Here is a 243,793-nt window from a genome sequence, read left to right as displayed (position 1 = left end):
TGAACAAATGGTGACCCTAGCTTAGACCGCCGTCATCTGATGTCAGGCTCCAGGCTCTTTCACCTTTCAACGTGAACTGAAGGGCTACAACTCTCCTGGAGCCTCCAAGCCTTCAGCCCTCCCCTGTGATGGTCGAGACATCCTACTCTCTTGGTTTGGATAGCCACGTGGTTCTCTGTTTCTCCAGAACGCAGGCAGGTCATGGTAGAATGACCTAAAACCCTCATGTAAACCAATCTAGTAAACCCATTTTTTATAATATGCACACACATTCTGTACATGCTGTTCCTCTACAGAGCCTGGCCTAGGATGCATCCTCTCTACCACCCTCAGTGGCTCCGCTCTCCCACGGAACAACAGTCTGAGAATGAAGAGATTGTCTTAACCCTGTTCTACCTTCTCAGGGAAATGCTGCAGCTTTGTCATAACCAATTAATTGACTAACAAGAGCTTGTTTTCCTGTTCAATCACTGGGCCAAGAGGCTTAGAGCATGATTCATAACCCCCTTCCATATAAACTGCAATAGTAAATATCTTGCTTAGTGAGCCATACGGTGAGTAATGCAGCTAGTCACTGCAGCTGTTGAAAGCCCGGGGCCTGGCAGAGACAAAACAGGAGAAAGAGAGAGAGAGAGAGAGAGAGAGAGAGAGAGAGAGAGAGAGAGAAAGAGAGGAAATTGTATTTCAAAGCCAAGTGGTAGACAGGATTGATGCAGGAGCCAGAGTTCACCAGCATCTAGCTTAGAACATACCTGAATGTAGAGGCTGAGTCAACTATCAATCAAACACATGAACATATAGATGAGTTCAGCTGCCTAGAAAAACAAAACCCAAGCCCATGAAATATAAGGATGTGGCATTAGAATCCAGTTGCTGCTCAGTTCACAGTCTTGCAGCAGCAAATCCCCTTTCATGGATACCCACGGGTGCTCTCCTGAGACATTGTTTGCGTGTCCTTAGCTCACTGACTTCCAGGGACAATATTTCTCACCTGGAAAAATGTATTTCCCTGAAAGAGGGAGCTGGTGATCATTGGTCCTGCTCCCCACCCCATCCTCTGCCTCCTGCATAGGAATCAGAGAGCTGACTATAGGCTTGTGCTGGGGGGGGGGGGGGGCGGGGACTGCAAACAAACCTCATCAGAAAAGACTCCCACTTCTGCCATGTGGGTCCTCATTTCCCCCCATCACACTGCCTGTCTCCGGTGGCTGGGGCTTGGATTCTCCTGCCATGCTCTTGTCTGTCTGTCTGTCCATGGTGTTAAGTACATCTTGCGGCTTCAAGAATAGTCACTGTCTCAGTGTCCTCCATCACACGTGAGACCTTTCATTTGAGCACTGGGAATGTGCTGCAGACACAGGAGTGGGACTGGGAGAAAGGGGTGATGTCCCAAGAAATGCCTGACCCCAGGCTTTATCTTTTGGGATATGAACCACACAAGAGAAAGGAAGGTTTCATAGGCATTTCATAGGCAGTATGGTGCACTGGGGACCTGAGCTTTTTTTTTTTTTAATTTTCAAATAAAGAACTCCACATATCCCGGTCTTTGGAGGGGCATTTTAACATATCCCGATTATCCCCCTTGTATCTCACAGCTGAGGCGATAGCTTCATTACTTCTGCTTGAATAATTGTGTTAGTTTTCCATTTAGGGATCTCTTGAAGTTGTCTTCCCTCTTCTAGAGAATTCCGGATAACCCCAGAGTACAACCAGAGATTAGAAACACAGAGGAAACCCACTCCTTGGCTTCTGTCTCCTTAGCACTTACTGGCTGACCTGAAAATTTACCTTGAACGAGCATTAAAATCTTATTTTTAAGGATTACGGACAAAGGCAGTTTTCTAGCTTCCTAGTGGACTCACGTGCCACCTTGGGGCTCTCTGAATGAACCTCATGCATAGCTAAAGAACAAGAGAGGTTGATTGGTTTTAATCATCACAAGCTGTTTATCCACGCCAAGTGTCATGGTTTGGATATGAAGGGTCCCCTAAAACGCTTCACTGTGGTGAAAAGCTTGGTTCCCTGCTGGTGGTGACATTGAGAGTGATGGGATCGTGAGACCAAATAACCTCACCAGTATATTAATCCACCCTGGACTTCATGACTGAATTAAGATGGGGTCCGTATCTAGGGATGTACCTTTGATAGGTTTCTCTTGTCCCCAGAACTTTCCTCTGCCTGTCCACTGTGCTCCATGGCTGGTGTGAACTAAAAGGCTTGGCTTCTCCCATCATGCCTTTCTGCTAAGGTGCTCCATCTTGTCGCAGGCTTAGAAACAATGGAGTCGGAGGACCATGGGCTGGAAACGCTGAAACCGTGAGTCAAAACTAATCTTTCCTCTTTTAGGATGGTTTTCTGAGGTCTTTTGTAACAGTGATGAAAACTGACTGACACAAAAGAGAGGGAGAGAGAGATGGGAGAGAGGGAGAGATGGGGAGAGGGAGTGGGAGGGACAGGGATGGGGAGGGGGGAGGGGGAGAACGCTGTCTTCTACAGTTTGAAAATGTCATGTTGATGTTCTTAGACCATCCTGAAGACCGCTAATCTAAAAGGCCTGCATTGAGATGCCCAGTGCACTGGTTTGAGTACTGTCGAGACAGAGTCAATAAAGGATAGATAGATACATTGTCGAGAAGAGACAATAAGGATAGATACATTGTCCAGAGGAGCCAATAAAGGATAGATACATTGTCGAGAGGAGACAATAAGGATAGATACATTGTCCAGAGGAGCCAATAAAGGATAGATACATTGTCGAGAAGAGACAATAAAGGATAGATACATTGTCGAGAAGAGACAATAAGGATAGATACATTGTCGAGAACAGGACTGCAGGGCCTTCTCAGATGAGTCCTCGTGTTCAGAGGCTGGAGAGTTCTGCAAATGGCCGTCTGCTGTGTAGGGTGCCAGAAGCCAGTTGTATAGCACTAAGAAAAGAGAAGCAAGCGTCAAAACAGAAAAGAAGCTCATGGCCCAGTTCCAGCCAGAGAGAGCTCTCCTCTGCCCCCAGGGCCACCGGGAGCAGAGCAGATTTAGGGTCTGATGTCCAAGAGTGGCAGCTGTGGGAAATTCAGCTGGATTCCTGGAAAGAAGAGAAGGAAGAGAGAGAGAGCGAGAGAGACAGAGAGACAGAGAGAGACAGAGAAACAGGAAGAGAGACAAAGAGAGAGACAGACACAGAGACAGAGAGAAAAAGAGAGGGACACACAGAGGTAGAAACAGAGACAGAGAGACAGAGACAGAGAAAGAGAGGAAGGGATGAATCCCCTTTACTTCCAACCTGTCCCCCCATCTGGGACCCAGCCTATTGCTTGGTCCCACTCCCACGCAGGATGGGTCCTCCCCACTCATCCTGCTAATCCACAGCTCACCATTTGCTTTCCAGTGTGAGTCTGGGACTAACCATGACCTCTTTGAGGTGTCTGGGGACAAATTCTTCCGGTCTGTGGCTTGATCGACCTTCTTTAAGATCAGAGGGTGTCATGGATAGCACAGCCTCGAAACCTCATTTGGGGTTTTCTTTTGACCAGTCTTGGGTGAGAAAAAAGGAAGGTAACCCGAGTTTTCATTTGCCAGCCTTCACTTCCTTTTTACCTTTATCCCCTGGTATCCTCTGCACAGAGGTTCTTCCCGCCACAACACTGCTTCTGTTCCCAGAATTTAGGAGCCAGCAGGCAAGCGCGGTCCCAGCCCACACCCAGGCCCCTGCATGCCGCCAGCCTTACTCACAGCTCCTGTGGGTTCCCCCCCTCCTCAGGCCAGAAAAGATTCAAAACATACTCTCTGAGGCAAAATGGCCCCAGGAGGAGATCCGTGCTAACAGAATCAGACATGTAGTATGGCTCATTCGGACCTCTCACCCACATCAGAATGCATATTTGAGAATTGCCAAGTATTTTTTTTTTCTTTTTTAAAGAAAGAAAAGCGCACAACTTCATTCTTGTGGTTTTTGTACCCCAATTTCAGACAGGCTTGGACAAATTCTTCTGTCTATTGCTAAGTGATGGATCGGAACCCGTTTTCAGAGCTTAACAGGAGAAGGAAGACAAGGACGGGCGGCAGAGGAAGATGTACCCGGTGGGACCACCCAGATTGCTGCCGGAAGCTGTTAACACTCACCTTTCAAACCTTTGGAAACTTTGTATCATGTTGAAGACGGTTGGGAGAGGCTTGTAGGCGGCTCTTAGATGTCCTAAAGTAAGTGCCAGGGAAGCTGGAGGCCGGCTCTGCAAGGTCAGGCCAATTCAGCTATGGTCCCTGTGTGGAACAGGTATGGTGTAGGGGTCAGTAGCACCCATCTCCCAGCTGAACTATGAGGCTCTGGCAACCGTCCGAGTTTATTGCCAGAACTGATCCAAACAGGCGCGACACTTTTACGTTCTGAGAGGCCAGTGCAAATTCTGAGGCTGGCACTTTGCACATCTCTCTCTTCTCAGTCCGTTTCATCACCAGCGTCAGGAGCTGCTGGAGACAGGCTAAGTGTAAAGGGGAGAGGTTCCTCAAAATCACCTTTTGGAGGGTGAGCGTCTTCAGGGCACAGTGCAGGCTCTGGTGAGTCCCCTCCCCCACCCCGCGCCCCCCTCCCCCCGCAGTGTCTTGGCATGGCGAATGGCTCTGAGAAAGTAGAGGAAGGGACAAGAGATGGCAAACAGGCAAGCAGGAAGTCGGCTGAGTTGTGCCAGGCTCAGAGCTTTCCGGTAACTCTCTTGAAAAAACCACCAAGGGCTCACAGGAGAACTTCAATCCTTTTTAAGGGTGGCACCCTCCACTGACTGAGGGCATCCTATTCCCCAACCTCCTAAAGAGTCCATGTTCTCTTCCAATGCCATCACCCTGGGCCAAGCTTCTAACATGAACTGGGGACACACTGACATATATCAGGTCTACATCATTAAGTTAAGAGCACCAGACAGAAAGAAAAAAGCCAAGAGTCAGAAACAAACAGAGAGCAACCAGGCCTGGAACAGGTTTGAAAATAAGGTCTAGAGACTGAGCGGCGGTGGCGCACGCCTTTAGTCCCAACACTGGAGAGGCAGAGCCAGGCAGATGTCTGTGAGTTCGAGGCCAGCCTGGTCTACAGAGTGAGATCCAGGACAGGCACCAAAACTACACAGAGTCTCAAAAAACAAAACAAAACAAAACAAAAAAATAAGGTCTGGAAAAAATGCTTTGAGTGCACAGACCACAATGACGATGCCATGGCAGGAGAAGAAGTCTCCAGGGTTCATTCAAAGAAGTAAATCACCATGTTAGTTAGAGACGTCAGCACCTGCTCACACACATACCTTAGGTCATCTGTGCAACCATAGATAGAAAGTTCTGTTCTCAGCACAGTGCTGTGGGACGGGTTGCGGAAGAGGGATGTGGAAAGGGCCAAGAGAACCCCACGAACAGGCACAGATGCATGAACACAGTGTGCAGAGCGTTCCAGGAGGGAGAAAATCCTGGAGGGTGGCCATGGAGTCAGGATAAGGGAGGAGGGCCCACCCACATGCGGGCGTGTGATGAGGGCTTTGCCCTCCCTGCGAAGGACATGGATCTGTTTCGAGTTTCGTCAGAGAGCAGAAGACGATGCGTAGGGTGTACAACTTGATCAGTTGTGAGTTCCTGAAGGATCAGATCCTAGAGAAGGTAAACGTGGTGTGGAAGACTCATTTTCAGTGTTGTAAGAGTGAAGGGGGACACATCCAGTCAAAAAAAATATCGGGGGATGGGTGTTCATATCCAGGTGTCTAAGGCTGGGGCCCAAGTAGTGGCAGTTGGGTTGAGGGCAGGGTGTGCATGGTGTCAGTGGGTCAATAACATGTGGTGGTGATATAAACAATGAGGCAGCGGTAAGAGCCACACACGAGCAGCTCAGATGCCATGCTCAGGCTGGCATTTCTCATGCTCCGATTCCCTTCACAGCACTTGGCTTTACGTGTATGTATATATTGTATGATATTTTGTTTTGTGTTCTGAGGGCAGAGATCTCTGTTCTGGAGATCAGAGGGTGGAGCTAGCCAGCCACTAATTAACCATAGAGGCCAGGCAGTGTTGGCACACATCTTTAATCCCAGCTCTTGGAGGAGGAAGCAGGAAGATCAGGAGTTCAAGACCATCCTGGGCTACTCGAGACCAGACCGAACTCATCAATCTAAAAGAGAAACAGAGGCAGGTGGTGGTGGTGCACGCCTTTAATCCCAGCACCAGGGAGGTGGAGACAGGAATATAAGGCAGGTGGAAACAGGATTTCACGCCCCATTTGGTCTGAAGACTCACAGAGGTAAGATGTCTCCAGTGGCTGCTGCCCTGCTTCTCTGATCTCCAGGCAAGCTTTATTTGTCAGAACACAAACAAAATATCGTCCAACATGTCTATGCAATGGCACACATGGACCACTGGACAAGTTCAGGACTCCATTCTTGCCTTTCACCCTGGTAAGGTACGGTCTTTCTTGTTGAATCTGCTCTGCAGCATACTAGAGGCTTGCTGGCTAGTCTCTTGTCTCCCCTTCCCATTAAGAGGTGGGATTGTAGATGTATGCATCACATCCAACATATATATATATATATATATATATATATATATATATATATACATAACACACATATATATATATATATGTTGGATGTGATGCATATATCACATAACATAGATTTTATATATATAACATAGATTCTGGGCTTCAAACTTACATCGTCAAGCTTGTGCACTGTTACCCATTGAGCTACCTAGCTTCCTTTACTCAGAGGGTTTTTTTTTTCCTACAAACTTCTGAGCTACTCTCTGGTAACAGAAAAGGCCCATTGTGTCTGATAGTCCCCAGACACTAGTGATTAAGCAAACAAAAATTTGTCTTTCTCCTATATGCCCAGTGCACCCTGAAGGGGGCTCAGCTCACGGCAATCATTCATGTCACCAAGGGACAGAATGATCTTCTAATACAGGCTTACACAATCCTGGCAGCAGTGGAGATAATGGTAGTTTGCACATTGTCCCTTAAAGCTTCTGCCTGTGAATGACATATAAAATCCAACACCTTAATCATGGGTCATAATGAGTCACAGCTAATGTCACAAAGGAAAAAAAATGATGTCACCATGTACGCTATAGGCAGACCTAGAAGTTTTCAGTAACAGCAGTTAGTTGGTAATAGTATAAAGATCGGTTATACAGTTATTTCATTATTTATCTCCCTTCTCCAGAATAAACAATGACTTTTCGTGTTACCTACAGTTTTCCTATGCTTAGAGTATGTTTGCTATGAGGTTAGTGGTATGCAGTAAGCACTTAATAAATGTGTGTGGAATGACTGAACATACATCTGAGCACTTTCTCTAGACTGTAACTCCTTGAAGGCATACACAATGCACATTTGTCTTTGTTTCATCTTTCATTTCTGGACAGTGTCTTGGATCTAAGCACTCAGCAAACACCATCTCAATGAAAAACAAGCCGTGGCTGAGGACTACATCTCCTTGCTTTTCAGAGCTCTAGAGTTTTTTCCAGTTCAGAGAATAGTGGAAACAGAATGAAATGAGGGGAGAGAGAAAGGAAGGGAGGGAGGGTGGGAGGAAGAAGAAGAAGAAGGAGAAGAAGAAGAAGAAGAAGAAGAGGAGGAGGAGGAGGAGGAGGAGGAGGAGGAGGAGGAGGAGGAGGAGGAGGAGGAAAGAGAGAGAGAGAGAAAGCCTTTTGACTGGGTGGAGTTTAGAACTCATATAGACCGTGCTGGTCAGCTCAGTGCAGCTTTCTCCAAGGATGCCCATTGCCTGCCCTTTGTTCCCACCGACTTACCATTCAAAGCCTTCGGAGCTGTTTAACAGCCCTGCCTCTGACTTCGGGCCCAAAGGTTTGAACCCCAGAAAGGTGCGTGGCTCTTGGAGAGCAGACCGATTAAGCAGAAATCAACCTTCCTTTTATTTGCGCTCTTCTCTTTTCCAGTTACTTTTGAGTTCCTCAAGTAGTCAATAACTTTACCTTAGTGGAAGTGAAGAACTCTGTAGCTGGGGCACCTCAGGTCTAAATGTGAATGGGGAAGTGGTGTGAGTCAGCTTCCGATGACTTCGAGAAAGCGAAGAGGAGGCGATTGACTTTGGGTCACAGTTTCACAGGTTCCTTGACATGGCCGCTCAGTACACTCTACACCAGTGGTTCTCAACCTTCTTAATGGTGTGGTGACTCCCAACCATAAAATTATTTTCATTGCCACTTCCTAATTTTGCTATTGTTATGAGTGGTAATGCAAATATCTGGTATGCAGGGTGTTTGGCAGTGTGACCCCTGTCAAAGGGTTGTTTGACACCCTAAAGGTCTCGACTCAGCTTGTGTCGAGGAAACACATCATGATGAGAGGGTGTGGAGCACCATATTGCTCACTTCGTGGTGGCCAGGAAGGAGAGAGAGAGAGAGAGAGAGAGAGAGAGAGAGAGAGAGAGAGAGAGAGAGGAGTTGGGGTCCCAGCGTATCTATCAAGGACACTCCCCCAATGTCTTACTTCTTCTACAGAAGCCCACCTACCACACACCTTTCCACCACCTCCCATTAGGACCACGAGTGAGGAATCAGACCTTCAACCTTTGCCCGTCAAGGGGCATGTAAGAGCCAAACCGTAACAAAAGCGAACAGAACCGTGAATCCCAGGTGCACACGCGCACGGGCTGGGAAGAGAAGTCAGATTTGATGAGCGCTAGAACTTGTTGGCTCCTGGGTCTGATGCCAAACCTCTGAAATGGAATGAGTAAGTGAACGAACATCCAGCCTGGTTCTGAAGCTGAGAGTGCCGATGAACACGTCTATCCTCACTTCCCAATTTGCGAACAGAAAACACTGCAAGTGGACCTACCCACAGAGCAACATGCCCGGACCAGGGATTTGGAAAGATTGTTGAGGCTTTGGGGTGGGCATGGGTGTGTGGAGGCTGGAGGTTGACTCCGTCTGCCTTTCTCCATCACTTCTCTGTGGTATGCTTCGGTATAGGGTCTGTCATTATACCTAGAGCTGGCTAAGTTGGCTGTATTGGATGACCAGTGAGCTCCAGGGGTCCTCTGGCTTCCTACCCAGTGCCGGGGTTACAGACTCTCCCTAGACTCCTACCCCTCTCCTGGTTCCATGGATGCAAACTTCAAAAGACTTCTTAAGTGTGGTTGTATATGAAGCTTCCATTGTGGGTCCTATGAGCTCTTGCTGCTACCCTGAGCCTCTTAGCTCATGAGTTTCCCCTTCTTCCTCAACTCCTCGCTCCTCCTAAAATTGATAAGAGCTGGTAGTCAACCTCCTAAAACATAAGCAGTGACATGTCAGTCCCATGCCTATAGATCCTCAATAGATACGCCCCTGTGAGAACGCTGCCTGCTCTCTGCAGGGGTCTATGGGGGCTGTCCTTCCTGTGACTTTTCCTTCCCATTCTCTTCTCACTTCCTGTCCATTGATGGCTCTTGGCTTCCTGTGTTTCACACACGTGGCCCTGTACTGTCTCTTGAATGCTCCTGGCTCACACAGCTTCCACACTCAGCACCTGCCCTTGTAACTGTTCTTGAAGGGACGATCCCACTATGGTATTCTCTTTTCTGCTCTCACTCCCTCTTGACCCTTCCTAAAACACAGCTCCTTCCTCCTCTATTTCTGCATCTTACCTTATATTTATTTTAGATATCTATTGATGGGCCATCACATCCATCTCTGAAGGTCCAGGCCTGGCATCCCCGTCCCCAGGGACCAGGAAGAGGACAAAAGAAGCAACTGAGTGCTCATTTCTAACTCTTACCTCACCGTCTAGACACCAAAGCTTTGGTTTTGTTGGAGAGGCCAAATTGGAGTGATGACTGTGAGAGACTGCTTGAGAAATAAAGACGACAGAGAGAAAGGAGAATCACACCAGGAAAGAAAGACCCCTGGATACGTAATTGGAGCACTGGGGTTTTCGGTCAATCGATCTGATCCTCTTTTCACTGATCAGTGTGGTCCACAGCTCTAAGTGTCTGAGTCATGTGATTATCCTGCACTGTGTCACAGCATCCTTTTACAAAGATGGATACATCAAATTTCACTGGAGGATGCTACATATAAGGAGAATTGCTCCATGAAGATGGTAATAATACATTAATATTATGTTAGTAATATAGCATAAGTCTGCAATAATATAACATAATAATGGATTAATGATAAATCTAACACTGTATACCAAACACCACAGGGAAAATAGCCTAAAGATACTATCACATGCTTCCTCCTCCAAGTCATACATACCCTCGCCAGTCCTCAGCCTTGTATCTCTCTAAACTAGTGCCTTTCCCTTCCAGAATCCCTTAGGAAGTCCTATGCTTGCACCATCGTTTGTTCATATTCCTGGGCTCGCCCCTCCCCCTCACTGCTGTGTTTACCTGGGTTGCTCAGTCTACAAGGACGTGAGGAAACGAGAGGAACAAGCGAGGGTGAACGGAGAGAACTCCAGAGGACCGTTTGGCACCTGGTACTCCATGAGCTTCAGAGCAGCCCAAGGTAGCTAACGCAATTCCAGACCCAGGTTCCTTCATCTCTTGTGGGGGTGAATGGCAGAGCCTTGCCCAGGAAGAGCCGACTTCCAGCAATGGATGAGTGGATCACACAGAGAGACACCAACGACTCTCATAGACAGAGTCCTCTTAGCAAGTGAGAAAGAAATCTTTCCTGCATGTCCCTCTGCAGCGTGACACAGTGTGACATTCGCTCTTTTTCTTGATTTTACACCTCATCTCTAACGAAAAATGGTACTGTCACAAGCACGATGGGAATCTGAAGGACTTAGTAATACTAAAGCTCGCAGCCCAGGCTCCCACCCTCAGTGCACTAGGGTGTGGCGAGGGGAGAGAGAGTTATTTCAGAATGGGACAAGTTTGTTATTTTAGTTAAAAGTGCTTTCTTTTTTTTTTTTTCTTGCACCTGGGGCTCTTCGAGTTTCCCAGCCAGGTAGGTCAAGGATAAATAGGTATTCGGTAACTGGCAACGATGGCCAACATATGCATGAATCACTCATGAGTTTGGAATAAGTCTGACTTAAAGGTGTTACTAAACACACAGAGTTTCAGGGTCCTCTGGGTTACGTCCTTGTTTTTTCACACATTGCCAGTTATGATGACAATAATGGTCTGTGAAGAGATGTTAACTAGACCATAAATATTCAATAAAATAGAATTGGTTTTTATAGGCCAGAAGAGGGCAGAGTCCCTATGGAAATGGGAGATAGGACAGCTTCATTTGGATACCACAGACAGGCTTGAGGTCATACGGCACAGCCTAGGGAAAGCAGTAATCACAGTTAGTCAAGACAGTGGGGGGTGGGGGGTGGGGGTGGGGGAGGTGGAAATAAACTCCAGAAGGTGACAAGGCAGAGGTTCTAAAGAAATTGATTAAACTGTCTCAGAATTCATCACTCATTTATTAATTCATTTCATCTGGTGTCATTAGGCACCTACTATGTGCTGGGCACTATAGTTGGGAATGGCAATTAAAAACCTGAAAATAGGAAACAGATGTCTGACCCAGGGAGCTACGAAACGAACACACAAGTACAGTGGAAATTGTGTGTTTGGATAAGGTGTCGGACTCCCAGCTCCTTCTCCAGCACCACGTCTGCCTGCACACTTCCATGCTTCCCGCCATGACGATAACAGACTGAACCTCTGAAACTGTAAGCCAGCCCCAGTGACATCTGCTTCTTTATGAAAGTTGCCATGGTCATGGTGTCTCTTCACAGCAATGGAACCCTGACTACGACAGGTGTTGAGGAGGAGTGGAATGTTCCAGGAAGTAAAGATGGTTGCATTATGTTGAGGAGGAGGGTGGCATGAGAAAGATTTGGTGATTTGGGGAGAAGCATGATGTAGAGGGTTTTAAGGTGAAGAATATGAATATTCCTACGTGGTAACAGAAAGCTGTTAAAGGGCCTCCCCCCCTTTCTCCCTCCCTCCCTCCCTTCCTTCCTTAATCAAACCCTCTTATTCTAATTAACCCACAAACAGAACCATCACACACCTGGCTTAAGAAAACCACTCCAGTGCTTGCCTAGTCCTCAAGTCCACACATATCAGCGAACGTCAACACAGAAGAGCCGTTCTGAACCCATGGAGCTTTACTTAAGAATTTAGTGTCTTCACTACCAATTACACTTTTAAAATTCATTAGGTCATTACTTTTTATGGCTCTTGCTACTTTAACACCCGGAAAGTTGAATTTGCTTATTCACCATGAAAAACATAACAAAACAAACAAACAAAAACCCTGTGAGTTGAAACCAGAGAAAAAAAAGTTCTGTGTCTTCTTTGAAGACTGAAGCATCTTCATCCTCATCTAATATTGCCCTCTCTCGGTCTTCTTTCTAAATTGTAGACTATTGTAGACTATGCCTACATGTACACACACACACACACACACACACACACACACACACACACACACATATATAAATGTGTATGTGTATATTGTGTGTGTACATTATAAACTAAGATCTGCATATGAGTGAGAACATGTGAGGTTTTTTTTTTTCTTTCTGAGTTTGGGTCACCCCACTTAATGTTATCCTTTACAAATCCATTCATATTCCTGTAAATGCTATGATTTCATTTTTCTTTACAGCTGAATTATATTCCACGTGTGTGCAGCACATTTTTGTGATGCATTCATCTGTTGAGGGACATCTAGGTCAGTTCCTTGCTATCATTAGTAGAACAGCAATAGACATGTGTCTAGATATTTCTCCTGCAGAGAAATGAAAACAGCAAAAAGAAATGAATACACGAATTTGCAGAAATGCGCAAACAAAGGCTTACTCGGCTTTATACTCCCTGTGTCCCGAAATGCCATGTATCTCTTTACCTGGCTAAAGGATAAGTAAATGATGGTACATCCATACGAAGGAATACTACTCGGGAAGAAAACGGGAATGCGACAAAGTGGGTGGATTTGTAATACATCACCAAGAGAGGGAAGCCAAAGTTGGAAGGGATAGGAAGTGGGAGGGAGAGGGGAGGGAGGGAGGGAGAGAGAGAGAGACAGAGAGACAGAGACAGAGACAGAGAGACAGAGAGACAGACAGGGAGAGAGGGAGGGAGAGAGGAGGAAGGAAGGGAGGGAGGGAGGAAGGGAGGGAGGGAGGGAGGGAGGGAGGGAGGGAGGGAGGGAGGGAGGGAGGGAGGGAAAGAGGGAGGGAGGGAGGGAGAGGAGACCCTGCTAAGGTCTTTTTTTTTTTTTTTTTTACTTTTATTTATTTTACTTTTAGTAATAAATTTTTTCTATCTCATACATGATTGGACACATATTTTGCTTTTAAAATTAACAGTCACAAAGAAAGGAACAATGGTTTACTTTTGTAATCAAGGTGACCCCGCAGCTGAATCTTAAGGCCTCAACAATGTTGCCTCTTATCACTCTCACAACCGGAAGGCCTTCTGTTCCGCTTCTTTCTGGCGAAGGGTGATTTGTTTGTCCAGGGGTTCCCATTGGTCAGGCAGTTAGACAGCTGGCTCCCCTCCACTCCTCTGGGCTGCTGCAGGGTTCTTCCCGGTGAACCCGCATGGCCAGCGCAGCAGCTGCGGCAATCCCAGGGCAAGTCTGTGTCTCCGCGCTTCTACCGGGGCTGGCCCAGGAGTCCTGCCTTGGCCGCCAGGGCTTCATTCTGCTGGATATGATATTCCTGAAATCTCATGGATATTCTCTGTGTCATTTTTAAATATTTCTGTAAGCAATGTTCTGAACAGGTAACCTCTTCAGGCTTCACCTCTCTTGTTGTGATGTCTTGAACACAGTCCAAAAAGCAGGTCTCTGTAAGTTTATTGTAGGTTCCCAGGAACTCCTTAAACTGTTTTACCTGGTCGGATTCTGGTATCTGTGCAGCCATATTCTTTCAATGTGTTTATTAATCACCTTTTCTGATGCATGAGTTTCCTTTCCGCTCTGGAAAAGCAATCGCCCCGCCTTTTGCTTGACTGTCTTCAGGGAGGCTGGATTTCTTACTTAGCCACGGTCTCTGGCATCCGATGCCGGCCCCGGGGCCAAGGGGCTGCCGTGCGCAGAGAGTCCGAGATCGGAGGGGTCGGTGGAAGGAGGGGGCCGCGCCACGCCGCGCCCTGCTAAGGTCTTTTAACAGGCTTCTCTAGACAGCAACCCTGCTGAATCATGTCACAGGGAGATGAGCGAACCAAGAACCAGGAAATTCAGATTTCACTGGCAAGTCATGTGCTTTGACAAAATCACCTAAGCCCTTTGGGTCCTCACTGCCCTACTGGGAAATGGGAATAAATGACCTAATCCACATCACGGCGAGTTGATTATAAAAGCCAAATGTAAAAAGGTTCATGGACGTGTTTGTCCAAGCTGTTCCCTTCTGCCATAAAGGATGGTTCCTTTTTTATTTTATGTTTTTTTTTTGGTATGGTTCCTTTTTTAAATCTTAATAACTTTCTAATACCAAGTGATCTCCGACTCTGTGTAGACACGCAAGCCTTGTGTATTTGGTGACTCAAAATTGTCACACAGTCTTGATGGCCTTACTGCTACAGCGACTCTCATGGAGAGATGGAAGTGGGCATGTCACTGGTTTTCTGGGTCTGCCCATGTCACCCAGCTAACCGAAATAGGAAGAGCAGAGACGGAATTCACTACCAGCTGACTGCTAGGCCCCTGGTCTTATTCTTTACTCTATTTTTACTTCCCTCATAAATGTTTTCAATTTGGAGTCATTGTGTCCAACTTGGGATATTGTATCTTCAGTCAGAGAATTACATTGCCCACAGCTATGCTTATTATATATACATAAGACAGATGAGAAAGCCAATGACCTACAAAGGCATCAAAGGTTTTGATCAATGCAGATATAAAAGAGATGGAAAAGGATTGATAGGAATTACCTACCTGATTGATAGGAATTTTGAAAACTTGGGGCAAATGAGGGTTGCTTATTTACCTAGTAATGTGTATAAACTGAAGATGGCGTCTCACTCTGGTATCATGATTCCCTCCAGCAACTTTATGCATGCTCTTGAGGTAAATGCTATTTATTTACAGTATCCTTTGAAAGAAATAGTTGAGGCTTTGAATATATCTCTGAACCACTTTAGATAGGCCCTATAATTTCTAATATGCCTTTGCGGTTGTTTGGACCTAAATACGTTGTGATTTTTCAATGTGATTTCCTTTCCTACTCAGGAATTGTTTGTAGGTGCAGTTAACTCAGATGTGAATCAAAATGTTTCTCCCTCTCTGCATTGTTATTGTTGGTATCTAATTGGAGGGTGAAGTGGCTTTTAAAATGTAATCTATATGATACGGAAGTATGGAGAGATTTTTGAGCTCTCCTTTGTGACACGGTATATGGTCCGTCTTAATCAGTGTTTTATGTGTGCTTGAGGAGCATGTGTACTTTTCAATTTGGAGAGTAAAGAGTTTTCCATAGCTGTAACTGGAGACCTTAATCCATGATGCTTGGGCAGCAACCCAACAGCAATCATAACCCTTATTCAGTGGGAGAAAACTTCTCTGCCCCCTGGTTCAAGCTGTGGAAACACGGGTATCTTTTCTGAGAACTTTTAAACATGGGTCCCATTTTCACTGTGGTCCTACATCGTCTCTTCTCTTCCGGCTCTGCTGAGGACTCTCTCTCGGTGCACGGCTGTTCACTCAAGTGAGGTCGCTTCCGAGGGTGCTGAGATCTGTGGATGGCCCTGGCTCGCACTGACAGGCACAACTGGCCTCTGGCTTCGGGTCCCTGCTCCCCCACCCTTCAGCTTTTAGCCTGCTGCCCCTTAGTGAATGGACCAGCACCCAGAATCTGTCCGGGTCCAGGATCATCGCGACTACTCTCTCTACTTGTCACCTCTTTCCTGGCCGCCCTCAACTCGGTTCTTCGCCCTCCGTCTGCATTTGCTCGCCTTAAGTCAGGCCACATTCATCACTTAGATCATGGGAGTCACTCACTGACTTCTTATTGGTTTGACTACTGCAAAATCCCTCCGGCTGGAGTCACTGGCTTTTCTAAACTGTACACTGGAGTGAATCATTGTCCGCTGAAGTCGGGGAAGACATTGCTTATCTGGCCCTTTGTGATCTAGCTTTGTTTCCCCAAATCCTCTTAAGCACCATCCGTAATCATTTACGTGTCCTGAAAACAAATCTAGACTCCAGCCTTTTTGCAGTTCCCAGCAAGGTTCTGTTAAAGAATAATGTGTAAGATTTTATACCTTTGACAGTAATAAATAATATTTATATACTTTTTGAGTGGGGGAGATAGTACGATGCTTTGGCAGTTAAAAGTACTTGCCATACAAGACTGGTGGCCTGATTTTGTTTCCTAGAACTCAGGTAAAAACAGAGAGAACTAACCCCTTGCCCTCTGACCTCTACATACATGTTGTAGCAGATTTGTCCACATATGTGCATCATGCACAATACTAGCAAATTTCATCTTTAAGTTTTGGTTTATTGTTCTTTTTGAAGATTTATTTATTTTTATGTGCATTGGTGTTTTACCTGCGTGTATGTCTGTGTGAGGGTGTCAGGTCCCCTGGAACTGGAGTTACAGACAGTTGTGAGCTGCCATGTGGGTGCTGGGAATTGAACCCGGGTCCTCTGGGAGATCAGCCAGTGCGCTTTACCCCTGAGCCATCTCTCCAGCCCTGGTTTACTGTTTTTTTGTTTTTGGGTTTTTTTTTTTTTTTTTTTTTTTTTTTTGGTTTACTGTTTTAACACAGGATCTCATTCTATAAGCCAAGCTGACCTGGTGTTTACTGTGTAATCCTGGCCTCAAACTGACAACAATCCCCCTGCCTCAGCCTCCTTACTGCCAGGGTTACAAAGGCAAGCTACCATAACCATATTTTGAAAATAATGAATGATGGAAAAGAAATTATATATTTGTACACACACACACACACACACACACACACACACACACACACACACACACCAGAGACCATCTATATGTGCTTAATTTCTCGCCACTGTGACCAAATGTCTAATGAAAACAACTTCAGAGGAGGCTTTCTTTTAGCTCAGGATTTCAAATGTACAGCACCTGCAGCTGCCACGGTGGTTTCTGGTGGTTTCTGGGTCTGTATTGAGGGAGAGCACCAGGTGGGAAGGTGGGGTATAGTCCACTTCATGGTGGTCGGGGAGCAGAGAAGTGGGGCCTGATCACAAGACATGCCTTCTGACTCTCCCAGTGACTCGCTTCTTTTTTTTTTTCTTTTAAAGATTTATTTATTTATTATGTATACAGCATCTATGACTGCAGGCCAGAAGAGGGCACCAGATCTCATTACAGGCGGTTGTGAGCCACCATGTGGTTCTGGGAATTGAACTCAAGACCTCTGGAAGAGCAGTCAGTGCGCTGAACCTCTGAGCCATCTCTCCAGCCCCCATGACTCACTTCTTTCTGTCAGGCCTTGTCTACTGGTTTCTACCACCTCCCAGTGATGCCATTGGATAATGAATTTGTTAATCAATTGGAGAAGTCAAAACCTTCATGATCCCGTGACTTCCCTAATGTCCCACCTCTGAACACGGCATAGGGCACCAGCGTAGTACAAATTGCTACAAAGGTCTTTTAATTAGAACCTGGAGCCTGATATCGGGGTGAAAGCTGAAAGACCAAGGAAGCAGAGCAAGTCACAGCTACCAACTCTACCTCACCAACTCAAAGAGCTCCAGCCAAAGGGGCTTCCTCAGCGAAATTTAGTTCCTGTCTCCTCACGCCTTATGTACCTTTCTCCACCCAGCCATCACTTCCTGGGATTAAAGGCATGTGTGCTTCCCAGTACTGGGATTGAAGGTGTGTGCCACCACTGCCTGGCTCTGTTTCTCTCCTAGACTGAGTCAATCTCGTGTAGTCCAAGGTGGCTTTGAACTCATAGAGATCCAGATGGATCTCTGCCTCCCAAGTGCTAGGATTAAAGGTGTGTGTCATCACTGCCTGGCCTCTATGTTTAACCTAGTGGCTTGTTCTGTCCTCTGATCTTCAGGTAAATTTTATTAGGGTACACAATATATCACCAGGCCTTCAACATGTGAGCCGCTAAGGTGGAAAGATGCTTTATATAAACTCTAACACACACACACACACACACACACACACACACACACACACATTTATGGATACATATGTAAACACAGATTTCTAGATGTTCATACAGCATTTTGGAGACATATACGAGAAGTATACACACATGCTTGTGTATGTGATAGAAATTACAATAATCAACTAACACTTATTAAAATTATACATGGATAGTTACTGATAGCAGATTAACCAATGCATTAATTTCTTCTTTCCTGGACTCTATTAGAATCAAGATTAGACCATAAGATGTATAGATTCATGGAGACAAAAATACTGAATGTATTTATCAGATTTAATGGCTTCTCTGCCTGCATATATATGGAGAGGAAGGCAAAGGAAATCAGGTATGTCCAGAAGAATCTCAGGAGGCAGAATTCCAGGCCAAATTGTAATGAGACATAGGCTCAAGTCTAAGGTCGGGGAGATCAGATGGTTCAATTGACTGACAGCCCTTTACTCAGGCTTATGGCATCAACATGTGGGACCGTGTCCCAAGCCATGGTTTCAGGTGATTTTTAAAGAGCGTTGAAGCCTCTAAGGAAACACACTTCCACGTGCTTGTTCCACAGAGTTATAAAACAATTACAAATCAACAGAACCTCCCAGAGAATGGCATGAAAAGATTGTGATAGGAAAACACACAGAAGCTAGCCAGTGGTGGTGCACACCTTTAATCCCAGCACTGGGGAGGCAGAGGCAGGCGGATCTCTGAGTTCCAATCCATCTTGGTCTACCGAGCAAGTTCCAGGAAAGCCAAGCCTATACAGAGAGATCCTGTCTTGAAAAACAAAAAGCAAAGCAAAACAACAAGACAATTACACACACACACACACACAAACACACACACAAACACACACACACACACACACACACACACACACACACAGAAGAAAACCCAAGCACCCAAGAGGATTAACCTATCAGGATGACTGTCTGACCGACAGGGAATCTAGAAAGACAGATCTGAGACAGAAAAAATGAAGAAATTATTAAAGACACAACACAAGAAAATTTTCCAAGGTTAGAGGCTGCTCAAGTGCTGCTTCCCTCCCAAGCTGTCTAGAATGCTCTTTGCCCCCCCCCCCAGTTTTCCACTGAATGTGTCACATTTGACTTGCGGTGTGTCGTACGTCTTGCCCTTCACGTCCCCACTGGAAGGTGAGCCTCTTGTGGGTGTGGTCTCTCACCCCTTTGCTCCCCATGCTGCCCTAGAGCAGTGGTTCTCAGGCCATGCTTCCTGTTTCTTTTGCCCCATCTCTCTGTTCCATTCTTTTGTTTATCTTAGCATATGTCTTTCGGGTCTGTATTGCCTGCTTTCCCATCCAAACGGCAACACTTGGTTGCCAAGGATCGGCGCGTCATCTTTGTACTGCCGTATATAAATCTCTAATACTGAGCCAGCCTCTAGACCAGTGGTTCTCAACCTGTGGGTCGTGACCAGAGTGGTTCTCAACTTGTGGGTCGTGACCCATTTGGGGATGAATGACCCTTTCATAGGGGCTTCCAAAGACCTTTGGAAAAGATGGATATTTGCATCATGATTCCTAACAGGAGCAAAATTATAGCCATGACGTAGCAACAAAAGTAATTTTACGGTTGAGGTCATCACACTGTGAGGAACTGTACTAAAGGGTCATGGTGTTAGGAAGGTCGAGAACCACTGTCCTAGAGCGTTGCTCATGCCTGGCACAGTGCATGTTTAAAAACCTCAGTGGAGTGAATGGCGCCAGGGCATTGAGTAACTGCCAGCTATGAAAGTTGCCATTCACTAATGCCTCAGATGTACTAGGCAATAACAGGTTATGGTGGTCTATAACTTAGAACCATGATGGCGGTCATCGGGAGGAACAGGAGTTAATATGTGTAGCAGCATCTGAAGACTAGCATGGGAGTTTGGGGGCGGGAAGAGGCAAGTCACTGTTGTTTTTCATTATAAGGTTTTTTTTTTTTTTGTAAATGATTTGCTTTTTCACCAGATGTGCGTATTGTTGATTTAGAGAGTGTACACGACTCTGAAAACATTTTGTATGTGTTTACTGTAAATATGTCACATTGACAGCAATAATAGCTAACCTTTAGTGAGCACTTATTACATGCTGGGCGTTGTGCTAAAGCTGTACATGGTTTATTGGAGGACGTATGACGTATCGGCTGTCGGGTGGCACGGACTGAAAACATCTGGATTTAACCTATGGAGAAGAAAAACTTCAAACTCCAGATAGCCAGTAACCTAACCCTTCTGCTCATCAATCCTCATAACAGATAGGAGTCTGTTACGCTTGCCCGCATCCCTAAAATGGAAGGAGAAAGTATATTGAGTAGGATTCTGTAGGACTGCAAACATCCCTGTCAGCAGGATTGGCGGCGGCAGGAAGTGCAGAGAGCGAAAGGAAAATTGTGCATGACTGCTTTGGCAAACATCTGTCAGTGTCGTCTGTCTGCCTCGCCTCCATCTTTCTCTCTGGGTTTTGCTCGCCGTCAGCCTCTCTGAAGTGTGCTGACCTCCGTTTCAGGGAATTAACGAGACTGTCATGGATGACGTGGCGTCTGATACCATCATCTCCGTCCCTCAGCTCTGATCTACGGTCAACCAACCTGTGCCAGCAGGCGCTACCACAACAACAGGGTCACCCGCCGGTTGTTCAGCTACACGGGAGTCCATGCCATGGTGATTCGTTCCTCAGCCAGTCTGGCAGCGCGATTTCAAGAACGCTACTTGTTTAAAAAGAGTTCTGTCGGCACACTTCTTCTGTTTGGAAGCCGGCTGCTGTTTATAGTACAGATCCGTTGGGGATCCTTGTTTCTCTAGGTTCCCCTAACCTCTGTTCCATCTCTCACGCTTCAGTTCAATGTGCCTTCCTTTCTAGAAAAGCACACCATCTCTATGGGCATCGTGCGCCTTCCCCAGCTCCTGGCACACCACGCCAGCATGTCACTTCACGTACCGTACCTACGGCCACCGTCATGTTTGTTTACTGCTTTCTCTTCTGTGGCCCCAGAGGCTGGGCTGTAGTTTTGAAACGGGTTAGGGGTCTTTCACATGTTACATCTGTTAGCTGTGAATTCGTAGGGAATGTCTCCAGCGGTCCCAACTCCATCCCACACCACGCATGCTTCTCTGGGAGGAGCAGGCTACAGTTTCAGCCGAACCCAGGTATCTTTCTCTCTGCTTTCCTTTCCTGAATTTCCTTTCCCTATTCAGGATATGAGCTCAGCTCTTTGAGTGTGTCACACACTCAGTCTGTGCGTTACTTCTCCCGGCAAGATGTTCGACCTGATTGTTTACGCCAACATCAACAGCACACTGTGTGATACTGTAGGGTTCTTCCAGTTTCAGTGCTGGGGCGTTCCTTCCTGAACGGCACCCATTTTCTTGTCGTTTGAAACACCGTCTTTCTTGGAGATTGTCTTAGTTAGAATTACCACGGCTGAGATTAAAACAGCAACTTTGGAATGAAAGGGTTTGTTGTTATACTTCCACAGCACAGTCCATCATCAAAGGACGTCAGGACAGGAGTTCAAACAGGGCAGGAACCTGGAGGCCAGAACTGATGCAGAGGCCATGGGGGAACATTGCTTACTGGCTTGCTCCCCATGGCTTGCTCAGCCTGCTTTCTTAGAGAACCCAAGACCACCAGCCCAGGAGTGGCACGACCCACAGTGAACTGGACCCCTCCTTATCAATCATCAATCAAGAAAATGCACACAGGCTTGCCTCCAGGCCAATCTAATGGGGGCATTTTCTTAACCAAGGTCCCTCCTTCCAAAGTGACTCCAGCTTGTCTTGGGTTGGTGTAAAAGCAGCCAGCACAGAGACTGTTCCGTGTGGTCCACGTGTTCTAAGTGGCCTGGACAACATAGAGGGGCGCCTCTCCTCTCTCCCTTTGTGTTTGCCATTGCGTTGAATTACTGTCAGATGGCGGTTCTGTTAGATTGCAGTTCGTTACGGCTCAAGTTCGGCTCAGGGCCCGGTCTGTAGCAGGCAGGTGCTCCACAAACATTTGCTAAATGAGCAAACCCATGGGTGAAAGTCAATGTCACGACGGGACAGTTCCACTCCAGTTTTCACACACTGATGATCTGTGGGAAAGCATCCCAGAAGAAACTGGACGCCTGCGCTTGACGGTTGCTAGATCCATCGTCAGTGAGGATGTGAATAAGTGAAAAGAACAATGTTGCTCAACACGCTTGCAGTCAGCCACCTTAGGATCCAGTTGGCCTGCCGTGGGTACTTACTAAAGAAACGGAGAGAGTGTCCAAGAGACTTCGGCCACTGCATGTTTATTACAGCATCATTCCCCATAGCAAAGTAAAGAATCCAGTTAGGTATCCGCTGAAGAAGCATCAGATATACGGAACGGAATATTATTCAGCCACAGGAAAAGTGGGGGAATTCAGTCATTTGTCCTTCCTTGGGAGGAAGGAGCTGGAGGATACTGATGGAAATAAGTTTAGATACAGAAAGACAAATGCCACGTGCTCTCACTTACGTAAGGATGCTAAAAGTTAATCTGAAAGTGGGTAGAGAGTGAAACAGATCGGAGTCTAGAAAAGGTTGTAGGGAGCTCTAAAAGGATGGACAGGGTATAATTAAGGGCCGCTGAGTTGTAATTCAGAAGGAGATACATATCAAGTGTAGGGTAACTATGATTGACAAAAAATATTTAGGATATTTCCAAAAAAGAGAGACAATTTTGAATAGCCTCAACACACACACAAAATTGATGTATGTGTGATGAGAGATAAATCTTCTAGTTACTTGGTCTGATCATTATTGTGTACATGCACTGAAATGTCATACTGTCACCCATGAACATGTACATTTATTTTATGTCAAACGAGTTAAGAATACATCACCACAAATGAAAAAAAAATGGATCATTTGCACTAAAAAATGGTTAAAATGTTGATCTAAATCCGTAAGTTAAAAGATAATAAGAAAGTCGTACATGTTTCCTTCTTCACCCAGGAAATGAGTGATTGCTTCCTGCAGTTATGACCTAGGTAAAATGAGAACGTGCCGTATAATCTTGTAGCCCCATGAAAGAAAAAAGTAAAATGCTTTCAAAATGATTTGTGCCAAATGTCTCTTTGTCATGCCTTGACAGATAAGTGAGGGAAGTTGCCACACTTTCCTGTTTCTTTGGAGCCTTGAATAATTCAGAAAAGGCTTAAAAAAAAAAAAAACCGAGGCAGAAATCAGAACAGTTGGACCATCTAGACCGTAAAAAAAAGAAAGGCTCAATTTACCTGCATCGTTAGACGTGAAAAGGATTCTCTGCTGTGAACAGAGAAGGAATGGGAGAGAGGCGGGGCCAGGGAGACAGAAGAAACAAGGTGTGACGGAGGCTTGGTTATCGTAGTGACAATAAAGTTAAAAATGAAGCCCAAAAAAATGTAAAAGTATTTGAAGGTCTTGAAGCTGCAGGTAGTGCGTTAGACAGACAGTCCAGTACAATGTGTTTCAGGAATTAGGACAGGCAGCATGTTTTTATTTAGCTGGTTGAATTGCAGGTTTTGTTCCTCATGACAGTATTAAATTGGCCAAGGAGTCAGCGGGACATAATGACTTTATGGCTAAATGCATCTCGTAATAAATAATAGCCATATATCAGCCTGCCTAGTACCTGAGACAAGGTACCTGCCTAGTATTTGAGAGACAGGGCCATGGGCAAGTCTATGGGGTCTATGGATTTGGGGACTGAACTGGAGATGAGGAGCCATGACCCTGAGTTCTGCAGAAGGTTGGGAATCCTGCAGACAGCATGCTTGCTGCCATGTAGATCGCCCATTGAGGATGTCAGAGCCCTTATTCTTCCGGGGTTGCTTTTGCAATGGGTTAAGTAAGGGGCCATGTTACAATGCTCCTTAATGCAACTGAAGATTTCCAGTTGAAAATACTAGGGGGTAGTGTGTGAGCACGTGAGTGTGTGTGTGTGTGTGTGTGTGTGTGTGTGTGTGTGTGTGTGTGGTGTTCTTTTACTGGTTCCCCAAGAAGCCAACTTTGTAAACTTGAATTTTAGCTTCAGGAGGATAGGGTTAAACTTGAGATGTGCCTTCAAGAAAAGGTTCAGATTGTAGAGTTTGCCCGGGGTACCATATAGAGGTATGTGGTAGTATAAATGAAGATAGTCAGGTAGCCCCCAATCCCATCTCAAGTTTGATCAGTTGGGAAAAACAGAAGAAAGAGAGACTTGCCTTCTTATTCACATTCCCTTTCTCTTCCCTGTTTGCACTAAGAATTTGATCATTTCTTACGAATGGGGCCCAGGATCCTTAACATCCCCTTTGGGAACCCAAGGCAGGCTAATTTTGGTGAGGGAGCACTGGACAGGACAAGACAATTAGGTGGCCTAAAGCAAGCCCATGGAGGTCAAAGCCTGGCTGCATAAGGGCAGCCAATTAAGCTGTATTAGGTGGGTGGGCTGTAGCTGGAAGCTGGATTCTTAAGCGCTAACAGGAGTTAAATGCTACCAGCTAGGAGGAGGGGACCACCAAGAATCCCGATACTGACTCAAGCGAAGCCACAGACAGGGGGCTGGAGCCGTCAGAGCTGAGGAAGGATGATGCCGGATGGCAGAGAATAAGCCTCCTCGTTATCAGGGACCCCGAGAAATGTCATAATAGGGGAGGCAGCTGGTGTTTTGCTGATTTTCCAGGAGTGACTCCTTGTAGGATCCAATTCCAATGAGATCAGAAGTACAAACCACACAGGGGAAGCAGAATGTGTATATATAATGGTTCCCATCCTTGCAGTGTGCAAGCTGAATGGTGTTTGAAAACCTTATACGTTCTCATCATGATCTTGGGATGTCTCTATGTGCCAAGGTCAATGATGACAGGCAGTAAGGGGAAAAGGCTAGCTTTAAGCTTCCATAGCAACCAGGAGGAGAATAACAAATACTAGCTAATACTTATTCTTAGAAGCATTTTACTTGCACGGATTCAGCTAATTTTCAAAACCGACATTTGGCATCCTATGGAGTAAAGGGGGTGATTTGACCAATGTCCTTAGATTTCAGTCTTCACCTTTGCGGGAAAGGATCGGACCACATGCATCGTTCCGAGCATGACTTGGCAAGGTGACACTTAATGACAGTTCCTCAACTTCGGATCCCTCCAAGTCCTGACTGGCAGCTCAATAGAGCAGCCAACCCCAATCGGGGTGCAGCCTGGCTGGACGACGGGGGCTGAAATCTCCAGCAGTTCAGAAGAAACCATGGTGTGGAGAAGGCTCCATTTTCCTCCCATCTTTCTGGGTTCTCAGGGTCAGCAGCCACACTGGATCTCTATTTACCCTTCTCCCATGGCAGTAGGTGGCTCCATGGTCTGGTGTCTGGTGGCTCACTATTCTTGAGGGTTGCTATTTCATGGTTCCAAGAGTGTATGTTTAATCTAAGACAAATGAAGCCATGGGACAGACCAAATCTGAATGGGGAACTGAGAGGAAGGAGGATGGATGACGAGGTCAGACAGACTCAGCCCCCAGGTTTAGTTAAGTACGGGGGGGGGGGGGAGGACCTGGGGCCCTGGGGGAGCTGCTTGAAAGAAGGCAAAGGCTCAGTTGTTCCTAATGGGTAGGTGGAAGTACTCCATCACTGTGTTGAGTCAGGTTCAAAGGAATAAGACAAGATTGCAGCTATTGTCAACTGGATGCAGAGTGGTATTGCTCGCCAACTGGAGGCATTTTCTCATAGGCCATACCTGGGTGTTGGGGTAAGAGCAGACCCACCAAGGCATGCCCTGCTTGGAATGGATGGAGTCTGGAGTGCGGAGGCTCACACCTACAGCCATGCCCCTCCGACTTCAGGAGGGGGAGAGATTGCAAAATTTACAGACAGCTGAGCGCAGACAGGAAGTGTAACCTCTTTCATTGGTCGTTATCCATCTGCATAGCACATTTCAGAATGATCTTGACTAAAGAGCTTCTTCCTTACTTTGAAGTCAGACTTCCTAAATCTCAAGAGTAGTTGTTCAAGAATAACCTTTCTTAGTCTTACTCAGTAAGTAGCCACGTCATGAGCCTTGAAAAGCAATTGCACTGCTTGCCCTGGTCTCCTCTCGTGGGCTGTTTACTCTCCCAGGTCCATGAAGTTTTATCACGGACTAGTTTGCATCCTAGGCACCCCCTGGGTGGAGCGCTGCTCATTTTTTGCTGTTGTTGTTATTGTTCCTATTTTTCTTGTAGTGCTTAACCACCTACCACTCTTGAATTCATCGAGTAGTTGAGCACCCTTGGCTCTACTGAAAATACACCTCCGCCTTACACCTGTACTCCTAGGTGAATGGTATATTGGCTGTCAGTTATTGTCTATGCCGCCCCAGGATCCCTCTGTGGTGGGGATCTTACATTCTTCTGAGAGAGGGCTAGGGACCATTTGTTCCTAGTACTGATGGAAGTGTAGGATGCATCCGGTTTTCAGAATACCATCAGTTTCCTGGGAATCTGCCCTTTTGTTGGCAATTTTGACACTGTGGACAAGGGTAGAGACTACTTACCTTTCCTGCCCCAAACAACATCAAGGGTATATGAGGACTCCACTGTGATTTAACTGTGTTGGCTGGTTTCTTTATGACATAATCCTTGAATTTATATATAAACTTACTTTTCTTCAATGTAACTGCCATAAATGTGTTTTTATTGTGTGAAGGTAATGCTTTAATTATAAGACACCTACTTCATGGATCAGGAGTGAGTCTCGCCTTTGGAATGTAAACATTTTGCCTTAATCATTCATTTACCTTAATCTGAATATCATGTATTCTTTGATACTGTCTAGTTTCAAACCAATGACTCTCTCTTCATTTGTTTATTTTGTTTAGAAGAAGCAGTTGCTTGTTATATGATTTTCTAACAAAAAATGAGATTACATATGAGTTTTGATAAATGTATTTGGTTATTCTTTCTTCTTTGGGGCTGAAATAATGATCGAGGTGACCATTCATTCTAGGAAGAATGGCTTTCCTCTTCTGGATTCTGGTAACTTCTTTCCTGCCCAACTGGCCTGATCCTTTTCTCATACAGTCTGTATTTTAGCTATTTCTATATCCATACAATACTCCCAATGATATGATACCTTGAAATGTCACCTCTTGGCCTGGAACCTATCACAACTGGGTACCTCCCTAATGATTAGTTGTGAAAATGAAGAATGAATGGAGAGATAAGTCAATTTAAAAAAAATTCCCAACAGGAATATCTTAGAGGGAGCATGTTCTTAGAAACAAACTTCCTTTGGAAGGAGCTAAATGAAGAAAGAATTTAGTAACTGTGGTTGGAGCACAAACTGGAGGCTTTTAGCTTTCAGAAAAATGAAACAAAACAAGGCAGAAAAACAAAATGGGGACTGAAATGTAGAGCTGACCTTGACCTTGCTGGAATCCTCTGTATCATAGGCTAATCTGCGAATGGTTTTAACAGAATTACCAAACCATCATGGAGGAGTCTTTGCTTGCTTCTGTTGCCTGTTTATGTCCCCAAAGCTCTGTATGTTTCTCTAAATGATACTTCAAAGACAGTTGCTTTTCCAGTTCCCTTTTTCCCTTACCACTATAACTATTTGTTATAGTGTGGATGGGTGGGGTATGGTGTGCATATGATATTGCAGAAGGGTGTGAAGTGTGCACATGTGTGAAAATATGTATGCACAGAGGCCCAAGGTGCACGTCAGGGGGGTCTTTCTTCTATCACACGTCACCACGTTATTTATTTACTTATTTTATTTCAACATTAAGTTATTTTATATGCACGGATGTTTTGTTCGAATGTATATCTGTGCATCGCTTGCATGCCTGGTACCCAAAGAGGCCAGAAAATGGCGTCAGATCCCTTGGAGCTGGAGTTACAGACGATGGTGAGCTGCCATGTGGGCGTTGGGAATCGAATGCAACGCTTCTGAAAAGAGCAGCCCGGCCGGTTCTGAGCCCTTTCCCCAGCCTCTCAACCAGTGTTTTCTTGACATAGGGTTCTGAAGCTCACGGATTTGGATTGGCAGACTGGCCAATGAGCTTGAGGGACTGGCCTGTCTCTGTGCCTCCACTTTCTACCCCCAGGCCGGGTTTTCAGGTGTGTATTACTGTGGTGGGCAGCTGTTCCAGCTTTGACCTGGAAGTACTACCCTCATTGAGGTTTCCAGTAACTGTCACGAGAGGAGCCCTTAAGACCCAAGATCCGAATGTGCCGGCTCTCTTGGTTCTTGGATCTTGGACGCTGGAGGTAGACCAAGCAGAGTTCTCCAGAGAACACCGCTGGACTGCGCTACATCTTTCCCAGACCCTGCTACCTATCCCTTCACTTGTAAGTGACCCCACAACATAAACCTCCCTTTTAACTACGTGGAGTTGCCTTAATACTTCCTCCAATACACTGCTGTGCTCATCTTTTCCCAAGTTAATCTTTACAGTCTTACGTGTATGCTTCTCCTGCATATATGTGCGTGTGTACCGTGTGCATGCCTGGAACCAGAGGAGGCCAGAGACTGGCGTTAGATCCCCTAGAACTGGAGTGTACAGATGGTGCTGAGCTCCCATGTGGGTTCTGGAAACTGAATCCAGGTCCTCTGCAAGAGCAGCAAGTGGTTTTAACCTGCTGAGCCATCTCTCCAGCCCTTTGCATGGGTCCAGCCCTTTGCATGGGTCCTGGGGGATCCAAACTCAAGTCCTCATGCTTGAGAGGCTGACACTTTATCACTGAGCCATTTCCCTGGCCCCACACCGTCTGTGTCTTTACACAAACATTGTAGGCACTGATCCTATGACTGTGTGGTTTTAAACTGCAGCCTATTCATCCTTTACATTCCTTCTCAGCAGGCTTCCTGTGGAATTCAAGGTCAGACCAGCTCAGGTAAGTTCCGGCATGTGGCGGTGTAAAGGAGCTATATTTTAAATCACACTCCACGTCATCGTCGCACATTCCAGGGTAAACCAGATGGACTGTGAACTCCCATCATGCCCTGTTTTCATGAAACTTTATTATTCACTTGATGGAACGGTGACAAATCATAGGAATCCGAACACATGGGGACCACAGAGGTTTGTTATTTTATTGTGCAGAAAGTCAGTGATAATCCACTAGAGAAGTATTCCCACAAGCAAGCCATCCAAGTACAATCACAGACAGCGATTCTACAGGAGGAACAGAGGACCAAGTGAGAGGACACGCGGAGGAGCAGGGAGGAAGCTGGCGGCAGTTTATGTCTTGATACGTTTCTCCTGCAAACATACCCTAGCTTGCAGAAATGGCAGAAAAGTCAGATGTCCAGTCTTACTTAGCCGTGACCAACAACAGTAAAAAACAGTCTTATAAAATTTATCTCCCACAAAAATAAACTATATATATAAAAATTTTATGATGTTCTCACTGTTCCATTGGACACAAGCCTTTTTTTTTTTTTCCTTTTTTCTTTTTTCAGTATGAAAAATGAGGTATACCGGGACTTAAGAGGTAGCAGTGTGTTTTGATTGTACAACATACAGGAAATAAAGAGTAACTTCATGAGAGATGGACATCGCTCAGTGTGCCGAGTCTGGCCAACATGAGAAACTGCTTCAGTTTTTATGAGCTGGCCAACGAGGTTTCTAAAAGGCCCATCCGAAGATATGGCATGGGGATTTGATCTTTATGAGCCACTGTTTATTTAATTCGCAGTTAATAATCACGTTGAGTTTAAAATCTCTCCATAGCTCCTTTGGTGACTCAGACAGTGAGCGATCTGCCAGTCTCAGAAAGGCATGCGGCCTTGGAAAGGACCTCCCTGACATGGCTGGGAGAGAGATGGCTTTGTCTGTCTGCTTGTTTGTTCCATTTGGCTTGAGTATTAAAAGTCACACGGACACAAAGCCATCATGGGAAACTACCTCCTGGCCCAGTGGATAACACCGTGAGGAAAGTCAGCGCACTCACTAGGAAGGAAAGGCACAGAAATTCTACACAAGAAGCGTTCAATCAATCTGCTTGAGACATTGTACAAAACTCACATTGCGTAACATACATGAAAATATCTGTCAAGCATTACTCTTACAGGCAACTAATCTTAAAAACCTATCTTATTTTCTGATTGCATTAGGCACAAGCTGAGCTGTTTGTAGCTCACCTACAAAGTTTCAAGTTTCTTTGAAGGCTGGCTTGATTTATTCATTCATTTTTGCAAAAGTACGTTAAAAAAAGTGTTCTATCAAGTGTCTTTTTAAAAAAACAATTCGTTTTGATGAGGGTTAGGTGAAGTTTGAACTATTTCAAACATCAGAGGAAGAAACTCAGAATATGTTGCAGGCTACAAGTTCATTCCTTTTGAAGTCTGGAGGTAGGTCCTTGCAAGTCAATTAGTCTGTTTCGATCAACAACTCCTTTTGAGGTACAGACTGGGAGAGTAATATTTGAACACTACAGACAAATTGCATGTGTACCGGCATGTGTGTGTGTGTGTGTGTGTGTGTGAGATACTATGTAGTGTCACTGAAGAAAATTATCCTTAAGAACCTAGGAGCGACTTGGTTAAAAAAAAAAAAAAACTGTTTCAAATTAATGTAGCATTCTAGCAGGGAAGCTGTGATAAGCATTTGTAAAATTTTAATTAAAAAAAATCACAGAAACATGCATAGCCACGCTGAGACAGAGTAAGGGCGCGTCTTTGACAAGGATGACAGAGAACTATGGATGATGGCATGGCCTGCCCAGTAAGTTTTCCTCTCTTGCCCTGCTCTTGTCTAGCAGCGTGTAACAAGTGCAGGACTGTAAATTCACTGTAGCATTTCAGAGGTAGAATTGAGTAGTGGGGATTATTGCATCTCTGGCTAAAAGTGCAGCTTGAATGCAGAGACGGCTGACCGAACCAAGATAATGCACCTCGGCCGCCGACCATCTTATGTCAAAACGAGATGTATTACTTGAAGTAATACACAGGCTTCATCTGAGGTAAGTGGTACTGCGGTCTTTCACGGAAACTGGTATACAATGAAGAACGAGAGAACAGAGAGAGGGGAGAGAGAGGCCGGGGAGCGGAGAGGAAAAGGTGGAGAGTGGGCGAGAGCTTTTTTTTTTTTTTTTTTTTTTTTTTTTGCTTTTCAAAAATATTGTCCTTTAACTATATAGCAAAAGAAATTTATATTTTGCTCCTCCCACCTCCTCATCATTCAGGTGAGTTCATCAGGTATTGTACCTTTTCATTAAATTCCAAAAAAGGATAATTGTCTAGGATGCTCCGAGGCTGACAAGTATTGCTTATTGCTAAGTGGCTTCCGACCGTGTAGGTCTCCCCAAGAGGGAACGGATGCTTGTGGGTGTATCTCTCCTGCTGATATGTGTGAGCCCATAAACACAGGAGTCAACATCTATTATTTGCTTACTTCCCTTTTTGAAAAAATAATGAGCATAGCCTATCCTGGTTTGCTAGCTGAATGAAAAGATACACCAGCATGTTGTCTCATTTAGAATTAAAAAGAAAAAAAAAAAGGTCAAGTAAGTGTCTACAGGATTATACACAAAGGAGAGTAGTATCTACTTATCTTTGGTGTCCTAAGCAGAAGACTCACTATGATCGGGGTAGGGTGGCATCTGAGGGGACCCGCACAGAGTCACATGCAATGCTTGTCTTATACGAATGCCCCTGGTCACTAGAGTGACCTGTTAGGGTTTGAATGCAGTGACCGATTAAGCCCAGCACAGAGTTTTCCTCAGCCACCCACCCGTGCTTATCAGATCCACACACTATTAGTAGGTGAAGGAGAAAGAAAACAGTCATTAAAAGTTGCATTGTTAAACTGTGTCCCCCGTGTTTACAGCAGTTGTTTTTTTTTTTTTTTTCACTAAACCTGGGACTGTGAAGGGATTACAAAGAGAGTGATTAATATAAAGTCCTTCTCAAGGTTATGTGATTTCGCCCGCCCCCGCCCCCGCCCCTCGCCCGCCCCGCCCCTGCCCCACCCCGCAGAAAGTCGAAAGACCGTGGCAGTATGAGAGTAAGTGGTCACTGCGATGTCTTCTCCCTTCGAAAGATCCAACTGATGCTGAGGTAGAAATCAAATGTCGGTGCCCCCTAATCCTCCTCGGCAGACTCTTGCGAGGATGTCTCTTCGGTCTCCTCCTGAAACACAAGAGGGCAGGTGGGTTAGGCCTCGTTCTGGGCGCACGCTCGCTCTGCCCTTCCTGGGCGCCATCCTTCACCGCCACCGAGCTGGCTGCCTCCGCCATGCAAAAGCTGAGCTCGCTCAACTAGAAGATGGCCGGGACACTCCCTGCCCTCATTTCCCAAGCTCCTGACCCGCGTCATTGAGGACTCAAAGGGTTGTCTTTTCCCAGGGCTGCCTTAAGGCACTGTTGACTTAAGGCATCACGGTTGCTGGTCAGCAAATTCAATTGTTTGCCCTCCGGAGAATGTGGATGTGGGATCCCCGGTAGCTTTACTCACTAAGAAAGAAGAGATTTTTTTTTTTTTCTGACAGCATGCCAGTCATTGGTTTAAAAAAAAACCTGGCACAACTAGTCTTAAGAACAATGTTAAGGAATGTGAACCCACCCGGTGCCAGGCGATACCTAGAATGGTGGTAGCTGGTGCTGCTTTGGTGTTTGCAAGAAAGCCCAGGATGTAGATGTGGGACATACCCAAGTTTCCGCAGCAATGCGGGGGTGGGGGGGCAGGTTTGGGTCAAAGCTTCAGTTTGGAGACTGGTGTAGGACTCCTCTGCAGAGTCAGTGGGAGGGCAAGAGCAGACCCACCCGGAGTGTGTGGCATCTGAGAGCCGTTTCCTCATTCTTACATTTATTAAAGCCCATTTTGAGACAAGGAGCAAAGCTTGACATAACTGCTCAATCTCAATACTAAATCCGTCAACATCAGGCAAACATTTAATGGTGCGCCAGCCAAGCAGAGAAAACCTAATATATAAGGGTTTTTTTTTTTTTTTTTTTTCAGGGCCTCTCCATATAAATCCAATTCCTCCTCCCCTCCCCCCCTTCCCCCTTCATTCCTTGTGGCTCTGGAATTTGTTGGGGTTCTGCAAGCCGGTGTGAGAGCTACAAAGTCCTTTTAACGTTTGCTTATTTAACAAACCTGCAGCACCTTTCAGGACATGGGTGGTAAAGCGGAGACAATAAACAGTTCCGATAAAAAGTGTCATTCGAGGGAGGTTGATTTTTATCAAATGCTGCCGGCCGGCTCCGAAGACAGCGCGTGAAAGAGATCCGGGAGGAGAGGTAAACATTTACTCCCGGCAGCCAAGGGAGCCCCATTTAAGAACGGCTAGCTTACAGCAAGCTTAGACAGCAGCCTTCATGCTTTAATAGACTTGGTTTTCCACACGGCTTCATTTGGGTCTGGGTGGCTCACTGACAGAATTTATACCTCTCTTCCTTCCCCAGGTCACTACAGAATACCGCTCAGTGGGGGCATGCCTTCGAGCTTGTCTGTGCTGCGAGGCGGCGACCAAACGTCCATTCATGAGTGTCTGAAACACTTCAGCTGTGAAGGGGCTCCTAAATGTTACCATGTGTGACGCTGCTGCTGCTTCTCCGCAAATGGGAGGGGAGCGGCCCCCACAACTCGGGGCTCGCTGCTCACGCCCTCCCGTGAATGTGCACTCACGCATGCACATGACCATGGAATCTTTATCCCATTTTTTTTATCCCCACCGAGACACCGCTTCTTGTAAGTCAAAAAAGGTTTCAAACATTCCATCTCCCCCCCGCCCCCCCCCAAAAAGACCGAGAGAGCTAGCTGTAAATCCAGGGAATAAACAACACATTCAAACGAACGGATTACAGCTTAAAACAGGGAATCATGGCAGGCAGCATCCAGTCACGGGAGTTCACACCGGTTTTGTTTAGTCTGCTTTTGGTTTTGTGGGAAATGTGGAACGCATGGCGCTACCTCCCTTCTCCCGCCCAGGCCGCCCAACTGCGGGCTTCACATCTTGACGAGGCAACAGGCCATGACCCCGAGATTCTCTGTGGAGTCCTGGTTAGCAAGGAGGATGTAGCAGGATCAAAGCCACGGGCAGACTGCATATAGAGACAAGCCCGGGATCAGCTGCCCCGTGACCCTGTTTTTTTCACTTAATAGTTCAATTCCAGAAAGTCACTAAACTGTTTGGCAGATACCTTTTTTCTCCTCTCCAGAGGACTCACTTCTCATTGTGGACTCATTTTAGGTTGCTCCCTTGGAGCGGCTGGGCATGATTTACTCCATCCTCTCTTAGGGAGCAGATTTACAGGATGAAGTCAGGCTGGGACCCCCCCCCCCCCCCCCGGACTGAGCTATGGCTCTTCTATTTCTATGAGCTTGATATTCTTTTATCTGCTCACCCGAGGATCGGGAATGAAATAGGATTTCTCAGGCCGCGAACTTGCCGAGACCTTCCACTAAATGGAATGTGATCGGTTTCATAGAATGTTCCCAGGAGCCTTGTTTGATGGGAGTCCCCGCAAATCCCTGATAGTCAAACCCCTTAGACACAACTCAGCCCCAAAGGATGGCCCCTTGTTTCTCTTACTTAACATTTCTTAACACAACATGCGGAGTAGGAGTAGTTTTATTTATGTGTCTTTCCTCTGACCTTGAAATTTTTTGGCTGGTAGCTATCAATGAGGACTGGGAACTTAATGAGGATGTCAGGGTGGGAAGTCTCGCCCCGCTAAATGTGGGGTGGCAATGTGGCTCTCACATGTTCAGCACCGTGGGCTTCTCATAAGGCTTAGGGGAGAGCTTCTTTCTTGGCACAGCCTCGGTGGGCCTCCCTCCAAAACAAGGCCAAGGTGTCAAGAGGCTGACCCTGGCAGCGTGGGTGGTACTTCCCAACTCTACCAGCCTCAGTTCTCATCTCTCGAGAGGCCTGGCCTTTTGCTCTCTATGCGGCTGCCCTCCTGACGGGTACAAAGATACCTTTGGAAAAACTGACTCGAGTCCTACGCTCACTAAACTGCACCCAGGGATCCCATTCCATGCAAAGAACAGGAAAAAAAAAAAAAAAAAAAAAAGAGGTATTCTGGGATAAGCAGCCATCTCTGATGTCCCCAAAGGAAGCCTATCACCGCCAACCACAGAGAAAATTCCCATCAACCTCCAGGCTCAGTCCTCTTTAGTAACTTCGCAGACATGGCCGCGGACTGTGGACCACAGCTTGTAACCCCCAGATGTATACCTTAAAGATGGGCTTCACACTTGCAACACATTGCCCGAGGAACTGCGAGGGATTTAACTCGCCATGCAAAGTACTAAAGAGATAGAAATACTGAGTTGCACACAGCCTATTAGGGGCTGGCTGGTGAGTGGGAAAACCAAACAGTAGCACTCTGGTCAAAGAAGGATTACCTGTTCAGAATGGGGCTTCGGGGATGTTATGCTCAAAGGACTTGAGAGCAGAGTCGCAGAGTGACATTTTGATGGGCAACCCTCACTACATCCCTCGAACACTGATCGCATCCCTGCTATTCACACAGCCACTTAGGAAGACAACCAAGGATACACCAAGATGGGTGAAATGTGTTTCCAGCAGGAAACTGATGGGAGGGAGGGAGGGGGTGGGTAGAGTTAGAGAACTACGCATTTGTCATACCTCTCAGAAAATGGCACTCATTTTTGCCTTGGTTTTCCTTTCGTTCCTGAGGAGCTCTGGCATTGCTTTGAAAGCTTTGCAGATAAAAATCCCTAGGACACAGCTTGCATCTATTGTTCCATCAAGTTGGCTCAACGTCACGGTCGTGTCTTTGGGTATACTCGAAGTGGTTACAAAAGCAGGAAGGAGGTTAGCCTGGTACCCAGCGTTAATTCTTGGCGGTTACTGGTACAGGCAAGGATGTGAACTACAAGGAGTTTAGTTAAGAATAGAACCTGGGGCTTAATTTTTGGAGGAAGGGTAAATAGCTGGTCTGTAGTGGAGGAGAGCTTCTGGAAAAGTGATATTTGTGGTAAGGAGGGCAAAAATCACAGGAGTTCACGCAGGCTCTTATAATCCTTCGTGTGTTTTTGCCTTAGTTGCAAAGAATTCTGCCAGGGTTTCATCACCCGATGCTACAGATCAGAATTGCTTCTGTCAGCCAAGCTCTGTCACCAGCCAGCCCACAGAGGGTTGAAAGGTCACTACAAGTGGAATGACAGTCTCAGACACACTATTGGAATTCAGAGGCCCGTCTTCTCAGAAAAGAGGTAAAGGGTCCTCCTGAGCCTCAAAGAGCAGGCACCTCATCTTGTCAGTTTTATCTGAAGGATCCACAAGACTGTAAGTTCAAGTTTTTCTATCACTTTTTTTCCTTCTCCTGCCCTATAGTTGGACTTAAAATGGACTGGGATTGTGTGACTTCATGAAAAGTGATTGTTCCCTCCAACTAGGAACGTTTGGCAGCAGATTTTCAAAAACCATGTGAAGGGCAACATAACCCATGTAACCTGGTGAGGGCAACATAACCCATGTAACCTGGTGAGCGCAACATAACCCATGTAACTGGTTAGCACAACATAAACCATGTAACCTGGTGAGTGCAGTGGCAGGAATATGTCTTTCAAAACGGAGATTTGGCAAAGCTGAGCTGTTTATAGCAAGACAAGGCTCTTTGTTAGTGCTACATGTATTTAATAATATGTAACTATTAGGGCCACTCACGTGTGCCACCTTCCACTCAATGACGTTGCTTTTGAGGTCTTACATGGGCATGTTTCATATAAAGAAGGCTGTTATTTTTTGTTATTGTTGTTGTTGTTTTGTTGCGTTTTGTTTTGTTTGAGACAGGGTTTTTCTGTGTTGTTTGGAGCCTGTCTTGGAACTCACTTGGTAGCCCAGGCTGGCCTTGAACTCACAGAGATCCGCCTGGCGCTGCCTCTTGAGTGCTGGGATTAAAGGCGTGCGCCACCACCGCTCGGCCAAGATGGCTGATCTTAGATGTCACTGACCACGGACACCAACCATGGCACTAGGAGGTCATGTAATCAGTGTCTTATTTTCATTGAGGAAGACCAGGAAGGCCAATACCCATCTTGTGGCTCTGTATGGTTCTCTGACGAAAGTGTGCCGAGCATATGGGTAAACACCCTGCTGGATGGGCATGGAGAATGTTGATTATTAACCCAGTCACCTATTCTGTGTTTGCCTCTATATGTATGATTAAATAATAATAGAGTATTGAGAGGAAAGAAAAAAAGTTGTTAAATAATTCGCCATCAAGAAAAGAAAAAAGATGTCCTAAGTTCTTAAAAGATAAATCTCCTGTTTAGGGCCCTGCACTGTGTTCTCATTCATTGCTTATTTTGAGAGAAGGCGTTGCTAAGTTGACTGGGCTGGTCTGTAGCCCAGGCAGGCCCACTTCATTCTCATGGAATTACAGGCCTGCTCCATGAGGCCAGGCATAAAATGCACTAATGTTTGTCTTGACATAGTTCTGCCATGGAAAGTATTGCAAAAGATGTAGCACTGGTCTCTGGGATAACAAGAATGTCTCTGGCCTGGGATAGTTAAAAAAGTCTTGAGGCGGAACTCACATTTTTCAATAGTGAAAACAGTACAAATATTGTACAATAGTACAAACCACTCACACATTTCAGAAGCCATAATTTCTGAGGCATGGATTCTGCCAGTTTTCCCGTTCTTAGGACAGGAACCTTGTATATGAAAAGTAACTGAAGATGTAACAGAAGGATTCATGTGTGACGGAAAGCATTCTGGAAAAACTTCCAAAATCACCCATATTCCCATTTTTAATGCAAAGTAACTTTAAAATATGGTTCTGGTGAAGCCCACTCTGGATGAGTGCAGACTTGTTCATTGGTGGCACAAGCCAGGAGAAACCCTTCCTTTCCCTTCAATTCCTTTGTATAAAACTTTGATTGGCCACTGTGTTTTATTGTTAAGCAACAGAACTTTCCAGAACCTTAATGAAAACTGTACCAATATTTTTTTTTATTATCCTGAGTGCTGTGAGATGTTCTGTATGTGCTGTGGGAGCCTGTTTTTGGGTTCCTCGTGGCTTTACCCAGCAGGTCCGCATAGAGGATGATTAGGACCATGGGCCTGAGTGCAGGTGTCTGAGATGGTCTGCACTTGGCTGTGCTGGGGGATGGTCTGTATGTCAAGTTGCTCTGATTGGTCAATAAATAAATCCTGATTGGCCATGGCTAGGCAGGAAGTATAGGCAGGACTAACAGAGAGGAGAAATAAAAGAACAGGAAGGCAGAAGGAGTCACTGCAGCAGCCACTAGGACAAGGAAGATGTAAAGTACTGGTAAGCCACAAGCCACGTGGCAAGGTAGAGATTTGTAGAAATGGACTAATTTAAGATATAAGAACAGTTAGCAAGAAGCCTGCCACAGCCATACAGTTTCTAAGCAATATAAGTCTCTGTGTTTACTTGGTTGGGTCTGAGCAGCTGCGGGACTGGAGGGAGACAAAGATTTGTCCTGACTGTGGGCCAGGCAGGAAAACTTAAGCTACACCTGAGTTTTTTCTCTTTCCATTTTTTGAGATTATTTTTTAAATTTTTATTTATATTTTATGTCTGAGTGCTCTGTAGGTATACCTGCCTGTCCAAAGAGAGCATCAGAACCTATTATAGATGGTTGTGAGCCACCATGTGGGTGCTGGGAATTGAACTCAGGACCTCTCTGGAAGAGCAGCCAGTGCTTTTAACTGCTGAGCCATCTCTCCAGCCCCACCCCCTCCCTTTGTGTGCATGTTTGGTACACTTTGTGTGTTTGTGCTCCAGCATGTTTGCAAGCATGTGAGTATGTGTGTGCGCACCCTTGAGTGCACAAGTATGCACATGCGTTGGAGGCTAGAGGTTGATGTCTTGTCGAGATGGGTCTTCACTAACCTGCTTGCTGTAGAATCTGCTAAGCCCTCTGCCTTCTGAGGCTGCAATTTCCAGCATGCTACAATGCCCACTGGGTATTTACATGAGTCCTGGGATCTGGACTCTGGTCCTGACATCTGCGTGGCAAGCAATTTAACCAGTGATGCCTGTCTCCAGCCCTGCTCTGAGCTTTGACTTTTGAATAACACTAAAAATAGCCATAATCATAGTAGAATAACAAGCAGTTATTTTTCAGCAGACATTTGAAGATTCAGCCTGCCTGAAACCCATCCTATTCTGTCATGGAGGACTTGCTCAGAAAGACTGGGATTGAAGGCTCATTACTATTTATTCTATATTTAGTGTGGGTTGGCAAGTGTGGAAGATAATTTAGATATGTGATAAATACTTGGATTTCATCCAGCCTACATCAAAACGCAAAGGCATGGCCGGCCGTCTGGGATGGGAACAGGAGGAGCAGGCAGCGCTGTGCTTTCACGGGTAGGCTGAGTCACACCGCTAAGAAGTTGAACTTAAATAAATAAATAAATAAATAAATAAATAAATAAATACATAAACCAACAACAATAACAGCAACAAAATGAACAGCAAATGTGTCAAGTCCACTGTCCTCTCGCCTCTGTGAGGAGCTACAGTATCTCTGTAGCCAATCCTGGACAAGAGGCCGCTGGTCTCACCTGGCCAATGCTGTCTTATTAGGACAGTCAGCTAAGCTAATTACGGCATCTGTTTAGGGTTAAGGGTCCTGATCTTTTCTCCGAGCTTCCTCCGCCCTCTGCCTCACCTGTGCTGATGTGCCCTTGAGCTGCGCAAAACACTGCTTTCGACTTTCCTCTCTCCTTCTCCCTTGACCTCTACAGTGCCAAGGGGTCAGGTCAGAGGTGAAATCAGAAAGCCTTTTTTATACAACAAGACATTGACACTCAAGAAAGTCTTGGATGGAATCATTCGTGTTTGCCACTTGGTACCAAACATTTATTGGCCCACAAAATGTTTTACCAGCTTGGAAGAATGTAAGCAGGGAAATAAATCAATCAGTACCCTTTATGGCTTCGGTGCATAAATCACAGGCTCCGGAGTGAGCCGACTGGTGACTGTAAGTCTGATTTATTATGAACTATTTACTGCATTTTGGCCAAGGTACCATGTAAAAGGTGAGTGTTGGAGTGAGAATGCTCTCTTCTCTCTCTCCATCCTCCGTCCTTTGTGCGTCTAGACTAAAAGCGCCCAGTAAAAATGCCTTCTTTGAGATGAATATGCTGGCTGTAATTCATCAACTTGCCTGTCCCCAAATGAAATCTCTCATTTTGCTCCAAACAATGTTTAGGTTGTCTGCAATATAAACATCCTTAAAACTGCCCTTGAAGTTGCTGTAAAAACATTCAACATCTTGGAGGGGGTGAGTACCACGTGAAAACAGGTTTTTGGAGATTCTGTTGCCCAGGGGCACACCTCACACAGAAGATATTTGCAGGTAAGAAATCTATTTTGCAGTGGAATGCTTTGTTTCTGTTCTTTCAGAAAACGACTGGTTTTCAATTCAAAAAGAATTTTTTTCCTGTTTTAACAGCTCATGGAAAGCTTATAAATGTACAATGTGCGCTGAATGATGGAATGTTGTAAGAATTAAACAAAAACAAACAAACAAAAGCTTGTTTTCCCTTAGATGAGCAAAGCGTCTGAATTATATATAGGGGGCCATGCCTAATCTCCACTGGACATGTTAAAATGGGAACTTGGAGAAACTATCAGACATGGAGAAGCTAGTGGAACCTTTTCAGAAGGTAGGGTTAAAGACAGAAACTTGAGAAAAAAAAGTTCCTTCATTCGATATTAATAACTTGAAAGAAAAGTCTATCACTCCTTCTAAAACTAACTTTTTAACTATGTGGTTGAGGATTTACCTCAGTTTGCTGAAGAATTCGCTAATTTCTAATTAGCTAGTTTCTATCTATCTACTGTTTACTTTATTACTTTAAAATACAAAGTAACATTTCTAGGAAGCCTTGTTTTCTGCAGTTTGGGAATTTAAAGAGAGTCAATGTGAACACTGCAAACGTCTTCCCCCTTAGACCGGCGGGGATGAGTTCCTGCCCATAAGAATTATGGGAAAGACTTGCAGTTTGCGATTCATGGCACCTGGTGCATTTTCCAAACTCAATCCCTCCCTTGCAGAGCTTGCCTTAATTTTTTATAAACACGTATGCTTATAAATACAAACACATATGCTGAGACAGCATCATGCTGAATTTGCACCCTCAGAGTGACCTTTTGATGCTTTTTATCCCAGGGGAGTGCAAGCATTCTTTATCACAGAGCCTCTGTAACTCAGCATTCATGTGACATGTATACAATGGAGGTGATCCTGATGATTTTCATCTTAAGAGTAGGATTTAGCAATTGCCATACAATTTCCCCCAATTAAAAAAAATCATTTAAAAAACTTTTAATGGAAGCATTAGGGGAAAGGGGGACCATTTTAAATGAATAAAAACCTCTAAATTTTTTTTTTGAAAATTTAAATCTTGAAATATGCAAAACTTAGCAGCCAAAATAAGCTAGAACATATTACCCTTCCCTGATATTATGAACTTCTCACACTTTTCTTGAGAATTAGGGAAGAGTCATTGTTATCGGGCCACATTTTCTAGATGGACACACAGGACAAAGTCCAGGGATGGCCAGAAGGAAGCACTCTAGTCAGATGCATGGCAGTCTCTTTGCTTTACACGTGACACACTTAATCTTGCTGATTGCCACCATCTCAGAGCAGGACCTGAATGTAGCCCTGAGTGATGTTGAAAGGCTATGAGTCCGAGTCAATCCAGACTGCCAGGGGACAAGCCCTCTGGGACGGAATTATGAAAGAAACAGATGGAAGGGAGTCTTCGGCTGTTCTGTAAAATTTACATTATCCTCTGCGAACTTCCACATAATGCCCGTGTTTACATAATTCATCACTGTGCCTCGAGACAATGTAAATTAGGCAGTCCACGAGTGTGTTCTCTTCCCTCCTAATTCTGTCTGAGCTCCTTTCCTTTAAAGGGAACATTTGGAACAAGGTCTGTAAAACAGCCAGACAGATCAGGGACGGCCATTGCTTCTCTTATGGCTTCTTTCAGATTTCTGATTCCCCCGTGTGTGTGTGTGTGTGTGTGTGTGTGTGTGTGTGTGTGTGTGTGTGATTGTGTGTGATTTCACTTATATGGTCCTTGGTGTTTTAAAGGTCATTTTACAATCATTTGCAGAGCCATTAAGGATTTCTACCTGTGATGCATATGTTTGTGCCTTTCTACTAGCCTACAAGCCATTTATTTCACCTACAGCATCTCCTTCTATGTCTCCACTTTCCCTTCTGTAACTAGACAGGCCACAACAAAATCAAAGAAACCCATGAAGTTCAGCTCCCCTTAATAACCCATGACTTTCCACCCATTCATCTTATCCTCTATGGATCACACAGACACTGACATTTTGTGGCCATTTGCTCGTGAAACAAATGTTCAAACATCTTGCAGTGTTTTTTTTTTTTCCTTCTTTTTTCCACCAATTACGCTCATCTTGGCTGCCCATTAGGCTAACATGGAGAGTTCGTAGAAAGTACTTGGGCAAAGAAAGGTCTTCAAGCCAAGCCAGCAGAATGGATGACGTATGGGGCCAGTGGTTGCAGGTAAGTGTTTAGCAACTTGCTCTCTAGGAAAACAATGGTCTGGACAGGAAGCTTATGCCAATGCCCGTGATGTAGAGACTCTCACATAGTGGACTTCGAGGGAACACGGGGTTTGAAAGAGATGTTCACATCCAGCTCAGAGTTGAGGTGCTTTGTATTTTATGCGTACGAATCTTCTCTAAGCACAGCTGCAACAGGACCCTCTGCACCCCACAGTTCTCTAAGTTCCGTGTGTCTTCCCTATGACACCGAGAGGACAGCTGGAATCAATGCTATCAAACCACATAGGGTTCTTAATCTATAGACCATGATGCAATGCTGAGCCCCAAAGTCGCCTCGGACTAAAAAACACAGCACTGTTCATTCACTTTTTCTTGATTTTCTTCCCAATGAAGGATGAAAGGTTATCAGAGCATACTGAGTGTTTGTTTACATTCCGTTTAATTAAATATTGCTTAAGAACACTGAACATTTTTAGTACTGCCCATGCCATGCTGGGAACAACAAAGTGAATGATTTTCATTGTTGTCCTAGTACAGCTTTGAGTTTATCAAACTCGTAATACAATTATTTTCATTCACTTCGCCTGTATCTTTATATGCATTTGAAAACTTTAGATTTTTTTTTTTGCTTGTTTGTTTTTCTGTGTAGCCCTGGCTGTCCTGGAACTCACTCTGTACACCAGGCTGGCCTCAAACTCAGAGATCCACCTGCCTCTGCCTCCAAATTGGTGGGATCAAAGGCGTATGCCACCACTGCTTGGCAAAAACCTGAGTCTTATCCCAAGCAGTATTTCTAGAGAGGTGTACCTATGTTAAGGCTGCATGCATGGTATTTTTCCAAGCAAAGCGATGTTGTTTTAGGAGAAAGCTCTCTAGAGAAACCAACATTTCTATACCTATTTTTAATTATGTGAAGAGGTCTACAAAGAACTTCATGACTCGAGACACTACTTATTGACTAGCTTTACTAGGTTCTACCTGCATGTCCACAAGGGAAGAAAATGGCAGGACCTCTTTTGTTTTGCTTTTGGTGCTGAGAACTGAACACAGGTCCTCATGAATGCTAGGCAAGCCTCCACCATTGAGTTACGTCCCAGGGTATGTTCTTATACTTTCTTAGTTTACAGTCTTGGAAATGATGATTAATTTATATGTCAGTGATACTTTCTTCGAGATATATTTCTTCAACAAATACAAATTCCATGCTTCTATGCGCACACTGTAGCTTGGACAAGAAACTCCAGGCTTGTGGACTAAAAGAACTTTAATTTACTATTGCCAAGAGTTATCATTTTTAAGCGAGACCTGAGAGTTCAGAAATGTGAAACATGGGCATAATTTCCAGTTGGTCAGCCTCACTGCAGGTGTTTTAGGATATCAAATACTACAGAACAGTTCAACAGTCTGCTGTTTTCAGCCATATATCAAGAGTAATTTACAACTAGTAAGTCCTATGGCAAGTCAAAGAATTGTGGACAGTCAGGAGAAAAAGACAAAATTTAGTGTTTAAGAACTGATAAAATGGCTGGAGAGATGGCTCAGCGGTTAAGAGCACTGGCTGCTCTTCCAGAGGTCCTAAATTCAATTCCCAGCTACCACATGGTGGCTCACAACCATCTGTAATGAGATCTGGTGCCCTCTTCTGGCCTGCAGGCATACATGCAGGATGAATACTGTATACATAATTAAAAAAATACATTTTTTTTTTAAAAAGAATTGGTAAAACAAGCCAGGCACAGTGGCACATGCCTTTCATCCCAGCACTTGGGAGGAAAAGGCAGGTGGATCTCTGTGAGTTTGAGGCCAGCCTGGTCAACACAGTGAGTTCTAGGACAGCCAGGACTATGTAAAAAGATCTTGTCTCAAACAAAAAAACAAAACAAAAAAGAGTTGATAAAACATAATAAAATTAATTTCTTATTTACAGCCCTGATATAGTTTTTTTGTATGTTACTTGTGTTTCTTTTAGATTGAGGCCTTTGATGTTTTGTTTATGTTTTCTCTCTCTCTCTCTCTCTCTTTCTCTCTCTCTCTCTCTCTCTCTCACACACACACACACACACACACACACACACACACACACACACACACACACACATGAAACCATGATGTGTGAGTGGAGGTCAGAGGAAAAAAAATGACCACAGTTGTCTCTCCTTCCAGCATGCAGACTCCGGGCTTGAACTCAGGTCATTACGTATGGCAGCAAGCGCCTTCACCAGCTGAATCATCTCACTGGCCATGTTTGGGTTTCTTAATAAATAATCTCAGATTATATATATTCCTGACTGATATATATTATATCCTGAAGGATATAATGAATGATCAAGACCATTTGGATGCTAACATCATCAAAAGGAGAAAATGCTAATTTGAAGGCATGGAAACCTTTTTTGGTACATATTTTACTTGCGTTCTTTGGGGAGAAAAAAATCGTAAGGGATCATGCCTTACCTGAGCAGGCTTCTTCTGAACGACTTGTTGTGGCTAAGGAAGAAAGAAACAAAAGAAATGTTACATTTTAAAAGGAAACATACAGGGGGGAAAAAAGCCAAGTATTCACGCTGTAAGTGTGGGTGTGGATCTGCAAAGCAAAGGAGAAAATTCAATATTCAAAAAGTTCTTCTACATTGAAGAGTGTTTATTCATAATCTCCACTGTGAGGGAGAGAATACATGTTCTTTAGTACTCATATTGAAATAAATTTGCTATAAGAAAAACTCAGTTTTCAGTCTGCATGCCATCAAACTTGAAGAGTGGAAAACCCCAACATCCTAACATTTTTCCTAATTCTTTACCAAGAGAAAACTTACAAACCACTCAATTTACTCTTTTAGGGTGGCTAATTCAGAGGAATCTTTCCTCCATTCAGCAGGTGCGTGATCAGCACCACAACCTAATTTTACAACATTTTCATTGTCCATAAAAGAAACTTTGTATCTCATTGTGACTGCTCCCCATGGCTTTCCACCTCCCTCGGCAACCTCCTAAGCTGAATTTACCATCAACCTACCCTCTGTTACATTAATTGGCTTGTTCCAGACATTTCATAGTGGAAGAATCATGCCTCAGGTCTTCTCATGTGTCTGCCCCCTCTCATTGACGAATTTAATTTCCAAGTGAGGAGGTTAATTCATTCGGTAATATCTGAGACGGCTAATCTTAATTGCATTGACAATAACCATGGGAATACACCCCTGCCTGGGTGTGTCTGCAAACGAGTTTCCAAGAAATGTTTAACGGAAGAGAGAGGACCCACCCTGAGAGGGGCAGTACCATCCCGTTGTCTGGGTCCCAGGCTGGATGAAAAGGAGGAAGAAGTTGAGCAGCCACGCTCATCTCTCTGACTACCTGCCTCAGGCTTCTGCACCCCTGTTTCCCACCACAACAGACTGAGTCCCCTTGAATTGTAAGCCCAAGGCTACCCTTAAGGCTACCCTTGGGTCTTTTGTAACAGAACTGAGAAAGCAACTACTATAGTATCAACAGTTAATTGCTTTGTTTGCCAAATGCATACCAACCACATTTTACCTTTCTGGATGTTCATTAGGTGGTGTCTATTCCGGCTATTTCCACCTCTTGGCTATTATGAACGGCTCCTATGAGCATTCATAAACACACTCCAGCGTGGGTATGTTTTCATTCACTGTGGATAACGTAGGAGTGGTATTGCTGAGTGATAATGACAAGGCTCTCCAACCCTCTGCCAGCCGCCCCAATTTGAGCAGCTTCTAGATGGGTTTCCAAAGCAGTTACGCTATCTTACAGACCCGCCAGTGATGAAGGAGAGTTCTAATTTTTCCACATATGTCCCAGCACTTGTTACTGTCTGTCATTTTTATTCTAGACTTCCAACTGGGTGGAAAGTTAAATGCCATTGCTCCTATTGAAATTCTCTATTCCCTAATTACAGGAAACATTTTTCATGTGCTTACTAGTCATCCACTTAGCTTCTGTAAAGAAATGTGTATTCTACTGCTTTGCTCATTAAAAAAAAAAATGTTATTCATTTTTCTTTCAGCATTGAGACCTGTGCTGGCTAGTTTTATGTCAACTTGACACAGGATACAGTCATTTGAGAGGAGGAAACCTTGGGGCAGGAGGAGGTCTCCCTAAAGTCAAGCTTATCCCTGGGCTGGTGGCTCTGGATTCTGTAAGAAAGCAGGCTGAGCAATCCATAATGAACAAGCCAGTCAGCACTCCTCCATGGCCTCTGCATCAGCTCCTGCCTCCAGAGTCTTGCCCCGTTTAAGCTCCTGTCCTGACTTCCTGCCGTGATGGACTGTGATGTGCAAGTGTAAGGCAAACAAAGCCTTTCCTCCCCAACTTGCTTTTGGCCATGAATGATATTTCATCACAACAGTAGAAATCCCTAGCTAAGACAAGACCCAAGGTTCTTTTATGCTCCGGGTATAATCCTTTATCAGATCTACAGTTTATGAACATTGTCCCCTGTTCTATGGATCCATCCACTTCATTTCTTTGTTTGTTTTTTGAGACAGGGTTTCTCTGTGTAGCCCTGGCTGTCCTGGAACTCAATTTGTAGACTGGGCTGGCCTCGATCTCACAGAGATCCACCTGCCTCTGCCTCCTGAGTGCTGGGATTAAAGGTCACATGCCACCATGCCCAGCACAGTCTATTCACTTCTGTGATGGTGTCTTATGAAATTTATTTTCCTATCTCCACCTGTGCATTTCATTGTCCTGGTAGAACAGGGCTCCTCTCTTCTCTTCTGAATGAAACTTCTGAGTGAGATCTTCCTGCAGCCTGAATTAATTTTCCAACGAAGTTCCAAAACTGATTGTTATTCTTCAGCAGTACAAAAGGTGTATCGGAAGTCCCGGCCCTTCAATAGATTGCTTTCTGAGAATATGTTTATGTCCGATTATAAGCCCTATTAATTCCATTTACACATTCCTGAAGTTTGCAAATATAACTAAGCCACCTTGATTCAGAGATTCAGGCGAAGGAAATGAAATTGCTACAGCCCTTCAGAAACATAAGAGGTAAATTAAACTCCCTTCATCCAGAATATAGAATGTCTGTAATGGAATGATGTTTTCTTGGATACTGAAAATATTATGTAAAGTTACCAGAGTATTTTTTTTTTACAGATGGATTATTTTTTTTTTTTTAAAAAATTAAAGACTTAAAAAAAAAAGGGAGGAAAAGATATTTTTACTGGGGTGGGGGGAAGACTTTGAACAGCAGTAGAGATAACATCACCATCATCAAAGCCCAGGTTTTGAGGTGATTTTATTTTTCCAGGCAGACTTGAACCCAGGAATCACAGGGCTTCATGCCTCTTAGGATTCCAAAGTGTGTGCTGAGAGAGTATTCATTTCCGAAAGGTCACTTTTAAGAAGAAACCGCCTTGCTCCTTCCTCGTTTCCCCCCCGCCGAGGACACCTGTACACTTTAACTCCCAAACCGTTTCAAATCCACACACATTCCTGCAGGCTGTCTGGCTCCTACTGCTCGTCAGCCCCCTCCTTTTTTTGGCTGGGGAGCTCCATTCATGCGAGCCCCACACAGTGCGTCTCAATGAAACTCTCTGAAAGGGCTGCCAGCTCGCCCAATTTTCCATGAATTAGGTCCTGACACTTCAGTGAGGGGAAAGACAGTGTCTGAACCTCTGCCAGCCTTGGCTCCCGGCCTAGTTCATGTCACAGAACTTCTCCCAGCTACACTTCATCCTTCTCAGGCCACCAAACAAACAGACCCTTGAATGCGTTCAATGCTGGTTGTGGTTAAGGCTGCCGGGATGTTTTCCCAGCCTCTGGCACCCGATGGCTCCAGACTGTGCCCAGAAAGTTTTCGTTGTTGTTGTTTGTTTTGTTTTTATTTTATTTTTTTATGAATGGCTTTGGTCTAAAAAACGCAGACCAAATCATAATAATACTACTGCCATTCATAAAAACAGAAAGGAAGCAAACTGCCAGCCAGGAAGCTTCCTGCACAACAAACTGTAAGCCTCTTATCTCGCCTGGGGCATCTCTCAGCTCAGAACTAAGTGTTGAGAAGGGGGAAGCAGGATTCTTACGGTTCTTGGCATCAAGCACATTTGGCCGCTGCATCTTCGTAAAGATCGAGTGATAACTCTGCTTATCAATCTCTAGCACAGCCAACATTATGTTTTCATAAATCTTAAAAAGAAAAAAAGACGCCTAATACTTTACACATGCGTATCCTGCAGAAAGGTGAAAATCCTGTATATTTTTAACACGTTCCCCCACGTGCCTGGGAAGGCATGTACCTCAATGTTTTCACTTTCTCACCAGGAAACTAAGGCATGGGAGTGTTAATGTCCTCTAGTTTATTCCTGAGACTGAAACAACCTGAGTTTATTAATTCCCTTGATCTCATGAGGAGACGCGTTCACTTCCAACAATACAAAGCAGTTCAGTCTCGAGCCAGCCCAGAAGAAAGGGCTGGGCTTCCTGAGCTACCTGGGGTGGAGGAAGAGGTTGACTTTGTATCTCTCAGGAGCTCCCCCCCCCCCCACACACACACACCTCACCTCCACCCCCTGCTCTCCAGCAGTCACTGCTGGGCCAAGCCCTGCTAGGTCAGCTCTTCTTAGGTACTGATGCCAGTAGTCAAGAAGGGGCCCCCACGTCACCTCCTCTTCGCTTTCTCTCTGGGAGATGTTTTAAAGGCATGGATTCCACTGAAGAGACAGCAGTTGTTCACATAAATGGCAATCCCAACGGTTCTGTTGCTGGCGAGCGTGTGCACCCAGCAGGCTTGTGTGGCGGAGGGCTGGTGTGCAGCCTGGCCATGCGTGGAGAATTAGAATTCACCGCCAGAGATAAGACACCTGTCACAGTGCTTTCGTGAACACCTTCTCATTTAAACTTCTTGTATGTGTTCCTGGGATGTCTGTGCTCACCTAGGTGTGCCCATGTGCGTGTGGGTGCACGTGGAGTCTAGATGTCAATATTAAGGTGTCTAACTCAGTTGTTCACTACCTTAATTATTTTTACACTTATTTATTGCATGTCTCTGTTCACACACACACATGTACGGGTGCCATCCCATATACGTGAGGGCAGAGGACAACTTGTGGGAGTCGGCTCTCTTCTGCCCTGTGGGTCCCATGGAACTCAGACCATCCATCTTGGCACCAAGTAGCCCTCATCCACTAAGCTGTCTTGCCACTCCTCCATTTTGCTGTAGGAGACCGGGACTTTCAGTGAACCTGGGGCTCACTTATTTGTTGAGGCTGGCTGGCCACCAAGTTCCAAGGATCTGCCTCCACCTCCCCAGCACTGGAGTGAGCTGTAATCCGACACACCAGGCTCTTCCTGTGAATGCCACAGACCCAAAGTCTGGCCCTCATACGTATGCATCCACCACGTGACTCACTAGCCATCTCCCTAGACTCTTAGTTAAACTTCCAAAATTCAATTCAGGAAACTTCCTCCCAGAACAAAGCATCCCCGTCACCGCCAGCTGCACCATCAAGAGACTTAGAAGAAGAAATGCTTTGGTTACTATACAATTAAAGTGAAACCGTGAGATCCCAAAAACTCTCCTGATGGGACGTATCCTAGAGAGGGGCCTCTCTAACCACACAGCCTTCAGTCTACTGCTCTACAGGTTAGCTCATCCACAGCTAGTCCAACCTTAACCCAAAGTATTAAACTCAAGCAAATTAATAACTGTTGAAGTCCACACAAACAGCTTAGGAGTCAGAATCCCATGACACTGTAGAACATACATAAAAAAAAGAAACACATATTTTGGGAATTCTGAGATCTACGCAGCAATGCAGTAAAATAGTTCATTGATTGATTGATTGATTTCTTGGACACAGGGTCTCACTATATATCTTTGGCTGTCCTGGAACTTGCTATGTAGACCAGGCTGGACTTGAAGTCAGAGATCTGCCTGCTTCTGTCTCTCAAGTGTTGGGATTAAAGGCACACAACACCACACCTGACTAGTTTTTCTATTCTTAAAGTTCATGCTGTATTTTTTGCTTTTATGACTGTGCAAAGGGACACGTAGGCAGGAAACAGTCCACCATTCTACTTATGTGTTTTAGAGGGAGTTCCCTAGCGTTCTTGAGAATACAGTCTGTGGTTCCAGAGAGTCGAAGTCCAAATCTGCCTTGGTGCTGATCAGCATTAGCCTGTATGTGAGGCAGAGATGTATGATTCCCTGGCTAGCCAGCCTGGCAAAATAAGTGAGCTCCAGGTTTCCTGAAAGTCCTGGTCTCACACAGTAAGATGGAGGGCTGGCAGAAGAGCTTAGCAGATGAGATCTAACTTGGGGGGTTTTGCCTTCTTGCCGGCGTCTTAAATATATCTTCAGGATGAAGGGACTGATCAACAAGGAACCCTTTAAAAAATCAGTGTCCTGAGTCCTAATTGGTCCCTGCATCCATCCTGCCATCTTGGCCTTGAACTTCGCCACTGGCCCATCCAACAGAAATCAGTGTTTCTCAAGCTGTGTGTCCGGCAAAAGACACGTAACAGTAAATAAGAAACACGCCAAGGAGCTCAGAGACACAGGAGAGAAAGACGTGAGGAGACACACGGTGGAGAATACAGTACAATTCAGTTTTTTTTTTCTTTTTCCTATAGGACATTCTTAGATGTGGGAAGACATGCCCCTCAATGGCACAAACAACAGAAAGAAGAAAGAGGTGCCCAGAAGGTTCCATGGCCACAGGTTCCTCTGAGTGGAGACGCGCACCCTTAGGACTCTCGAAGGACAAGGCATAAAGGTCTGAAATGGTGTGAAGAGGGTTTGCTCCGCACAGCTCGAGACAGATGCTGGAGCCAAAGCCTAAACTTCAGCAGCCTGAGTTCAAGGGGCGGAAAGACCCAGGGGCAGTGTGTGATAAATAAAAACATTTATAAGGTAATGGAAGTGAAATCAAATACAATTTGAGGAGAAAAATCATTAATGTTCAAATTTGCTGTCAATATTCCAACTCGTTGGTGACAGACTAGAAAATCGGCTTAAGATGTCTATTATTATTATCCAGAAAGAAGTTACGTTAAGCTGGATTTGGACTTGCATTATCATATATATATATACAGATTATATATATATATATTACATATATATAATATTCTGTATAATGTGTATTGTACTCTGTATACTTTCCCATGTGTGCTTATGAGAAGAAATAATGGGGTCATGTTCATTACATTTTACTTTCATAAAAAATTTAGAATTAATACTTCTTTCAGTGGGCCTAAAAACATTGTTTAAGGTCATATTGAAATGTGAAGTTTTAAATTATTTACTTATTTATTTAGGTTTTGGGGACGGGGTCGTAGGTAGCCCAGGTGTAGCGGAGGCTGGTTTTGAATTCTTGATCCTCTGACTTCACTCCAAATACTGTCATAATGGGTGTGTACCACGCCACCACACCCAGTTCTGAAATGGCTTTATAGTTTCATTTGGCTCCCTAAGTATTTCCTAGAAACTATAACATTTAGTCACAGAAACTGAATTTTAAAAGCTGAATCACGGTTTTAGGCATTTCCTTTCCTAAAGGATAAATTTACTCTTAATCCCCCATGTTCTCAGGAACTACAAAGGGATGGTTTATGGGCTGGGAGCCCTGTGATACTTAACTGACTCATATCTCTCCTGGAGCCCGAATTTAGCACTGTTTTCTTGGCACTGATGTGCGACTAACTTCAGCTGCAGAGTTATTTTCCTTGGAGGAAGCTTAATATTCAATCTGAGAAATGTTCGCTATTCCCGAACGAGTTAGCTTATATCCTGAAACATTTTTAACAGTTGCGGAAGTGAGCTCTTCCTCTTCCACATTCTCACACTTCCAGAGTGGCCCCAGCATCCCGACTTTTCCCAAGGATGTCTTCCTCTTGGATCTTCCCTCAAAAGTTTTTTTTTTTCCCCCTGCATTTCATGACTCTTTCCTTATACTCTGAATTACAATGTCTCCATTCCTTTTTTTTTTTTTTTTTTTTTTTTTTTTTTTTTTTTTAAGAAAAGCTATTTGGCTGGCTTCCTGACTTACTCAGTTCCAAACCTGAGAGGAACATCAAGTCAACCCCGGAACTATCGAGCTCAATTTGGCTTCTTGGATAGGCATTTTGTCATCTTCTAACCACGAAGCTTTGTTTAGAATGGCTGGCACATTCCAGAAATGTATTTCAGAACATTGTTTCATGAGCATATCACCAAGCAAAAACCAACATTAATTATAACTCGGGTGAGATGAGGATGTGGCTTAATTTCATATCTCCACTGTCCAGATGGGATAGTAGAGAATGTATTTAATCATTTAGTGATTTAGTGCATATTTCTCACAATGGCCATCTGAAGCACTGCCATTCAGCATCACACATGAAGGTGGGATGGCCTTAAAAAACTTACAAGGTCAGCCATAAGGAAGTCCCAACTCCAACCCAGGGTATCTGGTCCACAGTTTTCGATCTCCATATCACATGGTACCAGAGAGGTAGGTCTTTTGGGTAATCATTTAGCTTACCCCTTGCTTTTAATTTTTCAAAAATGGAAAATCAATGTTTTGGTAACTATTGTTTGAAACAGTATCCTTTAAATAATATATAATTAAAATACTTCTAAGACTATGATTTCATGAAGAAAAAAAGACCAAATGAGAAAATCATATTTTAAAAATAAATTTTTTTTAAAAGAGCAGGGTTAGAAGGAATGCCTCCCATGTATTTAAAGGACAAATCAGCATTAGGAAACTATTTTTATAATAACAGTATGGCTCAGAAAAGAAGAGGTTTTTGTTGTAGTAAATTCAAGATGTCGAACCAGGGATGGTGGTCCACACTTGCAATCTCATAATTAGGGAGACTGAATGAAGCAGAAAGATCATGGGTTTGAGGCTAATCTGCACAGGTTACAGTTCCTGGTCTCAAAAATCAGAGACAACAAACTAAAGATTCAAGTGTTTCGCAGATCAAATAGCATCTTGTTTCTTGTTAGATTTTGGTTGAAAGCAGAAATTCTACCTCATCAAATATGACCCTATCATTATCTATATACCTGTCTGCATCCTTTTATTTATCTCTCATTCCCTTCAAACTCTAAAAATTCAGTTAAGGCTGTGAATGCAAAGGCACCTGTGATGAATGCTAATGAATTCTTTCCTTGTTGTATTTTTATCACTTGCTCTCAGATTTTGATTATTAGCTATACATTCTATGGTGCATACAGCATAGGAAATACAAGACATAGTTTCTACAACCGTGGAGTTTATAATCTCATGCTGTGTATTATTTATTATTGTTTGGAACTAAAATGTGAGGGCAGTTGAAGATGCTTGCCTAGGTCCCCATAGGAGCTCCGCAGCATCAGGCTTTTCTCATTTCCCCTCCACGGCTTTCTATTAAAGCAATTGGTACATTTCTTGCCTTTAATCCCTTGTCTGGCATGGTCTCTGCACTCGCTGGCTGATGCCTTTGGGAATGTGCACATTCCTTTGGAATGTGACCACCAGCGACATTTAATTTTTACCCATGGTTCATTGCATTGCTACACAGGGGGAGTTATGTAAAATACCCCATTTCAAGTTTGCTTACATATATAATACTTACGTATATTTATATTAAGGTGTAATTACTAGTTAAAGATCCCAACAATGACCATTGCACGCCCAAGTTCGGAGAAAGCTGGGTTCACAACTGGGAACAATCCAGTGCGAAATTTCAATGAGAGTCTTCCTAGATTCTGTCCACCCACTTGACCCAGCCCCAACACACTTTTTGTCTTCTATGTGGAATACAATTTCAAAAAAAGCTTTCCAAGTAATTTCTTAATCCTCTCATTGCCTGGAAGAAATCTTCCTCTTCTCCAAAGCAAAAGGGCCAGACCTCTGTGGCCTGAGATGTCCAGAACTATGAGATAAAGTAAGGCTTTCCTCCTTTTCACTCGATTCTCTCGGGTATTTTGTTACAGTAATAGAAAGTTAACACACGTATTAGAGATGATTTTATCTTCTTATACTTCATATAAACCAGCGCATGTGAAAAGGGCTAATGAGAACTACACCAATATATAAGAACCTGGATAATGGAGTCTAATGAGCCTCAAATCACAGAAAAGGACTGAAGAACTCACCTCCAACTGACTAGGAAGATATAGTTTATCTAGCGTAACAAGCTTATTGGTGATGCACCTTCCACAGTGGTAAATTCTGTGGCTCAAGAGTCATTCAGAGCCTGGCCGGAATTCCACCCCGTCACCTTACAGTTTTTTTCTCAGTCTCTCTCCCTCAGGATCACATGCATGAGAGTCGTGATGCTCTAGGGATGAAATTTCCAGCCAAACAGTGGTTCTCAACCCTCCTAACGCTGCGGCCCTTTAATACAGCTCTTCATGTTGTGCTGACCCCCAATCATAACGTTATTTTCATTGCTACTTCATAACTGCAATTTTGCTGCTTTTATGAATTGTATCATAATATCTGTGTTTTCTGATGGTCTTAGGTGACCCCTGTGAAAGGGTCGATTGGGGTTGAGAACCACTGAGCCAAAGGTAGAAAAAGCTCCTCCTTCCTTGTGCTGAGCAGATTCCCCTGTAAGGTAATGGGGTGGGTTCCAGTTAGTCAAGGTGCCCCTGAGTCCTGAGAAAGGTCACTTTGTGTCACCAAAGAATGACAAGAAACAGAGATGGCAACAACCAGTTTGGTGGTTGATAGGACCCCCTTCCCGGCTCTGAAATCCGAGCACAGGCTGATTTCCCTGCTGGTTCCTCCATCCTGCCTTTGTGGGCTGCATCTGACGAGGTAGAACAGGTCTCTCCATACAATGTACAGTTTCAGCTTTACAATTACTAGGACAGAGAGCTTTGTTGGCCGGTCTGGACCAGTCCTCTGGAAACTCAGCTCTGAGTTCACTTCACCGTGGTCTGAAGAGTGAAGCCTTCCCCGACAGCCAGTGCGTGGATGTGCCATGCTGCCTAAAACCCGGCTGCAACGCACGGGTCGTGTCCGAAAGGAATTCTGGAGATGATGGGCAGCCGTTAAATCACATGAGCCCCGGCCCCACCCTCAGGAGTCCGAGTTAAGTGTCTAACGGGCTTTTAATTGGGAGTCAACTGGAGTTCTGCTCAGTTACGCGGAGGAGCAGAACCCCAGGGTGGGCAGGGCCCCCCTGAGCCCACAGTCACTGCTCTCTTTGTTTTGCGCTGCTCTTCTGACTGCCTCGCAGTTCAGCAGGGAGGATCCCGACCCCATAAACAAGTTGTCTATTGAAATGAGATGCTCAGCTCTCGGCAGACGCGGTGGTATCCGAGTCCCTGGCTCTAAATAATGCATGCTTTGGTATGTCTGGACTTGCTACCACATATGTGCGTGTATCTCTGATCTTGGAGGGGATGTTAGTGCTGGTAGCACTTTTTTTAAAAAAAAAATTATTTTATTTTATTTTAATAAAGGAAGGATGTTTAGAAGGCACCGGCCACCATTACCTTTAGGATGTGGAAGCTAGTTTGAGTGATCACAGGGCAGCTTTTTGGCCTTGGGGTGGGGAGGGGAGTCCCTCTAAGAAACTCCACTGACTTTGTAAGCTTCAGAGGTAACGTTTGGGTACCCAAGGAGTCCTGCTGGGAAAGGGCTTGCGAGATGGCGTTAGAAAATATGGCCTTGGAATTAGAAAGACCAGAGAGCGGAGCTGGGACTCACTAGGTACAAGCAGTGTAACTCTTGAGCAATTGAAATGGCCCTTTCCTAATCTGTGTGATGTAGACGCCTCCCTGGGTGGTTGGGGGTGACTACATGGGGAGTCCCCAAGGCGCACAGCTCCACTGCTGGCGGTGGACATGTAATAAACACTACTTAATGGCACGAAGGTGGGCGGCCATTGTGGCCGCAGCAGCCGCAGCAGCAAGGGAGACGCATTCAGGGTTTATGATTTCATTGCTCGGTATCAGAGACCTTGGCAGCACCCTTGGGAGTGATCACAGGACTCCGCCCTGCACACTTAAAAGCCACATCGTCCTCCTGTTTGCCAATATGTCATTTGGGCCTTGTCGAATTTTTTTTTGGTGGCCTCCAGGGCATGGCCACCGAAACAGAGCGTCCCATGCACTTTGTTCACATACCCCATACGGGACAGTGGCGGTTTCCTTTGTATTGTGTGAGGCATCATCCATAGATGCACAGTCCTCCCTCGGAGATAGGATCTATTTCCTTCATTCGGCACTAGCCGGGCTTTTTAAAGCACCTAACTGGCAGATGGAGATGGCCTCCCTCAACAATCTTAAGGAAAAGAGGGGAGAAAGGAATGGAGCAAGACACATGCATACGCGCGCACACACACACACAGAGAGAGAGAGAGAGAGAGAGAGAGAGAGAGAGACAGACAGACAGACAGACAGACAGACAGACAGATGAGAATTCTGGCATTCATAATGGTCACGAAGACAGAGAGACAGAGACACACAGAGAGAGTCCTTGCATTCACCATGGTCACAAGGAATCAGTACTTCGTAGTCAAACAGCCTGCTAATGGTGGCTTACAGATGACATCTGACCTGCGGGTCCTGTGTGCGAGTGGATCTGGCCCCACAAATTTGCAAGTGACAGGTGAGGCGTGGACCAGAACTCCGTGAAGCTCCTTCACAGTACTGCTCTAATACGACACTGGATCACCCACGTAACCCCTTAAGTACTCGGCTGCCACCTGCAAGGCCTGCCTGGCTTTCGGTCTTCCCTGTGCTCCTACCTGCAAAGCTCTGGGGTTCTGGGAAAGCCGGGTGGAGGGTTTCTTTAGGAGAAAAAAACAACACTTTTATTCAATTTGTGGTCGGAGAGATGAGTCAGCCATTAAGAGTGCTTACTGCTCCCACAGAAGGCCCGAGTTCGGTTCCCAGCACCCACCCTGGGCAGCAGCTCACAAATATGCCTGGAACTCCAGTCCCAGGGCACCCAACAAACACCCTCCTCTGACCTGGCTGTGTCCCTTTCTGCTGGGGTTCCTGGAAGGGGGGAAACCGCTCCTCCCTCCTTCTCCTCTGCAAGCCCCTCAAGCCCCTCAGAGATGGGCCCCACTTCATGGTCACGGAGTGGCTGAGTCTGTCCCCTGGATCCTGTGGAGACACTTGGCTCGTTCAGAGTCAACAGAGAGGACGCAAGGAAGTCAAGGCGGTAACTGCCAGGCTGTAAGGTAGGGATTTATACATTCCCGGTCCATCGACCTATACGCAGATCGCTTTCACTCCCAAATCTCCCACATAGGAGGAAGGCCACACGGCGGGGTAAAAGCTCCCGAGTTACGCTCACCGCTCAGCGCGTAGGACCGTGCGCGCTGTGGCAGCACCGAGAAATGGAGGCACGATGAAGCATGGCTTGGGTGAAAACACCGGGCCGCGCGGCTCTTAGGAAGGCAAGTCTTGCATTCTCCAGTTGCAGCCATAACATACTAGGTAGTAAAACACAGGAATGCAAACAGGCCAGTGGGCTGGGGAATAAAGGGAACCCTTCAGGGGCGTGGATTCCAGCGGTGCCTTAAACGAGACGCAAAAACATCAAAGTACAAAGAGATGCTAACGTTATTAAACAATATGGTCATTACCATAACGCAGAGGAAACCCGACGCGTGCACCAGACTCTCTGTAATTTAGGAATGCCCAGTAAGTCACCGCCGCTGAGAAGCTGTGTAGGGTCTCACTTGCTCAGCTGGGTGGAGCAGTAGATCTCCCAAAGGACACCCCATCTAACTCAGAATTAAAACGCTCTTGCCACATTCTCTCTAGGTGGCTGGCTCTCTTTGAAGAGGTGTGAGGACTGTCTTCTCTTGGGAGGGGCGCAGTGAACACAGAGATAAGTGTAAACTGTGTGTGAGGCGTCTGAGCGGTTGGCAGAGACCTACAAACCATCCGGGAAGGACAATGCTGCTGAAAATGGATGTCAGAAAAGAAGGGGAGGTGTGGCAGTGTGATGGTGGAGGTGCAGTGTCAGCTGGACCGGGTTTGGAATCACCATGGAAACATACTTCTGGGTGTGTCTATGAAGGTGTTCCCAGAGACATTTCAGTGAGGGGAGAAGAAGCACCCCAGAGGTAGGACGTACCATCCAGTGGGCTAGGATCCTTGACTGAATGAGAGAGAGAGAGAGAGAGAGAGAGAGAGAGAGAGAGAGAGAGAGAGAGAGAGAGAGAGAGAGAGAGAGAAAGAGAGCTGCTGAGCGAGCACCAGCATCATTCTCTCTCTCTCTCTCTCTCTCTCTCTCTCTCTCTCTCTCTCTCTCTCTCTCTCTCTCTCTCTTTCTTGACCACAGTTAGGGCTGTTCTGCTTCATAGACCTTAGGCAGTTCCTTTTGCTAGAGAACCTAGATCCCAAAGCCAAACGTGTATGTAATACCACAAGACAATTAAAGAGGGAGCTTAATTAAACTATGCACATTTAATTAGTTGATCGGAGGGTCAGATAGTCAGATAAACTTCAGGGTCTTGGATTCGTTAACCATTCCAGCCCTCCACTGATTGTGCCGGTCTTTCCTATCAACTAATAGGTCCCACATTCAGAATTTTTCAGCGGGGAAGAAAAATGTAGATGTTTAATTGGCAATTTGTATGCTAAAAATGCTGTGAGCCTTTGTACACATGGGTATTTATGTACACCTCTCCGCCCACATACAGGTACCTTCATACACACAGAGCTATAAACTCAGTTAGCTCCTGGGCTCCATTCTTGTAGCCCTTGATAAACAGGGGAGTTATAATCATATAAAAGATTTTTATGGGGGTGAAACTCTTTCAACCTTGGATTGCTTTATATAGTTGTGAGATGGCGGTTTAGGGAGGGAAATTCCAAAATGTGAATGGTATTTAAACCTCTTAAATTTTTTTTTCTTCAAAGGACGAGAAAAAGAAGAAAATTGTGTTTTCCTATCCAGAACAATGGCGTGCAGAAGGACCACGGACAGAAAAGTCACTTTACGAAGAGTAACTAGAAGAACCTCATGGCTCGAGCCCCCTTTCATGAAACACGTGGCTTTAAAAAAAGAAAACCCAGTGGCTATAAAACAACCTTTCTTTGATGCTGAACAAAAGGCAAGCTTGAAGTTTAGTGCTGCTGAGCAAGAAGAGGAAAAAATACACACGTCTTTACCTTCAGCGTAGCTCAAATCTGCCGTCCGAAGAGCCTCGTGCTTAACGCTTTGTATGAGAAATGTGTCAAAACATCCAGTTAATAGCAAAGCCCTCGAGTAAACCCTAAAAATAGGCCTTCTTTTTTCAGAGTCTTAAATAGTTAGAAAACTCCCTCGTTCAATATGGTTTTTCTTGTCTTTCCCACGTTACAAAATTAAAGGTAATACATAAGATTTATGTCATTTCCCGGTATAGGACCGCAGTTTAATTTTTTTTTTTTAAATTGCGATATTGATTACTTTAAATACAGAGCTTTGATAGCGTTTTCATTTTCCAAAGTCAGTTTATAATACGGATTTTTCTCCCCAAAGGTCAAAAACAATATATTAAGGAAATACCACCTGATACTTAGGGCTTGCACAGGAAATTTGCATTTCCACTTTTCATGAGCTGAAGGGAGGAAATGACAGTCTACTTTGTTAGTCCAAGGCAGAGTCCGTCCCAATAGCTGCAAAGGAGCAGGCAGAAAGAGAGGCAGCCAAGGGCCCCCTTTCTAGCTGAATTTCTGTGGAAATTGCACTTTCAGTGGGGGGAAAACAGAGAGCATACATGAAAAGCCCCGGCTCCCCCAAGCTCTCTCCTCTGCTCCCATTAGAGCTGGCAGTGAGCCAGCCCTGCAGAAGGGCAGGTATGGGCACATTTCTCAGTCTTTTGTAAACAGTCCCGGAAGGATTGAGGTGGTGGTCGTGGCCATGGCCTTTGACTTGCCTCCAAAAGTGAGGAGGAGCTCGCCCTGGAGAATGCCTGTCTACAGTTCACTAGACCCCCTTTCTGCAGTTTTATTTACAAACCAAACAAGGTTGAAGATAGATTACTTCCTACCGGCCAGCCACAGGAAAGGAGCATTTGGTGGAGACATAGGATACACGTTCAAGAACAAAGGCGCTCTCGCGGGCATCTTTTCTTAGAAGCACTCAACCACATCGGGGCTCATAAAACATTGTACTCTGAAAATAGTCTCTGCCAGCTCAGCTTCTCTGAAGTGTCCTCTCCCTGTCTATCTGCTGTGATTTCCTTCCGCCATTACTTATCATCATAGAACAACCTGCTGCCTCCTGCCACACACCTTATGCTTATGTGCAATGCTATGTCTTGACACTTTAAAAAACTTCATCTAATGGATCATTGATTGATTTGGGCAAGGGCAAATGGCCAGTTTAACCAACTGTTCAGTGACTGGATTGTACAGTCGCCTGGAAGTCTGCTCTCCGCTGAATGTATCTAAAATTGACCAGAAATGAGTACTCCTCAAAGTCCTTGATGGCCATTACTTGAAATACCTAGAAGATTTATTTTATTTCCCTGTGTGGATTGCTACTTAAATACACATTCTTTTAGAACGATGAAATTGAATTTGATTTTTTTTTTTTTTAAATTCAAACCAAGGTGAGTATTTAAAGTTAGCAACATCTTTCCAGGACCTGGGAGGAGTTGGGAGAAGAAAAAGGAAATGATCGAAATGCACTGCATGAAATATTCTTTTAAATAAAAAATAATTAGCAGTACCTTCCTTTCATCTACAAATGTGAAGATCTGCAGTCAGTGTGGACTGTGAAAAAGTTAACACAAATCATTGCTTTCTAAAGCCCGGGTGGTGGGGGCAGCCACACAGGCACACAGAAGATGGAGATGTGAGGCAGAGACATTCTTGTCAGAAGTGGCTCACAGTCCCCCACTCCTAGTATTTACATTGGAGATGGCTCCAAGAGCAGAAAGGTGTAGCCCTGTCCCCTCGGTATCCAAGACTATACAAAGAGCCGGACAATTCCCTGTGTTTTGTTTTAGACTCTGCAAATTTGCTGCACACAGACCAAGTTAAAACTTGTAAAAAATTGAGAAGATGAAAAAAGCTTAAAGCAAATCAGAAGGAGTTGGGTTGTTTCGATTGAAGGTCAGAAGTCTGTGAGCATGACCTGTCTCTAGGAGGGAGGGAGGGAGGGAGACAGGGAGGGAAGGAGGGAGAGAGAAGAGAGAGAGAGAGAGAGAGAGAGAGAGAGAGAGAGAGAGAGAGAGAGAGAGAGAGAGAATGTATGAATGAATGAGTGAGTGGCATCCAGTGAGCCTTCTATTCGAAGTGGTGAAATCAGGAGACATTTGCACTAATCTGGCTAAGACAGAAGTGGAAAGCCCACGCCACAAGGAACTGCTGGTCACGATTCCAGCTTCTCACTCATTCGCTGCTTCTGAGTCGCTCTGAGGCATTAAGCAAATCTCTTAAATTCTCTGGGTTTCACTTCTCCTCTGCCAACGGAGAATCGCTTTCAAATTCTGCAAAATACAGCTTTTTGCTCTTTAACTTACAATTTTATCTCTAGCCTGGCCATTTCAAAGGGCTGTTTTGTTGTTTGTTGGTCTGTTTGTTTTTCAGTGTCCTTTATGCACTGGGCAGCAGAAGTGAACACAGGCAGAGGCAGAAGGAGTCATAAGGCACACAGGCTGCTTAGGGAACATCCCCCCCCTCCCCGCACCCCCCCCCACCGCCGCGCACCCCCTCCACACCCCCGCCCCCAGCTCCATATATGACTGTGATTCCTTTCACAGGCCTGGCTTGGTCTCTGATGGTAGCTCACGGATCTACATTTTGGAAAATTGTCTCCCCCCCCCCCACACACACACACACACCACAAAGGGAATCAGATACAGTTCTTCTAAGTATGGTCCATGATAACCATCTTGAAATGAGGAGGGAAAGAAGCCATTTGTGCCAATCAAGCTAGGTTTCAACCAAAGGCTGGTTCCAAACCTGCGATAATGTTATCCTTTGAAAATTAGCACTAAAACTTTTTAAAACTAGTGGTAAAACTTGAAAGTGCTGAAAGCAAGCCACAAAGCACCCTTCCGGCTTTACTGAAAGGAGGGCTGGTGAGGGCCACCTAGGCACTGCCATGATACACCTCACATTGCGCTCAAGCAGCAATAAGATTATCACGGTTAACAATGACCAGCGTGACCATGCCGAGGGCTAGAGACAAGAAGACCTTTATTTCTTTCCTAGAGACAGCCTCGGGCATTGCAGGGTGCATTTTTTTCCATACGCCATGGCTCCCTCCAAGCCAGTGTCAGGGGACTGGCTGGAGGGAGTTTGGCTGGATGACAACAGGGTTGTTTCAGGGTCCACCCCCCCCCCCCCCCGCTGTGTCTGGGGATCCCCCCCTTACCCTTCCTTTGTGATCTTTGTAGTTAATAAGACTGTAAACCAGCATCCAAGCTGATTGAAGGCAGGTATAAAGGGCAAGAGAAAATGGTGGCTGTTTAATGATTAAACAACTTTTTATTACTAAACATCTCAGTCACTATCTTTTAACGTTTAAGTCGATGCTCACACAGAACGTGCAAATAGTGTGTAGCTGGGAAGCAGGCCAAAACAGCACAGCTTTTCACACTGTACTGCAGAAGAGAAATGAAGACTATCCCTTTAAATCTCACGTGTGACCTTGGCTCCAGAACCCAGCTCTCCACTCCTCTCCCTACCTCCCAGGAATTGATTCTGCGAGAAGTTAAACACATAATTTGTAAAGCTACTGAGAAGTAAACTTCTTGTCCACAGTAACTGGAGGAGTTGCCAAAAGCCGATAAATCTTCAACCCCCGGAGTAGGAACCCCATGCCGCTCTGAAAACAATTGCTAGACTTTGCCCCTGTGGAGACGGACTGAATGTGGGGGCTGCAGACGGAGCTGTTGGTCTCTCTCATTGATGGCTTTTAGGGGGAAAATTAACACTTGAAAAAAAAAAACAGCACTTCCTTAATAAACACTGTGATTTGGTGGAGATGTTGACTGTGATTTGGTGGAGATGTTGACTGTGATTTGGTGGAGATGTTGACTGTGATTTGGTGGAGATGTTGTATTCCTAAAAACAGTGTAAATTATTTTGAGCTGAGCAAGCCGGTAAATGAGAACAGAGGCTGTGTTTGTTGCTCAGAGATGCCTGGGAGCTGGTAATATATTATCCCCTGTATGTCTTCCCAAAATAGACTTAATGGAAAGAGGATGCATAACATCCCCCCTTCTCTGAGGAAGCCTTCCCCAATACAACAGAAGCAGTCTTTCTGAAAATAGCCTTCTGGGTCTTCGGTCAATAGCTCTATTCTCTCCTCTTTCACGACTTCCTTCCTTCTGCCCTGTAAGAACCTGTGTGGGGACACACACATCCACCTCCCGGTGGCGCACAGAGCTGGAAATGCCCAAGGTCTGCAGCACCCCCTGCCAAGTTCTGTGAGATCCTTGTGACGGACGTTAAGGATTGTGTGTCATGGTCTGCCTGAGCACTGTATAATGATTTGCATTTAATTTCACTTTCACTCCCTAATGAAGAGTGAAGAACTGTGACTCACAGGGTTAATCTCAGTTCAGGGAGCAATTACCGAAGTGCCTACTGTGTTTGAAGTACAAGTCAGCTCAGACTCAGACGCAAAGGGCAGATAAGGACAGTGTTCTCAGAGTGGGGTGACCTCAAGCCGGGCATCCAGAAGATGGATAAAGATGGGGGGTGCTGTGGGGGGTGGGCACAGAATGGGAACTCTGGTGTCCAAAATGCCTCTTTTCAATTTCAGCCATGCAAGTGAGATGCAGGCCAGGTTACTCATCCAAGGACTTGGAAATGAAATGTCCTGGGGGTCGGGTGTGTGTTTTCCTCAGTATATTTCATAAACCAGTAGGGCTTTTCCTCCTGCTCAGGGCTAACTGCACCCTGATTGGAGCAGATGCAGTTGCAATGGTGATTTGGACATGAATGTTTCTCAACTTTGGGACACATCTGTATCATGGGTGAGCACAAGGCATAACCTGGTGGTAGTTAGATTCTAAGGCAAAGTGGCCAAGGCTTATCACATAAATGTGGCACATTTATATCCATCCAAAACTGCTAAAAATGTATACCTTGGAGCGGCAGCGTAACTAATTTAAAAAATTAAAAAATTTCTACAACGTATTTTTTAAAATTCACTTTGGAATTTGACAGTTGAGGAAGACCAGGGTTTAATAAAAGACAGTGGGCAGAAACTTTTAAGGAGGGTCTGGATGGAGGCTCCTGGGCGTTCTCAAGGGCTGAAGATAAATGGCATTCTTTCTTTATTCTGTTAAGATTTTACTTCAAAACATATGGTTTCTCTCTTCTCTGATACATTTATTGCCAGGGCCACTCTAGAAACATGACAAGGTGGTAGAAGAGGCATGGAGTGGGGGAGAGACGTGCCCACAGACCTGAGAAAGTTGGAAAAGAGGAAAGGAAAAGGAAAAAAAAGGTTGAGAAACTTACAGGGGTGAAAATCTATGCAAGAATAAAGTCCAGAAGGATGTGGAGGCAGAGGGAGCCATATCCCTGAGCCATATAGCACAACCTTCTAATCCAAAGAAAATACCCTTTGCCAAACTTCAAATTACCCTCTGAATAGACTCAGGAGTCTCTGTCTCTGTCTCTGTCTCTCTGTCTCTGTCTCTGTCTCTCTGCCTCTCTCTGTCTCTGTCTCTCTCTGTCTCTCTGTCTCTCTCTCTGTCTCTCTCTCTGTCTCTCTCTCTCTCTCTCTTTCTCTCTCTCTCTGACACACACACACACACACACACATCAGCATGGTATTGTGTGGTAGGTAAGGCAACTAAAAGGACATCTAACTGGTAATTATAGTCCTAGGGCTACAAAATTTGAGTGCCTGTCCTTAGACCCAATTGACACCCCATAAACTACCACACTGAAGAAGTTTGGGGCTCTCTGCAAACACAGAATGAAGAACAGTGAAATTAAGTGAAGAAGTTGAAAATCAATTTTTTTTTTTTACCTGAATTTGAAACTAGTTCATTTACAAACTCACTTCTGAGTGTGTGATGCAGCCACAGTGGAAATAAAAATGGTGGCTGGCCACAAAACTGAAAACAGAACGACTGTAAGATCCAACAGACCACTGCTGGGGAAACACCCACAGGAAGCCTAGTCAGCACACACAGTCACCCCACAGAAGACAGGATGCTTCCCTGTCTTCTGCTGTGGGGTGATCCACAATGAACAAGCCAAGTAACCAGCCTAGATGACATCAGCAGTTGAATCTCTCTCTCTCTCTCTCTCTCTCTCTCTCTCTCTCTCTCTCTCTCTCTCTCTCTCTCTCCTGTGTGGGAGTATTGTGTGTGTGTGTGTGTGTGTGTGTGTGTGTGTGTGTGTGTGTGTGTGTGTGTAGGAGGGTTGTGGTTATTGAGGAACCTGGAATTTGATTCAGCTGTAAAGAATGGAATTATGTATCAAAATAAATGAAATTGAAAATTATTGTGTTAAAAGGAAAGAACTAACCTTAGAAGACAAGTATCACATTTATCATTTGTCTATCTGTCTATCTGTCTATCTGTCTATCTATCTATCTATCTATCTATCTATCTATCTATCTATCATCTATCTATCATCTATCTATCTATCTATCTATCTATCTATCTATCTATCTATCTATCTGTTATCTATCTATCTGTAATCTACCTATCCATTTATCTATCTGTCTATCTATCTGTTATCTATCTATATACCTATCTGTAATCTATCTATCTGTCTGTCTATCAATCTATCTATCTGTAATCTGTCTATCTATCTATCTATCTATCTATCTATCTATCTATCTATCTATCTATAATCTATCTATCATCTGCCTACCTATCTACCTACTTACCTACCTATCATCTCTCTCTCTGACAGGGAAGCTTGGAAGCAGCACTGTGTGGGAGAAACAGGAGTCTAAATGGAGGTGAACAGGAGAAGGTGGTAGGGAGAAGATGCCGCATGGAGTCTTAGGATCTCTCTTTATGGATGGCCTTAGGTGGTGTTTTTGTTTTTCTTCTCTTTTCCTTGACTGGGCCCAAGTTTACCAATTGTGTCAGCTCGAGGAGCAAGCTACCCTTCTTTGGAGTCTGCCAGTCAGCGGAGATGCACAGTTTACCCTCAGCATCCAATAGGGGAGGGAGACTGAGGTGCCTCCTGGGAATCCATTTCCCAAAGCTATGCTTAGAAGAGCGAGATCTAAAACACACATTGGAAGCAATGCCTTTCCATTTTCCTCTGCCCATCCCACCTCTTTTCCTCACGAGTCTTCTAATATTTTTTAGTATGCCCTTGATATTTTCGAAGACTTGGCGTATCCCCAAATTCACAGCCTCTAAATTTGGGAATCCAGGAAATATTTTGCTCAAGTGTAGAGGGTTCTTCTAAAATCTTATTACTGTCTAGAGGCACAGGTTTCCTGTGCATACCCACTCTGCAGGTCAACTCCCTTTCTGCACTGGCCAGGACTCATCTCTCACGTAAGAGCAACTTTCACAAAGGAAGTTTAAACACAACTTTCGTCTCTTGAAGAGAGTTACTATGCAACGCTCAAGTTAGTAACACCCCAAGCTCTGTGGGGATGTGGCTACAGGAAATGTGTTGAGTCACAAATAGAATGATTTTTCTCTCCAGCACCAGCATTCGGGAGCTTTAACTTCCGGCCTGAGAAAAACCGATGAATGACTAAATGCTGGGGACCTCATGCTCCATCTTTAAACGCTGAACACTGGTTGCCCAAGGTCTGTTGTGTTCTCTGTGAACCGTGGGCAGTGTATGGAGTAGGACGGTGCTGACTCAGCCACAGATAAACTACAGATCTGGAAACCCTCTAATGAGTTGGCACTATCTCTTTTCATTTATTTATACAGATGTGTTACCATTAACATCATTCTATGGCATGTGTTTTAGTGTTATCAATGGAATGCTGGGATCTTGGTTTGTTTGTTTGTTTTTGGTTTTGTTTTTCTTTTTTAAGACAGAGTCTCAAGCCCAGGCTGGCCTTGAATTCTCTTTGGAGCAGAAAGGATGAAATCTTGGGCCTCTGACCTTCCTGCCGTTCACCTCCTGAGTAGTGGGATTACAAGAATACACTATCACACTGGGGTCAGAGGCATCTTAATCCTCACCATTTTAATGATGATTTTAGTTTACAGAGTAAAGAAAACTACCAGATTTACACAAATGGCTGAGAATGACTGGCTTACTTTTCGAAATAACATTTTTAAAAGTCTTAGATTTCTTCTGTTTTATTTCATGTGCTTTTAAAACTCTGCTCAGGAATCACCTCCTCTTACTCCTCAGCCTCCTCCTAGGTAACCAGAAAATCCACTCTTGCTTCCTCCGAAGTTCTATGAGCTCCATGGAGGCTTCTCTGTATTCCTAATTGTTTGTTTCTTGAGACAGGGTCTCTCTGTGTAGCCCTGGCTATCTTGGAACTCAGTCTGTAGCCCAGGCTGGCCTGGAACTCACGAGATTCACCTGCCTCTGCCTCCTGAGCGCTGGGGTTCAAGGCGTGTGCCACCACAGCCAGCCCATCCCTCATTCTTATTAAAGTCGTATCAGAGCATAAATAGGGAAGTGGGTCAGGAGAGACTTGGTTTTCCTTTAAAAGCATGCTCACATTTTATTACATACCTTTCCTGCTTCAACCTCGCTCTTTGAAGTCCGGAGCTTCTGAGCTGCTGCTGTGTTTTCAGTATGATAGAGCCTTACACATTGTTTAACGAGCTTGTCAGTATGATGGAGCCTTACACATGGTTTAACGAGCTTGTCAGTATGATGGAGCCTTACACATTGTTTAACGAGCTTGTCAGTATGATGGAGCCTTACACATGGTTTAACGAGCTTGTCAGTATGATAGAGCCTTACACATGGTTTAACGAGCTTGTCAGTATGATAGAGCCTTACACATTGTTTAACGAGCTTGTCAGTATGATAGAGCCTTACACATGGTTTAACGAGCTTGTCAGTATGATAGAGCCTTACACATTGTTTAACGAGCTTGTCAGTATGATGGAGCCTTACACATTGTTTAACGAGCTTGTCAGTATGATGGAGCCTTACACATGGTTTAACGAGCTTGTCAGTATGATAGAGCCTTACACATGGTTTAACGAGCTTGTCAGTATGATAGAGCCTTACACATGGTTTAACGAGCTTGCCGTATTGCCTGATGTGTTTATCAGGGTGAGCGGACAAAGGCAGCCTATTGTTCTGCTCAGGAAACCGGTCTATATTTTTATAGTGTTTTCTGTCTGCCATTTGGGGGACTTACACCACACAAATCTCTGTGGTGTAAAGTTTCCAAAGGGACAGGGCTGCAAATTTTACGAGGTCTGAAAAACACTCTTATCTGACGGCAATCTGTTTCTGTAGAAAAAGTTCTATTAGAAGAATCAAGATGGGCTCAACCTTTCCCTTTCCTATTCTAAGAAGAGATTTAGCACAGTGGTACCCTCCTTCTCCCCCCATAGAAATTAAATATATATATATTAATGATAATATTAATAAAATAAATAATCTTTATATATAACACATACCTCTATCTATCTATCTATCTATCTCTATCTTTCTATCATCTATCAACCATCTATCTATGTATCTATCTATGTATGTATCTTTGTATGTATCTATGTATCTATCCATGTATCTATCTATCTATCTATCTATCTATCTATCTATCTATCTATCTATCTACCAATCATCCGCCTACCTATCTATATTTCAAAGTGCTTTGAAAGTATGGTCAACCCCCTGGTAGGAATCTTCTCTTCTATTATCACTGCCGTCATTCCTAAAAGTATGAGGAACCTAGACCGACAGCCTTTATATGTTTCGTAAGTCACACCATGACCCTCTGGAAGACTCTTTATGGCCCACATTGGGCTGTACTGGTAAAAACAAAACAAAACAAACTGTCCAACCACATCCAGCCGTCACCCACAAGGCAGTTCTCAGAGCCCTCCACCTCCTGAATTCCGTCATCTTGAGCTTCACCAAGGGTGATATTTTTTTTTCTCCAAAGTTGGAGAGAAACGTGTTTGGTTGCTTTTGAAGTATAAGAAGGTAAAAATGGCCTCTCTGATGTTCTGGGGCCCACTTTTTTGTCCCTGTTGTATACAGGCTAGTCACATTTTGTTGTCATTGTTGACGTGTTCCAAGTATCCAGAATAAAAGAGATCTTGTAGACAAGTTAACAAAGTATTTCCCAGGTACCACTGGTATCCCAAGGCCCTGCTGGCTCCTTCATGGTGTACCTCTTACCTTAACAGCCAAGCTTGGCTTTCCTTTATTAATCTTCATATCACCAAATTAAATGAACATGTGATTCCCTTCAAGACCGAGTTGGTTGGTAGATCATTTCCAAACTAGCGTTCTTAGGAAAATAGCGCCAAAATGGAGGAGAAACAAAGTATCTTTCGTATTGTTTCTTTTCCAGTGATCAGAAAGGTCATTCTGTGGCATCTACTCCGGAGAACATGCCACAAGGCAGCGCACCTAACGCCTCTGGGAATAATTTATTTAGGCCTGCAGGAGGCCTCCCTTCGGCTCTATGATGACACCCTCTCTCCCCTCCCCTACTGGATCTTCTTTTTTCAATTCTTTTTCTCCTTTGTTCCCATTTAACACTTGGGATCGCTGAGTGATGTTTCTAGGCAGGTATTTACCTTCTCATTCATGAAAAGGAAGAGCGTGGTTACGTATCTGCTCATTTGCTTGGGACACGTACTCATTCCCCCACTCAGCCATTCATGAAACACGTGCTGTGGTAGGTCACATGAGGGATCAGTCTCCTAGAGTCCGCCCCAATCCTGCCTGTGTGAAAAACAGAACAGCAAAGCTCTTGGCTTTTGCCCTTTGCTTTTATGAGGGCCATCAAACACATTCGAAGGGTCCACCGGGGTGGATAGGCAACAACACCCTTCAGGCCTCGGTGGTGGGGGACCTGAGGCTCTAGGCTTCTCGGATCCTTTCCTGGGTTTGGTCTTCTCACTTCTCCAGCCTCACTCACTTCTGCAGGACCACTTAGTGATGGAGGGCATCCCTTCTTCTTCTTCTTCTTCTTCTTCTTCTTCTTCTTCTTCTTCTTCTTCTTCTTCTTCTTCTTCTCCTCCTCCTCCTCCTCCTCCTCCTCCTCCTCCTCCTCTTCCTCCTCCTCCTTCTTCTTCTTTCCTTTCTCCAGATTCCCTTGTTGCACCCACATGGATTCAATTAGCACCCATCACAGATGAGCCCCAGATTCCTATCACTAGCCCTGACCTTTCATCCTCTCTTCAGGCCCATATTTCTTAACGTCTAGAAAATATATAGAGTAGATATTTCACTGCCATCTACAACAGACACACCAGGGCCAGATTTTATTCTTCTCCTCCTCCCAGAATAGCCTCAGCGGGCTTCCTTTTCACCCCTGCACAAGCCCTAGCGCCCAAGTTCTGGGGTGTATTTCAGCAGCCTCCCTTTTTCCTCTCTGTTCTTCCCTTTCCCCAGCATCCTCCCTCAAGTCTCCAATGAAGGCTCGCTAGCTTTTGTTTTCTATATTCAATTTGTGTGTGTGTGTGTGGGGGGGTGAGGAGCAGGCTTTGAAACAGAGTCTTTCTACACAGCCCCAGGCTGGCCTTGAACCCCCAGAGACTCACCTGCCTCTGCCTTCTGGGTGCCGAGACTAAAGGTATTCACCACAACTGGTCCTTCTAGATCTTTATTATTATTATTATTATTATTATTATTATTATTATTATTTCCACAGCCAAAGAATTGTTCTAGATATTAACTGCCTCAAAGCCAAAACTACATCTACTAACTAACATACTACTTGAAGAGAAGTCCTAAATAGGAGCACTTTCTGGGGGACTCTGTGTATTCCACGAGGAATCAGGAACACTTGTGATCACCTGCTGTTTACTGATTTATAGAGCATAAAGAAGTGTTTTAAGATGGAATTATCTGACTATTTGTTAGCCTTTACTATTTACTTAACTCAATAGTTGTTGTATTATTGTGTTCTCAGGCACTCTTGTGCGAATTTGTAGAGGTGCCGCCCTCAACAGGCACCTGAGAAATAAAAGGAGAAAAATCTTGACAAGGTAAATTTAACGGCATTCTCAGCTTACCGATCAAAAGGTTCACCCGTAAGACATTAAGACGCCAGCAAACTTGTCTTATCTTCATATGTCTCAACTCTTAATTTTCATCGCTTTCTATAGTTTTTGTTTGTTTGGTTCAAAAGCAGTCTCCTAACTGCTGGAGATCCGTTTAGGAATGCCTATGAGTTGCGGAGAATGAGGCCAAGCTAGCCAAGTCTTGAAGCTCCACTGGCCACCACAATTGATTGGGCCAAGTGATAACTACACTGAGTCCTCCACAGTCCCCTGAGAGGTTTGTTAGGAGTGCAGTCACTTCAGAAGATAGTCCCTCAGCCCCTGTAAACACAGAACTCTCACTTCCTATAAAAATCACCCATGTGTTCATTATCCAAGTACTCTCTTCCCGCCCATTGCCTCACCTCAGGCTGCTGAGACACTGAGATTCATGTGGCAGAGGGGGGACCATTAGCAAGGCTGACACACCAGTGCCTGCCAATTTCCCACTTGTTGAGACCCTGTTAACAGGACGTGGAAGACGTTTGGTTAAGTCAGTATTGTGTAATCTCCAGCTGCGCGACGTTGTTGGAACGTCAAGAAAGGGAAACGCCACAAAAACGTGCCCATCAAGGCAGGCATGAAAAGGCACACGAAAGAACGGCCTGGGCCAGCAGAATTGGAGCTCCCTCAAGTAAGGGATGCAAGGCTATTTACGAGGGGCATGGCAGATAACAGATATGGGGGAGGCAGACGAAAGAGGGGGGCTGATGCCAGATGGCACTGAGGAGCCAGTGGTGCATCTTATTTATGAAGCTGAACCACACCCATGCCCGGCACTGTGGTTACTACAGGTACAACAGCACCTGAATGTTAGTCCACCCTCTGTGCATTACACTGGCCTCCCCCTCCCAGGCACAGCTCTGCCTCTGCCTAGAGTTAGGCACCTTTGTCAAATCTGCACAAGGGTGCCATCTAAGATGGCAGTGCAACTCGGACCGAGTGACTCAGTATCCCGGAATATTATAAAATATTAGAAAAGACCATAGATAAAGTACTAACTTTGGAAATTCCTCAAGGTTAACGTGAGATGAAGAGAATGACCTGGTTCCCTCCAACAACAAGCAAGCAATTGTCTTGAACAGTGCTTGCCTTGGATGCTCTCTCTTCAGAGCGGGTCGCTGGGAGGAGCCTGTGTGCGTGAGTGAGTGCGTGTGTGCGTGTGTGGGGGTGTAGGAGCAATGGATACAGTATGAAAATATCTACTAATGAACACACACACACACACACACACACACACACACACACACACACACAAAACCCAGAAAATAATTAAGGGAGATGTTACAGAGGCGATAGGCGGAGAGAAATATTTCAAACTCTCCACACTGTATTCAGATCTAGGCCTGCAGAGTAGGAAACAGTGACCTGATGTGGGGGAGGGGCATGAAGGAGGAGGAAGGAAAGGAACCAACATTTATCACAACATTGAGAACAAGCCAGGAAAGTTACATGCATCATAACTTCTGGCAAGGACTCTGTAAGACAGTTCTCATTAACCCCCACCCAACAGTCAAGGAAACTGAAGTTCAGAGACATTAACTCTGGCCGGGGTCAAGCAGCCAGTAAGTAACGTGACTCTGATCCCGACTCAGGTCTGACTCTGAAGCCCATGTTCTTTCAATTACACCATGCAGCTTATTAAAGGGCTGACTGGTACGCCTTATGAGAAAAAAAAAGTCAAAGGAAGTTCTATAACTCATACTGGACAAAAAAGACTGGAAAATGATATAATGTTTTTGAAGTACTGTCTAGGAAGGATGAACCTAAAGGATGGTAACCAGCTGTTTTGAAAGCTGTTCTGAAGAAAGAGGAATAGGAAACGGAATTTAGCTGTCACATGAAGGGAAGCTTCCTTACCAGAAGGCTCGCTCCTTGTGGAGTGAGGAGCAAACAGCATGGAGTCTTCTTCCTGTGCAAGACAAGATGACTGACCCAGGAGAGAGGAAAAGTGGAGCTTGCTGAAATGGAAGCTATAATTAAGGAGTTGACAGGAAAAAAAAGAGGAGGAGGAGGAAGTCGGCCTTGGAAGAACAGCACAGATGGCAGAGGGAACTGAGCAATTGGAGGAAGGCTGGATGGGGTGACACAGAAAACGGGAATCGTGATTATATATATTAACAAAAATATCCATGCTCTAAGTATACCTCGTAGGGCTGGACATAGTCGGTAAAGTTCTTGCTATGAAATTATGAGGAGCTGAGTTTGATACTTGGCACCCCATAGAGCTGGGCATAGAGGTGCCCTGTCTCAGTACTGGGGAAGCAGAGGCAGGAGGATTCCTGGGTCTCGCTGGCTATTATCACAGCCTAATCAGCAAGCTCCAGGTCTGACTGAGAGACTCTGTCTCAACAGTCAAGGTGGACAGAACCTGAAGACTGATACTGGAGGTTAATCCCTCTGTGTGTGTGTGTGTGTGTGTGTGTGTGTGTGTGTGTGTACAGTATAATACCACCAAAGAAAGTATAACTGGTATAACTATGCCTACAACACCTGTTTCTCCAAAGATATTTCCATACCGTATAGATTTTTATCCGAATGGAAGAATTTAAGAATGGCCCAATTTCCACACAGGAATGGATTAAAGCATTAAAGACTAAATGAGCAAGCAATTTAGGGGCTTTTTTTTTTTGTTTGTTTGTTTTTTCTTTCCAAATGGTTAATTAAAAAAAAAAACCTCTACATTTATGTGGGTTTAATAGTGCTCACATTTCAAACACTATATCGCCCCATTATGTCCCACTATATATCAGACATTATCCCATGACAACCTACATTTTAGTCTTATGGGAACTGTAGCCCAGGAAAGAAAGCTAAGGAACCATCCAGCCAATAACCAACAGAGCCTAGGCCGGACTTGAAGCCCTTGATTTGAAATCAATTTCAAATCCCAAGATATTCTTTTCTCCTGTGATTTCTTTTAGCCTATTCTGCCAAGCACGAGGTGAGGGCTGCCTGCCTGTCGACCACAGCCTCACTCTTTTCACTTCCGTGAGAACCATGGTAAGGGCTGGAGATTGCTTCCTAGGGTAGCCAAAGAGCTGGTAAACAGGACTCACGATCCCGTGTAACAGAACAACAAAGCAGAGTCCTGAATCTAGACCGCTAACGCCACCCTGCCACCTGACGAGACTGGGTTTGGGACACACGGAGAAACGACGTCTGAAAGCTTTGTTCTTGATTTGTTGAGACTGACTCCACTTCCAGAGGGGCATTCCTTCCTTCATGTGTTTACTCATTCATTTATTAAAATTTAACACAGATGAGGTCACAGCGTTGGGCCTATTTTTGCTGCGTTGGAAAATTTTAGGGGCGTGCACTTTGTGAAAAACGAATTCCTGAATACACTGATTTAAAAAAAAAAAGATTTAGCTTGCTGACACCAATAAAAATAATTTCAGTGTCTGTCACTTGCCTTTCGAATTGTTCTGCAGAGTGTGGTAAGGAACGCGATTTGAGGACTTTAAGAAGAGCAGGAAGATGAAAGAGAGGAAAGGGGAATGTCTAAATCTGGGATCCCCATTTCAAGCCTGCATATGAGGGTTTCCAAAATGTGCATATGCATATATGTGTTATGTGTGTGTGTATATATGTGTGTGTGACATGCACATATGTGTGAATATACAGAATGTGTATACATGGGTCTATGCACGTATACGTGTGTGTTGTGTATGTATGTGTAAATACACGTAGGTGTATGGGAGCAGTATGTGCATATGTGTATATCAACACATGGGTGTATACATGGGTGCCTGTTGTATGTGTGTGTGTGTGTGTGTGTGTGTGTGTGTATACATGTGTGTGTGTGTTGTATGTGTATGTGTGTGCCGAGATTCACAGAGCATAGCCTTGAGCAAAGGCTTGCCACTGCAGCCGCCTCATGCCTGCTTGGTCATGCTTGTAACATAATTTCAAGCATGAAATTGTCCATACGCATACAGCTAAATGTAGTGGATCCCAAATCTTGGATATTCAGTAACACAGGACCTTTATGACAGAAAACCACTCTTTTCCCAGAGATGCCCTGGATCCGCGTCGGGAGGAGAAATGGGAGGGGGGGGGGTTGGGGTTCAGCCTGTTATGGATGAAAATTCAAACGGACTAGTGCTCACTCGGGCCTTGGCTTTGGGGACAGCCGGTGTGGGTGGAGCCGGCCACGCTGAGGTAACAGGAGGAACGGAGCGGGCCACACGGCAACCCAGCCCGCTTCCTGCCTTCTAATCTTGCTGTCAGTGCGCAGCTTCCCCTGGATCCCTGCCAAGCAACGTGCCAGCACCGATGAGCCAAGGATGTGGAGGCTAAGGACTCTGTCACCTGCTTCCGGGGGAGGGCTGGAAGCGTGGAGAGGTTTTCAGAAGCCCGGGTCTCCGAACAACCAGACCCATTATGAAGCTCCCCTTTAATCCCCAAAACTCACTTCAACACGCCAAACAGTAGGGGTGGTACGTTTGCTCTCCTGACTTTTGAATATCGACTTCTCTATGACAAGACCCGGGTCTCCCCTGCATCCCGTTGTGGGGCCCAGAGGCATCTTCAGCAACACATTTAATTGGCCCTCAATTTATAACGAGGCCTGTGATATACAGTACTGAAGAGCGAAATCCCTATTAGCTACGTGTTAGGACTGAGCGCTGTTTCTTACTGTACTTCTAACACTCTGGCCCCTTACTGCAGTGTGTAAGGGCTCCGTGGGGAAGAGAATAGGGGTCCAGAGGAAAGCCGCAAGCGAGCCCCCCTGCTGCTGGCATTCAGTGAGCAGCCATTGCGGCTCTGTAGCCTGTGTTTCAGAAACTTGGCCATTGGACTGGAGCTTCTTAATCCAGTCAACCCACAGAACCATGAGTGGGGTCCTCGGTTGTTTCTTTAAGGCAGAGGGAGAGACGTGGAAAATGGGATTGTCCTATGAAATCTAAAGTCAGGACAAGCCAGTATTGACTGCCCACATGTGAAGACGGCAGAGGTTTTTAAAGGGCGGCAAAAACCCTCTCACAGCACCTAGGTCCCTGGGAGCTGTTGTTGGCATAAGGACCTGAAAGAACCTACCGTCCTTGGTAGTGGGGACCTGTGGGAATGTGGGGTGTGGCTGAATTAAGAGAATGAGCAGAAGCCACTGCTTTTCACAAACACACACACACACACACACACACACACACACACACACACACACACAGAGAGAGAGATATGCACACATACTTCTTGTTTTTTCAAGACAGGTTTTCTCTGTGTAGCCCTGGCTGTCTTGGATCTCACGCTGTAGACCAGGCTGGCCTCGAACTCACAGAGATCTGCCTGCCCCTGCCTCCCGAGGGCTGGGATGAAAGATGTGCGCCACTAAGCCTGGACTGTTTTCTCCTTTCTAATGGTCCATTCTCTAAGGCTGTGGCAGAGCACCACTGAGTCCAAAAACCCATCTGGAACACCAGGGAGAGTAGATTAGGAACCTCTTCTTGCTGCTTTGGGCTTAGCCCCTCTAGTCTCCTCGAACGCTCCTTCTCGCTCCTTCTGCTTTCAAATACCCTCTCCTCTGCTGTTAACTTCATCTACATTATTGTTTGTCTCACTATAAGTGGGGAGTCTTCACATTCCATACCCAAAACGCAACACGTACAGTCTCCAACCAAAGGTCCAACTCGTGGGCCTCAGAGCCAGTCTAGGGAGTGTGAGCTCATATGGAAGGCTGCAGCTTTCCCCCCAGATTCCGACTGACCAGTGTTCTGTCACCCCTTGGGAGGCTAATGTCATGGGCCTTTCAGTAAAATACACAGTTGTAATAAATGGATTTGCATACAATTGTGTCTCCGCGCTTCTGCTCATGGATACTCTACTCTGGCACGAAGACAAAGCAGAGGCATGACGTCATGCTGGAAGCACAAGCCGGTTAATTTGGTTGGAGAGGCCTGTTTTTACTTCACTCACCTTCTCATCCCTCCCTCTCTTCCTTTTTTTTTTTTTTTTTGCTTTTCTAAAGTTTGCCGCTAATGAGAACCTGTCACTCTTGGCCTAAAAGAATGTGAGAAAATTTGAACTTGTCTTTCCTATGAAGGCAAGATTCAAGATATTCCTGCAAAAAGATTAAACAGAAAACCAGAGACATTAAATATTCTACATTACAGGAACAGACCCGAGATTGGAAAAAAAATACAGCCCCCCCCCACCCCCCATCCCCCGCAACCTATAGTTTAAATTTCCTGCCTGCAGGGCACACTACACCTTACACCCTCTTAAATGCCACAGGTAATATAATTTATATTAAATGGGGCAGGTCCCAGCAGAAATTTGTACTGGCGCCAGGCAAAACAATTACTTTGATGTGCATTTTTGAAAGTATTGTGGCTCCCAGGTATGGGGTTAATGTGTAGACAAAGAGAAGGCTTGAATGTGCAATTTGGAATTAAAATTATTTAGTTACTAACGTGATTATTAAGGGTAATACACCACCAAATTAAAGCTAATCTATTTACTCACTCTAAAAAAAAATTACATCAACAGTGAAAAGTAAGGGAAACCTTAACTCGGGCGGTCCGATAGTTTCTTAGGCTGCAGTGCCCTAGGAAAGAAAGCAAAGAGAATCCCCTAGCAGCGGATGTGTCTGGAATGAAACCCTTTAAAGATGATGGCAGGATACATGTTGTAAAGGCAATTACAGGTGGAATTCAGGTGGGGCCACAGTACATCAAGATTAGTTTCGTAACAAAAAGCCTTTCACTGAAGATTGATCACGTTGCAGGAAGTCCTCAATCTGTGTAAGGAGTTGTGTTTCAGAAGTAAAGTTTCTTTGTAAACTGACTTATCTGGGAAACGGAATGGACTTTCTTACTGAAATTATGATGGCCGAAACAGTAACAAGAGCATGCTGGGTCTCCAGTAAGCCCCAGAGAAGCTGCTGAAGAGGAGGAATCCTTCCAAGACAGAAGCAGGCACGTACACTGGACAGCAGAGTGCCCCCCCATCCCCCGTTACGACAGAGATGTTTTGAGGAAGTAGAGAATTACCTTCGACACGACAGAGATGTTTTGAGGAAGTAGAGAAGTACCTTCGACGCCACTTCTCAATGTCAACTTCCACCTCTGGGGAACAGTGAGGCAGAAGACATAGAGAAGGAAAGAAGAAAGGGTGCTGTGGACCAACGCCACATGGAGAAGACACCTGAACAAAATTTCAAAGTGGTGCTAAAGACTGGAAAGGCCGGAACGTGACCGAAACATTCAAGAGTAACAGAGGACCGGAGAGGAAAACACGCTGTCTGTGAGACGGCCCAAGCCCCAGCTCTCAGTGGCGCCTGCTCGCCTGGGAGCAAGGTTAAATCCAGGCAGGACACAGGCTACCATTCGTACACAATGGCTGTGTGAAGAAGCCTAGGTTCTGGTCACCCACACGGTGCTTTTATGTTAGACCGTATTTCACGATAAAAAGTAAGGCAAGTTCTTCCAAAACTGCACCAAATTTTAGGCAGATTCTTGCTTTGCTTGACTGTTTAATCTGCCCCTCCCCCCACCCGCACGCTGTTAAAGCATTTCACTTCCTTTATGTACTTTATCGGCAGATCATAGCTACAGCATCAGTTTTGCTTGGGATCCTAAGAATCCAGACACTGGGCAGAGGGGAGTCATTGGCTAGAGGGCAGACATCCTTTGTAAAGAGTCATAGCAGAAGCCAACCGGGCTGCTGAAATGGCACTTAGGCCACAGAGTAGTTGATGCCACCCAGAAGCAGGGGAAAGACTGGAAATTATGTTGGAAACTCAATTACATCATTACTACCCAGGGCTGCTGTTTAATCCCATGCCTACCGCTTCCCAGAAGCACTCAGCCGCAGCACGGTTGTTACCTAGTAACGTCCTTGCGGGGCGGGGTGGGGGGGGAGGATATAAATGTGTGTCCAATAATTTCCTGTTAATAACCAATTTCCCTGAACGTTGTCTTAGGGGTCTCTTAAGCTGCCCTTCCATGTTTCTGCTCTTCCTTTCCCCATACCACTGACATTCACAAAGAATTCATCCAAGTAGAGACTTCTAGGGGCTCCCAGAGAGGGACACAGTCTCCCCTGTTAGTCTCCACAGCACTACCCCCACAAGGTTACTGAGTGCTCAGTGGTACCCTAACTTGGATGATGACTGGGAGGCTTAGAACTCTCAGCTATGGCCCCGTTTACTGAAGACAGAGGCCGAGTACTTGATTCCCCTTTATCCCCTGCCTCCGCCCGAGGAGCCCCAGAGCGGAGTGCTCGTTACCATTGCCTGGGTCCTGGCATGTTCTAGTTCATCAGTGATTGTGAGGGAAACTCAAGTTGACAAGGTCCTGATGGCTAATGCTCCCAGCCATCACAACGCCCTCATGGGCTGTGGGTCAAAGGGACTGACTGGCTTTCAGACAATAGGATCTGACCCTAAGCCGGTAATGCCTTATAGATGGGATTCTCTGCCTTCAAAGAACTTACAGTCTAAACAAAGAATGAAAGAAAATGTAAAGTCCTTACTCTACAGAACTGGACGGCTGACATGGTTTGTCATTTTTGGCCCTTTGAATGCCCTGGCTTCCCCGTCCCCCTGGCCCCTGTTCCTCTCCCTTAGCCAGGACCCAGTGTAATCAACGCAAACAAAAACCAGGTTTGTTCATTGAACCACCTCACAACTCAGAATCAAACCGCTGGATGGTGGAGCCTGGAGTTGCCTTCCCAATGAAACAGAATATCCCGGACCACACCTCGCCAAGAGGCTTCCGCCTCCACTTTCCCTGCCAAAGCCACCAAGCCCACTGATAACAGCAAAAAGATGCATATCAACATTCAGTAATAAATATTGCCGGTCTTCTGTGGACCCACTTATGTAGCAAAGGTCTGTTGGGGGCTCATGCAAAACACTCCATACGCCTGCAAGAGGCTATCTGCGGAGGCAGTAACCCCTGTCCCCCTAAAAAAAACCCTGACTGTCCGCCTGCCTTTCTCACAAGACTTCCAAAGGATCGCTGCCTCTAGCTATGGTTCCATGTGACCTCACATGGCAACTTCCTGACATCAGCTAGCCTTGGGCTGGTGTCTAAAAGTTCAGTCACTATAAAAAAAAAAATGGTTTACTGGATGCAAAAGAGAGTTAGGACTTCAAAGGCTCTTGCTCTGTCAAATTAGATTAACATATGGAGCAGCGGCTAGGCTATGACCGGTATTCCTAGCATCAGCTGTTTGGTAAAACTCTGGCTGAGGTTGACAACAGTTTGCTCACTGTCTTAAGTGAGCTACTGCTGAGCTGGTATAGTTTCTTAAAAGAATAGCAAGTGACGTGGGAAATGCATACAACAAAACGGGATATGTGCACAGTCATATATGTAAGGCGAAATTTAGATTTTTCTGAATGAGTTAGGCTCCATATTACACAGAGTGAAACAAAGCTCTTCACTTCATAGCTGAAACAAAACAAAACAAAACAAAACAAAAAAAAAAACCAAAACGTATGCTACAATATTCTCTCTGACTTCCTTTGAGCAGGTTTAGGAGAAAATGGCATTTTAATCCTTGTTCTTTTTATGAACTATCCAAGGAAAATGGATTTTTTTTAATGAAAAATACTCTAGAGATAAACATAAGGGTGCTAAAAGTCCTGGGTGTAAATAGGTATAAGCAAATATGTTCACACACGTTATGGAACATCGTGTAGATATTCTAGGAACAAATGTAGCCATGAGATGTAGGTAGTGGCTTTGAAATGAGCTATTTTATCATTCACCTTTCATTTACTTATTTTTCTCTATTTTTTCTATTTGGAAAGCTATACTAACGTGCAAGCCATTCCTTGCACCAGTAATAATATTTTGTTTCCTGGTGTTGTTTCTAAAGAGAATTAGTTTAAAATATAGTGTGGTACCAGATAAGGTTGGTTGAAAAAGGTAAATAAAAGCATATAAGCTGAAGTCTAAAGAGATAGGCAACATTCACTTTTAACCAACAGAAATAGCAATTTTGTTTGGTCTAATTAAATACATCAGTATTGCTATATATATATATATATATATATTAATATTTGTGGTCATTCCCATTATGCATACATTTAAGTTCTATTCACTTTAACATATTATTCCTCTAGCCATCAGAAAGCCAATTCTATAAGAAATAGTGGGATACACATTTCAGAGTTTGCTGTATAAGATGGTTTATCTGCGGTTGGGGGTGGGGCCAGGGGTGGAGGGAGGGCTGGACACCAAACCCAAGGCCTTATACATGGTAGACAGGTAGGTACTCTACCATGGACTACATCACCACCCCTATATGTAGTTAAAAAAAAAGTTAATGCTATTTTTAGTTCATAATTTGTCCAAAAAAAACCAACCAACCAACTAACCAACCAAACAAACAAAACCCAGCTGACTTGGCTACGGAGTTATATGTGTTCAAAATGTTTGTTTTAAAATAAGTCATCGATTCCATTAGGCTCACAGATAGGCTAATCCCCCAAACATCAAAATGATGGTTGACATTTTTAACAGATGGCTCTGTTCAGAATCACCCGACCAAGAGACTGGACATAACAGATGATTCTCTCTGTACTTTGTCTTACTCAATTATAACAGAGTAAGATTCGAACGAGAATCAGCTGGGGAATGGAGTGCTATGGTTGGCGTTATTGTCTCGATGCTAAAAACCTCTGGCTGGAAAATTAGGATTAACCTACCACTACATACGTCCACAGAGAAGACTTGAGTTGGGTGCTGTGGTTGACACTGGACGTTGTTTTAAGTGGAACGCTCCACAGCCACCCTTGTTAGATGAGTCTAAATCAGGGGCCACCATGAGACTTTGCTCACTCGCACCCCGAAAGACTGGTGGAAAGAAAGCCTTAAGTTCAGACTCTAGCCCTGGCCTCTCAACGCATGGGCTCTGTGACCTTGGACAAATCTCTCCAACTGCCCCGGCCCAGGGGAAGCGAATGATTTAAAATTCTGGGTGGGTAAGTGGTACTTCAAAACATCACTCTGCAACTCCAAGATATCATGACTGTCCCTGCAAGATGCATTTTTCTTTTCTTTTCTTACTGTTGCTGGAGAATATAACTCCCCCTTACCTCAAAAGAGAGCGCCCTCTCTTCATTTCCAATAGGAAATCAAGCGCCTCTGGGCAGTCAGCATGGAAGTAAATTGGTCAGCGTTGAGCCCTTTTTTAATACAGCAGCAAAAAGGAACAGGGTTGGTGACCTCTGAGCCATCCCCCTCCAGCTGTGACATCACTGTAGGGTCACGTAGTCTGTGATTCGATCCCTACTCATTCTTGGGGTGAAGGAACATTGCCACTGGAAGGCAGGTGATCTCTCTAGGTCCCTCTATGCAGAGGGGCAAGGCTGCCAGAGACATCGGCTTACATCACTCTAAACAAACACTCGCTCTGACACCTTAGCCAGGGGCCCAGGCTCCACTCCACCCTCCCCAGCTGCATTAACGTGCTCATTTAGGTATGATTTAACCCTTTCAGCCTGGTCTATGAGGCATCACTTCCCCAACGTGGATCACTGATTTCACTGTTAACACTTAGAGATCGTCAAAGTTTTCCAGTGTGTTGCCGTTTATATGCATGGAAGAAAAAAAAAAAAAGACTAAAAAATTAGATTTAAGAAAGTCTTCTATTTTCCTTTCTTTTTCTGGCACATATCAGCCATAGATCTGTTCAATTTTGTGGCATGGTCTTCTGGGCATTGCTTAGTGAAGTAGCACAAGCTTCTGTTTTTTAATCAGCAAAGCCATTGGATCCAAATTCTGGTGTTCATGCGAAACAGATAAAGCAACTTGTAGATCCATATCCAATGCAATATAAAGCAAATAAATGCCATTCACTGTGACAGCTCATGACCTGGTGCCTTCCTTAATAACAAAGTACAAATACCAACATTGAGGTCTGCACATAGGAGTCTATGTGGACCATGGTTTTGCTTTCTTTCTAATTGCACTTCCCGGCTTATGTGACTATTTTACTCTACAGAATTTAGGTCTCGAGTTCTGAATGACCACCAGGAAACAGCACACTGCCGGTTTGCATAGGGACAGAAGTTGAGGAAGAAGTGGAACTTCTCCTAAGGCATGTTGTGCTTTAATAAACAAACGGCATAGCATCTACATGTACGTCAAAAGATACGGTTGCAAGGAGACGCAAACATCGTTCTCCTTCCAAACGTCAAAAGACACCGACACACACAGCTGTCTGCTCCGTTTCCTCATTTCGGGGCAGCTGTTTTCTCATACTGCACTATCTACTGCGGAAAAAAGATCTGGCCCCCCAGCTGTCATGTGGGATTGTTCTCACACTTGTTGAAAAGCATTTCCCTGTGCTCAGCCTGGGTTCAGTGATAACGTACAAAGGAATATAATTTTTGTTGTTTTCTTTGTTAAGAGGCTTTCGGGGTAAAATTCTTTGCAAGAAAGATCATTTCTTAAGTCAGAAGGACAGGAACTTGGGTCTCCCCTCTGTCGTTGACTACCAGTATGCAATCGTGCTGGTGTTGCTTGTCACGTGGAAACGGAGATATTGGAATCCAGTCCTTCAAAGATTAGGTTTTGAAGAATGGGGCTTGCATAGAATGTAGCCCGTAACAGCTGCTGAGCCCTGTCACCCAGTCCCGTGGGATATAATTTCAGATTCTCACGAGCCTTCATGGCGTCTTACTTTCCTCAACTGACTGAGACCAGCCTGGTACTTGGTCATTTATTTGGAATGGGGAAAATAAAAAACACAAAGTGGGCGGATCCGCACTATAGCAGACCAACCACCTGTAAAGTGGGCGGATCCATACTATGGCAGACCAACCACCTGTAAAGTGGGCGGATCCATACGATGGCAGACCAACCACCTGTAAAGTGGGCGGATCCATACGATGGCAGACCAACCACCTGTAAAGTGGGCGGATCCATACTATGGCAGACCAACCACCTGTAAAGTGGGCGGATCCGTACTATGGCAGACCAACCACCTGTAAAGTGGGCGGATCCGTACTATAGCAGACCAACCACCTGTAAAGTGGGCGGATCCAAACTACGAACAAGCATTTTGACTTTGATCTGGGAGTCAGGCTTGTGTCTTGATTGTATAAAGACGAAGAACAGAGGAGGCCGACACACAGCGAGCTCTAGAAAGCAACCATGAACACTGGGCATGGTGGCCTTCCAGATGCTGAGACAGGAGGATCAGGAATCTGAGGTTAGTCTGGCTACACAGGGAGACCCTGTTTGAAAGAGAAAGAAACCGATCAACAAGCAGAAAATTGATACTTCTTTTTATGAAAAGTAAGTTAATTGACATCAGTGTGGGCTGTACTTGAAATACCGCTTGGGAGGCCCCCTAAAAAATACTTGGTTTTATATCTAGTATGTTTCTGGTATATCAGTTCAGGTGGCTTTTCCTAAAACAAAATAGGTTTGTGGAACTGGTTTCTCTCTCTCTCTCTCTCTCTCTCTCTCTCTCTCTCTCTCTCTCTCTCTCTCTCTCTCTCTCGTGTGTGTGTGTGTGTGTGTGTGTGTATGTGTGTGTGTACACACACCTCTGTGTGTACACTAGTGTATATTCACAAACTCGTGTATATGTGTGTTCGTCTCTATGTGTACATTTTCATGCTTGTGTACATGTTTTCCATTCTGTTTCAAAGGTTCTGCTGGTGCTGGTGTCCTTGGAACGAAAGAATCTAAAAACAGGAGTCAACAAAAATCCTGAAGGATTTATGGTTTCAGGTCATAAGGCTTCCATTGTCTCCTATTATCTAGTAAATGTTTAACACCTGGCTCTGTAGGAGGAAAAATAAATGTGTGTGCACGTGTACATTTATACAAATATATGGTAAGTTTTATAAAGGAGTGCAAATATTTTATAAACAGTAAGACAAAATACTCTGTAAATTCTGTGTGCATGTAACATTACTTGCCACTTTCATGAAATGCACTGCAAATTTTTCATAATCCCATTATCAATAATATCATAAATTGCCAGAGGATGGTGCTGCACACCTTTAACCCCAGCACTTGGGAGGCAGAGGCAGGCAAATCTCTGTCAGTTCAAGGCCAGCCTGGTGTACAGAGTTGAGTTCCAGGACAGCCAGGACTGTTTCACAGAGAAACCCCATCTCGAAAAAACAAAAACCAAATCAAAACAAAACAAAAAAAATTATATCATAAATCACACCACAAACACAACACTTGATTACTATTCAAATCAACAAAACGCAGCTTATATCATTAACAAATGAGTACAATTCCAACATAGATGATAGTTGATAATTTTGCATTTGACACATAAGGCCAAACTGGAAAAAATTTTAAAAAGCTCCATTAGGTCAGAATCTTATTCACTCATCAATACTGTGATTTTTTTTTTTTTTTCACTGAATGAACTGCAGCAGAGTCTTTGAACACTCAGGGAACGTTGACTCTTTTATGCCCTTCCCAGTGTAAGTGATACGAGCACGACACCCAAGTTTAACTGGCATTGTTAAAGCGTTCCCCGTGACATTCTTGTGCAGACAAGCCCTATGACACCTGCTAAGACCTCTCTGCAGCAGCATCTGCCAATTTCTGTGGTGTAAATGCTCTCTCACTGGTCCGGATTTCGCTCTTCCCATGGGTCACCGCTGGCCAGGGTTGGAAAGACACGAACAGCGTGTGGTACACAAGCGCACAGTGTCTTCTCCAGACAGACGCAGTGAACAAGAACCACCACAGACCGTGACTGATAGGAAAGCAGAAACGTAATTTGGAAACAGTGAGCTTTGCCGGCTACTTGTAGATTTTAACCTGGCTCGTTTAATTATGAATTTATATGTTAATTTGTAAATAATGGCTATGCTGAGCAGCCAGTACACAAACTTTCTGAGAATTTAACACCTGGCTCTAAACTAGCTCCCCTACACAAAAACAAATAAAAACAAAACCCAACAGACCCAAAACAAAGCAAAATAAAACCCCTTAACACTGACTGGTTTATCTGTCAGTGGATTTAATGAGTCTTAAGAACCGTGTCTCTACTATGAAAGTTAAGCCCATTTTGCCCTTTGATTTGACTTTTCCAGCAGACCAAAGAAAAGCAGGACCCTTGCTGTCGTCTTCCTACTGTGCTCTTTGAAGTAGTTGCAGCCCCCCAGTGTCGCTCCCTCTCCATTGGCACGTTTTTGTCCAAGGTCCGCCGTGAGCTCAGGGGCTACTCATTGGAAAAGTTAACGACACTGGTCTGATTCCTACCCGAACCATGCCCAAGACTCTAGGCGTGTAAGCTCTGGCCAGGAAACACTCCTTACCTTGCTTGAACACACCCTAGAAAGAGTTTAGAGATGACCTGGGACGACAGTGAATCATGGCTGCCAGCTTGGATGGATCTGGGGATCCGCTAAGAGATACACCTCTGGGCAGGGCTGTGAGAGTACTTCCGGGAAGGATTCACAGAAGGGGAAAGAGCTCTGCCCGCCATGCTCAGGACTTCTCAGCACCCCCCGCTATAAAAAGGTCTGGGGGAAATTCAGTGAGGCTTTTGCCTGTCCACCTCTGTGAGCAGGTGCGTCCACTCTGTGGCACCTGCTCCCGCTGCCCGCTCCTTCACTGGCATCATGGGACCGAGCGTCGTCTCCTGCCGCCCAACATGGGCGGAAGACAACCAGTGGTCTCTAGGAACCTGCAAGGCCTTCAGTGCAAGACTGGCTGCTGAGGTACCAGCCTCCTGGACGGAGCAGCTATGGGGTCTCAGATTCTCCAGGGGACAGGCAGCCAACTGCTAGACTACCCAGCCTGTATCTGTGGGCTAATCTATGCAGGCTCCTCCGCAATAGATCTCCACAATAGATCTCCGTTCCGCTCTGGAGAACCCTGACTTAATACCCTTGGTGTGACAACAAAACGGAACCCCCCCCCTCCCCACCCCCGGCAGCCCTACTCAGCCAATTAGTCTTGTCGTGGACAGCGCTTGGAAAGGAAACACAACACATAATAATTCAGAGTACAGTAAGGCCCAACCTGAAAAGGCAGAGCCGTGACTGGAATAATCCCAAAATCGCTTTCGCTGTCAATAGACTAAACATAGACCCGACCTAACGGGTTCTAAGTTACATAATACAAAATAACCTGAAGAAACGAAGGATTTACCCCATGGTGGGGTGGGGGTGGGGGGTGGAGGTTTCTACAAAATACTCCTGTGACTGAGACAAAATACTTTCCCCTCTTTTCATTTTATTATTTGTGGAATTTCCTACATCTCTGCCTCCACGTCTGACTTCATGAGGGGTAGAAGCCTCCAAGTGCCTTGAAACCAGTTAGGTAGGTGGGTACAAAGAGTTGGCATTTAAAATATGACTGGTGACCTCAGAAGGGAGCAGGAAATGCTAGCCTTCCCAGCATGCCGTGAGGGGTATCTGAAGCCAGAGATGAGAGAGCTTTGACTTTCATCATCACAAAAGGAACGCCACGGGGGGGGGGGGGGGGGGGCGGGGGGGGGGGGAGACGACTCTCTCTCTCTCTCTGAAGAAGGCGCACAGGTCATGGGGAATATGAGGAAAGGTTTATAGTAAGCAAGGCCTTTCCCTAACCAGCATCCAGAAACATGGCACATCTCCACCTGCCTCCTCCCATCAGACCTTGGCGGTTCCAGAGGGGGATGCAAATGCTCCCCTTCTCCACCACATCTTTCCACGACGCGGAAAGTACCCTGCGACCATCGGATCACGCAGCAGAGTTTCCAAAGTATCTGTGCCCCGCCATCAGCAAGAGAACCAGTGAGAATGAAGTGGGGGGAAGGATGAGCGGATGAGCAGACTCGTCCCCAGGGCGTTGAGGGGTCGGCTCGGTGGGTAAGAGCATTCTGGTGAAAGCCAGCGGACTTGAGTTCAAATCCCCACCACCCTTATAAGAAGCGGGACGTGGCCATGTCACCCCAGCATGAGCAGGGGAAACAGTTTAGGGACAGGTGGGGGCAGGTCACACACTGGCCGGCCGGCCTAGCCAAACAGCAAGTGAGATGCTCAGTGAGAGAGCTTGTTTTAAAAATAAGGTGAAGAGCAACTGAGGAAAACACCTAATGTCCTCCTTAGGCCTCCACATTCACACACACACACACAGGCATGTATCACCCCTCCCTGCCCCCCCCCCCCACATCCCACATAAGCTAAAAAAAAAAAAAAGTCACCATGGGGGAAACCCTTCCCATGTAGATACAATAGAGAATATATAAACATCGGAAAGGACTTGACCTCCAGCGGATTGTAAACTACCAGATACGAAATGTAGAAATAGTTGGAAATATTTGGATACTGGATGGAACCTTTACGTTCTCATGGAGCATCTACTGGAGCCTGACTTAGAAACTTATAACCCAAATCATTTGCCAAGCAGGATCGTCATACAGCTCCAAAACTCTTTCAACACTATTTCCGGTGCCCCGGTTTTCCTCATTGTTAAAGCGGGAATAACTGGGAGGCTCTTTTGCAGGATTGCTAGGGGTCTTCCAGAGGATGAGAATCGGGGTTGGGCGTTTCACAGTGTCAAGATTGCCCCACTGGGATTACTGCGTATATAAACAGAAGTGAAGCCTTTGGAAGGCTGTCAGATACATTCCATTAGTCCGGAGTGTGAAGTGCTTGAGAATTAAATGACAGTGACTTTCAATGCATGATGTTGTTTTCCCCATGGGGGGAAAAGCAATGCCTCCCTGGCACCTCCCCAAGACTCGGTGTAACCTCGTTCTGCAGGAACCTGTAGCTACTTCAGGAGTCTGCTGAGGTGGGCGGGTACTCATTTTCACTGACCACAGCTGTGAATGCTAGGTTCATGGTTTACAACAGCCTAGACTACCCAAATTACAAGAGTATTCATCAAAACACAAACCCGGGAAGATAACAAATAAATGTTCTACTGAAGAAAGCAATTTTCGACCCTCTGGTTAACTGGTTTTCCTCACCTGCCTGCACATTTAGAAACTTACAGGGGGGCGAGGACTTGGGGGGCTGTAACACATCACCACTGCCACACTTCAGCTTGGAAATGGTCTGCAGGGATGGTTGTTACACCCAGGGAGATGGTTGTGTGGAAACAGCTCACAGCAGAATGAATGAAGAGGTTAGCCTCAGTGGCGTTGAGAGCATAGCACATTGTGATATGGTGTCTCTCCCCCAACCCCCAAGATAAATCATTTGGGTTGGCCTAATGCCCCCTTTGAATTTTTAAATTCTGGTCTTCAATGCTTACTGCCTCTGTGTTCTTCTAAACTGATTTTTTAAAAAAGACTTTTTGTCTAGGCTCTAGTAGCAAAAATTAAACATAAGAAAAAAAGTTAAAAATTAGTAAAACAACCAGTAGCCCTGCCTGAAACTATTTCCTTCCAGAAACATGAATGGAAAAAAAAAATGCTTTCCTAGAAACATAAACCCAACTACATATGTTCTAGTTCATGATATTGGCTCCCCCCCCCATCAAAAAATGATGTTCTGGTATCTAAAATCATTTTGAAGAGGAAGAATATTTTTTTTCAGACATCCCCTTCTTTTTCTGTTATAGCAGAATCCAGTTTCCAACTAAACAGCTCTCCATTCTTCTTGGAAACCAACAGGAAGGAATCTAGCAAGGACAATGACAGAGATGCCCGTGAAGTCTGAGGCAAGATGAACCTGGCAGGGAGTCACATGAAGTCATATTCTGTCCATCTCAACGACGAGATATTTTCAGCAATTAAATGCTGGAGTGTAAGAAGGCTATCTAAATCAGATCCTTCAGGCAGCGTTTCTCTGATGTTTAATCCATTAGGAAAACACAGATCTCCCTGTAGGCCGTGGAACTATTAGACATCAGGTTTTAGAATCATCATTATTTCCGACAGAGGCCTGTAATCGGTTACTGACTTCCCAGCAGCAGCTGAGGTCAGAAGATCAGCTTCTAGAACTGGTCATACAGAACACACACAAAATGTACAGTCATAGAAAGAAAGGAGAAAGAAGGAGAGAGAGAGAGAGGAGAGAGCGAGCAAGCGAGCACATGAGTGTACAACACACCTTCCAACAACAGCAGCGTTGTGATCCCTCTGGTAATATTACCCAGTTTTTGTTTGCCATGAAAAGACCCCATTAATGCCTCAGCCCCATCAAACAGCAGACCCAGTCCATGAATGGCACCTATCAGAGCCCAGGGCAAATCCAATGATGAGAGGGAATTTGCCAAAGAGCCTTTGTAGCCGAGAAAAATGCCTGCTCCGGAGAGGAATGCAGAAAATTCCTGGGCACACAGGCTCCTCTTTGTTGGCAGTCTGGTGGTATTCTGGAGCAAATAAAGGACAAAAATGGGATCTTAGATGCAACGAACATTTGAAGAAAATGGTTTTCAAAGACCTCCTTGAAACATTCCTTTTAACCCCCTCCCAGGAAGGGGAAAGAAAAAAAAAACCCTGATAAAGATGAATGACAGAACTTTTACCCAAAGTGCCAATTTATAGCACAGCATAACCTTGGCAATCCTCAGCTGGAATATAGTTTTAGTGAGATCTCCCTTGTCCTGCTGAGTGTCTTGGTTAAACAGTAAACCAGAGTTAAAGCTTTACCATAGGAACACACACACACACACACACACACACACACACACACACACACACACACAGCTTTACTGACAGAGTAAACTGAGTTTTAGCATAACATGAAGCAGCCAGCAGGAAAGCAGATTGGGGGGGGGGGGCATGAGTACCAAACTGAGTGTATTAACCCTTTTTAGACCAAAACAAAGCAAAAAGAATATGCTGAACCGTCACTACCATCCAAACATATGTAAGCAACCAGAAAGGGAATCCACAGGCAGGCTAAACAAGGTGAAGATAGGCAGGTAAGACACAAAGGACCCTGGGCATCAGTTGGCTGCCCTGGAGTTTACTTCTGTACGTAAGAACGGTGTTTGGAAGTCAGAACCCAGAACACCAGCCAGATCCACCATGCTCACATTGTTTTGCCTATACAATAGCCTAGGTCAGCGTGAACCCTACCATGCCTCATTCAATATGCTTTCCCAGGAAAACAAACTCTTTCCCTGTTGTTTGGTGGGAAGCAACTAGTGTAATGGGAACGGATCAGAACCTTGCAGCTCAATTCCCTTCTTCTATACGAAAGATTTAGGTCGTCCTGAGCAAGCCATTCTGTACATCTGAGTTTCTCATTTTTCTGAAAAAGACCCCCACACACATACCCCCCCACACCCCCACCTCCTAAGGCCCAAACAATTTTAATGACTTTTCTGCACAGTGTGCCCCTAAGTGCAATACCTTTCCTCATAACTCTTGTTATAGACTTATTTTATGTTCCATTTTAATGTCTGCTGGGCTGAGGGGAAGCAAAGTAATAATCATGTAATTCTAGTTGAAGGTTTTCCTCCCCTTTCTCCTGGGCTGAAATCTAATAAAATATTATTTATTTGCATCTTTGGAGAGCTATTCACTAACATTCTTCAAATCCATAGGAAAGGGCTCGCAAAGGCAATGTCTTTATTGCTCTGCGAATGTTGTTCATTTTACTGTTTGTTTTAAATGCCATTTTACTGGGACCAGTGGATTTACATTACAGACCCGAAGAAGGATGTTATTTGGGGTGCACACAACAGATGCAAACTTTGGGCTGTGCTTCTCCGTACTCACTTCACAGTGACATATAACCATATAAAACCCTTCTCCCAGATTTCCCTTGCAAATAACTGAGCATACATAATGGTGGGGCTATTGCATGCCTGTTTATGGCCACCCCTGCCCTTTCTAAAAGTTACCCTGATAATTCTCTACCTGGGGGTGGATGTTTATACCTCTGCACACCAAAAGAGAGCTCCATTTTGCCTTTGAATCATTAAATGCACAGTTTTGCGAACGCTAATGAATACAATACTTTCGCAGTACACACAGTGGTTTAGGTAGACAATGGACACACGCTCTCCTAATGCATTTAGCAAACTTCCTTCCAGGTCTGGACTGAAATAGCTTGATTACTGGAGTCCTCATAAATTTTTTTTGCTCCCATTCTCCAAATGCAGAGAGTTGGAGCCGGATGCACACTTTTAGACCAAACTCATTCCATTCTGGCCTGATATTAGATCTGCTGCCCTTAGTTTTGTCCATGTAAATAATAATAATAATCCATTTGAAAGAAATGTCCAGAAAAGAAATACATCTAAATACAGCAAGAAGTAAATGCTCAGAATGATACTAATTTGGATACCTTATAAAGAGAGAGTACCTCTCCACCGCTCTAGAGGCCTCTGAAATTCTGCCAAATGCATAAATCCTGAATGCATCTTTTGAAAGATAAGAATGAGCTTGGAAAATGGATCATCAAAGAAACACGCAGTGCCAATAAAACAAACCACACACATACACAAAATTCTCATTCACTAGATCCCCGGCTCACAAACCTAGCAGATGGTAAGAGTTTCAAAAACTAAGCTTTGCAAATAGCAATCTGCTGTTCTGTCTAAGCCAGAGTCCTTTGCATGCTCAAGTCAATGCCATGCATATCACGCCAACACCAGGGACACACAACCATGCTCACATTAACTTAGACAATGGAAGTAATTAGGGTTGAAAATTCAAAACAAAAACAAACTAGCAATCATTATTTATGTAAGTTTTTATGTTTTGGGCTCACTTATAGTAGTACCATAGTTCTTTAAAACTCAACTCAAATGGTGTCATAGACAACTGACTTCAACTAGTGAGATGTTTCTTTGTTTTCATTTTGTTGTGCCCTTTTCTTTGTAAATTCTGAGCAGAACCTCCCATAAGGACACACAACGGCTGCCCCGTGAGGAAGGGACTCTAGGTCAGAAAGTCCTTTGTTCTTCCTCTTTGAGGATTCAGTCCATCCATCCTAGTATTTCTCCTGCTTGATACGCATCCTCAAACAACGGCTTTATCCCGTAAGCCCTGGAAGATCTTCGATTTGATGCTACCTGCAGGGATAACTGCCCTGGGACTCTAACCATGGTGGCAGAGTCAAAGGCTAGGTCCCCAGGAGGCACTGTTTGGACACAGCCCCATTTGTAGGTACGAAAGCCTCAGCCAAGAAGGGCATTCTGAAGACAGGTCCTAGTTTACAAATATCTAAGAGGATCACAGTTTTTAGATTTATTTTATTCTATGTGTATGAGTGTTTTACTCGGACGTATATGTGTGCACCATGTGCTTGCCTGGTGCAGGAGGAGATCAAAAGTGGGTACAGAATCCCTTGGAATTGGAGTTACGGATGGCTGTGAGCTGACATGTAGGCACTGGGAATTGAACCCGGGTCCTCTGCAAGAACAACAAGTGCTCTTAACCACTGAGCCATCTCTTCAACCCCCAATTTTTAATGCCCCCTTTTTTAAAGAAAACTTTTTCCAAAGTGTTAGGACTGTACTCTTTAAGGAAGAAAAAAAATAAAGCCACGTGGAAGAAATGAATTTTTAACAACGGGAGAGGGTGTGTGTTCTTTTCAAAAGCACCCCTTTGACCTCTTCTCACAAAGGGTGGAACTGTGGGGTGCCCTGCCTTGGCAGATCTTGTCGTGAAACTCAACACCTGGGATTTTAGCTGTGGCCACACCTTGTGAGAAGACAGTGGATGTAGCTATGAACAAAGCAGGTCTTGCCATGGTCCTTGGAGGATCCCCTGTATTAACAGCAATTAAAGAGCTGAGATGTAATTTCAGCCTCCTTCATGCCGGACCCCGCCTCACCTTCTGCAGGAAATGGGGCCCGAGTCAGCGGGGCATGACTATAATAGGAGTCTGTGAGTGGGGTACAGCGCAGGCATCGGTGTAAATCTGTCATAGACACACTCGAAGAGGAAGAAGGGCCCCCATACACTGTAGTCTTTACACTTTCTGATGCAGATACTGATTTATGGCACACCGGAAGCAGGGGGCCTTTGAGCCAAGGGGGCCCTGTGAATCAAGGCCATTTTGTAGGTTTCCGCCCGTTCCAAAGAACGACACATTTATAATTGTGCTTGAAGTCAGTCTCCTTCCAGCCCCAGGAGGCAGCACCATTTGGTTGAAATAAAACTGAGGACTTTTCCCCAACAGCTGGCCAGTCCTAGTTTCAAGTTTTAACAACAGGATGAAGGGATTGAACACTGTGGAGGGGATCAAAAGGCATTATGCCAGACTTTCAGAGACCCCCTTCCCAGGCCACCCCGTTTCCATATATCAGGTTCACCCCTAAGATGGCCAACCCCTCTTTGAAGCGCTCCCTCGCTTTGCTCATCCCACCCAAATGACTCTCTCAAGGAGATAAACTTAAAAAAAAAAAAAAAAATAAGATCCGGATGAGACCTCCAGGGAACTGTCTCCAAAGGGAAAAAAAAAGGAAAAGAGTCTGCTAAAAGTCAATGAAAACCCAGCCCAAAGTTAGTGTTAATTCATTAAAAACACGGTTTCAAAGTATCGCTAATAGAAGACTTCCTCCATGTAGCGAGTACTTGATTCAGAGAGTGACTCAAACATTAAAATCACACTTGGGGCGACTCCCGTGGTCCTGGCAGGCCAAGTGCAATATTTTCCCTGTGAGGCATGCCCGTACTATAAAAAGAATGTGATGTTTGAAAACTAGTGTCTCTGCTCTGGGCTGGCATTCAAAGCCTCCCCGAGCCCCCCCTGCCACATTTCAAGAATACAGTATGAATCACGATCATGTGATGAACCCCTCCTTGCCAAATTCTTTCATGCTGCTACCACAGTGTGTTCCCTCTTAGGTCTCTGCCAGCAGCTCCTGTCCCCTAGCCAAGACCATCATCGGGAGTGTTGGTGGAGAGGCAGAGCCCTCTCTCTGCTCCAGACTCGCCGGCCCCGGAGACAAGGAGGCGCGTTATTGTAAACACTGCAATGGCTGATCTGACGCGGTAGGGCTAGGGGGTGGGTGAGAGATAGGACAGAGAAACTGTAGCAGAAAGGATGAGACACAGGGAAAGGGGTCTGCTGATCCAGGATGGTGGTCTCTGTCCGGCTGGCGTGGGATTGGGTTCCTGAAATTCACTGCCCTTTAATCCTCCCGGTTAGGATGGCCACCGACGGACGTCTTGGGGGAGGAAACTGAGTCCGGCTGTGCTAAGTGCCACACTGCAGGAAGGCAGCAAAGGGAGACGGAGAGGCCTACAACTCTAGCTTGTCCAGCTCTCTTATTTATCTCGACGGTGCCCCCCCCCCCATGCATCAGCTCAGACTTGGGGTAGCCAGGAAGCCCTTCTTTGATCATCTCGGTCCCCCTACATGTTTACAGTACAACTTTCAACAGGACATATCATATGTAGGCAAGTATCTGTCACCCCAGGGAACAATCACAGGGTCATTCTTCCACAGAACCCTCCTTGATCCGTTCCTATCATCCCAGAGGCTACCCTGGGGGTCACCATGGAAACCAGGAGAGTGTCTGAGGGGAAAATATTGTTTTTCAACATAGTGAATCACTGATGGAACCACTCGGGGTTTATCCCCGACGTAACCACTGTGCTTCCTTGGTGTTCGTCTATGGCCGCGGTTCGCGGCAGAGAGCTTGGCGGCTTTCTGCGAAGTCCTCTGTGGTAAGCCTCACACTACCTGGGTCCTCAGAGGCAGAAATGGATGGTGAACCTGGGAAGCTCTCTGGAGTGACGTCTATCTATCCCCGTCTTCCTAAATGGGCCATTAGGTACTACGGTTTGGCATCAAAGCAGTGTTTACATCAGAAGACGTGTGTGCCAAGAGATAGATGAAGGAACTGTAAAAAAAAAACCCACAAAAGAAGTGGTTGTGTGGACCTCAGCATTTCGGGGGGCGGGGGCGCAGGGCTCAGCATTTCACGGACTTCTGTTCTGCATGAGGACAAAGTCTGTGCGGAAGTAGGAGGGAGGAGGGAGGATGGCCTATGTGCCCAGTTTGAGCGTGATGTTGGATACAGCTGCTCCCCGCCCCTCAAAGGTTTTATATTTGACACAGGATGTTAGAAACATAGTATTTGGAATAACACCAGGCGTGGGCGTTACTCTCTTCCTCATTGATCAGTTCATAGGAATATATTCCTGAAAGGTTCAGAAGGGTTATATAAAAGGACTCAAACCAATGCCTGCTAATTTATCCGGTCCACTTCACCCAGCAGACATGGATTATACAGCCAGTATGTCTCAGGCTGGGCTAAGGGTGGAGCGTACAGAGAAACACAAAACGGGGGTTCTCTCCCGGTGGTGGTGAAATACAATCCAATAAAATCCAAAAGGAACGGGGGTGAGGCAGTGAGATGGTTCATCAGGCAAAGGCGTTGTTACCCACGGAACCTGGTGGCCTGAGTTCAATCCTGGAAACCGCAGTGGTGGAAAGCCCAGAACTGACAAGTGCCTCTCATCTCCACACACACGCAGTCAGCCTGCACACACATAGCTTTAAAAAAAAAAAAATCAATGAATTCAAACAGAAATGGGTGGCAAAACAGGATGCCCCTGAAGCCAAGCTGCCCTGCCGGCTCTGCCGTTGGCCGTGGGCAACTTTATCTCCGCGCCTTGCTCTTTTCATCAGGGGAATGAGGATGATGGGAACACTTATCTCATGGGGTTTCTTTCTCAAAGGAAACACAATCCTCACAATAGCCAGGGTATGCGCTTTCCCATGACCTAATCCACTTCCCAACGACGACGGTTTGTCAACAACCATCTACCTCCAGCATCAGCGGCAGCCTTTGGGCCCCAGTGCCTCCTGGGCCTCCTCTGCTGTGTTCCCAGCATCCTGGAGTAGAACCTCTCTAAATCCCCCGCCTGCTTTTATCCGCGGGCGTGGGCATCTGAACACTCAGTTACGAGATACATGTTTACTCTGTTACTATATGAGGGTACTACCGGGTGGCCCATGAACGTCTACGCCCCCCTGACCATCCTCAATCCAGGGCCAGCATCACTTTGTCAGAAGGTGGGACACAGATGCCGAACCACACTGGCAGCTCGTGGTGCACCGTGTGTGTTTGAGTTCCGAGAGAAAAAAATAAATAAATTGAATAAAATAAATTCTTTTCTCGGGGGGGGGGGGGCGCGTGTTGAGAGAGGAAAAAAAAAATGACAGTGGTCCTGTATTCATTATACCAGTTTTAGCAAAATCCAAATGAGAGGGGCCTAGAGTGATGGCTCCGTGGTTAAGAGCACTGGCTGATCTTCCAGAGAGGACCAGGGTTCTATTCCTGGCACCTACATGGTGGCTCACAACCCTCTGTAACTCCAGTCCCTGGGGATCTGACCCCCTCTTCTGGCCTCTGTCAGGACCAAGCATGTATGCAAGTGCCCAGACATACATGCAGCCGAAACACCTGCATTCATTAAATAACTAAATAAGAGTTAAGAAAACGAAAGAAGCCTTAACTGCCTATCCAGATGCTCAACGTTATGTGGCGGGGGCGATCATGAAGCTCGAGAGAGCAGGACCAAGTAGCCCAGGCCTGTAATCCTACCTTTTCAGGAGACTAAAGCGGGAAGATCACAGGTTCAAGGCTAGCCTAGGCTAGAGCTCAGGGCCAGCCTAGACAACTTGATGTGATGAGATGACCCCTTGTGTTTCAGGATTGTTTTTATGTACAGGGCCAGCGGGATGGCTCAATGGGTAAAGGCTCTTGCTTCTGATCCTGACAACCCCCAGGACCTGCAGGGTGGAGGGAGGGGACTGGACCGATCCCTGCAAATTGCTCCCTCATCTCTGCCTGCTTACACGTGTAACTCCTTGAATTCTATAACGTTCCAGGGGCTGGGTTTGAATCCACACCCCATCCTCTAAGTACCTCTCTGCTGTCTTGTAGCCAATCTCCTTCCCTGTAAAGGCCCTGCAAGAAAGAAGGCTCAGAAGAACCTCCTTACTGAGGGGAGGCGGCAGCAGGGACTGGGGGAGCTGGAGAACCTTCAACTCAACCGAAATGGCAGACGGAAAGCCGTCTGAGGAGAGCCCTTAAAATTCTGCTCAGCGGCCCAACTTCTTCAGCATCTCAATCCCCCACACTATATGCCACTTACTCCACGGCCACTCTTTTGCAAGTGAGAAAGACACAGCCATAAAGACACACATGCAATTCCAGCTGAAGGATCTGGTCTTTCTCTTGATTGACTTAATTCAATGACTCCCCTTTAAGAAGGGTAATTCCGTGGCATGCTACTCAACACTTTCCCATCACATAGTTTTGAACTTCTGTCTCAGCCATTGGTTGTCCATACTCTTATCTTTTTTTTTGTTGTTGTCGTTATGGTGGTTTTTGCTGTCATTCTTACATGAGGCAGGAAACATGGGAAGGGCAGCTAGCCTTGCAAATGCCTTGGCCAAAAAGAAACCGATTTGCAATATGGAGGGTGTGCTGTAAGGGATGTAAGTGGTCCAAGGTGTCATTTATTCCCGGGGAGTGTGTGCACCTTCCAGAGGCCGCCACCAGGGCCGCTGGTGCACAAACAAACGAGAATGAGACACACATTAGCTCATGTGATAAATCACAGCGTGTGCCAAATGGAAGAGAACAAAAACTTGGAGGAAAACAGTTTGTTTTCAATCTGCAAGGATATTAATAAAAAACCAAAGCCCAGCATTGTGGCTACAGTTCCCAGGAAGAACTGTGTTCTCCAGCCAAAAGAGCCGAACAACAAAACTCCGTGTCTCTGAACTATGTATCTCGTGGATGTCATTCAAACCCGTTATTTATCATGAACACGGCTGCCTGGAAACACGCCTCTCTGTAACTCGGGCACTGGGAAAGAACACCCAAGGACAGAGTTCCATGACAAAATGTGTAATTCAGACACAAGACAGCCAACAAATGCAATTTGACCTATTATATGACAGTTCAAAAGCAAAAGCTTTTTCAGATAGAAATCCGAAGGAACTCTAATTAAATTAAAACAAAAACTAATTTGCCGTGCCTGAAAGAAGGGAAAGCAGAGAAATAAGCATGCTTTTTTTTTTTTTTTTTTTTTTTTTTGAGACAGGGTTTCTCTGTGTAGCTTTGGTGTCTGTCCTGGAACTCACTCTGTAGACCAGGCTGGCCTCGAACTCACAGAGATCCGCCTGCTTCTGCCTCCTGAGTGCTGGGATTCAAGGCGTGCGCCACCACCGCCCAGCTATGCACACTTCTTAAAACACTCTCAATTCGCATATAATTCATACTACAGACAGAAAGGAGAGGGCAAATTATGTAACTGGACAGCATCTAAAAATACAGCTGTGGGAAGGCTAGTTCTGACTGAGCATGCATTTGATACCACGGTAAGACAATTCCCATTTGGAAATCACCAGTGGTTAATGCTTTAAGTCAACATTTATATGATACTTGGTACACTCCAGGTGCAGTGTGAACTACTTGACATATGAACGGATTGAAGGGCCTCCACAGCCTTTATCCACAGCATTGTCCATTCCATTCTGCAGCCCAAGCAACAAAGCCAGAGAGTCCGACCGAGCACTCAGAAGGAAGAAGCAAGATTGTTCATGGTGTCTTATCTGGGAATATTTACAGTTTAGGAGGTAGCCCTGGCAATAATGCATCCAGCCCTTTATTGACAGGTGGCGAAGCTGCCTGACAGACACTTTAAGTCCCACGTAGGAAAAGGCGGAGATTAAGAGTCAACCAGGCCGTACCACCGTGGCTTAGCACAGGGTACGTACTTGGCCAGAAGCCCCGGGGAAGCTACTGGACCTTGGCCAGAAGCCCCGGGGAAGCTACTGGACCTCAAGCCCTGCCTTCCTGCTGGACCGTTTCTCTGGGCTGTAGAAAGCCAGCGAGATATGGCAGAGCGCTTTCGCGATGCCTGGCCCTCCGGGAGGGCTGAGGAAATGCCCGCTGTCGCTACAAGCGGCTCACCAGTTGGTTTCCGAACAGGGGACAAAACACTTTCAGAGGAAGAGGATGGAGCTTCTCAGCCCTATACGGAGCTGGGCCTAAGGAGACAAGAAGCATGTTATTACTAGGGCTTTCTCCTGGGGCGCCATTGCTCACGGCCACCTCTCTCTCCCTCTCCTACTCCTAGGACGATCTTTCTGCCCTTAAGGAAGTGTTTTCCATCAGGCTGTCACTTTGAACTTGAACTTTTAAAACTCTAGGCACCAGCATTAGGCGTGAAGTCTGAACACAGACACTCTCCTCTTGACCCACGTCCCCCTGCTTCAAGCTGGGCTCTTCCTGGAAACATGGATGGACCCGGCATGCTGGTCCTGCCGCTCCCATGTGGGGAGGTCAGAGGACAACCTGTCCCTCTATGATGTAGGCTTCCTGGATTGAACTCCTCGGGTCATTTGGCTCAGAGGCTAGCAACTTTACCAGGCAAGCTGTTTTGCTTGCCCAGTCACTGTGATCTCGGATTAAAATGTGTCCCTTAGGAAAAGCGACTCTCGATCACAGATCCGTGTACTTAAAACCAAGCAACGCTGACTGAAGGGAGTCTTACGGTGATGGGCACTGTGCCGCGGACTTTGTTTACATTCCGTCATTCACTTCTTACTACTCGTAAAGTTATTACTTCCATCCCCATTTTCCGGATGGGATGATGAAGGCTGAACGGCTAGAAGTACCTGTTCTAGGTTACGGGATCCTTAGCCACCCATCTATTAAAACCCAACAGAAGTGAAGGCGGGCCTTCGGAAGACGCGATTTCCACTCCTAAAGGGTCCGCTACCCAGATGTGCAGCGTGCTCGCTCCGTGGGCCTCAGTTTCCCAACCTTGGGAAGATTCAGCCATGCTCCGGGGTCTCCCGGCTTTGTTTTGAGTGCTCAGCTGCTCTGGCTGGGCCTCCTCAGGCTCTGCCCTGTTTTGTTTCTGCTGCTGGACCCGGGACAGACCCAGTCCTGGCAGCCGCTCAGTGGAGCCCAGCAGAGGTCCCCCTCCCCCCCCCCCCCCGCGCCGCCCCACACTGCTGGCAGCTTCAGTATGAACCCAAAGGGTGTGCAAGGGCCAACTGGCAGAACCACACAACTAGCAGCCGGATTCTCCCTCCCGGGAGCCACGGAAGGGCGGCACGCCTTCTGGCCGGCTCACGGCAAAGGTTGCTTTGGGCACTCAGTCACAGCGGTGTCTGGTGCTAGCCTCCCTTAGGGCAGGGCAGACGGACTTGGTGAGAGACTGATGACTGGGAGGTAATGGATGCTCTGTGGTCCCATGCCAGCAGCTGACCGCCCAGAGACAGGAGATGGAAACACGGATCTGCAAAAGGCACATCCAAACCTCACAGCCTGGACCTCCGAGTAAGCTGCAGAACCAGCCCTGCCAGGCTCTGCCTCAGGACACGTCTGTGCTAAAGGGGAAAGGATGCAATTGCGGTGTGTGTGTGTGTGTGTGTGTGTGTGTGTGTGTACACCCCTTCCCTCAAAAGCTGCAATGTGGGGTCCTAGGATCAGCAGGGCTGCTCTCCAGCACTTGCTCTGTCTGGGAATTGGGGGCTGTGGAGGGAGGAGATTCTCTTCCTTTTCCCTTCCAGTCTCTCCCCTGGCCTGGGACAATGCTGAGGCCTGGACAGTTCCAATCACAACTGGATCTTCCCACTGCTTAGTAGCACACCAGAGGATTTACTGGAGTGGTGTTTGTTTTGTTTCGGTACTATTAAGCAAGATTGCTTCATAATCCTTTCTGTGTTTTTAGCCAAGTCATATTTACATATCCTGGCCAGCGAGCGCGTGATTAACCCAGGACACTTGCAGAGAGAAGGTAACTGGGCTACTGACACAAACAACATCTGTACTGAGGAACAGGATGCCACCAAGAATGGGACCCCAAACTCTCAAACTGGAGACACTCTGGGACAAGGAGAAGCTGCGGAGGTAGGTTTTGAAGAGGCCAGCATTTCTTTCCCGACTTCTCCTTTTCCCTCAGGATAGATGGATGCCCACAGCATCTTCAACACAGTAACAGTGATTCACTGCCCTATTAATACCAAGGCGGAGACTTGCTACCCTTCACAATCTCCCAAACCAACCAGAAAACAAGCTATGTTTGCACAGACGGTCCGGAAATGACCAAATGCATCAGCATGTCTGTAAATGAATGTTGTCAATATTTACTGGGTGATGCTTTCATGTGACAGAATCAGACCCAACATCAGCCTCCGTCTTTCACTTCATGGAAAGGCTGCATGGAGCCAGTTATGATTAATATCACTTCTTTAAAATGCAACTAATGAGCCACCAGAACGTTAAATGGAGATCTGCAGCTGGTGTGGTGGGGTTTTTATTGTTGTTGTTGTTTGGTTTTTGTAAAAAGAAACCTTAGCCTCAAGATCCAGAGTCTTGGAACAAGGTCTGCTCATCAAAGAGAAGTCATTTCACATTCTCCTAGAAATACCAGTGAGATCTTGACTGGACACTGTCCAGTTCTCAGGCAAACATGTCACATACTCATTCACAGTCCTTCCTTCCTCTGTCTCTCTGTCTCTCTGTCTGTGTGTCTGTGTCTGTGTGTGTGTGTGCGCGCGCGCGCGCGCGCGCACGCGCGCGCACATTCCTCTCTCTCTCCTATTTTCAGCTAATCCTTCCATATAGCCACGTCTCACACCCTCTCCAAGTCACGGATCCTCTGTAAGCACACATCTTACTCTCCTTAACATTTAGGGACCATATTGGGTCCTTCTATTTTCCTACCTAGTCCTAAGATGACTTACTTGAGCATGAGACATTGTTTGCGGCAGCTTCCATTCATTCATTTCATTCATCAGCAGATACCTTCGCTGCACAAAAATACTGACAAAATACTTTTCACGACTTTCACCTCGCCCTTCTAGAAAAAGGCCAGCAAACAAAGGAGAAGCCACACTGGGAAGTTTGGGGAGTACCCATCGGGGGCAGGGCAGACACAGGAGGACGGGCAGAGGTCTGAGTACTCTGTTCGGAACAGAAACGCTCTGAAATGGATCCCGATTGTCCCTTTGGACCACGCTCTGCCTCTGGTATCACACAGCAGTGATCTGCAGTGACTGGCCAAGCTCGGCGAATGGGATTTCAGGATTGGAAGGGGCACTTCCCAGCTTTAGCTGTCTACATTTTTTTTTCTTTTTTTTGTAACTACTTGCATACTTTTGGTCAACCACTGTAAAATAAACAGTCCTTCCCAAATGTTTTTGTTGTCTTTGACAGTGCAGCAATAATTCACTTGGGATGCCAAGGAACAGCATCACACTGAAGGCCGCTGCCGCTGCCGCTGCTGCTGCTGGGAGGCTGGCTTTTTATGATTTCTATTCATCAAGTTGTTCTCATGTGAAGGGATGCCAGACTGAAGAGAACATAGAACATTTGGGAGCTGTGTTAAATTTACATCTTCACCCCGTGGGCCCATCAAAATACATATGTGTGTATGTGTGTGTATGAACACGTGAACACACACACACACACACACACACACGTATATAAACATAGTTCTATGCACACTTCACATATACCTGAAACAACATTCATCTTAAAGCATTTGCTGGTTTTGTACTTGGACTTTTGTTTCAAACTTGAAGTGTAGTTTTCAAATTATGGTAATTTTTATCCATGCAAACGAAAGTTTGAATTAATATTTATTCCTGCTTGGAAATGTTTGGGGGAAAGCATGTTCTAACACGTTTTATGCTTACTTAGTATTCTTGATCCATTTTCTCTTCCATTCACATAGTAAAAGTATGTAGAAAAGGTGTATATATATATATATATATATATATATATATATATATATATATATATATAATTTATGTACATATACACATATATCAAACTTGATATAGTTTATTCAAAAGAGCTTGACTTTCTTTTGGAGTTGGGGGATTATTGATAGCAGTTACTGATAATAAAGCTGAATAAATTAGACTTCTGTGCCAAGAACATGAAAGGGTAAGAAATAACCTGAGAAAGCCCACAGACTGCGCGCTATTGCCCAGGATGTCTTTGCGGAAGACAACATTGGAAGGAAGAGATTGGAGTCTGGGTGGTTTGTGCACCAGCACCCGCCAGCCTGCACCGCGTGCCTGGAGCGGGAAGTCTCCACTGCCTATGGAAAGATGTTGCACTGAATGGAAGTGCGGAGGCCGGGAGTTCATCATGCAGACCATCACACCTGCCTGCACTCCTTGAAAGGGATTCACCCGAAATGTTGGGGCTGGCTTTGGGCTTCTCCAGCAGAGAGCAGTGAAATACTGTCAATAAACTGACTTCTGGAAATCACAGGATGGCCAGCCAGGGGACGCCAAAGCAGAGCTGGCAGGCCCGGCAGACTCCAAAAGAAACCGCATTTATAGATTTAAAAAATATTCACTCAAAACTTGACACCCTGGTTTTATTCACACCATTGCATAGATTTAGAGGGTTCAATATTAGTGTCACTTGGGAATAAGGAAGACAATTCCAAGGAAAAGGAATGTTTCCCAGAAGGGGCTACCGCTTTGAACTCCACCATTCCGACAAGGCTGCACGTCTGCCCTCAGGATCGTCTTCAGGTCTGTCCTGGAACCCTGCCGCCCACCTCTGCCCATCTTCCTGCCTCCTTTGCTGCCAGCACGGTAAAGGCTGGGGGGGATGGAGAAGCAGTTGGTGCGTACAAGGTTGGAGACAAAACCCTGTTGCTAAGAGCCAGTTTGGGAGGACTGAGAACAGTTTTCTTCGATGGCTGGAGTTCAAAACGAGGTTCACAGCTGGGGTGTGTGTGTGAAGGGTGCTTCCAGGTGAGGTGATTTCTGGCATTAAACATGGTCTTGTTGACACTGCTGCCCAAACACCTCGCTGCTAAGTGGGGTGAGGGCGAAGGGTGCAGCGTAAATAGGGTCTTCTTCTTCTTCGGATCAACAATAGCCCCGCGACAGGACAGAGTATTAGTGAGTGGAATGGTTGTGCTTCGCTGCTCTTAACAAAAACATCCATTTTCACCAAAGAAAATATGGGGCTCTGCAGTTCCACCATGCGGTGCACGTGATTCGATCTGATAGGTTTTCTTAGGCACAAAAGAGTGTAGTCTTTTTTTTTTTTTTAAGAAGAGATATCAGAGAAAGGAATCTAAAAATTCCAGATGAATTCATCTGCTTTAGTAAGGTTGGAAATGATACTGTATGTAAATACTACACAAATTCGTAGATGGGTGCTTTACCCACGCCGAAATTTTCCCCCTCCTTGTCTTCAAAGCGCTGGACGCCAATGCCAGCCTCTGCATGCAGGCTGCCAATAGACAGAGTGAGTGAGGCACGGGGCAAGCACACCTCAATGGGGAGAGGGCCGTGTGGCGCGGTGCCCGAGGAGCACGCTGTCCAGTGGAGGGAACTTGGAGAGACTGATTCACATCAAAAGACAGGCTTCAGTTTTTTGTTTTGTTTTGTTTTTCCCCCAGTGATCGCTGTCGCCTGACCTTGCTCTGTGAGTTCTCCTCAGCCATACGATCTGCTGGTCTCGAAGAATGCCACTCCCTCTCCCTACCCTTTCCAACCACCTCTGTGGAGGAAAACCTCCCGGGAAAAAGAAAATAGCTCCAGAGAGCAGGCAAGCCTTCAGCCAGTACGCCACGATGCCCTGGCTTCCTGCTGCCGGGACAGACTCAAAGGCAGAGTTGCAGGTGACAAGAACATTGCCCTGTCCCAGGTCAGCGTTCCGTCCTTTGCCTTGGTCCCGGTGGTTGTACAGAAAGCCCGTCTTTAACTAACTCTTTCTCCCCCACCACCACCACACTTTTTTTTTTTTTTTTGTTCTTATCAGTTCAAACAAGAACAATGAATTCCTCAGGCCCACAAGAATGTGACAAGGTGTCAACAAAAGCAGCCAGGAAGGTGATGTATGGCCCAGGCAGCGCCCATAAATCACTTCACAGCCAGGGCTACAAAGGAAAAGCCAGCCACCCAGAGCCCAGAGTCTGAGGCCCTCACACCTACCCTGCTCCAGCTCCAGTGTCCCTGAAGAGGCTCACCTGTACACACACACACACACACACACACACACACCACACACGCACGCACACACGCATGTATGCACGCATGCATACCAGTCCCATCCCTACTGTTCAAGGGTTAAGATAAGTGCTTTCCCCAATGCAGCAAATACTGCACAGATGTGTTAGAACGCTATATAATTTAATGTGCTTCAGGGACGTGTATTTACATGGCTTTCCTAAAGGCTGTCTGGAAAATTCTAGTTGAAACTTTAATTTAAAAGTTTATGAATGGCAAAAGCATTTGTTCTTAGGTAACAATGTAATCTGAAGACACTTTAGGCTTCAGTGGTGAAAATGATTTTAAGGTTTCAAAAATCATAATCCAAAGCCAGGAGAAGCATGAGTTCTAGGCCAGCCTGTGCTACATGTCTCAAACAACTAAAACCATTCAGAAGTAGAAACTGTTGTATTGAAAATTACCAATCTAGAATCCCTTTCTAGGCTCATAAGACATGGATCGCTTGAAAGGAGAATTTAGTACGGTGCTGTGTATGTGCTAAAATGAGGAGTGAAATGGTCTCCTCTGTCTGTCTTATGCAAAGCAGCCTATAGGCAAATATTAAAAATCAAAGAAGATGTTTTATGCCCGAGTCTCAATAGGTTGAGCTCTGCTCTGCGATTTGGGGAAGAGTGTGCCATATATATGGAGTGCAGATCTTTGAAAAGATCTAAATGCAAATGACCGACGAATTCCATAGCAACTTAGAATCCATTCTGTGGAAACCATGATCCAGAATTCCTAATGTTTTTCTTTAAAGTAACTTGCATGTACGGTAAGGTGGAACACAGCAGTTCCATAAACCCTTTAAGCATATATGATAAATATGATGCATGCATACGATAAACTGAATTGCAGCTGCTACATTCCTGTAAAGAAGCATGTTTAGAAGAAAGACAAAGGCTTTCTAAAGAAACAGTTTTGTCAAAAACTGAAGACAAAATAACAAGAGATAATGCCCCTCCCGAATTTTTCACAGTGAGAGACCAGAACGAGCCAGATAGGATGCAGCTCGATTTCTTCTAAGTACTTTTTATTTTTGGACAAAATGTTCTAAAATGAGCTGGAGAAGCAGAGCTGGGCTCTTCGCTACTGGCTAATCTTACTTTTTCTCCCGTGACTATAAAAACAATTCAGAGATAAGAGGAAACAGAAATAAAAATTAGAGCATCTGCAGAATTAGTACTTCAGACTGTCTGCGGATACCAGCTGTCATATGAAAAACAAACTGAATACATGAAACTTCCTATAAAGCATTATCTGTCATAAATACTGGTCTTTGAACTAAGGGACCCATGGTTTCTATGAATTGCAGTTTCTAGTGCATGTAAGTAAATCACCTGAATATAAAACCATTTTCTTATTTGCAACCACAACTGTCCTATTAAATAGTGAAACAACCTGGCTATGAGTGTTGTTAACACAACCAGAGAAGTATACAGTAAGCCACCATGAGTCTATCTTCTAGAATGGCAATGGGGGAGTGAAAATTCAATTTAGGGTTGTACTGGAGGAATTGTTTCTTGTGTTAACCACTCAATGCTACGTAGCAATGTGAAATTCTGTAATGTTACACATCTGTAACTTAAAACAAAACCTACTGTGTGTGGCTCCAGGATCAAGGTACACAGTAGGTCTAAAACAGTGTTCGTACAGGGCAAAAACCTTTCTGGATGGATGAAGGGAGGTGAGAACCTACTAGTACCTGTAAATCTGTGAGAGTCTAATACTTCTGCAGCAGAAACACCTGTAAAAAGGCCTCTTGCGACGTGACTCTAGTTACCTGAGATGGGGTTGCAAACTGGACCGTGGAAAGGGGGGCCAACCATTTAATGTTGCCCATCCTTTGAAGAATCCCTTGAGAAGACATCAAGCTTCATCACATAAGTATACGTATATCTTAGGAATATGCATGTTATACACATGTGCATAATTTCTATGTCCAATAAGGCACTTTCTATCAAGCTTTTCTATGGGAAGTTAAGCTTATCAATATATGTGGTTCACTGACAGTAATACTAAAGGTCTTCTTTCCCATAATGATCACCGTCCTCCAAGATGAAAAGCACACCTGATATCATGAGTAACTATGGCCATCTATAATTAACTTGACTCAATGTCCCAAAGAAAAGATACTGAGAGGAAATCAGGCTTTCCCGTTGACACTGTGTTAGAACGTTTCCACGGTCCCCTTCATTTCTGACATCCCCGGCACCAGAATCCAAAGGGATTGTCATGGAGACCCAGACCCCAGAACGTGGACACGATATTCATTCCTCGGATGCTTTTTACGACGGACACTGTGCTCCGCATTCCAAACTCAAATATCAGTGAACCGGAAGTGGTTTCGTGCAGGAAAAGGACATTAGTGAACAGCCGTAGCACATCGTGCGTGACCCGTGTTCTGCGTCAGGGGTGTGTTAACTGCCTCATGGTAAAGAGGAAATAGCCATGAGATGTGAGAGGGGGGACCACCATATCGCAAATGGGTTTGTGGCGATGCGTTGACATTTTTCTTTTTTTCAGACGGAAAAAAAATAAAATAAAAAAAAGAAAGAAAGTACAATCTGACCACAGGTGTGAAAGAGCCCATGCAAGTTTGAACAACAACAACAACAAATCTGTCCTCTGTGAATAAGGAACTAAAGACTGCAGCCAGACCTGGTACGTGCTGTATCAACATACAACGCTCGGACTTTGTCCCTTGGTAGAACGGTAGCCATTGAGAGCTTTTGCTAGGAGAGAGATAAAGTTTCTGCTTTGACAATAACACTTGAGAGATATTGGGGGCGGGGTGGACAGAGGAGACTAGAGGTAGTGTGGCCAGAAAGAGTACAGACAGCGAAGTGACAGGGGAGTGATCGGAGCGGAGGGAGGAAGAGGAAGCTGGAAACATATGGCTCAAGGCATAGCTAGGAGTAATGAATGACAGGACACCGTGCCGGAAACGGAGGAAGACGGATCGAGGGTGGTCAGGTGGAAGAGGGTGCCCTCCAATAAGCTAAGGGCGCGGGCACTGAGAAGCAGGTAACAGCTGGAAGACGGGATGTGGTGGCGCTAACTCCGAGTGGAGACAGGGAAGGAAAACCCGAGAGATGAGCGACGGCCACCGGGCAGGCAAGGTGAGAAGAGCGTGTTGGACTTTCAGGCAAGAAAACATACAGGAGGTGAAGCTTTTGTTCTGGGATCCAAGGGAGGAAAAACGTGTAATAGGGTATTTAAGCACAGACACTGGCAGAGGACTGGGGTGCGCTTTAGCCTTTTCTGTGTGCAGTGATGTGTTAAGCATCACTTAAATGGCGTTCTGTCAGGAGTGCTCTGTGAAGGATGAAGAGGGGGAAGCCCACATCACGTTAGCTCAGGAGTGGAAGAAAGACACCAAGAGGCAGAGCATCCCCTGCCATGACGCGATGCCTTCAGTCTACAGAGAGCAGTGTGTGCTGACTCCCCCTGCTATACCCAAGCCCTGCAAACTCGGGGAAAAATGTTCTGGCACTGTATGACAAGTCTGTAATACCCATAAAGCAATGGGTAGGCCAGCGAGACACGAGCAGCTCACCTAAGAAAGTTAAGTATGTCATTAAAAGCAAAGGTTGTTTCTCTGTTCCTGAGCTTTCCAGAGAGGATGGGGCGTGGACACAATTCCCATGGTGATTTTCACAGACTCCAGCAGCCCACTTGACGTAGCTCCGTGGAGCTGACCACCAGAGTACAAACTAAAAGTGCCTAGAAAAAGAATGCACCCTCTCTCAACTAAAGGGAAATCCATGCTTTCGGAATCCCCACGGGGGAGGGGGATGGTGATGGAGAAAACACATTCTACCTCATTACCTTTTTTTAACTTTGAGAATTTAGATGGGGAGCATTCGGAATTCTCCAGAGTAGGGGGAAAAATAATAGCTGGAGGCAAAGCCAAAGGTCTCTTACTTCTATTAATGAACTCAAATTCATTTTCCATTCACACACTAGAGGAAGAAATCCATTTAAATGGATTAAGAGGGCCCCCGAAGAGACACTAAGGCAGGTGTTGGGGAACGTTCTATTGTCAGATAATATTTTAGGCTTTGTTGGTTGGATGGTCTCTGCCATAGTGACTACATGCTGCTGCCACCAGCAATACACACAAATCAGGTGGTTGTGCCCTGAATATTTTTTTTTTTTGTTAATACAGGAACTCGTAACATTTTCATGCCACAAAGCACTAGTTTTTTACTTTATTTTTTCAATCATTTGCAAATACAAAAATATGCATTATAAACACGTATTTTGGAAGGTGGGGAACACAGGGTCTTGCTATGTTGCCCTAACTGGCTCCAGACACCGACCATACGTGACCTTACTAAACAGTTGGGGCTGTAGGTCTGCGCCACCAGGCTCATAAACACGTGTTTTCAAAACTGACTTCTAGAGCACAGAATTGGTATAGCAAATAGTTGTGCCGCTGGCGTCATTAGACCGTGGCTGAGGAGCGGCCACTGTGTTCACAGCTGTCCTAAGCCGAGTCAGATGGGATTAGTCATTCCCTGGCTTCGAATGTTGAAGTTTCTCATTTGCCACCATGCCCAGCCACCATATGCATGTCCCGTTGGCCCTCCCGACTTGCCGTCACCTACTTTGGAGGCTCACTGTCCACGTCCACCCCCACATGCTGCAGCCCTCGTCCACACTATCCAAACTCAACTTGAGGCTCTTACCTGAACACATCCTACACTTGCTCACCTTCACTGATTCAGGGCTACCCTGACAGGAGGACATGGAAGGCCTTCTCCATGAAATTCCTCTATGGGCTGCCCCGCTGAAGTCCCATTCATTCCTCAGTGCTCGGTTGAAGCACCATCCTTTGCATAAATGCTTCCTTGTTTTACACGGCTTAAATAAGAGTCTCATCGATCACAGTTTATGATTTACATCTTGACACGTACATTAAATAACTACCTTATATGACTCTCACTAGGATTACATAGAATACAGTGAGACAATGTTAATAAAGCCGACCATGGTGCTTGAAATTGACTTACCCCTAAACTATAAAGCAGCTAGAAGCCATGTTTGATTTGCTTGCACAAAACTCACAACGAACTGCACGCCCACGTGATGTGCTCAGTAAACGTTTATTAAATATAAGTTGAATAATTAAGTGCTATGTCTTTTTGTAAAGTATAATCGATGGCTTTAATCCTAAAGCTAAGAGTGAGAAGGGCTAAAACACAAGATTTCCTTGATTTTTCTAGTTAAGTAGGCTATATGCTACAAAAAAAATCATGGACCATGGTGGCTTATACACCCAGGACCAGGAGTCAGTTTGATTACTGTCTAGCTCATGTATCTGCACAAGTTGCTTAAATTTGCTTACCTTCTGTTTATTCTTTGACAAAACTGTCAATAAAATGTCTTGAAGGAACACTTTAGACTACTCTAATACTGCTTTCTATTTGGTAGGTTTTAGCACCTCTGAATAGAGAATATTAAATAGGACCCATGTCTACGGCCAGCACTCTGAAATGATGCTCAAAATAGTATACACCTGAATGAAGTGAAAATTATGTCCCGCAACCATTGTTTTATAAATGTAGATAGAGAGCAGCAATCGCTTTGTCTTTCTTAGGGGGAAGAGCCGGGGAATTGAAGGTGTTCTGCAGTCTCCAAGGGTTGACCCAATGGACAACACCCTCTCTAGTGTTTAATCTCAGCAAACAGCAAGAGTGAACATAGCTATGACATGAGATCAGACTGAGAACCCATCCAGCTAGCAGGTGGGACTCGAAATACATCAATAGGAGTTCTTCCGTGTCTTCATTATGACCACCATTCTTTCTGAATTTGTCTATGACTACCATCTTTCCTCTCCACTCTCACTTGGACTTGTGAAAGTACAGGGTGATGGTGACGGAGATAGTATCACCCCATACTGGCTAACGTACATCCACACTAATGTGGCCCAGGTTGTCTTCCACAAAACCCAGCCACAGCCTACTTGGCATTGAGTTGAATGAATTGGATCCTTAGAGAACTGCCTGTAGCTAAAGTTTCACTGAGCTGATTATTTCATAAATAGTTTTTGCCTCAGTCATCAAGTAGCAAGTTAGGAATGCCAGTCTCTTACAGCATACAGTACAAAAAAATAATGGCATCTCATTAGCCTCACTTTGATGTGGTGTGCTGGCAACTTGAAGTGCATGGGGTTCATGACATTGTCTACATTTTGTCACAATTCTTAATTTAGTTTCCATCTATTATCATAAGATACATAAGCATACACACACACACACACACACACACACACACACACATATATATAAAACCAACAGCCATGTGTGATGGTCATACCTATAAACTCAGCATTGGAAGTCAAAGTCTGAGTGATTACAAGTTCAAGGCCAGCCTAGGTAAAACGGTAATTTTTTTTACTTGAAAATGAAAACCAAACATAACAGAATTAATAACCCATGAGGGATTACCAACCAGTTCAGACATCACTGAATTGACATCTTCACTAAAACGGCTATGAGCATTCTCACTGAATCCAGTGGGGATTTCAGAGAAAGCGTTTGATAGAAACAGACATGCTCTGGGTTATTCTGACATCTCGTAGTTGATTCCTTAACTCTCCTTTGAGATGTCCCGAATTGGACAAGAACTATGGAGAAGACAGCTGTGATCTGTAGGTATAGTATCTAGAAAAATAAACTCTCATTTCTCCTTTTCTCTATCTCTGAGGTAAATGGTCCTTGGGCCCAAAGGGTGTAACTCATCACCTCAGTTCCCTCTTTCCTGTTTCAAGTTCAGACACTGCTGGGAAGTAACCTGACCCCTCTCGATCTTCCTTGGACAGGCGCCAGAATGAGGGCTTTCTTTCTCCTTGGGCTCTGCAAAACCACCTACCACTTAGAGAAGCTCTTTGACATGTTCTGAACTTGAAGGACAAGTGAAATCAGCATTTTTCTTTTTAATCTGAAGGCAGAACAAAGGAGTCAGAAACATGATACTGCAAGACTAGGCACTTATCTGCGCTCCCCGTGAAAAGGGAGGCCCCAGGCTCCCAAAAGGCAGCAACATCCCCACCGCTTTCTCCCCTGGGACTTCACCGGCACAAGAGAGCCTTGCATTCCCAGTAGCACTCAGCAGATTTCCCCCCTTTTCGTGGGGCCAGCTACAGGAGGTCACTGGGTGTCTGTCCCTCCTCAGGTGGGAAGATTATTTTGTGAGCAATGTAGGAAGACAAAATGGCTTAAAAAGGGGGAACAAAAGAGACACATTTACATGGTGCTTCTGATATCTGTTCTCATTTTGTGCCAAGGTCGGTGGCGGATTTGGGAATCAAAGTTTCGTCTTTTTAGCAACACGGTACCCAAGTCCAGCCATTCCCACTCTTGCTGGGTTCTGCTGTGGGCAGCCTAACAAGCAAAGGAGGGATTGCAGGAGCATAAGACCCAGAGAGACCATGTGCTAGCTCCTGAGGGGCTCTTTTGTCTTACGTATGAAACCTGAGGTAGATGGAGTCACATCTTCTTTTCATTTTTCTCCAGAACCCTACCCACACTTCTTGCTCTCTAGCCATCCTTACAGCGCCAACTAATGGCTCTTGCCTCGACTCTGTGTCCCCACCAGACTCATATCCTCCACTTTCACACTCTTTGAGCCTGGCAGCAGCGCGCTTGGGTTGACTTGTGTGTGCTCGGTCCAACTGGTTTGTCGGTGTCATGAGGACGGGGTTTCCGCCTTCTCGGTCCTTCATGTCTTTGTACGCTCATTCCTTCTGCAGCTCAAATGCCATAAACACTGGCTAAGGGAAGTTTTGTCGGCCAGTTCTGACAACCCCTCCCCAGATGCCACTCCAAGCATGCTGGCTCCCAACTCTCTCCCTCGCAGACTGAATCAAGCTCCCCTTCCTGACCAGGCCAGTGGATGTCAGGCTGCCCCCTGTGTCTATCCAAAAGCAAAGATGTTCTCAAATGAGCAAACGTGAGAAGGGAACTCGGTGCCACAGTGGATGTCACCTCTGCTTATCACAGAAACAGGGCAGGTCCACATCATTGGCTACATTCAGAAATACCAGTGACCGAGAAGGGCAGGCCCTGAATGGGTAGTGCCAGTATGAAGCCAATCATGGCATGAGCCAGTGAGCTAACTCAGCTGAGGAGTCTTGTGTTCGCTTTCTGCGCCCCCCCATTTCTTTTCTCCCATTCTCTTGCCCACCTTTTCTGCTCTCCACAGGAACAGTTAGTGTCCAGGTGGATGAGAGCACACAGTGCCAGTGGATACACGTTGGCTGCCTCACTGCTAGGCACGTGCGATCTCCTTCACAAGTTATCTCTACTAAGAAGAAGCATGGCTGATTGCACTAATGAGGACTCTGAACACTGTCTAACATTTGTGGTGCAGACGGTGAGGTGGGAGGAGCAGGGGAAGATTATAATTATTTCATTTTTAAATTTCAAATTTAAATTTGAAGAGAACAGATATAATGGACCAGGTCTCTTTTTTTTTCTCCAACTCTGAAGATACCCACAGCATATCCTCAGGTGATTTTTAGTGTATATAGGCTTAACTATTAGAGTACTTTACCTATGGTGTAAGAAGTTCATTCTCATGTTATCACAAACGTATTAGTGTGCAAATGAGCTAATGTGAATAAAAGGTATCAAGACCTTTCTAGTCACTGGTAAATAGGATTAAGAAATATAGATGATATGCTTTCATGCTACAATTTGTTATGACTGCGGTAGAACCCAAAGGCAAGCCTACCACAAATGCTAGATGAAAGCCCAAAAGTCATTTCGTAAGATGTTCCTGGAGAAAGAGGATTATAGTCACACCGCAATGTTAATGCTAGTCATGAATTCAAACCATTCTCTACTCTGTTGAACATTTCCCTGGGTTAAGAGAAAGCAAGATGCAGGGCAGTGGTGGTGCATGCTTTTAATCCCAGCACTTGGGGACCAGAGGCAGGAGGATCTCTGTGAGTTCGAGGCCAGGCTGGTCTATATCGCGAGTTTCAGGACAGCCAGGGCTACACAGAGAAAGCCTGTCTCAAACACCAAAGAAGAAAGGAAAAGCAAGGACCTGGATAACAAAGCTGGCATTTGCTTGCCAAATGCAAACAGTGAACGTGCGCTAGTTTATAAAAGAGCAAATCAACAGTGTTGATAGTAGAAGAATTCAAAAAGGCACAAAACCAAGCAAACCATCAAAAACCCACCATTATTTTCTTAACACTCGTAATTCTGTTTCTTTCTATGTGATCTTGTCTGTATAACACTACTCAATTAAATTGACAGTTGGACCGAACATTACTGTCTTGGCTGCTATGTGGCATTCTGCAAATCTCTTAAAACCCCTTATTTAAGTCCGCTTTTTCTGAAAGGCACTTACCTCCTCTCTGGGGTGTTGTATGAATTAGGAGTCCTGGAGCCCACAGTGCCTAAGCCTGGTTAGCAGGTTGGAAGCTAATAAGTACAATGGAAATAGGGCCTACTTAGTTACTATGGATACCTCAGACATAAAGGATTCCTATTTGGGGGACTCATCAACCACGGCTAGCATAAAATCCCTCACGCTGCTGGGACCTAAATATGGTCATAAATGTTTACTGCACATGTACAATATTCTAGAAGTGCTCTGAAATGGCAGAGCCGTACTGTGGGAAACTATTTCTTCCTTTGGGTGCATTTGCACTGCCTGTTTCTCATCTAGAGAAGCGAAGGATTTCTTCTGCAAGTCATTTTGCAGAATCGATTGTTTTTGCTCGATCGCCAAAACTGCTTAGCTAAAATTAGGCACAAGTGCCATATCCATGGCAAACCAAGGCGCCTAGAAATGCTACATTTGGGGCTGGAGAGATGGCTTGGTGGTCAAGAGCATTGGCTGTTCTTCCCGAGGTTCTGAGTTCAATTCTCAGCACCCCACGTGGTGGCTCACAACCGTCTCTAAGTGTGTAACTGTGGTTTCATGGATTCCAAAGGTCCCTCCTGGTGCGCAGATGTACATGCAGACAAAAGCACCCGTATACATAAATGAATAAATCTTTAAAAGAAATAATACAGTTTACAAAAGGTTTAAAAAAAAAACCCACACTGCCTGCTCAGTGTAGAAGTCACACTATAGTAGCCTGAAAAGAGGGTCCTCCCAGAAGTGAGGGAGATGGGTAGGGTACAGAGCCTCATGGTCCTAATCTTTACCTATTCATGTAAAAACCTTCCAGGTCATTTCTTCTGAATGAATCCCAAATTACAACTTATTTTTCTCAACGTCTGACCCATGCAAAGGAAGTTGCAGTGATTTTATACACACACACACACACACACACACACACACACACACACACACACACACACATTAATCTTTGCAATCTAATGATCCTTGAAGACACAGCAGTTAGTTTAAACGCATGCTGCATATGTTACTCCTCTTTACAAATGTTCAGTCCATACTGTAAGGAGGAAAGGGCGGGCGACTTCGGAGACCAGAGCTTACACTTGTGCCCTGTTTTGGCTTAATGACTTTAGTAAACCAACAGAGAAACACGCCGCCCCATAAAGATAATTGCACAACAAAACTTTATCTTTTCCAGATGGCAAATGGGATGTCACTAAGTGTGACTTAATGATCTGGCCCCTGCAGGACCCTCTCCAGGTTCATTTGCCTGCTCAGCCGGGATGCGGATTCACTGGATGTGCCTCAATAGGGAGCCTGGTCTGGGAGGCTGGCGAGAAGTAAGAACCAAAGCCAACTGTCATGCGCTGAGCTGAGCGTGAGTGGAGAGAGGGCACAGACAAGGAGGTGGCTGGGAAAGATGATGGCCATGAGTAGCAGCTGGCCAGCTTCGGAATCTCCTCTGCACGCAGCGGGTTCCTGGTCCTTTCCTCCCCACTGTCTACATTCGCTTTTGTTTTCAGCTTTCTCTTGGGATCTCGACCCACAGCCAAAAGCTTTGGCTCTTCCTCCGGTGGCTCCCGGTTTGTGAGTCTCCAGCTCAGTCCCTAAACTCCATGTATATGTAGCTGGGGATGCGAGCATTGCCTCTGCCCCAACATTCCACTTCTGTTCTTTTTCTGCAGAATTTTTTCCCCCTTAGTTGAGGGCATGGGCACTTGCTAGGTGTTAATATCGGAACTGTATTTTTTTTTTTAAAAAGATTCATTATTTATTACTTATACAGTGTTCTGTCTGCACACCAGACGAGGGCATCAGATCTCATTTTAGATGGTGGTGAGCCACCATGTGGTTGCTGGGAATTGAACTCAGGACCTCTGGAGGAGCAGTCACTGCTCTTAACCTCTGAGCCATCTCTCCAGCCCCGGAACCGTATTTTGAGTACAGATGTTTTCCTTATTTTTCAACCTTCTAGAACAGAAGTAATTTCTAGCAGCTAACTTCCTTTGTATACACACCCTACCGACTTATACGATACATATTTTTAAATGGTATTTTAATGTAATTTCAGAAATGTCTACTTTTTTCTTCATTCTCATTAATAACCTTTAAATTTTGAAGTCATGTTGTGGAAATAGGAGAATGCCTGTGTATATAAACTGATCTAAAAAAAATACATTGGGATGTTAGTTTTTAAAGTATAGTTCATTCAGAAAAGAGTCACATATTTCTTTACTAAACTTATTCTTTAAGATTTTGTTTACCAGCCTTGGGTTAAGAGCACTTGCTGTTCTTTCAGAGGACCCAGGTTCAATCCCCAGCAACTACAGGCTGGCTCACAGCCACCTGTAATGCCAGTCCCAGAGCTTTTGACACCCTCTTCTGGCAGGCACACACATGGTACACAGATAAAACACCCATACACATAAAATAAACATTAAAAATGACCGCAGATACACAGGCTGCTTAAATCATGTAGGTGGGCATATACCTGGATGATACATAGATCAATGGGTGCCAAATACAGTGTTTTAGAAAAGAAAGAAATGCATTGTCATAGCAAGCAGCATGCATAGAGCAATGAACAAAATATAAGAAATGTACTCACGTACGAGGTTTGCCAGATGGGAGTTCGGCTCTGTACACCACGACCACCAAGTATCTTTCTTTAAATGCTCCTTTCCCGCTTCTCAATAAGCGACTGATGGAATGTCGGAGGAACACATCTCCTTCCAGTTCTGCTGAAGCACCTGCCGCCATGTTACCATGACCCGCACGCCACAACTTCATCTTAAGCCCGTGCCCTTGAGCAAAGCTCAAATGAGGGAAACCCCTCTCTCTCTCTCTCTCTCTCTCTCTCTCTCTCTCTCTCTCTCTCTCTCTCTCTCACTCTCTCTCTCAAGATTTTCCCCAACATCTACTGCTTCCTGTTTTGTAGTCTCACTGAACAAGTTAGTGGCACTAACGTCACTTACATTTATGCCTCTAAGTGTCAGAGCCAAGAGCTCAGCCGCAGTAGTCGCTCCTCTGGGTTCCGCAATTAATGACATTAACGTTGGCTGCAGAAATACGTCTTTAAGACTTTCCGTCACGTAGTTTTTAAGAAGTCATTTTGTGAGGTCTGGGTAGCCCAGCACATACTTTTTTCTTCTCCGTTCAATGTGTGTGAAAGAAGTAACATGTAATACCACCTTTGATATTAAACACACACACACACACACACACACACACACACTGCAAGGAGCTTATAAGAGGCATCAAATAATAAACATGTTCTAAAAGGATCGCTACAAGAGAAAACGTAGTGCTCTGAGCAAGTAGACGTGCGCCCCTGCGCCTTCTCAGGGACTGCCCACCTCTGACTAGGAAGTCAGAACTGTTTGTAGATGAACTGAGAACACCCGTTACCCACGCACAACGGAAGGAGTTTTGAACTGGGGCCACTGACAGGTGCATAGAGGCTGAGGCTGATGGGGGAGGAGAGGAGGGACGGGGCCTTCAAGGCTGGCTGAGCTGGACAATGTCTTCACTTCCCTCCTATTTCTCTGAGTGCAACCTGTGTCCTGTGATTTTTTTTTTTTTAAGCACTTCAAGAAGTCCAGCCCGCAGCTGCTGCTTGGTACATGTGGAGCCACTGGCTGAGGAGAGGTTTAAAATGGTCCCCGGCATCACACCTAGGTAATGCCATTTACATTTCTTCCTGAGATCAGGGGTGCCAGCATTCTGGGATTATCAACATCTTCGCTCTTATGAACTCAACAAAATATTTCTAGAGAGGCTTTTAATAATCTAGATTAAAATAACAATACATGATGATTAATTAAGGCAGCTTCCAAGAAGAATTAGGGAGGAACACAGGGGGACAACATTCTGACTCTGATCTGGACTTCAGGTGGCTTTGCATTAAAGGCTCCCCCATATTGCAACATTTAATATGCTTTTTTAAACCCCTGAAATGTTGAATTGCTAATCTGTGTATCACTCTCTCATGGATTCAATATGTAAAGATATAAGCATAAGGATGCCTGTTGAATACCAGAGAAAGATTGAAGAGGCCCAGCAAGATCACTACAGGGAGGTAGGGGGAGTGTTGTTTTTCCCTTTTCATTAGAAAAATAATCACTACAAAAACAAATAAATAAACAAAAACTAAAACAAACAGAAAATAATGTCTTATTCCCTTAAGACTATACATGAAACCTGAGTATAAATATCTCGCTGAGTATGATACTTACAAGACTCAGACCAAGGTAGAATTACCAAACTAAACTGTTTGCTTACTCTCTCTCTCTTTCTCTCTCCTCTCTCTCTCTCTCTCTCTCTCTCTCTCTCTCTCTCTCTCTCTCTCTCTCTCTCTCGGAAAGTATGGCTGAGAACCATAAAGTCATTCATAAAACATACTGGGGGATGAATCAAATGTCCTGACCTACACTTGTATGTATACACATTTGGTTTCTTGAACTGGTACATACTATTGGAAACAGCATCACACCATAAAAATAACTCATATGTCTGTTATGTTTTTCCATTTTAAGCTTATAATAGCAATAACGACCTCAGCCAAAGACATTTCCTTGGAATTAATGGCTGGCTGGAGGCAGAGCCCAGGGCCACTGGTTCCTCCCAGCTGGTCACTAATCCCCAGGAAATGCCTGCACCTCCATCATTATTGCTAAAGCACCATTACAGAAAATTCTCACAGTTCCAGTGTATGGAAATTTGAGGCGATTTTGCAAGAGCATGGTATTCATGGGAGTTAATAGACCACCACTGAGCACAGCGCACGTAATTATCAACACGACAGAAGGGAAAATTGTGTGCTCCTAGGTCTGGAAGATTATAGGAAGTGGGGGCTAGCCTTATGGGAAGGGTATGGTTGAAGCTAAACCATTAATTTAAAGGGAGATTGGAATCCCATGTATAAAAGTTAGCGGTGTGTGTTGGGGGGCGGGGAGACAAGGCAATTTACTCCTACTACATAGTTTGTATCTTAAAAGATACAAACTAAGGTCATATATATATATATATATATATATATATATATATATATATATATATATATATAATTTCTCCCTAAACTAAACAAATACTATTAAAGAGAATGAGTAGCAACACAAAGAATTGTGTGCAACCAGTGAAGTCTGAGGGAAGGGACACGGTTGGGTAGGCAGGATTTCCCTTATTTTTCATGTTTATTACAATGTGTAGGCATCCACCGTTAAACATTTCACGCAAACATTTTGTTCTAGACTTTCTGGCTACAGAAACAAGCAAGCAAGACCCACCACCACCACCACCACAGCCTGAAGTTCTGCCATTCGTTCGTTCGTCTAGCCCGTGCAAACAGGTGAGGAAGGAGGTTGAGACTCTGTCTCCACTCCTGGCGTTCCACACCATCGCACTTAGCCGTCTTCTTTAAAATGCACATGCTTGTGAGCTACACTGAAAATGACGATTAGAAGCTTTCAAGTCTATTGGTCCCCAACTTTTAAAACACTGGGCCCAACAAATGGTTCAAAGGAAGGAATTAATCCAAAAATCACACCCCAAACAGCCTATAAATCTTTCCAATGTGTTCTTATAACAAACTACAAATGTTGGCTATGATGCTTCAGATTTAATGAAACCCCATGTCCGTCCTCCTCGCTTGTTATAAATACCTGCCTTATTCCAAAACAAGCTTGAAGTTAAGGAGGCCTGTTACAGGTTAAGTTGCAACCCTAAAAAGATTTGATGAAGTTCTAACCCACCTTGCATCTACAGGAGTGAAGGATTATTTGGAAGTAGGGTCTTCATATACAGAATCAAGTTAAGATGGGGGTTATTAGCGGGGGCCCTACTCAAATATAGCTCGAAGTCCTCAAAAGAGCAGAGACCTCTAGACACATGCCTGAAGGCTATCATGTGGCCACAAAGGCATATTGGAGAGAGTGGTGTGTCTAGAAGCCAGGAAGCATCCGAGATTATGAACGACACCGAAAGCTGTGGAAAAGGCACAGAAATGATTCTCACCTAGAAACTAGAGTATATTGGCTCACACCTGTAATCCCAGCACTTGGGCGGCTCAGTAGGAGGACCATCGTTAACTCAAAGCCAGCCTGTGTGGCCAGGTGAGATCCTGTCTCAAAAAGGAGAGAGAGAGACACAGACAGACAAACAGACAGAGAGAAAGAGAGAGAGAGGCACACACAGAGAGACAGAGGAGAGATTGTGCCAGACTGGCTTCTGGGAGAGCAGCGTGACCCTACAAAACACCCAGATGTACAATTTCCACTTCCCAGAAACGTGAGAGAGTAAGTTTCTATTGTGCGAAGGCACCCAGGCGCGTGGTACTGTGTTACATCAACCCTCAGAAAACCTAATACAGGACCCAGGGGAAGGGAGAAGCAGGGCCGACATTACACACGGAAAACAGGGGGGGGGGGCAAGCCAGCAAGACGAAGCCGTCCGTTAGCGGGGAAAGCAATGGATGGGGGGTCAGGAAGCCTGGTGCCTGTCGGGATAATGAAGCTCGTGACCTGGAGCCGGACACGTAATTGCTCTCTAACTTCGCTTTGTCACCCGCGGAACATGAAAGCCTGGGACTCCGTCCGCGACAGAGCAAATCCAGACTCCTGTTTGGGGGGGTTGAGCACCAACAGAACAGCGTTCTAATGCTTTCACAGCTCTTGGCACCATGTGGCCTCGGTGACAGACAGCAGGACACAGGAACACAGCTGTGTCTTCACCTGCCGTGTCCACACCGGCAATCTGCACACATCAATGTGAGTTAGGTAAGGACAATGAAGCCTGCCGTGGAAATAGTAGCATTCTCTTCCGGGACTCTCATGATTTTTGTTCTTTAAAATGTTTTCCACCCCCACCCCTATACTTCTAAGATTCTCTGAAAATGTCTCTGGTTACTTTAACAGTGAGCTTTTATTTAAGTAAGACGAAAACCAAAAAAACAACAACAACAACAAAAAAAAAATAGAACATCACTTGTAATCAAGAAATATTTTCTTTTAAAGTGCCACTATGGAAAAGCATTAGCTCTAAGGCAGGAAATGACTCTTGTAGGACACCATAGAGCAGGGACTTGGGCTCCAATAGGGCACTGGATCCAAACACAACAGTATGTTCTCTAAGAGGCTCCCATAGTAATCGAATTTAGACTTGGTTCACTGGGCATTACGTTCCTCTAGCCTGTCTAACTGCTCAGATCCCAGGCACTACCAGTAGAATGTAGCAGGCCTTGGCCGTTCTCAAACGGGAATGTTACGACTTTGAGCTACTTGTGAAGCCTTTTCTTAAAAGCCAGAAACTGACCTTTACCAGGTTTTGCTATGGCTTTATTGTGTATGTGTGTGCATGTGTGTGTGTCTGTGTATGTGTGCACATGTGCACACAGAAAGATGCATGCATACGTGTGTTTATGTTTAAAAAAGATGCTTGACATTTCTTTCTCCATTATTTATTTATGTATTTATTTTAGCTGGAGGACCCACTGCTGCGGTACCCGTATCTAGCGTTGGTATTCCTGGTGGCGTCAAAGTGACAAGGTTCTACTGTGGTCTATACTAGAGACTGGGACAAATGACCAAAGTACAATTAACAGGACTGTTTGCCTAGTGAACATCTGCTTTTGTGGACATATAAAATCCATGTGACACTGGCCAGGCAGTGGTGGCACACACCTTTAATCCCAGCACTCGGGAGGCAGAGGCAGGCAGATCTTTGTGAGTTCGAGGCCAGCCTGGTCTACAGAGTGAGATCCAGGAAAGGCGCAAAACTACACAGAGAAACCCAGTCTCGAAAAACAAAAATAAAAATAAAAATAAATAAAATCAATGTGAAACAAATTCTGGTTCAGTTTTTGCTCATTTATTTATGCCCTGTTATTTGTTTGGTTTTCAATGTTGGCAGTCAAACCCAAGGCTTTGGGCACGCTATGCCCATGCTTAACCACGGAGCTATCCCCCAGCCTGTGTTTATGAAGGGGAATAGAGGTTTTACACCCACAACTTCAGGACTCTGGAGACATAATGTGAACATATCCCAAAAGTCGGACGGGTACTTGACTAGGCACGGTGTGTGGGGGTGGCCTCGGGGAAAAGCAGGTGTGTTAACACTGCTAGGCTCGCTCCCCTTCTTGGCCTCTCACACTGGCAGAACTCTTAAGGCAGTTAAAGCACAGGTTACTCCCGGCGAGTCAGGAACGGGATGCCAAGCCTGCCTCTGCTTCTGCCTGGGCTAGCCAGCTATTCGCAACAGGGGAAACTGAAGGAGTAGCCATACAGCCACAGGTAGGAGACACAGGCCAGAATCTCTCTGCCAGTGCTCCTACAGCCAGGCAATGCTCTAGTATATTTAGAAGACATGACGTATCTCCCCATGTCTGTCATCATGGGATGAGCTGAAAATTCTCAAGCAACTGTCTTAAAAGACAACACTTGTGATGGTTGGTTTCTTCTGAACGTGTGATAAAAACTGGTGACGGCGTAATCTGTACACAGACACACACAAATAATTACACGGAAAACTCGGCACCTGGGATGTGATCGTGAGTTTGGTTAACGGCCAAATCCTAGTTGAGAGAGTGTAACTACCGTTTATACGGGCCAGAGCATTGTTCAGTAGTTGAGGCTTTGGGCTGATCCCCAGAGCTGCAAAGAAAAATAAGAGGGGAGGGGGGAAGCCACCAGTGTTGGGGGAACTGGACAAAGTTCCCAAGGCACTTCTTACAACCGCATGTGAGTCTCCCGGCATCTCGGGAAGGCCAGGATAATCCAGCTGGATTTGGGAGCACAGAGAGAAGGAGGAAGGAAGGGCAAGAAAGCCATTCTGGTTTAACAAATATAAACAAGTAAGGCTATCACAAGTTCCTCCTCCAACTCAGTGTTCCTTGCCTGGGAACCTGGAGGAATGTAGAGGGCTTTTATACTGGCCTTTGGGCGGGCGGGGTGGAAATGGGTAAAATACAAACAATACAGGCAAAACACAGGATGTCTCAGAAGTGATGATACCTATCAGGTATTCTTCACACAAGTGTTTTCAACTGCCGTGACATTGTGCATCGTTTAGGAAATGCTGCATTAAGTTAAAAACCCATTCATTGTGACAGAAATCTTACTAGGATCCACAAGTCCAGGAAGCTTAGTGAGCCCAGCTAGGAAGCCAGGGCGATGACCTCGCTCCCAGGTTGACCGGCTGGAACCCGCTCACGGTTGCCCCAGCTCTCTCCATGAATTTCAGCTAGGGAACCCGCGGCTCCGGGGGCGTGCTCAGATTTGAATGTTTCTACTTCAGCTCCCCAAAGAGACAGAAAAACAACTCAATTTATTGAGTGTTCACGATGTGCCAAGCACTGGGCATTGATCGTCTCAGACCAGGAAGGGTGGGCCCCATGTGTGGTGAGGATACAGGCTCAGGCCCCAGACATAACATCACCCTGCCACCCTGCCTGCTCTGCACCACTGGCTTGAGAGGCCAGAAACAATTAAATGATTCAATGGCTAAGGTCATGGGCAACCGGGAAAGATTCCCTGTGATTTTCTTAAGGACAGCTGCCCCCATGAGAGCTGGATTACTGCTAGATTCTGCTAGATTACTGGAGCTTGCAAAGCAATCTGCAGAGACAATGGACCAAATTCTATGTAGTTAATGTGAAACAAAACTGAGTTGAAAAACAAAACCAATATACATACATACATATATACATACATACATACATACATACATACATACATACATACATATATATGACTCTTGTTTTGTGAACCCTGGCTGTATATTTAATAGATTTAAAGTACAAAAGCAACGGTGTGTATAAATATTCCTTCAGCATTGGAATGTTTACTCTCATTTCCTTTCTCCCCAATTTTAATCCATCCACCTTTATCACTGGTCTTCTGGACAACATATCAACCTTCCCACTTAAAGCATATCTCTGTAGACTTGGCTGTACAAGTCTCTCCTGTCTGGGGTCCCCACCTCTGTCTGGTGGCTTTCACTCTAAAAATCCTTTAGTGGACCAAGCAAAATTTCCTCCTCCTTCAGCTGTGTTTTAACCACATGCTCTGTTGGAACTTGACAGTTACGATCTTAGGAGGTCAAGTTCTACAAGCCTTCCTTTGCACGCCCATCTCTCATCTCCGTACATCTTTATTTCCACTTACATCACTTGGCTCTTTCTAAGTGTTACCCAACTCCACATACAAATAACACCTTCAGTGGTGGAACTTTAACCTTCCAACAACAAAAGAAGCTGGAAATGGAAACAGAGCTAACGCCTCACAACTTCAGTGGAAGGGGCTAGAGAGGTGGTTCAGCAGTTAAGAGCACTGGCTGCTCTTGCAGAGAACCTGGGTTTGATTCCTAGCACCCACCTGGCAGCTCACAACTCCAGCTTCAGGGGATGCCCTCTTCTGGCTTCTGTGGGTACCAGGCTCACAAGTGGTGCACTGTGTATGCAAGTACAGGCAAAACACTCATACACATAAAACAAATAATTTCTGTGGAAGATGAGGGAGAGGCTGAAGATGGTGAGCAAAGTTTTAAAATGTACATGTGTGACAAGACCAAGTCTATTCCCCTGCTGTGAAATATTGCTTTCATTGCTGAGACTTACTGTCGTCTCTTCGTGATTGTGTGTGCTCTGTGAACGATAAATTTTCTTCTTACCTTATTCTGATCACAACCCACACAGAACAACACAGAAGGAGCAACTGTTACCCCACATAAGATATGAGCAGGTAGGGTGTTAAGTAACCTATCCAAATCATAAAGCCAGAAATTCATTCAGTAAAAGCCAGACAGATAACATTTTCATTTCAAATACAGTGCTCCATCTAGCTTACTTGAGAACCGTATCCGCAAATTAGAAAAACAAGACTTAGAGATGCCTGGAACGTGATGGAAAAGGGAAAACTGACTCAATGTGTACCCACAGTTTTTAATAATAATGGCACACTCAATACCAGCTTGAGCATCCCGTGGTACGTAGGCACGTTAGCTAAAATTACAAAGGTTTCAACAATTTCACGTCCCAGAAGAACCTTAGGTTTGGAAATGTGACAGCAGCCTAAGGTTAGCAGATGAAAGGGTGCAGACTCAACTGCAGATCGGCTAACATTTACAAAAAGAACGTACTCTTGGTTGGGGTTAGCAACATGGCTTGGTGGATGGAGATGCTTCATACACAAGTCCTGGTAACCTAAGTTTGATCCCTGGAGCCTAAATAAAGAGGTAACTGACTCCACGAAATTATCTGCTCATCACCACATGTGTGTCATGGCACCAAAGCTTGCACACACATGCATGCGTGCACACACACACACATGCACACACACACATACACATACACTCCAACAATATATACTTTTCCCTACTCTCAACAGGATGGTTTATTTGGAAAAAGAACATTACAAATGAAATTGATAGAAATGGGCTAAAACCCATATAAAGAGAATTTAGGATAACTGTATAGAAAGACAGTTAGACTTGTATACCTTGTGTTGGGACATTCATGAAATCTTATTTTTAGGTGGCATTTTCAGGCACACATTGCTATTTCCTTCATATATATATATATATATATATATATATATATATATATCAATGATAATTTTATGACCAAAAGTAATATAAAAACTTTCTTAGGCTTAAAGGTATCTGACTCAAAATTTTTTTTAAAAAGACACAAAACTCCTAAAATTACACAAATGTTGAAAATGTGTGTTGGCTTCATGGATATTTTTAAACATCAGCTTCTCAAAGGAGGATCTCAATGTTTACTGTGATATATTTACTTACTGGGATAGTGAATTATAATTCTAAACATATGACATAATAATTCTTGGTTAAAAAAATCAGTTTTAGCCACTGTTCTGATCTATCTGTCTATCTGTCTGTCTATCTATCTATCTATCTATCTATCTATCTATCTATCTATCTACCTACCTACCTATCTACCTATCTATCCGTCCATCATCCATCCATCCATCATCAACTTGACAGAAGCCAAAGTTATCTGAAAAGACTGAACCTATGCTAAGAAAATGCTCCTACTAGATTGACCTGTGTGCAAGCCTGTGGGGCGTTTTCTTAGTGACTGATATAGGAGAGCCTAACTCACTGTGAGTGGTGCCACCCCTGGGCATGTGGTCCTGGGTGGTATAAGAAAGCAGGCTGAGCCAGCCATGAGGAGCAGGCCAGTGAGCATCACTCTCCACTGTCTCTGCTTCTGTTCCTGACTCCAAGTTCCTGCCCTGACCTCCCTGAATGATGGATGCCAAGCTGTAAGACGGAAAAACCCTCTCCTCCACAAGTGGATTTTGGTCATGATGTTTCTAATCACAGCAATAGAAACCATAAGCAAGATAGCCACAAAAGAATTCTTCACTTGTGACTATGGATGTAAGCTCAGTCTATACAACCCGTGCACCTTGAGCTTTTTATTAACCCAACAATGTACAAATTTATTTGTTTTACGATAGGTACCAGAAAACACTATGAGACAAATGAGCATAGCATGAACTAAGTCTCTACATACTAAGGACCCCTAGGAACTTTCTACAATGCAGGAGGATACTAGCCATATCTGCTTATCATCCCTGGAGGTGTTAGCTTTTAAGAACGGTCCCAGCTGATCTCTATCCAAATTAATGATTCAATATAGTCAAGCAGATTATTAGACAAACTTATTCTTTTATTGTTTATAAAACTGGGAGTTTGACATGGTTTTATGCAGCTCACCCATTATCTACCTAGAATGCAATGCATAAAGCCCTAAACAGAATGATTCCGTCATACATTTTAAAGTACACACACACACAGACACAAACACCCACACACACACATACACACACACACACACATACACACATACACGCACACACCCATGCACACGCGCACACACACACAGGATAGTACTGAAAGGGTATTAGTAAGTAAAAAATGCTGTCTAGGTTCAACTGCCTCCCCATGAAGCCCTGATAATACTCCCAGTGCCTTCTTATTTCATTGTAAATGCTGCGAGATACCCATGGAAGATGAAAAAAAAAAAAGCTTTATTAACTGATTTCCCCCTTTTCTTTATTTTCAGCCTAGTTTAAAATGTAAGGGCAAGGGAATGGAACACAAAGAGGGCACTCGAATGAATTTCTGTCAACAACACCAGGAACTACCATGGAAAACTCTTTTCTGAGGTGTAACCAACACTGAGCTTTTCTATTTGGGGGAATGACCCAAAACTGGGTTAAAGGTGCTTTCCAGGGACTGTGCTCAAATCTACTTTAGAAGGCAGAGTACCATTTGCAGGAGAGAGGAGCTGGAGACAGTGATGGGAGGAAAAGGGTCAAAAGCCACGTGGGGCCTGTGGAGCAGAAATGGTACCACCAACTTATTAAGTGGCAAGGCGTAAACTGGCATTTGAAACTATTTGGAGGCTAGGTTTTAATGACTACAGGTTATGCACTTAAAATTAGTATAATTTCTTTAAAACAAACAAACAAAAAAACCCAAAAACACAACCTATTAGGTTTGAAAAGCAAAAGAAAAGTCAAAGAATGAAATTCCAATCTACATGTACAACTGGAAAACAAACACTTGAAGAGCTTGCTTTATAATATGAAGTCGATATACGCTAGAGAAAAACTGTGTTCTCATCACTAAATAGTAATGAAGCACTGCCATTGGCCTGGCCCGGTACTAATATCCAGAACTAAGGTGTGATGCGTGTGTGCGTGCGTGTGTGCGTGTTGAACAAAGTTTTGGGACGTCTTCTCACTTGGTTCTTCAAAACAACCCTCTGAGGAAACTTCGTCTCACATGTGTGGAACTGGGGGCTGGTGACAATGGGTTACTTGCTTTGATGAAGTGGTTATGTGAACCCAGGCAGACTAAGCTCTTCCTGACTCTGCCTACTTCTCACATCTCTGGCACTACGGATCAGAAGATAAATACGATATTCCTCTGACCCTCCAAGAGCTCATTTTTAAACACAAAGTGTATTACTGTTCAGAAATACTCACGCATACAACTAAATGTCCTTAAGACCTGGTCATTTAAAACATAACTTCTTAAACATAACTCATCCACAAACAAGCACAGCAGGACCACCGAGACCAACCTATGTTGAAGAGATGTCTACATGGAACTATTCTAGTCTGATTCCCCTTTTCTTCTCCATAGGGCTTGTCGCTGGCAGTTAATGCCTGTGCTTTCAAGCCTATAATAAGTAGATGTACCTTGTCTCATTTTGCATAGCAAATGGTAGTGGTGTAACACAACACTGCCCCCACTGCCATACACCAGTTCATACATTATGTATAAAGAGATCCATTCAACTTACGGGTTTCGCCGGGCAGTGGTGGCACACACCTTTAATCCCAGCACTCGGGAAGCAGAGGCAGGTGGATCTCTGTGAGTTCAAGGCCAGCCTGGTCAACAGAGCGAGTTCTACAGTCAGGGCTACACAGAGAAACCCTGTCTCCAAAAACAAAAACAAGCAAACAAGCAAACAAAAAAACGAAACAAAATGATGGGTTTGCTTTTCCAATTCCCCAGAGTAAGCCACCTCCCATTTCCTTTGTTGGCCGTGACCTTGCCAGGACTCGATACAGGTCGGACCCATAGTACCATGAGAATACATTAGTAAAATGTTTGGAGGGGGAAAAAAAAATCACACAATCCCAGAGACTCTGAATTGGAGCCCTGGGGATTAAATGGTCCACCCAAACAAGAAATAAGCAAGCAAACAAGGGAACAGAGGCGTGTTTAAGCAGCCTTATCTCAGTGTGGACCATTGATGTGTTCAAGCTCCATGTTCTGGGTGAAATTTTTGAAACTGCGGTACAAATAATCACCTGGACTTCTTTTAGACACATGGTTAAGGTTGTCTTTGTGACATTTCCCCCATTAAATGTATTACATGCTTAGGGCATGAAAGCTTTGTAACATTTTAACAACCAAATAAAACCCTTTCAGCATCATAGGACAATCCCACGTTGCCTGAATTTAAAGAACTGTTATTACACAATCCGAATCTAGTGTATTAGTAAATGTGGTGCAATTGTTGGAGTTTAAATATGGACAGAAAGCCTTAGATCACATGTAATGTGCAGCTACTAATCAATGTTGAGGGAATATTTACATTGGGTTTACTACAGAGCCCTGAAAAGAAACTTGCTATCTAAGTTGTACAAGCATATTGATTATGAGAACGGACAAGTACTCTGGTGTCACTGTTGCCTTCAGCTCTTCCTGAGGCCAGTGTTTAGGACACTGAGATGCCTTGAAAACCTTCTGTTGGCCACGATTACCAGGCTTCCTCCCATCATGCCTTGTATCAGAGCTGGCCTCTTGTTCCTGTTTCCGTCTGGTGGAGGTGCTAACAGTGAAACAGCCGAAGAGTGACACCACAAGAAGGCGGCAAACAAGGAGCCCAAAGGCTCCATCATCTACAAGCTCAGTCATCGGTCCCTGGGTAATAGAGCTTGCTAGAATAATAGAGGGTTGTATGTCTTACAGTTATTATTTGCATTATTTACATTATTATGCATGGCACTCATAGATGAGATTTCCACAGGGTCTTTAAGTATGAGGAAATGAAGCAACCTGCAAAAAAGGAATTTAGACCCTGGAATTCAGAGGCCCTTATTTCAGGCTGGAGTGCACAAGGGAGGCTTGATTTGATGGCATAAAGTGTTGGATTTTTTTTTAATGTAAAATATTGAAGGGTTTAGAATGAAGAGCTTCTGACTTTGGGAAAAAAGAAATTTCAAAACAGACTCCACCCTTAAAAAAAAATAGAACAAAAGTATTATCTTGCAATGTAGGAAAAAAAGAGGAGTTATTCCTATTTGTCTAGCAGAAGTGTCATGGCTGGGCAAGGTGGCACAGGCCTTCCACCCTGGCACTGGGAAGCAAAGGCAGGCGGGTTTCCTTGAGTTTCAGGCAAGCCAGAGCTACATAGTGAGATGCTACTTCAAAAAGGGGGGAAAAAAGTGGCATGTTGATGCTATTTATACACTACCAAGCTTCCAATCTTTGGGGACTATTTACAAGAATCCACAACACTGGAGCCTGAATAACTACAGGTAAATATGTGTGTGAGGGAATACGGGACATTTATTTAAAAAAAAAATAAAGACTTAACTGCATTTATACGAAAATAAACGCAGTCATTGGATTAAACTGATAGTGAGGTAACTGTCTAAACCAGGATTCCACGTACCTGATGATGATACTGTATAAGGACATAGATCATTTATGTTTCTGAACTGCCTCCTTCTATAATTCACTAGTTAGCAGGAGAAAGTATGTACTCCCTTGATTATAGTTTAATAAACTCATCAGGCACCATGACCCTGCCAAACACCCCTCAGAGAGGCAGAGGATCTATTTATATTATCTGTGTAATTGTGAGTGTTTGGGGTCTAGGAGAGAGTGTACCAAAAGTGTGCAGATGACCAAGAAAGGTTTGCAATTATCAGCCTCTTTCCTAATAAACATCATTAAGCACAATAATCTAGGGTGATACTAATATTAAAACTAATCAAAAGAGATTAACTTTGAATGAAAATGTATCTGAGCTAATTCCAATATTGTTCTATGGGCCTTATTAATATTTTCATATTTAATCTTGCAATTTCAAATCTTCATTCTAAGAACTACTTAAAAAAAAAAACAAAAAAAGCTTATGCCATCTTTTCCTCCGCCAAGTTTTGTTAAGGTTTGGACAGTTTTCCAACTTTATCAGAAAACATAATAAAATGGTGCTTTTTTAAAAAAAGAAAATATTGTATATTGATTCTTAATGTACTCTATATGCATCAGGAGATGGGCATTTTAATCACTAAGTATATAGAAAAATCTATTTGCTCTACTGATGGTGCTTTATGGTAATGAACTCAGACATAAAATATGGAACAGCTAGATTAAGTGGCACCCGAACACTTGCCCTCTCCAAAACACTGTCCAGCTCAGGGAACACCCATGTTGTCAGAAGGGCCATTCCAAAGCCACGGAGCATCACCTGGGGTGTCCTACTTTATTATCAATTGCATTCTTTTTTGTTTGTTTGTTTTTGGTTTTTCGAGACAGGGTTTCTCTGTGTAGCTTTGCGCCTTTCCTGGAACTCACTTTGGAGACCAGGCTGGCCTCGAACTCACAGAGATCCGCCTGGCTCTGCCTCCCGAGTGCTGGGATTAAAGGCGTGCGCCACCACCGCCTGGCGCACCAATTGCATTCTTATTCACTTCTCTACCACAAAAGAAAAATGATGACAGCTGAAACTACTAAAAATATTTGCTATTTTAAATAGAAATATTTCTCTTTCACGACTCACATTCTTTTTTGCCTACATTCTGTCCATCCTTATCAACTAATAGCATCTTTCCCTGGTCTCCTTTCTAAACGTTAGACCAGTCGTTAGCCTATACATAACCATGCTGTCACCTGTTTACATACACACATATGCATTACAGGCTAGGATCTGCATGAGGAAGAACATGTGATTTTCTTTTGAGTTTGCGCCACCTCACTTAATATTATGCTTTACAAATCTCTCCACATTCCTGCAAATTCTATGATTTCATTTTTCCTTAAAACTGAATAGTATCACATTTATGTGTATATGTAGCACATTTTCATTATCCACTCATCTGTTGATGGTCATCTAGGCTCGTCCCATCTCCTTGTTATTATAAGTAGATGGTAATAAATGTGGATGTGTAAATATCTCTATGGTGAGATATGGACTTTTCTTGTGCAATAGCTGGATGGTGTGGAAGTTCTGCTGGTTTTAAAGCATGTTATTGTTGCAAGTTTTTAAGGGAAAGTGGTCTTGCTTTTACAAATTCCACTTAGCTGGTATTTTTGATGTTATATCAAGGTCATTTCTTCCCCTATGGCCCCACTAACAGACTTAAAATTATCTGTACTCTGCATTATTGGGTATCTCTTCTAAAACACTGAAGTTATATTTCATTGTGAACAAGGCAAGTGCTAAGTTACAATGGGTACAAGTTTTTCAAAAGGGAACAAACACCTGGAAAGGAAAGAAACGGAAACCCAATGCTTTGCTTTCGAGGAGATTTCCAGGTTCTTGTGCATATGGATGCTTGAAATCCTTAGAAGAAAACAGTTTCCATCAGTCCAATGAGAGGCAAATTTATTCTGAGTTAGCGTCTCCTGCCCGGCAGCTCCAATCATCTCTTACATTCCGAGGTTGCTACAGATCAGGAAAGACCTTGTCTATCTGGACTCTTCACATGTGTGACTAACAAATGAAATTACATCACTTTCCTGTGTATCACAGGCTCCTTACTATAAGCAAGTGCCCCTGGAAGGAGGTGAGGTGGGATTGTGTATTTTTAACTTAACATCCTGTACACACCCCATTGCCAAATAAAGAGTTTCAACAGCCAAGGAAACAGCTGGGCCTGTTAGCAGCTTTCTAATGACCATCTAAGCTTGGCATCTGGTCCTTGGGTCAATGTCTGGGTCAATTTCATGATCTCCAGAATAATTTTTTTCCTTTTAAAAAAAAAAAAAAAGCATTCATTTGTATTACGGTGCATTTTCCTTTATTGAAATATTCTAAGAACAAAACCCTTAAGGGCCTGCTTGTCCTCACCCACTTATTCCTAGTATCTGGCCTTTGCTGCTTTTTTCCCAGACCATGGTGGTCTTCCTAAGAAACATCTGGATGGTATGTTTCATGAGTGAAGTGAACATCTTTGCTATCTCATTGTGCCCCTGAGCCTGAGCTCCATGTTCTCAGATGTTTGCCAAACATGTTCTGTCCCTATACCAGTCACGTGATTAACTCCTTTTTGAGGCAAAAGGGAGAAATGCAGATATCACCTAAACACAGAAGGTGGGGGAACTGACTGATGGAATGATATAGAGGTTCTGAGAACATTCAAATTTCTATAAATACATATTAAGGCAAAAAGCATAAAAAAAATCCTTTTCAAATTCAGTGAGACACATCAGACTTCTACTATAAGGAGAAAGAAAGGCTTTTAGCATCAATGTCAAATTTTCTCCTCGTATGAACAGACACAAAACTCACTTTAATATCACTAATAACCAATTCATAAACTTGATAATATTCAACAGAGACACATTGTGGTGGTTTGAATGTAACTGGCGCCCATAATCTCATAGAGAGTGGCACTATTAGGAGGTGTGACTTGATGGGAGTGAGTATGGCCTTGGAGTATGAAGGAAGTGCGTCACTGTGGGGGCGGGCTTTGAGGTTTCCTATGCTCAGGATAGCACCTAGTGTCTCAGTTGACTTCCTGTTGCCTGCAAGATGTCGGACTCTCAGCTACCTCTCCAGCACCATGTCTGCCTGCATGCCGCCATGCTCCCCGCCATGATAATAATGGACTGGACCTCTGAACTGTACTCGAGCCACCCCAATGAAATGTTTTCCTTTTTATAAGAGTTGTCATAGTCATGGTGTCTCTTCACAGCCATAAAAACCCTAACGGAGACACCTTGAAGACATGGTACCACCAAGGGAATGTGGTGAGTATGGCGCGTGGTTCTCACTTTACTTCATGCGTGACTACCGGTGGCTATGGATGATTAAAGTGAGGGGTGTAACTGACATTAAGGGGAAAGCACATGCTTCATGATGGAGTGAAGCATAATCTGGGACAGTGACCAAGCATGCCGTGTTATGAGGTTTTTGTTTTGTTTTGTTTTGTTTTGAGCCTTTGCACACATTTCCTTCTTTAACACACACAAGAATTCCTCGAATTCCTTTACCTTTGCCAGATGAGCATTCGGGGCCCTGGGACAATCATGTCATCTGTTCAAGACAGTACAGTTAGTCGGGGGTGGGTCAAAACAAGAATCCCGATCCTTGGCTCTTACGTATGAAGGAAATTTAGGTCCCATTCTTTCTCCTTTCTTTACCTCTCGCCCCTGACATACACAGACAGAGACTGAAAATCCAGAAACGGAAACTCCTATCAAAGTGATAGACGTGAAGTCTAATCAAACCAGAGGAGAGACTAGACCAAAGGAGGCAATAGACAGTAGAAGGATCCCTAACCATCTCTAGTTAGCCTGCTCGTAAGGATCCCTGGACCCACCAATCCCCCGTGCGGGATGCCAGATTCTCTTCAGATCTAAAGGTGAACCAGCTCTTGATTAAATATCCGAGTACTGATCCCAGTTACACTAAATGCTCTTTTCCAGGTCACTCCCGTGCATCGGTACGATTAATAGGACAGGGTGTGTACCTGATGCCTCTGATGTGAAGAGGCAGCTGAGGTGACTCCAGGGCTTGCCATGGTTGGTGAGAAACCCAAGGAGGGAGTCAAGACTGAGAAGAAGGATCACATTAACTTGAAGGTGGTGGGCAGGATGGCTCTGTGATACGGTTTAAGATGAAGAAGCAAATGTCGCTAGTAAACTAACGAAAGCCGCTAGGAAACGATTGTGAATGACACAGGCTAGTCAACGAGGTAGATGAGATCCCAGTCTGATGAGCTACACCCGACGGCACAGACACACCTGCATGGTTGGAAGTGGAGGAGGAAGACATGATTGATGCATTCCAGCAGCAGACAGGAGGTGTCTACTAAAAAGGGAGCCGGCTACTTTACCCCAGGGTTTTTTGTTGAATACATTCTCAATTAGAAAGTCTCAGTCTGGTTCTATCACATCCTAGTTTTCTCTGTTCTTTCATTTCCCCTTCCCACTCCTTTATTAAACACATGCACATTGTGCTTTCTTTCTTTTTCTCTCCTTCCTCCCTCTCTCCTTCTCTCTCTCTCTCTCTCTCTCTCTCTCTCTCTCTCTCTCTCTCTCTCTCTCTCTCTCTCTCTCTAAGTAACCGATGTTCTATTCTGGTCAGCATCACATGGAACGGTCTGGGGAAGGCACTGGTTCTGGGGAAATACCCCCTCCCTCCTTTAGTGGCATGTTCACTCAGCTCTTATCTCAAAAACCCGGGAAGTTATTTTGTTTGCATTGATTTAATTAAAAAGCTCCATGACATAGACTCTCTGTATACCTTGTTCACTTGGAGAATTTCACTTGTCATTGTGCAACCACAGACAGGCTTGTAATCTGTAATATAGATGTTCCATGTAGGGTAGGGGTAAGTTACATTGGAAAAAAATGAATCCTTAAATCCCCTTCAAGTAGGTATCTTCTTATTTATATAAACTTATTTTTTAAAAGATTTATAGGATATATTTTATTTATTTATTTATTTATTTATTTATTTATTTATTTATTAGTAAAAGAACTTTAAAACAAAACAACCTACAAGAATAAAGGGAACTAACTATTTGGCCTCTAAACCAAATACCAAGTCAATCCAGTCAGTTCAAGCATCTATCTACAACTCAAGGAAATCAGTGAATGTAACCGTTGGAAAGAATCGTACTTAGCATAAAGCACAAGCCGACTTCCTATGGAAAATGCAGTGATTTCTTCCTCCATACAAACCTCCCGGCAAAGAATGCCACTGAGCAGAACGCCTTTCTGGGACTGCCTGCGCCGTCGCCAATAGAAGACATACAAGCAAAGAGGAAACACGTTGTCTAGGAAAAATACACCATTTCCTTTACTTGCCTCTCCCAAGTAGAGCTGCTCTTCTTCGGGGATCAAATCAGGGGCTTGCTACAATCACACACACACACACACACACACACACACACACACACAAAGTTCCGTTCTCACAGCCAATAAAAATTAGAAGCCGGGTGAGCCAGTGAGGGTCACACAGCTGTTCCCAGGAAGCCAGGGTCCCCATGGCTGATACTTTCCAAGCACTCTTACCCATCCTGAAGATCATGTCTAGAATCTGGGTACCCTCCAATAAACCAGCACCTCTTAAGGAGAAAATTGTACACACCCTTTAAGCATTCTGTATTTGGTAGAAACAGTTGTGCGAGCCACCAAGGAAGTGGGTATGAACTGCAGGGCTCTGAAGCACTGGGCTGGGCTGGAATCAACTCACCCACCAGTTCTGGGGCTGCAGAAAAGATGAAGATCTATGGAGGACCTTAACTCGAGGACATTGGAGGGGCGGTTCTCAGCCTGTAGATCACAATACCTTTAAGGGTCGCATATCGGATTTGGGCCTATCAGATGGCTACGTTGTTGATTCATGGCAGTAGCAAAATTGCAGTTATGAAATAGCAATGAAAATAATTGTATGGTGTGGTGGTGGTGGGGTTGGTCACCACAACATGAGGAACTGTATTAAAGGGCCACAGCATTAGGAAGGTTGAGAACCACTGCATCAGAGGGTACCCCAAAGGCATTGGGTATGGAAAGCAGAGATTTATCTGGTCGAAGGTATTTCCCTGGCTGATTTTCTCTGTAACTGATTGCAACTTATTTCATTTTAGTCTTGCTAATCCCAGGACTTCAAAGATCTCATCTGTTGACCATTCCGTTGCTTATTAGAAAAAGTGCACGGGTCTTTTGATTCATCAGTGGGAAGGGGAATCCTTTAGGATGCTTAGGAACTAGCAGGTCTGTATTTAGTCTCTGTGCATGAGCAGCCGAGCCAGCACTGTGCTCACTGGAGTGGAACAGTCGTGGGACTCTTTGATTTCTAGAAATAAGTTTGTGATGCCTTCCCTGTTACTGACCCATGAGTGTAGATAAGAGGGCCACCAGATTACAGTGTGAGCTGCCTGAGGACACTCAGAGACATGACCAGATTTCCAACCTATTGAAGAACCTGAAGTTAAGAAACCTTCCAGTTCCAGACCTTGAATATTAGAGTTGTGTCTAAATGCCGGAGTCCTCTTAGCAGAGACTTTCTGCTCTGCCCTGTCCATACTCATGACCCAAAGAACAGGTAAGCGTAATGAAATAGTTGTTTATTCATATCGGTGTAGTCCCAGAAAATTGATTAAGCAGCAATCGACAACCATATGTACAAGAGAGAGAATAAACCCACTGTTTGCAGAACCCACACCTGGAATATGATCCTTAGCTCTGCGGAACACATTTCAGAAAAATTAAAAAAAAAAAAAATGTACTCAGAAGCAAGTAACAAGAATGTTCCTTTATGCAGGATAAAGTAGGGGTGAAAGGGTTGGAGATAATTAATTGTCCTCAGATATTCGAAGGCTTACTGTGAATGAAAGTGGGAAAAAAATACTTTACATGTTCCAGGAGGTAGGCATAGAGGTGGGGGTTGTTTCCAAAGTGGAGTGCAAAATTTTTCTTTCTTTCTTTTTTTTTTTTTCAAAGTCCTGAGCATTTGTGGAAGGAAGAGGAGGGCCTGGGGGCAGTGTGATCCCTTTGTAATGGGGCATAGATTGGAGGATGGAAATGTAGATAAGGTTGGGAGAGAATTCATTTATTGGAAAACAGGGCTCCATAAAATGCCTTTCCTTTAAGGTTCCAGTACAACACTAAGATGTTTTTAATCTAAAGATCATCCCCATTTCCTTGTGCTAAGAAATCTAATCCTAACACATGTGGAGCGGAGAGGGGGGAAAAATACAAGATGAATACATTAAATGAAAGGCAATAGCGAAGTATAAATAGAAAGTGATGCGGAACTTGAGGAGAAAGGAACAGGAAAGGAAGAGGGAAAATTCACCCCAAAAGAGTAAGAGAGAAACGTTCAAAGGTGGGGGGAGCAGGAACAGACCAGGGAAGAGCTTTAGGGGAGGAGGAGGAGTAACATAGACAGGCTGGGGCCAGACAACGCCTGCCACCTTCTTGAGAAACAGCGTCCGTCCTTGACGGTGGAGACGTCACTGGAAAAGACATTCCAGAGACCGTGGGTAATGCGCCTGGCACCATTGTCCCTATGTAGAATGATAATTAAGGTTCGCTGGGACTGCTGGAAATGACACCTGTTTCCTGGAGAAACCCACGTGATAAAGAACACGTAAAGCACCCAGGAAATGGGACTAGCCCCAAAGAAGGGCCGGAGAGGAAACCACCAAGAGAAAAACATTTGAAAAAAAAAAAAAAATTATCTCGTTCATGTTTGGTCTGCGTTTTATCACCACTGTAATCAACTTCTGAGGGTTTGTAATAACTTTAACTCTAGTTCCTCAACCCATAAACACACCGTCATTGTTACCCTTTGCAGGAAGAGTGGGGGACTCCTCTGATGTGGAAAGAGACAGAAGGAAGGAGTCACCTCCAGGAACAGAGGCAGGGAGTTCTGGAGACAAGTGGTAAGAAACCATCATTGGTCATCAGCCTCAATCTCCCAAAGACTCATCACACCATAAGGTACCGATTCACATCATCCACAAAATACAAGTTTTTTTTTCCACTTTCATTTTAAAAAATATATTCTTTTCCTTTGAAGAATGGAAATTGAATCTCGTTACTCACCCATTTCCTAGGTCTGCCTCTTGGCCGTTTTTCTCCAATGGCCTCTGCTTTCTGGAAAAAGAAAGAAAAAGAAAAAGGAAGTCATGTCTGACGTTATTTACAGGTGCCGGACCAAGGACTCTCCTCCCAGTTAGAATGTTCTGGACTGCAGATGAGGTATCAAGAATGTCTTAACAACTTCTTTTTCTTGGATACTCCGTCTTCTGTGTTTTTTAGTGGATGTTTCGTCACTCTTCGCTGTGTGATATAAAGAGGTATCTATGCAACCCCTCACCATAAAAGACTCCCATGGAGTGGTCTCTTATGAAATGCATGAATACGCTTTTGTGAAATCCACTTTGCCTTTGTTTCTGATCAGACAAAAGAAATATTCCCACACCCCATAATTTATGCAAATTAATATTTTACAGAATGAACATTCTTTCAATGGTCAAGACTCTCTTTTCAGTTACAACTAGTCATAGAAACTAATATAGACATTAATTTTAAATAATAATGTACTTCTTTCTACGCCACTATGGAAGGCAAGTCTGAATGTAAGAAATAATGCATAAACACTTTAATAAGAAACAATGGACATCTATCAAGTTCTACATGGCTAATTTTCTGTTCTTTGCCCAAAACAATCACCTGTTAATCAATTGCCTAAGGCAGGGAGAGAGGAAGACAGACAGACAGATAATTAAAATAAAACAGCAAAAAAATCACCAATATTTGTCCCAGAGATTTAAACCATAGCTGCATAAAAATTATTAAATAAAAATTGGGATTAACAATAATTCCACACTCAACATGACATAGATCTATTTCTTGTTATCTTTCAAGTTTGTTTCATTGCTATACTGTATAGATTTTTCTGATAATAGTAGTTTATTTCTATTTTAGTTCCAATTTTAAAATTCATAAAGTAATTAACCTTAGTCACCCTTACTCCATTCCCTAAGCATGTCACTACACTGATACACACACACACACACACACACACACACACACACACACACACACATCTACCTTCTATAAAAAGCACACATACTTTTCTGAATAAAGAAAGCTGAGTACTTATTGTTTTGTGTATAAGAACCTTCCCAAGACCTCTCATGCAAAAATCTAGGCAGACTGAGTTGGAACAACTTGTTTTGGGATTTGTTACCTGAGTTAACAGCCAGTGGGTCTTGGTACCGCGATACTAAAATGAGATATTAAGAGCCTGTCGTGCCAAATGAAACAATCTTTCCCCTCTTCTACTTACCTAATAAAAACAGATGAAGATAGGTAGATAGATAGATAGATAGATAGATAGATAGATAGATAGATAGATAGATAGATAGATAGATAGATAGATAGAAAGTAACATGGATAGAAACATGGATGGATGGATGGATGGATGGATGGATGGATGGATGGGTGGGTGGGTGGGTGGGTGGGTGGGTGGATGGACAGACAGATAGTGAGGCAGGTTTGGTAAATGATAGACAGACAATCTACAGATAGACACCTGGCATTGCTATCCAGCCATGGGTTAATCCAGGCCCACAAATGTCAGAAGCTCTATATGATTATAACTTTACCTCCAATTTTTAAGCATTTAAAACACTCTGGTCTAAGTTAGGTACGCATATTACTTTAACCAACTTACAGCAGGCTTGTAACAGGAACATCAGGATTTCATTTACTCTGCAGATGAGTGACTAAATCCTAAATGAGTTAGGACACACATAATGCCAGTAAGTGATGCACCTAAGATTCGAACCCAGCTCTGCTTGATTTCCTAAACTGCTGCTACCGTCCACCCACTGCTTGAAAAGGCTGTGGTAACAGCCACTGACTTGGCTCATTTCTGAGAATTAAGAGAAATTCGGGAGCTCTTAGGATCTTTAGCTAACTGTCAGACTTGGCTGTCAGTTGTTTCTGAGTCAACCAAGGATTTCTTTAAGGTCAAACTTAGTGCACTCTCTCATCTTTAGTCATGAGAGCATAGATTTTAAGGTAAGTGAAAGCTGGGGATGCCCAGAAAACCACACAGCCTTTCTCAATTGTCCTCTGGAAGGATGAAGGTGTCATGCTTTAGAAAGCTTGGGTCCAAGACCTTTCTCAGATATTCTAGCTTTATGACTGGGGATATGTCCCTGGAAGCCTTATTTTGATTTCCTCTGTAAAGTAGAGATGAGCTCTCCTTTGAGGGGACATTAAGATACTTAGAAGTGCCCACCCTAAACAAGACGCCTCAAGTTAGTCTAATCCCACAGACAGTTGAGTCAAGGCAAAAATATTCCAGTATACTCAACCATCTCCTTTAGAAGAAAACTGAAGAAACACAAGGCTGGAATACAGTGAGTTGTAAAGGATCACAGGCCCTTGGGAGAGAGCAGAATTTGAGTGCATTTTGGAAGTAACTATAAGATTGCACAGTTTACCCAGTGATGAATTACAGGAACAAGAAACACAGAAATCCTTTCTCATGGGAACTGGGTGGTCCTTGGAGTAGAGAGGAGGCTGCTATTAACCTTGAAGGTAACAGTGCTCTGCCAGGGATTTCTATATAATTCTTACATCCTGGGGGCTATGATATGACCTGGGTGTATCTGAAATCTAACGAAGAGAAGGAGTTCTCTAAAAGGGGTTTTCCTGCATTTTAAAGTCAGAGAAAACAGATCTCTCAAAGAGGGAGGGGAGAGGAAGCCTTGCAAATACGATAACGTTTAAATGAGTATCCCATTCACAAAAAGCCCATTGAGAAACAAAATTCATACCATTAACGAAAGGGCACAAGACCGCGATTATCACTTGGACTTGTTAAAAGTAAACTTGCTCCTTGGGCATAGAGGCTGGTGTCCCATGTAAACTGAAACCCACTTCTGAGATGACATCTAGGAGGAACATGCTGGCTGCACTGTGTGGCCTCGATCTGGGAGGCTTGATTGTTCTCTAAAACCCACATTACTGGATCACTCTGATCAAACTCCACAAAGGCTGCAAAACAAGCTGGGCTTTTAGTTTGTACACCAGAGCAGCTCCAGGGTTTTCAGAGACTGGAAAACTGTGGTTTTAACAGCTTTTGTGTATTGTGTCTCCAATGCTCTTTGGGGCGTTGTCTTTCAAAGAAGGCAAACAAAACATCGAGGGTACTTGTTTTAAAATATCAACATATACAATACTGTAAAAGCGAATGTTTGCCTTGCCTTTGCTGGGATAGATTTGGGGTCTGGATTCCATGTACATGTATAATTGAGACCTAACTACTTCTAAGTGTTTTCAGCTCTTCTAGAGGGGAGCAGGGAGAACCAGTAGGCTTTCTGCATTTGTGAAAACTAGGATTTCAGACTTTGACCAGCACCATTACAGAAGCACCCACATCGCTCACACCACAGCTTATTCAAGGTGCTCTCTTCCTTGGTTGGCTCCACTATATTCTTTATGTCTTTGTAAAGTACATAACTCAGAACTGTGTCCTAAATTTTAGATGTCGAGAAGCAAGTTTGTGAAAATGTGGTGGGGGTGGGGATGCTAAATAGAAGATGTATTTCTTTATTTAAGAAGTGCTGGGTACTCTAAGCTTATTTAATGTTTTAACATATTTTAAAAAAGGAAATTGATCTTGTGACCATCTCCCTTGACTTTGGAAATGGTGATTATGGTTAGTGTGGATCTATTAGAGGCGCGATTCACTCACTACCAGTTTGTGAAAGGAAGGAAAAGAGAGAGGGATGAAAGGGGGAGGAAGGAGAGAGGAAGAAGAGAGACAGCGGGGAGCCGGGAGACCGGGAGGAGGGAAGCATTGGTGTTTGCTGTGTGTTTTGTTTTCCTACCTACCACCAAACCTGAAAGCTTCATAAAACTTCAAAACCACCTCTTGGAGGCCTTTCACTTGACAAAGAAGAATATATTTGGCTTATTGCAATCCCCAACACTTGTGGATTTACTTGGGGGTTCGAAGTCTCTGCGTATTAGTGGCAGAAGACACACATTTCTCTGCCCTCGTGTCTCCAAGGGAGCCACACTTCACGTTCCTCACACTTCTAATTGAGTCTGTATTCAGGTCATTGAGGAAGCTGAGAGACGTCAGCCTTGTGGTTGGTAGTGTATAAACACTGACCAGTGCCCGGAAGTGAGAAGGATGAGTCTGAGAAGAGTTGAACACTGGACATTGTGTCAGTTCACAATTTTGAATCAGTTTTTTTTTTTTTTTTATCATTTGTGAAGACCACAGAGAGAATTTTCAATGAGAAATCTACTCGTGAAGGCCCAGCAAGACTGCTGTATTGAACAGGCGCACTCAGTTGTTAGGTAACTCTACTACTTTACAACAATGGCCGTGCGAAGAGTTCCTACTGAGCTTGGAGGTCTCCACAGTGGCATTCCGAGAACATTTCATTTAACTCCTTCCCTGGTTTCCCACTTCGTGGGAGATTCTGTGACTTGCCGACCTTCGCAGGGAATGGAACTTGGACTCGACCTGCTGTCAAGACGAGAGAGCTCTTTTCTTGGCTGAGATAGTCTCAGATATAAAACAGAATGGCCACACTCTAGGCAAGGTGTGAGGAGAAGAAGAGATTTTTTTTTTAAGACCAAGAAAAGAAAATTTTAAAAAGAAGAATGCGCCTTAGGATAAATGAGTAGTTAGAGCAAAATGTTTTCCCTCTTCCTGTATTGCTGTTAAGATATGAACAAGGGCCGTGGCTGGGAACTAAGAGACGAATTCAAGTCTGACTTCAGGTCAGGGGTAAACATTCAGAGAGCTATTCAATTCTTATAATTCTAAATGCTCTCGTCATATTTTTGTGTTACAGTGGGCATTACCTACAAGCCAGCACATTCCTACTTCAAACCAGTAAGTGTTTAAACACAGAAAAAGAACTAGGAAAAGAAAAAAAAAAAAAAAAGCTGCATGAGAAAGTGGCTTGGTTTGTCTTCAGATATTTGTATTTTGATTTTTTTAAAAAAGACTAAACCCTGCTTGAACCCAATAGTATGCAGAAACACAAGAGGGTATGAAACTTAAGGATATCTAATCAAAATCTAGAAAAATAAACAATTTCTTCCAACTTCTCTCAAAACAAACAAACAAAAAAACCATAAGCAGTGTGAACCAACATTCATTGAAATTGAATTCAACCGGATCGATCATTTGGACTAAACATTGAGTAAATTCGCGGTTCGCCATTTTGATAACCCAGCTCTGTGGGTGTCCCGAGGTTAAGTACAACCGTTTTTAGTCTTGAAAAGATGCTACGATTTGCCCACATCGTATATTTTCAGTGGGAAATAGGAGAAACTCCCATCCTCCATTGCAGCTCACACTCAGTTAACCAAGGAAACACTTAGGTGAGTCTTTCTGCCATTACTCTTGAACATGTCTGCTTCCACATACATTAAAGAATACGTTAAACTCAGGGACAACGTTTGGGAAGCGTTCTCGAGTTCAAAGCTGGAGACTTTCCCGCTCTAGACTGTCCCCTCCCTCTTCCGCAATCAGAAACAACAGCCATGATGTAGGGTTTGCAGCAAAGGCCCTGGGGGGGGGGGGAGGGAGGGCGGATATGGCTCAGTGATAAAGCACTGTCCTAGGATGTGCAAGGCTCTAGATTTCATTTCCAGCACTAAAAGATAAACAAATAAATAATAGAATATGCCATTCAAAATTGTTTTGTGTGTTAAGGCCATATAAATAAGTGAAAATCAGTTTAAAAATATTGCTGTTTCACTTTTCACCTTTGTCTACCGGTTATCTGAGCATAGATGCTCAACTGAGCTTCTTTATCATGGCGGCGGGGCGGGGGTGGGGTGGTGGTGGTGGTGGTGTCTAAATTTCTATTTCCACCCTCATGTAAGCTGTGAGGTTCTAAGGTGAACTCTGGAAACTGTTAAAAAAAAAAAAAAGTCAACTCACAAGACAAGACGGGCTTGAATGACTTAACCAGCATAAAATGCTCTTCCTTGCCCATCTGTTCTCAACCAAGATCGGAAATGCAATAGGACCCCAGTCAGGAGCACTCAGCTCTGTTGAGACCTCTGTGATAGGAATGAGTCAGGATATGGGTCATCTAAAGCAATGGAGAGCTTTGGAGGTAAGAGTTCAGAGGACTGATAGCTGCCAGGGAAATAGAACTGTGGGTCTCCCTGGCACTGAGTTACCACATAAAAAAATCCTGGTGTATCTGAGTCTCCCCTGTGTGTACCATGCTCTAGGATGACTGGGTGGCATTGTCGTGTGGAATTTATAGCTGTATTCAGGCTTTTTCTTCCTAGGCAAAGTGAAGTTGAAAAAAAAAGAAAAAAGAGTTCACTGCTGAAGTCAACCTCAAATATCAAGGCAGTGGAGACAGCAGTTGTACCTTCATTACCACAGCCCATCTTTACTCAGCTCGTGCCCTGAATCTCACACAAGAACTTACCTGTCCATCAACACAGAGGGGTCACATTAAACCAGACTAGTACTATAGAAACTACAGGCCAGAACATGATCATCACTTCCAGTGTCATCTTGGACTGAGTCAACCAAGGGTGCCTTTGGTCCCTCTCGTCCTTGGCCTTCCACGCTCTAAGGAAAATCCTGTCCTCACACAGCAACTAGACTCCGCAGCTAATATGAAATAGTAAGACCTACCTCTCTTCTTCATTCCTAAAATGTCTGTGATTCATATTAGTAATGATTTATGAAAAAAAAAAAAAAACCCAATCACTTCCAGGAATGTGAATGATGTGGAATATGACTCAGTCTATAGAGTACCCAGGTAATCTCAGGGATTGTTTACATTGTGTATGAAGATGAAATCGAATGTTTATTCTTAATGCATCATTCAAAGTGTACATACATTCACCCAGAATTTGTCATTTGTCATTCTGTGCTCTGTTCTCTAGTCTACCCATTATATCTCCAAGATAATCAGAGGGGCAAGCAAACTGTTAGCATTATGAAACAAGGGGACCTCATGCCTGAAATCTTTCTATTAAAATTTAACCCAACCTCAGAAACACACACACACACCCCTCCAAGCACCTGAGTAAGACCTGCTTTGAAACTTGAAGACATTTGACTTGTGACCTGAAGCCAAAGCCTTTAGTGACATTCCCCCCCCACCCAGTATTCTCTCCTGATTATAAAGAAACAATAAAACCCTAAACACAACATAAAAGAGGTGATACCTTCCTCCTCTCCAAGCATAAGAAATGTAAAAATATAAAGTGACTCCAGTAAGCCCAACCACATGGAGAAACCAAAACACAATATGAAGATTAGGAGGTAAGTGGTTATAAGTATACTTAAACCTAAAAACAAATGAACATAAATACACTTGCATACTCAGATAAATCATTTACTCCAGAAGACGGCAACTTCTAACTTCTTTTTAATAAGGCTACACTCAGATTAGCAGAGTTCCCAGGAGAGTCTATAATGGACAAACAAGGGTAATCAATGGAATTAGTTTTGATGGGAGAATAATTATCTTCTCTTCCATAAATTCTAAACAGAACAAATTGCCTCTTTATAAATGTGTTTCTTGTGCATATTACACAAATCAGCGTTCTATTGAAATTAAAAGGACAGCTAATTTAGTAGGTGTTCATGCACCTGGTCTTGCAACATTCTGCATGTGTCCTCAAGTTTCTCACTGTTAATTTTCTAATGAGCAGTTTTGCTTTCAAATGCCCCAAGGCCAGTTGCTCAGTCCAAGCATAAACTTAGTTTAAAAAAGTTCAAAGCTTCAAGAAAATTTAAACAGCATCATCAGGACTCCAGTGTACATTGCATCTCCTCTTATTTGAGAATTTGTTTCTCTCAAGTACTCTTATTTGAGAATTTGTTTCTCTCAAGTGTGTGTGTGTGTGTGTGTGTGTGTGTGTGTGTGTGTGTGTGTGTCTGTGTGTGTGTGTGTGTGTGTGTCTGTGTGTGTGTGTGTGTGTGTGTGTGTGTGTGTGAGAGAGAGAGAGAGAGAGAGAGAGAGAGAGAGAGAGAGAGAAATGATTACCAGAGTGCAGAAAAATATTCCCTTCCTTAATCTTATAGAAGACTTTTCAAGTGTTTTCAGCTCAGTCTAGTTGAGTATTTTCATCTTGCATGTTTTGAACTGTATAACTAACTCTTTCTAAAAAGGTGTTCAGTTCAAAATCATAATGGGCATATGCCTTGTTGGAATACAATACACAGTTAATAACCTAGTCGTGTGCCTAAAGGCATAGGAATATCCTCCAGAAAAACTGATTTGAAAGGTAAACACTTGAATTTGTATCCATTCCAGGAATGACTTTCCAATGTCCTTGCTCTCATCTTCACCAAATAAAGTGTAATTTATAAAACTGAAGAAAAACAATAGTCATGTTCTAGGCTCATGTATTTGTTCACTTTTATTAAAAGAGGAACATTTGTAATAGAATTATATGAAATAATTATACCTTGAAGAATGAAAGAGTCCAGAAAAAGTCTTTTTTGGGGGAGTGGTATTTGTATTTTAGTAATTACACAAGTATGTGTATATATAAGGAGAATTACTGGAAGAGGGCAGCCTGGTGGGGCCATCTGTAGATGCTTATGGCTAAAGTCACTGAAAAACCAAACAGACTGGAAATGGATAAGATTTTTTTTTTTTTTTTTTTTTTTTTTTTTTTGGTTTTTCGAGACAGGGTTTCTCTGTGTAGCTTTGTGCCTTTCCTGGAACTCACTTTGGAGACCAGGCTGGCCTCGAACTCACAGAGATCCGCCTGGCTCTGCCTCCCGAGTGCTGGGATTAAAGGCGTGCGCCACCACCGCCCGGCTGGATAAGATTTTTTTTGTTTTGTTTTTGTTTTTTTTTTGGTTTGGTTTGGTTTTGTATGTTAAATCAGGCACAAGTCTTAACTTTCCTTTTATCCATAAAGATACTCTTAGTCCAAGATCATTTTTATAAGATAAACTTTGTAAAGTGGAAAGACCATGAGAGGACCATTTCTACCTATTCATTCCAGTGAAAGTGTCAGAGACATTAAGAAGATAATCCACCTTCCTTTTTATATTAGCTTTCAAATCATTTATTGATGGTGAGCCTTAAAGATTCCTTAAATAGCATTATGATGAGGCATCTGAAGAGTGATTACATCATATTTTAAATATCTGCTGATAACTACCAAGACATTCCTATGCTGCCTCAGAGCAGAAGCATCACAGAAACAGGACACAGAGTAACTCTGTGTTCTTGTTTTCTTTTTAAGTCCATTTTAGTTCATTTATAAATAAAAGGAAGAAAAAACGCTCCTAGGAAGAATACCAGATTGGGTATTATTTCTTAATAAGGTTATTTAGAAACACTGGAGGGTTAATTGGTTAGATACTAACTACAAATCTGAATTTTAAAATGCAGTTAATTCACATAGTAGAGAAATCTGCTCTTTCAACTCTTTTCAAAGCTGTAAAAATGAAACAGCCAGAAGTCATGATTACTTCCTAAGTGGCTTTTATACATCACTAGTTGCTATGACAGGATAGACCACTGAGAACCATTACATCTAATGTGGGTAGTGGCTGCGCTCACAGGAAAATACACACAGACTATTAATCCCCCAAAGATGAGCATAGGGTCATTTTAAACAAACGCTGTGTGTTTAAATCTATTGAAAAGTTATGTGGGGAGCTCTTCCTAATGTTTGCAACATTCCTTTCAACTGCAGCACACGCTTACAAATAAGATGCAGACTATTTCCCATTTATTTTCTAAAACCAAAGAGGACAGAGGTTCTTCCTCACTCCTCTATGCAGGCACTTACTGTGGGGCACTTCCTCTTTGCTACCACACACAACCAGCACGAAATTATTTTAAAGGTGCAAATTAAAATCTGTTAAAAAAAAGGTGGATGTCAAACTTGATTGGGGGGGGGGGTCTATCACATACACACACCCAAAATATTAAGTAAGACAAATAGTTGCTTTCCAAACTTCTTGTTGTCTAACTGAGAGTGCAACACTTTGGGGAAAACTTTCTTTTGATTGTGACAATATTTATTATCTTACAGGTTTTTCCTGCACATGCACTTTATCACATTTAAAGTTGTAAAAAAAAAAAAAAAAATCATGAAACTTTATTCCAGTAACCCATAATTGGATTTTCTTTTTAATTAGCATCTATTTGACAAAGTACTTAACTTTAATAGGAGACTTGGCTTCCAGTCATCATGTAAATAAACCCTGAATAAATGAGTCTCAATTATTTTTTTCCAAAGGAAATTGCAGGAACATCATCACTAGTCAAAATCTGTAGCTTTGACTTATTATGAAGTAGTTCTCCATGGGTGTAAATATTAATGATGTCATTTCCACCCCATCCCACCCAGCCCTGTCCCTATTCCACCTCCCCCATCCATTCTCCTCCACCCTGAATATTTAGATTATTTGATGGCTCTTTGTTTGCCTAAAAATCACTGTCTCTCCAGGAAACTTTTAAACTAAGCATCCACAAAGGAAGAAAAAAAAAAAAGAAAAAAGGAAAAAAAAAAGTTAAGACCCATCCAGTAAATACAGCAATGATGTCTTGGGTTACTCAGCCGGGACCAATCCTGGTGTGTGGATTTAGAATGGGAAAATTTACAGGGAGGTCATTGGTAATGTTAGAAGAACTTCACTTGAAATTTCTCACCTTCTGAGCTGCTTTGGAAGGACTCTTGTTTTTGCTGCCTTTCGGTCTTCCCCTGGGTCTCTTAGGAGAGGGCTCACAGGTTGGCTCCTAATTGTAGGGAGGAAAGAAAAAGCTGTTGTGGCTAGAGCGGCTGAAAGAGATTGACCCTGACTCTGCCAGTGTTTTCTGCATGTGCTGCTTAACAAGCCTGCTGGAAGTCATTCAGTTCATGCATAGTTGGAGGATGGTGGTACAGCCTTTACAAAAAAAAAGGGGGGGGTGAGGGGGCCAGCGGGGGGGGGGGGGGGGAGTGTAATAACCGTAGTTCGAATCCCAGTGCTCAAAGAGGAAACTACTTTACGTGTGCAAACTGGATTGTATTTCGAAATCAAAATGATAGTAAAGCCTGGAGGGGTTGCGTGTTCTAGAAAGTCACATGTTTTTCAGGTACAAAGTTTACATGGCTGTGCACTTGGCAACTCGCAGAAATAATAAACATTTTTTTTATATGACTACCACTAGCCAGTCTACTGGGATCTCAAACAGCAGAAATAGAACCCAACATCATAGATAGCTGGAAAGAGAGACGGACGCATTGAAAGGATGGCTTGGAATAGCTTCTATATACCTGTTTCAGGTGGTTTAGGATTCAACCCACACATTCTGAGTGCAATACTGGAGCGATTATCCAAACTCTTCAGCTCAGTATGGAATAATTCCATACCCCCTAAAATTTTCCAAATAATTATGGTAAATCTGAGGTGGGAGGTTTTGCTTGAATTATCTAGATAATTGCTTCAATTCTCCACTTCCTTTTGGAGAGACAGGCATAGTCTCCAGTCGAAATTGAAATATCTTTTTACAAAAATAAACACGTTGTCTTCAAATTCTTTTTTTTTTTTTTTAAAGAAAGTCTTGTGGGGGGTGGACGGGAAAGGAAAAGGGGGTGATGTGAGAGGAGTGTAAGAATCTGGGATGGAGAAATTGAGCCGGCCAGGTCACCAGGTACATCAACGCTTTCCTGTATTGGGTGCTTAGGCTAAGCAGTCAATACTCCAGCAGTTAAGAAAATGTGATGATTGGTACTCCGGGGACGCTGAACATCTCTCCGATGAATCATCTCCTCTCATTTCATTCAGACTGGGTGTTTAAAATGAGACTAATTACAGCTCATGAAAGTTCTCAATGGAAGTTCGCGTTCCACTTAGAGAGCATGGGGAAAGGTTTCTTGGAAGCTCCCCTTAGATACTCGCGCCAGTGGGCACTTAGAGCGAGCGCATCGGAAACACATTTTTCTTTGTGAGCTCGGCCTTTACTCAAAGGTAAAAACTCCCGGTCACCTCCGGATCCCCTTGCGTTTTCTTTTAGACCTTTTTTTTTTTTTTTTTAACTGAGGAGGGAGGAGGTGCGATTAGTAGAATTCGGAAAAGCTGGGTGGCTGGCTGGGGAAGGGAGAGGGTAGAGCGGAGACTTCCTGGGAGGTGTAAAACAGGGTCCAAATGCACAGTAAAGTGTCGCTAAGGGCAGAGCGGGAAAACTCGGAGGCCTCCAGATTGGCTTGTTTCCTTTGATGATTTTAAAAAGGTACACCCCTCGTTTTTTCTAAAACACGCTAGCCATCGTTTTTCGATTTCCTATCTAGCAGCACCCGGGGGCAACTTGGGACTTTAGGATTGTTTTCTAACTCTTCTTTTTGCCCAAGGAAAGAGACTGAAGGCAAAAGAAGAAAATAGAAGTGTTTTTAAAGTCCAGGAAGCGAAGTTTAACTGTTCTCAATAGTCAGGTCCCTAGATTTGGAAATTGCTGCAGACTCCGCACACCCCCGCCCCTCACCTCCCAGCCCCCGGCCCTGGGCGCCGCGCACCGCTTTGCAATAGCCGGCTGCACGCTTAATTGGTTGCATCCGCAGACAAAACCCTCCACTCCGCGGGGTCCTGGGTGCCCCTCGACCGTCTCCTCCCAGCTCCCAGTTATTCGCCCACGAGGACGCTAAACTTCTGCTGCTCTGAAGCGCGGGATCCAGGAGCCAAAGCGGCGACAGGGCTCTTGGCGGGGAAGCGGTCCTAGCTACCGGGCACTCCCTTGGACTCTCCCTCCAAAGCTCCCTGGGCGAAGCGCGTTCCCCGGTCCCTCGGGGACCCGAGATTCCCCGGGCTCCCTTCCCTGCCAGCTCGCGCGGCTGCAACTCCGCAGGCGTTTAAAGATCCCGAGGAGCAGCCGGCAGGCAGTCAGTTCCGCACGCGTTCTTTGTCGGGAGGGCGCGAGCCTTGGGCCATGGAGTGTGGGAAGGGCACCGAGGGGGACGGCCGCCGCACACCAGCCTCCTGCGGGCAGGCAGCCCCGAGACGCTGGAGAAAGCCGCGGGGTCTCGGAGCCTCGGAGTCCCGAGCCCCCTGAACGCCCCAATCCCTAGCAAGCCCTCTGGCTGAACGGTTGCAAAAGCGGCTGACAAAGCAATGCTTTTTTTTTCAGTCTGTGGAACCCCAGAAACTCACTGTCCCCCCTCGAGCCACGCCGCGCTGCTCCGGGGCTGCGCACAATAGCGAAAGTCCCGGTACGCGCGCCTCGCGCGACCCCACCTCCCGCCGGGTGGCTGCGGAGGGCAGCGGACCCCCCACCTCCCGGAGCCGTGGGGGCGCGGGTACCCGGGAGCTCGCACCGCGCACTCGCCGGTGGGGGGAATTGATCTCCCGCCCGCCCACCTACACCCCGGGGCTTGGCGGGCAAGCTTGCGCCGCCCTGGTCGCTGCGCTCCCGCGCTCCGGTCGCCCCGCTTGTCGCGGGGGGCCCCCGGGGCAGAGGCGTCGCGGGTGGGCTGAGTGGCCCCTCCGCGCCGGCGTACTGACTTGCTGCTGCTTCCTGGGTCGGCCGCGTCCTCGCTTCTGCGGCGCCGGGGCGGCAGGTTGTCCCTGGGCTGAAGTGGACGGCTGCCCGGCGCCTTCACCGCGTGCGCTCATCCTTGCCTCCCGCCGCCGTTACCGCTGCCTCCGCCGCTACCGCCGCTTGCAGCCGCTCGCCCTCCGCCGCCCCGGATCCGCCCAGCACGGGAATGAAGAAGGCTGGAGAAGGCAGGGGCGACGAGAGCTGGCGGAGCTGGCGCGCGCCGAGGGCTGCTGCTGCTTAGGCTGCCGCCGCTGCCACCATCAACACCGGACGTCCAGCGGCTGCCAAAAAGAGAGAGAGGGGAGGAGGAGGAGAGGAGGAGGAGGAGAAGAGGAGGAGGAGGAGGCGCTGCGGGCGGTGGGTGGCGGAGGTGGAGGTGGAGGTGGAGGTAGCGAGAGGAGGCGGGAAGCAGCGAGGGAGAGGGAGAATTGAAGGTGGAGAGAGGGCTCCTCTCTCCTCTGAGGATCGGGAGCTGCGGGCACTGGGAACGTTTGGCAGCGGCTTGGAAAGGGAGACTTGGAGTGAATTGTGTCCCTTGCAACGTTAGGCGGGGAAAGAATTCCTCCTCCTCTCCCCCACCCTACAGAGAGAGAGAGTGGAGAGAGAGAGAGAGAGAGAGAGAGAGAGAGAGAGAGAGAGAGAGAGAGAGAGAGAGAGAGAGAGAGAGAGAGAGAGAGAGATTGGAGGGAGAGCGAGATTGGGAGACCGAGACACACAGAGAGGGGCAGAGACCGAGAGACTGACTCTTGTGCCGTCAGAAAGCAGGGAAAGGATGGGAAGGTTCTGCCCGGATCAGGGTAGGGCGCACAGCTCAACTCTAGCAAGGAACTGAGAGCAGTGGGTGGCACCACGCCTCCTCGGGTGGCGGGGGCAGGCGGCGGCGGCGGCGGCGGCGGCGGCCCTGCAGTGTCGTGGGGGGAAACAAGCTGCTGGCCTCTGAGTTCTGCACCCCGTGCGTGCTGCCGGGGTTGGAAGTTTTCAGAGTTCCTGCCCAGGATTCAAGAGCGATGAGTGTGTGTGCGCGCGCGCGCGTGTGCGTGTGTGTGTGTGTGTGTGTGTGTGTGTGTGTGTGTGTGTGTGCCTATGTGTGTGTGTGTGCGCGCGCGCGCGCGGGCTTGCGGAGGGGGGGGCGGAAGGGGGGGCGACTGCCCACCTCTGGTCGTGGGCGGATAAAGGGGAGGGGGCTGCAGGAGAGGCCAGAGGAGTTGGGGGAGGCTGGGCGGACCGCCGAGCCGAGGCGCCTGGCAGCCCGCCAGAGGCAGCGTTCGAAACACAACTGCCTTGGCGGCGGCGGCGGCGGCGGCGGCGCCCGAGTGCCACCCGGAGCCCCGGCTCACGTGCTCCCGCCGGCGGTGGGGTTAAAGAGACAGGGCCTAGGCTCTTCAGCCCGGCTCGCCACCAATCTGGTCCCTCTGGCCGTCCGAGGTCACCTACCCCTGGGCGTTTGTCCTGGGGAGGCGAGAGAAAAGGACTGTCTCAAAGCCACCTTAGGGAGCGTGGCCTCTACCTGCTCTTCCGCCGAGCGGAACCTGAAGGTGGCCGGAAGCATCCCGGGCCAACGGCCGCCGCCGCCGCCGCCGCCTTCTAGTTCAGACCCCAGGAAAGGGCGACCAAGGAGTCGGCAGAGCACGCCCGGAGACAGCCTCGCTCCAATTGAGAGGTGCCCTCACCCCAGAGCGCGCCGGCCGGTGCACAAACACAGCATGCACAAAGATACATGCGCCCACGCGTGTGATCTCACCCACACTTGCACGCAGACGCACGTGCACACATCCACACTGCACTGGGAAACTCACACGCTAACAAACGCGTGCTTACGCACACTTCCAGGCACACGAATGGCCCCGCGAGCACATTCGCAACAAATGCACACATTTGCACTCTGCACACAGGAACGCCAAGCGCGCCAGCTTCTGTATCGGGCTTTTTAATTCCTCCGGGAATGACTACTGGAGCTGGCGCTGCACGCCCGTCTTCGGACGCCCACAGAGCATAGGGACCTTATAGATTCTTTTCCTCACCATTGCCTAACTTCCTTTAGTTTACCTTCATTTAACCTTGTTCCTAAGAATTCCTTTCTGCCAAGTCCTAATTTTATAGCCTGGGCTGTGTTCTGGGTTATGTGAACACCATCATGACCACAGTCAGTTTTTAAAAGGTGGAGAATGTTCTCAAATGTACCTCCTTTTCATCCTTGAATAACACAAAACTGAAAGGGGAAAAAAAAATCTTAGGTTCAGATTTTCACACATCACACCCAAAATTGTCTTGGATTGACTCCAAAATAAAGACGATCACCCAATGAAGATTTTTTCTTTTCTTTTCTTACAAAGATGCAGACCACCGTGGAATAAAAATGCCTACTCTGCTGCCATAAGCCGGGAGCTAGGCTCTGCCACGTTCCGCTGTACTTGAGGAGCGTGTAAATGTCTGCCTGGGCGCGACAGTGCTGATTGGTCGGCGTTGCCATTTTAAATCCATTTCTAGCTGCCCTTTGCAGAGTTGGGACACTTCTCTGTACATTGAGTGCTCTGCAGGAACCCGGGGCTGGCGGTGGGTCTGGGAATGCTTAGCTCTGATGGAGAGGAAGAGCCCCCATACCTCCAGATGGAGCCCAGCCACTGAATAGCAAAGGGGGGGGGGAGCTCTAACAGGCACCAAAAGGTTTTGTCAGGGCTTGGCTGAAAGATGGTATCTTCATCAAAGGGACTGAAATTTCACCTTCTAACAAGTGCACTGACATTTCCTAGCTGCCAAGTTTGCACGTTTGCTTGTGTGTGCGTGTGCGTGTGCGTGTGTGATGGCATTCTTACACTTTGGTGCATGCATTTTACATACGTGAATAAAACGGGCTTCTGGTTTTGTTCTTGTTTAGTTGCGATTTGCCAGAAGGACAGACACAGTTCTGGGGTTGGATTTAGACAGAAGTCACTCAGGATTTCAGCCAGCTAATTTTATACTGGGAATCCCATTATCTCCCTGGATTTTTGTTCGTTTGTTTGTTAATTCACAGAAGCTATCAAGCAGAAGATTTCAACTTGTGTTGGGGGGAAGGGGGTTGTTTGTTTTTTGTTTTTCGTATGTATGTGTGTGATATTTTTTCATTAATGGAGAATCTAAGAGAAACACATAAAAGTTGGGAAATCAAGTCGGTTGTTTTCATTCCATTTTGTTCTCAGACTTGAACGCTTTTGAGTTCATAGAGACAAGGATAGAAACAAGTTCTGTGTTAGGTTTTATCTAAATTAGCCATCCTTTGGTGCCTATAATCCTTTCAAGTTGCTGCATTTTTATTTTATTTTTATTTTTTATTTTTTGCAGGCAAAGCATAAGATTTTGTTTTCATTTTTAAAATTATCAATGCTTTTATTATTGAAGCATTATCTTTATCTGGTCTTTTAATTAAACTCAGTGCTTATGTTTTCTTTTTAAGGAAACATTTTCCTCATTCACATTTGAGAAGTGTAATTCCCAGATTTAACTTTCTCAATCACTTACTCCCTTTTCCATATCTTGCGATGTAGTATTTTCTCATCACAGGTTAAGCTTTTCCCATTCTAATATGAGATTATGCCAAGTAGAGGTTTCTGTCCACATTAAATCATTCCCTTTCTTCCTCATCTGCCATCAAATCAAACATTAGCGCATGGGCTGTATATGTCAACAAACTTTCTATTGACCTGTGACACATGATTTAGATTAGGTACACACAATAGTGGTTGGTAAAATTAAAAGAGTTCAAAAACAATAAATAGAATAAGACAGAAAAATTGGGACCAAATCCTTCCCATTTAATTCTCTGCACAAACATAGATTGCTTTAAGAGCCCCAGCCCCATGCTTTAGAGATTGGGATGCAGCCAGGTGGCGCACGCCTTTAATCCCAGCACTCTGGAGGCAGAGGCAGGTGCATCTCCCCGAGTTCAAGGCCAGCCTGGTCTACAGAGTGAGCTCTAGGACAGCTAGGGCTACACAGAGAACCCCTGTCTTGAAAAACAAAACAAGCAAAATACAAAAGGAAGAAAGAAAAAAAGAAAGGAAGGAAGGAAAGAATTGTGGCGCTCAGAATTCAGGATGTCTTGGCACTGTTAGGATATAGCAGGCAGAATCATTTTTATTTTAGTGCTATACTTGATACATGGTACATCTTAAATTGATAGGCAGTCCTTGCTTGCTGTGGGTCACAATGAGACGCTTTTAAATGCAACTGACTTGGACAGTTGGAGATCTGGATTCATTTAAACACTCTCTGTGATGCCTCCTCAGTCCTCTCCACTCTCTGTATGCCAATGCTCTTGTTTGTAAAAGGGATGCTCAGGTTCTTCCAACACACAGTGAGACAGGTGTGATACCTTGTTGAGACACATGTGATAATTTGTTGAGACACATGTAATACCTTGTTTGCGCCTTTTGTCCTGACTGTAAGGAAATTGTATGTATAACCCCCAAAGACGGGCAGCATTTCCATTACCTTATTTATTTTTATCTCGCTAGTTTTATCTAGGTGTTACTTGGTTCACAGCAATCTTTAGGTAATCATTATTAAGGGATTACTATGACAAAGGTGATTTTTAACAAAGTTGCAACTTTATTAAATGTACCACACGGGGTAAGAAAAGTATCCTGTAACAAACATCTTCAATATTCTTTTGACTAAAGGAAGATTCATCTGTGATGAGGAGGTCAAAACTTCTAAGCTTCACCCAATATATTATGTTTACAATTTAATATAGTCACTTCAAAAATAGTTTATAGATTTTTTCTTCATAACTTAATGAATTTGTTATGGATATATTTTAATATATGGAATTATTATAACCAGGCATTTTGAAAATGACTTTGTACATGGTCACAAAAGTATAGCTAATATCTACTAAATGGTATTTTATGCATATGTAAATTTACTTAGAAACAGTACAGTGAAAAGTACATATTCTTGCCTTTAGAGGCTTGCATCATAATTTGGCTGAAAAAACATTTCAAATGTTTAAGATGAGCTCATTCGCACAGCTCAAACCCAGTTGTGTTTCTTCATGTGTAATATTAAGTGAGATGTAAGTGAGATGTTCATTTCCCTATAGTGTGGCAATGGAGAACTAATTACCACTAAGGCAGGCTTCTATTGGTGATGATGGGGTGCGTTATTTGGACCAATCCCCTTCTCCTAATGTAGGAGAATTACCAAGCAAAATTCATTTGTTCATTCAACAAAGGTTGGGTTTTAGTGAGTTGAATGTATATTGACTTGGTTTTACAGAAATGTCACCTGTGGTTCTGCCAGGATTCAGAGATATAATTTACCCAGAATTAAATATAATTTACCCAGACAGAATTAAAGAATCTTTTAAAAAACAACTTTGGAGCGCATAGTGTGTTAAATACTAAGTGTTTACCCTCTATGTAGTTCATAGTTCCCTCAAAATCTGCTTTACTGAGTGCCTGATACATGCTATTGGCCAAAGTCATGGGAGGAAAATAGAATTGTCTGTCTCATCTTAACAAACGGAGTCAGAGACTCAAAGCACAAGGAAGATGTGACCTGATATTGCAAGTCTGAGGTTTGAGGGACACTGACAGGAATGTGAGTGGTATTTAGGAGCTGGGGGCAGCTTTAGATTCATCCGCCAGCAAGGGAACACTGACCACTGTAGTCAGACTTCCTTTTCAGCCACCAGCCCCAAATAACGACATGGAAACTTATTATTAATTATGAAATTTTGGCCATTTTCTTAAGCTTGTTTCCAAGTTGCTCTTACAACTTAAATTAACCTGCTTCTGTTAATCTACATTTTTAACCACACGGCTTCTTACCTCTCTCTCATGCTGTACCTCTGACTTCCTCAGTGTCTCACTGCCGTACCTCTGCCTCTCTTTTGCCCCGAGTTCCTTTCTCTCCCCGGAAGTTCCGCCTACTCTCTCCTGCCTAGCTATTGGCCATTTAGCTCTTTATTAAACCAATCAGAAGGTGCCTTGGCAGAGACGCATCTTCACAGTGTTACAGAAAGATTACCGCCCACCAGAACCATTGTGCTCCAACAAGGGTTCTTCAGACAGGAGGCAGTCAATTCTTCCAACAGCAAGAATGAGTTTGAAAGCACACCCAAGTCTTCCAGCACCTTGATGCCACAGGGACCTCAGCCATTGGATAACTGATTTCTGCCTTACAAAGCCGCGAGCTAATCACTCAAGTGTAAGTCAGTGAGGATTTTTCGCTTGTTGTACCACAAAGGAGAATTAAAGCCAAGCAATTTGGTCCCAGAGGCTTCGCCCTCCTTCTTCCCTTCCACCAGCTGTTCAAAACAGTGACTTGGGCATCTGTCTTGAGCTGCGTGCCCTGCAGGAGTGCCCACTCCTCCTAAGACTTTATGTTTCTTGGAGCCCATAGGGAGGCAGTGACCAGAAAGACGGTTCACTGTCTTAATTTGCTTTCTGCCCCTTCCAGCCTCACCTCCATGTCTCTTGATTCTTAAATGAGATATAAATATGAATCTCGGACTCGGAGTCTATTATATATGACCCAGGCTAAGGCACCCAGAAATTTAATCTCAACCTCATCTATGGAGCTTTTAAAACATGTTGGTATCGGGCATGGTGGCACACACCTTTCATCCCAGCACTCTGGAGGCAGAGGCAGGAGAATCTCTGTAAGTTTGAGGCCAGCCTGGGCTACAGAATGAGTTCCAGGACAAGCAGAGGTGCATAGTGAGACCCTGTCTCAAAAAACAAATGAACAAAGGCCAGGTTGGCAACATTTTCACCTTCACCAAGTGTGGAATTTCACCCACCCTTATCTCCTAGATTAAGTGACTAGTTACTTAAAATCTAGTGACTATATAAAAGGCTGTAAAACCAAGGCTTTGTAACCCTGGGAGCCAGGTATAACAAGGCAAGAAGAACAGTGCACTCTTACTTGAACTCAATCTTTCTCCTCCTCTCTCTCAATACACGTTGGAATCCCTGAAGCAAAATATCAGAAGCTGCATTGGAGCCGCCATGCTGGAGAGATCATGGGAGGAAGAAGAAAAAGGAAAGAAGGAAGAAATCAGCTTTACCTGCTCCTGGGTGTTTATCTTCCCATCAAGTCATTTACACCATTCTACATCTTCCCAATCCCTGCATTGAAAGCAACCCAGACTGATGGGGATTGGGACATGAGAGCAGAGGGATGAGCTCTCCTGTGCTGTGGGACGGTCTGTATGTCAAATTGCTCTGATTGGTCAATAAATAAAACACTGATTGGCCAGTGGCTAGGCAGGAAGTTTAGGCAGGACTAACAGACAGGAGAAAAGAAAGGACAGGAAGGCAGAAGGAGTCACTGCCAGCTGCTGCCAGGACAAGCAGCATGTGAAGATGCCGGTAAGTCACGAGCCATGTGGCAAGGTATAGATTTATGGAAATGGATTAATTTAAGCTACAAGAAGAGTTAGCGGGCTGGGCGGTGGTGGCGTACGCCTTTAATCCCAGCACTCGGGAGGCAGAGCCAGGGTGATCTCTGTGAGTTCGAGGCCAGCCTGGGCTACCAAGTGAGTCCCAGGAAAGGCACAAAGCTACACAGAGAAACCCTGTCTCGAAAAAACCAAAAAAAAAAAAAAAAAAAAAAAGAGTTAGCAAGAAGCCTGCCATGGCCATACATTTTGTAAGCAATATAAGTCTCTGTGTTTACTTGGTTGGGTCTGAGCGGCTGTGAGACTGGCGGGTGAGAGAGATTTGTCCTGACTGTGGACCAGAAAGGAAAACTCTAGCTACACTCCTCACTTACTTTACATACAAACATACATGCATATGTGTATATTATGCATATAGATACACATATATACACTTACTATACACACATACATGCATATGTATGTATATAGTTTTTGTTTAAAAACTATGTTTTGGGACAGATCATTAGGCTTCCGAATCTGACGCATCATTGTCTCTTAAAAACCAGATTTGAGCCCAGCAGTGGTGGTGCACGCCTTTAATCCCAGCGCTCAGGAGGCAGAGGCAGGGGAATCTCTGAGTTTGAGGCTAGCCTAGTCTACAAAATGAGTTCCAGGACGGCCATGGTTATACAGAGAAATCCTGCCCCGAAAAAAACGTAACAAAAAAACTAGATTTGATAGACATATCTTTTTAATTAGCATTTCCAAAGGGGAATGAATGAAAGAAAGAAAGAAAGAAAGAAAGAAAGAAAGAAAGAAAGAAAGAAAGAAAGAAAGAAAGGAAAGAAAGAAAGAAAGAAAGAAAGAAAGAAAGAAAGAAAGAAAGAAAGAAAGAAAGAAAGAAAGAGCCACAGATACCTTTTATCTGGGATTTTCACACAGCCAGGAGCCAGGATAAGTCTCCCTTCCACCCCAGTCCTCATCCCTATAGTTCTGCCTTCTCCATGTTTCTTGAGTGGTCTGCTGTAGTCAGGGCCTCTCCATTCACTTTTATGTGGCTGTATTATCAGTGTCCCTGAGCTAGCCTCCACTCTCATGTCATTTCTACAAGAGTATCTTTTTAATAATTTGCTGTTGTTTATTTTGATACAGGGTCTCACTGTGTAGCACAGGCTAGCCTCCAACTCTTTGTTGTTGTTGTTGTTGTTTTTCGAGACAGGGTTTCTCTGTATAGCTTTGTGCCTTTCCTGGAACTCACTTGGTAGCCCAGGCTGGCCTCAAACTCACAGAGATCCGCCTGGCTCTGCCTACCAAGTGCTGGGATTAAAGGCGTGCATGCACTGCCACGCTGCCGCCCGCCACTGCCACCACCACTGCCCGGTTTAGCCTCCAGCCCTTGTGTTTCTCTTCCTCAGTCATCCTCTGTTGCATTTGGCTCTGGTGAATTTTTCTTCTTCTTCTTCTTTTTTCTTTTTTTAATCACAAATGTACCAGGAGATGCATTAATGGAAACATAGGTAATAGAAAAGTAAAGGAAAAAAAAAATCCCTGTTTGTCTATCACTCTGAGATAATCCCAAAACATGTTAGCCTTTCCAGAATTAGGTGAACAAATACAAGTTCATACTGCACATCTGAAAACATAACCTGTTTTCAACTAGATAATATGTTGTACATGCTTTTCAGATTAATAAATATTCATCTACAACATCACTTCTAACAGCTCCATTGTATATATTCTAATTTCCATATAAAACAGAACATATAGAACACAGCACCTGGAATTAAGTAAGCATTTAATAGAAGTGTTTATGACATCCTTGTGGAGAGCTAAAGAAACACGCCTGTGTTGTTGCACATTCCTTTGTGCTGACACCAACTTCAAAGGTGGTCTCTTCTATCAGCGTCTCAGTATAATTTTCAAATTTTCAGATGTCCTCGAGGCAGAAAGGACCACTCACTCTACCAGTGCTCAAATTCAAAGTCAAGGCTCTCTCAACCAACCATAATACAATCTAAGAAAAACCATATAAGTATATTATTAGTTTTGAAGGGTAGGGGAGTCAGTGTGCCAGCACTGGGCAGAAAAAAAAGACCTAAAAAGCCATGTCTGTGATTACACATAAGACTGAAAAGCAGATGTTTGGAAGCTCCTAATGTGTATTTCTTTTACACGGATAGAGGTCTACAAAAAGGACATCCCTGGCGATGACATGGACGTATGACCAGCTGTAAAACTGTTGTGTCCGATGGTTCCTTGGAGGTCATCAGGGGAAACAGAGGCAGAAGTCTTTGAGAAATGCTTCTGCAAAAGCCCTTTGAACAGATAATTCTGCAGGGAGGATTCTCACAGTGTCCTTAGATCTCTTCCTCATTGTCTCTTCTTTTCCAGTCAGGAATGTAAACAAGATAAGTAAAGCCCCAGAAGCCATCTCTAAGATTATGAAGCGGCTACACACTGAGACTAGTAGAGAAGAATTATGGAAAGGCTACGTTGTCCCGTTTACTTGTGAGGTTAGTGTCCCAGCCCTGACCTCTGACCTCTACTCTGGATTTATAGGCAATGACTTGGATCTTGTTTGAGATACTTCTAAATTCTCATGGAATCCCCAGTCTCCATGAGGTACAGCCGCATGTAATTGCTCATTGACAGACTCAGTCACTGCATGATTGGTACAAGTTATAACAAGGCTGTCTTTTTTCTTCCCTTTAACTCATACATTTTATTTTAGAGAAGTCTTTGGATTGTACAGAATTGAACAGAACATCCTCCGTGTCCTTCTCTGTATACACAGCTTCTCAATCATGGACACTGGTACCAGTTAACATTTATCAGAATCTGTGCTAATGAATCGTTAGCAACAGAGTTTACACAAAGCTTCACTGACAATAATGGACATTCTCTTATTTTGTTTTTCCAGATATGTGAGGTTGTTTCAGCCACTGTAGTTTCCTGTAGAATAGTTTCCCCTGTCCTAAAATTCGCTTTGATCGACCTAGCTACCCCCCCTCCCCTGTGACTCATGGCAACTGTCTCCTCAGCTTTGGTTTTCCTAGGTTTTCAGATTTTCTTCTACTGTTTACAGGCATTTAAGATTCTCTCATGTCTTTTCATGGCTTGATACTGCTGAATACTAGGCCATTGTCTGGACCAGTGGTTCTCAACCTTCTTAATGTTGCGATCCTTTAATACAGTTCCTCAGGGTGTGGCAATGCCTTACCAAACATAACATTCTTTCGTTGCTACATCATCACTGTAATTTTGCTACTGTTATGAGTCACAATGTAAATACTGATGTGCAGGCTATCTGATATACGGCCCGCAAAGAGGTCGTAACCCACAGGTTGAGATCCACTGGCCTAGAGGTATACCTATTTGATCCTTTTGCGGACTAAAGAGTATTTTTTTTTCTTAAAGCTTGGGGAATTATGAATACCGGTGCTTATTTTATTCACTGTTCTGGTGCTGTAGAGAGACACCACAACCAAGGGAACTCTTAGAAAAGGAAGCGTTTAATTGGGGGCTTGCATACAGTTCTAGAGGCTTAGTTTATTGTCATTATGGCAAGCACGGCATCATGGAAGACGACCCTGGAGCAGTAGTTGATATCCAGAGGCAAAGAGAGAGAGAGAGAGAGAGAGAGAGAGAGAGAGAGACTGGGCCTGGCGAAGGCCATTGAAAACCCAGTGGCACACTTTCTCCAACAAAGCCACACCTCCTAAACCTTCTAATCCTATCAAAAAGTTCCCCTCCCTGGTGACTAAGCATTCAACTATAGGAGCCTATGGGGGCCATTCTCATTCAAACCACCACATTCCACTCCCTGGCCTCCCTAGGCTTGTAGCCATATCATGCTGCAAAACGCATTTAATCTAACCTCAAAAGTCTCCATGGTGTTTCACAGCGTCAACACTGTTGAAAAATCAGAAGTTCAGAGACTGGGGGCAATCCCTTAACTGTAACCTCTGGAAAATCAAAATCAAAAAAGCAGATCACATACTTCCAACATACACTGGCATGGAATAAGCATTACCATTCCAAATGGGAGGAAAGGGAGCGTAATGAGGAAATAATGTCACCAAAGCGAGACCAAAAGCCAGCAGGGAAAACTGGAAATTCTGTTTCCGCGTTTGATGTCTAAGTGCTCTGTAACACACTTCTCTCTCCTGGGCTGTTTCCACTCCCTGTTATCAGCTTTCCTTGGCAGGTATCCCACAGCTCTGGCATCTCCAACATCTTGGGGTCTGCAATACAATCCAGGCCTCGCCCTCATAGCTTCACACAATGGCCTCTCTGGGCCTCCATGAAGGGTCCCCCTTGACACATAGCTGGTCCCAGTGGCTCTCCTGAGCTGTGGAGGAAGATTCCATAATCCCTTCTTTGTAGCCTTGACTTTAAAGCCAGAACCATGTGGCCAAAGCTACCAAGTTCTTCTGCTTGCTGGGGCTGGAACTTGGCCCCTCCTTCAGTTACATCTGCATTAGCTTTCCTTTGGTGGTGGTGGTTTTCTTCACTCATTAAGCTTTCCTTTAATTCCTTTCTAGAGGTTGGAAGCCCAGCTGGACCAGGTCTTGCCCTCAGGTCACCACTTCCTGTATGCCCTTTAACATTAGGCTTTTAAAAAACAAACAAAAGAACCCAAACACAAACAAAACAACAACAACAACAAAAAACCCCTTTTTATCTCCTTTAGCTCAGGACTTGGCTCCAACAAAACACTCCCTGGTGCCCCCTTTTTCCTCAAACTGTACAGTTTGCATTTTTTCTTGCTCTCTTTGCTTCTTTTCATTGTAGATTGGCGTAAGAGTGACCACTAATAACCAACCACAGGACACAGTCAATACTAGGCTGTAGCATGAATCTTAAAAGGTCTTATTAGCCAGGCGGTGGTGTCGCACGCCTTTAATCCCAGCACTCGGGAGGCAGAGCCAGGCGTATCTCTGTGAGTTCGAGGCCAGCCTGGTCTACAGAGTGAGTTCCAGGAAAGGTGCAAAGCTACACAGAAAAACCCTGTCTCGAAAAACAAAAAAGAAAAGAAAAGGTCTTATTAATAAGAACAAACCCAGAGCCAGGTTTTGGGGTGGATGCTGGAAGATCAGAGAAGCAGAACAAGCCACAGTCAACCTCACCTCACCAATTCCTCAGCTGATCTGTATCTAGTGGCTGTTCTGTTCTCTGACTCCAGATAAGTTTATTAGGGTGCACAATATTTTGGGGAACAAAATACCACCACACTAGGCTATCTTGAAATCTCCTCTACCTATGCTAGTAGTCTAAAGCTCTTCAATTTAGCCTCAGGTAGATTTTTAGGACAAGGGCCCAAAGCACCCACATTCTTTGTCAAAATATCACAAGAATGGTTTCTAGGTTACGTACGAGTATTCTTCCCCTCTGAAACCTCCTGTCTTAATTAGGGTTTCTATTGCTGTGCAGAGACACCATGACCACAACAACTCTTATAAAGGAAAAACATTTATTTGGGGCTGGCTTATCGTTTCAGAGCTTTAGTCTGTTATCTTCCCAGCATGATGGCATGCAGGCAGACATGGTGCTGGAGAAGAAGCTGCGTCTCGATCTGCAGGAAGCAGAAGGAGACTATCCCACCGGGCATGGCCGAGCATATATGAGATCTCAAAGCCCACCACCATAGTGACACACTTCCTCCAACAAGATGACACCCACTCCAACAGGCCACCCCTCCTAATAGTGCCACTCCCTATGGCCAAGCATTCACATACATGAGTCTATAAGGGCCATTCCTATTCAAACCACTGCACCTCTTGACTGTTTCCCATGCTCCTACCAGGATGGTCCAGGAAGTCTTGTTTAAAGCATTCAGCCACTTTTCTAGTCCAAAGTTTCACAGTCCTTCATATTTCTCCAAACACTGTGGTTAGGCCTGTCACAACAATACCCCACTTCTGGTACCAATTTCTATCTTAGTCACTGTTCTATTGCTGTGAAGAGACACCATGACTAAGGCAACTCTTATAAAAAGAAGCATTTGATTAGGCACTCACTTACCCATCTGCGGGGTGTTTACCCACCAACCCCACAGCTCCCCAGAGTTTTCTTGAGTGTGAGCAGCAGGAAATATTAGATAGAAGGATTTAGAGTGTAGAGATAAACAGATAGAAAATACAGGATAACCTCAAGAGGGCCTGGAACTTATTCCAAGGAGCCTTGGCTGTCTCTGCCCTAAGGTATTTATAGCAACACCAAGGGGTGGAGCAAAAGACCCCCCTCCCCAGCACAGCCAAGTGCAGACCGTCTCAGACACCTGCGCTCAGGCCTGTGGTCCAGTCATCCTCTCTATGCAGACCTGCTGCGTAAAGCCATGAGGAACTTGAAAATGGGCTCCCACACCCATCTCTCCAGTCCCCTGCATTTATTTTGAGACAGGGTCTCCCTTAGCTGTACAGCCAGCCTTGAAATCATCTTATAGTCCAAACATGCTTTGAGTCCTCCTACCTCAGCCTCCCAAGTTGCTGGGATTACAGATCTGTACCTTCAGTTTCAGGTGAATATGGGAGCATACATGAGTTTTTCCTTTGATACCTAAGGGAAGTATTAGAAGAAAATCAAATTTATCCTCAGAAAATTCTTAAATAAAATCATCATGGTTTAAATGACGAATGGTCCCCATAGGCTTGGGTATTTGAATACTTAGTTCCCTCCCTGTAGGTGGCACCATTTGGGGAGGTTTAAGAGGTAAAGCCTTGTGGGTGGAAGGGCATCAGTGGGGACAGGCTCTGAGAAGGTCATAACCACTGCATGCTTCCAATTTGCTTTCTCTGCTTCTTGTTGAGGTTAAGGATGTAAGCTCTCAGCTTCCTGTCCCTGTCACGTGGCTGCTGCTTGCTGCCATGCTTCCCCCTGAGGTGAACTTTTATTTCCCTGAAACCATGACCCCAAATATACTCTTCATAGGCTGCCTTGGTCATGGTGTTTTATCACAGCAACAGAAAAGTAACTAATAAAATCCTCTACCATAGAGTTGGCCATCTGCACTAAGAGTTCCATGTCCTGACATTCAACCAACAACTAATCTGGTTTGTTTTTTTTTTATCTGCACAGAATATGCACAGACTTTCTTTTTGCCACTATCCCTTAAGCAGTCCAGTGTAACCACTATGCAAATATTTAGAGAGTAGCCGTATTGTATCAGGTATCATTATGATGAGCAGTGTAGAGATGCTTCGAGAATATTAGAGGTGTTTACAGGTCTTATACACTATTTGATGAGGAACTTGAGCCTCAGCAGATTTTGTCATCTGCAGGAAGCTCTAGGACAGGTTCTTTGCACACCACCAGGAGGCCGCTGTGTGGATCATAGGTGAATATTGCCCATTTCAAGTGTAATAAATGCATCATCGCCAAAGAAACATTTGTCCATTTGTTGTAAAGTGTCCATCAACAACTAGAACATATTCTAGTTCTAGGAAGTAGTACCACGTAGTAAACAGGATGTAGCACTACACAGTAAACAGGAAGTAATGATAAGGAAGCAGTACTAAGCAGTAAATAGGAAATCATGATAACCATGAAAGATCGAGCATCCATTTCACGTCAAGCCTTGCTCTGGAGAACAGCCAAAGGCTGGAGAGGAACAAAAAGAGAAAGAGTTGGGGGAAAGAAAGCCCGTCAGAGCAGGATGTGGGTTCCCACTTGAAAAAGTTGAACAAGTGGCCAGAGTTCCATGTATACAAGTCAGTATAAGGGAAAGCAGAGAAAAGAATAACTATCAATTATGTGTTGAGTGTGGAGGACATGGCAGACTCCTTGTGGGTAATGGTCCTCAAGAGGGTCTTGAAGAACAGCTAGACACAGAGGCGGGGCAATGGGATTTCAAGCAAAGGGAGCGTTATGAGAAAAAGTTGCTGAAATGAAAACCTGAAACCGTGCACCGGAGAGGTTTTATTTTCTGTCAGGCGGATGGCAGCTGGAAGCGATTCCCTGCAGATGGTTCTTGCGGAGCTGAAATGCAAAGGCTAAGTATACAGATCTTACAAGTTTATAGGCACCAAAGAGAAGTGTTGAGGTAACTCCATATGAATAATGCTGAAGAGCTATGGTCACCATAGAGCGGAAGGAAAAGAGGGAGGAAGCCATGTTGAGGACCTGAGCACAAGTCAGAGCCCTTGAGGAGGGGCTGTGATGGAAGGAAGCCCAGGCTAGGAAGATATGTGACCAGTGTCAGTGAGGAGGCTCCAGAGAAGGGACAAGGTGAAAGGTAGTACCCTGACCTCTTCACATGTCTACTTCATATTCTTAGGTCATGCTTCCCGTCACTCAAACTCGAAGATAGGCACAGTCCAGGTACCTTGGGTGACTGAGGGCACCAGCAAAAGTGTAGGACAAAACAGGATAGAAGGGTGAGTGTGGAAAAATGTCCTCCAGACATGGAATGGCTGTGGCTGTCTTGAAATTAGAATTATGATCACCTACAGAAGACCCTCAAGATAGGACTAGCCCACCTAACATTCTTTAGTGGAAGAGGGACCCAGGAGGACCTCAGGAGACAAGTGAAGACCTTTCTTCCCAGGGATATTTAATTGACTAATAGGTGCTCAGGGGAGAGTGCTTTTTAGTGGTGTAGTCTTCTGTAAGTGAGTTGCCTGTGGCACTATGGGTAACCTTTCACCCATGTTCCTTTAAATGACCCCAGTTACACTCATGGCTTCACCAAAAAAAAAAAAAAAAAAAAAAAAAAACTTGTGTGGAATTGTTTTTACAGTGTATTGCGGATGCCCTACCTGAGCTAAGCAGACGTTTGTTCAAACCTCCCCAGGAAAAGGGAACTCAGTAATGAGTAATAGATTTGGAGTGAGTAGCCCATGAGGGATCAAAGATTAAAAATTTGGAGAAATATTAAATACCACACTAAGGAATGTATCAATTACCTGGTGGGAAATTTAAAGGCAGTGATGTCTTATCAACAAGAATGTGACTTCCAGTGGACCCCAAGTAGGACAGAAGTCCATGAGTGTCCCTGTCTGCCTTCCTCCTTCCATGCTGTGCCCAGGTTCTTAGCCTCACCTGTAAAATATGGCCACTCCACCTCGGGTTCACCAACCATGTGCCAGACAAAACATGAGCAAAATAAGGAAAACAGTCTTGCCCAGAAATCCACATCAGATTTCCACAAGGTCAGTCTTAGCTTCAGACAAAAGAGGCTGCAAAAATCAAATCAAACCAAATGTTTTACTACTCTGAATACGATCACTTGGGACTTGTTTACTTATTGAGACAGGATCTCACTGTGCAAGTCAGAGTGATCTTCCACTCACAACTCACCAGGCTAGCTCTGACCTTATGATCCTCGTGCCTTCACTGTGTAAGCATTGGGATTTCAGCCATGTGCCTGACTCAGAGTCAGTCACTTAAATTTTTCTTCATATTTATGTCTGTGTGCTGTGTGTGCACATGTTCACATTTTTGGGGTACACTTGTGTGTGCAGATGCATGTGTGCACGAGCCTGTGGAAACCTGGGATTGATGCTGGATAATTTCCCTATTGTTCCCCATATTTTAAATTGAGGGTCTCTAATGAACATGGAATGGACTGTTTCAGCTAGTCTAGCCAGCCAGTTTGTTTTGGGGAAGCCCCTGTCTCTACTTCGGCACACTGGGATCATAGCTGGGCATGAGGCTTACTCAGCTATTATGAGGGCTCTAGGGATCTGAACCCCAGCTCTCACGGTTGTTCGATGGTGTTTTACTGGCTGAGCCCTCTCCCCAAACTCTAGAGTCAGTGAATTTTAAAGAATGAAGGAAACGGATAAATTCTGGGTAGCAACTAGCAATATCTGATACAAAAGAGCAGCTTGGGTGAAATCTGGCGCTCTAATTCTTAATCATTTCAGCTTCTAATAATTTCAAATTTCAATATGTTCCCCCCGAATGGTGAACTTGAGGTGAGGCATGATTTAGGGCAGGGATGGAATTTCTGGGATCTGAGATGCCCTGAAGTCTGAGTGTTAGTAAGTAGGAAACTGGGTAGAGTTGAGACCGAGAAGTCAGTGGGGGGGAGGCACACTGTATTGTTGTTCCTAATAGTTCATTTCCTTTTTTCATAACATTATACTCTCTTGTTCTTCGGTTCCACAAGCCAAGTTTACCCACTGGCTGAACTGAAATTGGGTTTGGTGACAGGAAGTTTTTGGACAGCCATTTGGAAGCACGAGTGTCACATGCCAGATCCAGGCCACTTGAGTGTTTCTGCTTGTCCCTTGAGAGCGGATGCTCCACCGTGACAGAAGCAGTCTCAGTCCTGGAGTGAAGACACACGAAACAAAATCAGAATGGATACCCAGCCTAGCCCCGCAGAGGGATGCCAGTGGTTGAAGCCTTTGGGTTCTGTGGTTGCATTTAATGCAGTGCTGTTGGAGGAAAGCACAGTGGGTCTGATGTCATCCTGCAGAGCATATGGAAGTGACTTCATGCCCACTAGGATGCCGTCCGTGGTCATAAAAGCTGATGATAGAGATGCTGCCGAGGAGACAGGGAAACTGGGACGTGGAGGCATTGCTGGCGGTTGTGACATGTGATATGGTTGCTTTGGAAAACAGTCTGACTGGGTAGTTCCTTAGAGCCTTGCAAGCACAATTTCCATATGACCCAACACACCTTATCATATTACATCATGTCATTTACAGACATGCGTGCACATATGGAAAGTTGAAACATACATCCATGTCTTAGGGTTTCTAGTGCTGTGAAGAGACACCAGGGCCACAGCAACTCTTACAAAACTGTGGCTTACGGTTCAGAGGCTTAGTCCATTGTCTTCATGGCAAGAAGTGGTGTTGGAGAAGGAGCCGAGAGTTCTACATCTTGATATGCAGGCAGCAGAAACAATTGTGTGAAGCATGAATCTAACTGTCTTATCAAATGAAAACCCATCAGATATGGAGGGTGAAAGCTGAAAGATCAGAGAAGTAGAGCAGCCAGCCACCAGAGACTTCTTACCTCTGCTAAATTTCATACCCAATGGGCGAGATCCTTTCTCTATGAATCCTCAGACAGAATGGGCTGGAGATTCTGTCTCCACCTGCCTTATATTCCTGTCTCCACATCCCTAGTGTTGGTATTAAAGGTATGTGCCACCACTGCCTGACCTCTATGGTTAACAGTGGCTAGCTCTGCCCTCTGATCTCCAGGAAAGCTTTATTTTGTCAGAACGCAAACAAAATATCATACAACATTTCCCCCTTTTGTCTAAACAAAAAGCAAAAGCTTTAACTAATATAAAAAAAACTATATGCAATAAGTATAATAACTATATACAAATATATATAGGCAATAATTATAAATAATTATATTAACAATATCTAGTCCATTAGCATTTGACAAATTTAGATAAAATACTCCATTATCTATCCTATCTTGGTAAGCTGAAAGTGTTGTACCTAATTCATTTTCTATCCTAACTTGCATTACCAACCCAAAACTATCTTTTGATGTCTCTCAATTTTGTGAGTTTCTTTTCTGAATTTGTTAAAAAGGAAAACTATAACAATAACTATCTAGTCTTCAACTCCATCAGAGACCTGAGAAGGATATAATATTACCTGAGTAAACAGGAAGTACAGAGCAAACAACTTCCAAAACTAAGAAATGATAGACATAGCTAGATACCTGGACAGTCACCCAAGATTCCTCTGCAGCATTGGGGCATCCATCTTTGGCCTACAGGCTTAGAATATCTGACAGGCTTATCTGTAAAGCAGGATTTTCTGAAGGGCTGTCCTATCTTATCTTGGCAAAGTCCAGCAGTCACTTTCTTTTCTGTCCTGTTTGTCCAAATTGGACAGCATACTGTCAGCAGTCAAGGCAAGGGCAGTTTCTTGCCCAGTGCCTAACTTTTGCCACAAAGAAAGTAAACTCCATATGGAGTTCCTTCAATACCCATTATTTTCTTTGAAGTAGATTGGTGCTGCCAGGAGCAGCCATGTCTCAAAAAAAAAAAAAAAAAAAAAAAGCTTATGTTATTAGAACATCTTAAATGCAATATTCAGTAGATTATTGAAGTGTTTAAAGACTATCTACATAAATATATCTGTTTGACCTTGAAAACATAGTTAACGTGACTACAAATCTGATGGTAACAGGTGACTAACTACTAACCTGCATTTCTTTATTATCCTAAATAGTTTGTAATAAGAACTTTCAATGACTAGACATTTACATTACATTGTTAAGTGAGCTGTACAGGTACAATACCTTGAACAAGAGTAGAAACGTGTACAGTATGTTCTAACCAAAATAACCTTAAATTTATATCAATATACAAAAATCCGTATCAATATAAAATATTAACCCCCCCCCCCACAGTGGCACACTTCCTCCAGTGAGGCCACACCTACTCTAACAAAGCTATATTTTCTCTTAGTGCCTCTCCCTTTGAGGGCCATTTTCTTTTAAGCTACCATAATAAACATAATAGTTAAAACATGGGGAAAGCACAGATACAAATGTTCACAATCTGGTTACCTGGAAAAATGAAATGTTGCCGGGTGGTGGTGGTGGTGGTGGTGGCGGCGGCGGCGGCGGCGGCGGCGGCGGCGGCGGCGGCAGCCCATGCCTTTAATCCCAGCACTGGGGAGGCAGAGGCAGGCAGATCTCTGTGAGTTCGAGGTCAGCCTGGTCTCCAAAGCGAGTTCCAGCAAAAGCGCAAAACTACACAGAGAAACCCTGTCCCCAAAAAAACAAAAAAACAAAAAAAAAAAAAACAAAAAAAAAAATAAAATGTTATGTTCATTCCTTCATGATAGGAGATAGTATTCAACACTAAAAAAGGAATGAAGTACTCACACATACTAAAACATGTATGATGCTTGAAAAAAAAAATGTGCTGAGCCAGACCCCAAAGGCTACTGTTGAAAGGTTCCATTAATGGCGCCGGGGAGATGGCTTAGTGGTGAGACCCACTATGTTGCTCTTCCAGAGGGCTGGAGTTGTGTTTCCAATATCCATGTTGGGCAACTCACAACCATCTTCTCTAGGCATCTGATGCCCTCCTCGGACCTCTTGGGGCACTGAATTCATGTGTACATGCCAAGTGTGTGCGTGCACATACACACACACATAAATAAAAATAAATCTTTACAAATGTTCCAGTTATATAAACTATCTGGAATTGACAACAGTATTGATATGGAAAGTATGCTCACGTTCTGTGGAGGAGGAGAAGAGGAGTAGAGGAAGTGTCTGCTGATTTGGGAAAGCTTAGCATCTGGGAATGAAAAAAAGAATTCTAAGAATTGTTTAGAGTAATGATTTCACAACCCTGTGAATATAATGAAAACTAGTAAATTGTGTACGTCAATAGGCAAATTGTTCGATATGTGAATTGCATCTTAACGTAGACATTTAAAGCAATGGACACATGAGGAACATGGTCCCCTCACAAGACACCGGCTGTGAGCTAGGACCAGTACAGAATCACACTGTTTCACCAGCTCTGGACTGTGCCAAGTGGAAGCCAAGACTGAGAAGTTGGCCCAATTTCTGTCCAACAATGGACAGATTCTTCTCTCTGTGATGCTAGGTAGTGCTTTGGTTTGTTGTCCTCTTGAAAATGCCTCTTCTAATGTCACTGCCACTTTAAATAACAAGTAAGACGGACCTTCCTGGTTGGGCTTCATGCTGTGATAAAAAGGTCTGTCAGGATCCCTTTTCTCATTTGCTCTCCAGTTCTTTCTGCTCTCCCACCTGCCACTAAACAAGGGTGAAGAATTCCTCCTCTCAGGATGAGGCAGTGTTTGGGGTACCACGCTGGATTGCCAAAGAGGACCCAAGAGTGCCTTGGTCCTGGCCTTCACGGTAGAGCTATTTACTGTAAGAGACCATGATAAATGAAGACCACATGAGAATAGGAAGAAGCAAAGTGCTAAAGAGGCCCATAGAAATCCATAAGGATACCCCCACAATAGACTACTGGCAATGGTAGAGAGACAGCCCGAACTGACCTACTCTGGTGATAGCATGGCCAAACACCCTAATTGTCGTGTTAGAAACCCCATCCAATGACTGAGGGAACTGGATGCAGAGATCCATGGCCAGGCCCCAGGTGGAGCTCCAGGAGTCCAATTGGCGAGAAAGAGGAGGGTTTATATGAGCGAGAATTGTTGAGACCATGATTGGAAAAAGCACAGGGACAAATAGCCAAACGAATGGAAACACATGAACTATGAACCAATGGCTGAGGAGTCCCCAGCTGGATCAGGCCCTCTGGATAAGTAAGACAGTTGATTAGCTTGATCTGTTTGGGAGGCACCCAGGCAGTGGGACCAGGACCTGTCCTTAGTGCATGAGCTGGCTGTTTGGAACCTGGGGCCTATACAGAGACACTTGGCTCAGCCTGGGAGGAGGGGACTGGACCTGCCTGGACTGAATCTGCCGGGTTGAACTCAATCCTCAGGGGAGTTATTGCCCTGGAGGAGATGGGAATAGGGGGTGGGCTGGGGGGAAGGCTGGGGATGGGGGAGGGGGGAGAACAAGGGAATCCATGGCTGATATGTAAAATTAAATTAAATTATAAAATAAAATTTAAAAAAATTATGATATCGTTGATTAAAATACTATCTCTAGAAAAAAAAGAACCTCATCTGCCGTAGTTCGCTGCAACAGCAAGAAGCAGACTCAGAACTTGGCTGCATGGGATCAAGGCGGCTGCCCGTGGCCTTGTCGGTTCCAACTCAGTGGTTTCCAAGCTCTTATACAATGTCTCCGCCAAAAACGTTCCCATGCTATACTTCAGGAAACTCCCACTGTAGAACATTTAAACAATTCAGAAATATTTGCATCCAAACAGGGAAGTTCCTCTTTCCCATACTTTTAGTTCTGCATTTTCTCCTCCTCAGAGGCAGCTATTGGAAACAGTTGATGTATATTCCAGGTCTTTGTTGTAAGCATCTGCATATATATATGCAGATATCTAGTTCTTTGTTTTAGAAATGGGATCATACTATATATGTGTATACATTGTATTGAAGCCTGCTTTAAAAAAAAAACTTACATGCCCCCAAAATGTTTCCATGCATTTTTAAGTATGTATGGTGTACATGCATGTGTGTACACATGGTGTGTGTGGGTGTAGGTGCACATGCAGGTGTGAGTGCAACTACACACTTGTGTGTGCTCATGTGGAGGCCAGAGGTTGACATGGGGTGTCCCTATCATTTTGATGATGTGTACTGTGGCAGGGTCTTTGCCTGAATCTGGAACTCATCATTTTAGCAGGTCCAGCTGGTCAGCTTGCTCAGACAGGGGTGTCGACATCCTTGCCTCTCATGCTGGGGTTACGGGAGGACCACCAATCCCACCCAGGTTTTGTATGAGTGCTAACATCTGAATTCTCGTCCTTATAGTTGCACAGAAAGTTACCTCCTTCTGTATGTTTTCATTAGCTATAAGGTATTTCATACCTTACCTTGGTTATACCTTGGTTATACCTTGGGTGGATCAGATGTCTTCCTTATGTTGTTACCAGTTCACTAGTGGTAAATTTCACAGAGAAGTTTTTTGATGCATGTGTCTTTGAAAAGATGTGCAAGAATTCCTACTAGGTTTTATTTCTGGTTGTGTTAGACAACTCTCCCCTGCTGTCACAAAAAACCGAGTCCCCATACTTATAAAGAAAAAGGAGGTATGTAGGTGCACTGTTTCTGAGATGTTAGTTCATGGTCACATGGCCCCACAGCTTTGGCAAATAGTGCTGTAATACAGCATGGCGGGAGTATGTGGTGGAAAGTGTCTGTTCACCTCACAGAGGCAGGAGGATGACGACAAGAGGGGGGGGCCAAGGTCTCCACATGCCTTTCAAATCTTTGCACCAAATGATTAAACTTCCCGTAACTAGGCCCCACGTTTGAAAGATTCTCTTACCTTCTGATAGTCCCGCTATAGGCCTTTGAGGAGCATTTGATAGCCACATATACTTCAGATTCTTCTTGGAGGTGAAGAAAATGCAGATCATACAAGTCATTAACTTTTTAATACACAAAAATGATTCTTTTAAGCTTCTTGTGGAAGCCCAGCACTAAGAGAGTCAAGAGAAAAAAAATGCAAAAAGCAAGCAAGCAGGCCTTGGAAGATCTGCTTCTCGGCCTCTTGGTCCTTCTAGGCACCTTTGAGGGGACGCAGACTCTCCTAAAACACAGAATAGAAACTGCCACTTCACCCAACTGAGTTGCCATGTTCTACCTCAGGATACAAGAATGGATTTTTTTTTAAGGTAGTTTATATAGCGAATTAATTCCAAACCAGAGTTTTAGCTACTCCTAAGAGTAGTATATTGTTGGCTAGGCAGTGGTGGCGCATGCCTTTAACCCCAGCACTCAGAAGGCAGAGGCAGGCAGATCTCTGTGAGTTCGAGGCCAGTCTGGTCTCCAAAGTGAGTTCCAGGAAAGGCGCAAAGCTACACAGAGAAACCCTGTCTCGAAAAAACCAAAAAAAAAAAAAAAAAAAAAGTAGTATATTGTTATATTATGTCAAAAAATTGGGGCACTGTCATCTAGAATGACGTATTAAAAACAATGGTAGGCCCAGAACTTCTAGAGAGGAGTCCTGTGGGAGGCAAGCTGATTGCATCAAGGGCTAGATTCCTCCTGCTGCCCCATATGAGTCGTAAGCCCCATGCCTGGTGTGGCTTTGGGAGTTGATATATCTTCCTTGGGATATTGTATCCTTCTCCAAGATGCCACTTGGCTTGAACATATTGCAGATATTTCATAAATCAAAACTGTGCATCAGGAAGAGCTATTAATTCAGATCCTAGATGTTATACATCTTTATTCCCTGTGGTTCTGTATTAATTCTCAGGCTTATAAATATGAACTCAGAATGCTGATATTACCATTCGGTAAAGAAACACATATGGACGGCAATAAGGTTTTGGTAATCCAACATAAAACACAAGCCGGTGCCATCTGATTCTAAGGAAATCTTTTAAAAAGTGCAATTGAAGATCACGGAATACCTTCTTAGTAACTTGTTTCAAAGACATCTGTGTTGGGCTGCAAGATGGCTCAGCAGGAAAAGGCACTTGCCACCAAGTCTGATGTCCTGAGTCAATCTCTAGAACCCACATCCTGGAAGTAGAGCACCGACTCCTACAAACTCTCCTCTGACTTCTACATGTATGCTCCACTACACACACACACACACACACACACACACACACACACACACTATATATATATATATATATATATATATATATATATATATATGTAAAAAAAGACACACACACAGCTTACCTTTGAAATCTACCGAACCATAAGCCAAAATAGACTCTTCCTCCTATAAGTTGCCTTGGTCATGGCATGTCATCACAGGGACAGAAAAGCAACCAATCCGTATGTGCAGTTAAAGTCCCATCAATATTTAATAAAAAAAAAAATAGAGCCCATATTCAATGAGATCTCGTTCCCATTTCTTGTCAGAACTGCAAGCTCCTTCCTTGAGCTCTTCATGTGACCCACTGGAGACATGGCTCAGAAGTTAAGAGCGCATACTGTTCTTGCAGAGGACCCGAGTTCAGTCCCCAGCACCCACGTCAGGTGGCTCACAACCATCTGTCAGTACAGCTTCAAGGGATCCAATGCCCTTTTCTGGCCTCCGTGAGCATCTGTGACTACGTGAGCCCAGTTGAAAAATCGAGAAACCCAAAGTTAAGAAAATGTCCCACTCATCCTCCAAACTGTAGCTCAAGGTCAAAAATCCATGAACTGCCTTTTTGTTTATTTTACATCCTTTCGGTGTTAGTCTACGGGTGGTGAGCGGTGGTGTAAGACCATGCAGACCTTTGGTGGTTTGAATGAGATCGACCCCTAGAGGCTCATGCGGGTGCATGCTTAGTCCGCTGTTGGCCAAGTGTCTGGGAAGGATTAGGAGGTGTGGCCTCACTGGAGGACTGTGTCACTGATAGTGGCCTTGGAGGTTTCAAAAGCCCATGCCAGGCCCAGTGGTTCCTCCCCCCACCAGCTCCCCCCTCCCCCGCCTTCCCCCCCCCCCCCCCCCCCCCCCCCCCGCCGTGGCCACTCGCGTTCCACCCCACCCCCCGCCGTGGCTCCCGCCGTGGCCACTCGCGTTCCACCCCCACAGATCAGGCTGTAGCCCTCAGCTACAGCTTCTTCCTCAGCGACTGCTCCAGCGCCACGCCTGCCTGAGAGCTGAACTCTAAAAAAACAAAAACAAAACCTTAGGTTTTTCAATTACATAATCCAACATATTTCGTGTGTGTGTGTGTGTGTGTGTGTGTGTGTGTGTGTGTGTGTGTACGTCTACGGGAATGTTTGCATACCCATGAGCATTTGTACGTAGGTGCCTGCAGAGGCTGGAGGTCCATGCCTAGTGTTCCACAGGAGCTGCCTTCCTTGTGGTTTATTTGTTTGGCTTTGGGGGTTTTGTTTTGTTGTTTATTCGTGTGGGTGTTCTGTATTGTGTGTGTCTGTGCACCCCATGCATGCCTAACCGTTCATTGTAAGCCACTATGTGGATGCTGGGAATTGAATCTGGGAATTCTCTGGAGGAGCAGCCAGCGCTCCTAACCACTGAGCCGTCCCATCCGCCCTTCCTGTGTTTTGTGACGGGGGGGGGGGGGGGGGGGGGGGCTCTCTTTGGCCTGGAGTTTGCTGATTAAGTGAACCTCAGAGATCCTCTTGTCTCTGCATTCTCCGGGCCAGAATTACAAGCATTCGCACTTCAGCCGCTTTCTCTATGTGCCCAGGTCCTCACGCTTGTGTGGCAAGCGCTGACTGCCTGAGCCGTCTCCTCGGCCCACATTTGCCTTATACTCAATTATAGTCTAGTTGATGTCTCTGCTTTCCAGTACTTCCAAAGGGGATACTGCAAAACTTGAGCGTTAATCAGTATTCAAACACTCGAATCTGTCTGGCTTCACTATTTGTGGGAGCAAGCAGCTGCTGGGCTGCTTATTAAAGATGTGCTTGGTGCAAAAGCATTCCCTTTCTGTTGGAGTCAACCATGCACCGAAGGATCTGTGCTTTTCTACGCCTTTTCAATATTTTCCTCTCTACATAACCAGATGAGGACATGATGGAAGCACGCCTCTTGTGCTCAGATGAGCAATCACAGGAGGACAGTTCTGCTCACGTGACTGACTGAACCACTTGACACTCGAGGCCGCTGAATTCTCAGTGACTTGGCATCGATGTTTCAGGATTAAATTTCTCTTGTGGTTGTGGTCTTTGCTTTAAAACATGCACCCCTCCAAGCTCCCATTTCCAGGAGATATCATAGAATTACATTAATATTGATGTGACATGTTATCATTTTCACAAACGAGACAGTGTCTTTCCAACCTGACTCCACTGGGAACTCCGCATACACAGACATTCCTGGTTTAAATTCTAACACATGATAAAGATATAAAATGACTCACGAGTCAGTCCTTTTTTTCTTGACATGCTAATTACATGTTATTCAAGTTGATTTCCCCCTACTTATGCCGTTACTTAAATCATGTCGCGTTCGTCTCCCGACTTGTAATCTATTCACCATTTATACCTCACGTACTCAGGCAGACAATGACCCCAGAGGGTGCGCTGTGCCCACAATTGTGTACGGTGCCGATAATGAGTACAGGGAAGGGTATGAGGGACGGAGTTCTTTGGCCTACAGAGCTTATCACCAAGTAGGAGCAGGACTCAACAGACAATTCATTCTGAATGTAGTGTAAAGCTAAGAAGTAGGGGGCAGGGAGAAAACAAGCAGTATATCCAAACAAATGCAGAGCTGGTCAGAGGGGAACGGAAACACCACGTAGCTGTGTGACTTCAGTAATTCCATCTGGAAGACCCCGAGAAGAGTAGAAAGCGCAAAGATAAAGAGCTGGGGTATGGCCAGGGAGGGTTCTGAAGGCCAGTAAAAGCAGTGTATAACTGCTACAGTTTGGGTGTGGTTTGAGCATCTTCCAGACTTCGGGTGTGATTGAGGGCGTGGTCCATAGAGTGGTAGTGCTGAAGGCCATCTTGGGGTATGGATTCCAGTGGGAGGGCTTTGCATCCTTGGGGCCGTGCTCACGGGCTGGAGGTCTCTTGTGCTCACGGGTTGGAGGTCTCCCGTGACCTCTTGAGTTCTCTCAAGAGGGTTGCATTGAAAGGAGAAAGCCTGGCCCCTTCGACGCTGCTTCTTGGCGTGAGATATGACTGCTCACCTCAGCACAAGCTCCTACACATGCTCACCCTGCAGTCATTCATTACTGAGCCCCATCCTGGCTAAGCTGATGCAGGCAGCCTGCCTGCCCCTCCCCCCCAATTTCCAAACTGTGAATGAAAGAAAACCTTTCTCTTCATTAATAGCCCAGGTCAGATATGTCATTATCGTGCTAAAAACCGATGCACCCCTAAACAAAGGCTGAAGGGTTTTTGTAGAACTTGATGAGGTGGAAACCTAAGGTTTAAGGATCTTGGTGTTAGAATTATACCAAAGGCGTGGATGCCAAGCGTTATCAATGAGCCTGTGGCAAATACTTTTCCTTAGACGCGCATGACTTTACCAACTCTAGTATGCTGCTGAATGGTACTTCGGCACAAATATGGGAATTGATAGACGCTGAGGAGATGGATACAAGTCATAAGAGAAGACTGGTCATTCCATGGAATCCAGTCTGGAGGATTTGCTGGGAGTGCAAGATGGCTCTAGGAGGAATAGATTTCCACCCCTCCTGGGACCTGTGGATGGAGATAGCAAATTGGATCCGCCATTTGCTTAAACCCATCAAGTTGCACCATATGTTTATAAATAATGCTTTTGTTATGAGCCTATTTGAGGGAGATTTAGTGTAGCGACTAGCCGATTTCAGGGTCGCTATTGTCTAAGATCTTGAACTCTTTTAAAAGTTGAAACAGAGAACTAGACTAAATTACACATATCTGCTGCCTGGAGGATTTATATTTTCCTTTTGTTTGTTCTTAAATTACCACCATTCTACTCATCTGCAGACTATTCAATTGCAGGATGTCCTGGCTTAGAGCCAGATGTCCTGTCTTGTGGCTTGCCCTTCCCCCTCCTGGGAGGGGAGAAAAGGAAAAAGGCAGAGGAAATTCAGTTTTACTGAAGGCCTGGCCCAAAAATCAGAGAAAATTGGGCTAGCACAAATATCATTACAAAGACTATCTCTGGTCAGTCAAAAGGCTTCCTCTTACAGGAGGATACGGTCCTGTCACTCTCTGTGGTGGGAATGCAGACAGTATGCATTCCAACATTTCTACTGCGCAAGAGCGAAACTTGGGGCTGCACTCGATCTCCGCTCAACTTGCCCAAGGGGCCGTTGACCTTGCTGCCCAGGGCAGTGTGTGGACTGTAGCGGGGCAAGGAATACTTTCAGCTTTGCCACAGAGGCCAGGCGGTGGGTTTCACTTGCCACTGGGCTGCTCTGTCCTCCTCTGTCCCTTATTGGTCAACTGAGAATACCCCTTTATGTAGTTCAGAAGATGGGGAAGGTCTGATTTAATGATGCACCAAATACTTTCCGTTGGGAGCATTGCCCAGGAGCAGTCTGATTTTAATAGTTAATGTGGTACTTTCCACATTCCAGATACCAACCAGACTGGCTCCTCCTTCCTTACCAGTCTGGTTTCCGTATCACCTGATACTGCCTCCTCTTCTCCCTTTCTCCTTCCTTTATTTCCATTCTTTCTTCTTTCATTTCTCCCTCCCTCCCTCTCTTCTATGCTACTCTAAGTCATTTCATATCTTGCCACGTGAAAGGGAATTAAAAAGAGATTCTGTGTCTCCACATGCAGTTTATGGTTGCTGGGAACCGAACCCAGGATTCCTGTGTGTTAGGCAAGCACTTTATCAATTGAGTTATAGCCATGTGGAGACACAGCATTTAGGAATGGAACAGAGGGTGATGAGTTCAAGGCCATCTTTGGGTACATTGTGAGTTTGAGGCCAGTATGGGTCTTATGAGATCCTATCTCATTAATATATATATATATATATATGGGTATTTTGACTGCTTGTATGTCTGTGAGCCACAGGGGTGCCTGGTATTGGTAAAAGCCAGAAGAGGAAGTAAGATTCTCTGAAACTGGAGTTACAATTGTTGTACGCTACCATGTCAATACTGAGAATTAAACCTTGGTCCTTAGGAAGACCAGCCAGTGCTCTTAACTGCAACTCGTGGTTTTTATACCGTTTTATTGGAAATAATTTCAGGAAATAAAGAATTGTGATGCCGAAAGAGAGAGAGAGAGAGAGAGAGAGAGAGAGAGAGAGAGAGAGAGAGAGAGAGAGAGAGAGAGAGAGACTCTGGTGGACGCCACTCTCGGTTCCGGAAAGCTCCGTGTTGGCATCCAGCTTACACTGTCACGGAGTAATGGATTTTGTCTTAAGTTGGTTTTAAGCTGTAAGTTGTTAGGCTTGGCATACCTGCTCAAGGAAATCTATCTTTTGGAAGGCACTGGGGGTAAACTGAGCTGTTCATCCCTAAACCTGAGACTTCCTAGGCAACCCTGGCCAGATGCTTCCACAGCAGAAGGCGGTGCCTGGCCGCAGGAGTGCCCAGCTCCAGGAGGAAGCAGCTGGTGAGACAGCGGTTATAGTCTGTCTTCTGTAGCTGTAACTAACACATTCTGACAGCGCTGGGAACAAAGGGACTGTCTGGAGTGCCACACAGGAGGTTCTCACTGCATATCAGTTTCCTGGGGGGTGGGTAGCTCAAAGCAATGGAAATCTCTTCTCACGCAGTCCTGAAGATGAGAAGCCTGAAGCCAAGAAGTCTGCAGTTTCTTCTGAAGACTCTGAGAGAGGATCTATCCTGGGCTCCACAGGTAACTTTGGGTGGCTGCTGGCTTTGTCTCTTCTTTCCATCCTTAACTTCATCTTCACACTGCCCCTAAGTGCCTGTCCATCAAACTTGCCTTTCTCTGCTCTGTTAGGCACCAGTCAGGACTTCTAGGGAATACCCTCTCACAGTTTAACCTCATTTTGAGACCCTTAATGACATCTTGATGATCCCATTTGCAGATGTGGTCAATCACAGGAATCAGGGAGATGGGCAGTAGTTTGTATGGAGAGCTTAGCAACCAGGGACACCCCCCCAACACTGATGTAGACACAGACACACCTCTCCAGTCAAAGCATCCTGCCACCCCACTCCAACGGCTCTCCAGCAGCCTCCTCTCAATGTCCCTTTTATTGTCTGACACACTGTGGACAATAACCTCAACTAGAGACAGTGTACTTAACCCAGCTGGGCCTAGTTCTAGACCCATACACGGGCATTGTCCTTTGAGTCAACTTTTGGGGAACATTCTCTATTTACCATCTTATGCCTGTGTGTGTGTGTGTGTGTGTGTGTGTGTGTGTGATCACAAATGCATATGATTAAGATCAGATGCATCATGGGAGAAGACAGGCACTGTGAACAAAGGCTCACATAACCCAAACCTATCAATCCAGACAGAAAACCGCCCACACTTCGTCCTGAGCTACTGACTCCTGGTAGACCCACAAAAGGAAGGGCTGAAAAAAATTAAGCCAGTTCTTTTGAATAAATCTCTCTCAACCCACTACTTCCTTTCAGTTTACCTACTTTGTATCTCTGCTTCACTTCTCAGTAAAAACCTCTTGTCTCTTTCCTATTGGTGTCCACATCTTCAATTACTTGAAAAAGACACCAAGAACTCAGAAATACTTGCCGCAGACAGAGATCCACCGCTAACATCCTTTGGGGGACCACCTCCAGACGAAAGCATTCAGATTCAAACCTGTAAAGCTGTTCCAGTGCTGAGGCAGCATTCAGTCAAAGCACAGGGATCTTGAGCTCCAGAATTAACTCATGACTTGTCACCTCACAGAAGGGTACATATGTGCCTTTGTGTGCTCAGAATCTGGCTACGCAGAATGGTGTCTTAAGTTGCTCAGAGAGCTGGCCATCATGTAAAAAAAATAACCGACTGTGAGGTGTCCACTCCCAATGGATATGTGTACAACACAACTCTAAGGCTCAAGGAACATCATAGAGTAAGGATCAGGAAGATTGTAGGAGCCAGAGGACCAGGGCATGTGCTATTAGATAGTGTCCTGTGTGTGAACTGAAGTGGCGCCCATGAAGTCTTCATAATATGGTCACCTATACATCAGCACAAAGATAACAGCAGCTCACATCTCAGTGTGGAGGGGGGAAATCTCACAAGGCCCCACCCCTAGATGAAGAACTACAGGCGATTAATGGCTGCCAGGGAAGGGAGAGTCTTTCCACGGATAAGCCCCTGATAAATTATCCCATCTGAAGTGGTCATTCCTAAACACGTATGCATGTGAGCTACAGTAAATGAGCTCCGCGAGTATAATTTCTTGCGCACACAGACACACACGCACATGGGGTAGAAATGATGTAAATACAGTACTTTGTGTGAAATCATGAAAAAAAAAAGAGTAATTGTTAAAAATGAAAAAGCTAAATCAAGAAAATAAAACAAGAGGTTATTCTCCTTAAGCACTAATACCACACCCACAGCCACTTAGAAATCAGACCCAGAAAAAGGATGCAGTTCCTCCAAAGTTTTCCTGAAAAGTTAGAAATGAGAACAAGAAGAAAAGAAATATAGATGGCTTCCTTAAAAAATCACTTTATAGTTAGGAGCCAGGCTGCAAGCAGGTGTGGTGGAGTCCCAGTTACCCAGGGAGACCCTATGTGAAGAAAGAAAAGAAGAGCGAGAGAAAGAAAAAAGGAAAGAAAGAGACAGCAGGGAGTGAGGGAGGGAGAGATGGAGGAGGAGAAGAGAGGTGAGAAGGGGAGCTGAGGTGGGGGAGGAAGGGGAGTGGAGAGAGGAGCTGAGGAGGAAGGAAGAAAGCCATGCTCTACTAGCTGGGGACTGTTTACACAATCCAGAAGAAGATCAAGAGGAAAAATTGTTCAATCAGGTTATTTGGGCAGGGGTGGGAGTGGGGTTGAGACAGGGTCTCTCAGTTTAGTCCTGGCTACCCCGGAACTTGCTCCACAGACCAGACTGTCCTTGAACTAAGAGATCTTCCTCCCTCTGCCACTTGAATGCTGGGACTAAAGGCATGTGCCACCACGCCTGGCTGATTCAATCAGCTGAAAATCAAGTGGTCAGTTTGAAAATCAAATCTGCCAAGGTCATTGTTTTAATTCTGAACTAAAATAAAATGGGAGGCTTCATTTCACCATCAGAAAATCTCCGATGAACTAGTCCACGCTTCTGATGTTCGAATCACACTTTACACAGGTTTAGGATGGGGGCTGGAATCTGTGCATGGCTCTAGAAGATCAGCATTTTCTGTGAACAGAGCGGTTGGTACAATTTAATTACTGTTGATAACTCTTTACACATCTCTGTTTCACTGATGTTTTTATACAGGTGCTTAATGGAGGCGCTTGTCTTCTGCAATGCCGGCCCACATCCACCTACGTCTTTCTGAAATCTCAGCTAGTGACTTTGCACCCAGAGAAGTCCTTTGAAAAACCAAACACTTCAGAAAGATAGCTGAGGGACCACATTTTGCCATCAGTCACAAACAGGGAGATGCTGAATAACTTCCTACAGTTACTAGGGCAGCTAAGGTAAGTCAAGCCTGACCATGGGGTTTAAGTTCTTGGTGCCCACATTCAAGTATAACCGCAACAATGCAGGTGACTGAGGAGTGTTTCCTAACACCTACCATTTCAGATGCCCATGCCTCTGCTTTCTCCCAACATCAAGCTCATCAAGAGCTAACTTCCTATTTGCCCTTCTAGAGAAATTTCACACTGTAACCAATAGGTGAAAAGTGGCAAGATGAAATGTAGTTGTGTAATTCCCATGCCAAGTGGCTTCTAAGATAAGGCAGTTAAAAATTTTGACAGCAAATTATGAAGAACTCATAATCATCTGGCATTTTGTTGACATGATTTCAATAGGGAAAAACCTTGCTTGGATTATTGGTTGTGCAGACATTTGAAGTTACACATATTCACTATTAGAAGCACAGAATGGGGCCCTCTTATAAAGCTGTGTGATTCTTCACTGGTCTAAACACTAGTATCTGGGGAAATGCACATAAAATATGAACCTTATGTGAAATATGTTTATTATATTTAATTAATGTATACTCCCATTGAACACAGAGAGATTTGTGCCTGCATTAAAAAAATGCAGAATAGGTCCCAGAAGTACTACAAAATTCTTCTTGCAGCAAGGCATTTTCTTTAACAAAACTGTAAAACAAATATCTAACATGCTTGGCTCATTAACAATAGTTCCTTTTATCAGAATTAATAGTCTACATATTTTCTTTGGCAACAGCAATGCTGATGTTTATATGAAATGCAAACAATAATGTAATGATTCACATTTTCCAGTTTTTCACTGTGATATATTCATTCTTCAGAATTTTGTGTTATCTCAGCTGAAAATTTTCAAGATAATATATTGCTTCATTGTAGTAAGTGAAGCACAAGCCGGACCTAGGAATCAGAAGCTAAAAGGCGACCTTCATGCATGTGTTTCTTATTTCTTGAACAAATCTTTTGGTAGTCCTTAAACCACTGATGAGTTAGTAAAAGACTCAATTTCTAAGCAAGTGGAAAGATCTTTCAATAAATAAGTGTCTATGTGGATGTGAACATTTGCACAGTGCAGGCCAATATCTCAGTCTTTGCAGGATGCATTCTTAGCAGCATAGAGACAATCAATCATGAATATGTAATTCTAAAAATCTGAATCAGCTTTATAAGGAAAGAGAAAGATGAAATTGAATAAAGCATTCTGTGAATTAGCGTCTTACTCAGGGAGATCCCACATATCCAGCTCCCACTTACTTGCTTTTTCACTAAGCATACTTAAAAGTATTTAAATATAACCATGCATAAAACACATCATGGATTTTGTTTGTCTTTATTTTCTTTTAGCAAGGTCTCACTCTGTAGTCCAGGCTAGTCTGGAACTCACTGTGTAGCACAGGCTAGCCTGGAACTCACTGTAGCATAGGCTGGTCTGGAACTCACTGTGTAGCATAGGCTAGCTTAGAAGTGGTGGTCCTCCTGTCTCAGGCTCCTGCATGCTGGGATTAAAACATAAGACACCATTCCTAACTGATATATATATATATATATATATATATGTATATATATATATATAAAATTTTAGTTGGCTCAACTGAAAATTTTAAATCCATCAAAGAAATTCTTGATTAAAAAAAATCTGAGGGTTGAACATCAAATTATGAGTAGCTGGATAGAAACTGACAATTTTAGTCTTTAATATATCATCAGCTTTTATTAATGTCTTGATATATACAAAACATACATATGTTCGCTCATTAATTCTTTGAAGTAGATTCCCTATGCTTTTAAACAAACAGCCAACTCTAAAATTCGGAGAAGTCAAATTTCCCACCAACACATCTCAGGTAGAAGGCAGACCCTGTACTCTTAGGCTGAATTTATGTCTCTACAGTGATTCCAATTCCTCATCTCCTATTTCCTCCGTATCATCTATGCTCTGAAATGTCACCAGATCTATTTTTTATACTTAAATGAACAAAATATTTTTCTTTCCTGTTGAAACAGACAGATATAGAGAGAAATGGAACTTTGGGATGTTAAAATATTTGAGCAATGCCCGGCGGAGCCAAGTACTAAATAGCAAGAAAATATGACATTACACATATTTCCTTAGGAATCAGATCTTTTCAAGAGATCATACATATTTAAGCATAAGCATAGGATGTGATAAAATGTCAAATAGGGTAATTCTTGATTTGATGTAGTTTCTCTTTCTTTCTTTCTTTCTTTCCTTCCTTCCTTCCTTCCTTCCTTCCTTCCTTCCTTCCTTCCTTCCTTCCTTCCTTCCTTCCTTCCTCTCTGTTTCTGTCTCTGTCTGTCTCTGTCTCTGTCTCTCTTTCTGGCTATATCTCTGGCCATGTAGAGACTTTTTAACCTTTAGATTATTAACTGCACGAGGTAAGTTTACTGTCAATTGCTAATTAGCCTCTTTGTTTTGAAATGTGCATATATAGCCTTCAATCTGGATCTTAACATGCAGGAAGTAGAACATGCAAGATCTCCAGCAAACCCAGGAAAGCAATGTGTAAAAGGATTCAGGCCACAGCAGTTACTTTTCTCATTTTCTTAAGTCAACTCAAGCATTCCAGCCTGGAGCAGATTCCCTCTTACTGCTCTTTATTTTTGTAATTGCTACAGCATTAACCAGTGTCACTGAAATTACTAGTTTTATGAGTACTCATTTTTCTCCCATTCAAAGAAAGGTCCTGTCGCTTTGAACAGAAAGTGCTCTTGAACTGGAGGCTTCCCTTACACAGCAGGGCAACAACCTGGAAGGAGGTTCATCCCTGACAGGAAAAGCCATTTGGTGAGGATCAACTATCTTCAGCCTCCATAGTCGCAAGTGCTACATTTCTAGTCTTTAATGGCTGAGGCATCTCTTCAGCCCTGTTTCCAGCTTGTTAAAACTTTATCTATCTGGTTATCTATCTATCTATCTATCTATCTATCTATCTATCTATCTATCTATCTATCTATCTATCTATCTATCTTGCAGCCAAACCAAACTAGCTGAAACACAGTACTGATTTAGTATCACATCTGATTATTTTCATTGCTTGTAAAGTTACACAACAATTACTAATGTACTTTAGTTTTAGAATTCTCTTAAGAGACTCGGGTGATCAAAAGTTTGTTGAATTTTGACAACATTTAAATTGGCTTCCTCGCCTACCTTTCAGGTATTTACATGACACAGAATTGTTTTTCTTGGTTCTGCATAATCTATGACCTTTTTGAGCCCAGTAGATAGATACTCATTGCAATACCGAAGTTAAATACATCCTGTGCCTACCTTCACGAGTTTTCTGAATCTGTCTGCTTGTGAACAATGTAGGAGCTCATTCATGTGCACAAGCTTTGCTGTTCTGCATTCTTGGGTGCTCTGGATGGCGTGGGGACGTTTAAGGTGGTCACCCTTAAGGTGAGCTTGGCTTCTGTAGACCCTCAGTGGCCACTGAACTCACCTGAACAAAGACCCCCCTCAGTAGAGGAGTCGCTGAGGACAGAGGCCAACCACAGAGGGCCAGCTTGCAGCTGTGTCCCAAGTCTCCACGACATTTGAACAGAGGCATGATGCTTAATCTTGACTGTGATTGGTTGCATAGATAAACTGCCGTGACCCAAACTTCAGTTGAGCGTTTAGTCAAGGGCCATCGACTCCTGATGCTACGAAGCCCGTCCTGCTCTCTCTTTGATTTTTAATAAATCAACCATTCAACAGACTTGGTAAAAATTCTAGGTATATTTGCTTATAATTCTAGATGTAATTTGTTTGTCATGGATACATCAAAACCAGCAATCACCAAGGGCTACACATTTTATATACATTTTTCAGTATTTGAAAGTTTCCATTTTAAAGTACTTATAGTTAAAAGTCTTTGGGCTAAAAAAAAAAAGTGGTTGAATAGCTATTTCCTTCTTGAATGGCGAAACAAATTTTCCTTTCACTTATAAAAAAAAAATCACATTTGAGAAGCAGCCACCAGGGACACTCGGAAGGAGACTTTTTGAGAAGGTTCCAAGTGACTGAGAGAAGAGACTCATAATGGAATTTACACCACAGCATTTATTCTGACAGAGAGGCTATTCATCCTATGGAATTCTTTTAAAATCACTGACCTGAACAACATGCTTCTGAGAATGTTTTCCTGCTTAGCTTATAAAGATATTACTATGTATCTATGATATAATCACTAGAAAATGCCCCCTCCAGGGCGTGTGTTTTTTCTCTAATTATCAGAGTTGATTGCAAAATTGATATACCTGACTTGCTTCAAGGAGCACCAGGAAAGTAGATAGAATCTTTCAAGGAAATTGCAACTTCTGTCTTTGGAATAAAATCTGCTGTAATATATAACGATCCTGTTGATGAAAGAACAGGCTGGAAATCCATTCTTTTACATTTAACAAGCCAAAAATTATGGGGAGGAGGTTAAAATAATGATCCCTGCAGTTATTTGTGATTTTGATCTTGAGACAAATCTTTCAACTATACTCTCCGATATAAATTACCACTTGCAGTATATTTCTGTGAAATGGATAGACACATCTCCTCTCTCAAAGGACTGATTTAAGGCTAAGGGAGGGATGACAGGGGAAAGAGGTCTTACTCCATGCTTACCTCTGTTTCTGATCATTTCAGCCGAGAATCCATACACTCCTGATGCTCCGGGCTATAAATAACATAGATTTATAATGTGGCCATTATTTTGGTTGTGAAACTGACAAGGGGCAACTCCATAAAGTTACCTGAGACGATAAAGAAATCGCAGGCTTTAATTGTCAATTAGGTCTCCTCAATTATTCAAACTATTTGGGAAGATCACAGGTGAGGTTAATGAGAAACAGCTGTGGGACTAGAATTTCTGTACACTTGGTTTTGTGGGGAGTTTGGTTCCCACACTTGGATATTTGTGTGCATGGTGGTCTAGAGCGTCTCTTGGAAGAAAGGGATGAATTCACTGAGGAGGCCTAGTTCAGGTTCAGAGCAAGCCACCAATCTTTCTGTTCACTTCTCTCAGGGGTTCACCCCTTAACCCACACAAGGCAAAAGTGCCTGCTTTTCCTTAACTGATGAAAAAACAAAAAACCAAACAAAAACCTGTGCTTTCTCAAAACTTAGCGTCACACAAACAAGGTTAAATGTTATACGATGAAGCTTTGGAGAAAGCTTGTCATATGTGATTGTACAGTGATCTTTAACATTCTAGAAGGGACTTCAGTGTCAACAGAGGTCTTGTGAGAATACAACATCTGGTTGTAGACCAGATGACAAAGCTACCCTTTTTTTAATTCTACATTATCTATTGTGACATAAGTTTTTCCCTACACTTAGTAGTTTAGCTGGGTCATTCTGGCTCAGGGCAGCTCAAGGCTGCTATTATCTCAAAGACTTGACATTGATCAGGGTGGACCATCTCCTTCCAAGATAGTGCATCATATGATCGACTCCTTTGTTATTTATCCAGTATGTAGGATTTAATGCTTTGGTGGGGATGCTGGGACTAAAATGACTCTTAAAAAAACAACAACAACAACAACAACAAATGATTTCACTAAGTTAGACTCATATAGATGTTTGTAGACATACCAGAGCTTCCACGGTAGTGTGAGTAGGAATTTAAAACCTTAGGGAAACAGACATGCCAGAGTTGGTGTATGTCAGGCTAGGAAACAATTAATCCACAGGGGGTGGGGGGAGCTTGGGTAAAATAGCATTTGCCCAGCATGAAAGGACATGCTAATAAGGGGAAGTACCAGTATCCTTAAAAAGCACTGGGTGACCATTCCCAGTTAGTGGAGCTAATGGCAGAGATATCATTCCTAACATCAGTGAGGACAAAAAAAACCCAAGTAGACACAACTATCAGAATGAAAAGCAGTGTCATACAGGCAAGAAGAGGGGTCTCCCACTCAAAGTATTATGAAACTGTTCATAGAACAGAGTCCCTGTGGGCAAAATAAACGGGTAGCACCAACCAGGGCTACTCAATCCACGAAAACAAAAGAAACGAGGGGTGAATATCGGGAGGATGACTGCGGTCACCTTTGTAAGTACTTCTGGAGCTGAGTTAGCTTCTGATCCTGGTACTCAGTGAGGAAAGAATCCAAGTTCCAAGAAGGAGGACCCTGACATGTGTGTGTGCGCCCACACACAGTACAATAATCTCCTCTGCCTGTCTCCAATGCAGCCCGCATCCATTTACTTAAAAATGAGACATCGTTGCCCTGCAAACACACGGTCACACGGAGTCAAGGTCTGACTCCCAGTGTCTGTAAGAACTGTAGACCACCCGATGGTCCTTCCTCCACTTTCCAAGTATATTACTGCAAGACATATATATGTGTATGATAGCTGGCTGGCCCCGACCTTCATGGCTGGGTCTGTGAGGTCAGAGGATCAAAGAGTCTGGAGAGAGGCCAAGTGGAACTGCCCCAAACTGCCATCCTGCTAGGCCAAAACAGTAAATCACAAAACAATATTGCTTCCCAAGGGAACGATAGAAATTAGAGAGGGAAGGAATTCTGATGCAGTATCTCCTCCTGAGATCCTCACATGCCTACCTTGTTCATGTTGGAATTGGACATTAAGCCTTCTATTTTGTTACCATGGCCTCCAAATGGAAAGGATGGTCTCTAATAACAATTTCATTCAAGCCATTATGACTACATTCCAACTGGAAAAAATTCCATTAAAAACTTTTAAAATGGAATTTTACCTATATGAGTGTCTCTAAAGGTATTCTAAAAGTTTTCAGTTAAATGCTTGCAATATTACTTGCTTGAGGCTTGGAATGTAGCTCAGTGGTAGAGCATGTATCTAGCTTGCACAAGGCCCTAGATTCAATTCCAAGTATTGCAATAATTAATAATATTATTATTATTATTAATGATAATGTGAGAGAACAAAACTTTTCTTACAAAGATATTTTATTGTAATATATATGTTCACAGTTGTTAGAGTAGTGATGTCATTATTTAATTTTTTGAAGCGTGGTGGCTTTGCTTCCTTATCTGTGAGATCTAAGCTTGAAGAGAAAACAGACACATTGAAAAAAAGAAAAAAAAACAGACTCAGTGGACTTTTGTTCTTTTCTCTACCTCAGATCTTCCAATTTCTGTTTTCTCCACTTCATTCTCTTTCGGGAACTTTCTGTGGATAACTCTACAGTGTCCCAGAGTTCAGGAAAATGAGAACATCTTGCATATGGCGTTCGGCATTTGACCAAGTTATCATTTCCAAAGATGACCGACTCTGCATTGCTAGAGTTTGCGATGAACTAAAGTTAAAGAAACGATTCTTTAGTGGGGCATTCATTCATCTCGGAAGGAAAACCTTTATGATGTTAGTGGTAGACTCTTCCCTGACCCGTTCCTTGGACAAGATGGCAGTTGATCATCGAGTTTTGAAAACTATAGATCCTTCTCATTCCCTGGCACTTTCAGATACCAATGCAGGACATGGTCTGTGACCATGAAAGGATCCTGGCTCTGGTAGTTAAAGAGACAAGTCTACCTTCTCGAGTGTCCCATGAACTTGCATGGGCACTCCACACTGGTCTGGTCAGGGGTCAGGGGTCAGGGGTCAGGGGAGGCTAGCCCTGCTGGGCTTGCACTACACTCCGGGTAGTTCCTTAAATGGCGAAAGTGCTGCTCAGGAGCAACTGAAGACAGTGATTTACAATGACCCACACTTTTGCTTCTGATCTGTAAACACAGGCAGGCACAGCATTTACACTCCTTGGTGCTAATGTGGCACTTATGATCATTTTGAATTAAGAGCGTGAGTACACATGGAACACTCAGTTCCAAGTGTACGTAAACACGTGCACATCCATTATTGATATCATTAGTTGGAAATGGCTTCATTCTTGGGCCTCAGACCAAGGGCATCTGCGCTTCACTTGGTTGTCGTGGTGTTTTCAACACAGAAAATTCCCTGGGGGTTAAAAAAGGGAGAGTGTTAAAAAAGGAACTGGAATATGTGGCCAGGTCTCCAGCTCACTCTACCCCCCTCACATCCTCTGTATCTGAATGCCGCAGTGGACTGACAGTGGCTATTTAGATTTACATACCCTGTGGGCATTTCAGCTTGCATATCCATCACAGAGCACCGTGCTTGGCAACAGCATTAGAATTTGCAAGGTCAAGGTATGGCTTTCCCTCTCCGTACTTCTGACTCCACGAGGCTGTTATTATCGGTCTGCTTCCTAAGGATGCAGCCTGCTAACACATGCTTCCTGGAAAGGTCTCCTGTGGCCTCCATGCCTGGGACCCTCACTACTGCATCCAGCCATTGTTGCAAATGTGAGTTCTAGCCGGGAGTTTCAACAGCCACAAGGCTATTTCATGAAACAGGAAATCTTCTTTCCTCTATAAAGTATGTGTGTGTGTGTGTGCGCGCGCACGCTCGTGCCATGTGGGTGAGTGCCCTCAGAGGCCAAAAAATGATGCTGGATCCCCTGGATCTGGAGGCTTGAATTATAGGCATGTGGAAGACTGGGCATCAATACCTATCCTGTGGAAGAAAAGCAAGTGCTCGTAACTAAGGAGCTCCTTCTCCAACTCAACCCTGGGACTCTCTCCAGTTGCTCCTAGTCTATCCCTCGAATAACCCGGCCAGGCGGCAATTCTACTATACTTTAAGCAGAAAAAGTTAAGACCTCTTCTAACAGGAATTCTCGGGCTGAGGACTGCATAACATTCTAAAGAGAAAGTATCATTGGTCATTTGAAAAACACCAGTTCTTGAATCCCGTAATTGACAATAATTACTTTTTTTAAAAAATTTTTTGCTTTTTAATGTCTTATCTGTGTTGGTGTTTAGATAGCCTTGGGAAATTATCTTCACTTTGATTTTTATAAGCCAACTGACCTTTTCTTATCATGTCTTGGGACAAAGATTTACTGAAGGTAACATGCTTGGTGCCCAATTGCAGGGTTTCCTGAGGAGTGCTTTAGTATTTAAATCCAAAAACTTAATCTATTCTTATTACAGATTTTTCTCCCCAAAGTTCCACACTGACAAATGTGGCTTTTCCATCACTCTTTAGTAATAATTGATTAGGAGTTCCAAGGCCTGAATTTAGGGAGTCCAGACACGAGCTAGGAATGCATCTCCCTGGGTAGAGTGCTCGCCATTCATGTGAGAAACCCAGGCTTGGGTCCCCAGCACCAAATAAAACAGCATGGAGGTGCGTGCCTGTGATCACAGCACTGGAGAGGTAGAGACAGGAGCATCAGGAGTTCGAGGTCATCCTCCGCTCTATAGCCAGTTCTAGGCTTCTCTCAGCTACATACATGATAGACACCTGCTCTCAAAGGGTCAGGAGAGTCCAGGTGCAATTCGTTCCTTAATTTTACTTCAACAAATGACAAAGAGGAGCAAAACTTCTAATGCTTTTATTACTTTCCTAATTCATTTTCTAGATTTCTTCTCCCCCCCCCCCCCCCCCCCGAAACATTGAGCATCTTTTCCCACTGCTGGGATTCTCGGACAATCTCAAACAACCGTTTTATTTTGCTGGTGAAACCCGCCTACTCTCCTACTCACTGTCTGCTCCTAATCTTTCCGCCTTCTCGTCAGAGTTCCTCTTCTCTTCCACCTACTCCCTCCTCTGCTCTCTTGCTCCACCTTCCGAGCCTTGGAGAGCCAGAGAGCTGGACAGAGAGGGTGGGAGGTAGACGTGCCATGGGGTCTTGGTAGCCCCTGAGCAGGCAGATGCTCTCAGGCAGGGCTGTGGCTAGCAGGTGCTGAAAGCTTGACCAGGAGGAGGCAGACTCCCATCCTTATGCATGGTGGCTGCATGATTAGCACCACCCTTGGGGGTTGGGGGTTGGGATGCCTCTTCCTTCATCAGGATGACATCTTTCTCCAGGGCTGCATCCCACACTGGCTCCCTTTGACAGCAGTCTAGCTCAGACAGTGATCTGAGCTCCAGGAAGCACTAATTTTTCCAGCTTGGGGGAGAGTGAAATTTGTTGCAGACTGAGGGGCCCATCATGGCTATGGGTGTGATGCTTGTTATTGTTATTAAATATCAGATCCAGAGCTTGTGTTCCCAAGCTCCAGAGGGTATATGTGAGTCCTCTGTGGGTTTCCTTTCAGGATGCTTGTGTTGAGGTAAAAATCCCCCATATTTTTTAATATAGAAATCCTCTTATTTAAATGAAGGTGCTGATGCTGGGAAAGCCACCTCAGTTATATCCTCTGTAAGTTCAACGTCCATGGTTGAGCTCTTATTTTTCTAGGAAGTACTGGGACCCTCTTGCCTGCTTCCTGGACTCTGGGGGCTCCCCCTACAATGGAGCAGCTGACCCTGGTTTAATCATTTAACAGCTGACTGGGGTTCAGTGGTTTGATGGAACTGGTATGTCCCACGGTCGTTATTAAAATTCAAGTGACAATATAATTACAACCAAATGAATTATATTGAAAAGAAAGGTAAACCCAGGAGCCTTCCACAGCCAGGAGTCCTGAATTATCATGTTCTAAATCTATAGGTTTAATCAACCTTGGGTAGAAAAATTTAATAGACTTCATACATACTGAATATGTACAATTTTTTTCTTTTCCTTCCCTAAATAATAAAAACATAGGAACTATGTGCACATAGGAAGCACATTTGCATACAGGAGGATGTGCATAAGATATGTATAACAGACTTGAGCATCTTCAGAGGAGTCCTGGAACCATGCCCAGGGTCACCCAAGGATGACTTCATCCGAAGATCATCATCACATCCTCTCATTTTACTCACTGTGATTACCTACGTAGTCGCCTCTGTCGGGATCGTATGATGGCATGCCATGGCATATTTCCTCCCACTTCTGCAACCGCTGACCTCGCTGACAGTCTGCAATCAGCTGTGGTGAGAGGGTTTACACCAGTGGTTCTCAACCTGTGGGTCGCGAACCTTTCGGCGAACCTCTATCTCCAAAAATATTTACACGACGACGATGCGTAACAGTAGCAAAACGACAGTGAGGGAGCAGCAACTAAATCGTTTTATGATTGGGGGAGGGAGGGTCGCCGCTACATGAGGGACTGTCTTAAAGGGTGGCAGCGTCAAGAAGGTTGAGAACCACTGACTTAACGCAAAGGAAACTTGCGGATAAAACACGTCCGGCTCTCCGGACTCCCAGACTTGGACTGTAAGTATTTAATAGCTCCACAGTGCTCAGGAGCTGTAAGGGGCGGAGGTGAGGGCTGAAGCGAGCTAGTTCATTTCCATACAGAAAGGATGCTTCCCAAGATGAATAGACGCAGCAGCAGCACGTCCAGACCAAATGTTTCCCCGTCTCCAATGCTTGCAGTTCCTGGGAGATCAATTTGGTCTCTCTTCACAGGTACCCACCCTGAGTACATTTTCAATTGCAAGTCGGAGATTAGAGAGAGAGACGCTCCCACAGCTGCACATTCCTTGGCAGCCGGCATCATAATTGCTTTTGCAAAAAAAAAAAAAAAAAAAAAGCCTCGCCCAATTTTTTAAACGGCTCTGGACTGCATTTAATAGATGATGAGAATAATGACTTTTAAATACGCCACCGCACAATTAGGCCACTAAAAGCAACTGGGATGGTTTGGGACGCATGAGCCTGAGAAACAATACCAAAAGAAATGTGTGTGTGGTGGGGGGGGGGGAGGCCGGGAGTCAAATGCTGTACAGGAAAGAAGGTAGAACCCCGGACGTCAAAATTTGCATTTATACAGTCACCTTGAATAAACGTGAGTGACAGTGTAAAAGAAACAAAGAAACAACTCTCGCTTCCCAATGGGTGGTGTACATTTGCGCGGTCAATCATGTCTCCTTCTTTCTGTTTCTCTTGAGCAGATGTGGGGAAGACCTGTTGGCGTCGCTGCTTCTCAGAAGTGAGGACAGAGAAGGGAGAGCAAGGGTCCCCTGTGAACGCAGCCTTCCCCACAGATCGTAGAAGGGGTCTGTGGACATCATGGCGGTTGTTGAAATGGGAGCTTTTAAAGACAGGAGCTACAAAGGCAAAATGCTAAACACACCGGGGAGCTGTCGAGGGGAGGCGCGTTCTTTCTAAGTCGAACATCCCTCATGTCTGACCCTGTCCTAGGTTTTCACACGTCTCTATTTGGACCTGGAAGTAGGGTTTCCATCTGCACTATACAAGACACCCCCCAGATAACCAGCACAACCAATCTTCTTATGACCAACATTCTCTCTGCCGATCTGCCTCCCGCACTGCAGCCGTTATTAAATGTGGCTAGTACTAGTCAAGCAACGCCACTCCCCAAGCTCTGAAATCCCAAATGGTCTAAGTCCCGAGTTAAAGTTTCTGATGCTCAACTGGATGCGGGTATTTGAAAGTCTAAAAAAAAAATTCTGAAACCTGAAATGTTACTGAACTCGAACATTGCCGGTAAAGCATGGGGAACCTCTGTCCCCTCTGGTATCACTAAATTCCACAAGAATACTCATGTCTAGAGGGAAGAGGTAAGTATTATTGGTTCCTCTTTACAAATAAATTCTCTCTGGTCCCTAAGCTCAAACCCGACTGAACACGATATAGAACCTACATTTGCCTCAGATGTGGTGATGCATGCCCATCTCAACGCTCAGGAGGCAGAAGCAGGAAGGTTACAAGTTTTAGACCAGTTTGGGCTACAATAACAGAATCCTAGCTAAAATAAAAATGATAATAAGAATTAGAGAAACTGAATTTGCTACCTCCCAACTTTGGATCCAGAAGAAAACCATAGGAATTAATCTTCTACTGCAATGTAACCAGTTCCTACAATCTCTACCAGGTGAGCAATACCCATGCATTATGTCGAAAGTTCTATAGGTCAGGAATCCTTGAGTGGCTGCAGTCTCAAGGCTGAAGTAAGGGCCCTGGCCCTGTGCTAGTCTTCTCTGAAGCCCAGCTTTCTTCTGGCCTCACTTTGCTAGAATCCAGTGAACACACAGTACAGGATCAAGATTCCTGCTGTCTGTCTGTCAGGGCTTCCATTTTTAGCTCTCAAAGTCAACCTTCGAGATCCTAGCACCTCAGTTGGCTGCTGTTTTTTTCCCACAAAGTCAGGGATGGAGCATTCCTTGACTTCTGCAGAGTCTAAACTCCTGTAACGCCACCCCAAGAGCAACTATCCCATCCTATTCCCAAGTGTCACCCATAATGCAGGGACCTGGACCCCCACAGGATGTAAGCACTGCGTGTGTAGGGCACAGAGGGCATCTTGGAATTCTACTCCCTCAACGTCCCCTTGTGAGACTTCACAGTGCTAACATCCGGACAGGAACTGCCTTCTCCAGGCACAGCTAACTGTGGCTTACCAGGGCAGATCCATGTGTCTCATGTTCTGATCATCGTAAATTGGCAAGCTACAAGCCGCCACAGTCCGCCTCCAACCTCATGTATTAGCAATAAAACAGGAAATAAAAACAAACTAGTTCATCTGACTTGCTACATCCTCCAGGGTCACTTGTATCAGCCACATCCCAGTAATCGACATCATTAACCCAAATAACCCTGTTCAGTAGGTGCCACTGACCCATTTAACAGGTAAGGAAGCTGAGGTTCCTAAAGGTCTCTTCTGTACCCAAATGCACACAATGAATACACAGCCAAACTCACAATAGGGATCTAGGCTTGTGAGGGGATATCCCATCTAAGAGTCACCCACAAACTAAAGAGGGAAGGAGAGACAGAGGGAAAGTGGGAAGGAGGGAGGGAGGGAGGGAGGGAGGGAGGGAGGGAGGGAGGGGTAGGCAGGCAAGCAGAGAGAGAGAGAGAGAGAGAGAGAGAGAGAGAGAGAGAGAGAGAGAGAGAGAGAGACTAATTTTATGAGGAAGGAATGCAAGGAATTTCCTTGTACCCTCAACAGAGTGTTTGGGTTTTCCAAGTTGCAAAGGGCCACAGTCCCTGCCATGAGAGGTGAGAGGAAAAGATGCAGAAGGGTATTTTGCGAAAGAGGAGAGAGTGTGAACAGTAAGCTAGGGGTGGTGATCAGTTTCTCTGAGATTCACTGCTGGTTGAAGGGCCAAGGACTCCTTTGTTGCCTTGCCGGGCCACACCATGATCTTCATGCTTCTCAAATCTCCGAATCAGAAACAAGGTTTAATGGCGCAACAGTCTTTCAAACGTTGCTCCCTGACTAAATCTTCCCACTCCGAGCATGGCAACCCGACCCGACCTACAATTTCTAAATCGAGAAATAACACCATCACGGGGAAAGAGACTACAAAGCCCTCAATGAAGGCCAGGAGATGCCTGACCAGGCAAAGCTGGTACCAGACCAACAGTATTTAAGTTCTGGCCTTCCTTTCTTTTGTTTTGACTTCATGTATTTTCTGACAACTTGCTTGAGCACATGTATGGCGCATCAGGGAAGCAATCAGACTCATTGGCTTTGGCAAGAAAAGTGTTAAATGAAGTGGTTTCCTTTTGAATCCTTTGAAAGTTTAGTGAAAGGCTATTCACATTTTTTTTTGTCTTCTGCTATTCACAATTTTACATTTCGTGTCCAGTTGCCAATGTAAACAATTGATAACCGCCTCATAGATTAGGTCCAACTCTTATTTTTCTTCCTCTCATCAAAATTCTATAACTTTGTTTTTTGAGTCTATCAGACATATTTTTATTAAATACTTTGGATTTCTCTAGGTTAAAAACAATTGTATACATATGTCGGAACACGGCTCAAGAATGGAACGGCGCGAGGGGAATTCTCAGTGCTTGTGAGAAAACGCCAAGAACACAAGAGTCTTGTGATGTCAGTTTCCTAAAAAACATGGATGTTCTTGGAATGTGCTTTCATGGCCCTCCCAGGTGTAGCAGATAGGAATGAGTTCACTTCAGCTGTTGTATTTCATATGACTCCATGGGAAAACATGTTTTTGCCATGTGTGGCTTGCCCTTGTGGTTGAACAACTTATGCATGTGATTCTTCTTAACCCTCACATTGTCTGATACTCCGAATAAAGTTGGTTGTTGCACGAGACTGTAATCCACCTCATATTTAGGACCCACTCTCCCAGGTTCACACTAGCAACTAGATAGAGCAGTAAACATACACGCACACATGTGTAGATGTATACCGTGCGTTTGCTGTTTCACATATCCATATATTGTAGAATGATGTCTTTAGCTAGATTTTCTTTTAGAAAGTGGGAGTGAGGGTTGTTACATCTCAGTGGATGCAGGTAGCAGGTCTGTAAAGTAGCCATTTATACTTCAGTGAAAAAGGAAGTGGTATAACATGAAGGAAGGGCAAGGGTGAATGGAAATGCCTTTTTGAGTGTGTTTCCAATTTTATTTTTAATTATGTGTATGTGTGTATGAGTTCATGTGGGTATGCACATGCAAGCAGGTGCCCTCCGAGGCACGGGACTCAGGCGTGGTTGTAAGTGCACTCAACTTGGGAGCTGGCAGCTGAAAGCTGGAGGAACCTGGGTCTGAGGCACCACCATCTTTCCAGCCTGGGTCTGATTTTTTTTTCCTCATTAAAAACTGCATCTCTCTGGCTGTTGAAGAAACAAAGCAAAAATGTCTTCCAAGAGCTTGATGTTCTGAACTGAGAACTGGGCTCCCTGAAACTATAGAGGGAAATGGCTGGAGTCATTGCCCGACCAGAGTTAGAGAGAGCTCTGCCGTTGAGTCACTGACATCTCAGCTAAAGACGACTGAGCTCTGGAGAATAGTACCAAGCCAAGAGGATTGTTGTAGGCCGAGATAGCTCAATCCTAATAAAATCAGGGGTTTGCTTAGCTGCAACCATCTAACTCTCCAAAATGGTGCAGTTAAGACTATACCTTCCAGCCTCTCTTGTGAAAAAGTTTAGACAAGGAGCTATAAAGGGAATTGTTTGCCAATCTTTTTAAAGATCCAAATAGTAATTATCGTTTATTAATTGTTTAATAATGGCTATTAATTATGAATGCTCGGCCTTAGCTTAGACTTGTTCCTAACTAGTTCTTATATCCTAAATTAACACATTTTAAAATCTATATTCTGGCACACGGTTCATTATCTCATCTCTGCTCTGCCCATCCTGCTTCCTCTGACTCTGGATGGCGACTCTGCCTTCTTCTTCTCAGCAATCTCTCTCTCTGTCTGGAAGTCTTGCCTCTCTCTCCTGCCTAGCTATTGGCTGTTCAGTTTTTTATCACACCAATCACCGCAATACATCTTCCCAGTGTACAAACGTCCCACGACAAGCTATTCAAAAGCAGGGAGACTGGTTGGGGAGCAGCATCCCACATCCTTTTGACCTCTGACCCCTTCTTCCTGCCTGGATCTAAAGTTGATGGCTGGAACTGGAGCAGCCATATTGGGTTACTGATGATGGACATGCGTCGGGGTGGGAGGGTAGAGAGACAAAGGACCACCGAGTCCCCCATGATACCGTGGAGCCTCTGTATTGGCTCTGGACTGAACTTGTACCGGACTTCCTATACATGAGGGAATAAACCCTTAACTAGTTAACCTTCCTGTCAGAGCTCTGTTACCAGTTAAGTCAGAGTCAATTTGTGAGACTGTCAGCAAAATAATCGATGGTGAAAAGAACCCACGTGGTCTGAGACAGCGTTATAAATGTCCCTGGGTAAGAGTAACTAAAACAAGAAATTCATAACAACAAAACAAAACTTGGGCCAGAATTATTTCCTTTTCTTACGGTACACACACACACACACACACACACACACACACACACACACACACACAAAGACAAAAGTGCTTTCTTTAAGACCTCTAAGTTGTCATGTCCTAGTTGTTTTTTTTTTTTTTTTCAGTCAACTTGACACAAGCTACAGTTATCTGGGAAAAAGAACTTCAGTTGAGAAACTGCCTCCATCAGTTGACAGCAGACAAGTCTGTAGGGCATTTTCTTGACTAGTGATTGATGTGGTAGGGTCCAGGCCATTGTGAGCAGTACCAGCCCTGAGCAGGTGGTCCTGGAGTGTACAGGGTGGGGTGGTAGGGTGGGGTAATGTAGTAAGCCTTTAATGGCTTTTGTGTCACTCTGTAATGGCTTCTGCGTCAGTTCCTGCCTCCAGGTTCCTGTTTTGAGGTCCTGCTTCAACATCCCTAGGTGATGGACCTGGAAGTGTAAGATTAAACACAAAAACTTTCCTCCTGTGGTGCTGTGAATGAGCACGGCTCCCCCACAGGCCGTTAGTTAGCTGGTGAAACTGTTTGGGAAGGATTAGGAGGTGTGTCTTGTTGGAGGAGGTGTGTCCCTGAGTGTGGGCCTGGAGATTTCAAAAGACTCAGACATCCCCAGTCAGTCTGTTTCTCTCCGTGCCTGCCTGCCTGTCTGTCTGTCTGTCTGTCTCTCTCTGCATTTCTATCTCTCCCTCAGCTACTGCTCCAGTGCCATGCCTCCCTGCCTGCTCCCTTGCTCCCTGACGTGATGGTCATGGATGCTAACCCTCTGCGACGGTAAAGCCCAACTCTTTCTTCAGTAAGTTACCTTGGTCATGGTCTCTTATCACAGCAATAGAAAAGTAACCATGATACCTTTGGGTCATGGTCTTTGTCACAACAATAGAAACCTGAAACATGGATCTGGATTTGAAGAGCTCAGAGGATGTGTTTGGAAGGCTTACAGGGGCAGAAAAGGCTGGCCCTGGGAAAAAGGCAGTGCAGCAGTCCTGGGTGGTACCCAGAGGTGATAATACGGCCATAGAAAGAAATGGCTGCACAGTATGCAAGAGAAACCTGTGTAGCAGACATCGAGGCTGTTATCCCAGGTTTGGCAAGGACCCACCCTTATGTTTAAGCCTCGGAAGGGAACCAGGGGAGTAGACTCTCTCCACATGCCCTGGAGGACATGATGGACCTCCCATGGGGCATTGTGGTCCCTCAGTTCCCAGGACCCACACAGAACTGTCTCAACTGCCCCACTTCTATGCGCTCCCGGAAAGGCGGCAGCAAGGAAGGAATATTGAGCTTTCCCGTAAGCATCATGATGGAAGGCTCACAGATTTGACCTAACTCAGAAAAACAAGAGTGCTTTCTCCTACCTGCGTATGGTGAAGTAAAATTCCTCTTTCACAGTGATTTCTAAAAGAAGAAGAAATAAAGACCGATAATTCTGCTGTTTTGACTATGATAGTCCAGGAGGAACAAAGGATCCAGAGGGTGGGCGTGGCTAACTGTCTCCACCCACCACCTTTCCCGGAGCAACAGTAATCCCATGTTGTAGGATTTGTAGCACGGGCTTCCCTGGAACCTTGTGGCTCCCTGCTTTCCTCCAGTTAAGCTTGGGTGGATGATAGCAGAAATGGTCCTTTGTGGACAGATTTTCCTCGAGGCGGCTCATTGGTGCCCTTCCATCGCCTTTGTCCACCTCCTCCATCCTGCTTAGAATTTGGTTGTCAGCACAGTGACCCTGATGTGGAAGCTGCCCTCGGAAGAACCACAAGACTCAACCAGCATAGATCTGAGATCTCCACGGAACACCTTGCCGCAAGTGGAGCACCGGCCTAGAATTCTACGCAGAGAAACGACTTCCGTCTTGTTTGTAACGTGTGTGGCGAAACGTAGCTGGTCCAGAGAGGCTTGTGGGAATCCATGGCTACAACAAATGAGCTGGAGGAACAGAGTCGCCTGGCCCAGAGAAGAGCGCACCCAGAGAGCAAAGGAGACTATTTTCTAAAATCCGAATCTTCTTGCAGACCAGGCATCAGCCTTACCTGTGTGGCTCCTCTGTGCAAATCCAACACCAAAGAACGGGGCTCTAGGAAGGAAGGGGTTGGCAAGAGATGAGGCGGACCGAGTGGCCATGTCACTGATAGTTGAAGCAGGTCTCTTGTGGACGCTATGCCTTGGACTTTAAGATGAGGACAGATGAAGGCGGACACCGCACCCTCCCGTTTCCCAGATGCCTGATCCTTCTTGGAGCTAGAAAGGGCTTTGCTTCCCTGGAAAGAGGAGAGAGCCTCACTGAAAACGGGGTGGGGTGGGGTAGGGGGTTGGGGGGAAGAGGCCTTTGCAGGGACCAATGGTGTATGAGGACAGCGCCTCCTCCAGCAGGGAGCAGAGTCCACTGCTGTTTAAATTCTGTCATTTTTCACACTTGGATGGTCAAGGTATAATATAAGAGAATACTGGGGAGAGAGGGGTGGGCATAACTTTCTAACAGAAGAACGATTCTGGGTTGTAGCCATTCTAGGGAGGAGAGTGGAAGTCCCCCGGAAGTGTGCGGGCGTGGGATCTCCAAAGGAGAAATTCTTGAGAAAAGGCAAGCCACTCTATAAATGTATGCGTCAGGGGTTCAGCCATACTGCAAACCTGGCCATCTTGATCCCATTCAGAAAATGTGGGCTTTATGAGTAAAACTGTATCAGATGATTTGCTTCGTATTCCCTTTTATCCCCAAAGCCGATTCAGGTGTGCCCTTCTAGAGAGCACCAAAGACAGTACATTGAAACCCAAACTTGACAACACATAAATTAAGGAGAGAATAAGCTACGTATCCAAAACAGTCTGAGAGCTGACTTCTGAGGAGACAGGCAGAGCTAAAGCTGCTGACTTCGCCTCCGCGGAGCTCTCCCCGAAATGGCATGTGAAGCAATGCAGAAATGGTATTTGAAGGACACAAATTCCCTTGAGACGTCTTTACGGATGAGGTCATTCACTGCCAGGAGAAGTGGTTAGATGGGTTTGGAGACGGGCAGTTTAAAAAATAAACCTGTGACATTGGGCTATTGAACAGAGTTCGCCATATGCTCCGTCGGAGGTAGGTATGTGTATGTGTGTATGTGTGCCCATGGGAGATAGATAGGTTTTTGGATATTCTATTTCTCTCCACACTTTTTCACAGTGTCTCTTGGCGAACCTGGAGCTGGCCATTTCTGCTAGACTGGCTGGCAGAAGAGTCCCTGGGACCCAGGGTCACCCTGTCTCTGCCCTGTCCCCAGAGCAGAGGTTAGAGGCCAGCATGGTCATAGGTGCTGGAAATCTAAACTCAGGTTTGGTCAGCAAGCAGCATCTTCCCAGTCCCAGGACACAATTCCTTTAAATAAAATTGACCTGTGGAAATGTAACATTGCTTTCCAGGGTACTTCATTACAGAGCCCTTTGAACTGCTCTTTGTGTAGGGGGTCATTAATGCGTTCATGTAATAAGCATTAAAGCCATTGTCCCTGGCATTAGGTTGAGAGCTGGGGATTCCAACCTTGAGTCACGGAGGGACTTTCAAGTGGTCCATTCAACAGGCACCCAGTTCACAAACCCTCGTCTGTGATTAAGGTAGCAAAGTATTGACAATCACCATCACAGCTTGCCAGTCAGGCATTGGAGCTTGTACCACTTCCTTCAGAATAGATGGCTTTGGCACATGATCTCTGGTGTCTGCTCTACCAGGTCACACCAGGCTCAGCAGTCACGACAGGAAGCCTGTCACAGCTTCTAAGGGTCTCCTTCATATTCTCAATCAGACATGGCCACTGAGAGATTTTGACTTCAAGTTATACTCTGTTTCCATTGGAGGCTCTGGAAACAAAGAGAAATAGCATTTTTTATCTTTTTACCTAGATGTAGGATTCTACAGATAAGAGAAGACAGACTGACTCAAAAGCTCCTACAAGGGTCAGGGTTTGATGCCCAGCAGTGATAATAATATATATATTTAAAACACCCTAAGAGGAAGTTTCTCTTTATTAGATCAGACATGAAAAATGAAAAGTAGTATTTTATGCTATCCACTATCTATGTATTGACCCAGGGATATTTTATAAAGGTGTTGCACAAGATGTTTGTGATCTGAAAAACATGCCGTTCTTTTGTGAACAAAAACTGAAACCCAAATTAAACCGTGTGGATGAGGTACCACCGCAAGAGATGGAAGCATCGTGTTTTGAACCCCGGACTTCTCCTGCCAAAACCATGGACGTTTTCCTGAAGCAGCAGAAGAGATAGTTTCCTTCCTCGTCATTGCAGAAGTCCGAGCTGGCTGCAGAACTCCACACGTCTTTTCCTTTGTTCAGGGAAGAGTGTGTTTTCCTAGCATGTGACTTCGGAACAGGCAGAATGCAGAACAGCAGTGCCGCTGGGAAAGGTGAGACCTTTGTCCATGGAAGGATGACAGGAGAGTTCTAGCGTCTTTTGTCCCAGCACACAGCATCCTGGGCTGGTGTTTCAGCATGGAGTAGGAGCTGGTCACGTGGGAGAGTGTTTGGCAGAGGCAGGGGAGGAGTGTTTGGAGAGGCTGGCGGCTCTACCCTAGATGGAGTCTGCAGCGTTAGAAATGAGCCCATCCGTGGCTCTCACCAAGACGGAGAGATTTGGGTATGTTTAGAAGGAAAGACATGCCTTGACCTGCCCTTTCTCTTTCCTTTGCTTCTCGAAATGGCGTGTCTACGAGAGGACCGTGCACTGGAATTTTGCTTTATCCTTTGCCCCCTTGTGTTATGATCTTCAGAAAGGCAAATCCCTTCTTGGGAGAGGAATGATGGTGCCTAAATGCTGGCCGTGAAAGTGCTGTTAAGTCCGTCTGATCCTGGAGGGCAACTCGATGATAGGGAAATACTGATCAATCTCAGCGCACGCACCCTCACCCTTTATGTTATTTCTCATTTGGTCCCGAATTCAAGTGGGAGAGTGCGCATGCGTTGTCCACTGAGCTAAAGAATCAGCGCCATTCGAAATTTACCCCACGTGGCATGGTTTTTTTTCCTGGAAAAAGGCCTATTTAACTCAGATAGGACACCAACAGACCAAAGAAATGATTCCACACAAATCTCACCTGGGGAATCAATCAATTTGTTGGTGCTCCTTATCGAAGCATGGAGGAGAGCTCACAGGAGCAGGGGCGACTCAAAGACAGTTGCGTCTCCCAACAGTCCCACTGGAGTCTCCATCTCCAGCTGACCTCCCATCTCCAGTACATGTTAGCACCCCAAGGCCACATTTAGCTGTGGATTACAGGATTACCTGCAGCTGGTAGGAGGTGCGGTCCCAGCCACTTACCCTCTCTTCTGGACCCCACCTCCCGCCAGCTGTGCCTAATCCCACATTATCCTCCCCAGCTCCTTCCACAGCGGAACACAGGCTGAGTCTCTCCCAAAGGTCTTGTGGAGGGAATCACGACTGCTTTGATTTCAAGATGACACGGCCGTGTTACATTCTGAGGACAGGGGTCCTCAGCATCCCAGTATCCAAAAATAGGAGGCAGCCTGCTGGCCTTTCCCCGGGTTCCGTTCTTGGAGTGTTTATAGGGAGGTGACAACCAGAGCCACAGCAGCATTCTGGCTGACAGATCTGCAACGTCTCCTTTTCATCACAAACATCTATAATCCTTAGAAAAGTGCATACTATCACATAAACCTTTTTGTTTGTTTTCTTTCCTTTTTTTCTAGTATTATGCTGCTTTTTTCTTTCTTTTTTTTTTATTTTTGTTTTTTTTTTTCTGAGACAGGGTTTCTCTGTGTAACAGTCCTGGCTGTCCTGGAATTTCCTTTGTAGACCAGGCTGACCTCAAACTCACAGAGATCCACCTGCCTCTGCCTCCCGAGTGCTGGAATTAAAGGCGTGCACCACTACCGCCTGGCTATACTGCCTTTTATTTTTGTTTTTGTGGTAAGATTATATATATGTATGTATGTATGTATTTGTAAAAGATAAACTGTCTGTCCCAGTCAGTGTTCTGTCAACTTGAAACAAGCTAGGGTCATTTGGGAAGCAGAAATGTCAGTTGAGAAAATGTTCCTGTGATTCAACTGTGAGCAAGCCTGTGAGGCATTTTCTTGATTAATGACTCATGTGGGAGGGCCCATGGGAGGGCCCAGCCCAGTGCCGTGGTACTATCCGTGGGCTGGAGGTCCTAGGGTATATCAAACAAACAAACAAACAAACAAACTGAGCAAGCCATGAGGAGCCAGCCAGTAAGTAGCACTCCTCCCTGGCTTCTGCTTCAGGTCCTGCCTCTTGGTTCCTAACTTGAGTTCCTACCCTGACATCTCTTAGTGACCTGGGAGTTGTAAGCTGACATAAACCTTTGCCTCCCCCAGTTGCTTGTGATCATGGTCTTAATAACAAGCAATAAAAACCCTGACTAAGACACCGTCCAAGGAAAAAGTTTGTGTTAGTGGAGTCTAAGAAGATGGTGATTGCTATTTTCAAAATATCTGCATACATCCTCTAAGGAGAACCGTTTGATGAAACCGGATTATGAAGTGGCTGTTGGAGAAAATTACCTGCAAGGCTGCATTCACCAGTTCTCTCCAGACCCCAGAACGCCTGTCATCTGGACTCGCAGATTCTATTTTCAGAGTTTTCAAATGTTCTCTTACCTGCGCTGACAGAGCATATATTTGACAGAATAATATTAAAAGTATAGGATGGCAAGCAGATGGTCAGAATCTCGAGAGAAGAGATCTCGCTTAAAAAAAAAAAAAGCTTCAGGAACGCAGACCGTGCTTTTGCTTGAAGAATGTCCTTTTAAATATTTGATCACCAATGTTGGTCTTGAAAAGGCTCAGCTCAGTGCCTGTTGGATGATGCTAACTGGTCTCCTCCCCCCTGGAATAGGGCCTCCCTTCTGAACAGGAAGGAAGAGAAAGGCAAAGAAGTTTCTTCAGCTCCTTGCTGCCATATGTCCATATTGCTACCTAAACATGGTGGTGCAAAAGCCTTCTCCCGATCCCAGAGGCCTGGTGCAGGTCTTTGTCAACAAAGAAAGGCATGGGACTCATCTGGCAGACACAGGAAGCAAAAGAAGGGATGGATGAAGAATCATACAAAAGGAATTTCTGTGAATCTAGTATTTACTTCCTCCGCTAGAAGGATAGGGTAGTGAGACGTGGGGATTCTGCACTGATCCTTGGAATTTAAAAATAAAAAGCATTCTTTTTTTTTTTTTTTTTAAATTTGAAGTCTATCATGATCATTGAAAACCTGATAGCTGCACTCGTTGCAAAGGAAACTCAGACATCTTGGAGAGTCTCCTATAAGGACTTTTATTTGGTTGGTACCCATATCCAATTAAAAGAGAAAAAAAAAACCCAAAATGAAATAAACCAACAAAAAACATAGATCAACGTTTTGGCAGTGACAATGCCTTTCGTTATCTAGGCAGTCCTTTCTGCTACCCTCTCCTGATCATTCTCAGCTGCCACCAGTGAAGATTTCAGAGGGGAGATGCTTGCTCGGTTTTCCATACTGTCAGATTCCAAAGTGATGGCTGTGTGGTCTCTGGCTCCTGTTTCAGTTTCTAGAGTATGTGGTCAGAGCAGCATTGACGAAGCAGGCGGGAGCACTGCAGATACCCAGTCCTACTCTTCACTACCATGTTTGGGGAATGTTGACTGCCTGGTAGGTGGCTCTTCCATCTTTGATACACATATACCTATGTGATACACATATACCTATGTGATACATGTATACCTATGTGATACAATATACCTATGTGATACACGTATACCTATGTGATACACATATACCTATGTGATACAATATACCTATGTGATACACATATACCTATGTGATACATGTATACCTATGTGATACACATATACCTATGTGATACACATATACCTATGTGATACACGTATACCTATGTGATACACGTATACCTATTTGATACACGTATACCTATGTGATACACATACACCTATGTGATACACGTATACCTATGTGATACACGTATACCTATGTGATACAATATACCTATGTGATACACATATACCTATGTGATACATGTATACCTATGTGATACATGTATACCTATGTGATACACATATACCTATGTGATACACGTATACCTATTTGATACACGTATACCTATTTGATACATGTATACCTATGTGATACACATACACCTATGTGATACATGTATACCTATGTGATACACATATACCTATGTGATACACATATACCTATTTGATACATGTATACCTATGTGATACACATATACCTATTTGATACATGTATACCTATTTGATACATGTATACCTATGTGATACACATATACCTATGTGATACACATATACCTATGTGATACATGTATACCTATGTGATACACGTATACCTATTTGATACACATATACCTATTTGATACATGTATACCTATGTGATACACGTATACCTATTTGATACACATATACCTATTGCCCTCTTTGTGGCATACCAGAGTCTTCACCTGCATAAAAAAGTATCCACCATGGGGCTGGGGAGATGGAAGGAGTGCCTGCCACAAAGCATGAGGTCCTGAGTTTAGATCCTCAGGTAGAAAGTGCCTGTAGTCCCATTGTAGAGGAGGCAGAGATAGGGTCCCCGGGGCTTGGCGGTCAACCAGTCTAGTCCAACCAGTGAGCTCCAGGCTCCGTGTCTCAAAAATTAAGGTAGAAGTGATTGAGAAACATCCAACACTGATCTCTGTGGCCCCCACATACATGTGTGAACATCCAAACACACTTGTACACACACACACACACACACACACACACACACACACACACACGTGGATTTGTGCCATTTAACTTCCCTGTGTATATTCTTTCATCTACTTTTTTTTTTTTTTTTTTTTACAGTATTAGGTATTTTTACCCACTCACTGAATTCTTTCTCAATTTTTAAAAATCTCCCTTTATTATTGTTTTTATGTGTACAGGTGTTTTTTATGTCTCTATACCATGTGACTGCAGTGCCCCAGGAGGTCAGAAGAGGGCCTTGGATCCCCAGGGACTAGCAATACAGACAGCTGTGAGCCATCATGGGTGCTAGAAATTGAATCCGGGTCCTCTGGAAGAGCAACCCGTGTTCTCAACCACAGAGCCATCTCTCCAGCCCCGTACTCCATTTTTCTAAAACCTAAGGTTTTTTCTCTCTTCAGTGTAAGTTGTTTATCAGGTAATTTTGCCCTAACATGAATTTTTATTACATTACTAACTTGTTAGAAAAAAAGTGACTCGTTTAATGAGCAAATGGGTCATTGGACCCATTAATCAATCTACAAATTGCTATTACATTAAATAAACTTTAGAATAATGAATGCTATATAACAATATGAAGTAGTATGTGTTTTCCTGTAGATGTAACCAACCGTCTTATTAAATAAGAAACACAGAACCAATGTAAAAGAGAAAGCCAAGAGGTCAGAGCTCAGAGCTAAAATCTCACCCTTTCTCCTGTGGTGGTCCTAGCTTCCCAAAAGAGAGCTACTTCCTGTGTGTAAGTCTTTTCATAGTCTTTTGTTCTGCCTTCTCATTGGTTGTAAACCCAAACACGTGACTGCCTCGTCACTGTCTGAATGTACAGCCCCCCAAGTCTTAAAGGCATATGTCTCCAATGCTGGCTGTATCCCTGAACACACAGAGATCTATGGGATTAAAGGCATGTGCCACCACCGCCACACTCTTGCTATGGCTCTAATAGCTCTGACCCCCGGGCAACTTTATTTATTAGCATACAATCAAAATCACATTTCAGTACAATTAGAATACCACCACATTTTCCTTTGAACAATTGCAAAATCTGTAATTTGTCTCCCAATAATTTCCTTGTTTCTGTGAACATTCTATTGTTTAAGATTCTCAGCATACAGTCTGGTTGAAATAGTGAAGTCATCTATCAATAAATATTAAGTACCTGACTTGAAATGTTTTATTATACACATTTAGGTGAGGAAAAAAGAGGAAGTATTTTAAAAGGTATACTGGATATTCATTTTAGTCTCATAAAGAAGACAAAATGCTCATTTATTAGCTGACAAGAATAATAGACACATACTGTCTTTAGGGATTTATTACTGTGAAGAGACATCATGACCACCATAACTCTCCTTTTTTTTTTTTTTTTTTTTTTTCTGAGACAGGGTTTCTCTGTGTAGCTTTGGTGCTTGTCCTGGCTCTTGCTCTGTACACCAGGCTGGCCTCAAACTCACAGAGATCCACCTGGCTCTTCCTCCCAAGTGCTGGGATTAAAGGTGTGCGCCACCACTGCCCCACCACTATAAATCTCATAAAGAAAAACATTTAATTGGGGCTGCCTTACAGCTCAGAGGTTTAGTCCACTGTCGTCATGGTGGGGAAGCAGGGCAGCACACAAGCAGGCATGGTACTAGAGAGGCGGCTGAGAGTTCCACATCTGGATCTGCAGGCAGCAGGAAAAGAGAGACACTGGGCCTGGCTTGAGCATCTGAAACTCCAAAGCCCGCCCCCAGTGACACACTTCCTCCAACGAGGCCACACCTCCCACTGGTGCCACACATGCATCAGAACGTGATCACCAGGGCAGCTCCTACTCTCTGTTGAGTTGTGCCCACAATCTATTCCTTGTGTGCAAGCATGAAACAAAGCCTTTCCCCTAGGAAAAGAGGTTTTTTTTTTTTTCTTAGCAGGTAGAATCTCTTTCCATTTTGAAAAGTCATAAGTATTTTTCTCTCTGCGCCAATCATTCTAAATATTTTCATATGTATTTCTATTCTGTGACTCACAGATGTCTGTTGTGATTTTAAACTCAAACTCAACAGGAGAATAATTTATATGCAGTGCATTTTTTAGTATAGATGCTTGAAAATACACCAAATGAATATTTTAAAAGATGTATGCATTTATATATATATTTATAGATGACCGTTTTAAACAGGACATCTGGGATCGGATGTCTTTAAATATCTACTTTCGAAATCCTTCTTGTATTCAGAGAAATTTTGGTTTAAGTTAAAAGACCAGGTGACTAGTCAGCCAGCCAAATGAAGACCTACAGAGAATACAGGAGGCTTATAACCCTGTAATTTCAAAAGATGTATTCTCTACGTAAAATGCAGTAAAAGTTCCCAGGGATGCCAAAGGGGGTTACCGGCTATGAGTCCCAAGATTTGGGGCCTCTGATGTTATACACAGCTTTTCAGACATGCATCTTAATTACATGGAAATACTTTTAAAAAGTAACCAAACATTAGAACAGGTCCCGAGGCATGGGGATGGGAGTGGAGTTCAAGCAACACTGTCCTCTAGGGAGGTGATCACTTTCGTTTCATGTAGCAGTGTGTATAAGGTTACTGATCAATAAATAAATTAACAAAATGCTCACAAAAGCACAAGCTTCCATGACCAGAGGGGGCTTTCACAGAAGACACAAACAATATTTTACAAATACCGACAAGCAAAGTGGTACAATTATGTGGCTAAGTTTCTCTCCAATACTCGTTGATATCCATATAATCAGGCATGGCTCGTGTCCACGCATTCACTTTTAGATGTCTCCAGAGACAGTTCAAGATGTATCTAATGTGTGGCATGTTGACTTCACTATACTTGAGCATCAGCTGAGTCAGAATTGACCAAACATACTTGCTGTACCCATCCACATCTGTCGCCCTGTTCCTTACTCCTAAGACACGGAGATTCACTACTGGATTAATAGCAGTGATAGTTGTCTTGGAGCAGGAGTCGGCAGACAATTTTTGCAGGAAGCATTTTAGGTTCTAAGAGTGCAAGGTGCTCATCACAGCTACTCACCCCTACTACTGTGTTTGTGGTCTGCAAACAACCACGGACAGCAAAGACGGAGCACGACTGTGTTCCATTAGAAGCCCATTTACAGAATCAAGTGGTGACTATGATTCAGCCAACCCCAGGTTTGACAGAATCTGCTATGAAGTGAGGAGCTTCAGGAATCAGGAGGGCGAAGCTAAGAACAGAACCTGTTCTTGTCTTCTCAACCCAAAGGACTCCAGTTCTTCATGCTTTCGTTAGATCCGACTAAGTAAAAACCACCTCCCACTCCTCAACCTATTCTCCTTTTTCCAATCCCACATCCAGAGAAAAGGAAGACAACAAGTAACCATCCCAGAAATCATCTACACGTATTCTGGATGTCTTTAAGGGTGATGGTATGTGTTAAGGAATAGTAGATACGCTGTGGCTGGTAAGGCAAGGATGCTGTAATATAAGTGGTACCTAGTCACAGGCAGGAGAAAAGATGCAGATGTAAAGGGTCGGGATGTGAAGGCACTACTCAGCTCCAAATATAAGGTCCTCATGGTCGAGCTGATTTTGGAAATAAAGGAACACATGGCCAGGGATAGAGTACAGGAGAGTCCGAACGCTCGGATGTGAATGGTTTCTGCACCTTAGTGATTCTGCGGCCATGGGCATGATTTCTAAATTTTCTTGAGTCTACTGTGCCTCCTGTGTGAAGTGGAGCTAATATTTATTTATTTTTCTAGATTGGTATAAAGTTGTACCACTGTGGTCTGTAAAGTACGTAGCACAGAGCTGGGACACAAGAGACACTTGCCCTCCAGACGGAGGGAATAATGGATGCTCTGTTACAGAATTTTGCCAATTGTTTACCATTTGGAAAAAAAATCTACAGCCTAGGCCACAAAAGCTGGGCTTTTAAAGAAATGACCATTTCTTTGATGTGTCCATATTTCGGAGGGAAAATGTCAATTCCTTCCATTGCTCCAAGTAACACCTATGTATGGTCAATGCTTAACCAGAGCTGTTGAGCCTCCCGCCGAAGTTACCTGCATCTCCAGGGTTTGCTCTCTCTGTGTTTTGGCTGATTAATTAGACTTGGGGCCTGATTTGGTCATACAGGGTCTCTGTCAAGTGAGAATTCATAGGCTCTGTTACCACAGAGTCCAGAATAAAGTCTAGTTGTGTTCTACCTTGGTCTTCAGATGATTGGTAATGAGAGAGAAAGCCAATGTACTTCCCCCTTTGAAGGCAGCCCTGGGACCACCCAGGAGCTTGCCTTGCTGGAGAAAGTAGCGATGTGTTTACGTAGGAATCTGAGCTGTAGAGAACATGGAACACCTGTGCTCTGTGGGCTTCATGGCCCCAATTAGCTTCTGGAAAGAATTCAGGGTAAAACTCCTTAATGCGATGCCCCCAAAGTGCCTCAATTCCGAGCCCTGAAATGGTTTCCTCAGTTCTGTGAACTATGCATCAGACGCGCTCACTAATGGCTCGCCTGCCCAGTCAAATACCGTAAAAGGATGGTTGCCATTCAGAAGAGAGAATCGACTTCTTACCATTAACGAGAACGTGGTGTTTGCACAGGAAACAGAGAGAGGACTTCCAAACTCCAGGAGCACTCATGATGAAAACTGGATTTGTCTGCAGAGTGGAAGGGATGATCTGCTGGAGGAGGAACTGGGGAGAAGGTATTCACAACAGAGGGAAGGAAGGAGATTTGAAGACTTGCAGTTATGTGTGTGTGTGTGTGTGTGTGTGTGTGTGTGTGTGTGTGTGTATGTGTGGGTGTTTAGCAAGCGTTTCTGAGCCCTCACTATATGTGAACCAATGCTTTTTTAGTTCTGACACATTGAAGAGGCTTACACACACATGAAGTCCAAACAGCAATAGTTTTCCCTTTGGAACGTTTACAGATGAGATGGGAGGGTCACAGCTGGCTAAGGATCCTGACAGGACCCAGCTCAATGACAGCATGGTGACAGTGACGCTCCAAGTCAGGGCACTCTGAGTGGGTGTGCCAGCTAGCTTCGGCTGTCGACTTGACACAGTTCAGAGTCATCAGATAAGTCTTAATCGAGTGATTGCCCAAATCAGGCTGGCCTGTGGGAACATCTGGTGTGTGTGGGGGGCTGTCTTGATTGCTAGTTGATAGGAGAGGACCCAGACCCTGGGTAGGTTTTCCCGGACTATGTACGGAAGCTAGCTGAGCATGAGTTGAAGTGAATCAGCAAGCAGTGTTTTTGTAGCTTCTGCTTCCAGTTCTTGCCTTGGTTTCCCTCAAAGATGGACTGTGGCCCAGAAGTGTAGTAAGCCCATTCATGGGGGTCAAATATCAGATATTGTGCATACCAGATATTGACATCACAATTCCTAACAGTAACAAACTTACAGTTATGAAGTAGGAATGAAATAATTTTCTGGTTGGGGGTCAGCACAACATGAGGAACTGTATCAAAGGGTCCCAGCCTTAGGAAGGGTGAGAACCACTGGGTTGGAGTGTTTTCTCATGGCAACAGAAAGGAATCGAGAGCGGCAGGTGGTACTTAGGGAAGAGTGCTTGTAGCACTTGGTACTGAGGGTTCATTAAGGGGAATTACGTGGAGGAAGGAGGCGAGGAGCAATTCCAGGCGGAAGGAACAGTATAAATGAAGGCATAGTGCAAAACAAAATGATGCTCCAGGTAGTTTAAAATAGTGTCACCAAGCGGGGGACGGCGGCACGTGTCTGCAATCCACAGGGTAGTCAGGGGCATGAAAATCAGTTAAGCGCATCCTCAGCTCCATAGTGAGTTCAAGGCCAGCATGGTCTGTTCAAGAACCTATCTTAAATAAACTACGTTTTGAAAACAAAAATGCTGTCACTAGTGGTGGGCCACAGAACTGTTGCCAAGCAGTCTCTTTTGTTGTTAAAAAAAAAAAATGTTGTCCAGGAAGAATCCCTAATCAGATCTGAATAAGGGGGATCTATGATGATATTCTCAACAAATTCAAATTGCAAACAAAAGCAAAAACAACCAAACAAAAAACAAAACAAAACAAAAAAACAGTAGGAAGGGCATAGGGATTTAACAAACACTTGTAAAAACAACAACTCTTAACTGCCTTCACCTTTGTTTATTTTGTGCACATGTGTGTGTCACCACATGAATATTGAGACCAGAAGACACTGTGTCGGTCAGCTGGGCTATGCAGCACATGCCTTTATACACTGAAGCATCTCACAGGCACCCAGATCAACAATTCTTAAGCTGATATGGTGCAGAAACACAGTGTGGTAGACCTGGGCAAATAACAGCTTATAATGTAGACGCATATTTGCAGCTGGACACGGTAGTACATTGCTGAGAGCTGCTGTACACGCCTGTAATACACCACTTGGGAGGTTGAGGCAGGAGGATTGCTAGTTTGAGGCTACACAGCAGGACTCTATCTTTAAGAACAGAGAAGAGGAGAAGGGGAGGAAGTTGTAGTTATCTCCTGCTAAGAAATACAATCTGCTAACATATTAGTCTTGGTGATGAATTTGCGGACATCTCCAGTTCTACTTTCTGAGTTGCTTAAACATTTGCAGCTTTCAAGCATACTCTTGTTCTTGGTAACTATAATTCAACAAGGAGAACAAGTTGCCAAGTGTAAGTTTTGGCTGGCCCAGCAGCAGCAAGGATTCCCAGCGTGATGGTTTATCATCACCTGCATCTGTATGACCAGACCTGAGATTCGCACTTAAAGGCATGTGTGCAGATCTGTTCTGAGGAGCTATAAGAACGAGGAGAGGCTCAAAGCCCAGCCGAGTTCTGTGGGAAACTTGAAGAAATGATGATCTGTGCAACTGTCTCAGGAATTCTAATAATTGCCTTCAAAGACTTTCACAGAGAAGACATTAGCCTTCTTCACTCAGCTTCAGAAGGCAGGCTTAGCATGGTGTTGTGTGTGTCTTTAATGGGAACAAATTGAATTATGTAGGCCCTGAACAAATAACCCAATTTTTGAGAGAAAAAAAAATGCAATTACATAGTGTAGGCCACACCTCTAACCACTCCACTTAATGAGTCTGTGTACCCCAGAGTAGTCATGAATTCCTTCTCTCGTGGTTATTTCCCCCTCAGAGCACGGACATCTTGTCACTAGGAGTATGAGTCTAGCCTTAAAAATTATGTTTAGGGGCTCTGGGGATTGAATTTAATTAAGGACTTTGTACACACTAGGTATGTTCTTCGTCACTAGGCTATCCCCCTAGCCCTGAAAATAAAATCTCATTTTTATTTGTCTCTGATATGTAAGCTGACAGTCATCTCAGCTTTCAACCAGAGAAATCATGATCAGCTCCAACAGTGGGAAAATGTTGGCTGGAGAACAGAAGGGCTGGTAACCGTTGGAACCTCCATGAACTTGCTTGACCCGTGTGCACCTGATGCCTCCTGGGGACTTTAGAAGCAAACTTGTAAACAAATGGTGCCCAACGGGTTGGCAGGGGTTTCCACCTAAAACCTGAGAAAGAAGATTCTAAAATGGAGCTAAAAACAGCTTCCTAGTTGTCTCTTAAGTTAGCAGCAGCCTGCAAGTTTAAGTTACTATGACGGGTTCCTGGCGTGTGTGTTTGAGTGGCAGTATGGTGGGAGTGAGGCGTCTACAAGGTGCACATTACGCTGCATGGTAGATTTAGTCTTTGCTAGTACAAAAAAAAAAGAGAGAGGTTTCTGGGCTACAGGCTGCTTTGGTCAAAGCATAGAACAACTGTTTCTAAGAGTTGATGGCTCCCAGAGCTGGTGGTAAACCGTACCACCACAATGCTGGGAAGCTGAGGTGAGTGGAACCACCAGCCAAAGCTGCTATTTTAGCCCTAGTAATGGTGTGGTTTAAAACAATAGATTCACAATAAGACAGATTCAGATGGAATAAGACTTTAAATGCTTTGCAATGTGTGTAAAAATGTATGTAGGCTTGGAAGAGACAGAAAAAGGAATATATACAGTTATATAAAGAAATAGATAGTTTTTAAAAATAAAGTCTTTAAAGAGACAGTAAAGGTAGTATAAAAATAAGCCATGTAAAGATGGATATTACACAGAGAATCTGGATTGTGTTGCCTTTGGGATTCTTAACTGCAGAAAAACATTTGATCATAAAAGCTGTTGAGTTAAGCCAATATGTATATTTTAAAGGTACCTTGACTTCAAAATTTGGAAGTAAAGATATGTTGCTTTGGAAAGGAGGCTCTGCTTTTGTTTCCACAGAAAGCAAGAGGCTATGGATTTGTTCCAGATTAAGATACATCAGGTTTGACCAGCCAAGACCCTCTGAAAGATCTCCAATGACACCATGGCACAGATGATCCAACATCCAGAGATGTTTCAAGTCAACTGGCTCAGACGATACATGCTCATGGACTACTCCATAATCCTAAAATTTTCTTTGTGTCCCCATAAGATACAGCGCCCCCCCTCTAGCAGGAAGTAGTATGAGAAGGTACACCCAAATTCCCAAGTACACCAAGCTGGCTTTGGAGATGGAATTGGCTCACTCCTTCTCTAAACCCAAACATATTGCTAAAAAAAAAAAAAAAAAAAGGTTGAGAGATTCTTTTTGCCCCCTATCAGAAGATCCTCTGGTGTGGGACAGAGAAAAACCAATATTTTAATTTAAATCAGGTTGATTATAAATGCAATCTCTTCTAAAGAAGAAAAGGGGATGTGGATATGATAGGATAAATAGTAAAAAACTTGTTTAAAAATGTTTTCCATTGCTATGGATTTTAGTTTATTGATACAAGTTTAAACTTAATTTTGTTATACTGTATATATATATTTCTACCCTTGTTGGAAGTATTATGTTTAGGTAGCTCATTTAAATTGTAATGGATAATTATGATTAGTCTTCTATGATAATCAAACTTATAGTCATGTTAGTTTAGTTTTCTAGGTATATATAGATATATTTCAGACAGATAGGTAATCTTCAAACACTTCAAAGACCTACAGAATATGGCATTTAAAATATTTTAAAAATTTAGACTTTCTGGACAGTGAGACATGTTTGCTCCTGGCAGCACCAATTTACTTCAGAGAGAAGGATGGGCATTGAAGACACTCTATATGGAGTTTATCTTCTTTTTGGCAAAAATATTCATTTGGCCAAGAAACTGTTCTTGCCTGGACTGCTTGATCGACTGGACATGCAGGACCCATAGGAAGGTGACCACTGAACTTTGCTTGGCAAAATGTTCCTTCAGGTTCCTGCTTCGCAGAGGAAACTGCCAGACATTCTACAGGACAAAGAGAGAAGTGACTGAGAGACTCTAGGCCTGTGGATTGAAGACAATGCCCCAACTTTACAAAGGAACTTTGGATGACTGTCCAGGCTGCCAGCTGTCTCTGTCTACTCTCGCAAGACTCTCGAAAGTTGCTTGTATCCGTCTCTCATTTCTCAGGTAATATTATATCCTTCTGAGGTCTTTGATGTAGTTGAAGACTAGATAGTTATAATTTTCCTTAGTTATGATAAAAGATAAGTTAGATATGAAACTTTAGACTCACAAATATAGGATAGATAGGATATCTTCTTTAATTTTGCCAAATACAAATAGACTAGATATTGTAACTGTAATTCTTGCTTGATAATTGTTTTGTTATCTGTAATTTTACTATGTGAAAGTTAAAACCTTCCTTTTTGAAAAAAAAGAAAAGGGGAAGTGCTGTGGATATCACTCTGTATAAATAAAACACAGATTGGCCAGTAGCCAGACAGGAAGTATAGGCGGGACAAGCAGAGAAGAGAATTCTGGGAACAGGAAGGCGGAGTTAGAGAGATGCTGCCAGCTGCTGACTTGACAAGCAACATGTAAAGATACCGGTAAGCCACGAGCCATGTGGCAACTTATAGATTAATAGATATGAATTGATTTAAGATACAAGAACTAGATAACAAGAAGCCTGCTGTGGCCATATAGTTTATAAGCAATATGTTTACTTGGTTGGGTCTAAGCAGCTGTGGGACTGGCGGGTGAGAGAGATTTGTCCTGACCATGGGCCAGGCATGACTGGAGGCTACTTCTCCACAGAACCACAAGGGAAAAGTTGCAGGGAGCTTTCTCTGGCTCACCCCGAAGAGGAAGTTTCTGGTAACTCCGGGGAGAAGTGACAGAAGAGCCATCTAAACAGAACAAGAGGATGATTTTTCATTGCTGATGAGACTGAGGGATTTGATGAGAGCCGCACATGAGACCAAATCTAATTAGCCCCCTTGTGATCCACGGTACAAAGACCAGCCTCATCCTGGGGCTGAGGTTTCACTTGAACCACTCCCTTCTGTCTGTTCAAGCCTTCCTTCATCTGACTGTCTTCCTGATCTTTTGGATACAGCTGTCTCTATTTAGAAAGCATTTCCCAGTGCGTCCCAGTTCAAATGCAGTAAGTAGATGGTGGGCTGTGGCTGCCTATGCCTGCATTTATTCTTATTCTTTTTTTTTTTTTTGTTTGCTTGTTTGTTTTCAAGACAGCGTTTCTCTGTGTAACAATCCTGGCTCTCCTGGAACTCACTTTGTAGACCAGGCTGGCCTCGAACTCACAGAGATCTGTCTGTCTTGATTCCTGGCCCTCATTTCATAAGGAACTTCCCCCTTTTTCCTGGTCAAGGTGGTTTTATGATACATAGCTATTTCTATGATGATATTTGAAGGATCAACAATGAATTCCCAGTGAAGGAGATGTCAAGGTTAAAGCCATAGAGTGATACAAAAAACATTCAGAGCTTGGTGATTAGATGCAATCTTTTCCTTCTTTCTCACAAATGGGCAGTTTGGGCAGAGTTTGGCAGGGATGGCTCAGTTCAAATGCTGGGAATGATTTCTGGGGAGGGGGAACATCCACTTATAAAGGTCACCAGCGATTCCTACGAGCTGATAGAAGAGACCACAGCCTTGGAACCTACAAGGGGCTCTCTGCATTCAACTTCCTGGTTTCTTCCCAGTTTGTTTTCTGAGGTGCAGGAACAAGTGTCCCCCAGAGAACAAAGTGGATGCAAAGATCTTCTTCAATGGCTTAGCCTTGGAAGTCACATTCTGCCATGAGTGTAAGACCCGTCAAGTTTGAGAAGGGAACGTGAATTCTTGTTTGTTTATTAGAAGACTGTGATCATCAAGTCGTATGAAGAGTATAAGGTGCAAGAGAACCCACATGGACCCTTTTGGGAAGTAAGATCTGCCATAGAGTGGTTGATTGGGAAAAAAAGAAGGCTGGAGACTTCAGTCTGATAATTTACCTTTTTGTTTATTAGTGGAAAAGAAATGCCTTGGCTCTGTTTCTGACATTACTCTTCAGCATATGGTTTCAAAATCTATTGGGATTTTTTTTTAGGTGACATGGTTAACTTATTAAACATATGCAAGGAAGTTAAAGCAGGTACCCGAACTAGGGTAAAGCTATGTGTAGCATAGATGTGATGGACAGTTGCTGTGACCACATCAAGAGACAATACTGCTGTCAACACTTGTCTTTTTTTTTTTTTTTTGAGACAGGGTTTCTCTGTGTAGCTTTGCACCTTTCCTGGAGCTCACTTGGTAGCCCAGGCTGGCCTCGAACTCACAGAGATCCACCTGGCTCTGCCTCCCGAGTGCTGGGATTAAAGGCGTGCGCCACCAACGCCCGGCAACACTTGTCTTGTAAAGCTTTCTTTTTGCTTGCATATGCTGCAGTCAGGCATACACGGAGTGTTTGTACTTCCCTGAACACAGTAGACATGCCACCCAGCCAATGTGGGAGTGAGCACAGGGGGATGGAGAAAGGATGCTTCTCAGTCAACAAGGCAAGAGAACCAAATTTAGTTACGTAAAGCAGTGGTTCTCAACCTGTAGGCCACGACCCATTTGGACATTAAACAACCCTTTTACAGGGGTCACCTAAAACGATCAGAAAACGCAGGTACTTATACTACGATTCATAACAATAGCAAAGTTACAGGTATGAAGTAGCAATGAAAATAATTATACCATTGGGGGGTCACCACAACATGAGGAGCCATATTAAAGGATTGTGGTGTTAGGAAGGGTGAGGGCCACTTGTTCAGTAAGACAATGATGTTTTGAATCTTTGGGTGTAGCACTGAGCAACAGTTGGTCTCATTGCAACGTGAGACTATGTGTGCTCGTGCATGCACAGTGCACACTCCGAAACGTCAAGGAACGGTTTTAAAAACCACATTTGGAAGCTTCCAGATGACTGGCTTCTTTTGGTTCACTGGAGTCTGAGAAGAGAAGTAAGGAGGCAGAGCAGAAGAGACAGAGTGCTGGGTCCCCAGATCTGACCTGGATTCCCCCCTAGGTAGATAGACTGCTACCATTCAGTCTCGGAATATCTTGAGCATGGTGAGCATCTTGAGTGTGACTTCATAGCCTCAGAAATGGAGGAAGAATCAGCACCAAGATAGTCACAGGACACTTTCTTAGCAACTCGGCCTAGGGTCGGGGATGACAGCCATCTGCAGATGGAGTTTCTCTGTGTCTCAGCAGCTGCTCCCAAATAACCATTCAGAGACTTAATAGTAATTATAAATGCTCAGCTGATAGCTTAGGCTTGTCTCCACAGCCAGCTCTTACAACTAAATGAACCCATCTCTATTAATCTGTGTGCTGCCCTGAGGCTTGTTTACCTCATCTATGAACTTCCCATGTTGCTTCTGCTGCGTCTGGCTCGAGACTCCTCAGACTCCCTGGCTCCTTCCCAGTATTACCTCTGTCTGGAAAATCCTGCCTAGCTATTGGCCAGTCAGCTTTTTATTAGCAGTGAGAGCAACACATACTTACATTGTGCAAACGTTGTTCCACAGCAACCAACAGATTCTCTTCCTTCCTTCCTTCCTTCCTTCCTTCCTTCCTTCCTTCCTTCCTTCCTTCCTCTCTTCCTCCCTCCCTCCTTTCCTCCCTTCTTCCCTCCCTCCCTCCTTTCCTTCCTCCCTCCCTCCCTCCTTCCCTTCCTCCCTCCCTTCTTTGCTTTCTTTCTGGGGGGGGGTGTAGAGTATGTGTTTTGAGACCATCCCTTTCTATATAGCCCTGTCCTGGCACTCAATATATAAAGCAGAATGGACTTGAACTCACAGAGATCCTCCTGCTTCTGCTTCCTAGGCACTAGGATTAAAGGAGTGTGTCACCAAACCCCACGAACAGCTTTTCTGTAACAGAGAACTCGTTACTCTTATGGGTCCTTCACGAACAGCGGGGGAATGCGCTCAGCAGAGCTGCGGCGGCTGCAGCAGTGGCTTGAAGCAAACACTAGGGTGGTGGGCTACTCCAGAAGAACCTTAGCTGTTTCGTTTCTCTCTCTTCAAGAGAACACAGTACTTCTCGACTTGTCTGCAACCTTAAACACATCCGTCAACCCCCCACTGCCAAACTGTGTTCTTCTCTTCGGGGTTTCCTGTAAAGGAAGCTGCTGAGTTCTGCAGGCATGGAGGTGGGGATGGGGGGGTGCAGGGCATGCCCTCTGCAGCTGAGTGCAGTGCTTCCTCTGATGGGAGCATCCGGGCTGAGGCAGATTGAATGAAAATTCCCTAACAAACAGAACGCAAGCTTCAGGGACTGAAGGGCGGGTTATGTCTAGTAAGAAAAAAATCAGTCTCCCTCCCACCTCAGAAATATTTGGGACTGTAAATAGCATTTAATTTTTTTCAGGTTCAGATTGAGGCCTGGCGATAACCATTGATTTAGTAGAACAAGGGAGAGAGCTTCCCCTCAGGAAAGGGTCATGACTCAAAACCCCAGTGGTCAGCTGGAGTCAGACCAAACACACACCTTGGGGACCAGGGACGTTTGTCTGTCTGGCTCATAGGTGTGAAGTAACTCTCTGGGGCCTGAGGGACAATGAGGCAACCAGGAGTGAAGGGGGATTTGTGAACAGAGGGAGAATCGATAAAATGGGAAAGAAGTATGGGTTTCTGTCGGCTGAGAATAAACAGAGGGTTTCTGGTGAGATGGATTCAGGCACCAAAGACCCCAAAAGATCAGGTGACCCCATAGGGAGGGAGGCTAGAGAGGGCTGTGCTTGCCTTGGTGGTACTGTAAGGGCTTAGTTGACAAGGTGTGAGCCCTGATACTGGAGAGCTGATGGAGGTCTCAACAAGACATTCCAGCGTGAGCGGTATCTGTCTGGGAAACTGGATGTCAGCACCAGCAAGCATCTCCCATCCCCCAACCCCCAACAAAGATAACCCAGGGTGGTCTCTGAGCATCAGTCCCCATTTTCCTCCTGAGAGTTGGGAGCTTCTGATAGCCGGCCTGCCTCCCAGCTAAGTCACGTGACGCTGCCACCTTAGCCCACGCCCACGAGAGCTGCAGAGCTGGGAAAATGCTGGTCTGGTGGTACAGCAGGAAGTCCTCCTGCTTCTTCAGCGGACAGTGCGTCCTTTCTCTTGAAGTGTCCTCTCTTATCTTTCCAGTTCTGTTCAGGTACTCAAAACGGTCCTTCTTTGGCCAACGCCAGTCAAAGCTGGCTTTAGCAAACTGTCCTTTTTCACAGCCAAGTTGTGACCCACGTTCAGAAAATGAGCTCCTTTGACCATTGTTTCTCATTAAAATTCTTACCTTAAAGATTTAAAACACGATTTCACTGAGTGTACGCACAGACACACACACACACACACACACACACACACACACACACACACACACACACGCACATATGCACGCACACATGCATGCACACGCACGCACACGCACACGCACACTAGCAAAGAATTGCAGGAATCCCTTACAGACCCCAAGACCTGACATCATTTTACCTAAGGACATATACCCTGGATTTTACACAGGGGAGAGAGTGATAAATTCCCTGGATAAGAAAGTGAGGGTTGTATCTAATAAAGATAATGTTGTACTAGACAGGAGGAAACATTCTTCTAGCTTGTCTCTAGGAGGCCAGCAGTTAAGAGAATTTAAGCCATTATAAAAAACCATGAAGGGGACGTCAAAGAAAAACCAGCAAATCTAAATTATAGGGCCTCTGACAGAACACTGCCCCAATGGATAGGCCTTTTAGATGTGGAGAAGGCCTCTTGTTTTGCATCACAATTGGAATGCCTAAGCCAGGCGGATCTCTGTGAGTTCGAGGCCAGCCTGGTCTACAGAGTGAGATCCAGGACAGGCACCAAAACTACACAGAGAAACCCTGTCTCAAAAAACAACACACAAACAAACTGGAATGCCTACTTGCTTCCAGGAGGAGGCAGGATGCTCTCGCGCAGGCTGTCGGCTTCTGTGTGAGATGGTCTCTCACACATACTGGGTTCTCCTGAACCAGTTTCTGAAGGATAACTAGAGGGGCTCCAGGTACAGCCCCTCTGAGGACGGCATCCACATAAACACTACAGAGAAGGTAAGACGGCCGGGTCTCGTAAAGAAGGAAAGGGAGGGGACACGGAGAAGTTGGGTGTGATTCGAAGGTCAGTCTGCCTCACCTCAGCCCTACTACAATGTTGTCACTCAGGCTTTGGGAGCCAGTTCATCACAGAGGATGGCTTATCAATGAGAGAAAATTTAAAATTCACTGAGACACCGACAAAGTTCAGCCCAGTGGCCAGAGTTTAGAAAGTGATATTCTGGCCGGGCCGTGGTGGCACACGCCTTTAATCCCAGCACTCAGGAGGCAGAGGCAGGTGGATCTCTGTGAATTCAAGGCCAGCCTGGGCTACAGAGCGAGTTCCAGGAAAGGTGCAAAGCTACGCAGAGAAACCCTGTCTTGAAAAACCAAAAAAAAAAAAAAAGAAAAAGAAAAAAAAAAGAAAGAAAGAAAAGAAAATGATATTCTGTAATTCTAGAGGAGAATATGTTCAACTCCAGATAATGCAGATTTTTTCAGGTAGTGTGTTTCAGCAGAACCCTGTTAAACTGGCTCTTCCTTTTAACCTTGAGTAGGCACTCTTGCGTCAAATGCACCGACTCTCTTTGAGGACATCTCAGAGCAGCAGCCCCTACCAAGGTCACTGTGCCTCTTGACAGCATGTGCTTGTCAACTGTGTCCTAGGTCCTGTACCTGATAAAATTTTCACATAGCTCACATAGTTTCGGTATAAGAGGTTTGAGATATACAGCGGAGACGCCCCCCCTCCGACTGCTCTCCAGGGGACAAGGTATGTTTGCTTGTACAATGTACTCTGTCTTCAAAATCTTGTGAAATGGGTGGTTTGATTTTGGTTTTACTGAGTATACATTTATCTTTTTTTGTCCATGAATAAATTCAACTTGGGATTCTCTCTATATATATCTTGCCTATTATTTCCATAGGGTTTTGAAATACAACCCGTTCTCAGAAACTTGTAGTGACTTGAATAACCACTCAGTTATGAGGCGTGGGAAATGTTCAACCTTTGGACTTGGAGGGTTTGTTTTCACTCCAGACTCACTCAAAAGTTCCAACACCTTGTCTCTTCTATCTAAGTAAATATTTCATTTTGCTTTTGATTTTAAATGAATTGTGATCTTTAAGTGAATTACTCCAGAAAGTACCATGAATTCTGGTATCTTCTAACCCAGGGATTTCTATACAGACTACCATGTATTTTGAAAAGAAGTAAAATATTTTGTAGTTGGATGGTTCCATTGGTCTGGACATAGACAGCAGCTTGAATACAAGTCAATCTTTCTGCACCTTCCTGTCTGGACTTCTCATTTGAATGGCGTCATGGGCAACAGCTCTTTGCCAAAACCTTGGTAAGCAACTCGAAGGACACCTGCCTCAGGGACAGAGACGACACTGTCAACAGCAGGGTACCACACCTAAGAGCAGACAAAGTCATCTCAACGCTCACATGTAACCCCAAGCCAGAAAAACGTTTATCCGATGGGAATATTGGCTGTCTCCCACAAACAAATCTGGAATTAAAACATCGTTGTTTTTTCTTCTCTTTCTGTCTTGGCCATGGCTCTGGGGGGAGGGGATGGGGGTGGGACAGGATCAACTTTTTTTATAGTGATTGATACTTATTTAGAGTGACTGGTGGGCCCAAAAGTACTGTGGGTTTTCATCTCCAAGTTCATGTTTGCAAAGGTCTCCAGAGTTTATTTTCTTTCTTCGAGGTGACTTTACTATGGCATTAATCTTGGTTTATTTGGTTGTTCTCAAAGCTTTCAAAAAAATATTACATGGCTTGGTTGAGTCAAGGTTAAGGTCCTTCCCTCTTCCAGAGTTTCTTTCATGAAATCAATATCCTCAATCCTGTATTGCAAGGAAATGCTGTTGGTCCACGTGGGTCACCTTCTCACCACCGGAAGATAACTGGTGACTTACAGGGGACAAGGATACTTCAGATGTAGCTTTCCTCTGTGTGGTTGGTATCTTATAGCCTTCATATTACAGCTGCTTTGGTCACGTTTTCGATCATGTTTGGAACAACCACTTCTGCTTTGGCAAAAGATTTCCTAATAATAAACCAAAAGTACTCATTGGCAACTCATTTTGATTTACAAATTAAATACTGACTACATTTACACATGGTGGGGGTCGGGCAAGGGGGTACCACATACGATATTTGTGTGGAGGTCAGAGGACAGATTACAGGAATTGGCTCCTTCTTTCCATCATGTGGAGCCTGGGGATGGAACTTGGGTCCTCAGGCTTGGCAGCAAGCTTCTTTACCCATGGAGCCACCTCACATGTCACCAACTGATTTTAACAGTAACAAGGTACAATGCTGTAAATTTGCTCCATTTCATACTTGATTCTGAGAGCTTTACCCACCCACAAATGAAGACACCAAAGAGGTTAAGTAACTGAACTGGACAGCTAGTTCCTGAGTTGCAAAGCTATTGGGCTAGCTCTAGGGTGGGAACCAGAGATACAAAATGAATAAGGAAAAAAAATCCTGCTTTGTCACCATAAGTAGGGAAGACACAGAAGTAAAGAAACAGGGTGAGCCGGTGAGGGAAGAAAAGGCAGGATCAAGCTGAACAGGTTGCATGCTCGTGATCTTTAAGACACGTGACCCAGTCGGAAGTTCAGTATAGAGCAGAAGAGATGGGAACGTGAGACATGATGTTGACAATACACACCGGGAACAAATTCTTCCTGGTCCAGGCTTTATAATTCAATATAGACAATAAACCAGAGGTAGTCTAGACTTTCATCAATGTGTGCTATTGGAAAGGAGTTGGGTCCATACAATCAGATTTCCTCTGCAGAAAATTAAGAGGGCAATTTGGAAAATTGGTCGAAATGGAGAGAAATCCACGAAAAGGAACAACAAAGGTTTATTCCCACAAGATGCTCTATTGAACGATGATGGTTTCAAAGGTATGAATTCATGGTTAGGAAAAACTGAATTAAAACAGCATATTATTTCATAACCATGAGCGGCAGGAGGTGGCAGACTTCTTGTAGCTCCTAAGGAGGCTCTGGAGGGAAGGGTTAAAAATGAAGCTATGTGACCGCCTAACTCAGTAAATTCCACCCTCGGGGACAAAGGCAGGTGACACAATTTCATATACAAGCCAGAAGACCAGCACTACAAGTTGTTATTACAACATTACCTCTATTAGGGAATGGCGGTGAATACTAACTGTTTGCTTGGAGGGGAGTAAGTTTTTGTGTATTTATACAGTGGGAGGCAAAATAAAGATGAACATTGCCTCAAAAGAAATAGATAGACATTTATTGTTGGATGAAATAAACTGTCTAGATTGTGAAGAGTTTGCAGAAGGGTAGGTCATGTTCATGAACACTACCATGAATTATTCTTCATTCTGTTTGTGCCCCTTGCCACCAATGTTTTCAAAAACTTAATCTTATTATGTAACTTTGGCCCATAATTTAAATGAGATACAATTTTGTTATTGTGTTATTATTGTGTTAACTTATTTTGTTATTGCTTGTTTTTGCTTGTTCTTTTTAGACAGGGTTTCTCTGTGTAGCTTTGGCTGCCCTGGATCTCACTCTGTAGACCAGGCTAGCCTCAAACTCATAGAGATCTGCCTGACTCTGCCTCCTGAGTGCTGGCATTAAAGGCACACAACACTAAGCCCAACTGGGATGCAATTTCTAAGAGGTAAGTGGGGGAGGCCCTAAGTTACCACATTGGTCCTTTTTCTTTTGCAACCACCACCACCACCACCACCACCACCACCACAACAACAACAACAAAAATCCCAGACTGGATATTTTATACAGAAAAGAGTGTTAATTGATTCACAGTTTTGAAAGCTGAAATCCTGAGATCAGGTAACATATTGGTTTGGGCTCTGAGGAGCCTTAAGTATGTCCTCTCATGGAGGGTGGCACCAGAAGAAATGTGTGGAAGAAAGAGCAATCACAGGATGAGACAGAAAGCCAGGCCAACACAAAGGGCCACAACCCATCTTGCCAGAACCAAGCATGGTCCCACAAGAACCATATTAAGCCAACCCCTTTTGAGGTTATCTCATAGATTCTTCGAGTATCCATGTAGTCACCGTTAGGCCCAGGCACCACTGGAGGGCAAAGCCTGCCCAAGTGGAAGCAGTTGACACCTTCTAGATTGGAGCAATCTATGACCGGGTTCATCTTGTGTTCGCAGCTGAGACTTCCAGAGCAGGAGAACAATCATGATCTCTGAGAGTGAGAGATTGTGTTCTAGAAGCTTGTCATGTGTAAGGGCAGAGATCTCTGGAAGACTGAGGTGTTCAGCGGTGGTCTCCCGGCTCCTGTGTCCTCACTTAGATATGCAATGTCTGTCTTTAACCTATTCCTTTCAAAGGCCGTGAAATGATGCCGAGATCGCCCGACCCCTCCCCTCCCACGCACACCTTTTCTGTAGAGAACCACAATCAACGTGCAGAGTTGTGGAACCCAGTCCTAATATTTTTAAGTGTGTGAAACTGTTTCGCAAGCTTTCCTGGAAAAAGCTGGTTCGCTTCAACTCAACGTAACCAAAGACGCCACAGCTACAGTGAGTCACGCACAGGGAGCCATGGCCCTCCCCAAACCTCACACTGTAGTTGATTATAGATACATATAAACCGATGAGTGTACTCCCCAGATCAATGGCGAAGAGGCTTAAACCTTAACGATTCCCGCCAAAGCCATCTTTATGGAGTGGAGGAGGAACCTCTCTGTCTGGGTTATGGCGACCACCCAGGTGGTGCCAGAAGTTGGAAGTAGCCCTCCTTCCTCCCTGCCCCCCACCCCCCACCCCCGGCCTCCATCGGTGCAGCTCAGAACGAATTGGCTTTTTCAGGAATGCTGAGAGAAAAGGAAAAGCCAGCCAAATCTTCTGGGCAGAAGTAGTTCCGATCTGAGGATTAGAGCCTGTCAATTAGAGGTGTCCAAATAGGAGGGAGCAGAGAAAGAAGGAAGTGTGATTTGAGCTCCTGGGGATTTTTCTTTCTTTCTTTTTTTGTTTTTTCTTTTTTTTGGAGAGGGGCAAGCACTAGGAATGATTTTTCTTTTCTGCTTGGGAGTTGTTAGTCCTGATCCAAATTTCCTATGGAACGAATCGAGGACCTCGCTCGGGTCTAGGGGTTGGGAGGGGGTCGGGGAGGTGGCGGCCAGCCCAGGTGGCCCGAGCGTGGCACGGCCTTGTCAGGGACTGTCGTGTGGCTAGACCCGAAGCCATTTGAATACCCACGCGGCTGCCCCGCGGGACCGAGCCCGTAAGGATGTACCAACCGGCCTCCCCCGCGCCGAGCGCCCCAGCCGTCTGCCCCGCACGCACACACGGGGTCAGGAGGCCCGCGCCGGCGGCGGGGGAGCCTTTGAAGTCTCGGCGGCCGACTGGGTGGGAGATGGATGACCCCGGAGGGACAGGGACGAAGGGGCTTCCGCCTGGTTCCCACGATCCAGGGCGCGATCCCGCCGCGCCTGGGGCAGAATGCGAATGAGAGCGTGCACAAGGGTGGGTGATCCCGGAGGATGCGCGCCTGGACGGTCCCTCCGCGTGAGCCAGGAGGTTTCGCGGGGACCGCGGGGAAGGGGCCACCGGGAGAGAGGAGGCCGGCCGGGGCGTGTGGCCCGCACAAGGGCTAGGGCCCGAGGTAGCCTCGGTGAAAGTGAAGGTGGTGTCTGCATGGGGACTAGGAGTGAGGTGGCGAGGATGGCGAGAGCCGTAGTGTGGGGGTGCTCCAGGAGAGGGGACCCTGCAGCGTGCTTGCTCCGTGCTGCTGTGCAACTCGGTGTAGCTGATGCGGGTGCAAGCAGAAAAAAGGCCACCCAGGCCTAGGCACTCCTGCCGGGGGACATCAGGGCGGGCGGCTACCGCCGAGCACCCGAGCTCGGCCTCCCGGGACCAAGGATGGAGAGAGTCGCCACCGAGGCGCGACAGCTATGAAATTGTTAGCATTTCTTCTCAAAGAGGGGCGGTGGGGGAGAGACTGCCAAATAAGAGACCTCCAAGAAGGAAGGGATCGCGAGGGGGGTGGGGCCAGCAGCCAAAATGCTCCTAGGCCCCACCCCCTCCGGGCCCCACCCCTCCAGGCCCCGCCCCCTCAGACTGCGCGGCGCCGACCTGCAGCCAATGGGCGTCTCGCAGCCACGGCTCGGCTGCAAATCACTGTTAGGCACTCCAGGTCCGCGTGTGTGGTTCGACCTGAGCCGGTCTGGGATCCCAGAGGGACCAGGCTAGGTTCCCCTGGTCCAGGGTCTTTGGGTCTGGAGAGAGCCAGAAGCTGCTGGCTGGGGCGGGGCCCAGGGAGCTTGCATCCTCTCCAGTTTCCCTCCACCTTTAGGACACGGGTCACCCTCTGCAGGCTCATTAGGTAGAGATTACATGCTCAAGGCTCTCCTGAGGGAGAAGAGACCTTCTCCCCTCGCCCTAAATTACTACTGGAGGGCTCCTCGCGTAAATCTGCAAAGTCGTCTGTTCAAAAGGACCAACTCTTGGTTGATCTTGGAGTGAAAGTGACACGGGAAGGATTTGGAATCTTGGAAGGACAGGACGTGATGAACAGGAAGGGGTTTTAAAGGTCGCCTAGATCAACGCCCCCCCCCCTCCCCAACCCCTTAATTTATTTTGTCCTTCATGTTCAGAGTGTGATCTTGGGGTGCAAGGAAATTTGAATTTCCTAAGATGTGGTGGTGAGGAACAGTTTTGAAGTGAACGAAGAAAATACTGAACAGAACAATGTGGAATAATAAAAAACAAAAAGATGTCAACGCGGACGGTAAATGACATACGGTACTGGGATACTCACAGAATTGCCTTCTGTGCTCTTCAAACTCAACTGCCATGCCTGCCTTCGTTGAGCTAGCACTCAAATCTGGGTCCCGGGGCAGCTGCCGACAACAATGCTAGAGTTGAGGGACCCAAGAGACCCACCTGCTGCAAGTTTCCTTCCTGTGTTGGTGGGTGGTACTCATGGCAGGCCTTTTGTTTGGGGTTCTGGGATTTGAACCCAAGACCTGGTGTAAATAAATGGCTTTTCTCCCTCTTCCCCTCCCTCCCTTTCTCTCACATTGCAAATTACTTCACCTCTAAGTTCTGAGAAAAGAGACTCACCACAGGACAGATTTCGTTTCATGCTGCTACAAACAGTTGCTCATCATAGACTTAGTTCCAGAACAACTTTATTTGATGAACAATGGTTGATATCTTTTATATGTCATAAATGTATATAAATATACATGTATCCTATATAAAATATAGAAAGGCACATATTTAGCTATATATCTTACAAAAATACTATTGATTTGCTGATGTGATAAGCAAATATCTCAAAGATATTAGTGCAATTGCAAGTATTGGTGAAGGGGCAGGGGGGGAGGGGACTGGATCGGCTCCGTGGGTAAAGTGCTTGGAAAAATAAATAAATAAAGACCTGGCATGGCTTGGCCTGTTACTCCAGGGCTGGGGCAGTGGCAGGAGGATTTCTGGGATTGTTGACCAGCTAGTCTATCTGAAAGGATGGCACTCCAAGTTTAGGGAGAAACCCTATCTCAGAGAAAAAGGTGGAAGACACTGGACATGGCCCCCCCAGCCTCCACACAGGGGCACCCACAACACAGATATTGCACTTATTACAATTAATTGGCATTAAAGTAAAAAAAGGGAGCATGTAGATAATGTTCACAAAATTGTAATTGTGGAGGCTTTGAAATTAAACTGCACGTTCTTTTTAAAAATCAGTCCGAAGGCTTCCAATGCCATGTCCCAATTTCCTTTTCCATTTGGCAATATGGATCATGGAGGAAGGGAGAATTTTTATTTTTTTCCCCCTTACAAACAGCTCAATAACAGTTCTCTTTATAGCCTGTATGAGGCATGTGAGTCAGGAAAAATACAATGAATGCAATGAAAAATAGGTTTAAAAAAGGAACTTTCCCATTGTGTCTCATGTAGCTCAACTTGCTGTCTCAAAAAAAAAAAAAAAACCACATTGTTAAACTACTTAAAAACAAACACAAAGACAAAAACAAAAATAAATCTTGATTGTCATCCTCTTTTCTCTACTCAGGGTCCGAGATCCTATTTCTCACAGCTCCAAACTGCTGTGGAATAATCCTCTTGTACATTGTAAAGATTTGTCACTGGAATTGGTTTAATAAAATGCTGATTAGACAAGTAGCCAGGGAAGGAAGTATAGGCAAGAAACCAAACAAAGGATGATGGGTAGGAGAAGAGTGGAGTCAGAGGGCCGCCAGCCAGATGCAGAGGGAATAGGAGATGAACGAGCCATGCTAATACAGGTACCACCATGTGGCAAAGCATAAATAAGAAATATGTAAGAGTTGTCTAATAACAAGCCTGAGCTATTGGCCGATCATTTATAAATCATACTAAGCCTCTGAGTGGTTATTCGGGAAACTGGCAGGTGAGAGAGAACCATCCGATTTACATCAAACTAAATTTAGAAATCACCCAATCTCATCTTCTCTGTCATTGCTTTTACCAGGAGTGTTGGGCTAGCCTTGCTTCCTGGAACAGAGCTGTCCACAGTTTAGGTGGATCATCCCACATTGATTGGCCTATCTACACAGGCCTTAACAGGACTGTCCAGTGGTTTGTCTCCTAGGCGATCCAGCTCCCGTCAAAGGAGCAAGGTTAACCATCACAGACTTCTGGCTTTTGAAGCTGAGGGCTTAACGTTGTAGTAGTCCCGAGTCCTAACACTCAGTGGCTGGAGGGACTCTGAGCTTCAGGTGTTGGGACCCTTGGCAAGTTAACCCTTAGCAGCTCTCTTGAACTCTCACAAACTCTGCTCCTGCCTTCATGTCTTACCGGGCTGTCATCTTCAGTATCTCAGCTTCCAGCTATCTCATCCCTCCACACTTTGATCATCCATAGTCCTACAGATTCTGTCTTTATCACTCTCTGGAGTTCTTGTACCATCTCTCAGTGTTCTGGCTCAGGGCCGCAGGCACCAGGCCCTTACTTCTCAGTGGCCCTTTGGTTTTACAGCTCTAAGCCTTGGGCAAGAAGGATCTCTCTCTGCTCCTAGGACTCTGGAGCTGTACTGTAGCTTTCTACCTGCAGATTCCTGGACTCCAAGGGGTTTGGTCTATTCTTTGCATAAAGAGCTCAGTCAGCTCTACCAAGGAGACCCCAAGCATGGAAAATACCATTTGGAAGGAAGCTTAATTGTGGCCTAATGTTGCAACACAGGAGAGAAGCCTCTCTTGGAGAAATTACCTGTTTGTGTAGCTGGAAAAGGGTTAGAAGTGCTAGTGTTCCAGTCGCCATTTCATCAGCCCAGTCCTGTAGTCAATGCTACCGGCTGCAGGCTCTTAGATAAGTCAGGGGGCAGGTGTTTACCTCCCTTCCCTGCATGAGAAAGTGGAGGGTCATTCAGAGTTCTCTGAGGCTGCTGTTACCTGGGGTGGAGTCTTCCAAAGCAGATGAAAGGTTCCTGCAGCAGTCATGCCTAAAAATAAGACCTCTCGCTCGGGAGTCACGTCTTCCACAGCAGCTGCGGTTGGAGTGGGTCTTGCAGCCAAAGTGGCATTTCCTTGGACCAATCCTGGAATGAATGTTCACATAAGGCAGTGAAGGAAGGAGCTGCTTAGCAGACAGCTCCAGGCTCAAGGAAGCCAGGCCTGAGGGAAGGGTCTGCCAGCTGTCAATCAAGGGGCCGCACAGCTGTTTCCTGCCGCTTTGCTCATTTATAACATCAAAGGATGCTTGAGGGTTAAGACCACGCTCCGAATCGACATTATCAACATTGCTCAGCTGTACTTCACCTACAGCCAAACAGTCTTAGGGACAGCTTGGTTCCTCTGATCTGTCTCCCCCGTTTCTTCCAGGATTGGTTCCTGGTCATGGTAACTGCTATAGTTTAGATCTGGAATGCCCCAAACGCCATGCGTTAGATGATCAGTCCCGGCCTGTGGCACCATCAGGACCCAGTAGAACTTTTCAAAGGTAAAGGTTAGTGGAGGCAACCAAAGAAGTTTCACAAGTTGTTCATCCTTTCCATCAGATGACCAAGCTTCCAGGGTGACATGCCAAGATCATGGGTCCAAAAGCAACAGGGAGAACTAACCACTGACTGAAACCTCTGAAAAAAAAAATGAGTCAAAATTTAAAATTTCCTTCTTTTTAGTTGTCTCTCTCGGGTATTTTTGTCACAGCCACAGAAAGCTGAGAAGCACACTAATGTCCTCGATACCCCCCCTCCCACCATAGGCCAGCATGCCCCTCCCTTAGAATGACACACTTGTGCTGTGGGATGTCCTTCTGTATGCTGTGAATATGTATTGCTCTGATTGGTTGATAGATAAAGCTGTTTGGCCAATGGCAAGGCAGGATATGGCTTGGCAGTACATTCGAACTGAAGAGACAGAAGGAAGCAGAGTGGGGGAGATGCTGTGAGCCACCTCCAGGAAAAGCAAGATGTAGAAATACCAGTAAGTCGTGGCAAGACATAGATTAGCAGAAATGGGTTGTTAAGTTATAAGAGCTAGCTAGCAAGAAGCTTGAGCCATAGGCCATACAGTTTGTAATTAATATAAGCCTCTGAGTTAATTATTTTATGAGTGGCTGTGGGACTGTGGGTGGGAGAAATTTGTCTAGACCTCTGGGCTGGGCGGGACCAGAGAAATACCCTGTTACACACTTGTTTTTACTTTCTGAAATGTTTCTTTCCCATGTCCACAGGATTCACTCTTTTACATTCTTCAGCCCCTTGCTCAAATGTCTTCTTTTCCAAAACACTTGTGTGTGTGTGTGTGTGTGTGTGTGTGTGTGTGTGTGTGTGTGTGATGCTCTGAATAAGAATGACTCCCACAGACTCACATGTTTGAATGCTTAGTCATCAGGGAGAGGGCATGACTTGGTAGGGATTTGGAGGTGTGGCCTTGTCGGAAGTGTGTCGCTGGGGGTGGGCTTTGAGGTTTCAAAAGCCCAAGCCAGGCCCAGTGTCTCTCTCTTCCTGCTGCCTGTGGATCCGGATGTGGAACTCTCAGCTCCTTCTCCAGCACCATGTCCGCCTACATGCTGCCTTGCTCCCTACCGTGATGACAATGAACTAAACCTCTGAAACTGAAAGTCAGCCCCAGTTCAATGTTTTCTTTCACAAGAGTTGTCACAGTCATGGTGTCTCCTCACAGCATGAGAACAGTGACACACTTTTCTGATCTATTCACGGTGTCTCAGCTTGTAGCCTTGATGGGCATGCCATCGGGGCTCTTTGGTCCCCTCCTTCATTCACCTTTCAAGCAACTATAACAGTTCTGCTACACTGGTTCTTTTTTTCCCAAAACACCAGACTCTCAGGACTTGCCATACACCATGTTGTTCATTCTCCTAGGCTTTGGGGGCTGATACTCCACCTTCCAGGAATGTTCTGTTGCTTCTTCCTTAGCTTAGAAACTGCTACTCATTGTCTAGATCCAACCCAGCCCAGGAAACTGCACTGTAAGAAAACATGTTGGAAAAAGAGAATCGTGCTGGGCTCTGTCCACCAACACTATTTTTAGAAACTTCTACCTTAGCATTACCACCTTGTTTTGCAATTGTTTATTTCCTTGTCTCTTTATCAATGTAGTGACTACTCCATCAATGTTTTATTAAAGGAGTTTTAGATACTTAAGGGCCTGTTTCTGACTAAAGCTGTATTTGAGAATGAATACCACACTGAAATCTCTTTCTCTTTATTTCTTCTTTCTCTTCTTTAAAAATGAAAAACAGAACTAAGTGTGCTAGATAGTTTTGTCAGCTTGACACAAGATAGTCATATGAGAGGAAGGAGCCTCAAGAAAATGCTTCCATAAGATTTGGCTGTAGGCAATCCTGTAAGGCATTTTCTTAATTCATGATTGATGGGAGAGAGCCCAGCCCCTTGTGGGTGGGGCCATCCCTGAGCTGGTGGTCCTGGGTTCTATAAGAAAGCAGAGTGAGCAAGCCATGAGGAGCAAGTAAATAATCAGACTCTGCATGGCCTCTCCATGCCCTCTGCCTCAGCTCCTGCCTTCAGGTTCCTGCCCTGCTTGAGTTCCTGTCCTGTCTTCCTTTGGATGATGAACTGTGATGTGGAAGTGTAAGCCAAATAAACCTTTTCCTCTCCAACTTGCTTTTGGTCATGGTGTTTCCTCACAGCAATAGAAACCCTAACTAAGACACAAGGTCTCTCCATGTATCCATGTAGCCTCAGACTGGCCACCAACTCCTAATTCCATTGCCTCTATCTCTCCCAAGTGCTGAGACCACAGATGTACTCCCCAGGCCTGGCTACATGGAAATCTAATTCATAATTTGTTTGGCTAGAGGGTGTGGGAGGGAGAGATAGCATTTAGCAATTAGTCTCAAATGCTAATATTAGCCAGTAGGAGGAAGTATTTTAAACCAGATGAACTTGTTTGTGTCATCTGATTGTGAGGTTGTTTTGTTTTGTTTTGTTTTGTTTTGTTTTGTTTTCCACAGAGGCAATCCAGAGCTGATATGATAGCCCCCAAGTTCTGGATGACTTATTTTTCACATTTCCTAGAGGTTCAAGATTGCCTCATGATCCATGATGGGAGTTATAGCCATCACATCCTTGTCAAAGACAGGAAGAAGGAGAACAGGGCATTCGAGTCACAGAGGAACGGCATAACCTTTCGTCTGCTGTTGATTTCACTCAGGCTGGGTACTACGAGGTGCTTGGTCATCATGCAACTAATTGTCACCCCAGGTCAAAGCAATTTGCTAGTGGTGAACGTGAAGGCGGTGGGGGCGGGGTTATTCTTCCTGCCGAGAAGTGGACCGCACATCCACTCCACGACAATCCTAGGAAACCTGTCCTGAACCAACACAGGGCAAACGTGACTTCCAGAAGCAGGTCAGGAAGGAGCACAGCTCTGCCTTCCCCTCGGATCTCTTGGGATGCTTGTGCTAGCACTAAGGTCTCAACCTATGAGTCTCGACCTCTGTAGGAGTCGCATATTAGGTATTTACATTATGATGCATAACCATAGCAGAATTACAGTTAGAAAGTAGCAACAAAGTAACTCTATGGTGGGGGGGGGTCAGCACAACATGTATTAAAGGGTCACAGCATAGGAAGGTTGAGAACCACTGTGCTAAAGGAAACAAGTGGTTATACTGTGAGTCTAAAGACCCTGCAAGTGCTATGCTTGGATAGGTCTCAGGTCTATTGACGGTCCTGGCTGATCTCCAACCAGAGCCAACATCCTCAGCTCAGCCATGGTGGCTGCACAGTTCTGAACAATCTTCCACTGATGACAGCCGACATCTTGGGGCAGCCATGTGAGAATCTCCCAGGAGGGCCATCCCCGAATTCTCAACTCACAAAATTGTGAGTGGCATGGCTGTTTTAAGCTGTTGGGTTTAACATGTATTTGTTCAAGCAACCAATGATGTTGTGGCCTCTTCTGACCGAGAGAAAGCAGCTTTACTGAATTACTTCTTTTGAACAATTCCTCTCATAGGAACCTGTTCACACACAGCACCTATTGACAACCCCCTGCACCTCACAAATTATAAACTTAACAATATTTTGCATAATCAATCTAAGCCCCCTTCCCCCTTCAGATTTCTGTGCATCTAGTATTTCCTTCTCATTGTGTGGGGAAACACGCCAAGAATGGTGAAATAGGCTTGCAAATGTCACTAGCTCTTCCCTTTTTTTGTGGAAAGGAACTGGCCACTGTACATGGGCTCAACATAGACTGTTAGTACTGTCCCTTTAAAAACATTCTCCTTGGAGACAGTATGCTAAGTGAAATTAGCAAGTGGCCAAAATATAAACATTACATGATGGTTTTTATGTGAAGTATCAAGAATGGTCAGATTCATAGAGACACCAAGCAAGATGGTGTTTTCCAGGGATAGGGGGAGCGGAGTTTAAAGGAGGAACTCACGTTTAATGGATAAAGAATTTTATTTCTACTGGGGAAGATGAAGAGTTCTGGGGAATGGGTGGGCAGTAACAGTGTGAATGGAAATGCCACAAGGCTCAGATACTTAAAAGTGGTTGATTCCAGGGGCTGCAGAGATGGCTCAAGAGTTAAGAGTACCTACTGCTCTTGCAGAGGACCCATGTTCGGCCCAGATTAGATAGCTCACAACCACCTGTAACTCTCTATGTTCAGTATTGCCAGGGAATGTGGGGATCTGAAACTTCTGACCTGTTGAGGGCACTTGCAATCTCTCTCTCTCTCTCTCTCTCTCTCTCTCTCTCTCTCTCTCTCTCTCTCTCTCTCTCTCTCTCTCTCTCTCTCTCTCTCTCTCTCTCTCTCTCTCTCTCTCTCTCTCTCTCTCTCACACACACACACACACACACACACACTTAAACTAATGAAAAATAAACCTTCTTAAGTAGTGGATGATTCCTGACTGGAGGCTGTATCCAGCAGCCTGGTAGCTATGCCATTGGGTGTTCAAGGTGGACCCCTAAACACACAAGTCTGCAAAGACTCATTTTTTTTTTTTTAACTCAAATCTTGGTTTTTAATGGGAAGCTATTACAAGAAGCGGGTCTGTTATGTACACTTTTGTTTTTCTATAAAAGCACCATTAGGACATTGCCTGTTACATCCTCCAGTGCCATTTACGGGTGCTCTATAATGTAAACCCCTTCTATAACTTTAAAGATGGGCATTCTTTTTCCAGGGGTGAGACTGATGTCACTTAGTCCTCTTCTCTCTTTGCCTTGGCTGCTAAGAATCTCAGACCCAAATCTGAAACCAACTCTCAATCATCATGGCGACACTGAGGTTTGGCTCATTTCAAATCACCGGGTGTTTGTTGGTTTGTTTTTGTTTTTTGCTTTCTCTTTTTTTCTTTTGGGGCTCCTAGTTTGATTCGACAAATTCATTTCACACGGGGATCTCCAGTCACAGACCACCCAGGTGCTTTTTGGAAGAGTCATAAATAAAATCTATTTAGCTTGTAACTGGTAAGTTCCTCAGACTGGGACTCAGTCTCAGCCCAGCTTCGTTTACAGAAATCAACCCCAAGGGCCAGCAAGAGGGCTCTGCTGGTAAGGGTATGTGTGGTCAAGGTTAATGACCTGAGTTCAATGTAGGACACATATGGCGGAAGTAGGAAACTGACTCACATCCACCAGTCTACACACATGTACACACACACAAACATACATGCACACATACATACACACACATACATATATACACACAAACATACACATACTCATACATACACACACAAACACACACACACACACACACACACCATGGCATTTGTGCTTGTATATGAACACAAAATAAATAAAGAAAGATGATTAATTATTTTGCTTAAAAGAAGAAACTGGCCCTGGGCAGCAGTGGCACACACTTTCAATCCCAGCACTCGGGAGGCAGAGGCAGGTGGATCTCTGTGAGTTAGAGGCCAGCCTGGTCTACAGAGGGAGATACAGGACAGCCAGTGCTACACAGAGAAACCCTGTCTCAAAAAACAAACAAACAATAAAAGAAAGAAAGAAATTAATTTCTAAAACGAACATTTAAGAAATTTTAGAAGGTGCAAAGCCACAGCTTTAAGCTGGTAAAAGGATGGATACTGGCAGTTCTAAAAATAATGTACTTACTCTACACCAAGGAGGCGTCTTACAGAAGAGCAGCCATCCATGAACTGCCCTTCCATGGGCTCCATAACAGTTGAAGTCTGGCCAGACTTGGTTTAATGTGGAACAGCCCTTCAGCCGGAAATAATCTCCCCTCTGCTGGAATCTCCAAGGCTTTACTTCCATCCTCTCTGGAGGTATCAATGTGTTCTTCCCCTTGTTATCACCTATTGATAAAAATTTCCTTTTCTTGCCTGTTGCTAAACTGGATGATTTCTGAGGGCAGGAACCTTGTGTTTCTACACATTCCAGAAACCCCCTGATTCTTGGTTACCTTTTTTCAACCAGAAACAGGTGGTTTAAATATTCAGTGAATGGGGTGGGGGGAGGCGAAAGCACCCCCTTCGCTAACTAAATAAATGATGTTCCTTGGAAAGCTCCCCTGCGTGTGTGACTCACTCCTGGGAGCTGCGGCAACTTCGCCCTTCCCTCTGTTGTGTGGAGCACTGGACACTTGCCCAGAAAGGATACCAAGATCTGAAAAGCCCCTGACATTCCTCCTGGGGCTTTGTTCTTGGCTGCGAGAACCATAAACTCGGTCCTTTCTGTTCCCCTCCAAGATTATCTTGGCCGTTAATTTCCCATTCTAAATTATCACACTTATTTGTCTCAAATGATGAGAACTTACAATTTTTTTTTTTTTAATTTGGGGATACAGTCCTAGAAGCCTAGATTTAAAACTACCGATTTGTATGACTGTCATGTGTGATTTCAAGCAGGCATTTAAAAAAAAAAAAAGGTAGAACTCTTCTAGGGAAAGCTGTCAGCGAACTTCCACCCTGAAGTAGAAAACTAGGAGCTGAATTCACGCTGCTGTGCGGGAGACAGGGGAAGGAGGGAGGGAGGGAGGGAGGGAGGGAGGGAGGAGGGAGGGAGGGTGGAGGAGAGGGCTGTGGGGGGAGAGGGAAAGATGAGGAGAG

General features: G+C 44.6%; 2 protein-coding genes, 1 long non-coding RNA gene and 2 pseudogenes across 4 annotated transcripts; 3 read left to right on the top strand and 2 right to left on the bottom strand.

The window, feature by feature from the left end:
• Positions 1-13,341: 13,341 nt before the first annotated feature.
• On the bottom strand, positions 13,342-13,966 carry LOC107400782 (mitochondrial import inner membrane translocase subunit Tim9 pseudogene; annotated as a pseudogene).
• Positions 13,967-31,918: 17,952 nt separating this feature from the next.
• LOC143269198 (uncharacterized) lies at positions 31,919-35,381 on the top strand. The gene is made up of 3 exons (XR_013045613.1): positions 31,919-32,167; positions 33,121-33,257; positions 33,423-35,381. It is a non-coding gene; the product is annotated as an uncharacterized LOC143269198 (long non-coding RNA).
• Hmga2 (high mobility group AT-hook 2) lies at positions 31,986-155,008 on the bottom strand. Of its 2 annotated transcripts, none has more exons than XM_015992266.3 (5): positions 153,554-154,670; positions 150,729-150,815; positions 140,128-140,178; positions 44,985-45,017; positions 31,986-32,148 (listed from the first exon to the last, which is right to left on the bottom strand). In XM_015992266.3, the coding sequence occupies exons 1-5, from the start codon at positions 153,662-153,664 to the stop codon at positions 32,101-32,103; spliced, it is 330 nt and encodes a 109-aa protein (XP_015847752.1). In that variant the 5' UTR covers positions 153,665-154,670; the 3' UTR covers positions 31,986-32,100. The 2 variants fall into 2 exon arrangements, with proteins under 2 accessions (XP_015847752.1, XP_076410295.1); XM_076554180.1 differs by lacking the exon at positions 31,986-32,148 and adding an exon at positions 40,641-41,026 and having other exon boundaries at positions 153,554-155,008.
• LOC143269335 (uncharacterized) lies at positions 101,465-104,102 on the top strand. The gene is made up of 3 exons (XM_076554406.1): positions 101,465-101,734; positions 102,129-102,307; positions 103,264-104,102. Exons 1-3 carry the CDS (start codon positions 101,680-101,682, stop codon positions 103,453-103,455), a joined length of 426 nt encoding a protein of 141 aa, XP_076410521.1. The 5' UTR covers positions 101,465-101,679; the 3' UTR covers positions 103,456-104,102.
• Positions 136,090-136,385, top strand: LOC121823694 (small ubiquitin-related modifier 2 pseudogene; annotated as a pseudogene).
• Positions 155,009-243,793: the final 88,785 nt, after the last annotated feature.

This window comes from Peromyscus maniculatus, chromosome 18 (genome assembly GCF_049852395.1).
Source record: "Peromyscus maniculatus bairdii isolate BWxNUB_F1_BW_parent chromosome 18, HU_Pman_BW_mat_3.1, whole genome shotgun sequence".
Classification (NCBI taxonomy): Eukaryota; Metazoa; Chordata; class Mammalia; order Rodentia; family Cricetidae; genus Peromyscus; species Peromyscus maniculatus.
Note: the sequence above shows the minus strand (reverse complement) of the source record. Positions and strands in the feature narration are given on the sequence as shown.

What these genes read in the sequence shown, in the direction of transcription:
- LOC143269335 (XM_076554406.1), top strand. Translation starts at nt 101,680, where the DNA reads ATGGAAACACGGATCTGCAAAAGGCACATCCAAACCTCACAGCCTGGA. An exon ending in CTCACAGCCTGGACCTCCGA is followed by an intron (nt 101,735 to 102,128) that starts GTAAGCTGCAGA and finishes CTGTGTTTTTAG; the next exon opens with CCAAGTCATATTTACATATC. An exon ending in GACAAGGAGAAGCTGCGGAG is followed by an intron (nt 102,308 to 103,263) that starts GTAGGTTTTGAA and finishes TCGCCCTTCTAG; the next exon opens with AAAAAGGCCAGCAAACAAAG.
- Hmga2 (XM_076554180.1), bottom strand. Translation starts at nt 153,664, where the DNA reads ATGAGCGCACGCGGTGAAGGCGCCGGGCAGCCGTCCACTTCAGCCCAG. An exon ending in GACCCAGGAAGCAGCAGCAA is followed by an intron (nt 150,816 to 153,553) that starts GTCAGTACGCCG and finishes CCCTACAATTAG; the next exon opens with GAGCCAACCTGTGAGCCCTC. An exon ending in TTCAGAAGAAGCCTGCTCAG is followed by an intron (nt 41,027 to 44,984) that starts GTAAGGCATGAT and finishes AAGCTCTGCAAG; the next exon opens with GGAGGGATTGAGTTTGGAAA.